This window comes from Micromys minutus, assembly GCF_963924665.1.
Source record: "Micromys minutus genome assembly, chromosome: 1".
Taxonomy (NCBI): domain Eukaryota; kingdom Metazoa; phylum Chordata; class Mammalia; order Rodentia; family Muridae; genus Micromys; species Micromys minutus.
The window spans coordinates 164,366,019-164,614,647 of NC_137969.1; the positions used below are offsets into that span (position 1 = coordinate 164,366,019).

At 40.1% G+C, this 248,629-nt stretch overlaps 4 protein-coding genes across 5 annotated transcripts; 1 reads left to right on the forward strand and 3 right to left on the reverse strand.

Moving 5' to 3' along the window:
* Nucleotides 1-12,952: 12,952 nt before the first annotated feature.
* On the reverse strand, nt 12,953-13,516 carry MSGN1 (mesogenin 1; the record flags this gene model as incomplete). The annotated part of the gene is made up of 1 exon (XM_080923970.1): nt 12,953-13,516. The coding sequence occupies one exon, from the start codon at nt 13,514-13,516 to the stop codon at nt 12,953-12,955; it is 564 nt and encodes a 187-aa protein (XP_080780096.1).
* A 28,510-nt stretch (nt 13,517-42,026) lies between these two features.
* On the reverse strand, nt 42,027-61,841 carry GEN1 (GEN1 Holliday junction 5' flap endonuclease; the record flags this gene model as incomplete). Its single annotated transcript, XM_080923363.1, has 13 exons — nt 42,027-43,318; nt 43,987-44,130; nt 46,117-46,178; nt 48,128-48,258; nt 49,032-49,112; nt 49,926-49,962; nt 50,806-50,956; nt 52,076-52,164; nt 54,814-54,887; nt 55,681-55,791; nt 56,674-56,850; nt 60,680-60,866; nt 61,681-61,841. The coding sequence occupies 13 exons, from the start codon at nt 61,839-61,841 to the stop codon at nt 42,027-42,029; spliced, it is 2,697 nt and encodes an 898-aa protein (XP_080779489.1).
* A 4,683-nt stretch (nt 61,842-66,524) lies between these two features.
* SMC6 (structural maintenance of chromosomes 6) lies at nt 66,525-121,883 on the forward strand. Its single transcript, XM_080925910.1, has 27 exons — nt 66,525-66,693; nt 72,004-72,146; nt 74,245-74,362; nt 76,525-76,630; nt 80,110-80,246; nt 80,849-80,910; nt 82,865-82,945; nt 83,593-83,694; nt 85,624-85,743; nt 85,837-85,935; nt 89,183-89,329; nt 90,119-90,207; nt 90,377-90,541; nt 90,986-91,164; nt 91,592-91,796; nt 94,474-94,588; nt 94,919-95,079; nt 95,614-95,749; nt 96,833-96,913; nt 97,804-97,974; nt 104,357-104,494; nt 107,131-107,276; nt 109,032-109,157; nt 111,163-111,268; nt 118,267-118,419; nt 120,230-120,327; nt 121,380-121,883. The coding sequence occupies exons 2-27, from the start codon at nt 72,009-72,011 to the stop codon at nt 121,492-121,494; spliced, it is 3,294 nt and encodes a 1,097-aa protein (XP_080782036.1). The 5' UTR covers nt 66,525-66,693; nt 72,004-72,008; the 3' UTR covers nt 121,495-121,883.
* Nucleotides 121,884-127,890: 6,007 nt separating this feature from the next.
* Nucleotides 127,891-180,846, reverse strand: VSNL1 (visinin like 1; the record flags this gene model as incomplete). Of its 2 annotated transcripts, XM_080908831.1 has the most annotated exons (3): nt 127,891-128,088; nt 132,560-132,775; nt 180,685-180,846. In XM_080908831.1, 3 exons carry the CDS (start codon nt 180,844-180,846, stop codon nt 127,891-127,893), a joined length of 576 nt encoding a protein of 191 aa, XP_080764957.1. The 2 variants fall into 2 exon arrangements, with proteins under 2 accessions (XP_080764957.1, XP_080764958.1); XM_080908832.1 differs by lacking the exon at nt 132,560-132,775.
* Nucleotides 180,847-248,629: the final 67,783 nt, after the last annotated feature.

A 248,629-nucleotide genomic window follows, 5' to 3' on the forward strand; every position in this document is an offset into this window, starting at 1 on the left:
GGAAAATATAATAATTATCAATCAAATAAAATATGGTGGCACATACACATGGTCTCAAGCATTTAGGATGGAGAGGCAGGAAATCAACCAATGCAAGCCCCCCCCCTTTTTTTTTCTTTCTTAAGAGGAGTCGAATTAAGTGGGAGAGAAATAGAATGTTTAAGAAGGAATACACGTAAACTTATGTTTCCTATCATTTCGAATCACAAACGATTGTGGGTGCTGTCTACAGATCAGTGGCTGTCTTACACTATTCTAAGGCTCACAAACAAGGCTGTCATTGCTCACAACTGAGCTCAGAGCAAGACTATGATTGCCTCATAGCAGGACCACTCCCTGATAAGCCCCAGGACACGATGACAATAGAACTCACAGCCTCTGAAGAAACCCTCCAGGATGCCTCTGCACTGGTTTCCCTCCACTGTCCTGCCTGCTACCCCTGTGCGGCAATGTTTCTAATAAACTCTCAACTCTTTATGTTTTCTTCTCTGAGTAAAAGATTCACCACGCTACTGCCTCCCTCTGAGGCGACAAGCTCTAGAAGAAGCAACGTGAAAAGTGCCGGTCTATTTTCGGTTTTTCCCAATAGTTTGAAACATGCCTCTCTCTTTTTTCATATAGAATCCATTGGATACTGTTTTCATGATTTCATGATGTCTACCCTGGAGAAAGAACAACCGATTCTTTGCCACTGAGTCTGGGTCTCTCTGCCTCTGTTGTGAGCCTTACAGTGACCCATCTCCAACATCTTGAGCAAGATGTCATAAGCTATCCACTATCCCCCGCTAAACATGCTGTCCAAACTTTTGGAGGAAAAATTAAAATAAGAACATTTGTGAGAGCCCCTTGCTTGAACGAAAGAAAATGTCATTTACTCCATCAGTCCAGGAGCAAGGAGCCTAAGGCTGCTTAACCTCCTAACCCTGCCAGGGAGAAGGCAAGCTTTGTTTCTGATCTGCAGAGATTGACCTGGACTTTATGGAGCATGCGGGGGTTTGGAGACTTGATAAGTAGCTTCAGCTCTGCACTTTTCCCTTAAGCACGCTAGTTGTCGTTGTCTTGGTTTCTTTGTGAGGGCCTCGAACCCAGTTCTTGAACTCTGGTGCACATCTTTTCACAAGGCAGAATGCAACCCACCCTTCCCTTCTACATGTCAGCTGAACCCAGGAACGCCAGGAACTTGAGGATCATGCTGGTTGCGCCGTCCGCATCATTTCACGATCTGCTCTTTGCTTTCTATAGTCCTGGACCAGGCCTGAATAACGCATTCAGTTCTTCAAAAGAATCAACGACTGAGCAGGTTCCTTGAGCTTTGCCACCCACTCAGACGACCATGGCAGCTCACTCGTCCTCTGCAGCTGGGCACTGCAGTTCTGGTCATGTTCGGGAGGGGGCGCTCGAGCCGCGCGAGTCAAGAAGCCGGCTGCGGAGCTGGCAATGGACAGAGGCTTCCAGAAGTAGGATTAAGGCTTCTGCCTCCAGGAGCTCTGAAACTAAAGACAAACACAGGGGTCGGGCAGCGGGGGATGGGGGACATACAGAGTAAACGCGTCACGCTGTCAATGGAAAGGGGTCCTCGGGTTTGTGCAACCAACCTGGGGCTAAGAAGCCTCGGCTATTCCTTCCCTCTTTTTAAAACAAACGAAAACAAAGCTTTCCCCCTTAATTCCTGGCACCTTTTGTTCCTTTTAAGTGGAGTCTCCCAGTCCCTCTTCCCCACGCCGCCTCCCCAGGGACGCTCTTTGTCTTCTACAGCCTCTTTAGCCCGGAGCGTGGGGACCTCACTTGCGACCGAGAAAGGTGGGCACATCGGATACACTCCAAAGACCTCTTTTGTGAACGTGGAGCCTCTGGAAGTCTCGGGGCTTTTATTGGATCAAGTAAATTGCTGTGGCATCTATATTTAAATCTTTAGAAAGGGTCACCAGTAGAGATTAAAGCTGGACACGGAGACATGTCCCTCCCCTGCTGCAGAGCTCACAACAGGAAGTACCTCCTACAGGGCACCAGTCTGCACTTCTGCTGGAGGCCTTCACCAAGGTTAGGACTAATCCTTCTGATAGAAAAGCTGTGTAAGCAGTTTTTGTTTTCTTTTTTAAAGTGAGAATATGTGTTTTACCCCCTTCCCCCACTCCCACCCCACAGGGTTTCTCCGTGTGGCCTGGGATGTTCTGGAACTCCCACTGTAGACCAGGCTAGCCTCAAACTTAGAGATCCTCCTGGCTCTGCCTTTCCTAGTGCTTGGATTAAAGGAGTGTGTAACCACTGCCCAGGTTGTTTTAGTTAAAAAAAAAATTATACACACACACACACACACACATACATATATAGTATGCTTTGAAAACTTTATACATTCATATACTGTAATTTGGTCATATCCCTTTAGCACTACTTTCCTCCAACTCCTAGCTCCCATGTTCCCATTTTCCTCCTTATTTTATCACACACACACACACACACACACACACACACATGTACACACATGCATACACATGGCCGTTCACTGAAGAATGGACCACCTATGGCCACATCGTCCCGCCCCCAAGTGTGGCTGTTAGGCCCTGGAGTGAACATGGTAAAACATGCAATATTATTGCATCTTTTGTACTGGCTTCCCCAAAGCACTCAAAACTGGGTGCATCCTTCCAGGCAGATCATTCTGGCTCTCATTCACCTTATTCTCTCATGCTAGCATTGGAGTAGGAAAAAAAATAATAAAAAAATTAAAAACCTCCAGGTCTGGAGAACAGACTCTCTGGCCTGGGGAAAACATCACATTCCAATGGAGCTGGTTTAATCAATACCTAAGCAACCACCCTAGGAAACGTTAAGCCACAAAGAGATAGGCCAGATAATTCATTCTTTAATGAGATACTGTTCTTTCCCTGCCTAGAATCCCTTCCCCTACGGCAGAAGATAACTGGCCGTAGTCAACAAAAAGGGTCCTAAGTCTGTCTACTTTTGTAAATTATTCATAAAAGCATAGATTTTTTTTTTTTTTTGGTTCTTCTATGTCTTTTCTAAGCATACTTTCCTTTACATGTTGCCCTCCCCCAACACACACAAACACACACACACACACACACACACACACACACACACACACACACACACGTGTGTGTGAGTGTGCAGGCTTCCTTAACCTTTCTCTAAAGCCTCCCTCCCTGCCTGCCCTGTGGCTGCTTGTTAAAAATAGCAAGGGTTGTCCCTTCTCTCTTCCCCTCTCCTCCTCTGAGTGACAGCTAACACTGCAGCTCACCCACCACGGGGTTTTCTTTTAAACCCTAATAGTATTGTCCTTGTGTTCCCCCATCTATAATAACTCTTCAGTTATTTTATTAATAAGACCAAGGGGACCAGTTTCCCCTGGCATCACGAAAAACATTCTCTGTGTGTCTACAACCCCCTCTTAAGACCCACACTCTCATTTTGTCACCCCAGACCATTACTGTGCTTCTGATCCCAAAGCTTTCCTTCAAGTGCAAGCTCCCTTCTGCCTCTGTCTCTCCTGAGGACCTCAAGGTATCAGTTTATAAATCTGTGTTCAGTTAATAAATGTGTCATCTTCGCTAATCTCAAAAATGAGTGTGACTTCCTTAGCTTGAAACTCAGCCCTGTCTTCTGCTGCCATCCTATCTAAGCCCACGGAAGGCCTCCCGCTGACTCTGGAAGCTGCTGCTTTGTTCCTAGTATCTCAGTTTGTGCTTAGCAATCTTTTAGATTGCACCTCTCCCCACCCCACCCCCACTCCACACTCCCTGCCCAGGCAGGGCAACACCTACTGTTCATTCAGGAAGCAGAATGAACAAAACTGTCTCCTTCCATCTCAGTCTGTTCCAGCTGCTGCAAAAATACCAGACTGAAAAATTCCTAAATGGCAGCCATTGTTGCTCATAGTGGTGGAGGCACAGACATCCAAGATTCCAGCACAGCAGGGCGAGTCACTGGTGAAGGACCATCTCTGACTCTAATATGGTGCTTTGAAAATTACCTCCTCAGGCTAGGTGTGGTGATGTTCACTGTTTGTTCCAGGACTTGGGAGGCAGAGGCAGGAGGATCCCCTTGTGAGTTCAAGAACAGCCTGCCTGGTCTATGGAGTTCCAGGGCAGTCAGGGCTACACAGAGAAGATCATCTCAAAGAAAAACAAAACAAAACAACACAGCCCCCCACCCCCAGAAAAAAAAAGAAAGAAAGAATAAAAATGAAATAAAACAAAAAAGATAACCACATCCTTCAGAGTGAACAGTGTCTTCATACGGTGGAAGGGGCAGGGGAGGAGAAATGGCTGTTGTGTTCCTTCTGTAAGGTCCTTAACAGTTCCATGAGAGTTGTACCTTCATAACGTAATGATCGCTCACAAAGCCCAGCCCTTAACTTACTATAGAAAGAGATCACACAGGTTAAAAAATGACACGTGACAGGACTGGAGTTTAAGTTTGCAACATCTTGGCCATGCTTGCCCCTTTGCTGCTCAATAAGCTTGTGCTGAGCTAACTACCCGTGAGGCTAATAATCTGTGTTGTAGGAACGATTTAAGGAAAGGAAGGCGATCTGACACCAAACCGAGGCAGCGTGGGGCTGCTGCTCATAGTATATATGATAGGAGAAACCATGTATGTGTGTACCGAGCCAACTGACAAAGATTCCAGCTTTGTCTGCTCAGTTCCTCTCTGGGAGACATTCAATGCTGGGCAGGTTATGAATGTATTCCATAAAATGCATAGGTGTGAGATTAGACCAGGAGTTGTGGCGCATGCCTTTGATGCTAGCTCTTGGCAGACAGAGGCAGGTGGATCTCTGTGAGTTTGAGGACAGCCAAAGCTACACAATGAGACCTTGTTTCAAACACACACACACACACACACACACACACACACACACACACACGCACACACACAAATGTTTAGGTAGGAGCTTAATCTTCAATATAGTAGTAAAAATATAAGCCCTTTACAAGATGACTAATCCGAAAGAACTCTGCCCTGTGTGTGGGGTTAGTGACTGGCAGAAGAGACTTCGTACACTCCTTCCCCTTCTACAATATGAAGGGGCAAAAAGGCCTTCAGCAGCTTCTAGAACGTTGGTGTCTTGCTCTTCACCTTCTTAGCACCCAGAATTGAGAGAAATAAGCTAGTATTTACACTTACGTTACCATGTCTCCGGTATTTTGTCATAGCTGCAGAAATGTCCCAAACCCCTGGGTGCTGTGCCAAAGAGGAGGGACAAGTGTAAGGACTGCAAGAAATGAGACTACAAAAAGCATACCTCATGATTGCACCATGTGGACCACAATTGTGACACATGTGTGGTTTTGTCCTTTGGCAAGCGCTTTGACTGAGCATCAATCAATACCTGAGTTAACCAGTGGGTGGGGCTTTACCCAGGCCTAGGGTCAGCTGCTTCACAGCTTGATGTTGCTCAAGCCTCACCCAGTCCACTCTTGCTTGTTCATATGTTTTCTGTTCTCTGCCCCTCCAATCTCACCCGATTGCTCCTCTCCCCACCCCCCACCACTCCCCACCGCCATCACCGCCCCTCCCCTTCAGGACGGCACCTGTTCACTCAGGAAACAGGTAACCCAGGAATCACAGCTTGTCTCCAAACCAGTCCAGGTGATTACTCCCAAGGGATTCCTCCCTTTTAAGCATTTGAGACGGACTCGCCAGCGGAGGATGTCTTTGGTTCGATCAGATGTCCAGACACATCCTCAAGAGCCTCTTGCTTTGTGAAGCCTTCCCTGTATCCTGGCCTTGTAGTGTCTTGTCCTGTCTCTCTCTGGTAGTTAGTTGTAAGCTCCTCTCTCTGTATGCTTTTTATCAAACACAATGCTGGGCCCAGTGGCAGAGCCCAGGCTGTCATCTGATTTCCTCTCCCCTTCCTACAGTCTGTCTCCCAGTGACTGGATTCTGAGGCCTCCCTCCAAACACAGGCCTTTTGGTACTTGTAGGTATCCTTGGAGCTCTCTGCTATCATGTTTGCTCTTTCTGCCAGGAAGCAGCCAGGCATAGAGCAAAGGTGGAGGTAGCAGTCTTTAGAGTACACATTCCTAAGTTATGAAAAAGAATAAATTTTATTCAAGAGTTTAAAATTCCCCCCTCAACTAATTCCCCACAAATAGTAGTGATTAAATTATTTATATGTGTCGATTAGATTAGAAATTCAGTCAGGTGATTGGTAGAGCATGCCTTTAATCCCAACAAGGAGGCAGAAACAGTTGGATCTCTGAATTTGAGGCCAGCCTGGTCCACAGAGCAAGTTCCAGGACAGCCAGGGCTAAACAGAAAAACCCTGTCTCCAAAAATCAATCAATAAATAATAAATAAATGAATATAAAAATTCAAAAAGGAAGAATGCAAAGTCTACTTTAAATTAATGCACCATGGAGTACATTCTGAGAATGCTTTGGGGGGTCAGTTTAGGCCACACTGAACATCTCACTTAGGGTTTCTATTGCTTCAGTGAAATACAATGACCACAAAGCAATTTGGGGCGGAAAGAACTTATTTAACTTATACTTCTATATTGCTATTCATCATCAGAGAAAGTTCAGACAGGAACTCAAAAAGGGCAGAAAGCCGGACAGGAGCTGTTGGACAGGCTGAGTAGGGTGCTGCTTACTGGGTTGCTCATCATGGCTTGTGCAACCTGCTTACTTATAAAACACAAGACCACCAGCCTAGGTATGGCTCCACCCACAATAGTCTGGGCCTGCCTCCATACCAGCCCAGGGATGGCTCCACCCACAATAGGCTGGGCCCGCTTCCATCAATCACTAGTTTAAAAAGTGCCCTACAGCCAGGTCTTATGGAGGCCTTTTCTCAATTATCATTCCTCCTCTCATTTAACTCTAGCTTAAGTTGACAGGAAACTAGCCAGAACAAGTACCTGTAACCCCAGTGCTGAGGAATGAGAAAACAGGACACTTGATTGGCCACCAGCCTAGTTCCAAATTCAGTCAGAGAGCCTGTCTCAAAGGAAACAGCAGGATACTTGACATCATCCTCTGACTTCACATAGACACATATGTGTATATCCATGTATACATGCACATACACACACACACACATGCACACACACATATATATACAAACACAGTCATACACAAAAATAAGAACAGGATGAAATATACATGCACACATGCACAAAAAAATAACACAATGAAATATGCTGTAAAAAGTTTAGGCACCAACTCAAAAGTTTCGCCAAGTGAAGGCATCACCTGGGAAGGATGGATGTCCTGATCTTTCTATGCTGGGTTTGTTCACTGATCTATAATTTGGCTACCGTTACTTAGGACGAATGAGAAAATGGGTTACACAGAAATCGGGTGGAACTTGGTCGGCACCAGCTTCGTGACTCTTGGCAAGGTTGCTTGTGTTGTGGGTAACTGCTTCCTAATGCTGGCTGTAAAATGAAAAGCAAGGTCCAACAAAGGATAACCTGACACTTGGGATAATGGATCTACACTGTTCTCTTGGGTTAGAACAGAATAACCCCATTCAGTGCTTTCAAAATACTACCTTTGCGTGAAGTTCCCAATCCCTCCCCCTGTCAAATCTGTCCAATCAGCTTGATGAAGAAAAAAAAACAAAACAGAAATCAGTAAAGTTCCTGTGAAGGCAATAATTGACAAGAGAGAAGTCACCAGCTTCTGTGCTTCCTGTCATAGTGTTAGAGGCACAGGTCCTTGTCATAGGGCATCTATCTGCTGCTGTGCCCAGATTTTTGTGTTCCACGACAAAGAATTAGACCAGGGATGCGTGGTTACAAATAAGATAGAGACAGCTTATTAAGAATGGAAAAGCATCCCTGAGAATTGGGGGTGAGCTTGTGAAGTGAGGGGAAGCCCTCAAAGCCCTGGCCCATAAGGTCCTATAAAGGTCATTTAAATAGCACCCTCCAAAATCCAGAGAGCAAAGGGCTTCCAGGCTTTCTCCTGCCACCCCAGGAGGCAAAGAATTGTCCACAAGCTTTTGCCCATCTCAAGAACCCTTTGTGCCTTTCTTCGTCAGTGGAGTTCAAGGTTTTGAACCCAGAAGCCAGACTTTGCTCCCTTTCAAGTCATCTTGAGCCCAAAGGGGTCAAGACCCAAGCCTCAAAGAGACCCAAATCCCCACCTCCAGGAACTCCACAGGACTTCGTATGCAAAACCCTTAAGTAGGATCGAAGGGGGACAAACCACATTTACCGGCCTTTCCCTTTGTTATCTTGGTGATTAGGAGTGTTTGTCTGTTGCAGTACCCAGGATGGAACCCAGCAAGCATTTTGAACATCACTAACTTACATCTTCAGCCCTCACTATTTTTCTCTCTAAAATATTTTAGCACAATAGTAAGTCTGCCAATGTGTCCGTTTGCAAGCTCCACCCGCCCACCACATTCCACCCCACCCTCCCACACACTCCCAACCCAGTTCCAGCCGCAGCAGCGGGAGAACAGAAGACCTCGGGCTCTTGCGCACTGTGGAACACTTTATTGAACACAAGTGAACAGACGGCAGATTTAATTTTTCGATTAATACTCTAAGCGCCAGTGAAGGAAATTCTATAGAAACATTAAAAGAGAGGGGTAGAAGTTCAAAGAGAAATAATTCAGAGCACGAGATGAAATGCCTCATGTGGTGAGAGGGATGAAGGCCCCAGAGGAAGGAAGGCGAAGGGATGATGTAGGGGAGCCTTTGCTGAGAACCATCTAGCGCTGCTGGGAAGGAAAGCAGCATGACAAGAGAGCTCTGCAGAGCAGAGCCCGGAGCTAGGCGTGCAGTGTGCTGTTAGCTAACCTTGGGGCTCTGCATCGCTTCCTTATTCTAAACCTCAGACTCCATGCGATCAAAGTAACTCTGTATCTACCTCCAGGTCCGTTATGGGAATCATATGAAGGAGTCAACAGGAAAACACGGCCCACATGGCTAATGTCTCCACAGTCCCTCAGCCCTTTCCTTCTCTAAGCACCAAAAATAGCGCACTCCTGAAGCTTTGCCCTGAGCCACTCCCCAGAGGGGTCAGGGACCTTCTCCAGATCTGCTCCCTACAAGGAATGCAGCTTCTCAGGGAAGGCCTGACACCAGATCAAATGTCCCCAGACCTTTACCTCTCAGGAATGGCATTATGCAGTATGCAGTCTGGGGAGCGCAACAGAGCTCTAGGCCACAGGTGACCTTCCAGAAAGCCCAACCTCTCCTAGCTTTTCAGAGGCCTCTTCTGTTAGAAGTTCTTGAGTTCAGGCCCAACTAACAGATGATCTCTCTCTCTCTCTCTCTCTCTCTCTCTCTCTCTCTCTCTCTCTCTCTCTCTCTCTCTCTCTCTCTCTCTCTCTCTCTTCCTCTCTCTCTCCTTCCTCTCTCCCTCTCCCCTCTCCCTTCCTCTGTGGGAGTAATTACGCGCGCGCGTGTGTGTGTGTGTGTGTGTGTGTGTGTGTGTGTGACATTTACACAGAGACATGTGCAGGTATGCAAGTGTGTGTGCACACATGTGTGTGGATATGAGAGGTCAATGTTGGGTGTCTTCCTTGACTACTTCTATACTTTATTCTTTCTTTGTGTGTTTGTTTTCTGACACAGGGTTTCTCCTGTAGCCCTGGCTATCCTAGAAGCCGATCTGTAAACCAGACTGTTCTCAAACTCACAAAGATCCACCAACCTCTGCCCACACACACAGTAGCTATCTTCAGACACAGAAGAGGGCATCAGATCTCATCACAGATGGTCATGTGCCACCATGTGGTTGCTAAGATTTTTAACTCAGAACCTCTGGAAGATCAGTCAGTGCTCTTAACCACTGAGCCATCTCTCCAGCCCAAGATAGAGTCTCTCACAAAACCTGGAGCTTACCTATCCAACCTGACTGTATAGCTGGTAAACTGCAGGATCTTTCTGTCTTCACCTCCCCAGCACTGGAATTACAGACTTGAACCACCACACTAGTTCTTTGTTTGTTTGTTTGTTTTTATTGTTTTTATTGCATTGGCAAGCACTTAACCAACTAGTTCACCGACCAGGCCATCCCTACCCCCACCACCACCCCCATCCTTGAGGGAACTTTTGAAAGTAAAACCAAGATCTTGTAATTCATTTACATTACCTGGACCCTTGGACAGCCAAATTTACCAATTTGTTGAGTCAGTGTTGATACTGAACTTGCAAACTCAAAAGAAGGGGGCACTTGGTTCTCAATTGTTTAAGTCAGCAAGGAAAATAGTATTTGATCTCTAAGTTGGTTCTGAGAGCAGCTGGTTCTCTGCAGGTCCTATTTCCATCCTCTGCTCTTCTCTAAGCTAAGGCACAGCATGCATCCAAGCCCCCACACACAAACACATGAGTGTACACACTACCTCACATGAATATGTGCAGGAAACACAGTCCCTTAAGAAAAAAACTTGACGTAGACCAATCTTTTCTAGTTTCTTTGCCAAACACCAAAAAATTAATATATAAGAAGCTGATGGAGGTTCATAAAAATAGGGTGGCATTTAATCCCTGGCACCCAACTAGCCCTTGAAAAAAAGCAGACCATTCTTCAGTTATAAAAATTCTACTTCCCAAGTGAAGCTAAATTCTTCCTAGAAACAACTTGTAGAAAATTTATTTCAGTTATGTTAAAGATCCAATAGTTAAAAATTCAATAATAAAAAATGTTTTAAAAATAAATTTGAACCTTTGTAACTAGAAAAAAAAATTAAGCAAAGAAACAAAATCATATAAGTCATAAAACAAAAACCATAAAAAATGTAATCTCATATAAGAATGCAAAACTTTGAAAAGCAAGATATGGCATAATCAAAATTATAAATTTAAGACAGAATAAAACAAATGTTAAAAAAAACAACAAATTGTAAGAAAATATTTTCCGATTAATGTACTTTCCCAAATTAAGAAAAAGATAATTCAACTGAAAAAAACATGCAAAGAACATAAACTGACACATCACCAAAGAGGAACCAAAATGAACAATAGTCTCATAAGATCAAACAAAGATGCTCTATCTCAACTAATGAGTGGATAAGTTAAGCTTACCGAAATGATGATGTCACCAAATTGCCAAGTATTGGTTTTTGAGGTGGTTTCTAGCCAGAGAGTTTGTAGGTCCACCAGCTTATCATGTGGTATTGAAAGTGATGATATAATATTTATTAAAATGTAAACTATGCCCACATTCTGACCTAGAAAAGCTCTCCCTGAGGACTTCTAAGACTAATATAAAAATTACCAGTGTTCAGAGTTTTTGTCTCTATTTTTCCAGGCATGGTTCGTAATCAAACAACCCAAAACAACTTAAATTCCATTGAGAAGGTGCTTCAGTATAAGCAATTATGCAGAACCCGTGCTGGGGCGTATTGTTTGACTGGGAAAATCACGCTTCAATTTTCTCATCTGGAAGATCAGAATAATAGTGGTACTTATGTCACATACATCGTTATGCAAATTTACATCGCTAGGTAAGACTCAGAATGTGCAGAATTAAAGACAACCCTCAAACAATACATATGCACATATTTATTTGTGTGTATTCCCATCATCAAAGAAAGAAACAGGAGGAAGTGAAACATAAGATTGTGAACACAGTTACTGCTTTTATAATTTGTGGAATTAAAAAAATGAAAACGACCAAAGGCCGGGGAAGAGGGGGTGGGGGGATGAACAGGAAACATGACCAGACTAGTGGATCACTGGAGACAAAGACCAATGGTTAATCATCACAGCAGGAAAAGGAGATCTCAGGAAGAAACCACCTTAAGTTGAAGTCTCTTCGATATGATACCCTGGGTTAATACCTTCGATATTAACCAAACTGTGGCTGTGGCACGTTCCCAGCTGGACAGGCACCTGAATGAGCGTATGTGATTGCAGATAGAGACATGTGAGGCACTGGGGGACCTGGGTAAAAGGAGGATATGGGATGGAGGGAGTGGGCAAAAGATCTAGGTCTTTTGGATAACATAAAGAGGTCAGCGAAAGCCTTAAGTTCTAACCCCGGGCTTTACACTTGTCTATAGAGTTCAAATTGACTCTGTTTTAAGGCAATCTCTTCATTTAAGAAATGAGCATGTGCAGTAATGAGATCACATCCACGCCAGGCCTGGGATGAAGGCTCCTGCTCTGAACAATTAGCTTCTGGCCACGCTGTGGTGCTGGGATCTGTCCTCTTTCTTTCTTTCTCCTGTTCCCCAGGACACATTAGTCTATGCCTCCACCCCCGTTCTTCCCTCCCATGCCTTACAGAGAAATCTCTGGTCTTAGGATCTTCAATGTCTTAAATCAGCACAGTCTACCGGATTGTTACCTCCTGCTTATTGTGACACAAGTTCCCTCTACACTGAAAAGATCTTATTCCTAGCATTATTAAAACATTTAAGCAAACACGGGCACACACACACACACACACACACACACACACACACACACGCAGGCACACACACAGGGGCAGTGGAGAGAGAGAGGGAAGTAGAGAGAGGCAGAGAAGGAGAGAGAACTGAGAAAGCATTAACTCCTTATTTGACACAATCTTTCTAAATAAGAATCCAAATGTCACATTGGATTCCTTACAGAATACAAGTTTAAACCCAACAGAAAAAAAAACTCCCAACACCAAAATGGTAGGACAGCATAATTTTAAGTATTTGACATTGTCAAAAAGAGTGTATTTAAACTATATGAACCCTTTTCTTTAAAATACCTTCAAAGGACACGGGGCAAAAGAATCTGTCTCTTTGCAAAGGCTGAGTCACTGGCGACAGGATGAGACTATCTGGGAGTGTCCTGCTTGCCTGGGAGATGAATGTCCTGGCAGCTCCAACAGGTCAGATGGAAGTCCCGCTAGGATCACAAGATGGCCACACAGTGTCCATAGATAACTCTGTGCTCTTGTCCTGTAAGACAACAGGTTCAGGGTCTTCAGAGCTCCTCCTATGCTTGTCCATAGGTCTGATGCTGGTGGGATTCTCCGAGAGGCACGACTCACACGCTCTGTGCCCTGGGCTCTCTCCCGCCGTTGAGGAGGTCTGTGAGTTCCCGGATGTACTTGATGGTGTACTTGAGTGTCTGGATCTTGGTGAGCGGCTGGCCTCTCTGGCTGTAGACAGGGGGCAGGTAATTCCGGAGCGTGTGGAGGGCATCTGCTAAGGTCCGCATCCTGAGTTTCTCTCTCTCGCTGGCCTTTCGTCTCCGCTGGACAGACATCTTGACTTTGCTGCCTTTCTGGCCTTTGAGACCACCAGCAGCGTGTATATAGGAGGGTTGGAAGGCTAACATGTCATAATCCAGCTCTACTAGGCCGCCAGCCTCCTGACTACTATAGCCATTGCTCCCTCCAGTACTGGCCCCGCTGTGCCCACAGGGCAGTACAACCTCAGAGTAGGACTCCAGAGAAGGAACTGGGGAGAGGCTTTGAGTGGGGGATGCCTGGATCAGCTCCAAGGGCCTGGCTCTGCTTTTCCAGTCCCAGGCGGCCAGCAGGCCAGAGGTGTCAGAAGAGTCCAGGCCATCCTCCAGGCTGAGGAAGGTTTCACTCAGGTTGTCCATGCCCCGAGGCAGCAGTACAAGGGCTCCTTGGCAAATGCGAAAGAAAGTTCTGTTGCCCTGGCCAGAGACCAGCTTTCTTTTATGATGGTGGGGGATCGGGACAAAGTGGGAAAAGGGGCCCCTGGTGGAGGGAGTTCAAAGGACGAACCAAGGACCGAGATGGAAAATGAACTCCTTGGGTGTCACTTTCTCCTCGTTGATAATTAGCATCTTCTAGCTAAAATGCCTTTAAACAGAACAGCCTCCAAGAGAAGAAAAAAGGAATTATCTTGTTGTAACTAAACCAATTAAGGCTGCATAACCAGGCTTAGCATTGTCCTGTGGAACTCATTAATGGGGAAGCCAAAGAAAACAAACCTGGGCATCTGCAGAAAAGAGGGTCTCCTGGGGACCTTTGGGCCATGAGGACTCCCCAACACGTGCACGCACATACACACACACCCCTCCCTCCTGGGTATTTCAGAATAGATAGAGTGATGCTGGAAAAGGAACATGGGTTGAAATGAAGAGAATCTTCTGAGCTTTGATTCTCTCCTGTGTCAATGCAGGCAGTGATGGCTCCTGTTTCCTCAGGGTGGGCGTAGGCTAGCACTATGTTAGATGTCCCCTTCTTTCTAGCCTTCCACTTTAGTTAACGGCCCCAGGTTTTGAAGAATTTCTACCCACTGAAGGACAAACCAGGAGATCCAGTAAGGTTAGAGCCCTAATGTGCAGAAGTCTCTCCTGCTTTAAATGCACAGAGCTGGAGCTCCTGTAGCAAACAGGCGCCAGAAGACTCCTTAAAGCCAGGAGCTTGCAAGTGTACCTGGCTGGCATTTAGCCTGATGAATGTCTTCTTTAAAATCCAGTCACACCTCGTTTTTTGAAATGTATAGAGGAAGTGTGAAATTAAACAAGAGAGTGGTTTCCCCCCAGCATCGCTCCAAATGCCCCCGAATGTGTTAAATCGGATGGCCTTGCTAGTTAGCTTCATTTCCTATATGCTCCCATAGACCCTGCACTCTGGAAAAGCAGTTCCAGTTTCTCCCATTTGTCCCAGGAACAGAACTTCTTCTGCATGCAGCTCATTGCTCAAAAGAATATTAGCATCAGAGTCACTTTTAGCTTCACATGGACTTGTCCTTTAACATAGTTACTTCAACCCTTTTGCAATTGTTAGAAAGAAATGTCAAGGCCCTAATTAGAACAGTTGTGGTATTTTCTTAATTGGCAAGGCTCAGGAAATAAACATTTGAAGTAATCTGGAGAAAAATCCTCTTAGCTTTATTGTTCGCTGAAGGTCCCTGAGCCAGGTTCTGGACAAGAGTTTAATGTATTCAGTGATTCTTCCTCCTCTTCCTCTTCCTCCTCCTCTCCCTCCTCCTCTCCCTCCTCCTCTTCCTCCTCCTCTTCCTCCTCCTCCTCCTCCTCCTCCTCCTCCTCCTCTTCTTCTTTTTCTTCTTCTTCTTCTTCTTCTCCTTTTTCTTCTTCTCCCCCCACTTTCTCATTCTTTGGTCAACAAGCCCAGAGTACACTGAATTTTTTTCCAAGAACTTTTCTTATATTATAATTAACCTTCAGATTTGACAATTCTGAAGTGTATGAGAGAAGGCTGAGATTTCCAGCGCTTCAGAGACCCAGTTAGAACCCCTAACAAGAAGTGACACACTCAGTAGAAAGTGGCTAATGTAAAACTCCAACAAAAATAATGTTTCCCTTTTGTCAGTCTGTTGTGAGAGAGGCAGGTGACATGGATGTGACTTAAGGATATAAAGTAGCTCAGGTGGCCAGAGTCAACACTGAGACAACAGCTTCCATCTTCTCTATATCTAAGCTAGCTTATTTCTGCTCCGAAATTGCACACACAACCCCAAGATCTTTTCACAAATCACTCATTTTCCGAGGTATTTCTCCTCCTCCTACTCTTTTTTTTTTTTTTTTTTTTTACAAATTTACATGTTGGTTTTTTGTTTGTTTGTTTGTTTTTTAGACAAAGTCTCTCTGTGTATCCCTGGAAGTCCTGGGACGCTATATACCACGCTGGCCTCTGCCTCCCAGTGCTAAGATAGGCTTATAGTGTCTATAGGCTTATGACACTATACCCGGGCCAAATTTTATTTTCTACATAAGAAAATCTCCATTAAATTTTTGGTTCATGTGGGCTCAGTTGATAGAATGCTTGCCTAGCATATGAGGCCTGGGACTGAACCCTCTACACTCTGTGAACTGAGTGTGGTTGTGCATACTTAGCAATGCCAGCACTCAGGAAGCTGATGCAGGAGGATTAGACATTTGAAGTTCTTCTCAACTATACATTAAACTTAAAGACAGCCTAAGATTCATAAGACCCTGTCTCAAACAAAACAAATAAAATATTTGGTACCTTGTAGAGACTTCTGTCACGGTGGTCACCAGTCCCTGCAATGTCATCGGTCCAGGCATCAGAGCTGCTCTGAGTGTTGACTGTAAGCTTCTGACCTGGGTCTCTAGCTATTTTGACCCCCAAAGCACATTATTAGAATAAGGAAATGGACCAACTTCCATCTTTTTAATATATATTTCCTCTCTCCAATAAAAAGTCATGCTGGCCCAGATTCACACTGGCCTGGCCTGTCTTCATGGATCATTATACTTTGCTCAATCTGAAGAAGACAAAAGGAAAAAAACACAGTGTGATGTCCCTAGAACTAGAGTGTGTGCCTTTGCTACACAATGCTGGCTCCTTTCCCCTCCCACCTGTTTCCATTATCTGTTCTCGTAGTGCCAGGAAAATGTTCGTGGTCCCCCCATAAAACAGACAGGACCTGATCTGATGCAACTCACAGCGGGTCTTTATTGTATTTGAGCTATCTTGCCCCACCCTGCCCCCAACTCACCGCCATCCCAAGGGACAGTTTTGGTGATGGGGGAGCCCCGGATGTCTATCAGGGCAAGGCTTTATAGTAAGCAGAAAGCAGGGAACGCATGTGCAAGCATCTAATTGGAAAGGTACTGTGGCCTTTAACATAATTGACTGGTGTTGGGAGTCATATCAGAAACTTAGTTTCTGTTCCCCTCTGCATTGGTGGTCATTAGGCAGGGGATGGGCTTGTAACCTGGAGGTGCAGGTTTGTTGGGGTAATAACCTGGAGACACTGGTCTTGTTGGGGATTAGCCTAGAGACTGGAACTAGGCTTGGGTTTTATTGTGGGGGGATGCAACTTAGAAACTAATGCTAGGTACGAGCCTGTTAGTTTACCTGAGTTCAAACTTAGGTCAGGTTCTCCGAAATGGAGTCTAAACTTAAAAGATTTGACATCTCATTCTAAAGCAGAAAATGTACTCAGTCTAAATGGGACCCCAATAGACCTTAGTGTAGAATGTCCTGTAGAGTAAGGGTCAGTCAGGGTTCCCTCTATTAGAGCAAACGTCTACCTTCCCATGGTGCATGTGTTGTGATTTTTAAAAATAGAATTAACACCCATCCTATCTTCTACATGAAGAGCTTCTGTCAAACTCTTTCCTAGATCTGAAAATATTGTGAAGCCTGATTGCCATTAGAGCATAAATATACTTTTTTTAATGAGTATTTTTTAAAGATTTATTTATTTTATGTGAGTACACTGTAGCTGTTTTTAGATACACCAGAAGAGGGCATCAGATCCCATTACAGATGGTTGTGAGCCACCAGGTGGTTGCTGGGATTGAACTCAGGACCTCTGGAAGAGCAGTCAGTGCTCTTAACTGCTGAGCATCTTTCCAGCCGCAGCGTGAATACACGTAATTCAGAGTACCTCAACAGCAGGAAGGCCTAGAGAACACTGAGTGCGTGGTTCCATTTTTACTCCAGGCAAGGCCAGGTATATTTGATGCCACACCAAAAAGCTGTGGCAGAGATGGGAACAGCAGATGATCTCAAATTGCCTGGCTTCAAGACCCATCTTCTTCTTCTCTTGGAACTGCTGCGGATTACATGTTACGTGTTCATACCAAGTACACTGCTTCTCTCCCACAGAGTGAGTTACTGGGATAAGGTTCTGCTGCTCACTTTAATGTCCATTACTCACCTGGCACTTGTAAGTGGCTGTGACTATGATCATCACAGACTGTCTTAATGCACCCAAGGTTAATAAAAACTAATAGTGTCACTATGGAAATTATCCATTCCAAACACAGTGACATTTCCATGCTACCATAAACCGGGAAAATCCTCATGGAAGACAGTTCAGATGCAAAAATCTGTGCCATGAGAAACAAGCAGTACAAAGTACAGCTCACTTGTACAGTCTATACGGTACAGTGTCTCCACCTTACAATCTGTCACACACGTGACGGCAATCACTACCAATAACTACAAGGTACATACAAGGCTTGGTTCGAAGCTCACCTTCTCCAAGAAGCTGTTCCTACCTGCACAGACCTCGGATTCCTGCCGTTCTCCAGTGAGCACCACATGATTCGGCCCCATGTCTCTGCTTGCCATTCTGGTCATGGATTCCTATAGATCTAGGTTTCTATTTAGCTCGTGTTGGGTGCAAAGGAAAGAATGTAAGTTAAACTGCTTTTGTCCTCATCTAACATGTGGATTAAATGAGTAACCAATTTCTCAGCTCCTTGTAGCCTGCTGAGGTCTAATAAGATAACCATCCACACATCCAATGAATATGATAGTGGAGAATTAATCGTGTCTATGTAGAATATTATCACTGCTGATCCTGTTCTGTAAAGAAGGAATTAAGGTCAGAGTTACTCAGTCCTTTGCCCAACACAGCACACCTGAGGTTTGATATTCCCACAATTACATCCAACTGTAGCCTGGCTCGTAACCACTGAAGCCTGGCTAGTAACCACTGGAGCCTGGCTAGTAACCACTGCAGCCTGGCTCGTAACCACTGGAGCCTGGCTGGTAACCACTGGAGCCTGGCTGGTAACCACTGGAGCCTGGCTGGTAACCACTGGAGCCTGGTTGGTAACCACTGGAGCCTGGCTCGTAACCACTGCTTTGCTGTTTCCATGGAGAGGCTGGAGGCCAGATGGGTGGCTCCTGTAGAGCTGTTGACACTGTCATCCAAGCTCGAAATGGAACTTGGGAAATATGGAAAGACTAGCCATTGTTCACACAGTGGGCATGAAGGAGCACCTGGGTAACCAGTGCCTGGCCACTGGAAGAACTGAACAGACATGTGGCAGTGCCCTCCTTGCCCACAGTTTCATTCCTGAGGAAGTAGTCACACGTCGTTAACTATGGCCCAAAAATACTCAAAGGAAAATTCCACAAATAAACGTATTTCAAGTTTTCAATACATACCATTTACAGGGGTGTTAAGAAATATGACATCATGCCACTGCACTCCACCTAGCAAATGTGACAGCCTTTCATGTCACCTCATTACAGAGGCATGGTGTCACCTCACCCTATCACAAGAAGAGGCCTATATATAGTACAATGTGATATTCTCAAAGAGAGAAAACATATTCGCAGTGGATTACAGTATGTTACTTGTTACAGAGATTGTTATAATTTGTTTTTTTTCAGTTATTGTTCTTGGTCTCTTACTGCACCTAATTTATAGTAAAACCTTAACATGAGTATATAGATTGAGGGGGTGGCTGGAGAGATGGCTCAGTGGTTAAGAGCATTGGCTACTCTTCCAGAGGTTCTGAGTTCAATTCCCAGTAATCACATGGTGGCTCACAACCATCTGTAATGGAGTCTGATGCCCTCTTCTGGCCCTCAGTATACATGCAGATAGGACGCTCATATATAAAATAAATAAAAATAAATCTTTTAAAAAACAGATAGTGTAGTGGCTGGTTTTGTGTCAACTTGACACAAGCTGTAAGGCATTTTCTCAACTAGTGATCAAGGGAGAGGGCCTGGCCCATTGTGGGTGGTGCCATCCCTGGGTTGGTAGATGTGGGTTCTGAAGGAAGCAAGCTGAGTGGGAAAGGTCTGTTCCGGCCCAGAGACAGAGCAGGGCCACCACCATCAGGACTCACTGTGTGCCTGCAAACTGCTGAGCACCCAGGAGCGATCTCCTGCCTGAGCTCACGGGCCCACAGGAGAGACACGCTCCAGTCAGAGACAGGATCACACAGCAGCACAGATAACAAGATGGCAAAAGGCAAGCTCAAGAACCTAAGCAATGGACACCGAGACAACCTGGCAACATCAGAACCCAGTTCTCCCACCACAGCAAGCAGTGGATATTTCAACACACCAAAAAAATAATAATAATAATAAACAAAAACCAAGATATGACGTAAAATAATACTTCATGATAATGACAGAGGTCCTCGAGAAGCACATGAATAACTCCCTTAAAGAATTACAGGAGAACACACATAAACAAGTAGAAGCCCTTAAAGAGGAAACACAAAAATCACTTAGATAGCTACAGGAAACCATAACCAAACAGGTGAAGGAATTGAAAACAGAAATAGAAACAATAAAGAAATCACAAAAAGAAAGCAAGCTGAGCGAGCCAGGAAGCAAGCCAGTAAGTAACATCCCTCCATGGCCTCTGCATCAGCTCCTGCTTCCTGACCTGCTTGAGTTCCAGTCCTGACTTCCTCTGGTGATGAACAGCAATGTGCAAGTGTAAGCTGAATAAACCCTTTCCTCCCCAACTTGCTTATTGGTCATGATGTTTGTGCAGGATTAGAAACCCTGACTAAGACAGACAGACAGATAGGATAGGATAAAATATGTATTTATAGAGTTTGCATATAAAGAATTTGGTCTCAGGCATTCACTGGGACATTATAACACATCTCTGAAGAATGTGGGGAAACAGTTACATTCAGTTTACATTATTCATATTCCTAAATTACATGTAAGTCAGGCACCCACATGATTACTTTCTACCCCCAATAATGAACATGCTGAGACGGGTGCTGTATGTATATGAGCTATACTGTTCCTTAGCCATCTTTACACTAATCCTGGGCATGAAAATATTAGTAACGCAAATAATACATCACTCTAGTGCCGAGTTTTTTTTATTGCTTTTTACTTCATTTAAAGGACATAAAAATATAACATGTTCCTATTTCATAAAGAAAAAAAAACCCTAAAGCATAAAAAAAAAAAAAAAAAAAAAAACACTGTTCTGGTTGATGAATTTGAGGGACAATTTAGACCTAGACAGGCTGATCCTAGGGCCTCAAAACTCCAGCCAGGCTTATTGTCCCAAGAAAGGTAAGACACAGGAGAGAGTTATGTGAGGCCCTTAGCTGTATGTCCTAAACCGTAGTTCTATTGCAGAGGGCATCTGTCTGCCTGAAATCCTGATATTTTCCTTGGCCTTTAATGCATAAATAGCATAATCTACAGGAGATAAGGGTGATATTTAAACATTTCTTACAACAAAATTTTAGGAAGAAGGTTTCTTATAAAATTAACACACTCAGGCACTGGTGCCAGTGACAGAGATTGTGCCTTCCGTGTTCTGAATTCCTGTAGCTCTGCGAACATGCTAAGGAGAGAACAGGGTCTCTCCTACCCTCTCCTACAAAACCAGTGAGGTCATCTACTTAGGTAGGAGGGTCCTTATCTGTAGGAGAGGAAGCAAAGCTCTCTTGGTAAACATTTTGTATAAGATCACTGAACTCAGCTTCTTTTTTTCAGAACTGTAACCTCACCCAAGGCTCAGCCTGAGACACACCCAGAACCAGCTGCAGTACAGGAAGCTGCAGCCCCCACTTCCTCTCCAGAGATACTCATGCTCCTGGTTTTAGGTATTCTCATTTCTTTTTAGTTCCCTTGATTTTTGAAATGGTGTCTCTGTGAACAGCTTCAGCCTCCTGATCAGGTGCTTAGACTAATAATAATATGTATTATTATATATAGTTTCTGTCTATACTGAGTGACACATCCTCTGATAGCAACCCAAAATGCATTGGCTAGTTTACCTCTGGAATTCTTGACAGGCAAGAGATGGAGCTGGTGTTTAATTAATTAATTAATTTTTATTTTATTTTGTTTTTTTGAGACGGGTTTTTCTGTGTAGCCCTGGTTATCCCAGATTTGGTTTTGTAGACCAGGCTGGTCTCAAACTCAGAGATCTGCTTGCCTCTGTCTCCTGAGTGATGGGTTTAAAGGCATGAACCACCATTCCTGGCTCATGGTGTTGAAATAATCAGGAATAAATACAAAGTAATGGCAACAAATTAAACAAAAAATATAGATAATACTTGAGGCAGACCCGGATCGGTGTGTGGGGTTGGAGAAAAACAGCCAGTGGTGGCGCAGTATTCTCCTTGTCCTTGAACTATTAAATAGAATTAAAGTTGTCCTTGAGTTAGTTGCCTTGATTACAGTTCTGAGTCTGAAGGTTGTGTAGCCTGTGAGAAACTCTGTAAAACCCTAGGAGCAACTCCAGAACACAAAGTTTTAATCCCTGTCATCACTAGAAACAAAGAAACAAAGAATAAAAGGAAGGACAGCCCCAACACCGGAGTGCAGGCTTCATTCTCAGCACTTTGGACACAAAGCCAGGTCTTTGTGAGTTCAAGGTCAGACTGGTCTACTGTCTACCTAAAGAGCTTCCAGGCAGCCAAGGTTACACAATGAGACATTATCTTTATAAACAAATAAGAAAGGCAGATAGATAGACAAACAGGGTAAAAAAGTATTTAGTTCTTCTGATTGTGTGCCTCTTTGAAGTCGATAAGTAATGCTTGTCTTTGCTCTTCTTAAAAACAAAACAAACATAAAAAACCAAAAAAACCAACCCCCTAACACCCCCCAGAAAGCATCACGTGGTAAGAGATTATATGATTGTCATGGCAGCATGTGTTAGTCCTATGGGCAATAAAAAGTAGCAGAAAACAATAAAAAGTAAATGGTTCACTTCATAGGAAACACAAGGGAGAGTGATTTGTCCATCAGCATTTCTTCATAGATAAGGTAGTGACTCCTAACCCCCCCCCCCCTTTCTAAAGGACCATTGGTCATTGAGGGATGCTGGGGTAGGGAATACTGTTTTCCTCAATGGAACATCCACTATTGCCCAGGCTCCTATAAACACTCCTCCCTCACCCATACTCATACAAGCATTAGTGACACTCGAGTGCGCGCCCTCACACACACACACACACACACACACATACGAAGCGAGTGCGCAGGCACGCATGCACACATGCACTCATGCTCACAATATGAGGTGGGAGGGGAACTTCTCTGGAAACAAGGATGGTTTCAGAGGACAGGCAGAAAGATGTTGAGCAAGGCATTCGGGGTGACGTGCCTTAAATTGTTTACAAATCTGTATAAAAAGGCCAAAGAACAAAAGATTATTTTTAAAAGATAGGAAAGAGATATGCTACACTCTCACAAACTTTTAGCCATCGGAAAGCCCCTGCCAAGGACTTGCAGATCAGAAGTGACGTTTATCAGTCTGCACCTTTCAGTCAGCAAAGTCTGGAGCCTGGGAAGCCATCTTCCTGAAACACGGATGACGCCCTTCCTCAGGTACAGAGAAAAATCTCCAACCCAGTCAAATGCTATGAGGCTCTTTGCCTCATGAACATAGACAGAAGCAAGAATGAAGTGACTTTATCCAAAAAAGAATCCATCCGAAAGCAGTCCTGTCCTGAAGTAGTTTTCTTTCCTGGGGGGGGGGGGGGAATCACTAGGTACATTTTTTTTTTTCTTGGAACAAGAAAACAGTCACCACTTTTGCACAAGCTGAAGAAGGTACAGGGGACATCAGATGAAGGAAGGGACAATAAAAAGAGGAAGCAGAAGCTAATTCTCCCAAGAGGGCCTGCACACAGGATGCTTCGGCTATTAATACTGTGTGAACAGCTCGTCCTGGTTCAGAACTTTCAGACTCCACAAGCAGCCTCAAACGACCAAGGCTTTCCACCACCTGACACAGAGACGGGTGGGAGGCGGAGTCTCCCACCGGCGATTCCTCAGCAACTGGCCAGCAAGAGTCAAAGAGGGGCTCCCAGTGTTACATTTACACCTCTGTCCCCTTTTAAGTCCCATTCTTTATTACCGCTGGTATTTGGGGTGGCATTTTAATACCCATGTCAAAAAGTTGAAAGCAGTTTGCAAGGATGTTGTTCTTCAAGGATCACCCTCTGTTTTAACCGGACTGAAGAACAAAAAGAAAACTACAGAGTTCCTTCTCCACTAGCCGCCAGTGATGCCCAAACCCCATCACTAAAGTGAATACTGCAATTGTTTTCAGTAGATACCCGCACGGGACCTGTGCCGCCACTGTTGCCCATGTTCCTGAATTTTCTGTATTTAAAAATGAGCCACCATTTACAAAGCAAATGACAAGGCAGAGAACAAAGTGGGACCGTGTTTCTCAGTATGTTAATACAAACTAGTCAAATATCATAGTCAAACGGTTACTTCTATGAAAACCTCACACAGGTAAGAAAAACAGCAGCTTGCTACTAGGGAAATGAGCAGCTCACAAAAGGAGCTCAAGAGGCCAATAAACAGGAAAAAATGTTTACCTCATTAGCAATCAAAGACATGTAAATGGAATCGATGAGGCGAGACCATTTTTCACCTCTCAAATTGGCACCGTCTGAAAGAGGGGGAGGAAGCGGTCCTTCCCACATACCGCTTATGAGATGATCAACTGTTTCATTTAAGAAACTACTTTAGACTGGAATGTAGTCTGAGCACAAGGATTTATCCCATAGAATAAAACAAATATGTGGCCAAATAATTGTGAACAAGAGTAGTCACTATAGTTGTGAACGTAAATTATTCAATGAAATATCTGACAGTAAAGAGGTGATTACATAAATCATGTGCCCTTTGTGTAATAAAATATTGTGCATGAAAACTGAAGAATCCTGTTTATGAAGAACACTTACTGTAAGAAACATAGCCTAATGCTACAATGTTTTAATCAAATTAGTGCTTTGATTTACTTCAACACTTTTTAATTTACTTTTATTCTTTTATGTGTATAAGTATTTTGCCTGCATGCATGTCTGCATACCACATGTGTGCTTGACACCCGTGGAAGCCAGAAGAAGGTGTTGGATCCTCTGGAACTAGAGTTCTGGAGAGTCATGAGCTGCCATGGGGGTTCTGGGAATAGAAGCAGCCAGGGCTGTTAGATGCTGAGCCGTCTTTTCAGTCCCACTTTAATATTTCAGTAGGAAAACAATAAATTGTTGAGAGTGAGGTATCCATGGTAATAGGCAATGGGAAAGGATACATATCTTATTTGTTTTTTTTCTTTTTAAAGATAATTTAAATGAGACAACAAGGACACCAATAAAAGAAGTTTTTTTCCCATGGAGCCAGAAAATGTTGGAGGCTTATCCCTCCCAATACCACAGTACTGAGTACTGTCCCCAACCTTTGACGGCCAAGCAGCCTACCTCCATCTCCACTAGACTTGAAGCACATAATGGGCCTGCTGCTTAAACGCAGGCCTGGAGCACACAGTGGGCCTGTTGTCTATATGCAAACCTGGAGTTTACATTTGCAGTCTCTGCTCTCCAGCTGACAGCAGTGTCTTGAGGAGTGGAGGCCATGTTTTAATAAGGATGTTTCACTTCCCGCTCTTAGAAACTTGGATTTGTGAGTCTGAGCTGGAGCCTGACAGGCTCTATTTTTACTAAGTGGGTAAGCTGATATCTGAGAACTCGGTCAGATGGGTGTATCCTAGGAACAAGCACAGCTGAGCCAGGCCAGGAGCATTCAGAAGAGTATTTGCCAATCTGTGGGTCGCGATCCCTTCAGGGGTCAAATAGCCTAAGAGCATTGGAAAACAGATCTTTACAGTACGATTCCTAACAGTGGCAAAATTACAGTTATGAGGTAATGAAAGTAATTTTATGGTTAGGGATTACTACAAACCTAGGAACCTCATTAAAGGGCCAAAGCATTGGGAAGGTTGAGAACCACAGAAGTAGACCATGCCAAGAACTCACTCAGTGCAGGCCCCTGGCTTTGGCTGGTGAAATCACAGGACACAGAGTGCAGGACAGAAAAAGCTGGAAACTCCAGCAACTCCTCAACTTTTCTCATTGTCAGAAGATCGCCTCAGGTAGAAGAGATGGCTCAGCAGTTGAAAATGCAGACTCCTCTTGAAGAGGAATAAAGTTTGGTTCCTAGCACCCACTTTTGGCATCTCACAACCCCTGTAAGTCCAGCTCCTCGGGATCCAGTGCCCTCTGTGGCCTCTGTGGGCACTACACACACACACACACACACATACACACACAGATAATTTAAAACAAGACCAAATATATATACTCTAGGGACTCAGCAGGCTGCACATATATATCTCTATCTATCTGCATATATGGAACAATATGGGGCCATAAATTTGAAAGGGAGTGGGGTTACAGAAGAGGTCAGAGAGATGGGATCATGACATAATTATATGTCATGGGATAATGACATATAAGGGATAAATGACATAATTATATTTTAATTTAAAAAAGAAAACCACGCAATAGTAGTATCAAGACACTAAAAATATACTTGATATCTTTCTAGACAAGAGTACTGTGACGTAAACAACCCATTCTTTTTTCGAATTGGAGATATCTTTGTTTTCATAAGTAAGATAAATAAAGTCAATATCTAATAAAAATAAAACAACAAACCTCAAACCTCTGGCCAATTCTCATCCCGTTAGTTAAGATTATCCAGCCCCAGGGCACTGCTGACCCTGCAGACCTATGAATCTTTTCTCCTTAGACAGATCTGGGTTTAATTCTAGTTGGGTTCTACGTGCCTCTAGTTTGTGTTTCTTTTATTTATCCCTTTTGATTGTTTTTATTAATTTGTATATGTGGGCATTTTGCCTGCATGTTTTAATACAGATACTGTGGAGGTATCCAGAGGACCACCCAGAACATAACTAGACTGGAACTACTTAGAGCTGCCTTGTAGGATCTGGGAATCAAACCCAGGTCCTCCACAAAAACAAGTGCTCTTAACCACTGGGCCATCTTTCTAGTTTGTCTGCATTTCTTTTTATCAGCCAAGGACTGAGTTTTATATTTTGCTCAACTTTTTGTTTTATTTTTTTGCTTGTTTGTTTGTTTTTGTTTTTCAAGACAGAGTTTCTCTGTGTAACAGTCCTGACTATCCTGGAACTCTCTCTATAGACCAGACTGGTTTCAAACTCACAGAGATCCGACCTGCTTACGCCTCCCGAGTGCTGGGGGTCAAGACGAGAGTCACTACACTCAACTCAATTCTCTCTTGACTACTTAGATTTTTCTAGTCTAAGCGAGGATCTTGTCCAGAGTTTCTGTCCGCCAATCCTCAGGAACCATTTATCTTTACAGTGCTTTCTTATACGTGCACCTTTTTTCCTTTCGCTTTTTAAAGCAGCCTTCATGATTTTTAGTTCAGAAATACTGCCTTAGAATTGGTGAAAGATTTTCATGTGTTACATCTTTAGGATGTCAAGGCAACCTCAAGACATGGGCCAGATTATCTCCGCTGAAAACAAGGAACCCACGACAGAGAGGTTTTCACATCCACAGCAAAGCTTCTCGCCCGTGGCAGAATTTAGAGTGTACCACGGGAAAGGAACTGGACGCTCTCCTGCAGGCAAACCTGCAACACAAATAGCTCTCAGGGCTGTCCAGCCGCGATGGCGGAGCAGGATCTCACTTTAAAGAACAGCTGCATCGGGAGAGAGAGACTGTCATCACTCCAGCAGTGGGCTCATTACTGCAGCTGTTGCTGCCTTTCAAAGCCAGACAGCTGTTGCCAGGAGATGGATTCAAACAGAACAAAGGAAACGGGGTTTGCAGTAATGACCGTGCCTGTATGTGTGCGCACGATGTTCTCCATCCGGTGGCTCAAAGCGTTCTACAGATATAATCTAATTACTTCTCAGGAAGGCCACGCTTGAGAGGTACAAGTCAGAGAGCCAGACACAGAGGGAAGCCAGGCTGTCTTCAGCTGGCCTTTGTGTAAGACTTTTTAAACTAGAAAGGAAGGTTTGCGGGAGTTGCACAAACCTTCAGTTTCCTGTAAGAATTGGCAGTGGACACCGAAAGCCAAGTGTCCTTGTCCTTAGCAGAGCTGGGGAGCCCCCCCCCCCCCCCGCAGTGTCTCTGAGGAACTGGGAATGGGACTGGAGATTACATCAATCTTCCTCCTTCTCCCGTTTCCTGGATCTTGACCTTGTCATCTCATGCAAGAGGCCCTGTGCCTGCCCAGGAGTCAGTTTCTCTTGTGATATTCTTACTTTCACCGCTTTCCTTCCTTGCTCCTCCCTTCCCTCCAGCCTAGACTTTCTCTTCCCACTCGCTCTGGGAGTCACACAGGCTAAAATGGACTTTCCTGCTCTGGGTTAGCCTCCTCCACTAGACTGCATACTAGACCGTGGACTGACAGAGGGCCCTTCTCCTGATTCTCTGCTGTCCATCTCTGTTGCTGAGCAAGAAGGCTATATATCCAGCCACCCACTTGCTTGACAATAGCCACTCCTCTCTGTTTCACATTATTTCTACTTTAAATGATCCTGTTTATGGAGTTATGCATACTCGAGAATAGAGTCTACTTGTTTTGATTGGTAATTTGATTTCCTAGCTTACCCTGAGGGACAAGTACTACTCAAGGAATGCTTTGGACTAAAGAGAGAAAGCAACACACTTTAGTTACTGATGGTGGTCTAAGAGCTTTAGTGGTCACTGTAATACTCTGCATGGGCCATCAAAAGTCCCCTTTAAGAAGTATGCAGGTTGCTAGGTGTGGTGGTGCACCTTTAAATCCCAGCACTTTGGAAGCAGGCAGATTTCTGGGAGTTCAAGGCTAGTCTGGTCTACAAAGTTGGTTCCAGAATAGCCAGGGGTATACTACACAGAGAAACAGTATCTTGAGAACCCAAAAGAAGAAAGAGTACAAGTTAGTGGGGCATGGTGACACGGACTTATGAGATCTCTGCACTTCTGAGGCAGAAGCAGAAGGATTGAGATTCTTAGGCAGAATAGAACAAAAGAGACATTCAAGTTAGTATTCTCACGTGATAGGGAAGGAGGATGGCTCAGAAAGCAGTGTTCCTCAGCAAAGGCCGGTTCTCGCCACATCTTCAAAAGCCTTTTCTGGGGATCCTAAGATGAAGTTTCGTCTTTGGTGCTTTGCAGGGAAATATTTTCTCTACACTCAAGAGAACCACAAGAGAGCACCCAGCTCCAGCTCCTTCTGATGGAAAATGCTTATACTCTGATTTTCTCAGCCATCTGTTCCCTGAGAAAGCTACAATCCTGTATCCATAGACACTGCCTTTGAAGCAATACGTTGTCGAAAACGGCAGTGGCCCTTTTCCATTGGACTAATCATAGTTGAGTTACAAAGCCAGTAAACTCAGTAAACACAGTTGAGTCTGTGACCATGAACTGGCTCAACCTGTTTTGGGGAAAGATCTGTTCAGTGAACAGTTTTGCTCCAGCTGGGTTTTGGAAATGTTAAGTGGTCACATTGCAGCCCAGTCACATCTTTTGGCAATCACTGTAGCATTTTTGGATGGCTGTGTCTGTGGGAAGCTGAGTGCATGGTTCAGAGCCCCCATCTCTTTTATCTACTCTAGGCTTTTATCTCACAGGACAGAAGCAGAAGGTCACTGTCGTCACCGGCCTGTTTGGCTATTTCTTTCAGTGCCTCGGGCTTCTTCCAGCTTGTACTTCTGGATTCTCTCTAAAGAAACTGCCCTGACAGTTTGCTTTCTGTTGTTGTTTTGAAACAATGTGTCTATTACCTGAACATATCTTACCTTTAAAATATCTGACTAAATGCTATGTGACAAAGGACACAAACAGGGACTCATGACATAACTCAGAAGCTTTCGGAATTCCTACCTTGCACCCAGACAATGCAGGGGCAAAAGCTGAAGACTTGGGTGAAGAAAGCTTCTGGTGATCCTCAGCCATGAGCTTATTTTTTGTCGCTACTTTATAGCTGATATTTTGCTACTGTTATGAATCATAATGTAAATATCTATGTTTTCTGGTGATCTTAAGTGACCTCTGTGAAAGGGTTGCTCAACCCCCAGAGGGGTCAACCCACAGGCTGAGATCCGCTGCTTAAAGAGCTAGCACTGTCCTTGCCATCTCTAAATGGCCTCACTCACTGACTAGAAGTGTGTTCTAATTGTAAAATGCACACCGAATATGTAAAATGTCTGACTGATAAAGAGACTAAAAATGTGCTGGGGGTGGGGGAAAGAGAGAGAAGTGCGGTTCACTGGGGAACCTGGGAGACATCAAGGAAGCAGTGGCCTTAGAGATGACTTTGGAGGCAGGATTGTGGGGGAAAAGACTAGAGGTGACTTCACTCAGCATCAGGGTGGATTTTGAGCTCAGTCAGTTGGAGGATCAGGAGAGCTGAGGCAGGTTTAGTATCTTTGTCAGTTTCCAAACCTGACTGTCTACAATAATGACCCGGAGCAGATCTTCCGGACTCGCCTCATTGAACGCACCAGGAATGTATGTGAAAGCGGCCCTCTGCTTCAGGGAGTTTCTAGGTGATGGCTCTAGAGCTTATCTGAACAGAGCAGCAACAGAGTCATCAGGAGCTGTCTACCTCCCATGATGTCCTTGTCCTTTGTTTGATTTGGAAAGAGGCAGGGAGGGAGAGCTGCCAGCAAGGCAGAGCTTGGAGCTCCCATTGCAACTTTCTGGAGGGTCAACAGTGTCCTCTGTGAGACAGAAAGGAGGCAGGCTTGATGGTCTGCTTTCCCCAGTGATGACCTCACTTCCTGGTTAAGTAGCCTTAGCTATATGTCCGGAGACTTATTCTATATGACTAGAGAGGAAAAAGGATGCCTGGGTTGCCTGGCTGAACCCAAGCTGAGCACAAACCAAAGGAATTAACCAGAAAGTGTACTGGGGGGAGGGAGGCTAAGATCCTCTGGGCTGGAGATGCGAAAGTAGGAGGGAGTTGATTTCCGCTGAAGCTTTGAACCTGATCTCTCAGGCTCAACACTCTGCAATCAGCAATGACTCTTTGGGCTCCTGACTTCTAAGCACTTCTAAGCTTCCCTCTTTGGGAATGAGTAGGTGATGGGAGGGTGAGGCTTAGGGGTGGGTTTTCTAAGGAATTTACAGAATGTTCTGACTTTTTCAACCATCTCAGAGATTGTTAGGAGAGGCTGTGGCCTAAGGAGCTTTCCCTGTCCTTTAGGGGAGCCCACTTGGGTCAAAATATGACTTGGGTGCTTGTGAATGCAGGAGAGTTTGGGTTACAGTTGTGGCCTCCCAAGTCCACAGATTGGATTTAACGACAAGATTAAGCTTTTCATTGAGATGGCTCTTTGCTCTCAGTGCAGACGCACATTTCATAGACCCACCCAGCACCTGCATAATGGTTTTGCTATAGTCACATGAGTTTGGGTTCTGGCTCCACTGCTAAGCCTTGAGTCACTTATTTCTCTCAGCAGAGATCAGCTAGGCCACAAGATAACAGTGAGTTGTTCCTTGTTGGTTTGCACTGAGAAACAAGAAAAGGACCCGAGTCCGCCTAGGCATTCATTAACGAGCTTTGTTCTTTTGTCTTCAACTTTAACACATCTGGATCTGTATGATGATAAAGGTGACCCTAAAGTCATTATCTCGATCCATTTTCTTGTTGGCATCTGTGGTTGCCTCTGGTACAGGAACTCATCAGATTCAGCTTGTTTCAGGCAGGCTTTGTTAAGAGACACTGTCCCGAAGATCCTAGAGGTTGTAGATAACATTTCTGCCTCTAAAAAAAAAAAAAAAAAAAAAAAAAAAAAAAAAATAGTGCAGCTGTTGGGTGCAGGAGTTTGTGTGAAAGACAAGCAGTCAGAGCCCAAGGGGAGCTGCAAAGGAATAAGACAGCTGCAAGTTTGTCCCTGAGTAAATCAGACTCTGACGTTTATTGGGCTATTTCCAGAATAACACCAGCAAGAAAACTGGAATGCAGGATTACATTTTCCAGGAAGGACTTTAGTTTTGGAAACTGGAATAACCAGCCTTGCCAGTTGGGATGAGAATGGTTTAAAGGAAGGTTACAGGTTTGGAAGCACACAAACCTGGAATAATTCTCTCTTCCAACTTATAAGTGATCTGGGATGAGTTATTTAACCCGCGCTTCATTTTCTTCACTTAAAAAGAAAAGTTATACTAGTAACCATATGTGGTGATCATTAGAAAGTGAGACAACACCTTCACCCATTGATGTATGGATGGCATTTGCTGTATTTGGAGCTGGGTGGAAATCTCAGAAACCTCTAGACCTAAAACCATCATTGCTTAGATTATGCCCGGTGCAGGATAGCGGTTGGGCAGGAAAGGGCAGCATGGTTGGGGTGGGTGGCCAGAGAGAAAAAGATCAAAAGGCCTATAAATATCCCTCAAACTTTAAAATGCAAATTCCCTGAGTGTGGCCCAGTTGGGACCCAATCTTTCATTATCACCTTTCTGGGAAGAACTACAGAAAGGGGGGCGGGGTGGGGTAGAGGGGAAGGTAACTACATTCTTTCTCTATCTGGTTCTGTCTATATCATTTTGTGATCAAGTGTGGGTATGTGTTAAATATTTCATTCAGATTTGACCTAGAAATGTGAGCAGTTAAGTTAATTGCACATGATTTTCTTTGCAAATAGATTGTGATTCCATCTCATAGAAGAGACTATCTAATCTGTATCATAATTCTTAGGGCAGGGTGGGGAGGGTTGGGATAGGGTTTCTCTGTTTAGCCCTGTTTGTCCTGGGACTCCCTACGTAGACCAGGCTGGCCTTGCAATCAAGAGATTCTCCTCTGCCTCCAAAGTGCTGGGATTAAAGGTATGGATCACCATGCCCGGAATTATCCTAAATTTTATAATCTGCATCATTCTTGGGGTAGTATACATGCTGGGTGGCTGTCAAATGAATGGATGAATAGAGAGATGGTGAATGAATGCATAGATGGGATGGATAACAGATGGATGGATGATGGATGGATCAGTGGTGGATGCATGTAAGTGGATGTATAGACTGATGAATTAACATCAAGTGTTTCAATGTTAACCTTATGTCACTCTCACTAGTTGGTGACCTAGCTCTTAAGCAACCACCCTTCCACTAGGTTTCACTGGAAACCAGTACGCAGCATCCCTCAAGAACAGCTGTAGTCCTCTGAGGAACTCTGAGACGAGCACAGTCTCCGGTGGCTTGATCAGTCTCACAACCTACAAATGCATGAGGCTTCAGAGAGGCTTGGCCCTAACAGTCCTCCTCCAGCTGGTGACTGATTGCTGTGCAATGGGAAGAGCTTTCGGTAAGCCCCACAGAGGAGACCTCTTGGAGTAAAACAGTCCGGTCTGGAAACACTTGGTATTCATTGCCTCAGGTAACCCTCACTGTGAGTCAGAAGTAATGAAACTACTCTCTTGCTTTCCCATCTGGCCTGTTTTCTTTTCTTGGTAACTTCACTTTCTCTTGACACTGTATCTAGCTTTTGTTTTCCACACAAAAGAATCTAACAAACAGCCCTGGTTCTACTTCCTTAACTAAGCCTTATCCAAGAACCAGAGCCTGCCTTTCTTCCTCTCTAAAGGACACCTGCCATTCTAGGGTCCCTGGAGGTCCTTTCATCTCTCAGCATTCTGAGACTATCTTATCTCATTCCTTCCAGCCAGCATTTAGTTATCCTTTTTTTCTTAATTTATTTATGTATATCAGTGTTTATCAGTATATGTCTGTGTATAGGGCCGACAGAGGCCAGAGAGAGCCCTGGGGGCTAGATTAAGAAATGATTGTGAACTGTCATGCGGGTTCTGGGAATTGAACTCCCAGCCCTCTAGGACAGGAGTAGAAGGAATTTCCTAATGCCGAAACCCTTGAATACAGTTTCTCATGTAGTGGTGACCCCAAACCATAGTTATTTTGTTGCTACTTCATAACTGTAGTTTTGTTCCTGTTCTGGATGGTAATGAGAAGCTGACATGCAGGATATCTGATATGTAACACCCAAGGGGATTGTAAACTGTGCAGGTTGAGAACCATTGCTGTAGAGCATCCAGAGCCCTCCAATGCTGAGCCCTCCTTCCAGCGTCTGTTTGTTTTTCTTAAGACAAAGGAGTCTGGCACCACACCTGTATTGTACATCGCTCCAGGAGAGACATCAGATGTTATTCCCGCACACTCTACCAGATCTAGTTTGCCTCTAGATCTCTAGATTATAGTATACTAGTGATCCATGCTTTTGCTTCACAGACAGATTTGAGTTCAAAGATTAATGCACTTAACCATTCAACCAGCACATACGAATCGGACGCTATCTGTTAAGTGCTGCTGAAGCCCTAGGAATATAACAAAAAAGACAGTTCAAAGTTTGCTCAGTTGCTTAGTTACTACAGTGATGGAGATAAGCGAACAACACAATCCAAAGACTTACAAAGAAAAGAGCAGGAGAGGCAAATCTGAAGGAGCGAGACTGCGATGCCTGCGGTTGTTTAGCTCACAGGAGTACAAGCCGAAAAGCTGCGCCCAGAGCAGTGTTAAGGAGTTAAATTGACTTTGAGAAGTCTTGCGTGAGAGAGCACCAAGTTAAGAGCTGTACTATGGAGTGAACTCAGTGTTTCAGGCCAAGGAAGCAAACCGGTGCTGCCGGGTAAGGAGGGCAGGGGACAGGCGGGGCCCCAGCAAGGCGGGCAGGGGTAAAGTGGAGCAGGTGAGGGAGGAAGGCATCCATGTGGGACCTTCCAGCCGCCTGAAAGGGATGCTGGGATTTAGGGCTGAAGATGTCGCTTTGTTGGTAGAGTATTTTGCCCAACGTGCATTTTATCTTCAACACCAAGGGAATCAGGGTAGTGACACATGTCCGTAATCACAGCACCCTGGGGTGGGGGGTGGGGACAGGAGAATCTTCAGGAGATGATCACAAACTGGAACCAGAACAAAAGAGAGTCTGGGATCCATGGCAGCTCTCACACAGGACGTTAGAGTGAGGTTTATCTGTGATGGATCTAGCTGTGCGCGTACTACGGAAGTGCTCCTGTGCCTCTAACCAGGAAGATCAAGTTTGAAAGATATTTTTAAAACTCCTGCAAGAGAAGAAGATACTTGCCCTTTGCCCTTTAGAAGAAGTACAACCAGGAGACTTACTTCCTGCTTGTGGCCTCAGGCATATCCTGTTTTTTTGTTTTTTCCTTTTTTTAAAAATATTTTTTTGGTGCTTGTTCCAACCACATATATATTTTTAAATCTATTCTTTTCTCGTACATCACACAGGTATATCTTTTTACTCTGAGTTGCTTTTACGATCAGTTAGAAGGAAAAAGAAATTACATGAACGTGGAGACAGAGATACGTTCAGCCATGGCTTCTTTAGGAACCGGCTTGTGACCAGTGTCGCAATAGTGAGATGTGCAGGGAGGAGGCAAACTTGGGAGGCGTGGGACCGAGCGCATGATCTGCCACTCACATTCTATCCCCCCCTTTACACACCACTGCCTCCCCCACCCCTGCACACACACAGAGACTGTGATCATTATTGTGTCTCATTCTGAGACTTTAAATGAACTTAGGGCGACTTCTCGTTCATCAGGACTGGTTTTCTGAGATTCTGCCTTCGCTGTTTGCTCTGAGTCAGATGGTAGATGCTACTAACAGTGCCTTATATCCACCCATGTGGACCATGTAGAAACCAAGTTCCTGGCCAAGGATCTAGACGTGGAGAGAGAGGAAGTGAACTTTGAACTTGGAGTTAGTTGTTCTGGGTTCGAATCCTGACCATGGTGCTTGTCAGTTCTTTAATACAGATAAGTGCCTGTCCTTCAGAGCTGTAGCAGGGCATACCCAAGGAACTTGAAGAATGTGTGGTGCATAGCAAAAGCTTTAATGTATGCCTTCTTCTGACTTTCACTTTTGTATAACACTTTCCAAACCTGGAACCACCTCATGGTAGTCATGGTAGTTTTGCCTAGATTCTCATCTCTTTTCATGTGTAGAGATGACCATCATCTCAAGAAATTCTACACATTATATCAAAGCACATGTCGAAGAGAAGTTTTTCCTAATGTGCAGATATGACTAGTAAAATCCAGTGTGCTTGTCCTTAACATGTAGTTGAGAGTCATAAGCTCTGTTATCAGATACAAGAAGAGAAGGTGAAGCCTCCAGAGACTTGTCTAGGGATGCTCATCTATAGCAGTGAGGGTAACTAATGATTCCGTCCACCACCACATGGGTGTAAAAAAGCCCTTTGGTCTGCTTCACAGGATGCAGACCTGTCTGTGCCAAATCTTTTGACACTTCTGGAACCATCACAGCTGCAAAGCGGTGGAGCCCTATTGAGGCTTAGTCTAGAGAGGTCTGTGTTTGAACAGCCCTGTAAAAATCAGACGCCTGCCATCAGATAGTTGGCCACAGCTTTAACAGAAAAAGTGAAGGACTTGTGGTGCTTACACTGGTGTTTTGTAAACCACTTATTGTTTCGTTTGGATGCAAACTCTCTAGGATATCACTTCCTGACCTTTTTCTGGGAATCTATTGAGTGACATGCAAAAACATAATGTCTTTCACTAGATCTTGGAATATATATACTTGCCACTTTGAGGCATGCACTCCGGTTAGGAGAGTCAAGATATAACAAGCCTTGGCACATAATCATGCTAATAATTGTACTCTTAATCATGTAACTCTTACAAAGAGGTTCTGCTTTGGTTCTTATAAAGGTTGTCAAATATTGTTAAAATAACAACTATAGAAGGGTCACCCAACTGCTAATGATTCTCCACTGCCAAACTAGAAAATTTTATCCTTCTTGAAAAAAAAAAAAAAAAACTGTCTATTGACCGGGGGAAAAAAAGCACGTTTTAAGACTTGTTAAGACTTGTATTGTGTCATACATACTGATTCTGTAGCATGTCTCTTTAAGTCAATGTGGCAAATCCTTTGAATGAGCCTAATGCAAGGTGTTAGCTGAGGCCGATGAAAGGTTTTTCTGGCTAAGAAGGTGATAAACACTACCATGTTAATCTACAGATGAAAGGAAGCTTCCCTAGGGATGTTTTAGTTAAGCCTTTTTTTCCCTATGTGCTACAGAGCAATAGGAGTAGTCACTCAGAAAGCATCTCCCAGGGACATCTTGCAGTAGCTGAAGGAGACTAGTGATCAAGCCAAGGGAGGGAGCCATTCAGCTGGGTTTGGTCTTCAGACAAATTGAAGAACTAAGACTCTGAATTCACCACCAGCCAGTAGCCCAGCATCCACTTACTGCTTTCTTTGCTAATCCCTGTGTAGATGTTGAGGATTCAGAAACACTAGATGCTTGGTGTAGTATAGAAAAATAAAATGCAAACAACACCCAAACCATTGGCAGGTAACATTTCAAAAACATAAGGAATAGTAAGGCCCCAGAAAACAACACTGGTAGAGTAGATGTTGTTTACATCGAGTTTTCAATGAGTGGGCAAGTAAGGTAGAAAGGGGGTAGGGTATTAACTCCTGAGCAAGGTTCTAAGGAATCCAAAAATCAAATTTAATTCTAACATCAGAGAGGAAATGGAAACTTTTTTTTAGAAGATACATATTGTATTTCATGGAGGTATGTGTAATAATTGGAAATACAAAGAGCAAAAGTCACTAATATGTTATTCCATTTGAACAGATTCTCAAAGGACAAGGCAAGGTATGCACTTCTTGAGCAAAGGCATCGATTTCTGCTCAGTGAAAAGCAAGAATTATTGAGTGGTTAACACTTGAGCTTTACAACAGAGTGAATGCCTCATGCTGAAACTAGAGACTGCCATGGCCATTTGAGCTATGCTGGAGTTCCTAGGTTACATTCTTCAAAGAAAGTGTATTACTGTGTATAGGTCCCAGTGGGCTAGGGAGAGGCCATGTGTACAATAGTTGTACCAAGCAGTTTCCTAGTACTCCGCACACACAAAACTTAAAAGTCTTCCTTTTTGCTTGCATTCTAGGTTAGGAAATAGACAATAAAAAGCCACAAGCAAACAACTGCACAGCTATGTCAGGATTTGGAAGTAGAGCTATAGATAGCAGTAAAATTATACTGGAAAGTCAGGAAAGATATCCAGGTCTGAGGCTACAAACTATTTATACATACAGGGAATCTCCTTCACTACGTAGGAAATCTGAATTCTACCTTTAGTGTTTTCTTTAAATAAAGAGATATGTCTATACACTATGTACATGCCTGGTACTCCTAGAGGCCACAGAGGGCATTGGGTCCTCTGAAGCCAAGTTATAGATTGTTGTAAGCTGCTATGTGGGTGCTGGGAGTTGAACCTCAGTCCTCTAGAGCAGCAGCCAGTGCCCCTAACCACTGAGTCATCTCGCCAGTCCAGCTTTAGCATTGTTTTAATCAAATGGCCTAAAGAAATTCCTTTAAACTCACAAACACATCACCAATTGCCACACAGACTGTAAGAACTTTGCAGGAAGTCTGAGCTTAATAACTACCTATGCTGGCTGGCTGAACATCAGTTACCAATGATAGATCTGCAAATACATTATACACTTTCCAGAATTATAACCATAGCTCAAATCTTACGTTCTTCAGGATCCCTTCTAGGGTGCTAACCTGGTAAGCTTCCTTTTTTTCACACCATCTAGTAAGAGAAGATTTTTACTCAGAGGCAGTGTTTGGGCTCTATTTAGCTGGAAATTAAATCTGAAATGTTCTTCCAAATGATAGTACCTGCCATCTATCATCTATTAAGTGCCCCAGTGTGCCAGCAGTGGCAGTTAATTTACAGAAATTAAAACAGACTTGCAGGAGCCATTCATCACTAAATCTCTAGGGCCTAGCAATGTCTGTCACTTAATAGATGTGACATAAATATTTCAAAGAGTCTCAGAAAGGTGAGGAAATATCTGGGGACATCTGCAGCAGAAAAGCCCTTGAAACTAGGCATAGCTGACTAAACAGTATTTATCATTGTTACCCTATGTAAGGAAGTTTCCCTCAGTGTGAACTGTAGAAGAAAACTCAAGGACTTCAGCCTGACCTCACAAAGCCTATAGCAGATAAGTCCGAGCAGGGTTCAGTGTGGAGGGAAACGGGAGAAACCAATTTTCAGGGCTCAAGTAGCTAGAGGCAGATTTTTAGTAGAATATTTGAAAGACAACACAATGAAGTGATGAATGCAAATATAAACAAAATTTCACAAGTCTATGCACAGGTGTCATGAGTCTATCAGCAAGGAACTAGGACATAAAAAAATTTGAGAATAGCCAGGAGATGAAAGACAACTTGAAGAGGGAACGAAAGCTGGTATCAGACCAGAAACTAATGTCCACAGATTTCTAAGGAATCCAGACCACCCATTCCTAACCCATTTTGTTACCTATATTTCATTAAACTCTAAGAGCACATAGGAATATTATGTATTCCCTGGGCTATATGAGCCTACCTGCCCATAACAATGGACAAATCAAGATAAGACACTTGGGAATTTTAATGGGACATTTTCCTAAACATTCAAAATGTAGCAATACAGCTAACAGAGTTGGTAGAAGCTTTGCACAGAACTTAGCTGAGTATTTACCACAGCTGTGTATGCTAGCTTTCCTCTCTTCCTTGGCAACTTGGGTGATTTCTACTTTGTGGCTATTAATAGTAATGTTATAAGCATTTGTACACTGATTTTTTTTTTATGTGGTTATATGTTTTGAGTATATGTCTGGGAGAAAATGGCCAGGTGAGATAAGGACAGAACTGTTCTCTTTGGAACAGATGTGAGAACTGCCTTGAATGGAGGTTTGTTGTCCTCACACAGAGCAATGGTTCATAGGATGCCATCTCTACAACACTAGCACCCTCTCAACTGATTATCAGAAGTCTTTCATAACTTTCTCTGTTGAGGTCCCTCATTACTACAGTTTGCTCTTGGTGTATCTGATCTGGACCTCTACGACATCTGCCTAGAGTGCCTCTGAAAACCTAAACAATTAATTACTCTCTACCCAGCCTGCTAAAAATGGATCATTTGTTTCCATCATAGAAAAACAGGGAGCATCATATCCTGGTCTTAAGTCTTTTTCTAGCATAGGTAATAATGGATAGGATAGAAAACCCAACCAGTTGTTCTCTCATTATCTTGTATTATTAACATGCAAACATCACTCTTGTCTAATGTCCTAAAAGCACTTCCCCACTATTGTAGACATCTGGCTCAAGGGTTCATCATTTCTAGACAAGTTTCTGTACCTTTCTTGGTTTTGAGAGCAAGTATGAGGCAGTCCAAACGACCCAGGCACCTGAAGGGGCACACTTACCTACTTGTCCAACAGCTACATTGCTATTTGGTAATGTCCTGGCTGTGAATTGAAGATATTGTAGGCTAATATATATTAGTTTCTAGTGGATTACAAGTATCATTGTCAGCATTCCCCTAACTGGCAGTTCACGTAGATATCAAGCCTTAAGATTTGGTATGTTGTTAGTTCCCAATAGGTCTGTGGCTATTTCATGAATGTATTATGTACTCTGAACACTCCTGCTATTGTATGCACTTAAGAAAAAGGTATGGGGTAAGGATTAAAATAGTTCTTACAAGAACAGGTGAAAATTCCAGAAGCATTTATTGAGACTTATTTTCCCATTGATGTCTTCATACTGGCTAAAAATCCAATTGACCATAAATGTGAGGGTTCATTTCTAGACTCGATTCTAACTGATTTAATATTTTCTACACATCTAGTACAGCACATTTAATTTATACAGTTTTGTAGTAATCAGGAAGGGTGAATTCTCCAACTTCCCCAAGATATGCTATTTTGTTAAATTTCTGTCTGAATAATGAAATCAGCTGACTATGTTCTGGGAGTGGGAATGGGGGGAGGAGAAGCAAACAAACATGGTATTGATGGGATTGGATTGAAACCAGTTGTTTATTTTTCTTGTGATTGGTTAGTTTTTCCACACAGGGATTTTTCTGTGTAGCCTTAGCTGTTCTAGAACTTGCTCTGTAGACTAGGCTGGTCTCAAACTCAAGACATTTACCTGCCTCTGCCTTCAAAGTGCTGGCAGTTAAATGTAACAGTTTAACAGTACTACCAAGTTAAGTCTTCTGATCCATGAATCTGGAATGCCTCTTTTTTATTTATACTTTTTTACATTTAATCCATTGTTTTCACTGGTGACTAATTTTTGCCATGTTCACTGTGTTCATTTTCTTGATGTAGAAAATAGAGTAACTTTAATTCACTTGGTGAAATTTCATTGTCATATACTGAATATACAGAACTACAATTTTGTAGTTAGTAAGCCAATTTTGAATTTGACAACTTCGCTAATCACTTTGAATAGTTTTTATTTTGGTTAATTTTTTTTCCCCCCAAAACAGGAATTCTGTGTAGGCCTGGCTGTCCTGGAACTAGCTCTGCTTACCAGACTAGTCTTGAATGCAGAGATCCACTTTCAGGCTCAGTCATTCACAAACAGCTGTACTATCTCTTTTAAACTCTAGATGCCTTTAGATTTTTACAATATATGTAAGATTTAAGACTCGTAGGAAGTAAAGTCAACATTACATAAAGAAATTTAAAGCAAAAGGAAACAGTTCTATAGATTACAAACAAAACAGAAAAATAAAAGCACAAGGACCACACCACTGCTATGGGATCCACACTATTGCTACTGGATCCACAGCACTGCTATGGGATCCACAGCACTGCTATGGGATCCACACAACTGCTATGGGATCCACAGCACTGCTATTGGATCCACAGCACTGCTATTGGATCCACACAACTGCTATTGGATCCACACAACTGCTATGGGATCCACACCACTGCTATTGGATCCACACAACTGCTATTGGATCCACACAACTGCTATGGGATCCACACCATTGCTATGGGATCCACACCACTGCTATTATTACTGTGTGATCCCGAGGAAGCTTCCAATTCCCTTTCAGTTTTACATCTGACTTAAAAAGTATTTCCTGCTTGCAGTGCTCGTGAACTTCTGAATGTATATAAGGAGTAACTTTCCTTATCCAGACTTCACAACCACACTTCACTACACATCATCCTCTTCCACTTTCACTTCTCAAACATGACATTATTAAAAATGTTAGAGCATGCTAATGATTCCTTAAAATGAAGGGGAAATACAGCCATTAGAAAGGGCCCATAAAAGATACCGCAACACGACTATAAAGTGTTACCACCTTGGGGATAGATAGACTGTAAACAAATTCTTTAGACGTTAACTTAAGAACTAAAAATGATAAAGCATTTACTCTGTCAAGGATACACAAATACGTTAAAGCTAGATAATAAGAGACACTTCAAGAATAATAAAATGTCCAAAAAATACATTATTTGAAGCTGTCACCAGAGGCTCATCTTTTGTAGTCTAAGTTTTGATTTTTTTTGTTTCTTAGATAACTGAGATTGGCCTGCCACTCTTCATACTTTGGACTCCTGCTGGATGATCCTCTGGACTCCATCGACCTTGTAAATGCTGTGATTATAGGCATGAGCCACACCTGGCTGTTAACATTTTAAAATTCTCATTTTGATTTAAGTGGCACATAATCATGTACATTTTCTACCAAACATGAGTTTGCCTGGCTTCTGCTAATGCTACCAGCATTCAAACACATTAAACTTAAGTATTATAAAATCCACTTTGAGTGTTCTGGAACCTGAGTTTTAACCTTTGGCGTAAGGGGAGAGGACTTTCCCAGCAGGCAGCAGAGTCCTTGTCTTTGTTATGACATTGTTGAGAACTCTGAGGACTTCTTGCTGGATCTGAGAACCTATTTTCTTCATCTTCAGCTGTCTTGAAAGACTCAGTACACAGACTGGTTTCTTTAGGTTCTACTGTAGGATTTCTGAGTTTGTTTCGAGTACCGTCTGTGACATGGACTAGGCTATGTTTCTGAGAACTGTGTTTCATTTTTGGAGCAGTATACTTAGCTTTCCAGGACACTGGAGCATTTTCTTCATCTGAGGAATCTCTCCTGAGGCAAACACTATTCTTCATGACAAGGTTCTTTGTAGTCTTCACAACAACTTTTGGATTATGAGGTATAGCAGCAGTTGGCAGTCCAACTTGGAGACTGGAAGTCTTTACTGTTTTGTTATCCAAAGAATAAGGTAAGGAAGTATTTACCCTGCAGCTTTCTTGGAGGAGCTGGCTGTCTGCAACCTTAGAGATTCTGGACTCTTTAAAATCGGTTGAACCACCAGAGCTATCGTGAGCAATACAAGAGTGTTTCACTTTTACCTGCAAACTTTCCAGGGCAGTATCTGCTCCTACATTATACTGAGGGCATGAAGATTTTATATGTATTCTTTCCTTTAGAGGCAAGTCATGAAGATGTAAACCAGTGATGCCGGAAAGGAGATGTTCTTCAGGACTATGCTTCTGAAGATCTCCACTGGACACTTCATAATTCGAGGTACACTGTTCTGGTTCATATGACAACTGTTCAAAGCCAGGAAGGATGGCTGATGATTCAGCTTCTGATTGTAAATCTTGAGAAAAAGTGTTTCTTTGAACTGCTGGAGAATTACTAAAAGAAGTACCTGCCCAGTCAATGGTACTCAAGTGTAGATCAGTAATCACAGAAATATTATGTGAAGAGCTGGGATGACTACATTCTGAAACTAGAAAATTACTGACATCTTTAGTTTGCTTTACAGTCAAAGTTCTTGGAGAAGGCATTAACTGTTCTTGCAAATTCAAACAGAGAGCGTTTTCAGGGGAAACAAAACTACTCAATGAGGGACAAGTAGATTCTTGTGCTAAAATAGGATCTGGAAAAATTTTTAAATCAATTTTGGGATTCTGTTTGGGGAAGGCTTTAGATGTAGGTTCTAAAGTCATAAGGGACTGAGAACTGATCAAATCAACTGATTTTGGTAGACAGCTTCCTTTAGGTTTAATTTTCATACCTGAAAAGAAAGAAAAACATAACAAGTATTTTTTCTTTTCTTCATTTGGGTAAAAACAAACAAACAAACAAACAAACAAACAAAGAAAAAACACCAAAAGAAAAAAAACAATCTCAAGCAAAAACAAAAATTGTACACTAAACCAAAATGTTAAACCACTAACCTATTTAAGATAATTTTTGCCAACCTCTACTCACTACCCAGTACATTCCTGTAAACACTGTAAAATATTTTCTTTTGAAAAAAAAGTTATTGAGTTACTTTCTTCACTAAATTCTAAGGAATAAAGAAAATGAACTTATTAACACAAAATATATTTGCAGTAGCTGCTCTAAATTCAGTGAGCATTAGCACTTGCTATCCTGTACTTAATTGAAGTTAGTAAGCACGGGACACAGTGGCGGACTCCCGGCATTTCTGTTTTACAGGGAAGTGTGTGGGGGTTGGTGGTAGGAGATGCAGTGAGAGAGCACCTGGCTGGGAGGCCCTGCAGTGTGGTCCCAGCACTGCAGCATCAACAGATGAAGTACATGAAGACACAGAGGCAACAATACTGTTCTCACTCTTGATTTACAAAACTCTCAACTAAATTTAGGAAAGATCAGTTCAGACAGGTCAGGTGACTCTTCTGTAACATGAGTGCATAGCACATTCAATAAAACCCTTACTTTTCTGTTTCTTCCCTTTAGTTTCTGACTGCTGTTTCTGGTAGATAGCCACAACATCGGGATAGGCTGCTTCAAACAGTGATGCTTCTTCAATTGTAAGGAAATACACTTCTCCAGGTTCTGTATCTTCCACTGAATAATGTTCTAGAAGATTAAAAATATAACAAAGCAGACAACTAACGATTTAAAAACTCAGTTTTTCATGTAGTAACCACAAAAACTACACTAACCCAAAACAGCTAATTCACCACAAATCTTGCTCTATGATGCTGTATTTATTCCTGATAGTTACGTATAAGCATAGAGTGCATCCTGCTTACTTACTATTACCACCTCATTGCTTCTGTGGGCTGCTGGCTCTTTTCTTCCTCCTCCTATCCTCTTGGATTTTGTTGGCCTTGATTTTTAAACTGACTTTACTTTCTTTTCCTCTAAGAGCTGAAAGGGAGTTTTCTTCTCACATTAAAACTTTAAATCCTCTTGTTTCAGAAATGGCAGCACCCATCGAGAGAACAGAAACTTTCTTTGGGAAGTGTTAAAATTAAAGAAAAGGAATGAAATAGCAATTTTCTAGGACAAAGGGTTTCCTGCATACCAGGCAAGTTATATCCACATTCTTAGCCTGATTATCAGTTTCTTCAAGATACTCCAGAATTAGAGGAGCCATCCACAAATATCTAAAATGAGAGTGCCTATATGGACACTCAAAAAAACACATACAAAAAAGCTTAAATTGAGGATCTGTATACGAGAGAACACGGGTTGTTTGTTTCTCTGAATATAGGTTGCCTCATTCAAAAATTTCCAGTTCTATCTAGTTTCCTGCAAATTTCATAACTTTATTTTTCTCTAAGGTGGAATAAATGCTGTAGTGTATATTTACTACATTTTTTTTCATGATTCATCATTTACTGATATATATCTTGTCTGTTTCCTATCTAATGTAACTACAGCATCAATAAATATGTACGGGCAGGAATGGGCATTAGTAAACATGTATGTTTCTGGAAGGACAATCCTTTGAGAATGTGCCTGGGATTGGCATAGCTGGGTCCTATAATAATTCTACTTATTTATTCATTTAGTTATTTTCCTATTTTTTTTTTAGAAAGTTCTACACTGATTTACAGTTAGCTGTACCAATTTATACTCCTACCAACAGTGAATAAAGGGTTTGTTACTCAAAAGAAAAAAAGACATAAAGAGTGGATATGAAGTATTGCTGTGATGGGTCTGACCCTGAGTTCTGCACTGCTAAACTTTGGTTTGACTCTCATCTGATTATGACTATGCTCTGCTTCTTCTCTGATAGAGTAAGAAAGTATTTAATTTATTTTGATTTTATAGGAGTCCACAGTTGAGAGACTGGATTTTAGAGTTTTGAGAGTTTTCCAGAGACTTGGGATTTTAAAAGAGAAGTTGAAGTTTTTTTTTTTTTTTTTTTTTTGGTTTGTTTAAGAAACTGAAGTTTTAAAGTATTTGAATTGGTAAAGATTATGGAATTTTTAGCCTGTGATGTGTTTTATATTTTGATATTAAAATGAGATAGAAGGAAAAGAACTGAATTCTGCAAATAGTCCTTCGATCTCTATATGTACACTATAGCATGCCTTTGTATGGTTAATTTCCATAACTCTACACATAAATAAATAATTATAAAAGCCCATGAATTTCCACCCACTTTTCTTGTCTGTAGTCTGGAAGCTCATCCAGAGCTTACAGTCTTTTGCTGATGTAGCAAAAAGTACAGATTCCTATGGAAACTAGATGTAATAAAGGGAGAAAGTTTTTAGCTTCTAGTCACTCACCCCAATTGCTTTAGAAACAGCTAAATATAAGACCCCAAAGACAAGTCATTTGTGGAAGCAATTTCTTAGGAATATGAAACACAACTACATTAGCATTATTTCCAAACATCAAAGAAATGTCAGAGACATTAAAAGTGAAAGCACTTGAATTTTATCACCTTACTAGTCAGTATCTATTTAAAATAAAACAAGTAAAATAAGAAAATATAATTTATAGTACATAAGATTTTTTTCATAAGCATGTATTTTATATATTCACTATCTACTTTATATTTGAATCAAATGCTGTAAATTAAACATTCTATGTATAACCAATACATACCAGGCTTTTCCCATTCTATTTCAAGACAACAGACTCCATTTCTGATTCTGGGTTTAACAATTCTGAAAAACAGATTCATATACCGAGGTTTAAATATACAAATTATTTGTAAAATTTTATACTTCAATTTCCATCAATATTTGAGGTAAAAATATAAGAAATCACTGCCTACATATTCTTTGGAATTAATTTCATTGTGAGGTAGAGCTGAAAATTGTTGGATTTATTCAGTGTGTGTGTGGAGGTTTTCATTACTTTTATTCATTTTATTGTGTGAGTGTTTGGTCTGCATGTATGTAGGAGCACATGCACCACCTGCATGCCTGGTGCTCAAGGAAGTCAAAGGAGGACTCAGATGCCCTGAAACTCCACTGACAGGCGGCTATGAACTACCACTCAGGTCCTTTATAAGAGCAACAAGTGTCTTGACCTCTGAACTCTCTTCAGCCCTTCAACTTATTTTTCTTATTATGGAGTTCTGCTTTTTCAATGATCTCTGTTCTAAAGTCTACTTTGTCACACTACTTTGGTATTTACCTACTAAATCTTAAATCTTTGTTTTTGAACTTTGTATACATATTTTATATTTTCTATAAAATGTTAATCTCTACTTATCCAATACAATCTGCATTTTATAGACAAACTTAACACACTTATATTTATTGTGACTAGTGAGAGCTGCACTTATCCAAAACTTTTGTTTATGTTAGCAGTTTTTTCTTCACTACTCACTTTTTCTTTCATATATGCTCTTGGTTTGATAGATATATTTCCTATTTTAACTGTAATTGTTTAAATGTCATTATATTTCTAGTAGTAACATAACCATACACAACAATTATAAATAACACTCTCAAAACATGCATTAAAGGTTTAAGACTAACACTTGAAATACAATCCAAAATAGAGCTCTGTCATTCACTAATTGTTATGTGAATATAATATGCACATGCATAATTTCACTCAGTTAATTAAAAAAACTGACCAGTATTTCAGTCTACCTCTTCCTCCCGGCTTCTTCACTTTGTTTCTTGTTGTATACTTTTAAACAGTACTTTGTGAGTATGTGTGTTGGGTTGTTTTGAGACAGGGTTTCATTATGCAGCCCTTGTAGGTCTTAATTCACAGAGACGTGCTTGCCTTGGCCTCCAGTTCGGAGATGAAATGACTTGTGCTATACTTAATAGTATTGTTTTTAAATAGGCATGGCCTCACTATGTCGCTCTGGCTGTTCTGAAATTCCTGTCTCTGCCTCCTGAGTGATAGGATTAAAGTTGTGTGCCACCACCACACAGCTGCTTAATAGTGCCACCCTGAAAGTCTCATGTGAAATCTCTTAGGCTTCAAGTATATGAAGAAGCCTTTACTATGAATGATGTTTAGTTACCAGTCATTTTTACTTTACAGTATTACTCCACCATTTCCTACTTGTTTTCTGGTTCATTGAAATAGTTCTGTTAAATAGTTCTATTGATTTAATAGTTCTGTTCAAAATGGTTCTTTCTGCATTTTCTGTTCATTTTTAAACCTTTTAAGTAGCATGCCTTAGCAGTTGGAAGTATGTCAACAGATGAATTGACTATGTTGTCTTGAGTGTGAGGTCTGAATATGCTCTTGATTTCTGGGCTTTCCTCTGCTTTTGAAAAATAGATGCCATACCCACAGGGAGCAATATTAATACTTATGATTACCAAATATTCAAGTGGAAGCAGTTTTCATTACAAAATTCTTTTTACTAATAGTTTTAAATTTTATTTTAAAAATCAAATAAGTTTTTATTTAAAAAGTAAAATAAATTTTATTTTTTAGATTTATTTTAAACATTTTTGTTTTTCCCACATATATGTCTGGGTATCAAAAGAATGTGTGGTGCCTACAAAAGCCAGATTTCCTGGGACTGAAGTCACAGATGATTGCGTACTGGGTGCTGGGAAGTGAACCCTGGTCCCCTGCCAGAGCAACAGTTACTCTTAACTGCTGCGCCAGGTCTCTAGCCCCAACCATATATTACCTAATTGGCTGTAGTTGATTGGAGGTCTTTCTACCAAGTTTTCTTTCTATCATGTCATAGCGGGTCAAAAGCACCAACAATTTTTCACATGCATAGTGACTGGGCCACTCCATTTTTTGAACAGTAAATCTCTGTTAATAGAGCAAAAATAAATATTAAGAATAAATAGTAATTTCAAAACAAGAAAATACTCGTAAGACAATATTATATTTGCTTTAAGAGTAATGCTAATGTAACATCAGTGAAAATATTTCTAGAAAAAAAAAAAAGAGCTCCCTAAGGGGAAAGTGTCAAATGATAACCTGGTTGAGAGAATGCCAGCTTATGTCAGAGACGGTGGGCTAAGCTCCTTGACCCCACTTGGCCATTTTTCAATCTGTAAATGGAGAGAATGTAACCTTGCTGACAGATTATGTGGATTAAGTGGGAAGACATTTATTAAGTATAATGGCTGTCAGCAAGGTAAAGTGCAAGTAGACTCATGGAGCCATCTTTTCCCCTAATTACAACATCAAAGGTTAAGATAGTCTCATTTGACATTCACGGTGATTTGATGATATAATATTATTTCTATTTTAAGACATTTCGTATTCAGTATATTTGATCTTAGCACCCCTTGTCCTGAACCTTCTTTCCTAGACATCTTGCTGGATTCAATTTGTCTGCACATGGTAACTGAGACATCTTTCTGAGGACCAGCCTGTGTTTGCCTTATGGTCTTGAAAGTATCGATCTTACATAGCCAAGGAAGGGGTAAAGGTTAGAGATGAATACTGAATAATAGTGGGGACAGTCAACAGTTATCGTTTTAGTTTTTAAGTCTCTCACACATGGAAGCTAATACCCTTCTGATCTTCCTCATATTTAATTTTGTATTATTAAGTAAAAATTTATTTTCAGATACCTGAAACAATAATAAATCAGGTCTTTGGTACCTGATTGGTTTTAACATTTTATTCTTATTCAAAAGGAATTCTTGGATGACCTAAGTGAAAAAAAGACAAAAAACAGTAATCAGGACTTAAAAGTAACTTTAATTCTCCTGAATTAATTGTTGTCTCCAAAGGTTTTCTGCCTCCCTCTGCTAACCTAGGCCTAGTCTTGGAAGCTTCTAGCCTTTGTACAATCTTATAGGCTTACATTTTTAGCCTGTGAGACTTACTAATAAGTTCACCCCTTCTAGTTCTTTCTGAATTCTTGCTGGATGGTTCAACTCATTTGTTCTGGATCTAACACCTCTCCAAGCTGATTGATTTAATCTAGTTTTTCTCTCTCTGCCTCTCCTGAATTGCTCTGCTTGGCCTCATACTAACTTTGTTAGTTTGCAATATGTTCTAATCTTCTGGCTTCTTCTCATTCTCTGGTTCAATCTGTCTTCATCCGTGTTTAGCTTGTTCTTTCTCTACAACCTGTATCTCAGAAACTGTCCAGGTAAAACAACCTCTGAATTCCACAGACTCAATTCCACTGCCTTCCTCTCAACTCACTGACTCAACCCAACTTACTGGAGAGAACTGACTAGCATTCAGAGATCTACATGCTTGTCTCTTAAGTACTGGGATTAAATTTGTGTACCTGAACACCTGGAACTAAGCTTCTCTCTATCTGAAATTTGCACTATACCAGGCTGGCCTCAGAGATCTGTTTGCCTGTCTCCTGGGATTCAGAGCCATGTCTCTATTCCAGCCAGATCACACAGACCTAGAATGTCTTTGGTGTTATTTCTTGTCAGAATAGTCATATTCTAAATTAAGATTTCTCTATATAACAATTAAAAAATACACAATTGGATTATTACCTCATAGAATGGAAATCCTTTGCAGCTGCAAGCTTTCCTAGAGATAAATTATATATTTTATCAATACAATCAGATAATTACACAGATGGAAATCTCATCCAAACTCCTTGTTTTATAACAAATATCCACCTACAGTATCACATATACAATTATCAGGCCTTTCACTGAAAAACAAATTGCTACCTTCTCAGGTAAAGTTTTATTTTTACTCTTTTGTAATATTTATTTAACCGTGTTTGTGTGAATTGTGTGGGCATATGTGCAAAGGTCAGAGAATAGCTTGCTAGAGTAGGTTTTCTCCTTTATCATGTGTGTTCTGGTGACTAAACTCAGGCTTGGCAGCAAGCACCTTTACTTGTCATATCATCTTCCCAGCCTCTTAGCTGATTTTTTTTCCTTCTTCTTCTGACCTTCTTGAGACAGAGTCTCACGATGTAACTCTGCTTGACCTGGAACTTGGTATACAGACCAAGCTGGCCTCTCTGCCTCCCAAATGTTGCGGATTAAAGGTGCGTGTTACCATGACTAGTCCAGATGGATGAATATTTTTTTTAAAGATTTATTTATTTAATGTATGTGAGTACACTGTTGATGTCTTCAGACATACCAGAAAAGGGTAGCCACATTATAGATGGTTGTGAACCACCATGTGGTTGCTGGGAATTGAACTCAGGACCTTTGGAAGAGCAGTCAGTGCTCTCAATTGCAGAGCCATCTCTCCAGCCCAGGATGAATTTTTTTTTTTAAACAGAATGAAGAACACAGTATGTTCTAGACATATAGGTGAGGGTTATTGTGGAAGTAAATAAACCAAAGGTATTTAATTTATAGAGGTCATAACAAAAAAAAAAAAAACATTAAGTGCCTAAAAACAACTTACTTTTTAATATTGTTTTCTATTTCATTTAGTTGCCTATGATGGTCTGTCTGGTGCCATTCACAAGGACAGAGGTACTCATAATCATGTGGTTCACAGTATTTATCACTTTTACATAATGTGCATCCATTACGTTCGTGATCCTTAGGAGAACCTTTTTTTGGAGACACAAAGATGTGTGATTTTTATTGCTTTGCAGAATAGGCTTCAACCTGCCCCTTTTCTCTTCTGTTATCTAAAATGTCAAAATTAATATTATCTAGTACAGAGGGTTTCAGTATGTTTAGGCTGAAAGAATAATGTATGCCATAGTAGTTCCTAGGACAAATTATAACGTACCATCATGACACTGCTCACACAGTACTCATTTATTCAAAGTATTAATTAACTTATATTCTTAATGGAACTCTTTCTGGTTTATGTAGTAGCTACAAGGTAGGAATGTAGAATGTAATTATTAGTAAGAAAGATTATTTCCTTACTATAATAATTCATAAAGGGCTTCTTTACTGAGCATATTAAAGACTGCCCACTTTGCCTCCTCTGCCAGCGTGTGCTGTGCCAGGAGAACTGTCTAACAGGAACAGGAAGTGTCACTGCAGCACAGGTACGGGCGGGGCCTCCTTTTCTTTGAAAGGAAATACATTCAGTGACACTTTTTAGGTTGTGTTTTTGTTGTTTTGAGACAAGATCTCATGCAGCCCAGGCTGGCCTCAAACTCTCTCTGTAACTCAGTCCAGCAGTCTGTACTACCCAAGTACTGAATTACAAGAACTGAGTGTGCGTCATACAAGAGTTCATTTTCAATATTATCTTTTTCAACTAACACTGAGGAAGATCCAGTCTATTTTCAACAAGAATAAACTATTAGAAACTACTTTTAAGTCATTATCTATATAGAAAAATTTACTACAAGACAATGAATAATTAAGCATATAAACATAAAACATTGATATAAAAATAAATGGTTTATCTCCATTTCCTGTAAGATTTGTATTTTTCATAAAAATAGATTCATATCTCAAAAACATGATAATTTTAAAATCTAAATACTTGGTAACAGGATATTTTATTCATTCTATATTTATCTTTGCTACAACATTATTTCATTTATCCAACATTAAATAAATTTCACAGTATCTGTGTGACTCAACTTCTGATGCTAAGGCATTTCCAAGTAGTGTCTTAATAAAGGCAGAAGGTATGTTGAGAGCAGGAGTGTGCAAACGGATTCAGACTTCAGTGTTCTGGAGTACTTCCTATGCCTACTTACCTGGATGAGAGCATACGGAGCAGTGAACCACTTTTTTGGCTGCTGGTTGTGGAACAGAGTAGCAAGGTTCTTCAATCCACTGATTAAACCTTCATTAGGAAACGGTTTAAAAAAAAAAGGAAGAAAAGAAAAACTGAGTTAATTAGAATCTAATTCTCAAATATCAGTTTATCCTATTCTCTTTAACCTGCAAAATTACTTTTTCTTTGGTTTTCTTTGTTGCTTTTCTTTTTTGGATGAATTTGTCAGGCAATGATGTATGGGAAGAGAATAATTTGTGTATGCCCTTTTTCATACCGTTTCTGTGTGCCAGAGTATATAAAGCAAGCAGAATCATATTGCACAATCATTATTTTGAATCAGAAATAAGGATAAAGAGTTATTTGTATGTCCAAATAAAACATTAAGTTTTTAGATAAAACTTTTTAAATGTGGATATTTTAACACATTAATAATCTGTTGTATACACAGAGCAGGTTGAATGATGCCAGTTTTAAGAAATATGTATGTAGATGGGTGTGGTGGCGCATGCCTTTGATCTCAGCACTTTGGAGGCAGAGGCAAGCAGATCTCTGAGAGTTCAAGGCCAGCCTAATCCTCAAAGTGAGTTCTAGGACAGCTGGGGGCTGTTATACAGAGAAACCCTGTCTCAAGAAAAACAAAAACATAAAGCCAACCAACTAAAAACCCCAAAACCAACCAAACGAAAAGAAGTTTGTATGTAACTGCTAAGACTCTGAGTGCGAACACTATTGTTTTTGGCTGAGGTTTCAGGCCATCATAACACTATCAAGGATAGCTAGATGCTCCTGAGAAGACAAAAATGAGTTCAGAGGGTAATGTGTGGTGCTGAGGGAGTTAATTAGCTGTTGGACATTTTGATTCAATTTAAGAAAAACTAAGTATACTAAAAGTCTGCATTAATAGTTTCTGGAGAAATGACAGAGAAAAGAATATAAATTATTAAAATTAGGAGAATGGATAATTATAAAAGAACATAATTAGATGTTTTTCAAATAGGACATATTTGCTGATACTATTTCAATGCGAGTAACTTAGAATTAGATTAAGTATCATATTTACTTGTGTTTCATTCTTTATTTTATTAAAGACAATTGAGAGGGTTCCTTTATTCATTCCCATGCTAAATTATACCATTTCTTTCCTGTTTTGGCAGTTTCCTGCTTTTGCTGAAGACTTAGTTCTGCCAACAGCTTTACAGCTGGAAGAGAAGCATCAGAAGGATTCTTCATCATTTCTTCTCTTTTAGAGTTTCTTCTGAGGCACACTCCACCACAGACCTACTTAAGGGCAGTCAAGACTATGTTCAGTCTCCCAGGTCTCTTTTCTTTCTTGTATATCTAATTGTCATCTTTTATAAATTATTGCTTTTATCAAGCACATATAATTCACAAGCTTTTAAGAAAATAAGTAGTTTGTAAATTTTAATATAATTTGGATCTTATGGAAAGCATTTTTGGCACCTCTGAACAGTTGATGGCAGATTAATATTAATATTATCCCAGGACATCTTGGGGCTTGCCAAAGCAGGAATCTGGCTTCTGTGCCATGCCCTGTAAGGGTTAGAATCAAGCACATCTACACCTGAAGTTCGGGGCAGGGTTCTTAAGAATGTGGCATAGGGAAGTACATTCTCGTATTTGAAGCTCCAGGCAGTATCTTTAGGAATACAGCTCAGGGCAGTGTGGATTTTAGGATGTAGGCACAGCAGTATCCATTTTTGTCTCTGACCTTTTCACCAGACCTCCAGTAAGATGTTTACAGGATCTTTGGTTGTTATCTTTATTGATCCCAGTCTCAGAACTCAAGTTACCTTTTTGTATGTAATTAAAGTGATTTAAAAAGAGGACGAATTAAACCTAGCTTCGCTTCAGCCATGAGGCTTAGGCCTCAGGTCTGGCCGAAGTCATGCTGCAACTTTTACTAATTTGTCTCTTTTCTTTCAATCCTCGGTTTCAGTCCGGTTGTTTGCCTGAGCTGGTCTAGGACAGTATCTTAATTGTATTCTCAATTTTGCTTAAATTAGAATTAACATATTACTGAATGTATAACAGCAAGACAAAGAATAAGGTCAAAGCCTTTTAAGTTTTATTGTAGTCTTGTGTGTATGCATGTTTATACAGTTTGTTTGTGTGTTGTGTAAGTGCGAGTGCAGGCAGGCATGCATATGCAACTGTGTGCATGCAGAAGTTGGAGGACTTTTATGCATCACTTCTCTCCTATCATGGATGTTAGCAATCAGATTGGCTCAGGTGGTCAGGCTTGTGCTTCAAGTCCGTTACCTCTTGAGCCATGTAGCTGGCTCAACTTAAAAGCTCTTAATCAATGTTACTTGTTAAGTATTTTCAACATGCTAGATAGTATGTCATTTATAGAAGTTAATATAGTATCAAAGCATCAACTATAAAATTATTTTAATGTTATGTTCATCTTTATTTGATACTAATGGTCTAAAACAGCCTATGAAAAAATGCACATGGTTATAACCTGATACAATTGATCTTGTACTGTGTATAGTGAAGCAATAAACAACTCATACTTAGTAATAGTATTACTTTGAACATATATTCACTTTCTTCCTTTAAAAGTCTTCAAGAGAAGTAAAAATTAATTAATGAAAATGAGCAGTTCAAAAGCAATCCTTTTGTAGTAGTAGTCAAAACTAAGTCCAATAAGAACAGATGTCTGATATGGAATAAAAAGCACTCTTTAGTTACCTCTGAAGCAAACTTTGACCTTTCAAAATCTGCAAAAGTTTTAATGCTTGTTCTTTTCCAACTCCAGGCACTCCCTTCCATAACATGAAAAAAAGAAACCTAAATGTTAATAACAGGAATAATGGGAATACATATAAAGAAATATAATAGTGATCAGCCACATCTTTACACAGCGTATTTGAGGAAAGGTTATCTTGTAATTCCTATCACTCTGTGAACAAAGTAACACGAAGATGAGAGGCAGGGACTATGAGTGGCTTACTTCAGCCATGACACTGCTTAGCATGGCAACAGCAGCACTGCATATGTGTGTTACTGGACAACACTGCAGAGCTCAAACCAGATAAAACCATAATAAAAGAGCACTGCTATACAACAAGAGCAATCCTTAAACTTCTTTGATAAGCTGGTCAAGCACGTATACCAATCGCTTTTGAGGCTGAAGCTGTGGAATTGCTTATGGAACTTTCCTTTGTAACATGTATTGTCATAAAGGAATAAACGGATACCTACAAAGGTGGCTTTTAGCATTACCTGAGGTACTGATTGTCTCTGAATTTATTTACTTATTATTTTGTGTGCATTTACATGATGTTTGTGAACATATGTGCCATATCATAGAGGACATGTGTACTTGTTTTCTTCCTTTCACTCTTATGTGCACACCAGGCATGGACTCAGGTTATAAGGCTTGCACCGCAGTGCTTTCAACCATGGAGCACCTCATCAATCCAACTGATTTCTGTAAGCGAATGGCTTATACTTTAAACTAAAATGAATTCATCATTATATGCCCATTCTATATTCATAAACACACACAGCATGTGAAATATTAAAGATTACGAGAAAGTGATGAGATCAGCTTGCCTTTGGAAGGTAATCACAACCAAGAAGTACTGCCAGTCCAACTAGAGCATCTCGATCCAGGCCTAGCTTACTCTTGATAGATGATAACGTGTAACAGTCAACATGTGGATCCTATAGAAGCACAGAGCTTTTATCTTCAAATGTTTTATGTTTAACAGTAGAAAGAATGAGTAGTCATTTAAACTTTTTCTAAAAATTTAAACAAGAAAATTAAACTCATCACAACAGAATCTATACAATGCTACATTTCAATAAATGAATAAAGTGGAGCTGAAAGTTCCTCCTTATTGGATGGGCATCTTTCCAAGTACTGGAAACAATATATTTCCTGTATAATTTTGTGTTACATTAGAGAGACTCAACTTTTGAAGAGGATGAACTGTTTGTCGATACTGTATTTCCTGTTCATTTGTAAGGGTGTGTGTATGGTGTGGGGCCTGAGAGGAATGGAACAACTGTGGGAGTCAGTTTTCTTCCAACAGCTGGATTCTGGGAGTCAAACTCCAGTTAAGTCCCTTTCTCTACTGACCCATCATGCTGGCTTACAATGCCGTTTAAAATAGTGTTTGTTTACTTTTTAATAAGTAATCAGCTTTACCATCTCTATCATTTCAAAATAATTATTACAGGGCTGGAGAGATGGCTTAGTGGTTACTTGTATTACTCCTAAAGAGGATTCTTATTCAGTTCTGAGTACCCATATCAAGCAGTTGACAAATTCCTGTACCTCCAGCTTAGGTGGGTTCAATGCCTGTATTCATAAGCACATACCACTCTATACATACAAATAATTTTTTAAACTTAAGCTTCAAAAATATATAAAATATATATTTATGGTGTAAAAACTTTAAATGCTTTCTAGCTAATTGAAATGCAGTGATATTTTAAATTAGTAAACATTTTATTCAGCAATAACTATTTGCCAGGCATCATGAAAGCATTTTATATATGTTAGTATAAAAAATATCAAGAGACAAAAAAAAAAAGCCATACCTTTGTGTTCATAGTGAAATTCCTGTAAACAGTCTGGGCTCCATAAAGGAAAGCATCGCCGTCGTTGGTGAGGCAGCCATCCACGTGGCCACTGGCATTAAGGTAAGCACACATGGCCTCAGCTTCCCCAGCAGCCTGGACCCAGGGCACTCCTAAGCACTCTAGCATTTCAAGACACTGAAACGAGCAGGTGCAAGACTTTCAACTTTTCAGAGTCTTAATTTACTTCTACATTTAAAACATTAGTACTAGTTGTCTTCTGGGTATTAAAAAATATGACATTCAAGAAACACTCAGAAATTTGGAGACTGAATACTTTATTGGCATTAAGAAAGGATTGCTATCCTGTTGGGTGAAATAATTAAAACAACAATTTGGTTATGCCTATTTAACTTTTAAAACATGATCTTGCAGAAAGCAACACTGAAATACTGAGAATTCTACAGTATTATGGCTGGTACTGACACATTATTTTCTAAGAGGGAGTGAAAACGTTCCATCTTTCAGGGAAACTGATTAAGCTTAGAGCAGGAAATAAACAACTCTAAGGATTCAGGAAGTCCCTGACCTTGACCAGTAGTGACACCAGGCCTCTTCCTTCCACGAATATGTAAGTAGTTTGGACTGTTGGGAAACAGACCATCTGGGCTGCCTGGAAGAGGCAGACTAGCCAAGCTGATAGTCAGACCAACTGATCCACCTGGAATGGACACTCTCCAACTCCCAAACTACAGCAGGTTATGCAGTGCGCTCGAGTTTCCAACCTTTAAGAGCTATTGCCTGTATCTGATGCACTTTTGGTGACACAGTTGTCTTTGAGTTGTTCCTGTTACTCTAACTGACCTCTTACTCAAATTCCTGTAAGTACCTCCTTCCACATCCCGACCCCCAAAACTGGTTTGCTAAGTTGGATTTTGCTAGTGTCATTTCTTTAGTTTGTCCTGAGTTCCCTACCCGGTAAACACTTCCCACATAGTATAGTGTCATACAACAGTGAGAAAATGCTCACAAACCTAAGTTGTTGGTTCCTCCTAGGAAATCAAGGTGATTTTATCCTTTTATGATACATAAATAATCCACTATGAGATTCCATTGGGTTATGCCTTTGATCTTGCTGAGTTTGGACTCTATATATGGACTCTAATAGTTCACTTTCCTTGCCATTTACAATTTACAGTTCTTTCTGAATTGAAGAATGTTGAATATGGAGAAAAGAGGCTAGACAACTGTACTTTCTACAGATTGCCAGAATAAACATCTATTACTCAGAATGTTGTTGTTTTAAAATAATATATAACAAAAAAGCTGCCAGATATAGTCTAAGTCTAGCAACAGTCTCAAGACTTAGGCATATGACTTTGGGGACACATTTTTGCTACTAGCATATCTTCTCTCTCTATTCTAGCTAGGAATTATCTTTTAAACTAAGCAACATTGTTTCTGCTTTGTGTGCTATTTAGATTCAAAACTTGTTTCAAAGCAACAATACAGAAGTTTATGATACAGCTAATTGCCTTTTCTCGTACTTATTCTATAGATTTGGCTTTAGATGTTTAATCTGTATTTTGATCTACTGGGAGTGCATAAATATGAAAATGACTGATAGGTAAGCAAAACTGATTGGGCACAAAACGCCTAAGAGTGCCATAGTGGTTGTAATACATAAGTAGGAACAGAGCAATTCCCTTAAGACGACATAAAGATAAAGCATGTTTAATAATTCCAAGGATGAAATTTACAGGTATTTCTAGGAACTAACTTCACAGGAAATTGTTAGACCGCTGTACAGTTGTTTACTTCAACTATTAAGTCATTAAGTTTGACTACTCAGTAACTAAAAGTTATTTAAAACATGAAAGATCAGAAAACAGCAGTTCAAGAACCACCATTTTATGCATTGTTTTCTAAAATACCTCACCATATTAAATGCCCTGCCTCCATGATTTTTAAGGACAGGATGTCCCTTTGTAGCTCTGGCTGGCCTTAAACTTATAAACATTCTCCTGCCTCCTGAATGTCTGGATTAACCACGTCTGGATTAAGTACCTTTGCTTCTGTGTAGTGCAAAGCTAAATCAAGCATCCAGAGTTCTTTTGTGAGTATGAAAATTGTTCTCCTGAAAGTACTTGTAGAAAGGTAGTTGGTAAGAGCTATCATTCTAAGCCAGGCTGTGGTAGAACACGCCTTTAATCCCAGCCCTTGGGAGGCAGAGGGAGGCTGATTTGAGTTCAAGGCCAGACTGTTCTATAGAGCAAGTTCCAGAGCAGACATGACTATACAGAGAAACCCTGTTGAAAATTTCTAGAATTTCAATTTGTCAACTCTATTTTGAATAATTTTATTTGAAATCTCAAAATGGTAAGAAAAATATTACATACCAAGAAAGTTCATAATTACATGAATGGAGAAAGGCTAAAAATGTAAGTGATATACAGTCATAAGAACAATTCATAGGCTCATACATGTCATGTAAACACTATAAGTTATATTTTTAAAACTTTTAAAAAATTTTATTAGTTTATTTATATGAATACACTGTAGCTATTTTCAGACCAGAAGGGGGCATTGGATTCCACTACAGATGGTTGTGAGCTACCATGTGGTTGTTGGGACTTGAACTCAGGACCTCTGGAAGAGCAGTCAGTGTTCTTAACCACTGAGCAATCTCTCCAGCCCCTAAGTTATAATTTTAAATATAAAGAAACAATTAAAAACAATCTATATGATATGTTAAGTGAAAAGCCAACAATAAACTATAATTCCTAAGTTGGCTGTGAAAGTGTCTTCTAGTAATGACTGCATAAAACAAAACTGGAAGACTGGCAACAGCAATAGACATGCTAACTCAAAATGGGAGAAATCTCATGAACTCCCACCCCTTGACTAAGAACTCCAGGCAACTAATGACTGCTGATACAGGGAGTTGGCCTCTCCCAGGGATGAGTTCTCAAATTGCTTACCCCATACAAAGTAGTCAGCCCTAAAACCATACACAAACAGTAAAGATGAATTCAGCAGGTTGCATTTACAAATCTTTGCACACTTTTACACACACACACACACACACACACACACACACACACACACACACACGAATGAAGAAGAGGATATTAATTTGAGGAGGATCCATGGAAGTAGTTGGAGTGAGGGGACTTGGAGAGCTGGAGGGAGGAAAGGGAGAGTGCTATAATTATATTTTAATTAAAGTTAAAAAATTAATTCGATGAGGGAGGATCATGAATTTACAACCATACTAAGCTATGTAGTCAGTTCCAGGACAGCCTGGGCTTTATAGCAAGAACTTGTAACAAACAAAAACCCTCCCAAATCCTGCTGGGTAGCCTTCAAAGTGGTGCCAGAGGCTCCCACACATATAGCTGGGGAAAAGCCACTTACAGTCTTTCTTAGACTTGCATACTACAGTATCAACTTGCTATGCAAGAGGTGCTTACTGCTACAATAATGTAGTGACCTGTTGTAGGGACAAGAACTGGCTACATAGCTTAGAATGGTTGTAAATTCATGACCTCTGGAGAGGTCATAGGCATAGAATCTACTACTGATGCTTTGTTAAATGGACATTTTATCAAATTGCCACCTAAATATTTATGTTTATACCCATAAACCAGTGATGCTCTTAACCTTGATCAAAGAAGCAAACAACTTACGGCTCTCATACATTTTAAAATTGCTGGATTTAAAAGGACAGATAATCTCAAGTCCCTACTATAGATTATTTACTGTAGACACATTTCTTAAGCATTTATAAAATCACTGCAGAATATTGCTATCCCCATTTTACTAAGAATTAAAATGCAAATAGTTAAAAATTCTGCCCAGTATTTCTTAATGTCGATGCTAGAACATGGCCTCAGGTCTGTTTTACTCTATCATAAACTCTCTGCACACACTACTCCTGTAGTCACAATTTACATGGTTAACGAGTGTAAGTTTATAAAATATACTTTAATTCAAATACAAAATACAGTTGAATTTGAATGCTCACCTCTCGTAACACTGACTTAAACTGTGATCTCCCTGTTTTCTGAGACCTTGAATTTCCAGAAGGCCCGTAACGAGTCTGAGTCCTCTTATTCATGACATCAGCTTTCAGCTTTGGTGGTTCCCCTTCCATTACAAACACCAGTTTTACATTCATTTGAGTTAAATATGAAATACGAAAAAATAGGTTCCTGAAGCATACAAATTAGTAACATATTAATCATCATATTGGTAACAAGACCCAATAGCAGTATGAAAAATGGTTTAAAAACACTAGGTTAAAACACCGTTCATGTGATAACATTTTAAAACATTAATTCGTGTGTGTGTGTGTGTGTGTGTGTGTGTGTGTGTTAGTGTGGGTACATATACGCCCATGTACTTATGGGGAGGTCAAAGAACTATTTGCAGCAAGTGGTTGTATTGCCACCATGTGGGTTCTGAGAATCACACTCAGGCTGTCAGGCCCTGTAGCAAGTGTATTCACGACGGAACCATCTCATCGACTGATATTAAGATTTTAAGAACGGGCAAGCATATGAGATTTAAGCAGGGACAATTTTTGACTATACACACTGCTATCTAAAAACTGGTTTGGATAGAGAGGTTAAGAACAGGCAAAGGGAAGTGAAAGTACTATTCCACCAGCAGAGATACTGACAGAACATGAGGTGGGCAGACATCTGGACACTGCGAGGAATTTGTGAACACATAGTGTCTTCTGGAAGCGAAACAGGCAAGAATTACTATGGACTGACTGAAGATGAGAGATAAAATGGGGGATAATGGCCTCTGAGCTTCTGAGCTTCCATACCAGTGGAGAAAGATATTTGAGCTTTAAGCTTGGAGAGTAAGAGATACATATCTAAAGTCATCAGTATAAAAAGATATAGTAAATATATTTTAAAACCTTAAAATACATAATTTAAAAACATTGAAACAAAGTCAGGACACCAAGACTAGCCACACAATGAGTCATCTCCATTCACAGAATCTTTACTATACCTGAGGTGGGGCTTTACAACAGTCCCAATCATTTTCTTCACTGTCTGTGCCTCACAGACCCAGAGACTCAAATCAACAGCAATAGTTTTCCCACTAAGATCCTGCAAGTGGATATGTTGCTTTACAGGCTCCAAAATTTGCCACAAGTCATTCACTCCCATCCTGATGGTTGATTATCTGATCTGAAGTGCACTTAAGCAAGGAGTCATGGAAACAGGCAAGCAGCTAAAGAAACAAAACAAAACCCCCAAATTCAAGGTTAGTTCATAGAAATTTATTGAAAAACGAAGGAAGAAATAACGTAGGAAATACTGGAGAAAAATGGAGTTATGTTTTTTGTTTTTTCCTGTTAGGTTTTTTTGAGATAAGGTTTCTCTGTGTGGTGATGGCCGTCCTAGAACTAGCTCTGTAGCCCAGGCTGACCTCAGACTCACAGAGATCTGCCTGCCTTTGCCTCCTAAGTGCTGGGATTAAAGATGTACACCAGGACTGCCAGGTGGAGTTACATTTTTATAACAGGTATTGTTTTGAATTGTATGACTATACAGTTGACAGTTGAAAAATGAAATTTAAAACAACATATTTTAAAATTAATGTTAGTCTTTTTTCTTTGTACTGTACAGGAATAAACCACCTTACACTCTGTTGTCCTGCCTAGATATTTTTCTTTTTCAGATAAGTTTTCTATCTATATCTACTTTTCTTGTTATTTGATAAGGATATACAGTGTAATAAAGATTAAACTTGACTACATAAATACAGTCCAGATTATTACCCTCTGAATAATAAACTTAATTCACCCTAAAAATCCAAGGTAGATGGCAAAAATATATTAAATTGAAAGGCCATTAATCATATGCAGAAACTTTCTGAAAAGTCTCTGCTACCAATTACACACAGATGCAATGAAAACTAATGCCGGAAAGGCTGTTGAATATAATTTCATCAGTTTTCTGATTCTTGATTTTATAATGTGGCCAGTCCTGCCATGAGGGCTATTTTGTGCATTTATTTTTGTAAAGTATGTAAATATACGTGGTCATGTTACTTTAGAATACAAAATAAATAGAGTACTAAGTAGTTAATTGGGGCCAGTGCTAATTTACTTTACATCAACATGTTCTGCTGGCTGAAACACTGGCAGACTGAGTTGATCAGAAAAGTTGTGGTGAATTCTGGAAAGAGCAGGACATACAGTTTCTAAGACATTATTATGAAGGTAAATAACATTTGTAAAGTACTAGCCATTAAAACACATTAACACCAGATAAAATTTGAAGGCGAAATTCTCTTTATTTTTGCTTTTATTTGTGACTCACACAGGATATCTAAAAACACTCATTTTAAAGGGAGGAATAAAAAACACTCTAGATATCTAAAATAGCGATAAGGGATCATTTTACAATAATTTAAAATGATATAGAATATGTATTTATGCACACACAAATATATACCAACTAGTGTTATATCAATTGTAATGGCAGTGCTCCCCCACCCCAAAATAGAAAGACTCACAAAAATCCTAGAGCCAGGCACTGTCATTCAAGAAAGACCATGAGATCCCAAAACAATATGGACCACTGCTGTGACCTGGTTGAACTTACAATGATTATCTATTAGTGCTTCAAAATGTTCCTATTGGGCCATCAACCATTCACTAGATAAAACAAAACAAACAACAAAAGTATGATTAGAGCTACAGCAAGGAATGAAAGGACGAGTAATCACTTTCTAAAAACAGATCATTGAGCTGGGGAAATGGGTCAGCAGCTAAGAGCACTGACTGCTTTTCCAGAGGTACTGAGTTCAATTCCCAGGAACCACATGGTGGTTCACAACCATCGGTAATGGGATCCAATGCCCTCTTCTGGTGTCTGAAGACAGCAACAGTGTACTCACATATATAAAATAAATCTTTAAAAAAAATCATATAAAATCCTGTTTTCGTGCATTTATAGTGGTTATTTTATAAAGAAGATATAAAGATTAAGTTATCACAAAATTATGTATTATAAGTGTAATGCATATAAATATTCTACAACATACATTCATATATGTATGTTTTGAGACAGAGTCTAACTATGTAGCTCTAGCTGTCCTGAACTATGTGCTTGCCTCTGCCCCGAGTACTAGGATTAAAGACATGTGCTATGCTTGGCTATTTTAAAAAATACTACTTTAGGATTTTCTCCACCATTTCTATAATCTAAGTTTAAAAATCCATATTCTGTTTGAAGGATGGCCATTAAAAATAATCTTAGTAATTCCGAAACAATGGTATGAAATATATACTGAATTAAAAACTATATACAACTTGTCTTAAAAATAGTTTAAGCCACCCCCTCTCCGTGTGTGTGTGTGTGTGTGTGTGTGTGTGTGTGTATGAGACTGTGCTTAGTCTCAGTCACTTTTCTGAAGTGATATTACATGACAATAGTTACAGATCTTAAAAATTTGTGAAATTCTAAAGAAAGACCAAATGGACCAGTGTTCTTGATTAGGTCAGAATCCATATGAGAAGGCAGATTAGCATTAAGTAAACCTTAAAAACACTACATTAAATCCTCCAAGACTATGTAAATTTGTGTCTTTACTCTAGCCTCTTATATTAACTACTGCTGTCACTCTCATGATGTAACCAAGATAATTACTAACAAAATGTGTCTACTATCATATTTCTAATTTTTAAGAATTAATTGTGAAACAAAGGAGTCAACAAAATCATAATATATAGCAAATAATTTTATAACTTACCAACAGTTTCAGCATGTGAAAAAAGCACTGAGTTTGGAGTCTATAAGCCTAGGATTTAGGATTTGAATATACTACTGATCAACTGTATAGCCTCAGAGAGAAAAGCTCTTATAGAAAGGTGACATACTAAACTAGATAAATAATATCCTTTGACTCTCAAGAAGTTGCTACATTAACAAAGGGCTTAAGAATCTATCTCAAGTTAAAACAAAAGCAGATCCTTTGATGTAACCATATGGTGCCCATAAATCCATTTATGCTCCTAAAGCTTCCTTAAAAGCTATTAAGTTTCTACTGGTTAATTATAAAATTGAAAGAGGTGAGAAAAACACAGACCCTTGCTAATTCCGCTAATGAATCAAATGCAAAGAACATAAAAGACAATAGTTTGATTTATGCAAAACCACATTTTATTAAGGCAAATTTTCTACTTTTTCAAAGTTTAAAGAAAGGACAGGAAATAGTTAAATTTCCAAATTCACATTTAGTTACATGTTCAAATAAAATTGCCAAACAGTATAAACCTTCATCGTGCAGTCCTGCATCTACAGGGGATTAACCACATAATTTCACCAAGTCGTGCTGTTTTCAATTTTTTTCAGCTATACTGTCATAGGAATTTAATTCAAAATTTGAGGCCCATGTTTCATTTGCCTATCAGTATTTATTAGGAATGTGCCTAGGTGCTGGAGATATGATAATGATCAGATTCCGGACTTAAATAATATCTTAGTAGGGTGAGGCGAAATTAATCAGATGACAGCAGTGTCAGAAGAAATCAAAGCACCGGAGTATATAGAAAAGCATCCACTAAAGCTTCCCAGAGGAAGTGACATCTAGGGAAGAATTTCCCTCTTGTGCTTGTAATTAGATACTCAAGAGGATGGTTCCGCCCCACATTTTAGGCTCTACTAACGGTGTCACACTTTTCACTAGTCCACGAGAAAGAACTCAATAGACTGATTACCTTTTGAAGTGAATGGTGGCTCTGAACAAATGAATTTACTACTGGAAACCTGAGGTTGTATACTAAGGTTGGGGTGGGCGACCCAAGAATGAGGTTAACAGTGAATGACAGCCCCTACCTTCCCCTCACCCCCACCCCCACATCACAGGTAAGACTGAAACATGGCAGCGAGGTTACTAGCTTAGGTCTGCATTACTGATGTGAAGTTGTGTAAAGACGAAGTGGATGATTAACATAGGATTGAGAACCGAATGGATAAGGGCCCAAAATAACTTGTAAGTGGATATTTATTTAAAGCGATGTCCACCCTAGGGTGGAGCTGGTAGGTGAGAAAGGATTACTTACAAAATTCCAAAGACACAAGTTAAGTGGTACCTGTTGCATAAAATCTACTTTTACAACTTCAACCATAATGCAGAGCGGTGTGAGTGGAAATCAGAAAAGGTCGCCCAGATGGGCTTGAAGGACGAGTGGATTTCCTGGGGATGGGACGTGGGGACCCTGTAGGGCGGCGGTAGATGAGCTCGCCCTCCCGCCACTGTTCTAGAAGCCGGTAGAAGTACCGGGTGGCCGCCCTCAAGCGGGACTTACCCAGACACCCCCTCTTCGAGGCTGTGGAAGGAACACTTCTGTCATATACCAGTCTGGCCTGGAGTCTAATAACTATCGCCGCCCCTAAGTTCCCCAATTCCCTCAAACCAAAGTTAAAATAAACAAACAAAACTAAAGGGCCGGGAAGCCTCTCACTGCGCTCCCAAGCACCAAGCTCCCGGCAGCAATTTCGAATTCAGCGCCATGGCCACTAGTCCCGCCCCTTCCGGGAAACCGCTCGCTTTCCTTCCAGCCCCGCCTCGCCCTGCGGCCTCTCCGTTTCACTTTCCTCTCTTGAGGTCGGCTCTGCAGACGCATGCGTAGAGCTGTTGCCAAGGCGCCCGGAGATCTTCCCACCCGCCTCCCCCGTCGTCAGGATCCGCCGCAGAGGGTCGCGTGCCTCCCTGCTTCCCCACGCTCCCGCCCGCTGGGCGCACTTCCGGTTCCCTCTGGCTGACTAGAGCGGCGCGAAAGCCCGGGAGCGCGCAGGCGCGGGTGGAGTCCGGGGGCTGGGAGGGGCGGGGCGCAGGCGCGGACCGTCCGGCGGCGGGCGCCTGTCTGCGGGGCTCCCGCCTGCATTCAGGCGGGTGTGCCCTGCTTGGCGGGCGTGCGGTGGCCGAGGTCCGACGCCCTCAGGGTGGCCTTCTTGTCGTGACAGCCGTGCCGACTAGCTTCCCCGGGGTGACCGCGACTTCTTGGAGGTAGAGTGAGGGCGCGCGTGCTTCCTCTCTCCATGCCCGGAGCCCCGTGCCTCGGCGAGCAGCCTTCGGCCCTTCTGGAAGCCGAGGGCTGCGGGTGCTCAGGGTCGGGCCTGGCCGCGGGGACCTTCGTGCCCTCGTTGGAGACGCGGATCTCCGCCGCGGGAAACTTGCCCGTGGGCGCCGGCCCGCCCTCGCGCGTCCCCAGGCGGCCCGGGCGTTGGCGGGCAGCCGCAGAGGTCGGGCCGGGGCTGAGGCCGGCGTCGGAGCTGGGTATTCCACGCGCAGGCACCGTGTATGGGGGCCCTGGAAATGCCGCTGAAATCTGAATTTGCCGTTAAATCCAGTTTCCCCGAAACGCCACTCGGATGAACCAGGCTAGAGTAAATCGTGTTTGAATGGTTTGGGTGGCATTTCTTGCCCTTCATTACGGTGGAATTGGAGAAGTCGCGATTGGCAGCTCTAGAAAACAGGACCCGAGGATTGAGAAAGGAGCTTAGGAGACTAGGGCTTGAGTAAGGCTACTGATACCTAGAAAGAGCAGCTATTGGACATTTAAAGCCCGAAAACAAGTTATGTGAGCCCTTAATGCAGTTGGTAGTTAATGATTAGAAAGAAGACTAAGTAAGTTTGCATTTTAAAGGCAAGCTGTTCTGAAATTTCTGTTCAAAGTTAGAAAAGTTCATATTCCCTGACTCTTAGGAAGGCTGATGGAGTCTTTTAAAATGTATAATAGTGTATGCAGTGGCCAGCAGCTAGTTTTAAGGGAGTTGTGGGTGATGGGGGGAAACCTCCAGTTAGTAATGTGAAACTAGATCTTTTTTTAATGTTTAAAATCTGTGTAAATTCTTAACCTGGGAACTGGGGAATGCAGTGCTCTTGGTAGAGTGCTTGCCTAGCAAGCAAAGAACCCTGAGGTCAGTCCCCAGAACCACATAAAACCTAGTGTGGTGGAGCAGGCCTGTAATCCTAGCACTCAGGAGGTGGAGGCTGGAACATCAAAAGGTCCTCTGCTACTTAGCAAGTTCGAAGGTAGCTTGGGTTACATGAGGCCCTGTCTCAAAGAAAAATTGTTTTTTTCTGCCCCTGGGATGGTGGCTCAGGCCTGTAATCTCAGCTCTCAGTGGGTGGCTGAAGTGAGATAGTGTGAGGAGAGTTTGGGTTACTGCAGAATTCCAGACTAGCTCAGGCTGCAGAGTAAAACTGTCCAAAAAAACAAAAAGTGTTGTCTGAATGGGTGTAGAAAGTTTAGAGACAAAGCTTACCCCTTGTGATTGCTTAAAAACATGCTTTTGTTCCACACAGAGGTAGATAGTGTGTCTTTATTGCAGAGTAATGCCACTTCTTTGCCTCTTGGTTCTAAGTCACAGGACTCCTGAGAGACTAATTCAGTATAAAGTGTTCAGTATTGAGCTCAACAAGCTAGTATAAACATCGTGTTGAGTGCTGGTGTCAAACAAGTTTTCCCCCCAGAGCCTAGTTTTTCTAAGTGCCAAGAGTAGGATTTTAAAAGTAAGACTTGCCTGAATCTTGACTATTTTGTTAAGTAAATTGATCAAGATGTAGTAGGCAATCTAGTAGTATTAATCAGTGGTGGATTGCTACTTTAGCATGTAGGAACCTTGATTCAAATCTTCAGTGACCCCTAAAAGGTAGTTGACTTACGTTCAAGAAATAATAGATTAGAAATTTACTGTAATAGTACATGCATGAAGTACTTCAGATTTTTACTGTTTTATGAGTGGGTGGTTTGCCTGCAGATATGTCCGCACCATGTGCATGCCTGATGCCCATGGAGCTGTTAGATAATCTGGGACTGGGGTTAAAGACTGTTATAAGCTTCCATGTGGCTGTTGAGATCCAAACGAGTTATTGGGAATAGTCAGTGCTTGTTACTTCTGAGCCATCTTTCCAGCCAGTTTGACATCCTTAAGTGCCACAGTTGTTTTATATACACACAGTAGTTAGTCCAGGTAACTGAGGGTCCAATGTGGTCAGTTATACTATATTTGTGTGTGTGTCTTTAAATTTACAAGTTAAAGGTTATGTCTTTTTTCCACCCTGAATTCTTTTCTTGGTCACCACATTCAAACTACTTTCTGTAATTTTCTTTCCTCCACTTATAGATTGATTCCTAATGCAGTGTATATTTTACTGTCTCAGGGTCTATCCTTGGAACACTTAATTCAAACTCAACTGTTGGCAAACTGAGTATTTATTATTCTTTTGTCTTGACAGATATACTATGTTTATAATGGTAGGTAGCATTAGGTTTTCGAGAAAATGAAGTTTTGAAGCAAGCCCAAAGGAACATTTAAAGGAACCCTTTATGGTAGAAGTCTTTTTCTAGTTTTTGGAGAGGTACTCAAGAAGATAATAGATTGTCAGTCACCGAATGTGAATAAATTATCGGTTAAACTCAGTTGTTTACGCCAGGAGGAACCTGGACATGAGTGGTTTGACTTTTGTGTGAGAAACTTGGATTTGAATCTGTTCTGCCAGCATGTGTCTACATCTAGTTACTAAGTTGGCACCATGTAAGTTGAAGTCTTACGTTTGAGCCTGAGTTGCCCATGTTGTAAAATAAGGGCATGATTTATATCTTAAGGAGAGTTTAGTCCAGAGGTAAGAATCATAGTTACTCAACAATGTGAATTGGATTCACTTGGAATTTTACCTATCCGTTGAGGATTTTTAAGAAACTTTCTACATTGGCATCATTCTTAATGTATCACGTCAGTAGCAGAAATTACATTTACTTAAAAATAGTTCTAATAGTTATAGAATTAAATAAGTCTAATTCTGTTATTCTGGACACTACAGTTAAGCTCTACTTTGACATTAATAGGAAGTATGAATTGTAATAAAAGTGCAAGAGCCAACATTTTATAATCCCGCTAAAACTTGTAGGAGGATCTCATTAAGATTTCATGTGTATCTAAATGCTGCATTGAGCCCACAGTTACTGATTTCTCTTTTTAACTTTCTTTTTTTGGGGGGCATGTTCTTCACTGTTTCTGCTTTGAAGTTTTGTTTGGCATAAGAGAAAAAAATGATACAATTCTTTTATTTAGTCTTTGTTTGTTACAATCCCAACATTTAAAATCCAAAACAGCCTGAGTTATATAGCTAGGCCTGTGTTAAACACACAAACCAAAACAACAATTAAAAAAAAAACAAACTTGTAGATAAGTAAATAAACTGCTCTGTCAGAATGTTCAAGATCTCAGAGAAACCTTTCCCTTTTTGTATCTGTTGTGTCTTTTATCTTGTTAGTAATAATGGTTTTACATTTTTTTAAACCTATATCTCATTCTCAGGACATTTGTACATGTTTCTTGAAAGTGTCATCTTAAAATCACAAAGTGATTCCTATTTAAAAGGTAGGAGGATCCTTCAATGTCTCCCAGATGCAAGTTATCTTGGAAACCCAGAAGACTGCAAATCCCAGGCTATCACCAGCAAATAAAAAACAGCCTGGTTATGAAGCGTTTGAGTATAGTATCTTTTGTGTAGCGTAGACTGTCATGTTCATTGTAAACTCATCACACTTGGTCTCATAGTGTACCTCCCTCACCCCAGTTTTACTTACAAACTGCTTTCTTAGGATGAATCACTAAAGTCATTCAGGCTTTTTCCTGATTTCTTTCTGTCAGATCATCATCTGTTAGTCATTAATAAAAATAATGCCTGAAAGGCATTTAATGTTAGGTAACCGAAGAGGAATTGTTTCTCTGGTTGGTAATTTAAAGAGGAATAGAGAGTGAATGACACAGAACCTGTTGCAGGAAATAGTGACCTGGTGGTATTTGGGGATTTAAATTGGCCACAAGTTGAAGCTAACATACTTTGATTCTTGCTACTCATAATTTTTTTGGGGGGAAAAGATGTAAAAGATGTTTGATTTTAAGATTTGGCTTCTATAAGATTCAAGTTTAATATTTAACTTGCAAAGAAATGTTAATAAATAATTATGATTAATGGTAATATAGAAAACTACTAGTTTAGGTTACATGTCCCTCATATGCTAATTTTTTCTTTCTCTCTTTTTTTTCCCCTCTTTTTTTTTCCTTTTTAGACAGTGTTTTTCCTTATAGACTTGGCTGTCCTGGAACTCACTGAGTATACCAGACTGGCCTCAAATTCAGGGATCCACCTGTTTCTGCTTCTCAAGCACTGGGAATAAAGGAGTGATCCACTGTGCCCAGCTGCTAATGTATCTTTTATAAAGATACTTGATTTCAGAATGGTACAGAGTCCAAGTCTTTTAAGAAGTGTGATTTACTGGTTCACAAATTGTATAAAACTGTTTCTGAATCACCTGAAATCTTACTGAGACTATTGTTTGCATGCTTTAACATGGAGCCTGAGATCTGGGATGTGCCCGGTATGAATACTGTTTTCTGGTCTTTGGACTACATTCTGAACATCAAGTCTACAGAATAATTTATGGTCCTCATGTCTCCACTGCTCTGACTTGTAACAAGGGCATTGCTTGTTACCTGCCAGAGTTTGCAGAGCCTGGTGCAGGGATTTATGAAACACTGCTGAACCCACACTGGAATCTGCCCACATCTGCCTGGCATGGAATGTGCAGTTGTATTTCTTTGTTTCAAAAGTTTTCTGTTTTAATTTCTGTTATAGAAAGTATTCATAGATGTAAGCCAAAACTCTTCAAAGCCTTTTGTATTATTTAAGTACTTGGTTTATGACAGTTGAGATGAATTATCTAGGGAAAAGGGAAACTACCAGTTGAAGTATTGCTGCTTCAAAACGTGTGCCTTTGAGAAATTGTTCAAAAAACAAAAAACATTGTATTTTTGTTATAAAGGTTGGATGGTTGTAATAATTTAAGGAAAGAATGTGTCCTCTTTGTTAATAGGAAACTAGAAGACAGCCTTTTACCAATAAAATATTTTTTAATGGGTTTGGGAAAAAATGTTCATTTAGGCTCTTACCAATTTAGTTATAGCCATGAATAGCTATAAATTTGTTTCTATTAAGACACTATAAAATTACTTTATCTGTCTGGAAATTACTGGTCTAGCTCAGGTCTTGTGTGTCTTAACAACACCAGTAGGATTGTGTTTCTCTTGGGAGGTTCAAAAAATGTGTCTCCCTATTTTTTAGTACTTTGACTCCCACTCCTTAACTCTATGTAAGGTGGAATACTTTATTTTTAAAAGTGGAATGAATAGACAAAATACTTAAAATTAAATTAATTTTGTGTGATTTCTTTTGTTTACTGTTTATTGAATAGTCTTTATAATTGATCCTTGACTTTTGTTATCGTTACTATAAACATTTGTTCAGATCTGATGGCCAAAAGAAAGGAAGAAAACTTCTGCTCTCCTGAAAATGCTAAAAGACCAAGACAAGAAGAACTGGAAGATTTTGATAAAGATGGAGATGAGGATGAATGTACAATTTCTTTCACAAATGGAACCTCCACTTTGGTAAGTATAGAATTACAAAATAATGTTTTTCAACTGATTTGTTTCTCATGATCATTTTATATGTGACATTTTAAAATAATTTGTAGTCAGGAGGAAGCAGTAAGAATTTCAGAGAGCTGGGTAACAATAGCATCTGATTTTGAAGTTTGTGTTAATAATTATAAAAATTAAAGAAAATAATGGGAGAAATAACTGTCTTCAAATAAAATTGGCAGACCTGTGGTAAGACCAGCAAAGGTAAACGACATAACTTGCCAATGTCATGAGTGGAACAGAGGGCATGGTTACTGTTGTGCGCCTCTGAGCTGTAAAGGAGAAAGAACATGTAATTGTCCTTCACACTTAGATTTGAGGTAGCACTGTATACTCAACAACGTAATAAAGTATGAAATAGTGATATTACTAGGTGGTAGAAATGAAGGGAAATGAATCATTAACATATTGCTGATAGGAATGTAAATTGTTACCACTATGGAGAAGTTTGTTTCTGAGAAAACAATATTAAATTGTACTAGATTTATCTTAGTACAAAATGTAGTATATTTCTAATAGCTTTATTCATAACACTTAAATTAAAAATAAATCCACATGTGATTTGGTGACTATTCTTTGGCAATCTGTTTCATGGAATGTTGCTTAGCAGTGACAAAAATTCAGAGCCTGATAGAGGCAACATCGGACAATTAAGCTAAATTCTAAAGATTATGCTTGCATAAGCTTATTTATTTGGCATTCTTGTAAGAACATTCACAGAAGTAAAGAACAGATAAATGGGCAAGCGGTTGCCCACGAGAAATCTTGTGCAGGAAAACACAGCGTATCTAGACTGTCAGTGACACCGTCTTGCTTGAGATACTACGCTTCCTTGTATTTTACCATTGGCAGAAGCTAAGTGAAGAGCACATAGGGTCTAACTTCTTAATAATTGCATGTGACTGCAATTACCTTAAAGTAAAAATATGTTTTAAGACATTCATGAATTATACCTGATACTCTAATCATACAGTGATGTAAATAGTTCTCCTTTTTAATGAGGCATATGGCTAGAATTGAGATAAGGTTTGTAAAGAGCCAATAAAAATTGATGATTACATTAGAGTGCTCTCTAAAATTACATAGGATTGGCAAAATCTGCTTGTTTTATTCTAGTACTTAGTATCTATGAAGTACAGTTGAGTATTACTAGTCAACCATTGATTAAATCATTTATAAACTTAATTCTGATATTTTATAGGGCTTTTTTTTTTCTTTCTGCTTTACAAATTTGGGAATCCTACCTTTTTCTTTGTTTTGTTTTGTTTGAAACAAACACAGAGTTTCTCTGTGTATCCTTTGTTTGTTCTCGGACAGGCTGTTCTCAAACTTGCAGCTCTGCCTGTCTCTGCCTCCCAAGTTCTGGGATTAAAGGCATTCACCACCACCTCCTGGTTTGGGCATCCCACATTCTTTTAATACTACTCTTAAGTCATTCAGCTCTTGGAGGTGGTTGAAACAGAATGCTAGATAGAAAAGAATATGTACAATGTTGTTCACATTCTCTGTTATGAGAATGGACTGCCATTTTAGAAAATGAATTCCATGTTCAGATTATGGCCAGATAGTAGTCCCCTTTCAGAAATACAGCAGTTTTGTACTTTAGAGTTATGTTCTACTAGTACTTCTCAGGGAAGTGGAGGTGTTCTCTGCCTCCCATGGTGTTGAGCAACAACTGAATATATTTCTTGGTTGCTACACAACTGGAAGATAGATGCATGCTACTAGCATCTCTTGTGTAGAAAAGAGATTTAGGATTCTGCTTAATGTTCTACAATGCACAGGACAGACTCTGTAGCAAAAACTACTTGACCAGTTTTAGTGTTAGTTTTGCCAATGTTAAGAAAAAGCTTTGTGATATTTTGTTATATCTTCTAAAGACTAGAATTAGTGGTATCCTAAAGAAAATTTTTACTTTATATAATGTTGGTCATTAAAGTTACTATTGTACACTTGATATAACTTATCATTAATAAATACTGCTGGTCTGTTAGGTGCTTGTGTATTAGTAATGAGTGTTTTAGAGTGATTGATTTTTTGTTTTTAATTTCTTTATTGTTAATAGACTGCAGCAGAAGTTGGAATCATTGAGAGCATTCAGCTAAGAAATTTCATGTGCCATTCAATGCTTGGACCTTTTAAGTTTGGTTCTAATGTCAACTTTGTTGTTGGCAATAATGGAAGTAAGTGCCTTTGCCCTCTTGATGCACTACTCTGTGACGGCAGTGCATGAGCTTTTTCAAACAGTTGACTATTAGTGCCATAGAGATTTAGCATTATACTTTTTGGCTTCCCAGAGTTTATTTAGTTTGTACTTAAAGAAAATATTGAATTAACCTTAAGTGTGATATTTAAGTAGTAAGTTTAAGCCTTTCCTGCATTTTGTTGTCTTTTAGATATTTTTTATGTGTATGACTGTTTGTCTGCTATGCATGTATATGAACCTCATATATGGATGCACTGCCCTCTCAGGTCAAATCCCTTGGAACTGAAGTTAGGTGGTTGTGAGCCACCATGTGGGTGTTGGGAACTGAACCTGGGTCCTGCCTGAGCAACAAGTCACTAATCACGCTCTTTTTGTCTTGCTTCCATTATTCCTTCCTTCCTTCTTTCCTCCCCCTCCTTCCATTTTCTTAAGATATAATCTAAGTCATATACTTGAGGATCCCTCCGTCTCCTCAATAGAAGTGCACCACAGCAACCTGGTGTAAACAGTAGATGGGATGCAAATGAAGTGCCTTATAAATCCAGACTTCGAAGTAACAATTTCACTGTTGTAATCAGTGAGGTTTTTATGAGGAGAGGATTATTTGTGCTGGTACTTGAATGAAACTTAAAGATTCTCTAAGACTTATTTGTCAAGAAGTTAAGATGCTCTAGGCACAGATAGCTCATTCTAAGATGTTCAGAGGATAGAAGATATAAATGGAGAAGGAGGCTTAACTTTATGTGGTTTTATCATATGGTACATGGTGGGGAAGGGCAGGATATGATGTAAGATTATATTCTCTGCAGTACTGTTGTGGATCTTAAAGTCTTGATAGAGATTTTAGAGTTTTATTCAGATGTCAGAGGGTAGACAGTTAAAATTTTTTGAGTGTTGAATGGGTTGAAATAGACAAGATTGTTGTGACAGACCAGCTACATTGTGGCAGTTGATGGTAGACAAGCTAGGTGTAGGCTGACTGAGATATGACCACTTAGTAATAGTACTTGGCAACAAAATTAGGTATGTGTAGCTACACAGTTCTTTTGGTATTATGTAAATACCTTTGCCATTTGGTAAAAAAGGAAGAGAGTTGGGCAGGAGAGAGTGAATAGAGAAAAGGATATATATTACAAGGAGGTTGCAAAGTATAAGAGTAAAGAAAGAATCATGGGTTCTTTATAAAAGTTTCAATGATTTCTTTTATAAAACTTAATAAAGGAGAATTAATTAAATCATTACACCTGGTAGTAAGGAAAAGATAGTAAGAATTTGAAAGGCATTCCAAGTACAAAAATCAAGGTAATCATTAATTTATATTGGCTAATTTGGTAGTATGTTGTACAAGATAACAAATAGTTATGAAATTCAGAAAATAATTACTATATCTGTGAATTAAGAGATTTTTCAGAGTGGAGTTATGGTACTTTATATTTTTTAGAAGAAAAAGAATTGTGCATCAAAACAGTTAAATGTAAAAGAGCTAGAAAATGAATATTCAAATTAAAGGTCAAAATATTCAATTAAAACTTTAAAATATTAAGTTAAAACTGTTAAAATATTGAAAATAGGTGATTCTTAAAATAGTTTTTCTCTATTTAATGTGTTTAATGAGTATGTGTACTGATTCCGAGGATACATCATACAGTGAAAGAGACCACATTCCTTCCCACACATTCCTTCCCACGTGGATTTTTGTTTTATACCTGAGAGCTATTTTTAAGTTACCTTGCCTAAAATTTATCATAAAAGAACTAGCTACAATTAAATTAATGTAGTAGCAAATTATGTAAATTAATTACATATATAAATGTAATTAGTAGTTTTATTTAGTTTGATGTGCCAGGATCATAGGTTGAGTTTCAGGTTGGGCAGGTACTGACTACTTTCCTCCTCTCATTTGTGTGTAAAAATCTGGTATCTGAAAAGGATGAGTTTTTTCCTGCTGGTGGTAGTGAGATAGTTCTTGATGTTCTTGATGCATAGCTTTTCTTAGTTGGCCACTTTACCACTGGAAGGCAATTATAATTGAATTTGTAACATTAAACTTGAGGTTGAACAAAATTCTGGGATCTTTTTGAATGAAGTTAAAAAGTTAGCATTTTTTGTCTCTGAAGTTTTCAATTGTGTTTTTTTTAGGTGGGAAGAGTGCTGTTCTCACTGCACTCATAGTTGGCCTTGGCGGAAAAGCAGTTGCTACTAACAGAGGATCCTCTTTAAAAGGCTTTGTGAAAGCTGGACAGAAGTAAGGGATTCCTGTTTGAGTTTTTTGTTTTGTTTTTTAATTCTTTCCTCAGATTCCTTCCCTACAGAAGTTTCCCCTCCCTCTCTCTACCCAGTCCCTCTTCCTCATATTCCCTCTTTCCCAGATCTGCTCTCCTCCTTCATTTCCCTTCAGAAAAGGGCAGGGCTCTCTGGGATATCAACCAAACATGGTATGTCAAGTTGCAGAGAGACTAGGCATATCCCTTATATTAAGGGTGGATGCTTTTATTCTCTAGTCAGAAACATGCTTTAGGACCCCGGAGAGCGGGCATGTCCACAGGAGGGTTTGTATAGTAGTCCTTTGTCCTGTCCTTGTTGCCAGCCTGGTCTTCTGCTTCCTCTTTCTTCCAAGCAGATAGATTGATTACTTGATGCCATGCATCGCCCACTTAAACTTGTCACTTTTGTGGAAGAAATAGCAGTGAAAATAATTTAATGGTTGGGGATTACACAACATGAAGAACTGTATTAAAGAGTCACAGCACTAGGAAGGTTGAGAACCACTGCTTTATTGTAAAAGATTGTTGTGCTATCTGGGAAGTGGGTAGCCAAGTTTACAAAGTGAAAGACTTGGGGCCATTAATTTAAAAGTATGAAATGTAATTTCAGACTTAATTTTCTTTTTGTCTGGCTATTTTTGTGTGTGTATGTTTATGATCGTCCTTTTTAGGGTTTCCTCTCTCACCTCCCCAGTCCCTTTTCTTGGTTGGTTCTGTCTCGCTCCGTCTCATCTACATTCTCTGTCTTATGATAGCAGAATATGTGACTTTCATCTGTGGAATTTGTTTTTCCTCTCTTATTCTTTGTGTTTGTCTTGGCCACTGTGAGTTTGTGTGCAGACATTTACTAATGTTTTAGTTGGGGGTGTGTGTAGAAAGGGAGTTTTGTCTCTGACTCAGTGACTGGGGTGTGTGGGTCTTTCAGTCAGTTGGGTTCACTTCCCTAAAGCTTCTGTTGTGTGCTCCTGCATTTTCTTTACACCTCATCTCATCAGTGTTCTGTACCTTACGGGTTTCTCTTGTGAGACCTCAAAGCTACAATTGAACCATCATTTTTTGACTTGGTCATGTTGAAATTTGAATAAGAAAGTTTTATTTTGAAGTTATTTTAGATTTGCAGAAGTGTTGCAGAGATAATACAGTGCTGCTTCTATATTTGTTGCCCAGCTTCCCTGATGTTGATTAGAGGTCACTAAGATGTTCCTAAGGAAGCTATGCAATTCACATTAATGCATATCCTTTATGTGTATAGGCTTATTTTCTTGAACTTGAATTTTAAAAGAGATCCTGATTATTCCATGCAGGCTTACATATATTCTACCCAAGTTTTGGAAATGGGGATATAAACTGATGGGTGGCTAAGTCTCTTTCCAGAGGGGGGTGGGGGAATATATAGGAACGCTGATGTACCTCCTATCATATCTGTAGTGTAGAGTGAAGCTCATTTTAAATATTTTTCCTGCATTTCCTGTAAATGTTAAAGGGTGGGGTTAATTGACAAATCCATAAGAAGTTTGTCAAAGATTTTGTGTAATTGCTAATTAAAATAGTTTGATACGAGATGCTTACATGAATTGGGAAATACTGCCTGCTTTTATGTATTAGACAGTTAAATATTTGTTCTTTCACCAACATTTTTCTGGCACTATTATTTTAATGTATGTTGAAGTAGAAAAATAAAATTAATTTTAATGTATAGTTTTTTGTTTGTTTTTCTGAGATAGTTTCTCTTTTGTAGCCCTGGTTATCTTAGGATTTCCTCTGTAGACTGGGCTGGCCTTGAACTCACCGAAGATACACCTGCCTCTGCCTCTCAAGTTCTGGGATTAATGACATGCACGACTACTGCCTGGCTAATGTATATTTTTTTAGACACCCCCCCACACCCCTTAGTTATTCTCTAGCTATGATAAAAACACCATGACTGTACTGGCTGGTTTTGTGACAACTTGACACAAGTTGGACTTACCACAGAGAAAGGAGCCTCAGTTGGGGAAAAGCCTCAATGAGATCCAGTTGTAAAGTATTTTCTCAACTCAAGGGGGGAGGGTCCAGTCCATTGTGGGTGGTACCATCCCTGGGCTGGTAGACTTTGGGTTCTATAAGAAAGCAGGCTGAGCAAGCCAGGGGAAGCAAGCCAATAAGTAACATCCCTCCATGGCCTCTGCATCAGCTCCTGCTTCCTGACCTGCTTGCGTTCCAGTCCTGACTTCCTCTGGTGATGAACAACAATGTGGAAGTGTAAGCTGAAAAAACCCTTTCCTCCCCAACTTGCTTCCTGGTCATGATGTTTGTGCAGGAGTAGAAACCCTAACTAAGACAATGACCAAAACAGTTTATAGAAGAAAATATTTAATTGACGTATGATTCAGCTAGCTAGATTCCATAATGGTGGACCAAAGGCAAGAGCTAAGAGCTTACATCTTTATCTATAGATAGGAGGCAGATCACTGGGAATCATACAAATTATTTAAGACCTTAATGCCTTGCCTCAGTGACACTTCCTCCAACAAGACCATACTGTCTATAATCTTTCCCAAACAGTTTCTCAAGTAGGGGATCAACTATTTAAACATGAGTTGGTGGGGCCATTCTCATTCAGACCATAGGGTCATAGCCATGTCAGCGCATAAGGAACAAGCTAGGAAGCAGCACCCTTCCATGGCTTCAGCATCAGCTCTTGCCTGCAGGTTCCTGCTTGTTTAAGTTCCTGCCCTGATTCCTTCAGAAAAGGCCTTCAGTGTGGAAGTGTTCTTCATAACTTGCTTAGCCTGCTTGTTTGAGAACCCATGACTACCAGCCCAAAGAATGATATCACCCACAATTTCTTCAGCTATCTCCTATCAATCACTAATTAAAAAAATGCCCTACAGCTGGATCTTATGGGGGTTTCATAGTGGAATAACAATAGCAGCCTTTATAGTCTGTTCAAGATCAGCCAAAAGTTATATGGTGATGGATTGGGCGGTAGGGGTGATGGTAGTGGTAGCTCTCTTGTTGGAATGGTCCTTGATTATGTAATTCACAGTTGTCAGGTAGTATAATGTCAGTTATAACTAAAACATCACTTTTTGAGTTTTTGAGACAAGGTTTCTCTATGTAACTCAGGCTGTCCTGGAACTCTTTGTATAGCAGGCTGGCCTCAAATTCAGAGTTACCTTACTCTGCCTCTAGAGTGCTGAGATCAAATTGTCTATCACCATTGCCTGGCTCAAATAACCGAAACTTTTGTACAAACACAATTTTGCTGTTTTGCACACCATAGTCAATTTTTGATGATTGTTCTCAGCTTCATTTTTCTGTCAGAATGTCTCTAACAGAGACACACATAATGATACACTAAGACCCTTGCTAATCTTAAGAAGCATTAGGTGGATTACTTAGGAAATTTGCAGGTCTCTGTAATCTAATGTAATTGCATTGTACCATCTTGTAATTTTGATTAACCTCATTGTTTCAGCTCAGCAGATATCTCAATAACTTTAAGGAACAGAGGAGATGATGCCTTTAGGGCAAATGTGTATGGTGACTCCATAGTTGTGCAGCAACACATTAGTGTGGATGGAAGTCGATCTTACAAACTAAAAAGTGAAAAAGGTTTGTGGGTTTTCTTATTTCTTACAAAACATTAGTAAATAGTTCAGAGAGTTTGTGATGGTTCCTACAGTATTCTCCTAGTCTCTTGGGATCTTGTTTTATAACCTGCTTGGTGGTAAAAATAGTCTCTCACACACATACACAAACACACACACATAAGTATGTGCATATATTATACCTAGTTGTTGCTATAGGACGTGGAGTCAGCACCATGTTTAACAGAATTTGAAATAAGCTTTCATTTTGTTTTCAACTGTAGATTCCTGTGTGTGTGTGTGTGTGTGTGTGTGTGTGTGTGTGTGTGTGTAATTAATATAGCTTAGAGCTAGCAGAAAGTAGAAAAGGGCACAAAGCAGGAGAGGGGGTTGTTTAGTTATTGAGGAAGATAGAAGCGGGGAGCCACAGGTAGAAACGTGGGCCTTTCTCTTCTATTTGGACAGTGACTTAGTGTCACTCTAATACTACATTTACTTTGATTTTTTTTTTTTTTTTTGTATATTAAGTTGGCATGACGATAGGTGCTCAATATTTGCAGTTTTATAGAAATTGTATATTTTCCCTGCATTTTACAACAAGACGGGTCTTTGTGTTTTTATAACCAGGCACCGTGGTCTCTACTAGGAAGGAAGAACTGATTGCAATTCTTGACCATTTTAACATCCAGGTAATTGCTAAAATTGTTTTTCAGATTAATTAATGAAACTATCATTTTATTGGCACGTATATAAGTAAATAAGATGACTTTATGAGTAAATTGATAAAGAATATGTTCTTCAATTTTAGTGAACCCACTTAAATTTGACTAATTCAGCTTACATTTTTAGAGCATTGTTTTTGTTAGCATAGTCAAGAATATCTTGTTAAAATTTATTTTAATAATGGCATAAAATATCTGTGCAGTATAAATTTTATAACTACTCAAGAGACATGAACTATGGTGATGGTGTTGCTCCAGGGTTGGTGGCAAGGAATCTGACAATAACACTGGATTTCATTTTGAAGAAGTCAGATGTAATTGGGCGGTAGTGGCGCACACCTTTAATCCCAGCACTTGGGAGGAAGAGGTGGATGTATCTCTGAGTTCAAGGCCAGCCTAGTCTACAAAGCAAGTTTCAGCATAGCCAGGGTTAGAGAAACCCTGTTTCCAGAAAACAAGTAAACAACCAAAAGAAGTCAAATATAATTAAGATCTAGGAAAGCATTAGAAAACATTTTTCTTGTGCTCTCCTCTTTTTCTTGCTTTGTTTTTTGAAATAAGTAGCTTATTTCAAAATGTAGCTTTGACTGGGCCCAGAACTGGCTATGCAGATCAGGGTGAGATCCTGTTTCTTTCTCCCCTTCCAAGTGCTCGAGTTAAATATGAGCACCACTACACTGAACTATACGCATTTTTAAAAGTAATAATAAGCACCAGAATTTTACTTAAAAGGAGATGTTTTTAATAAACAAAACATTGTTTTACTTTAAAAATCAATAGTTGTCATTTTTAATGGTAATAATGAAAATTTCAGTTTCTTTTGTTATACTAGCTCTGAATGTTTAACTTGGGAATAGCATTTTTAGCATCATGTATTACTTTGTTACTAGTTTCAGAGCTATCATTAAATAAGTACCTGGATCTTTTTTAGCAAAATTTGTATTTAAAGCTTTTTTATTTTATCTATTTTAGTACTCAATCGTAACTTTGTTTAAGCAATGGCTTATTTAAAATGGCTTGTGCTCCGAATGTTAATTACTATATTTTTTATTGTTTTTCTATTATTCTCACAAATTATGAGAAATCTTAAAGTACTGATGTGAAAATGCAGTAATTGCTATTATGGTTCTGATCACAGATAACTGGGTTGAACTTTTTTTTTGTGTGTGTGTAATGTACAAAGTCCACCAAGTTGCCCAAGGCTATACAACAAGGGTAAGGATAGATAATTGGGAGAGCTGACTCATGCTAAATGTTTGCTAAATATATTGTCCTTTGATGTTTGTAACATTAAATGGTAACTGTATGAAAGTGAAAGCCTATTTTTTCCCTTGTGTGTGTGTGGGAGGGGAGCACATGCTATGCATGTACATAAATGTGAGAGTGCTTGTGAGTGTGGAAGGCCAAAGCTGACACTGGGTATCCTCAGTTGCTTGCAACTTTACTGAGTCAGCATTTCTCCTTGAATCTGAAGCTTGCCAGTTCCTACTAGTCTGCCTAGCTAGCGTGCCATGGGGATCCTTTGTCTCTGTCCCCTAAATGCTAGGGTTCAAGTTGGCTGCTTCCTGATTGACTTTCTACATGGGTTTTGGGGGGTCTGAATTGCAATTCATTTGAGAGCATAGCAAGTGTTTTAGCCACTAAATGATTTCACTAAGCCCTGAAAACCCTAAGAAAAGCACATAAGAGGCTTTTTGAGCTTGTGCATTCTGTAGTAGGATATTGAATGTGACTACAATATACTTTAGTATTGTTCAGTTTTGAAATATTACTCTGTGTTAAAAATGTATAACTTCTTTTTAATTAGTCCTAATGCTGTAAACTTTGGTTACAGCTTAGCTTTCATGATTTGACCATTTGGTTTGGTGTAAAGCATTAAAATGAATATTTTTTAATGCCCTTACTAAAAAATTTGTTTCAGGTGGATAATCCAGTTTCTGTTTTAACACAAGAGATGAGCAAGCAGTTCTTACAGTCCAAAAACGAGGGAGACAAATACAAAGTAAGAGACAAAACTAAATATATAAATCTAACTAAGGTCATGCTTTCACTTACATATAAACTTGCTCATATAATGGTATTCAGATTTTTTTTCCTTCTTCAGAATCATCCACTTTAAAATAATATTGTAAAAATAGATTTAAATTGCCAAGTAAGATGTAAGTATAGGGCTAGAGAGATGGCTTAGCAGTTAAGAGCCCTGACTGCGCTTCCAGAGGTCCTGAGTTTAAGTTTTGGCAACCACATGGTGGCTCACAACCATCAGTAATGGGATCCGGTGCCCTCTTCTGGTGTCTGAGAACAGCTACAGTATACTCACATACATTAATTTTAAAAAAAAAAAGGAAAAAAAAGATAATTCTTTATTTTCTTAAATTTGAGGTTTTGTTCTAAAATAATAGGTTATTATTTTTTTCAAATAACATTTGAGGGAATATGATAGAATGATCAGTTAGCTCATACATAACCAGATAACAAGCTTAAAGCATTTAAAACCTTAAAAGATTTGTTTTTGGTGGCTTATTATTTGTGCTTACATATTTAGTGGCTTTTGTGTAACTGTTTTAGAAGATTTGAGGGACAAATTTTCTCTTTTTACACTACAAAATTCTAATTGGTTTTTTTTTTTTTTTTTTGTTGTTGATATAGTTTTTCATGAAAGCAACCCAGCTCGAACAGATGAAGGAAGATTATTCATATATTATGGAAACAAAAGAAAGAACGAAGGAGCAGATTAATCAGGGAGAAGAGGTATGTAAATATGGTAAATCTTTTTGATAATCTTATATCTGTGCCTTCATTTAATGAATGGAATTTTTTATAGCATACTGAAGTATATGACATTTAATTTTTATAACTTAGGCATTACATATCTTCATTTTTATTTCGTATATATGTATGTATGTATAAAAGTTCCCCTTTTAGACTAAACTAGAAGATAGGATGGTATCTTATATTGCATCATATCCTTTCATATATAACTAATTGGTTGTGCAAGGCATCACTGATTATCATTATAATTATATAACATTTATTTTGTTGGGTACAAACCGTAAGGTGATGTTAAACATAATATGCACTTGAAGTATGATGGCTCATCACATCAGCAAGATACCGACATCGTGTAAGCAGCCAGTGGTTTGCTAGCTGCTGTCATATAACATTTTAGTCACCAGGCTAATTGCTTGAATCTTTGCCTTTTTTTGTTTTGTTTTGTTTTTGTTTTCAAGACAGGGCTGGCACTCATTCTGGAGACCAGTTTGGTCTCAGACTTAGAGATCTGCCTGCCTCTACCTCCCTGGTGTTGGAATTAAAGGTGTGTGCTACCATTGTCAGGTGAACCTTTGAATTTTTAAATTAACTCCCGTCAGTCATACTCTATTTCATTCTGTTTTACACACATTTTGAGTGGCTTTAATGGTGATTATCAAGGAGGATGTTGGTTATATTAATTAGAAATATAGAAGTAAAAGCTGATCTTGATAACATTTTTGAGTCCAAATATGTAATATTTTATTTAGACCACTCAGGAGAGCAGGAAAGGCAGACCAACTCTGAACCATGTGAAGAAGCCATATAAAGCCATATAAAGCAAGGGAAGAGAGAATTGAGAAGGAAGTGGTCATGGCTGAGATGTAAACATTGACAGAACTTCTCACTGTTAAGTTACACAAAGTCTTCACAGATGTCTGTGGCAGGGTAGGTTTCAGTAGTGAGAAAAATAGTCAAATTTGTAGAGCTATGAACTGGAGCGGATACAGATAGTTGTCATGAAACTTGGCGAGGAAGGAAATACTTTTTGAAGCGGAGAATAGTGCCCATGGGTAGAGATGGTGGTTTTGTTTGTAAGTGTGAAAGAGAAATGAGACTATAGGGTCCAAAACAGGGAGTGGATGGACACCTTTGTTCGGCAGTAGTCACTGTAGATAACTTGTATAGATTTGAAGGTCACAGTGTTGAAAATTGCTGAGCTTTTCCAATTGCTGATCTCCCCAGCCTCTGAAGGCAAAGACCAGGTGAGTTACTGAGCAAGCAAGGAGGCATTGTATTTCAGTTTGGAAGGGTTTGGTGATAGATGGAAATGATCTTTAAAAAAGGGGAACATAAATTGGATAGGGAAGCAAAGCAAACTTATAGTGTTAAGACCTATATACATATGAATATACATATGAGAATGAACAGGACCATCCACACAAGTGTAAAGAATGTCAGGTCTAGAACCTAATGACCTGTTCTAATGATAGAATATTGTGTATTTGTCTCATTTATTATTAAAAGAGAATTAGGACTTGTTTGATTTCGGGGAATACATTTCTTCTCCTTCCAGTGTCTGGAATAGTTTTGGATACTTAGGCTTTGTTTGGAAGATCAGGCTTGTCTAGCCTTTCGAGGGTAATTTAGGGATATATAGGTAGGGAATTCAGAGGGAAAATGACAGGGCAGCTTGAGGGCTTCTTGAATAATCTTTTCCTCTTAAGATTTGATCATTTTTATAGTGCATAGCTTAGCAGAATTATTGTACTTAACACACTTGTACACAAAAACGTTTTTTATTCTTATTTTAGAGAAGTCACTTTCAATACTTTTGTGTAGTAACAGTTTAGGCATCATTTTAAATACCAGATACACAAAATGTTCCTTTCTGATATTAATAAAAATTTATCTTTTTTTCTTTTTAAGCGACTTACTGAACTAAAGCGCCAGTGTTTGGAGAAAGAAGAACGTTTTCAAAATATTGCTGGTTTAAGTTCAATGAAGACTAATTTAGAGTATTTGAAACACGAAATGGCATGGGCAGTGGTAATTTTCACTCTTGTTTATCTATATTCATGTATAGCATTCACAGACTTTATTGCTGTTAGTTGTAGTAATTGGTATATGATTGCATTTCAGGTCAATGAAATTGAAAAACAATTGAATGCTATTCGAGATAATATCAAAATTGGAGAAGAACGTGCTGCCAAACTTGACAGGAAAATGGAAGAGCAGCAGGTACTTAGAGCCTTGTTACCTAAAGATATAGTTAGTTAAGAGGTTTCTGGGACTGCGTATGACCTACAAACCATCAGTGTATTGTCTAAGCTCAAATCTGTTTAACTTGGATCAGATCTGTACTTTGCCAAAGACTTTTTAGCAACTTCAACTGTCATTTGAAACAGAATTGTATTTGGATGGAATAACCCTGTCTGAGGCTTGGGCTACTGACTTGTCACACTTGTAGACAGTGGGAGACTTTGCTAAGAGGTTGAAACATGGACCACTGAGAAATGAAGAAATAATGCCGAAATAATGGTCAGGTAGAATAGCACTAAGGTTAAGTGTTAGTAATCTGAAGAAATTAGAACTGAAAACTTTAAGGGGACAGTAAAATAATCCAGAGTCTAGATTTTGTTTCAGATATTTTCTATTGATACAGTTTGTATTAGATGACGTGTCAGATATGTTCAGGTAGATTTTAACCTGAGATTTAAAAATCTCATTAGAAAATATTGTATCTGAAAAATTTTAAAGTCATGAAATCCTTCACACGGATGTAAAAGTTTGATAAAGTGGCAAATGCTGACTCTGGGGGATTTCCAGAAGACCCTTTAAAACTACTCAGCCGGGCATGTCTCGAATTCTTGTGAAAGAACTCATACTGTGCCATTCACTTAGTAGATTTCAGTGTATTCATAGGCTTTGTAACTGCTACAGAGAGATTCCCTGCACTGTCATGCTTAAAGTGGGACTTGGAGTTTTTTTTTTTTTTAATCTTTATGGGTAGAGCTTATTAAAATTTTTCTATTACCAACTCCTTATCACCTCATACTAAATCATGAAATTGATTTTAACACAATTCTTTGATGAACATATAGTTTTACCTCATTGACTAAATGCAAACTTGCATACTCAGAAGATAGGTATACATGTTTATTTTTACCTAAAGGATTAAATCTTGGCTCAATATTTGATTCTGTGGGACATATAGCATCTTTAATGTTTTTTTCAGAATTGATCGATAATCTTGATATCTTGGTGCTGAGTATGCCACTTTTAATATAAATATGCAGTATGAAGTAGCAAAAGGCTTCTTAGGCTCATTTCAGAAGTTGTTAGAAATTTTGTTCTAACCTCAAGGAGAATTTTTCTTCAGATGTATATTAGTACAGTGGCACTGTCTTCAGACATACCAGAAGAGGGCATTGGATCCCATTATAGATGGTTGTGAGCCACCCTGTGGTTGCTGGGATTTGAACTCAGGACCTCTGGAGGAGCAGCCAGTGGTCCTAACAGCTGAGCCTGGGTTTTTTTGTTGGTGTCGTATTTGTTTTGTTTGTCTGTTTTTGTTTTTGTTGTTTTGTTTTTTAAAGAGGAATGTTTTAGTCTGTTTTTATTTGTTTTTATGAAACTTCAGTCAAACTTGAGCAGTTTAATAGCAAACATCTTAATACAATGATAATTCATAGATACAATAATTTGATGCAAACTAAGGAATGTTACATGGAAGTTATTAAAAATCTTTGTTCTCTATAATTAAGCCATTATATTGCTATAAGAACAAAAATTATATATACAACAAAAATGCTGTGGTTCATAACATAAAACCCTCAAACCTGAGTTGTGTTTTAGGCAAGTTTGTTGGTGTTTTGTAACATAATGGTGTGTATAGTGTAATGCACATGTATTGTGTGTTTAGAACGAAGTCTACAGTAAAGTTGCATGATCAGAATGGGTAGGTATGGTCAGGAACACCTAGAATTCATTATTTATTTGATTTTCCTTTAATTTTTGGTTATTTTACTGTTACCACAGTTTTTGGAACTTCAGCATTTCATTTACATGATGTCATATGGGGTTACAATTCAGTTTAAGAAGCAATGCTTTATAAAGTGGCCCTTCCTCATTCTACTTTGTATGTCAAATGTGGATTACTGTGTCAGTATTTTATTCACCTTTACTTAAGGAATTTCTACCAGCAGTTATGGTTGTTGTATAGGATATAGCCTTCCCCAGCTTACTGCTTCTTGTCTTTCTTCAAGATCACATGTCTTTACTTTTAAGGGTTCTGTTGTTATTCCATATATGGAAAAATTGTAGCAATGAATAGTACATTTACTTGGCCATCTCTGGGCTGTGTTTCTCACTCTCTCTTCAGGTGATGGAAGTTTAACCCTTCTTACTGCTATCATCTTGTCTTAGTTAGGGTTTCATTCCATTGTCATCAATGCAGGAACATGGCAGCATCCAGGCAGGCATGGTTCAGGAGAAGCTGAGAGTTCTACATCTTCATCTGAATGCTGCTAGCAGAATACTCACTCCCAGGCAGCTAGGATGAGGGTCTTAAATCCCACACCCACAGTGACATACTTATTGCAATAAGACCATACCTTCTAATAGTGCCCTTCCCTGAGCCGAGCATATACAAACCATCATGCACCTCAAATTTTATTCCTGACATAATAGGAATTTTCTCCCGAGTATGTTTATCTTCTTGGCCTTACTTCTCAGCTTGTGGTAGAGGAAGTCCTTAAGTACTTCCTTCAGAGGTATTTTCTAATTGAATGAAACCCAATTTGTGTAATAAATTCTCACCTCATTTTCAAAAGATAGCAGTTGTGAAGAATGTTGTAGGGCTTTCTTTTGTGTAAGCATTTGGCATTTTTGTAATAACTTATGAAGTTGTGGAGAGTGAAAATAGATCTTTGCTACTATTCACTTTTTTAATTATCAGATTTATTTGTATGAGTGTTTTGCCTGCATGTGTGTCTGTGAACCATATGCATGACTGGTGGCCATGGAAGCCAGAAGAAATAGTTAGATAACCTTGATCTGAAGTTACAGATGGTTTTGATTTACCATATGGCTGCTGGGAATTGAACTGGACCATCTGTAAGAACAGTAAGTGTTCTTAACTCCCGAGCCATCTGTTTGATTGCCTAATATCTTTTTACTTTAACTTTAAAGGCTTCATCTCATTCACTTACTTGTTATGTGTGTATATCATCCACAGATGCTTTGCATCATGCCAAGGGATCAGAGGACAAGTTACAGACTCAGTTCACTTTAGTATATTTATTCTCAGGTTGAACTTTGGTGGTCAGAGTTGGCATTGGGTGCCCTTCCTGTTGAGTTATCTCACTTAGCCCATATCTGATATCTTTAGTAAAATTAGTTTTATTGCAATGTGAACTGTTCATAATTTTTATCTTTTGTGTGTGTGTTAAAGGAAAATAACTATAGTAATTTTTTCCCCTTAAAGGTCAGACTTAACGATGCAGAAAAAAAGTACAAAGATATACAAGATAAACTAGAAAAAATTAGTGAAGAGACAAATGCGCGAGCACCAGAATGTATGGCATTGAAAACAGATGTCCTTGCCAGGACAAGAGCCTTTAATGATGCTGAGGTGGGAGGAATCTTCTAAATTTGAGCAGTAAAAGCTGTATTAAACATAATGACTGTTGTGTTAGCTCCTCCTTGTCACCCCTCTCCACCAGCACCACCTAGACAGGATCTCTTTGTGTTGTGTAGCCTTAGACGTTTTAGAACTCGATCTGTAGACCAGGGTGATCTTTATTTTTTTTAAGATTTATTTATTTTATTCATATGAGTACACTGTAGCTGGCAAACACACCAGAGGAGGGTATCAAATCCCATTACAGATGGTTGTGAGCCACCATGTGGTTGCTGGGATTTGAACTCAGAACCTCTAGAAGAGCAATCAGTGCTCTTAACCACTGAGCCATTTCTTCAGCCCCAGGGTGGTCTTGATCTCAGAGATCCACTTGCCTCTGCCTCCTGAGTGGGATTAAAAGCTATGCCCCACCTCCACTGGATTTATTGATTATTTTTAAAGTAGTATCTTTTAAAAAAAAGATTTATTTATCTTACTTATTTTCAGTGTATGAGTATACTGTAGCTATCTTCAGACACACCAGAAGAGGGCATCAGATCCCATGACATATGGTTGTGAGCCAACATTTGGTTGCTGGGAATTGAACTCTTGATCTCTGGGAGAGCAGACAGTGTTTTTAACTGCTGAGCTATCTCTCCACTCCAAGTTGTGTCTTCCTATCTGGATCAAAATATGTTGCATTCTCATTTAAAAAAACATGGTTTCACATGGTTATAGGTGTGCTTTGATGGAATGTGTATTTCTGCATGTTACTAAAATATGTTTAATTTTTTTTTTTAGGTTTTATATAACCGTTCCCTAAATGAATATAAAGCATTAAAAAAAGATGGTGAACAGCTTGGTAAAAGAATTGAAGAACTGAAGAAAAGGTAGTACAATAGAATTGAATTTCCATAGTCACCTCATTGTAATAATTAGGCTCTGTGGAGTGCTGTATCTTTGTGTTGGTTTTAATGAAAGCTGCTTACAGAGGCTTATACTTTTTAAATCTTGTGTATTTATTTAACATTTTTTTTTTTGTTTTATTACTTTCCTTAGTACTGATCAGTCATTAGAACCAGAGCGTTTGGAAAGGCAGAAAAGGATCTGCTGGTTAAAAGAGAAAGTAAAGTCCTTACAGGATCAGGAAAATACAGTCAATCAGGAGGTTGAACAGTTTGAGCAAGCCATAGAAAAGGACAAGCAAGAACATGTCCGAATTAAGTAAGTTCATCCCTTCCACTTATTTGAATATCATGTAGTTCTGCTGTTAATATGAGGAGAGAACTTTTTTGTGATATTAATAAAGATCCTTTTGAACTTGATTTGAGTCAGGGTCTCATTGTATAACCCTGACTGGCCTAGGAAGCTCAGCAGAGAACAGCTTGACCTCTAACTCAGATACATTAAATCATGTTTTTAAGACTTGTACATTTTAGCAATGTGGGTTCCCAGTCTGTTACTGTTGCATCACTTTTAATGTGAGTTTTGAGAACTGCTGACTACTGTGACTGGTACAAATAACTGGTGACTCAATTATTTGTAAATAAAAACCTTATTTTTAGCATAGCAAGATTATTGGTTAGCATGGAGCTATTGTAGACACAGCCTTAATGTTCGTCTATAACTTAGCATATAATGTTTCCTTTCTCTGCTTTTATATTTTAGGAGAGAAGATGTAGAAGTGAGACATACACTAAACTATAATCAGAGACAATTAAAAGAACTGAAAGATAGTAAAACTGATCGACTAAAAAGATTTGGTCCTCATGTTCCAGCTCTTCTAGAAGCAATAGATGATGCTTACAGACGGAGACAATTTACCCATAAACCGATTGGCCCTTTAGGTATTTGCTACTATTTTTGAGAATATCATTAATATAAGTTCTTAGTTCTAGGAATTTGTCTACTTAAACTAGCAATCTAGTTATGTCTGAGCTTCACTTATACTAGGGGGTTTTGTCAACAGGGTGGGAGAGACAAGATTCTTATGTATCTAGTTTTGAACTCTTAATCCCAGTCCTCCTGTCAGTATACTGAGTGCCCCAATCACAGGCATGTGTGACCGCTTCTGGCTCACATATTTAAACATGAGAAAATCTTTTTAAATAACTACCTTTTTTTTGTTGTTGTTGTTTAAAAGTCTAAAATAGAAGATAAAATTTAGGGTTTAGAAACTTTAGTTATGTTCTTTTAGGGAGTGATAACTCTGTATGACAATATTACTTAAATGTTTATAAATCCTGTGTTCTTTTTGTGGGGGATCAATTTTAGGTGCTTGCATTCATCTACGGGACCCTGAACTTGCTTTGGCCATTGAGTCTTGTTTAAAAGGACTTCTGCAGGCCTATTGTTGCCATAATCATGCTGATGAAAGAGTACTTCAGTCGTTGATGAAAAAATTTTATCCACCAGGGACTTCTCGGCCACAGATAATAGTTTCTGAATTTCGGAATGAGGTATATGATGTGAGACTCAGGTAATCAGATAAATACTGTCTCTTGTTTTATTTGTTTGTGCAGTTGAAAAGATGTTTCTTAGGATGCTTGCAGAACTGTTTTCTTCTAAAGGGGATGATATCCAAAACTTTTATTATCTCTAGCTGACCAGTCCACTTAATAGAGAGAGAGGTATGTGAGCTTCGCACAGTGTACACCTATAGTTCCACTTACTCAAAAGATATTTGAACCCAGGACTTAGAAACCCATTGCAAAATTAAAACAAAAAAAGTGAAATAAAATAAATATGAGTCCAAGATTGCATTTTGAAATTTCATTCCATCTTCACTTTTGTCAAAATAATACTATTTCTGATTATTTTGTAAGTCTAATACTACCTCATTCATCTTTTAGCAAATTTGTATAGAGACAATTACCTTTGGTTCTTTCTCATCATTAGTAAAATGGATCATAAAATATAGGATATAGGTTAGTTCAAATGAGGGAGTCATTAAGTTGTTAGGAAGACAGAAGAGATGTTCAATTACCAGCCTTTTAGCTAATGAATTTGTCTAAGGACAGAAATGTTCAATTGCAATTGCTTATGTTGAAAATGACCTAATGGACTGTCACCTGGACCGTGATCTGCATGGCTATTGGGTGCCATATGGGGAAGTAGGAAGATATTCTTTAAAGTTACATGAGGGAGAATGCCTCCATGAACATTCTCTGTTGCTTGTTTTTATTAAAGATTTATTTTATTTTTCTTAACTATCTATTTGTACAAATGAGTACTATTTCCATAGTGCCAGAAAAGGGAGCTTGATTCCCTGGAGCTAGAGTAAAAGGCAGTTTTGAGTTACTTGATGTGTGTGCTGGGGTCCTCTGTAGAATGGCAAGCATTCTTCACCACTAAGCCATCTCTCCAGCCCTGTTCATTTCTTTTGGGACTAGAAAGAATAGTTCTGCACAGTTGTGCAGACTTCTGTATGACCTGCCATGGGGGCCCTTGGTGAAGGGAAATCCTTATCAGTGCCAAGTTGTCATGTGGCTTTCCATACTGTTTCTAGAGATTCAGCAAAACATATAAAGGGCAGTTTACAGTATACTGTGAAGGGGTATAACAATGAGCTAAATTTGCGCAGTATAGTTTTAGTTTTCTGGGAGGTATGTGAGTTCATATGCTGAGAATGAGGACCTTGGGAGTTACCTAGGAGGCCTGGAAATTATGCTGTCAAAGGTTTAAACTAAGGGGCTAGAGAGTTGGCTCAGAGGTAAAGAGCACTGTCTGCTCTCCAGAGGTCTTGAGTTCAGTTCTCAGTAACCACATGGGGGCTCACAACCATCCACAATGTGATCTGGTGCCCTCTTCTGACCCACAAGCATACATGTAGGCAGAACACTGTATACATAATAAATAAATCTTTAAGAAAAAAAAGCTTAAATTGTCTGCTGAGAATCACTGAGGAATTTGCAGATAGTTACTAAAGATACAAAACCTACTGTAGTTGCAGGACTTATTTTTTTTTTTTTTCAATAATACTTCTTTGTAGATGTCAGTAAGAATTTCTTTATTGTAATTGAAGGAGGTAAGTTTTCAATGTGTAGGTTTGGAAGGAGGAGAGAAGCAGTTGAAGATACTCTTTAGAAATCAGTTCAAACAAAATGTGGCCTAGGAGAAAATGTAGACCGGGCTTTACAAAGTCTTCAGGGTTAAAAGGCTTAACCTAGGAGGAAAAGTTTTGGTAAGACTGGAAAATTATAGTTTCATAAAACAGGCCTGGTTAATGACCAAGTTAGTGTTTTAGTTAGTATCAAGTATATGTACAAAGTTATTGAAGCAGTGGAAGTATTTAAATTGTAGTTTTTTTTTTATTGTTGAAGGGCTATTGATAAGAACATTGAGTAGGTCTAATAATGTTTAGCTGAAGGAGGCTTGTGTATATATGTGAAGAATTTTGTAAACTATGGTTGAAATGTTAATATAACAATGATATGGTTCAGTGTAAAAATGATCAGAACTATTAGACATTGACTGTATCAGATACTTAAGATGCATTTTATTCATCTTTGAAAAGATTGTTGGTTAGCAAGCTCTCATGTCCTGCTTCCCTCAGTGAGGGGCTTACAGCTTTGTCCAGTGTTTTATAGGGATACTGGACATTTGAACTCATCTTCATGCCTGCAGATCAAGCATTTTTCTGAACCATCCCCATGGCTGTTATTCAGTGAAATAGTTATTGAGCTATTTAAGATGTGTTTAAACTAACTAACTTTTATGTTTGTGTATAGTTAGAGGAGAAATAATGTTTTATAAATTATAACTATATATACTATGACCAATTTGGAGCATGAGGGTCATGAGTTTGGATTTTAAATATGTATTGCCTACTTTAAATTCTACGGTGGCCACTTAACTATCTTTAGGATGTTAGGGAACTTGTTAAACTCTCTGAAGCATCCTCATCAGAGAAAATTGGATAAAGTATATTATAGTGGTTGTTAAGAGATTATATGAGCTCATATTTCTATGTGCTTAAAACAGTGTCTTAACACTGTAATTGTTCAGCAAGTAAACCTCTTAAAGTGTTCACATCTCAGGTATTTTATATTCTCTATAGTCTGCTTACCCATTAAATTACTAATTTTGCTTTTTATATGTGTGAAATTTGCTTGTGTTTAAAGTTTGTTGAGTGGCCCTCTCCCTCTGTCTCCTAGAGCTGCTTACCATCCGGAGTTTCCAACTGTTCTGACAGCTTTAGACATAGACAATGCTGTTGTTGCAAACAGCCTGATTGACATGCGGAGCATAGAGACAGTGCTGCTGATCAAAGTAAGGCCAGTGGTTCATATGCTTTGTGTGGTTCTTGCCATTTTAAAATCTTCATAACTGATTTTTTATAGATATGTTTCACTACTGTACTTGTATCTCATGGGAGAATTTATAGGATAACATAGTATTGGTTGGTTTGTACATTTTGTTTTTAAAAGAACTAATGCAAGTTTTAGTTGTTTGTAAAATATTTTGTAAATAATTATAGGAATTATTTTGATGTTTAAATAAAAATACTTGAATTTTCTTACCAGTGGGTAAAAGTTTTAAGTACATCCATCAGAAATACTTTGGCAGTGTTTTAAAATATATATACTTTTTTAATTCTAGAATAATTCTGTAGCTCGTGCAGTCATGCAGTCACAAAAGCCACCCAAAAATTGTAGAGAAGCTTTTACTGCTGATGGTGATCAGGTTTTTGCAGGACGTTATTATTCATCTGAAAGTACAAGACCCAAGTTTCTAAGCAGAGACGTGGATTCTGAAATAAGGTTTGAATGAAATGTTTCACTATGTTATTCCCTCTGTCTCCTTTGGGTTTAATTTTCTGTGATTTATTTAGTGGTTGGTCTTAAAAGTCTCTTTAACTAGATCTGGAATTCAGCACTTACTTTGATAACGGTATTTAGGACCAAATGCATAAAATATCCTTATCACTTCTACACATTAGATATTCCTCTACATGCTGTTACCTGACCTCAAGCTGTAAGGATGCCATGACTAAGCATGTGAGCTAGCACTTGCTTGGGCAGCATGTATACTGAAGTTGGAACAATAGAGAGATTTTATTTGTTCCTTCAAACAAATACTTAGTGCTTGCCAAATGTCCTAAGACAAGAACAGGGCTATGGAAACCAGCAAAGTACAGTGCAGAATTAGAGACTGGTCACTATTTTGGAATATATTTGTCTGACTTAAGCAACTTGTATCATTAGGTAACAAATGTTCGTTATCCATGTGTACGTTAGTTAGTAAGGCAGAACACTGTAGCATTTGCTGAGAATTTTTTTATCTTCTCTGTCAAGTGACTTGGAGACTGAGATTGAAAATAAAAAGGGCCACATATCAAATCTTCAGCACCGTCTGTCTGCCCTTGAGAAGGATATTAAACGCAATGAAGAACTTCTTAAAAGGTGCCAACTACATTATAAAGAAATAAAGGTAAAAAACTAATTAATATCCTTTGGTTTTTGAACTTAACATTTCAGAGTTACTTATATAATTTTGTCATTCATCTTTTCATATGTTGACTTCAAGCCAATCTTAGGAAGAACTTTCATTTATGTGTTATATTAATTAGGGTTTGTTTCTATTGGTGTGGTAAAACACCTTGACCAAAAGCAACTCAGGAGGAAAGGTTTGTTTCAAACTTAAAGTTCACATCAGAGTCCATCCTTTAAGGAACTTAGGGTAGGAACGGGAGGCAAGAGGCAAGAACTAGTGGCAGAAGCTGATGCAGAAGCCTTGGAGGGATGCTGCTTACTGGCTTTCTCCTGGAGGCTTGTTCAGCCTGCTTTCTTAGAGCAGCCACGCTCACCAGACTAGGCTAGCACTGCCCAAAGTTAGCAGGGTCCTTCCACATCAATCACCAATCAAGAAACTGCAATACGGAGTAGCCTGCAGGCTAGTTGTGTGGGGGCATTTTTAAAAATTAAGATTTTTTTTTTCTTCCACATGACCGTAGCTTGTGTCAAGTTGACATAAAACCTGCCCCTCCCCCACCATGTGTGTTGTATCTATCAGTACTTTAAAAACTTCAAAGTGAACATAAAATTTTGTTTCTTGATAATGTCAGGTTCAGTTAAAAGCTACCTGTAAATTTAAGAGAAAGCTTTAGTAAAAATGGTGGACAACATTACAGTTTTCTTAAAATAAGTGACTGCATGAACTTCCAGACCTCCCAGGGATTCTTTGGCCCTTTGGAAAACACTGGATTTTTATAGTAATCGTTCAATAATTTGAAAAATTGGATATTTTAGAAAAGTGTTTTCTCTTACTGACTCGACAGTGTGATAATTTTAAATCTTGAAGTGGATTTCTTCTGTCTTCTTTGTGTAGAAATGGACTAGTAATAAGATTGACCATGGTGGAATGCACATGCTTGCTTGCATTTTGTTTGCTTCACTTAATAGTATATCCTTTGTTAATACATGCTGCTGTATTATGTGCATATTAGATCTTTGTGGTTTAATATATTCTTTCAAGGGTATGTTTTTATTAAACTCCATATACTTCCTTTTTTAGATGAAAATAAGAAAAAATATTTCTGAAATTCGGGAACTTGAGAATATAGAAGAACATCAATCTGTAGATATTGCAACCTTGGTAAAATAATTTTCTTCAATTTAAATGTTAAAAGATAAGACAGTAACTTACTTAGCTTAGTGGCTCACATCTCACTTTTACAAAGAACCTTTAATTGTTCCTATCCTTATGATTGCCATTGCCATTCATAAGACATACCAGATTTTATCTGAAGTACGGCCTTTGGAATTCTCCATGTTCTGTGTGTGAGACTTGCATGCATAATAGACTTTCCTTGTACCACATAAGGTAAATGTTAGTTCCTCTGCAAGGACAGTGTTTTTAGTCAGAGTTAATCTTTGTGTATTTCATTTTCCAGATTTCTGTTGTATCTTAATTTTTTCTTACAAGTTTTTCTTTATTTTAATTCTTTTAGTCATCTCTGACATTCAATTTAACTTTTCTGGAATGCAACAAATAAACCAAATAATTCATGCTCCATCTAAGTAAATGGCAGCATATTACCTGCTGTAAACAGTGGAAAACTGGAAGGTTCCTGTGGTACAAAGCTTTTGGCTATTGAGATTTGTTAATAGTCATGTTTCCTGTTTTTTATCTTTATTGATGAACTACCTTAAAGATGTAGGCCATATTTAATTTTTTTTTTACTTAGCCCCTATCACATTGTCACAAAATACATGCTGACATACACTAAGTATATCCTGACAACGTGATAGCTTTTGATTGTATCTTCAGACTGAATATTTTTTTACATGACTGACAAATGACATTCCTTCTTTTGAACCTTTTTCTTCTACTTTATAAATTTGCATTTAGAGAATGAAAATACTTTGCTTATTTATTTATTTTAACTGAATTTTGCTGTTTTCCTTTCCTAAGAATTGTGTCTATTTTTCTTTTTTGATAACCTATAGTTAATTTAACTAACTGTATTTTTAAAATGTTATCAGGAAGATGAAGCTGAGGAAAATAAAATAAAAATGCAAATGGTGGAGAAAAATATGGAGCAACAAAAAGAAAACATGGAAAATCTTAAAAGTCTAAAAATTGAAGCAGAAAACAAGTATGATACAATTAAATTGAAGATTAATCAGCTGTCAGAGCAGGCAGATCCACTTAAGGTATTATACAATTGTTATTCTGTATTTTATGTCTTTTATGTTAGAGGTTATTCAACAAACTCATTGTACCTTGCTTTAAAGATCCTTACTGGTCAGGTATAAATATAATTTATATTCTTGAATTATGTCAATTACCATAAAACAGTCTGCTCTTGCTTTTTTTTTTTTTTAAATTGGCTATATTTTATTTACGTTTCACATGTTATTCCCTTTCCCTGTTTTCCCTCCATAAACATCCTGTCCCATCCCCCTTCCTCCTGCTTCTGTGAGGGTGCCCCTACCTACCCGCCCTGAGATTCCTCTACACTGGGGCACTGAGCCTTGGCAGGAACCAGGGTTTCTCTTTCCATTGATGCCCAACAAGGCCATCCTCTGCTACATATGCAGCTGGAGCCATGGGTTCTTCTATTTGTACTCTTTGTATAGTGGGATAGAGTCCCTGGGAGCAGTCTGGCTGATGTTGATGATGTGGGGTTGCAAACTCCCTCAGCTCCTTCAGTCTTTCTCTAACATTCCCCTTCATTGGGGACCCTGTTCTCAGTTCAATGCTAGGCTGTGAGCATCCCAGCAACAGTGGAGGAGTGTACCTCTTTCTCCACATCCTTTCCAGCATCTGCTGTCACCTGAGTGTTTGATCTTAGCCATTCTGACTGGTGTAAGGCGACATTTCAGGGTTGTTTTGATTTGCAATTCCCTGATGACAAGGGATGTTGGACATTTCTTTAGGCGCTTCTCAGCCATTCGATAGTCCTCAAATGAAAAATTTTTGTTTAGCTCTGTACCCCATGTTTTAATAGGGTTATTTGATTCGCTGGAGTCTAATTTCTTGAGTTCTTTGGATTCTAGCCCTCTATCAGTTATAGGATTGGAAAAGATCTTTTCCCAATTTTTTGGTTGCCATTTTGTCCTAATGACAGTACCCTTTGCTTTACAGGAGCTTTGCAGGTTTATGAGGTCCCATTTGTCGATTCTTGATCTTAGAGCATAAGCCATTGGTGTTCTGTTCAGGAAAATTTTCCCCAGTGCCCATATGTTCAAGGCTCTTCCCCACTTTCTCTTCTGTTTGAGAGTATCTGGATTTATGTGGAGGTCCTTGATCCACCTGGTCTTGAGCTTTGTACAGGGCGATAAGAATGGATCTATTTGCATTCTTCTACATGCTGATTCCCAGTTGGACCACCATTTGTCGAAAATGCTCTTTTTTTCCCCTAGTAAATGGTTTTAGCTCTTTGTCAAAGATCAAGTGACCATAGGTCTGTGGGTTCATTTCTGGGTCTTCAATTCTATTTATTGATCTACCTTACTGTCTCTGTACAGTACCATACAGTTTTTTATCATTATTGCTCTGTAATATAGCTCCAGGTCACGGATGGTAATTCCCCCAGAAGTTCTTCTGTTGTTGAGAAAAGTTTTCGCTATCCTGGGTTTTTTTTTTTTTTTTTTTTTGTTATTCTAAATGAATTTGTAAATTGCTCTTTCTAACTCTATGAAGAATTGAGTTGAATTTTGATAGGATTGCATAGAGTCTGTAGATTACTTTTGGCAAGATGGCCATTTTTACAATGTTGATCCTTTCAATCCATGAGCATGGGAGATCTTTCCATCTTTTGAGATCTTCTTCAGTTTTTTTCTTCAGAGACTTGAAGTTCTTTTTGTACAAATCCTTCATTTGCTTGGTTAGGGTTACACCAAAGTATTTTATATTATTTGGGACTATTGTGAAGTGTATCATTTCCCTAATTTCTTTCTCAGCCTGTTTATTCTTTGAGTAGAGCAAGGCTACTGCTTTGTTTGAGTTAATTTTATATCCAGCTACTTTACTGAAGTTGTTTGTCAGGTTTAAGAGTTCTCTGGTGGAATTTTTGGGGTCACTTAAGTATACTATCATATTATCTGCAAATAGTGATATTTTGACTTCTTTCCAATTTATATCCCATTGACCTCTTTTTGCTGTCTGATTGCTCTGTCTAGGACTTCTAGTACTATATTGATTATGTAGGGGGAGAGTGGGCAGCGGCAGCCTTGTCTAGTCCCTGATTTTAGTTTCAAGTTTCTCTCCATTTAGTTTGATCTTGGCTACTGGTTTGCTGTATATTGCTTTTACTATGTTTAGGTATGGGCCTTAAATTTCTGATCTTTCAAAGACTTTTTAACATGAATGGGTGTTGAATTTTGTCAAATGTTTTCTCAGCCTCTAATGAGATGATCGTGTGGTTTTTTTTCTTTGAGTTTGTTTATATAGTGTATTATGTTGATGGATTTCCATATATTGAACCATCCCTGCATCATTGGGATGAAGCCTACTTGATCTTGGTGGATGATTACTTTTGATGTGCTCTTAGATTTTTTTTTTTGCAAGAATTGTATTTAGTATTTTTGCATCAATATTTATAAGTGAAATTGGTCTGAAGTTTTCTTTCTTTGTTGGGTCTTTGTGTGGTTTAGGTATAAATGTAATCGTGGTTTCATAGAGGGAATTGGATATTGTTTATTCTGTTTTTGTTTTGTGGAAAAGTTTGGAGAGTATTGGTATTAGGTTTTCTGTGAAAGTATGATGGAATTCTGCACTAAACCCATCTGGGCCTGGGACCTTTTTGGTTAGGAGACTTTTGATGACTGCTTTTAGTTTTTTAGGGATTATGGGGCTGCTTAGATGGTTAATCTGAATCTGATTTAACTTTAGTACCTGGTATCTGTCTAGAAATTTGTCGATTTCCTCTACATTTTCCAGTTTTTTTTTTTTTTTTTTTTTTGAATGTAGGCTTTTGTAGTAGGATCTGATAATTTCTTGAATTTCCTCAGTTTCTGTTATGTCTTTTCATTTCTGATTTTGTTAATTTGAATACTGTCTCTGTACCCTCTGGTTAGTCTGGCTAAGGATTTAGCTATCTTGCTGATTTTCTCAAAAACCCAACTCCTGGTTTTCTTGATTCTTTGCATTGTTTTTTTCATTTCTATGTGGTTGATTTCAGCTCTGAGTTTATTTCCTGCTTTCTACTCCTCTTGGATGTATTCGCTTCTTCTTCTTCTTCTTCTTCTTCTTCTTTTTTTTTTTTTCTAGAGCTTTTAGGTGTTCTGTCAGGCTGCTAGTGTATTTTCTCTCCAGTCTGATTTTGGAGGTACTCAGAGCTATGAGTTTTTTGGTAGCACTGCTTTCTTTGTATAATTTGGGTATGTTCTGCCTTCATTTTCATTAAATTCTTAAAAGTCTTTAATTTCTTTATTTTTTCCTTGACCAAGTTTTATCATCGAGTAGAGCATTGTTCAGCTTCCATGTGTATGTGGGCTTTCTGTCATTTTTGTTATTAAAGACCAGTCTTATTGCATGGTGATCTGATAGGATGCATGGGATTATTTCAGTCTTCTTGTATCTGTTGAGACTTGTTTGTGACCGACTATATGGTCAGTTTTGTAGATGGTAGCATGGGTGCTAAAAAGAAGGTATATTCTTTTGTTTCTGGATAAAATGTTTTGTAGATACCTGTTAAATCCACTTGGTTCATAACTTCTGTTAGTTTCACTGTGTCTCTGTTTAGTTTCTGTTTCTATAATCTATCCATTGGTGAGAGTAAGGTTTTGAAGTTTCCCACTATTATTGTGTAAGGTTCAATGTGTGCTTTGAGCTTTAGTAAGGTTTCTTTTATGAATGTATTTTTTTTTGAGGAGTATAAAATGTTTTTCCTTATCTTTTTTGATAACTTTTGGTTGAAAGTCGATTTTATTCAATATTAGAATGGCTATTCCAGCTTGTTTCTTGGAACCATTTGCTTGGAAAATTGTTTTTCAGCCTTTTACTATGAGATAGTGTCTGTTTTTTGCCACTGATGTGTGTTTCTTGTATTTAGCAAAGTGCTGGGTAATCTTTACGTATCCCGTATGTTAGTCTATGTCTTTTTATTGGGGAATTAAGTCTGTTGATGTTGAGAGATATTAGGGATCAATGATGGTTGTTTCCTATTATTTTTGTTGTTAGAGGTGGAATTATGTTTGTATGGTTGTCTTCTTTTTTGGTTAGTTGAAAGATTATTTCTTTGCTTTTTCTAGAGTACATTTTCCTTCTATTACCCTTTGTAGGGCTAGATTTGTGGAAAGATTTTGTCTTGGAATATATTGGTTTCTCCATCTCTGTTTATTGAGAGTTTTGCTGGATATAGTAACCTGGACTGGCATTTGTGTTCTCTTAGGGTTTGTATGATGTCAGTCCAGGATCTTCTAGCTTTTGTAGTCTCTGTTGAGAAGTTTGGTGTGATTCTGATTGGTCTGCCTTTATATGTTACTTCACCTTTTTCTCTTACTGCTCTTAATATTTTTTCTTTGTTTTGTGCATTTAGTGTTTTGACTATTATGTGATCCCTGTGTCCTGAGAGTTCCTCTGGCCATCTGCTTATCTCTGGCTGATTCTGACAGTGGCTTGACCCTCCTATAAGCCTGTGTGTCAGCACTACTGGGGACCAGCTGTTTCCCAGCAGGGTCTGGGTACAGATAGCTTTGGCACAGGGTCAACACAGGGTTCAGACAGAAACCGGAAGGATCCTGTCCCAAACTGCTTCTCGATTCCTATGTTCTGAAGGCTCCGGGCAGGTCTCTCGGAGCAGCAGTGGTGGTCTTATCCGTGCTCTCATGAGTGTCAGCACCAGGAGGAGCTGGGTATGGAGAGCTGTAGCACAGGGTTAGATCGAGTGGATGCATTCCAACAGCAGAGGATCCTGTCCCTGCCTGCTCCATGCGGTTCCTCCTCGGCCAGGAATTTGAGCAGAAGTGGTGTCTCACCTGTGCTCTCAAATGTGTCAGCACTTGTGTGTGACCAGCCTTCTCCCAGTGGGTCTGGGTACAGAGAGCTCTGGCACTGCGTCCTTGCTCTTGCTTTTAAAAGAATGAATAAATAGATCATAACCTTAACTGCTTCTTTATCCATCAGAAGGAGCAGAAGTAGGGATGTCTTTGAATGCCTCTTGTTTCTGTGCCTGCCTGAATCTTCCCATCTTTCCTATGGTTACTTATGGCTTAGCAGCTGTGAAAGGCACCTTGAAGCAAAATGAACTTAACCCAATTATCAGCACATTGCAGTAGATTTTGAAGCTGGATTCTTTGACGTGTTTTGAGACAAGTTCTCATTTAACCTTGAATGGCTTTGACCTAACACATCAGTCCACCTCCACCTCCTGAGTGGTAGGATTAAAGTCATGGTAATGGGCTGATTTTTTTTTTTTTTTTTTTTACTTTATTTTTAGCATGTACTATGTGTGGCTAGATTTATGGAAGTAAAATTTGCTAAATTTAATTAATTATAAATTGACTAAATTAGTTATTTACAAATAAATTAAACTGAATTTTAGGGCATGTTTGATAGGTTTGTTATCCTGTGCCTTATTGTTAATGCCATTTCAACAAGTAGTTCTCTATTTTCAGAATTTAAAATTTTATTGATAAAGCACAATTCCTTGGTAAATGAATTACTAGGGATGTACAATTTAAACATTAAAGTAGAAGAAAAACAAAAGATAATATTCACTAAATAAAAAAAGAAAACAGGTCCTACAGGAAATAAGCATTAACATACAAAAACCCCCAAGAATGAGAAAAGTTAGTATTTTGTTTTAAAATAAGGAATCAAACTAGTAAATGTCAAAACTTGAAGACTGTGTAAAATAGAATTTTGGTCTCAAGAATTGCAACAGTGCCAACAATAATAGTAAGGTAACGTTTAAATTCTTACTCTGATAACAAATGGAACAGGGTCACTTAATATGAATCGTGGTGTGCTAAAGCAGAATAGAGAGAGTAGCAGATAAATTATGTACTCAGGACATTCTGTAGTCTATGTAAACACTGAATCACTGAGCTGCTTCTCTCTGCTTAGACTGTATTTTCTTGTGCTCTGATTTTGGTTTTGAATTCTCTGTATTTAATGTCTAAGATCAAATAAGCTCTGGACTTGGGAGTTCTTAAAAGTTCAATTAAAGGCAATAAGAATTTTTTTTATCTTACCTTTTTACCTTGGCTTCAAATCATTGAAAGGTAGGAGCTGTGTCTTTTGGTAAGCCTGTTTACAATCAAGTAGTAGCAGGAAGTTTTCCCCCTCCTCAGAATGTCACAGTAGATGTCAGTCATAAAACCAAGATGCTTTTCTACAAAATAATTGAATTCCTAATACTCTCACCATGATGTGTTAGCAGCTGCCAGATAATGTGTACCTGCTGGTGCCAGTGTCCTCTGCGTTGGTGTCTGGGGAGGTTGTTACTGATTACTGGGATCTTGGCTAGTGGATGTTTTTTACCACTGACCAGTGCAGTGGGCACTTTATCAACTGAGTTGTTTCCTATCCCCAAAGCTCCAGAGCACCCACCCTTCTTTACAGATTGTTTTGTTTTTATTAAAACAGGATGAGTTAAACCTTGCTGACTCTGAAGTGGATAGCCAGAAACGAGGGAAGCAGCACTATGAAGATAAACAGAAAGAACATCTGGATACCTTAAATAAAAAGAGAAGAGAACTTGACATGAAGGAAAAGGAGCTACAGGTTATCCAGTGGTTTTGTTTTGTTTTTCCTTCCAAATTATTTGATCTACAATGTAATTTGTTAAAATTTTTATAATTTTTCTAGTTTGTTTTTACTTTTTCACTGAAATGATTTTTTCCCTCCATTCAGTTTATTCTGAGTACAGTTCTTCTCCCCAACTGAGTACAGTTCTCCCCAACTCCTCCTAGAGCTTCTCCACTTCTCCCACCCAAATCCATACATTTTTTCCTTATTAGAAAGAAAACAAATAAAATAAATAAAACAAGTCAGAATATGAGAAAACAACAGAAAAAAAAAGAACCAAAGGAAAAACATAAAATTCACATTGATGCTGAGATACACATTTTTACAGAAATTCCCTAAGAACAAAATTTGAAGTTATAATGTATAAGCAAAAGAACTCTAAGATTAAAAAGACCCAGACAAAGCATTAGAGGCAACAAAACCTTCAATGAGTTTCTTTGGTGTTGACCATTTGCTTACTGCTGGTCATGAGTGTGGCTAGTATACCAAGTGAGACCGTTGGAGAAAACTAGTTTTCCTTTGTAGGTGGTTATCATTTGGAGAGAGCCTCTGGCTTAGGTATGGAGTCTTATATCTCAGCCCTGGGACCTTATCTGTCTTAAATATCAGTCCTATTGTCTGGAAGATGTTTCTTTGGTGTTTTCTATCCGTGAGTTAAAATCTTTCTGGATCCTCTTCTGTGGAGTTTCTGATCCCTGAGGGGAGGAATTTAACAAAGATACCCTTTTAGATTGGTGTGTTCCAGTGTCTCTCACTCTGCACAGTGTCTCACTGTGGGTCTCTATTTGTTCCCATCTGCTGCAGGAGGAAGCTTCTCTGATGATTGCTGAGTCAGGCACCAAGTGCCGAATATATCAGATTATTGTTATATATTGTTGTTATTATATAGCTATTGCTATGATCCTTTAGCAGAACAGTAGTATTTGGTCCTGTCCTATCTAGTCTCAGGTTCTTGGCCAGTAGGCAGTCAGTTTTATTTATAGGTTCCATCTCATGGAGTGGGCCTTGATTCTAATCACATAATGGTTGGTTACTTCATCTTTTGTGCCACCATTATACTAGTGTATATTGTATGAAGGTCACTATTATAGATGAAGGGTCTGTAGCTGGGTTGATGTTTACCGTTCTCCTCTGGTATTTTGTAGCGTACCTTCCTGTACCATGAACACTAGTCATTTGGGGTGAAGTCTCCAGATAGACACCAGTTAGACTTCTCCATGCTCAGTGAGTTGTGTAGATGTTGTCTTCAGCAATAGAGCCTTACCATCAGTTTGTGGAGCCTTGGCAGTAGTCTGGGTTGCTTGGATGTTTTTAAGAGGTTTCATTTAGTGGCAGACATGTTAATTGGGGCTTTGTCTCCCTGTTAGTTGGTCTTCAGTTTTCTTAATGTATGTATTGTGTTAAGAAATGTCTGTTGTATTTGGTTTCCATGCAACCTCTATTTCTCAGTTTTTAGTAATTAGCTATAGAGTGTTGACATTAGGTGGCATGCCCTTAAGAAGAGGTTTCTATGTATATTTCCTTTTGGTTCTTGTCTGTTCCCTATTCTCCCTTGTTTCTCTGTTCTCCTTTCTCTCCTATACTTTTTTTGTTCCTGTCCTTCTTAAGTCCCCTTTTCTTCCATGTTATATTCCTAGAGAAAAATACATTGTCTTGAGCTTTTGTTTTCTACAAGGTAACATGTGCTTCTGTGAATTGACAGAAGACTTAGTGTCTCCTGGGATGTGAGAATCAACTAGACCAGATAATCTTCCTTGTGTCTCAGTGGTTGAGAAAATGGCTCAGTTTGCAAACCTTTTTGAGGGCATGCCTCTTAATGTCAGTGCTATATCTGCATTGCTGGGATATATGCTAACTCTTGCCCGTTATGCCTGTTCACAGCTAAACAGGCTGTGTTTTTAGGGAATAATTGAAGGCAGTCCTGTTGCATGCAGTGGATTCCATCTTTGCTTTATGTCACAAGGAAAATGAGTGGAACTCTTGTTTCCATATTTCTTTCAGACATAGTAGGTAATGATATAAGATCTATATTGTATAAGAAAATAAACAAGATGGTTTATTTGTGTTTTTCATATTTCTCTTTTTTAGAGTACATTCTAAATTATTCGGGAAGCTGTCACCAGCCTTAGCATCCCAATATTACTATTTTACATTTTTTTTTTCACTAGGAAAAAGTAGAGTTCTTACACGTTATTAGTCTTGTGCATGGGGATACACTTTTCTTTGAGCATTTCTAATGATGTTTAACCCTGTTTCTTCAATGTAAAACATGTAAAACATGTAAAAAAAATTGTTAATGTGGGGTGGAGAGCTGGTTCAACAGATAAGAACATGCCAGGAGACTTGAATCTACTTCTCAGCATCCATGGTAGTGTTAACAACTAGCTATAACTTGAGCTCCAGGGGGATCCAACATTTTTGGCCTCCACAAGCCTCTGTACTCATGGACTTATACATAATTAAATACAGTAAATCTTTAAGAGAGATGCTGATAATAAATATGTGTCTTAAATCTAAGTTCATTTTACTTTGCATATGTAGGCAGAATTAGCAAAATAAATTGTAATATCAAGAAAATTTTAATGATCTAAACCTTTTTTTTTTTTTTAAAGGAGAAAATGTCACAAGCGAGACAGATCTGCCCAGAACGAATAGAAGTAAAAAAATCTGCATCAATTCTAGACAAAGAAATTAATCGATTAAGACAAAAAATTCAGGCAGAACATGCTAGTCATGGAGATCGAGAGGAAATAATGAAGTAAGTGGTAATTAATTTTCTTCTTTAGTGTATTATCCATAGATATTAAGACATGTTTTCTCTATAAGTTTAATTTGGATGAAGGGTTGCTATTGATTGGTATGTATGTAATTGTACTGAAGTACTCTTATTAGATGAGGATTATAACAATGAACGGTACCTTATGGAATGACATAAATGCAGTTTACATTATTGTTTATATGGACAGAAAAATATTCAGCTTCACAGGTGATAAAACTGCAAATCAAAATAATTAGCTATTTTCCATATACATGAAAATGAATGCAGTGACAACATTAATAGTCCAGGTCATTGAGGTCTTAGTGAAATGAGTATTCTTATATCACTGATAAAAAGGAAGGCTTTAAAAGAAATAGAGGAGTTTACAGTTTTGCTCTTTATTTACTGGACTTTGGACAATTATCAAATCTTCTTTAGTCTTAATTTTTTAATTTTTCATAGTAACTTAAGTTTTGTAATGAAAATCAAATATAAGAATCTATAATAAATAGAATTTAGAGGAAACAGCTTATAGTTGTTAAAACTCTTCTGAAAAGCATTTAATCAATATAAATTAAAATGCTTTACAGATTATTTGTTGCAATTTTAAATGAGTCACTATGTTTCTAATGCAACAATCTAAAATGAGAAAATATTGTACCCACTCCTTAAATACCTAATTTTTTTTTTTTTACTGAAATGTTAACAATAGTAAACAGCTCTGAAGAATGGTTAAAAAAAAAATAGAAAAATTAGAACTTTTCTACAAAAAGGAGTCCAGCAAGATAGCTCAGCAGGAAAAGGACCTGCTGCCAAGACTGATGACCTGAGCTCAGTCCCCAGGATTCACATCATGGAAGGAAGACACAGACTTCATTGATTATCCTGTAACTTCCACATGTGCAATGGTGCCACATGCGTATACACACAGTCTATCTCTTTTAAAAACAAGTTTGACAAAATAAGTGACCTGGACTTCATTTTCAAAACAGTGGGGAAGAATCTGACTATTACATTTTTGTAGGCAGTACATCTCTAAAAGTTTCTAAACTGCATCATTTGGCTGTGGATACCACTCAGACGTAGTATACTTACCTGGCACACCCAGGGCTCAGGGTCGATCCTCAGTACTGCAGTTATGTATGTGTGTGTTTATGCATGCATGCATATGTATGTATGAATGAGCTGAGGAGGGGGAGTGTCTGAGTGTAACAATTCTCGTGCAGTCATCATGTTCTGAGTTTGGATTTCTTGCATCCTTGTAAACCTTGAGTGGGGATACCTATCTGTCCATCAGGCTGTTGGTTTTCCTTCCTTATGGCACTTTTAAGTAGCCATGCCTTCCTTACATCAACTCCTTACTTAGCCTGTGTAGGATGGAGGATTCCCGTACTGACCTTATGTCCATTCTTCCCTTATTGTCATCTATTAGTAAGAAAACCTTCGGGTGTGACCCTGGTGTCAGTTTACTAGTATTTCCTAAGATCTGCCATCCCTGAGCCTTACCTGAGTACTTAGGAACATACGTTTTCCACCTTATTGTGTTTTCGGAGGCTTGGACTTTGTCCTTTCCTCTTCACAGTTGTATTGTCTTTCTCCTGTAACATTCATTCTTTGTGGGAATGTACTTAGACTAGAAATTCATGGAGTTGGCTGTTCTTAGGCCCTCTACACTCTTCCTTTACTTTCCAGTTAAATACTTTTGAGACTTTACTTGTGTGTTTATACTTACTGACTACTTTATTTATAAAATAGGCAGTACCAGGAAGCAAGAGAAACCTATCTTGATCTGGATAATAAAGTAAGGACTTTAAGAAGGTTTATTAAATTACTAGAAGAAATAATGACACATAGGTACAAAACATACCAACAATTTAGAAGGTAAGTGTATTTTAAAGGTCTCTTTTGTTTTCAACTATTTCTATATGAATAATGATCAGATCTCTCCTCAGTTCAGCTCTGGGAGGTACTGTGGAAGCATGATCCACATTTAGCATTTAGAATCTGTAGTTAAAGCAGAATGCTGATCTGAATAACAAACTTAACAACAGGCTCACCCAGCTTTTCACTGTTAGGTAACATTTATTAGATAATTCTCAGATGCGGTTTATTGCCTAGTAGGTCGTTTGAGTGGGAGCTCAGTGGTACTAAAACAGTTATTTTACTTTGGGACATTACATGTTACTGAGGGAGGTTAGGATGACCAGTATCAACTACTTTACCATGATCTGCTATTATGGGGTAGCTCCATGATTACAAACCACTATTTTATTTACTGCAGGATCTTTAGTGTTTATAACTGTGCTTGATGTAGCTGGGGCTAGATCAAGGAAAGGAGCCATTAATAACATGTCCAAAGATGCACAGTTTCTCAGGAGTAAATAAATCCTCCTTTGCACCAAAAGAAATAGGCAAAAAAAACCTCAGAAGATGATTGTTAGGGCATATAACCTTTGTTTTCTCCAGAGAGTCTCTCAGTGATACTTTTTTATTTTCATTTCCAACCAGCATCTTTTGCTGAGCCAGAAGCTCATCTGTTTGGCTAAGCTGCCTGTTCAGTGAGCTTCAGGGATCTGTCTACCCACTAACCTCCCCAGTATTGGGGTTAGAGGACTATGAGACTATATGGGGGCTTTTCTATGCTTCTAGGTATCCAGTCTCAGGTCTTCATACTTGGTGGGCACTTTAACTGCTGAGTCATCTTCCTGACCCCGAAATTCTACAATTTCTAGGCAATAGTAATAAATAAAAAATATACATAGCTATTGTATATGTGGGGAAATTCAGAGGTAGCATTAATTTTTTATGTTTATTTGTATATGTGGGGTATGTGTGTGTATTATATGCTGTAGCATGGTGTGTGGAGATCAGGGTAGTTTGCAAGAGTCAGTCTTTTCCTTTTACCATTGAGTCTTGAGACTGACCTCAGGAGCTAGGTTTGGTGGCAGGCCTTTGTACCCACCTATAGGCCTACAGGTGAGGCTTTTAACGATAAAATGTTCCGTCATAGTCTTGAACTGAACTATAGTAAACATTGGAATGCATGTTTACAGTTGTAAACTCTTAAAGTAAGGTGTTCATAATGGGACACAGTAATTGTGTACATTTGTGGAGTGCAGTGTGACATTGCAGTTGATGTATATAAATTGTACGTAAAGGTTAGATTAGGGTGATTGGTATCGAGTTCAATTCCCAACACTCTCATGGCAGCTTATAACCATCTACAACTCAAGTCACAGGGGATCTCTTGTCCTCTTCTGGCCTCCGTGGATACTGCATGTATGTGGCACACAGACAAACATGCAGGTGAAATAGCCACAAACATAAAAGTCCAGAAACATGTACCCAAGAAAGCCAAAGTGGATAGCACCAAAGAATGGTAGGTGAGGTTTTCTGGCATAAGCATGTGTGCACACAAAAACCTAGGGGGAAAAGGTAACTAAGGCAACAGAAAGTTTCTTTATAATGTAGTCCAGTGTCCTCCGACAGTAGAGAAGAAATGATGGAACTTGCCTTATACTAACAAGGGATAAACCATTATCCTCTTTTTCCATTATGAGCTTGGGGAAACTGGCAGATAAATGAGATGTGTAAGTACCGTCGTGTCTCTAAAGCTTAATTCCTTAAGGACAAGATTCGTTTTACACATGAGAGTAAATAATGCCTTGAATGAATTATTTGGGTGACCAATACGTTTTTATTGGATGACTGTCATAATGGGGCGTATTAAATGTGAAATGATACCTTTATTCATTTCATATACAGTTAATGAACTTGCTAAAATCCAAATAAATATTAAAAACATGGAGGAAATCATTTTAAATCCACATATTTTATACCACATTGAATACTGTTCTGTATTATAATGTGCCAAATTTTTTTAAAGGTGTTTGACATTACGATGCAAATTATACTTTGACAACTTACTATCTCAGCGTGCTTATTGTGGAAAAATGAATTTTGACCACAAGAATGAAACTCTTAGTATATCAGTAAGTATCTTGACTCTACATCTTAATCATTGTTTCCTTTCTTTTCATAAAACATTGATTGGCCTTATCCTGTTATGTGTAGAAACAAGAACTTATTTCTAAGTTAAAGGTAGTCTTTGCTAGTATATTTAACATTAGGTTTGTAAAGGTACTAGTCTAGAGTTTCTTTCCAGCACAATCACGTTGTTTTCTTTAGGATGCTAAGAACAATTTATTTTCATTATAACAAGTGTTTATTTTGTCAACTCACTCATATTGTTTTACGTGTTTGCCCAGCACCATATAGACATTAGAGAGTCCATTGTAGTCTCACTGTGGGAAGCCATGAAATTTATACCTCATAATTTAATTATCTGTTGTATTCACCTTTGTAGATTCTCTGGTTGCAGAAATGTGTACAAAGCTTGTAGTGTGGGGATATGGACTAAAAGTTGCATAGGAAGATAAAGAAATTACCTGCTTTAAATAGTAATTGTTGCTCTTGGTACCGTAATTTTATCCTTCTGTTCTATTATTCACAGTAAATACCAGATGCTTGGATGGCCTTTGTCATTTAGAACCTCTACATTTAACCAAATTAGGAGGTTAATTTTACTTTTCTTTGTTTAAATTTCCACTGGTAAATTTTGGTTATCATCTTTCCATCCACCATTTATTTTTGAGTTAGAGTCATTTGAAGATCTAGATTTTTGGTTGTGAGCCTAGCTTTCAACAACTGAGCCATCTAGTTTTTTTTTTTTTTTTTTTTTAAATGCAGATTAGTAAAGAAAGATTTCCCCAAAAAATAAACAATAAAAAAATAAAGGTCCAGATTTGAAGGTGCAGGGAGGAATTAGGCCTGTGGTTTGGGAGGTAGTATGTCATGATGACCCATTGCTTTTACTGCTAAAGTACAAGAAATCAAGGAAATTACAGAAGCCTCCCATTTTTAACAACATTGAAAGCTGTGGAAGCAATAGCGACTAAATAAATTGAAATTCCAGAAAGTGGGAAAGTCTGTCCAAAGGAAGCTGTCATTCATTGCTGGATGTTTTCTTTCCTGGAGGTGTTTACTGAGCTTGGAGTGTTGGTGGTACTGAGGGACACTGAGACAAGACAGCAGGACTTGGGGAATGTTTAGGCACATGACTAGTATTTCAGTTAATTCTTGAGGGCTGGGGTTTATATAGTTGGCCAAAGGAACTAGTATAGGTGAAATCACCTAAGTCTTAGTAAAACTACAAATCTACTCTGGTCTAGCTTTCTCCCAGATTGTCACTTAGCCTTGAACATATGTGCATCCTAATCACATGGAAACTAGCTCTACCTTGGTGGGCTATTTTGTTGTCTTGTGTCATCAAGCTTAAGGGTAGGAGTCAAGAATGTTGCCCAGCCTTACAACTTATAACTGTTGTACCAGTAAGTCTAGACAAAATCAAGGAACAAAAATGCATTATAAAGGCAGTAAAATTCTTTACATATATAATTAACATGTTCATCTGTGTAGAAAACCTGGTGGCATCTACAAAACAAGCAACTGCAATTGGGTAAAAGTAGCTAGCAGGATTACAGGCACAGTCAGCATTCAAAAATAAATTGTATGTTTATATATTAGCAATATGTTCAAAACTATAATAGCATTAAGATGTAAAATGCAGAGATCTAACAAAAATGTCTAAGATTATTCTCTGAAAAGCTAAAAAACAAGTAGTGAGAGATTAATAAAGCCTAAGTGAGAAATCTGTGGTTTTCATGGCTCAAAAGACCTTACAGGCCTGGGGAGATGTCTCATCTAGTAAATTGTTTTCTGTGCAAGCATTAGAGCTCAAGTTTGGGTCTCCAGCAATGGATAAAAAGCCAACCACTAAGCACTCATCCCAGTGCTTAGGAGACATAATCAAGTGAATTTGTGGGGCTAACAAGTCTGAGTCAGTGGGCTCCATGTTTACTAAGAAACCTTGTCTCAAAAAAATAAGGGGACTGAGAAAAACACTTGACATGTATATTCACTGCACATACATTTGCATATACAAGCATGTATACATATAGCACACACAAATCAACATGTCAGAATTTTAGTTCTTCCCAAATTGACCTATAGATTCAGCACCATTTGTGGTATGTTTTGTAAAATGCAGTTGGAGGGATTGCCTTAGCTGGCCCATGCTAAGGCGTTTCGCCTCCACCCCCCAAGTACTAGCCATAGGATGGGTCTGTTATAAGTTTATTTGGGGCATGAGAAGGGAGGGTGAGAAGGCAGTGTGGGAAAGAAAGGTGACAGGAGTGAAAGAGAGAAGAAAGAGCAAGAAGGGAAGATGCTAGGAGAGAGATGGGGGGTGGGGGTAGGGAACATCGAGGGAGGGAAAGAGGAGAGAGTAGGGGAGGGGGCATACATTCTTTTATAGCAAGCCTGGTTTGTACCTGAGTGTTGCCATGTAACTGTTGGGCAGAGCCTAGAAGAAATGCTAACATTTTGTATCAAAATAGCCACAGTCTATTTTTCTTTTTGTAGAAATTGGTAACCTGGTCCAAATATGTATATGGAAATGCAAAAATCATATATAAAAGACTAAAATTGTTATAATAACTTAAAAGGAAGAACAGTATTTGAAGACTTCCATTAACTGAAGGCTGAGGTCACAGGTAGTAAGGTTCTGTTAGAGACATCCAGATCCATGAATGCCAAGCAGAGATTTCGAAGGTTTACAAGGGAAACTTAAAAAATGATGGGTGTGTTGCAGTAAATATTTAAAAATGGATAGGTTTATCTCTGCAGATGCCGCTCTAATATGGAGCCGAGCGCTCAGACTCTTGTCACTTGGTCCAGGAGCTACATTCTCCACGAGATTTCCTTCCCAGGGGGTTTACTCCGCCGGCTCTGGTGCTTCTGCATTGGTGTGTTTCTTTATCCCACTGCCAGGCACAAACATGATTTTAAGGCCTGACAGCTTTTCATACAGGCTTATATATTACATTCTCAATCCACAAACCCTATATACCGTAAGATTACATCAAATGGACGATGATACAAACTGCCCTTCTATAAGAGATAAAAGACCTATAAAATCCCTTAGTAATATTCAATTCTTCCTAATGTCAGTGATGGCCACCAGGATCCAGGTTTATTTTCTCCAGTTCCATCTTGATCTCTCCCTTCAATCTCTGCTCCTCTTCTGTTTTTCTCCCTTTTCTCTGCCTACCTCTTCACTGTCCAATCATGTATCACCTTAACAAAAATCTACATATGTGTTTTGTATTTTGTATTGCAGTTTTGTACATAAACACATTTTCTAAAACTTAATTCAAATCTCACATTTTAAATATGTGCAAGTTATTTTTTCTTTACAAAATTAAAAAAAATTGCTGCATTTATTTGAGATTATATACCAGAATGTAAGTATGCAGGCCCAAGGACAACTTGTAGTTTCACGAACTAAGAGTTAGCTTTAAATAAGGTGCAGCTTCAACACAGACTTGTAATCCACATGAAATATGAGTTCTAAAACTTTGAAAGTGTAATTATCTGATGTGAGAAACTCATTGATTGGCCTAACAGCCAGCTAAATGTATCTAAAGATAAATTTAACCAAGTTTAAGAACATTAGCAATATTTTAGGTAAGCAATATCAAAATAAAACTAACAAACTCAAAAACCACATAGCAGAGATGAAGAGACAGAAAGGACGCAATCAGGTTTTATGTGATGAAATTGGAGTTGCACTAAACAGAGTGAGCAAAGAACAGAAAAACATTCAGAACCAGAATACTTAAGGGTCAAGAGTATCAAAGCTTATCTGTTCTGAGATTCTTTGACATTTCAGGTAGTGATATTAGTTTATGATAAACCAAAACATCAGAGCTATACAGTGTAGAAGAATGTCAAGTGAAGGCATAGCAAGTAAGAGAAGTAGAAAAAGAAACTACTTAGTGAGAAGCCAGTATGTCTGCAGTTATGTTTGGAATGCTCAGACAGGAGTGTTAACACAAATTAGAGGGCATGCTGGGCTAATGAACAAAGAACATGAAGAACAAAGTAGGGACAAAGTTACCAGTAGTTACCTTAGGCCTTTGTGAACTAGAGGTATATTAGAAGCAAAGATTGTATGTGTGGATAAGATTGTGAGTCAGAGTTTGTTAAAAGGAGACTCTAAATATATTACCATAAGGCACGGATCCTAAGTGAACACATAGAGCAAAGGCATGTCATGCAGTTAGACAAGAAAAATTACAGACTGCTACTAATAACAAAACCAGTCTCACACAGGATTTTTAGAGACCAAAAGGAATGTTTCATGATATTAGACAGCTAATTTTAAAATACTGATTTTTTTTATATTCAGAAAAATTGAGGAAACTAAGTGGCCAAAAAGTTAACTATAGGTGGGGATTTTAGAGCCTTTAGTTAATCAGTAATTAATGGAAAAAATAGGCTAGAAGTTAGTAAAGTTATATAAATCTTACAATATTCACCAACTGACCTAGTAGCATAAATGAAGAACACTGGAGAATTGTAGTTTTGGAAGCATATGGAACATTTACCAGCATAGAGTATTGTCTTCATTCAAAATCTCAATAAATTTCAAAGAATTAAAGTTACACAGAATATATTTCAAAATTGAATGAGATTAGAAATAACAAAACCCTAAAATTGCCAAATTTATAAAATTATAGAGCACATTTTTAAATGATTAAGGAATCAAAATAAACCATCTGGGAAGTTGAAGGTAATTTCCATCAACAATAAAAAAATAAAACACAGCAAAATTTGAAGGAGACAACATAATACTTTACAGAAGGGAATTTGTAGCTCTCTGTATATATTTAAAGAGTAAAAGTAGGTCCAACATTAATGATTGACCTTGGGAAGGTAGGAGAAGATAATTAATTTAGGTACAGAGAGCTCATGAGACAGCAGAAGATGAGATGAGAGAGCACATGTCCAATGGCTACAACACTGGAGAGCACAAAGCAGACTGAACTGGCTCCTTGTGATGGTTCATGAATTACTGAATTCAAATTATTGAGTATCCTTTTGTTAAAACAAAATGACTTTGACCCTTTATCCCACATTTACTATAAAAAGTGATTAAAACTGATAGAAGTAAAATATAGAACAATAGACTTCTGGATGAATGGATAAAGCCATTAACAAGAATGAAATCCTGTCATTTGCATCAGGATGAATAAAACTAGAAGATACTACATTAAATAAGCTACACATAGAAAATCAAGGGAAGTTTAGGAGTTAATGTGGACACAGAGTTGAAGTGGGGAGGAAGAAGGAACAAGTACCAAAGCAGTTCGGTGGGAGTAAATCCCAGCGCTCCACAGTAGCATGGCTCTGCAGTTCAGAGGAACTAGTAGTAAGAAAAAGTAGAAGAGAGTTAGATGCTCAAAAGTTCCACACACAAGTAAGGGGATAAAAATGCTACTTATTCTGACTTGATCAGTATGTGCTTCAAAATGTGTGGAAATAAATAGGCTATTCTTCATTAGCAAGTGCCACTCTTACCTGATAATAAAAAATATTTTCATGAAGATTTTTGAAATAGGACACAAAAAGCAATTTTAAAAAGTAACACTAATGAGGGTATGTTATTGGCTGGGGAAAGATAAGTTTTGGTATATAATACAACAAAAGAACTAATCTAGATTTTTTGTTGAGGATAATAAATGAAAAAAGATTGAACCTGTTTTGAAATCACCAAAGACTTAGATTAAATGGACTTACCCAAATGGAAGATAAACACACGAACAGTACTTAGGACTGTTTGTCATCAGAGAAACACAAATGTGTGCCTCATTAGCTACTGTCCTTGCCCTAATGAGGATAACTGAGATGAGCAAGACTGGAGACTTGGTTGGTAAGGACATGGGATCAGAAAACATTGCAGTTGGGAAGGAAATTACATTAATTTGAGAACCTGTCTATTTTCAGATATAAATCCAAGGAAAGATGAATGCTTACATCTTCATAAGCTGTCCCTCCTCCCGGGGCATTGTATCTTCAAAAAAAAAAGATATACACCATACATTTAAAAATCAAAATTTATAAGCCTCTTTCTGTGTTAAAATGAATGTGTGCTCATTTGAGATCTGCATATGTCTGACATATAAAGCTGTTCTTTTCACCTTGTTAAGATATATTTGTTAGATGGAGTATGTCTCCATTCTTGTCAAAATAGAATGCCTTCTTATATTGCTTCATATTTTATTGCCTCAGGAAATTATGCAGAAGAAATTCTTTCAATATCATTAATTGATATTTTTTACTGTTTCCATGGAGGTTTTAAGAAAATGTTTACTTATTTATGTTTTATTTATTTTGCATCCTGACCACAGTTTCCCTTCCCTCCTCTTCTCCCCGTTCCTTCCCCACCCCCTTAAGTGTCTTCAAATCCACTTCCATCATTCTTGGGTAGGCCTTTTCAAGAGGGTTTATGTTTTGACAGTCTGTAATTATTAAAGCATTGTAACCACTAGATGTCACTGTAATTCTAGTAATGAAAAATTATCTCAGTACTTGAAATGGTTAATGCAATAACAGTTTCAGAAGAACTAGTTTAAAATCTTTATTTTGGTAAAACTGTTTGGTTAAATATTCGAATTATTGTCATGGCTTTGATATTTTCTTAGGTTCCATTAAATTAAAGAAAGTGCTCAATTTGATTTTCTTTTTTAAATATTTATTTTATATATATGGACTTTGGGTCTGCTTTATGTGTGTGCACCAAGTGCATGCCTAAGGCCAGAGAGGAATGAGATCCCTGGCAGTGGACTTACAGATGGGCATGAGCCACCGTGTGGGTGCTGGGAAATGAGACTGGGTCCTCTGTAAAGCATCTTAACTGAGCCATCTGTCCAGCACCTCAGTTTGATTCTTTTAAAGTGAAACAAAAATTGGACAGCTATTAAAGCATAAAATACTTTGAATGTATTTTCATCCTGCTAAATGATCTTAGTCTTACTCCTTCTCTCTCTTTAAACTATAAACTTATTCCTTGTGATCACCCTTAAAGGTTCAGCCTGGAGAAGGAAACAAAGCCTCCTTCAATGACATGCGTGCTTTGTCCGGTGGCGAGCGCTCTTTCTCCACGGTGTGCTTCATTCTTTCTCTGTGGTCCATTGCTGAATCACCTTTCAGATGCCTGGATGAGTTTGACGTCTACATGGTATTGTTGAATTTTAAGTTCTCTAACTTTTATTTGGTTGGAATAGTTGAAAGGAACAGGGCTTTTTTGTTTTGTTTTGTTTTCCCACATTAGTTTGTTAGTGCTTGGGAAGAGCTTGTAGTTCAGTTTTCTCCATGATTACTGTGTGGTCCTCCAGAGACCCTGTCCTACTTCAGCTTTTCTCTACCACCATGGGTGTCTTGAGTGTCTACCTGGCAGCTCTCCTTCTCACTTTTCCCTAGCTTATTATCAAATTTAAGACATAACCTTTTTCTTCTTAACTGAGGGCTTTTGCTGACTGGCTCCTTAAGTTATGGCCAAGCTTTCATTAAAAAAAAAAAAAAAGAAAGAAAGAAAAGAAAAGAAAGTAAAAGTAACAAAGATGCAATAGCATTTGACTTTAAAGATTTAAAAAAAAAAGTTTTGAAACCAAGGGTTGCTACAATTACTCCAATGGCTTCCGGTTTTATCCAGGTAGTAGAAGATTCACCACCTCACTGGACTACAGTGAGTCTCAGGTGACATTCTGTGTCCAACACGCGCCTTTACTAGTCATACTGTCGAGTGCTCTCTGGTACCAGAGCAGCACTCACTTATCAGATGGCACTCTTTCTTCATTGGAGCACCTGGCACCTGTCCCCTTTCCTTGGGGTGTGTTGTTTTGTTGTCTCTGCTCTTTCTGTTTTATTTTACAGTACCCCTTCTAGTCTGCCTTTCTGCCTCTAGTTCCAACCTTAGTGAGGGTTTGACGCTTTGTTTGCTGTTTTCAGTATTGTCATTTTCCTGTAGAAGTGATAGAACACACATCCTTCCATGCAGGCTTACTGACTTACTGATGGAGATCTCTGCTCCTTATCTTGTTTGCAGTCTAGACCCATGTGCCCACTACTCACTCCACCATCAGGAAACAGCCACATTCTGAGTTCAGTGTCTGAGACTGAGTGGGTCTTAGATCATCTTCCTTTTCTAAGTGTTAATGACAAGTCATCATTACCATCTTAGTCACCTAACCATATAAATTTGATTAACTTTTCCCTTTTATTTATAAGCTGCCTGGCTTTGCCTCTTCTTCTCAATGTTCTACCCTTTCCTCCCGTGTTCCTGCTGTGGCTCTGGTACCTCTGTCTCTTTACCTCCAACTGTGATAACCTCTTCCTAGACTCTCACGCTTGTGCCCTGCTGTTTCTGTAGCCCACCCCCCACATATTTTATGAGAGTGTTGATTTATAAAAATAGGCCTGATTGTGGTCACCTTTTTAGGACCCCTAGGTGGTTATATAAAGTATTTCATTTTGTAAGGTAACATGGAGATCCTTAATGCTGTAGTATCTGCCAAAAATGTTAGCTGTGCTAAGCTGTTTGTAACTTTCTAAGTGCCATGCCTCTGTCTAGTGTGCTTTCATGCCTTATGTATTGAACTGTGCTTATTTTTTGTGATGCCTTGTGACTGCTATACTTTCTAAATTCTGAAAAACTTGATAAGTTTGAAACTAGGCAAATTTTATATTTTTATCCTGAATAATGAACTATTCTTGTACTTAAAGATTCACTCTGTAGTAGCTGTGTCATTGGTGTAGTTTCATAGTGCTTTAATCGTTACTTCTGTCTGAGAGAGGAGACCATGGAAATGAACCAGGAGAATATTCAGTTAATTTCCCCTGATAGTTTCTGATATTATTTTTTTCCATAGATGAACTTCTTGGCATATGTAATGAATAAAACTCTAGAGGTGTGTTTTAGCCAAAGGATTGCTGCTTTTATAGAAATGGCTGGTGCAAAACCAATCCTAACTTTTATCTTTGTTCTTCAGGATATGGTTAATAGGAGAATTGCAATGGACATGATCCTGAAGATGGCAGATTCCCAACGCTTTAGACAGTTTATCTTGCTTACCCCTCAGAGCATGAGGTAACGTCTTAAAACTTTGTGTGAATACATGTGCACACCCACACGAATTTACTTGTGTATATTTTGATCATGTGTAGAAGTGACATACATAACATATCCGTCCAGGCACATACACAGCTCCAAAGCCACACCTCCCAGATGGAGGTGTTTGATTCTGCAGCTCTAGACCTTTGAGCCCTGCTACCCAGTATGCCATCCCGCAAACAGCCAGTATTCTGAGCTCAGAGTATCTGAGACTCGGTGGGACTTCCTTTCAAAGCATAACAAAGGGAAAGGGGAAAGAAGTCTTCTCTTTGGGAGATACACATGTACCACGTATTCACGCACACCCACAAGAATCTCAGAAAGTCAAAGCAGTTCTGAGTGTAAGTGGCATGGGACCTGCATAATTTTCGCTTTTGAATGCAACAGTGACAAGACTAATGGTGGGCAGTGGTCACTCTGTGTTCTTGATCAGCAGATTTAATGTTTTCTTTCCTGGATGCTTAAACTTTCATTCATGTCATTAGCCCTTCTTTAGGAAACAAATGGTCTACAATGTAATTTTGACTTGCTTGTATTTTGAATTTGCTCCTCTGTAGTTTTCTTGACTTAAAAAGTGATTTTAGGAAATTCTATGTAAATCAAAGAAATGGTTTAGGATCCCTTATTCCTTGTCCTTGGCTACTTAGAAACACTAGTCTCAGAAAGAGCTCTGCTCTGCTCTCCATCCTTTCCCGCTGAGGGTTGGTCCTCTGTTCTGAAGTAGCCCCAGAATCCTCTGCCTATTTGATATGGAATATCCAGACAACTCCAGACAAGAGTGTAAAATAGCTGACATATTTTAAAAAATGGTTTCTTTTCATCCACGTTGAAAACAGATAAGATGTAGAGAGAGGTTTTTGTTTTATTTTGTTTTGGTGGTGGGGTTTTGCTTTTCTTTTTAATTGTTCAGTTGCTCATATTGTTGGGAATTGAACCTAAGGTGAGTGAACTAGGGAACTGAACTAGTTGAGTGTTAAATGTGTAAGAACTTTGTTGGAAAACTGAGTGATTACTTTTGCTTCTTCTAGCTCACTTCCTTCAAGTAAACTGATTCGAATTCTTCGAATGTCTGACCCTGAAAGAGGGCAAACCACCTTGCCCTTCCGACCTGTGACTCAAGAGGAGGATGACAATGCAAGTTGACAGCTTAGTGCCTTGTCCTCGTACTGAGAGCTTACGAGGGGACAGTCTGGACTGGTGGGTGAAGTGAGAGGAGACGGAGGTACTCTGAAACAAAGAAGCTCCTTTAATATGACCCATTCATTGTGTAAATAAGCCTAGAAAACCAGCTGCTGCCAAGAGTTTAAAATTATGATTGCTTTTCCTTGTGAAAACCAATTTCATAATACTGGTTTTAAATCTTTTTATGTTTGTTTCTTTGGAGTTTCTGTGTTTTGTTTGTTTTTACCATCTACTTTTATAAATTTTTCAGGAGTAAAATTTTGTACATAATGCACATGTACATACACGTTCAGTTTGGGTTCATTTCTATAGTATTTTGTAAGAATTAAAATAAAAGTTTGAGCACCTGATGTTTAGTTTGCGTTTCCAGGTTGTTATAGTCTAGTTTTTAAATTTAACAAATGTCTGTGGAAAGAGCAATTCTTTCGTATGGGATAGGGGATGCAGTGAAAGAACTGGTTAGGCTGATCATACTGATGTCTGCGTGTTAGAGATCTGCATAAGATGGTGACGTTGGCACATTCTCTTCTTGCCATTGTTTTTAACCCTGTGGTACAACTGTCGATTTGGACAGTTTTTAAACGCTACACTACATTGTTGTAAGATGGTCTTCACTGGACACTTGGCCCTGAAGCACTGCCAGCTGTGACAGGAAGGAACATGCCAGGGCTGTGACACAGTTCCCAGTTTGATCTGTAGCATGGCGGCTAAGTTGTAAAAGCCCTCAATTTTTGGTGGTTCAGCCACTGGGGTGGTAGGTGCAAGATTACAAGTTTTAGGCCTGCCTGGGCTACAGAGTGAGTTCAAGGCCAGCCTGGACATTTTAGCCCATCTCAAAATGAAAGTGAAATTGAGGCCTGAAGATACAGCTTTGTGGTAGAGCAGGGCTGAGAGAGCCAGGAGGCGAGTGCCTGTTGTCAGAGCTAGTCCTGCGTGAACCAGAATCTGCACTTCATGTGAGTTGATATAAGACACATCCTAAATTTAGAGATCTTAAAACGTTTCTACAGTGATCAGTTTATTGTAAAAATTGGTGTTTGTAATTTTGTTTTCAAAGAAAACAGTGTTATTTGTGCCGGTGTTGTTTCATGCTAGGGCTAGAGCTAACCTTTAAACTTTCAGTAGCAGCAAGAAGCATTCCTTTTAGTACCAGCAATAAATTAGAGTACATATTTATGAACTTGAAAAGAAAGTATTTTAAGAAAAGTACTATTTTTAAAAGCAAGTATAATTCTATAGTTATTGATTAAAATTGAGTTTTGCTTTGGTGGGGAAGAGAATGTATTCTTAGTATACAATAGTTGCCAAAAATCTAAAAGCATATCTAATCTAAGAATATAGAAAGAAGAAACTATTGTTTTAAACGTTCTCCACCAACCATAAGCAGTATAACACATTTGTATCAGAACTATTTTAACATACACACATTTTTTTTTCAAATAAAAATGAAGTGAGACTTACCAGTGCATTGATTTTAATTAGCTAAGGAGTTTCAGTGTGTTGAGTTTTTGTGGTAGTTTTAAATGTGCTTCTACAGAATTAGAAATGAAGCCCTCAGATCCTGAGCATCTCCTGAAGACAATGCGTCATGGGAAATCAAACCCTCAGATCCTGAGCATCTCCTGCTGAAGACAGTGCATTGGTTTGGTGTCAGAAAGCTTTGGTTTCAATCATAAGTGATATCTTCATCTAATGTTCTAAGGAGTAATACTATTCATGGAAAACAAAAAAGCTATTGTTCTTTTAAAGTATGTGTAACTTCTAAAAATAAAACTTAAAATTTATATGTATTAAGGTTATGCTTTTGTGAACTGGGATAAGGAATTATAGAGTAAATTAGACCTCTTCATAAACAGTAATTTATTTATATATGTCATTCATGTCGCTCTAGAAGTTTCTAGAAGTCTAAGACAGGATTTAAAAATTGACCCAGTGTAATCATTTACAAAATGACAAGTGTAGTGAGTTTTAGTAAGCCAAAGTATAATTACTAAAAATAATAAGCAATTTATTTTACATATTTTCCAAGTGTCTATTTCTCCCACCCCTTTTGTGTAGGGGGTGCTGGCCCAATGATGTTCTGAGTGTTTGCATGTGGAGACAAGTGCTTAAAGTCTAAGAAACTGGCATGTGCCAGAAGTGCTGTAATGAAAAGTGACCCAGATGCCGTTCTGAAGCAAGGATGCCCACATCCTTGTTTCCCTCCCATTTTTTCCTGAGTACAAATCAGATGTAGGAATAAAGAGTAAGTGTTTATGATATTCTGAGACAGTGTTCCAGTCATATCAATAACTTTAAAATGTAGTAACTACATCTACACAGTTATTGTGTTCCTCTAGAGCACCCTGTGTTAAATATTTGGTGTTACCTGGTAGCAGTGGAGTCTCAGGAGGTCGAGAAGGAAGTTAGGTGTTCAGGTATAAGGTTGTATCCTTGATACTCCCATCTTGGTCCTTTCTGAAGTAACCCCTGGGATATCAAAGAAGGCAGAACCCTGGCTGCTGAGGTGTAACTGGGTTAGTGGAATAGTTCAGAGGGTTCAGTTAAATTGTTCCCATTTCCCTCTAGCAGATAGTACCTTCCACAGATGACCACCACAGTAAATCCTTCCCATGTTCCAGGACTTTGCTTTGTGGAGACCCTCCTTGCTCTCGGTAGAGTGTAACTAGTGGAACCTGGTAGAATTATGTTGTTTCCCAGGCCAGATCTGAGTAGGCAATGAAAAGTGAAACCTCCCTTGTTTCTGAGAACTCAATTTCCATGAGTCCACTGGACTGAACAGGATTGAGCTGCTTTTCTCAAGGTTACTCCAGGAAGAAGCTGGACTCACCCATATGGGGAAGCCTTAATACTGCTGGGGAAGGTATTGTACCCTCCACCCTACAGCTGTAGGAGATTCCAAGCCAGAATAACCCAAATGAGTTGTGGAATTAGGAACAAGAGATAATATGAAGACTTTTAAGACATTGGAATGTTTTGTTTATAGCTAAAAATATACTTTGGTACTCAAAAGTAAATGTTATGAAATAAAACTTAAGTGGGATACCTACTGTACAGGGTGGGAAATGTCACAAATCTGCCTTGGGGAAGAAACCTACCTAGTCTTACCAGACCTCTAGTGAGGAACACTGAATTGGAGGTGCCAAGATTAGCCATTGTACATAGTGGAAGTGAAGTAACACAACTCAGGATAACCTAGGTAACAGGAAATGCCACACAATAAACTAGAATATCTATACTGTATGAAAAACACTTTCTGGCCGTGCCTGGTGCCTGTAATAAGATGTGACAGCAACAAAATGAGGACAAGCAGTGACATCCGAGAAGACCAAGCTTGTGTCTCTTTCCTGTATGCCAGATGTTTACTGCTTTTCAAATTCAGAGGAAGTCTTAAGTGCTAAAACCAATCCCACACTGTCAGGCCTTACACATAAGGAACAAGATCTGGCTTCAGGGCCCCCAGAGGCCTAAGCTGGTACTGTAAGTTAGCTATTAATAAAATGACACTTCGGATTCAACTTCAAAAAGAAAAGAAAGTCAAGGGTGAGATAGTGCAGTTCTCTTGCTAGAGCATCAGGAAAATTTTAAGGTTCAAGACCTTTGTAGACAAACTGCTTTTTCTAAGAGTTTCTTGGGTCTTTATCCCTAAACAGGAAAAGTTTTGTTTCATATTAGTCTGACAGTACACTAATTTTGCTCTTCCAATGCGGTGCAGTTTATAAATTAAGTGCGTAGATCCCAAACCAGTGTCAGCGGGACACTTAAGTAAGACATGAGGTAGTAAAACGCTTGTTCCCATTCGTGTGTTTGGGTTGTCTATGATGGACTAGTAGTGAAACAACCTCCACATGCAACCACCCTTCACCTAATGTGACTCATGGGCTGCCTTCCACCTGTTCATATACTGTACTGTGTAGTAAGTTTTTGTCCATGTTGTATATACCCAATCTCTCCAGTAGGTATATAGAATGCCAACCTGAGGCATTTTCTGTGTTTCACTCACCTAATCTTGTAGTGATAGGCCAGTAGGTGGGCTCCACTACCTACACCACAAAGAGCCACCACCAATGTCCTGGGACATGTCCTTATAAGGTCCTATAGGTCCTTTCTGTGAGTGTTTTGTTGTTGGTTTGGCAATTTGGGGCTGGGGGTGTGGTGGATAACACAACCAGGAATAGAAATGCTAGCCCAGAGGACACACACAGCTTTTCTTCAGTGTTAACTGGGCCAGTCAGTTCACACTAATCATAAAGGACTAAAGAGCAAATCGAATTTTTGTTCACAGTGTCTACATTTTACTTATAAAAAGAACTAGTGGGCCCATGGAAGCTTTTAGTTCCCTAAGTTCCGGATACTTTCTCTCACTTTCTGTCACTCTGATCCTTTTGGGTGGTCTTACTTCAAAAACCACCGCCGTATTCCACCCCTATTCTTTGCTCTTATCTTGCTGTGTTTTTCTTCTGTCTCTTGGAGTTTGACATTCACAAGCATGTACAGTCTGTCTACACACAGTCAGCAAAGATTTGTTAGGAATGGTTTGCCAGAGTCTTGTGTAACCAGGTGTCTCTCCCGGTTTACCCATGCCACCCTTGCTGAGAGAAAACCCTACTGGGAGGTGGAGAATCTCAGACTTTGTCTGCCATGCTTCTTCACCATGCACAGGGGTTCAGAGTGCAAGGCTCTCTGTTCACTCATGGAGGTGTCTTCTTGGGGCAGAATTTTGGTGCCTTGATGTCTCATGAGTAAATAGTAAGCTTTGCTTAGCCACAATTTCTTGTGGATTGAATTAGGTGGATGGAATCATTATTCCCTGACTAGTGTCATTCAGTCCTAAGACAAAGAAAAATGGTTACAGGGGAAAAGATACACTCCATCAAAAGTGTTTTGGGTCAAAGAAAGAATGCTGCAGCATTTGATAGAAGTAAACATGGGCTCTACACGAAAGAAAAGTTGCATGTACGCGGTTGGTTTTTGGTTGTCACAGCAGCTGCCTGTGAAAGGCTAAAAAGCCAGTGTGCAATGCAAAACTTGAGCACTCCATCAGAGGAAACATGTGAAGTGCACGTATGAAGAGGCTGAACATGTCCAGGCATGGTCTGCAAATGCCAACCTGATTTAGAGTTCTGGGTGACACCCCCTCCCATCCCAAGGTCAGAAGGATCAGTTTTGTTCCATCATGAAAACAAAAAGCAGCATGATTTTTACTTTGGACTTACCCTGGACCCATCTTGCTCACTAAATGCACCTCCTCAGAGTCATATAGAACATAATGTATCGTTTGCACCAAAGTCACACTGAGATAAAGTTTATTGTCACATAATGAGCATTGTTTTCCAGAATGAACAAATCTCCTGTTTTCTTTAAATGTTACACGCCACATTAATTCGCCCTCTTTGGAGGAGGGGCTGGATGAGAAGTTGAAAAATGACTTTCCCCCCTTTCAGTCATTCTGCAAATTCCAAAGATGTATGTAAGGGTAGATTTTAAGTCATGGCAAGCTGACCCCTATTATGAACATTGAGCTGAAAATTGTAAATTAATAGGGAAGTAAATCAAATATTAGAAATTTATTTGGGACATCTATTGCCACCTTTCTGGAAGCCTTTAAAATGTCTTAACAGAAAGCAATACATTCCTATTATTATGTTTTTACTTTCAATAAATAATACCTTTGTGTCTATAGATATATAGATAGTTATACTTAATGAATAGTTTAGCAGGATTTTTAAGTTGTATACTGCATTCATCCAAAACAGCTCTTTCCAGATTGAGAGGTTACAAATGAGGTAAGAATGAAGGCAAACCCAAAAGGCATGCAAATGTAGTACATTTATATCCACTGATAATACAAGCTGTGTGTGGGCCAGACAGGGAGCCCAAGACTCCTCCTGTGTGTCTGTCCAGTACTATTTTACAGGAGAATGGTGACGCAGCCCATAATAAGTTACATTACTGTGGGGTTCTCAGTGCTACTGATATTATATAATCAAGGAGACACAAGCATTAGCAAAACATGTACAAGAAATCATAGAACTCTTTGCAGTACGCTTCTGCCCAGGCTTTGGAGGAAGATATATTTTTGATGAAATGATATTACACATCACATTGTGGCAGGTTGTCGGATTTGTGTTATAATATATGCTTTTAAAATTCATTAGCAAATGACATTCTCATGCACACAAGTGTTTCAAACACAAGAAGCAAGTCCATTTATAGGTAGTCCAAGCAATTGTGTGGTGTGGTGTGTGTGTGTATGTGTGTGTATGTGTGTGTGTGTGTGTGTGTGTGTTTGTGTGTATAGCTGCAGACTGAATGGAACATCAAGACTTCTGTGTAGTCCGTAGCATTGACATCAGCTCATTTCTGAATGTCGCACTGCAGGAGTAATACAATGGAAGGGTCGCTTTTTGCAGCTTCTTTGAATTCATCCAGTGTAATCTGGTCATCTTTATTCTTATCCATCTTGCTGAAAATCTTGTCCACTCGCTGTTCAGGCGTGAGGCCGTCCTCATTCATTTTCATCATGATCACAGTGCCCACCATTTTGTAGATAGCCTTGGGAAAAAAGACATGGTAGTCGACATTATAAGAAACCCAGGAACCCATTGCGCTTGCTCTCCCTTTCTCGCTTCTAATTAGATCCTGTTTATTCTCCCAAACTTAGTTTCTCTTTCCCTTAAGAGGTTCACTTCCCATGTTCTAAGTTCCCATGGCAACTGGTACTTCTTTCCCCAGTGGAATATAATACATACTTTATTATTGTACTAGCTAGTTTCTGTCAACTTAAGACATAAGCTAGAGTTACTTGAAAAGAGGAACATCCGTTGAGAAAATACCTCTTTCAGATTACCTGGATGATTTTTTTATTGATATTTATTATTGATGGGATGTATCTAGCACATGGGGCAGTGCCAACTCAACCCTGGGCAGGTGGTTTCTGGGTGGTCTAACAAAGCAGGCTGAGTAAACTATGATGAACAAGCCAGTAAGTAGCATTCCTCAGTAGCTCCCAGTCACTTCAGACCTCCAGGTTTCTGCTCTGCTTGAGTTTCTGCCTTGACCTTCCTTAACAATGGATGCATGAGGGGAAATAAAACATTTCTCCCCAAGTTGCTAATAGTTATGTTTTTAATCACCGAAATAGAAACCCTAAGGAAGACAATTACTGCAAATGCATTGTCTTCCTCACCAGAAAGTACATCCCAAGCACTAGAAAGTGCTTTTCTTCAGGACTTAGTACTGTATGCTTGTTGGAAAATAAAGCTTCAACAAATATTAGCTAAAAGAAACAAATCCATTTAATTTGATGGATTGACGGATATGGAGTGTTCTATACTGGCTGGTCCTGAAATTTTGTCTGTGGTGGCGTCTTCTGAGTTGCGATCCTTTAATGGAAATACTGCAGCCCCTTGAATGTGCAAAGGTGACGAGTCAAATAGGTCAAATGGTCAAATAGGCTGAAGCCAGATCTGGGGTGTAGACAGCCAGATTTCAGTGGGATCCTTTGAAGAGATCTACACATCTATGCTTTGAAGCACAGGACACCTTTCCTGGAAAGGTTTTTGTGTGTGCCACCGCCAAGTTTTGCATTTTTACATGGGTGCTAGGGATGGAACTTGGAGCCCCACACTTGTAAAGCGAGCTTTCAGCACTCCAGCCCAGACAGTCATTCCCAATCCGCTTTACTGATTCATCTTCATGTTTTTTTTTGTAAGCATTCCCATGCCTTAGGGCTCAGTGTTCTGAAGATGCCCCTTTCTACTTGTGCTCACACTGATTGTATGCCTTTGTTCATTTAAATGCACGAATGAGCCCTATCTTACAGGGGTTCTAACCAGCCAGAGTGGAAAGACCTCAGGGAATACCTGAAGCCATCAACAGAGACAGACTTTAGGATGGGCTCTGCAGTCAATAGCTCTCAAGGTCCTGAATAGAAACACTACCATACAAGTAATACTGTGTCACATTCACCATGTCCAGAAGCCAGGAAAAATGATCAAACATTCAAAAAGGAGGTTCTCTGCCCCAACCAAATGAAAAAATCCACCCACAAAACCTTGTGTGAGAGTGCACAGGATTGGGCTTGAGAGTAGGCTCAGCTGTTAAAGGCTGGGGTCACAACCAAAAGGACAAGGGGGGCTTCACAGGGCTTAAGGGAGAGGATGAGTTAGAAAAGAGGAGAAAGAAGTATCCTGTGGGTGAGGAAGGAAAGCTGCCATTGTCCAAGTAAGCCTGGTGTGACCCGGGGGACCTTAGTACTCCTGTAGCTCATCTAGACCTTAGAGTCAGACCTGATGCTCTCTAGTCAAATATAGTTTCATAGATAACCTGTGGCTAGGGCAGTAAAGACACTCTGTAACTCATGTCTGAACAAGACACCACATTGTCTAAGCCACAGGTAGGGACGCATCCCCACACCCTCTAAGACAGAGGTTCTTAATTTGTGGATTTGGGGGTCCCATAATATATATCCCAATATCAGATATTTATATTACAATTTGTAACAGCATAATTACAGTTATAAAGTAACAATTAAAATAATTTCATGGTTGAGGTCACTGCAACATGAGGAATTGTATTAAAGGGTTGCAGCATTAGGAAGGTTGAGAATCATTGTCCTAAGATAAATTATTGCCACTTTTTTTTTAAAAGCAACCACAGCTTTATCCTTATTACTGTTGCTCTTTTCAAAGGTGGGATTTGTCGAGGTAATGAATCATAGAAATAACTTCCTTCTCCATTGTGTGACAGCACCCAGTCCAGAGTGACCCCTGCTTCCTTGCACCCTTTCTGAATCACCCTACCAAATGTCCTACCCTCTGAGTACTGACAACCTATGTGATGATTAGGATTGACAATTTGGAAGGATGTAGAATCATCTAGGAGGCAAACTCTGGAGCATCCATGAGGGAGTTTCTAGTTGAGGTTAATTTGAGGTGCAAAGATCCACCTAAGCTGTGGGTGACACCTTTCCCTAGGATGGAGCTCTGTGCCAAAGCCAAAGAGAAAGCAAGCTGAGTGCTGGTACTCTTCCCTTTGCTTCAGGACTGGTGCAGTGTGACCAGCTGCTTTAAGCTTCTGCCTCCTGCCTCCTGTCCCTTGATGGATCCTTACAAACTGACCAAAGTAAACCTCTCCTCCTTTAAGAGGCTTTTGGCAGGTGTTTAGTCACAGCAGTGAGAAACCGAACACTGGAGTCATCTGAAAGGGGAAAACCTCAGTGGAGAAGATGCCCACTGTAAAGATTAAGCTGTAAGGCATTTTCTTAATTAGTGATTGATGGGGAGGGCCCAGTCCATGTGGTTTGGTCCTGGGTTCTATAAGAAATCAGACTAAGCAATCCATGAGGAGCAAGCCAGTAATCAGCACCCCTCCACTGTCTCTATATCAGCTCATGCTACCAGATTCCAGCTCTGTTTGACTTCCTTTGATATGATGGTCTACAGATGTGGGAGTGTAAGCTAAATTAGCCCTTCCCTCCTTGAGTTCCCTTGGTCTCATCACAGCAGTGGTAACCCTAACTAGTAGCCAGTGCACCTCTTTTCTGAATTTGCCTTGATTAATAATCAGCATGACTTATGCAACAGCAGGTATGTTTTTAGTGGTCTTTGGCTGAAGAGCATTAACAATGACTTGAAAAAAGTTTAGGGGGTAATGGGATTTGTTGTTAGTAGAGGAAATGTGGCAAGAGGTTGAAAAAGAAGAAACTTGGAAAAACCCACTGGGAAGCAAGCTTGGAGAGAGCCAAGTTACATGTGAAAAGGTACATGTGGTGGAACGAGAGGAAGATGAGAAAACAAGGGCCTGGCTTTAGAATCTTTACGGTGTAGCTAGCCTCATAAATAAGCGACCACAGATAGAGAACTAAGGTACTATTTAGTAGGCCCCATTGGAGAGCTCTTGTAGGCACTGAAGACACAGCAAAGCCAGAGGGGGGTAAGTGACTACATAATACCAAGAAAGAGGGCTTGCTATAAAAGCACCTAACTTCAGAGGCTGGCAGAGTAGGGCAGAGGGGTGGGTTAGGCGAAGGACTACTGACTGTCTAGGAAGGGGAGCGGTGGATGTGAGGAGTTCCTTGGGCTGTGGTCTTCTACCTCTGTTCCAGCCCCATCCTGCCCATGATAAAGAGCTTATTCCTCTCCCGGGCTTTAGTGGCTACTACAGGGATGGGCCAGCACACTAAGACCTTCCATTTTAACCAAAGATCTCAATACATCAATCAGTTCTGAGTGTTTGTTAGGTTCGTAGCACTGATTCAGGTTCTGGGATATAGCATTAAGCCTACAGAGTCCTTATCCATATAAGACCTGTGTCCTTTTATACAAAGGGTGATCTGGGGCAGTGTTAAATGTTACAAAAGGCCCCTTCTTGGTCAGGCTAGACTGCATAGGTGCATTTGGGAAGGGTTCCTGGAAGGTAGGCTTGGTGGGAGGTAAGATGTGTGTTGAGTCAAGTGCTATGGGGGAGGAGCCTAGGGTAGAAGGTGCATCCTGGGCCTAAAGAGGAGAGACTCCTGAGAGGCAGAACACTGTGAGGACTCCAAGGGGGTTGGCATCTCCAGAAGGCAGCACAAGAAATGGTGATTGGTGATCTAACCAGAACAGTAGGCAAAGGAATCATGGGTTCTTACCAACACAACTGGAAACACTCTGGATTCCGTTGAATCTTATGGGAGTGGAGTGGGGTTGCACTGGGTTCTGACTCAGTTCAAAATGGTATAAGGAAGGGTTTATGTTCAGCAGGGTCCAGCTAGAAAAGGAACTAGAGGCTGACCTGATAATAAGTACCCGTTGCTTCCAGAAAGCCCTTTTTTGTTGTTGTTGAAGGGCTTGTACTGAGTAAATGGCTACAACAGCAGCTTTGTGTTATAGGAATACCCTACTTTTGGCTCTGTGACTGTCCTGCCCTGTACAACAGTGGGGACACGGTGGGAGAAGCCAAAGCACGGTGTGTAACTAGTACGGTTCCCAGAGAGGATGGCTTCTGTGAGATCTTCCCTGCCCACTACCTCTAGAAGACCCACCTCGATAATCTCCAGCATCTCCACCCGGGTGATCTTGCCGTCACCGTCCAGATCGTACATGTTGAAAGCCCAGTTCAGTTTCTGCTCAAAGCTGCCTCTGGAGGTGATGGACAGGGCACAGATGAACTCTCGGAAGTCGATGGTGCCGTCACCGTTCTTGTCGAAGGTGCGGAAGGCATGCTGCGCGAACTTGGAGGCGTCTCCATAGGGGAAGAACTGCAAAGAACACACAGGTCACTGGTCAGGCGCGGGGGGGAGGGGGGGGAAGTACAGCTGCAGAGAGGCCCCGGGTAGGGTTAGCACCGAGAACGGGCAGAGGCTCGTTACAGTGTAGCATGGCTTCAGAGCATGGCTGGAGCCGGTGTGAGCTTTATATCTGTCAGCAGAATGCACTGGGCCAGTGACGATCAAGGGGAGGGAGGCAGAAGGGGAGGCCTTCTCTCCACTGTCCTTGACCATTTCCGGTGGAGATAATGTGGCTTCCGGATTGATGAGGTCCAGTCATTCAACACTTCCTTTTCTGTAGTCACCTCCAGGGCAGGACAGAGGCAGGTAGCAGGCCACAAGGGGTGATACAACATACATTTTTAGGTTCCTTTAGGGTGACCACACCACGGGATTCAGGGACCAGTTTTCTGCCTCTGTCTCTGGTGCCACGACACAGCTGTGTCACCTCCGTGGGTGAGATTCCAGTTTATTTTTTATTTTTATTTTATTTTTTTAAGCAGGGACATTTTCTTTGCAGAGCAGAGATTTTAAAAATCCATTAAAAATAGAACATGACTAGGCTTATTGTGAGAGACATAAAGGGCTTTTTACACAGAGCCAGCAGGCAACAGGCTGCGTGGGTGACAGAATGGACACAGGAACAGAGGAAAGGATGTCTGTGGTAAGGCTGAGACCTTGAGAGCCAGCTCACAGTGTTCCTGGTGTCCCCAAGACAGGATTCCAGGTGTGCCACCAAAAGCAGGAAGATCTGAGCGCTGACAGTCAAATACATGTATCTCGGGACCTCAAACAGAAACAGAACCAAACTGCACTGTCCAAAGCACGCATGGAAGGTCTGTTTGCGTTTTGGATGAATATATCATGAAATAAGAGTGATTGGCAGAGCACCAGGGTTCATTCCCGCTGTTCCTGCCCTGGGGTTTGCTGGAGCGGAGGAACATGTGAGCAGCCACTACTCAGATGGCCACAGTGTGCTCTCTTGAGCCCTTGGCCTCGCTGCTCTTGGGGCCATAGAAACAACTGTATCCTTATCTGCGAGGTTCTCGTACATGCTACCTGCCCACTTCTACCCGTTCCCAGAAGCACACTGGAAAGTAGATGATGAATTTCCACCCGCTCCATCCAGACAGCTCAGCAGGGAAAGGTACTTGCTGTTTGACACCAGTTTGATCCCAGGAGCTGGGGTGAAGAGGGGAGAGAGAACTGATTCCCAAAATTCCTCTGACCTCTACCTACATGCTCTGACACATGCTCTGTGTGCCCACATTCATATATACATCATGTATCACACACAGGCACATATAGATTAATCATCAAATAATTTTTTAAATTAGAAAAAGGAAAGTGGCCATAGAAATAAAATAGGCCTTTTCATATCAGGACTCTGCGTATGGCCTACACAGAATTATAGGGGCAAGAGAGACCAATACACACTGCGCCTAGAACAGTGGTTCTCAACCTGTGGGTCGGGACCCCTTTGGGGGTGGGTGTTGTAGAACAGCCCTTTCACAGGGGTTGCCTAAAACCAAAGGAAAACAGATGTATGTTATGATTCATAATAGTAGCATATGTACAGTTACTGAGCAAAAACAAAATCAATTTTATGATTGGAATCATTAAAACATGAGCACCTATGTTAAAGGGTCACAGCTGGGGGCTGAAGAGATGGCTCAGTTATTAAGAGCACTGGCTGCTCTTTCAGAGGATAAGGGTTCAAGTCCCAGAAACCACATAGCAGCTCACAAACTGTAAGTCCAATTCCAGGGACACTGACATCCTCACACAGACATACATGTAGGCAAACACCAATGCACATAAAAAAAAAAAAAAACCCTAAAGGGTCACACAGCATTAGGAAGCTTGAGGACCACCGGGTCTAGTAGCTGTCACTTCTTTATACTGTTCCTATTTCTATCATTGTGTAGCAAAAATCACCCCAGCATTTAGTGGCTTAAAAGAAGGGGCATTATTTCATTTTTCATTATCTCAGAATATACAAACTTCAAAGCCACTTCCTTATTATTTAATGGATTCTTTCCCTTCTTTCAATTTTTTTTTTTTTTTTTTTTTTTTTGAGACAGGGTCTCAACTGCAGCCCTGCTGACCTGGTAGTCACTATGTAGACCAGGTTTGCCTTGGAAACCCTCTGCTCCTGCCTCTCAACATCTGGGTTTACAGACTACACCCGGCCATCAACCTTAACTCTATGTGGTCCTGAAGGCCATTACCCTTTGTTTCCTTGCTCCCTAACTATATCCACTATACCCTGTTTCTCCTAACCTCTCTTTATCAGTACTTGGAACTCCAAGGTTTCTTTTTTGAGTACCATCCTGGATGTTGGGGGTGCAGAGACCCAACAGCTTGAAGTCCATGTGCACCTGGACCACAAAGTCATTGAGGAAATCATCTAGAGCCTGCCGTGGTCTTTTTTAAATGCCAAGAGCTGGAACATGGGCTGAACAGAGCTCAGGAGACCTTAGAAAGGGGTTCTTCAAGAAAGTAGCTTACTTTCTTGTGACCTGCTCTGTAGGATTCTCATTCTCATTCATCTCCCCTCTAGCCCAAGGGAGTTGAACATGAGGTCTGGATGCCAGGTTTACGTGTGGGAAGGAGGAAACGGATACCGGACACATTCTAACATGCATGCTTGCTCTTTGTGGGTCACGGGAAGGAGTGGAGGATGTTCCTTATAGGCAGGGATTGTTGCTGTGCTGTTCTGTTCGTAGGTGGGCCTGGTGCTTGAGATCTGGCCTTAGAATAGAGCAGAGCCAACCTTTCAAAGATTCCCCCGGTAACCCCTCAGGATGGTTTATGTAGCAGCTTTTATGCCACCGCCAGAGAACACTGGGTACTTTTTGTCCCCTTCCCTCTTATTTCTGGCAGGTGATATTTCCACTTTCTTAAGTGTCTCAGCATACTTTTAAGGTAAGAGATAGCTGACAGCTTTATCTAAAAATAGCTAGCTACTGTAGGTCAGTATATTAAAATTAATTTAGAACTGGAAATTCTTGAGAGAAAAAAAATGGATCACAGATTTGGGAATATAAAAGTTATAGGTGCCTTGAAAAGGGTCTATTTGCTGACTCTGGTGGCCTGTGCATTTGCTGTGGAAGAAGTTTTGGCTTGAGCGCTGTCACATGTCTAGAGGGACCATTTCCTCTGAAAACTCCTTCTGCTGTGTTCCAAGCTTTTCTTCTCAGAGAATAGCTCTGCTTTTGATGGCTTGGCTAATCCAAGATGGATCGTTATGGAAAATGGAACCACAGTCTCTTCAGTCTCTTCAAGAAGAAAGCAGGGCCTTGAACTTTAACCTATTTCTCTCAGTGAAGAATAGTGCCTAAGCACAGTTTCTTTCCTCCTAATATTATTCTTGACTTCTCCTCACTTCCATATATATACATGTGTACATATATATACGTGTATACATATATACACACATATATGTATATTGCTTCAACTTTTATACTAAATATTGATATAAAAGTTATTTTCATTGACTGAATTTTTTTGTTACTATTTTAAACAAAATAGCCACAGGGGTTCCCCTGTATCCTAGGCTGGCCTTGGATGCTTGATGTGTCTGCCTGCTTCCAACTAAGTGCTAGGACATCATATACAGGCATGCATCACACAAACTTTTGAAACACACACTGGGATTACACCCGTATGCCTGCGTAGGATACTATTGATACCTCATTTAATCCTTATAATAAAGCCTGGTATTATCAATTTTATTTTAGATTTGGGCAGAGGTGGTACACTCTAGAGGCAGAGACAGACAAATCTCTGTGAGTTCAAGACCTGCCTGGCCTACAGTCCAAGTTCCAGGACAGCCAAGGCTATATAGAGAAATCTTGTCTCAAGCCTCCTTCATCCACTTACCTATCTATCTATCTATCTATCTATCTATCTATCTATCTATCTATCTATCTATCTATCTATCTATCTATCTATTCATTCATTCTTCATTTTATGGATAAGTAGCCAAAGCTTGAAAGATTAGGGAGTTTGTACAAGATCTAGGCTGTAAGAAACAAGATTTGAACGGAAATCCACCCAACCACTTCTACCGCACCTTTTGGTTTTCATAATCGGGAGTCGGTTGAGGAAAGAAATAGAAATCCATGTTTGTTGAAGTGTTATATAATTCCTGGCGTCCATCATTCCCAAAGACTGGAATTCTCTGCTGTGTTTGGCGCCACCTGCTGGCAGTATGTATGCACTTCAGAGAAACGTTAAAATGCAAACCAGCATTATTTTTAAGACTGGTTCATTCTTTAATTTTAAAAACATTTTGTGAGCAGCTAGTATGTTTCAACCTTGTATTCACTGTTGGTAACACACATGGAAACAAAGCAAGCATCAATGATAGTGAAGGAATTTATGGTAGTTTGAATGAGAATGGCCCCAATAGGTTAATATATTCTGATACTTTGTCCCTAGATAGTAGAACTGGTTTGGGAAGAATTAGGCTTTGTTGGTAGATAATTCAAAAGCCCACGCCATTCCCAGTTGCTCTCTGCCTGGTGCTTGTGAGTCTAGGTGTGAACTCTCAGCTCCTGGTCCAGCACCAGGACTATCTGCCAAGTGCTTTGCTCCCTCCCTCCCCCAGCCACCACAATAGTCATGGGCTCACCCTCTGAAACTGTACACCCCAATAAACTCCTTCTTCTATAGGCTGCCTTGATCATGGTGTCTCATCACAGCAATAAAAAAGTAATTAAGAGAAGATACTAATTAAATTACTTCATAAATAAGTACAAGATACAAACTGTATATACATTCACAGACAAGGGCAGTAAAAAGAAAATTATTAGTTTTAAACTTTAGGAAAATGAGCAGTCACTTCCTCTCACCTACCACCAGGCTTAACTATCCCTTGATCTTCTGCATTGCCTAGAATTCCAGGATCACACTAATCTCCACTGTCCCTGACTGAGCTCCGCAGCCCTACCCCAGGGAGAGTAATACTCAGGAAAAGAGAGCCGGCCCTACAGAATGCCTGTCACCTTTGCTTCTCTCTCTGGTGGAAACAGGAGTCTTTGCAGAACCCATTCTGCTATACAGAAGAAGCTTTTCTTGAGATAGGGGTGGTCCCTGCATTTATTTGCAGGGTGTCTGCAGCAGTAAAGACTGAAAGGTTCATTACCTGTAAGAGGTGCCGAGGCCTTCAGCCTTTCTGTGGTGAATATAAGTGAGTCATGGCACTGGTTCTCCAGACAACCCAGTGTGGGCTCAGAAATGGTCTCAAAGCATGAAGCCTTCCATACAGGCTGCTGTCCCCCAGTCGGCTCTCCTCTGCACCTAGTTGCTGATGGAATATTTCTCACCCATCTGCAAGTTGTGTACAATTTAGAGAGCACGGTCGAGTGTGTGTGTGTGTGTGTGTGTGTGTGTGTGTGTGTGTGTGTGTGCTTCCTGCTTCTCTGTTATGAGATGTGCTGGTCTTTCTAGGAGATCCCTCTGCTGACCTGAAGTGGGAAGCACTGTATAAGCCAGACCATGGCCTGGCCTCCGCCATCCTACTGTGATGGCTGATGTGTTGTGGCAGGAACGTGTGACACCAAGGGCACTGCAGGGCTCTGCCATCTCCCCAGATCCTAACTGAAGACCCCATATACAGCCCTCAGACCACAGAACAGGATTCAGTAAGCCAGTCAGCCTGCAGCAAAGCTCAAGATGGAACCAAAGAAAAGAGACCTCTGGGTCACTGTGCTGCGCAGGGCCATGGAAGAGACCCACAGTCCACCCAACCACAGGGCTCAGTTGTTAGTAAGATGGCCTCCCACGGTCTATTCTGTTCTGTGAACTCAGTGCCTCAGAGTGAACTCAGATTTTTAGGACAGGGTGAGCAGTGCCTGCCACTGTGTTACATCTTAACCTCTTGTTCTTAACATCCACACACCTATGAACACAGGCATAGTAACAGCTTGTACTGAGTAGTTTTAGGTCAACCTGATAAATGCTAATTGAGAACCTCAATTAAGAAAATGCTTCCATAAATTTGGGCTGTAGGCAAGCCTGTAGGGCATTTTCTTTCTTTTCTTTTCTTTTCTTTTCTTTTCTATCTTCTTCCTTCCTTTCTTTTGTTATTTTTCTCTTTCTCCCACCCTTCATTCCACCTTCCCTTCCTTCCTTTCCTTTTGTCCTTACTTCCTTCTTTCCTCCCTTTCTTCTTCCTTCCTTCTTTCCTTTTTTCTTTCTTCCTCCTTTCCCTCCCTTTCTCTCTTCTTCCCTCCTACTCTCTTTCTTTTTCCTGTTTTTGTAGTCAGGGTTTCCTTGTGTAGCTCTGGTTGTTCTGAAGCTCAGTCTGTTGAGTAGACTGCAAGTTGACATAAAACACAAGCTAAAGTCATCTACGAGGAAGGAACCTTAACTGAGAAAATGTTTTCATAAGATGGGGCTGTAGGCAAGCTTATAGGGTATTTTCTTAATAAGTGGTTGATAGAAGAGAGCCTAGCCTATTGTGAGGGGTATCATCCCTGAGCTGGTGGACTTGGATTTTATAAGGAAGTAGGCTGAGGACACCATGATGAGCAAGCCAGTAAGCAGCACTTCTCCATGGCCTCTGCATCAGGTCCTAATGCTAGGATCCTACTGTATTTGAGCTCCTGCCCTATCTTCAGTGATGGAGTATGGATGTGGAAACATAAGTCAAATATTCAGTTTCTTCTCCAAGTTGATCTAGTTATGGTGTTTCACCATACAAATGACAACCCTAACACACTGCCTCAACAGTGGGGTCTTCTTTATTTACCTGACAGAAGGCATCTCTTGGTCTGAGCTCATATCCCCCACCCTGCTGTGGTTATCAGGACTCTTAAACTTCTGAATGAATCTGAATGAAGTGGGTTTGGACCCACCGGTTTGGGCAAGTGTTTAGCCATGGCTGACTCTGAGAGAGCCAGGCCCAAAGGAAATACTTTTCCTTTGCTGGCTCAGCTAGTTTTTTAGGAATTGGGTAGCTGCTATTCTAGATTGAGTCATTAGCATAAAGTTCACACCACTAAGGTGTTCAAGGAAGTATAAATAGACCTGTCAAGGTCTTCATGAAAGCTCTGGTTATCCTCAGCTTCAAAGTCTACTAGCGGAAGCCCCTCCTCCCCCAGCAGCCCTACAGACAGGACATGGACACCGTCTTTTGGGATCCTTGCCTCCTTGGCTGTATTGAACATCCAAGCTTCCTTCATGGCGCTCTTGTGTTCTCTTAGTCTGTTTCTTGCTTATCCTGTTGGGCTTGCCCACCTCCTATGGGATCCCTCAGAGGTTAGGGCTATGCTCAGTCCTTATCTAGGAGCTATGGCTCCTGTGTCTGGTTGGCCTGCTTCTCCTGTGACCTTTGGCAGTATGTGCTAATGACAGGGTCTCAAGTGTTTTTCCTCCAGCTTTATAAGCCACAGTTAGTGCTGGAATGTCTGGCTACCCTTTTGTTCCTGGGTGAGCAGGTGATGGGTACTGGAGTATGTTGTATTAACACTTCCTGGAAGACATGAACAAACACATATTAACCCTAGAGAAACCAAAGAATGACTTGTTAAAATGTATCTGGCTTATTAATAGAGACCAGGAGTTACAGAGTATGGAAGACCCGTACACTACCACAGCACTGCAAAGTCTCACCCCATTGTGCATGATAATCTCAGAAAGGCTGCAGTGTAGAGTCCCATTTGCAGTTAACTTTCTGTTTCCCGTGTATCCTAACATCTCCCAAGATCACTTGCACCTTAGGAGTAGGGAATAGGAGTGAATGATGTCTGGGAGCACAGTTTTGGGTCATGTGACCCACTCCCTTCCTTCCATTATGGAGTAAATATAGCTTCCTTACCATTCGCATAGACCTACCTACCCATTGTCTACTCTCTGGTTACTTCCATGATTGCCAGATCCAGGGTATCTTTATTCCCAGAGAGGACAGGCTAATTATGTGATGCCTGGAGGGATAAGCCATGTTATAAGAGACCTCAGCGTCCGTACACTGGGCTGCTGGTTGACAAGTCCTTGAGGCTAACCTGGTTTTTAGTTTTGGCCACCAGCTTTTCAATTTCATGACATCGAACCCAGGACATGACCCCAGTACTGTGGCCTCTCTGTTAACTTCACTGACATGGTATATTGTTAGCTCTCACCTCTCTCCCGCACATCCCCTTTCAGGTCTCCAACTGCTGTCTGAATCTTTACATCCAGTTTCTGAGTCCTTTTCCTGGTACTTCTGTTACTTCTTGAGGCTCCTGCTGTGCCCTCTGCCTGCAGCCCTACCCTGTGAATGTGTAATATTGTACGGCTACTGCCATTGTTTGAAAAGCTTCTTTCTATCCTGTGTCCACCCACCCTATTTCCAGTTTTCAGCTCTTGGGTCAGATCAACCTGCTGCAGTCACTTCCTGCAGTCCAGTCTTTGGGGACAGTTATTATAGCTGTGAAGTGTCCATAGGGCCGATGGCTTTTGTCCTCTGTGAGCTAAATAGAGCAGGGAATTTCTTTTTGGCACCACTTTAATCTTTGGTGCCTGGTACTAGGCTAGGCACACAGTAGGTCTTCAATGAGTAAGAAACAGCACAGCAAGTTAGCTCAGACAGGTGGCACCTCTTGCAACCCTACCCAATGGGTAATACAAGGGGAGACGTGTGTTCTGAATGCTCTGAAGTCAGCTGTGCTGAGGAAAGCCTACCGTTTGCCTCAAGCCTCATTGCCATTACTACTTTAGTTGATGATTCATAGGGGATGAATCATCCCAGAACAGCATGAGTGCTCTATCATGTGGGTGAGAGAGAGAGAGAGAGAGAGAGAGAGAGAGAGAGAGAGAGAGAGAGAGAGAGAGGAAAGGAAGGGAGGGAGGGAGAGACTGACTTAATTAGAGATGGTGAGTCCAAAACCAGTTTCCTGTTATGTGTTCATTCACTAGAGTCTAACAGGAGCCTGTTGGGGTCTGGCTCTAAGATGTACAGGCAAGAGTCTGGCTGGAGACTATGAAGGACAAGCCCTGGGGTCTGCCCTCCTGTAGTGGCCACTAAGTAAGCAGGGGTAGATTCAATCATGGCACAGCCCAAACACCTAAGCTTCCGGGAAGGTGGCTGGGGGGACAATCTCCCATCTCCACCCCAGAGGGCCACTCAGGTTACAAGTTCCTGGCTCTTTGTAACAACATACATTGTTTCCTTCTCTGGCATTGTGTTTATTGCAATATAATCTGCTTTTTTATTGTTATTGCAAATGACATTGGGTTTTTAGAAGAAAACTGATCTTGAAATAGGTTTCTAGGGAAGAGAGTTTGGTTCTTGGGTCAGTGGACACATGAACTAAATGGGATGATGGGTGCTCCAGAGAGGCTGGCTGGTAGTAAACCTGGACATAGGCACGTCCTGGTTTTTTCTCTTTTGGATTCCTACTATGGGGAAAGCAAAAATCGTCTTTTTTTTTTTGGTAAAGAAAGTTTTGTATTTTGTCCATTATTGTATCTTCTCTTCCTCTCAGAGTTAGGTCCAGCACATTACGTAGGTGCTTTCTATGTACTTGTAAGGATGCTATTGTTGTAGAAAAAAGGATATAGGGTTGAAGTGATAAGATGTCAAGGTGTGGCTTACCTCTCAGACTCCTGGTACCCTGGATGTAAAGGGAGGGATACATCAAAGAAGCTTCAGAATTCCTTTCAGTTATAATTTTTAAATGTATTTTTCTGCTTCTGAGTAAAATATAAAATAAACAGGTGGAAAACCAGACAGACAGACAATGGGTACAGCAGTATGTGCCTACAATTCCAGAACTCAGGGTGATTGAAAGTGTGAAAGCACACACTTCCAACGGATTGCTGTCTCCACCTTTCTATCTCTACTCTTCCTGTTGCTTTCTTTGAAAGTGTTAGAGACCCTGAAGTGCACTGTTGGCTACATGAACCAAATCAATTTTCTTTCCTACCATTCAATACATAATTTTCAGTGTAAATTGGGTCAATGACTTCTTGATTAGGGAAAGAGGATTCCTCCAGTCCTTTGTGTGATGATAATCTTGAATCACCAACGTGATTTGTTACAAAATAGGAGTCACAGCCTGGGAAACTGTCATGCAGTTTCATCGAGAGCCAGTGTGGTGTATTAGAAAGAGGGGTGTTTTGTTGCTCTTAGAACTGATTGATTCTGAAATTAGGCAGCAGGTGAGCACCCTTAAAGTGCCGGTGGAAGCTTGACTGTCACAGGGAGAGATGAAATTCAACCACTCACCTGGCTTTCTCTTTCATCGTTCTTCTCAAGTGGACAACATGGCAGAGTTTACCTGAGTATTGGTTTTCTTCCCGCCTTCTCCAGAACAAAGCGGTCTACTTACGATCAATTCATTTCATCCCACACCCAACTCATTTCACCGATCTCAGGGACCCTGATGAGAGTGCCCAGCCTTGCTGCCTCTTGGAATCCTACACGTTAGGTCACCAATGTAATCCAAGGGGACTGGTGACAGTAGTGACAACCCATGGTAAGGATATTCCAGTTGTGAAAGATGGATGGTTATGATAAGTGAACATATTCAGTCCTGTTGCAAGAATATACATAACACATGCCCTTTGTTGTTTAAAGGAAGGACTTGACCTACCAACTTTCACATGCTCTCCTAAACTCTGCCAACCATAACTGCCCTGTCTTCAACTTTTGGATTGTACAAATTCCACATAGTCTCATCTCCTCTAACACAGGTGTAGGATGAGGTTTGGTAACAGAAGGAAAGACAAAGACATCCTGTCATGTAAAGAAGTGAGGGTTGGGAAGACAGCTCAGTTGGCAAAGTGATTGTCGCGTCAGCCTGAGGACTTGAGTTTGGATCTCAGGACCTACATATTAAAAACATAGGCTAGGTGTTATGTGTCAAGTGAAGCGAGGTGACAGTGAAGGCAGGTGGGTCCCTGGGGATCACTGGCTAGCTAGCTAAGACGAGTTGGGGAGTTTCAGGCCAAGTAAAAGAACTTATTCTCAAAACCAGAAAACAAATACTCTACAGATCCCCAACAAAACAACTAAACCAACCAACCAACCAACCAACCAACCAACCAACCAAAAAAACCACCACCACTAATTTAAACAAAAAAACAAACACCCCCCCCCAAAACAAAACAAACAAACAAACAAAAAACCCAAACCAAAACAACAACAACAACAACAAAAAAAAAACAACCCAAAAAACAAAAAACAAAGTGGAAAGGGCCTGGAGATTGATCTCTGGTCTCTTTATACTTGTATAGCATATGTATTGGTGCACTCGAATACACACACACACACACACACACACACACACACTGTTGGTTGAATGCCATGGTAGTAGGTACAAGCTTTGGGGACTAGGGATTTGGGATTGGATCTCACTTGTGTAGTTTACTAGATGTAGAACTTTGAGCAAAAGGTTTGTAACGACTTCCAAAGCCTTACCTAGTTCACAAGAACAAGGGACTGAGTTGAGAGAGAACTGGCTGCTGGGCTGATTGATTCACGGATACACGAATTGAGTCAGAATCCCTGGGATTGGTATCTGTCCTTCCACTTGCAGAGAGCTGGTGGACTGAGCAGATGATGGGATGCTGACTCCCACATGGTGTTTGCTTGATAAGTCAGCAAATAAAAGATTCTGTTGTTACTGTTACTTTACGTCTGAGAAAGACTGTGTTCCATACATGTGCCAAGAATATGAAAAACTTTCAAAAAACAAAACAAAACAAACAAAAAAAAACCCCACAGGTGGTGGTTTCATTAATTTATTTGCCTTTCTTTTTTCTTCTCCTCCTCCTTCTCCCTTCTTCCTTTTATTTCTTCCTTCCTTCCTTTCTTTTTATTCTTTTTTTTCTACCATCCTCCTCCTCTTTTGAAAAACCCAGTCCCATCTGTCCTATACTGGCTTTCCAACCTGACTTGTAGCTGAGGATGACCTTGTACTTCTAAGATTTTCACCTTTAGTTCCCAGTACTGGAATTACAGGTGTGGGCTTCCAAGGCCCATTTACATAATGTTGGATATCGAACTGAGCTACACCCCAGCTACATGGAGAAAAGATATGAGTGAAGAGGCAATAATAATCACATTATGTATGCCCATTATGTGGTAGGTTTTGGCTAGATGCTTAAATGTATGCAGAAAAGCTTTAAATATGTCCTGGTCTCATGTGACTGGGAAGGGAAGTGTAGGGTCACAAACTTAGTAACACAAGGAAGAGCAAAGGTGAACTCAGCTGGCCAGTATTAAGGCTATGAGTGTTCTCTGGCCGTACGTGCAGGGCATATGCTGGCCCATCTATGTTTGCAGTCAAACCCGTGTAGACCCAGATCATCCAGATAAACATCTGGTTAGCATCAGTGATCCAGCCGAGGCAAGGGATGTAGCCAACAGGAAAAACTCTGGGGAGTTCAGGTTTTCTATTATTTTGGGTAGCATGAGCAACATACTCCTTCCTGCCGCCGGTTTCTAGGAGACCAGCAAGTGTGGATACTCTCAGAGGACTACCAGGAAATCTCCAGCTTTCTTTTTATACAGTGTTAGACCCAGAGGCTAGGATTAGGAGAAAGTCTTGTTTGAGATAACCAGATTTTTGAGTGGAGTGAAGGGATCGTGGGGGATGGGACAAGGGCCTTTTTGGGAGACACTAACTCATGCAATTTTTAGAATTCATGCGCACAAATACAGAGACCTGGATTCCACCATGTAGGGTAGCTGTACTTTGGACAGCTTGCTATCCACTGAGACAGATACCACCGAGAGACCTGAGTACCCTCAGGGTATATTCTAGGAAGGACCTTCCCTCTGTATCACTTTCCATCTCTCTCTCTCTCTCTCTCTCTCTCTCTCATTTATTTATTATATAAAAATACACTGTAGCTGTCTTCAATCACACCAGAAGAAGGTATCAGATCTCATTACAGATGGTTGTGAGCCACCATGTGGTTGCTGGGATTTGAACTTAGGACCTCTGGAAGAACAGTCAGTGCTCTTAACCACTGAGCCATCTCTCCAGCCTTCACTTTCTGTCTCATCTTAACTTTTTGCCCTTTGCCTGATCTTTTCCCAGGGAGTAATGTTAGAAAAGGTTTATCAGTGCTTAAGTCATGGTTCAGAGGCACCAAATGGGGAGTGTGTGCCAGGGCCATGGCAAGCCTCCACTCACACCCAGGGACAAAGGGCAGGTGATCACTCTGGTGGGCAGGTGGGTTCTCCTGCCAGATATGGAACAAACATCTTGTGCTTTCAAACATTCTGTGGGGGTGTAAAGCAGGCCTAGTGGACAGGAGGAAGAGTCGTGGTCCCTGTTGGGTCACATATTGACTGATCAACATTTGGCAAAGGGCTAAGCTGTCTGAGCTTGTTCACTTTTACACAGAAAAGGGAATTTACTCTCTGTCAGCTTTAACACTTCCACCAACCTCTGGGATGCTAAATCTGTACAACAGTTGACATGTTTCCAACACTTACTTCTGCACACACTCCTCTGTGAACCCAGTGGTCTAGGAACCACTGCTATCCCACTACACAGGTAGGTAAAATGAATCTTCCATAGGGGTCATCTAAGACCATCAGAACTTTCGGATATTTACATTAGGATTCATAACAGTAGCAAAATTAGTTATAAAGTAACAATGAAATAATCTTAAGGTTGGGGCATAACCACAATATAAGAAACTGTATTAAAGGTTCACAGCATTAGGAAGGTTGAGAATCACTGCATTTAGCTATTATATACCTTATCTATGGTCACATGCCTAGCTAGTGGTTGGATCTTGAACTCAGGCAATTTTTACCTAGCACTAGCTAGATATTTCACACCTCTTATCAAACTAAAATGGAAACACAGATGTGAACAAGTACATCATAGACCATCTGCATTCACTGTAGTGAGACCTAGGCAGCAAGGAGATATGCTGGGGCTCAGCAGTGCTAAGAAATCTCAGGTTAGTCAAAGTGGTCAGACATGGCTTTGTGCCTGTGGCCTCTTGCAAAAACTCAGGGCTACTGATTTACTTGTTCAAGAAGTTCCAGATGTGTGTGTGTGCGCGTGCATGAGCTTATGTATAATAAAAGTATAAATGAATGTGGGTAAATATATGTGCATATGCTTGGCTGTATGTATTTCTGTATGTGCCTGTATGTGTATATATGTGTGAGTGCATGTATGTGCTTATTGTGTAAAAATGTGTTTGTGTTTATATGAATGTTTTATTGTTTGAGAATGTTTGTGTGCATGTATGTGCCTCTATTGAATGTGTGTATTTGTTTGTATAAGTACGTGTAAGTGTTCATAGGGAGTGTTATGTGGGCCACACCTAAGGAAGTAGTGCATCAGTTTAAGGACACGACAGAAGTCTCTCTGCCTGTGGTTAGAGTTTGGATCACACGCTATGGCAGACATCTGTTACAGTGGGTACAGTATAAACACACCATGACTGGCTCTAGCAGGCCTGAACAGAGCTGGGCTCTTGAACCACTCTGAACAAGTTCATCTCTTGGGGTCTTGGAGAAAATGGAAATTCTCACTGGGGCCAGCTTGGAAGGGATCTGGGTTCTGCATATTGACGACATCACAGGAACTGCCTCCACTGATCCCGCTGGGGTTCTGATGACCTCTCTGGGGTCTTCAGGGTCTGAAGCAGGGAACTTAGACACACTGGGCAGTCAGGAAGGCATCCGGGAAGGGCCAGATGATGAATGTGGTTGAGGCTGGCAAGTACCTTATTGGGCATACAGAGCGGGTGGTGTTGGAACTGAAGCCCAGCCTATAGCTAGCTGTCCAGTGACTCAGCTGAGCCTGCTTGGAGGGAAACAGGCTGGGGGACTGGATTGGCCTAAGGAGTCTCCCTGCCACCTGGTCCTTGTTTATTGTTGGATGTCCTGACTCCCAGCAGGGAGGCTCTCCTCTCACAGTTCCATATTTATCTCAGAGAGCTGCCTCCCACAACCTCCCAGGGGTCCCTCCAGCAGGCCCATGAATAAAGATGCCTCTTCTAGGAGAGATCTCCAGGTTTTCCCTCAGGGGAGGGCAGGGCCAATGGTTCTTGAGAGTGGCAAACCCAAGGGTGGTGTCAGGAGCAGTGTGGGCATGTCACCTAAAGCATTGGGATTATTTCTTTACTTGATGCCTCAGCTTCTCTGCCTACAGACCAAGGACTGGGGCAGAATGCCTGAAGGGCTCCCTTCCAGGTGACACAATTGATCCAGAAAGGAAAGGAAGTATTTTCTAAGTTTCAAAGCACGCTCCAGAGACAGGGCAGACCATGAGTATCTCTGGAAAAGTTCAAGAGAATACAGTTTTAAAAATGTATTGGATTTAACACATCATATTCAAAAGCCAGAAAATCACTATCATGTCAACACTGAACCTACATGAAAGCTGTTAATAACATGCTCTTTTTGTGGGTGGGCGTGAGAGGGATTTTAAAGTCCCTGGACCCAGATCCTCCTAGCTGCATTCCAAGTGTTCAATAGCCTCAGCAGACCTCCAGTTATCAACTATGGCTTAAGCTTTCAAGCGGCTCTAACAATACCAGGGAATGTGTCTAGAAACATAGGCTATGATCACATACATGAACTCCAGAAATATGTACCTGTCACAACACAGGCATTTGGTGTTTTCATGTGAATCAGGAAAGCTGTGAGCGTGTGAGAACAGGCTGAAGCAACCGGCTTCTCATGTCAGAAGACCACAGAGCTCCTAGGTCAGTGCGAAGCCGGCAGTCAGGACCTTCTACATCCCTGTGGGTCTTGGGATCCATGCTTTCCACATGTTATGCAGCAGAGAATGGCTCTTCAAGGGCACACCGCACAGTTCCACCTCATGCTCCTTCCGTACCATACTGGCTGTTCACTCACTGCTCCTCACAGAAAGCATGTGAGGCCTTTGTACCAGAGTGACACCTTCCATTTCCCTAAACATTTGCTTCTTGTTCCTCCTTTTCTAGTTACTGTGCATCAGAGAGACTGCAGAAATGGCTTTATGTAACGTTCCTGAAATGCTTGTTACTTCCACAAATCCTGACTCCTGTTCCCTAGAGATGCATCGACGTTTTCTCTTGCTCCAAGAAGCCACAAGGCCCCGGGCCCATTTTTGTCTTAGAGCAATGAGCGAGCTGTAGGGCTTATGTCAGATTCTGGGTGCCTTTCTGAAGTGTGACTTTGAGCAGAGCTCTGTGTTTCTGAGCCTCAGTTTTGGGGTGTGTAGAGATGTTATTTCCTAAGGTGGTTGGGAGGGTTGATGCAATAGCTTATGTAAAGCATTTGTAAGATGCCAAGCGCAGAAAAGATGCTAAGAAAAGCGACCCATTCTCAGTGCCCCTGCTGTTGTCATGTGTGGTTGTAGAACCCATCTTCCAATTTGTAATGTCTCTGAAGACCAGATGTGGACATAATTAATTGGCTTCATGTTTATTGACACGTGTCATTTAACTCCTTTTGTCTGTTTATTTTAGAACCTACAACAGACCTTGAAGCTTGAAGAGGAGGAGACAGCACGGAGAGGCAAGGTTACTTCCTAAGGTTACACAGTAAATGGTAGAGCTGAGGTACAAGTGCCCAAAGACCAACTGCAGAGCCCCCTGATGGCACAGATGAGGGGATTTCTGATTTGAAGCTCTGATTGTGCAGGGCAGGGACCCAAACCCAGATCTCATCAAACATCCCATTGGATATTACAGATTTCCATTTGCTCATTACCTGTTACCAGTCCTGCTTTTGGCTGCCCTGCTGTCCGGGGCTTTCTGTGGGCGGGAGTGATGGGTACGTCATTCCCAGCAGACCTCTGACACTTCTGGGTCAACACCAGAGTGTGGACTCTACCAACTTTGATGGTTTCTTTTGAGGACTATATATTCCTACCCTGCAGCCCAGATGCCTCCTCAGAACCCTACCCTGTGACTGTAGCAACTGGAGTGCTAGTCCAAAATCGTTTTAAGTAGTGGAGTTCTCTGAAATATGTGGAAGGATGCTCTCACGGGGACAAAAGTAGGTCCTCGTTTGCCCAGAAAGGTATGTTTGTCTGTGCACATGCATGCCTGTATGTGAGTGTGTGCTTGTGTGTGTGTGTGTGTGTGTGTGGTGGAGCTGGGCTGGAGTCGGAGTGAGCTTTCTTCTATTCAGAACCAGCAGTCAGCCTGAGCCCACCACTTGGGGGCAGCACTGTTGCTTAGAAACAGTATGGCCTTGAAGCTGGTCTCTTGGTGAGACTGCAGGAGGCTATGCAGGTCAGAGGGATTCTATGAAGCAAGGAGAGTGAAGAGCACTGGGTGCACAGAGGGCACGAGGTTGAGCTGTAGTCTATGCCCTTGAGGTAACCGTGCTTTATACACAGTATTCAGAATCCTGGCTACCAATACCCATCCTCTACCTTTCCCTACTCCTCCCTAAGAATCTTCTTGCTCTGTTGGCCCAGAGCAATGGTGGTGTCAGGTGGTGAACACAATGAGTTCTTGCCTTGGTTTCATTTATGCCTATGATGCATGGCATGGGCATCCCTGCTGACTGTACCCATGATACATGCAGTGCTTGTTGCCTTTCTGGATGGTATGCTGAAAGAACTGTAAATCAACGGTGTAGAGAGTGGGGAGACACATACCTGATTCTTTTTCTGAGGACCACAGGGCAGTATGTCTCTGCTCTGGCCAGGTCACCATACCTGATTTGTGGAGCCTTGCACAAAATGAAAATGGGAAGTCTCTTTGGTTTAAACATTCAGAAGAATTTCAAGATGGGGATAGTATAATTCTAGTCCAAATGAGAGTTGCTTTGGAGCATGGAGTCCTGAGTGGCCGCCTAAACTTCTAGTCTCTAGCAAAGGCCTGGAAAACCAGCACAGAGTCTTGCCTTCATCAGACACATGCCCTCAGAATGAGCTAGAGTGTATGCAGATGTGAGCCTATTCCCTGCAAGCTATTAGGTGTCCTTACCGCCTATACCATAGAAGGTATCACTTTGCTGGTCTAATTCCACAAGGGCTTCTGAACTTGGACCTTGAGAACTTTTCCAGTTTCATTGAGTATCCATCTCAAGTACGTCGATTCTATACTGATCATAAGGAGTCCTTCTGGGTTCTGCCCACACTCTTCCTGCTGGATACCTCCCCACCCGCACTCCTTGATGGTTCCCACTGGTTCTTTGTATCTCTCCTCAAAAGGAACTTCAGAGCTTCTTCCCAGATGTTTTCCTTTCAGTATCAACTCTGTAGCATTTCCACCCTGAGCTAAGCCAGTGATGTCCTCTCTGATGGGTGACGTCATCCTATATATACCATGGTAATGTACCACCCACACAACTCTGCTGTAGTGCCCTTCAGAGCATGCTCAGCCCGACTTCTTTATGGATCAGCAGTGCTTTAGAACACAGAGTCCTGAATTAACATTTCCTGACTGATTTAATAGCTGAAGGTGGCCTTTTCCCAAGCTCTGTCACACATAGTTCTTTTCTTAGTTTCACTATTAAATTAAACCAAGAGGTATTTTTAAGGCCAATTTCAACATTTCCTTTCTTCACAGTTCTTTCTGATGGATGATTTGCCAAAGGGCACGTGTGGCACATGCTTTTAGAAACACACGTGAGCTCTTTTAGTGCATCTAGTATTTCCTCCTGAGTCTAAAGACAGAACACATTTATGAACACAAAATTTGAGCCACAGCAACTGAGGGATAATTATCCAAGGCCCTACCACTGGCAGACATCTACCATTCACAGGGAATATTTTCTGATACTCGCCCATTGATTTGATATCTATTTATTGAGCACTGATAATGTTTCAGGCCTCAGGGACTGAGAAGGGAATCATACCAAGAAGGGGAAAAAGGCCATATACACATTCTTCTCATCATTTGTGTGTGGATGTACAACTCTCTGCCAGTTCAAAGAAATCTGCCCACAAGCGTAAAGTGTACTTACGCTAATAAGTGCATGTTTTCACGTCCTGATATGTTGTTTAAGTCTTCATGTTGTCACTGTTTTTTAAAGTTAATTTATTTATTTTATGTGGGTACGTGCTCTATCTGCATGTACATCTGACGAGGGCATCAGAAGCCGGTATAGATGGTTATAAGCCACCGTGTGGTTTCTGGGGATTGAACTCAGAACCTCTGGAAGGGCAGATGGTGCTCTTAACTACTGAGCTGTTTTTCCAGCCCCATATATCAGTGTTCTTAAATATGTTTCTTTTGTAATTGGTTAATATTACTGTGTATACATGTTATACAATTTACTTAATAAAATATAAGACATTTATTTAGTTATTTACAGTATTGTGCCCAGTGTCTCGTTAATAGTTGATAAGTCTACTGAGCTACACTTGAGTTCTCAAGTAATGGTTGAAACCATCATTGTCACTAAACCTTGATAAAATAATTCCATTTATAAAATTGGTCTAGTTATCTTCTAAGCACACATTACTGGCAAAGAAATGACCACACGTGACCTTTGACCCATATGATCAGAGGACCATGGGACAGCTAATTGAGATACTTATTCATCTTATATAGCACGGAGCGCTAAGTTAACACTCTCCCTAATCTTGCTTTTGGTTGTACAAGAATGATGCTACTTCAGAATAAAAGTGCTGTCATAGTTCTTTGACTTCTGATGAGGTTGAACGTTTTTTAAATGTCTCTTGGAAAACCATAAGCAACTTTCTTTGTTTTTTGGTACGAAAGTTTAGAATCAAGTACATACAACTTAGTACCCCTGGAACACACATGGCCCAAGGCATCTAATAAGCACAGAAGTCCAACAAATACATCTGGAGATGATGTTATTCCAGTGTGAAAAAATTGGACCCCTTGGCAAATGCAACAGTGTTTTTCTAGATGACACTTAGTTTTGGTGCCATACTTTGTTGTTTATAAATTATTTCCTGAAGTCTTATGTGTGTGTGTATGTCTATGTCTGGGCATATGTATATGACCCTTGCAGGCCAGATGCTATGAGATCCCCAGAGCTATACTTACAGGTAATTGTGAGCCGTGAAATGTAGATGCTGGGAGCTGGATCTCAGGTTCCTTGCAAGAGCAGTATGTGCTCTTAACCTCTGAATTGTCTTCCCATCCCTGAGATTCGGCATAATGTTCTATATTTTCTTCTAATTAATGCTCTCTTACATTTTAACAATATTGTGTATATTTACTTAATAAAAAATAAAAACTTTAAAATCAAAAAAAATGCTCTCTTCTTTGTCTATTAGTCTTTGAAAGTCACATTTATTTATGCATTAAATGGCTGGACCAGTGTTACATGATTTCATTGAGTCAGTTTCTTCAATTGTCTTGAGGCATCTTTTTATCCTGTATATTGAAACCTGTATTTGAACTAGTTCATCTCTCTTTGACTATCAGCCTATTCCCCTGTCAATACTATAGCATTTTAATTTTCACAAGCTTTTATTTTGGCATACAGAAGATACTTTACTTTTATCCCTCTTTTTTAATTATCACTGAAAAATATTCTTTCAGAGGAACCTGAAAATAATTATGTCAATGGGCAAATCAACAAAACTAAGCGAAGATCATGGGGTGAGATTGCTTTGAGCTACTCCATTCACTGAGGGGGATGCTAACATCTTTCAAACAGTGCTCTTCCTGTCTAAGAACAAGGGAGATTGTAGGTTAATTTATGCTCTCTTGATTGACTAGGCTCTGGGGTATCCACGGCATTTCCCTTTCTCATAGGGCTGAAACCTTCAAGTTCTACAAAGGAGATGCTAAATCTTCAGAATGGCTCAGGAGCACACTCTTGGGTAGAAGCTACTGCAATTGTGAGCCACTTCCATCTGAGTCAGGCCCTCAGGATGCAGAAGGGGCCTACATAGAAAGGGGATTTAGAAATAGATGTCTCCTTCTGGAGCAATAGCTGTGGTCTAAAATTAGTCAGAGCATCTGAGAAGGTATTGTTCAGTCAGAGTAAATGGTTGCTGATCCAGTTTACCTTCTAGGACAATGGTTTTCAACCTTCCTAGTGCTGAATCCCTTTAATACTGTTCCTAATGTTGTGGTGATCCTCCAACCATAATAATTTTGTTGCTATTCCATAACTGCGAATTTGTTATCATTATGACTCATAATGTATCTGTGTTTTCTTATGGTTTAGGTGACCCCCATGAAAGGGATGCTTGACTCAAAAGGGTCATGGCCCACAGGTTGAAAACCACTGTTCTAGGCTAAGTGCATCATGAAGGCATCTCATTGCATCTTATTATTAAGTCTGCGTGTTGCATCATGGGAAAGGTGCTAAAGACTTGGTGACTCCATAAGGTTTCATCTCTAGTGCTTCAGATATTTCTACTTTCTAGACTTTGAGCAGAGCCACCCTGGGCTGGTTCTGACTGCAGTAGGCCCCAGACACCTTCATCTGAGTGTGAGTGAAGACAAAGGGTATAGCTGTTGCACTGAAGGGCAGAGCCATCTCTGGAGTCTTATGCTGGGCAGTCTGAAGTGGGGCCAGGTGGGGAGAGGCCCAGGGAAGATGTGGTGACAGCATGTGATTTGTGCTGATACCAATCTTTCAGAGTTGTATCTGGCTCGAATCCCTGCCTTAAAGACTGGCATTCTTTTTTTCTGGCTGAAACAAGGAGTTATGGAATCAAGACAAGGAAAGAGCTGAGGTGCACTGACTGTGGGTAGTGGAGATCAAAGCGGGCTGGGTGAGGTAGAGAATGAAGATGCCAGAAGGCACATTGCTTATCTGAATGTGGAGTGCAGAAAAATCTGGTCTCTGAGCTCTGCTGAGTTGCTGGAAGGGAGTTCATATTAGTCAGGAGACTAAGTTCTCCATTGTTGGCTGCCAAACTTCTGCCAGCTGGAACTATGGGCCTGTTTAAGCTCATTCTTCTAAAGACCAGGATGGTAGATGAGCAACTGGATCTTCTCACCGCTTGGGAGTAGGTGCCTACCAGAGGAGCAGGGCTCTGAACTTTTCTACTGCCATTTTAAATGGAGGTAGATATGCCAACACATTACAATCTACTTAGGAACACTCAGTTTACCATAATACCCTTTCTTCCTGGGATAGAGCTATATACCCAAAACCCTTCCTTATTTAATGTCACTCAGGGCCCAGAATTTTCTAAAACACTGTTCTCACCAAAGCTACTCATCTTCAATAACTAGCTTCTCTGGCCCTTCTTCTACAGGGAAAACAACATAGATCAGGAGACAGAGTTTGAGAATGGCATTGATGGACCTTCAGCATAGATTACTATTACGTGTCCTCCTCCCAGAACTGTGCATAGATCTCCTAATCATTTGTTTTCACCTAATTCTCCATGTTCTCATGGCCTTCATACTAGGTCAGTCTGGGGCTCGTTGGATAGCCAGTATGTACTAGACCCAGATAAATCCAGAGAGTGTAAGATGCAGCCACTGTCCTCAGTAGCCCACTGCCATGGCTCTTGTTTATACAGGCTGGACTCTCTCTCTGGCACTGGAACTTCCTTAACCTTCTGTTTGTATTCCTCCTGTGGTGCTTATCCTATCCTGTCCTCCCTTGTTTTATGGATAAATGTCCATGTCTTCCTTGCTACACTGGTGTAAAATGATCAAGAAGAGGAAACTGAGTCTCAAAGCTCAGAGCAGGACGGAGACTGCATTCATGACTAACAGGAGAGAGCAAGCCTGGAACTTGTCTTCATGTAAATGTATCATAAGTGTTTGAGGTGATCCTGGTCAGATTTTCCTCACTCCCAGCAGCGATGTGGAAGCTGTCAGCCCTGGTGACCATTTGGACTCTGAGAGCCTAAAGTTTTTGGGATGCGAAGTTGACATGGGATGATCTAGGAGGAATAGGTGTTGGATAAAGTAGTTTTATATTGCTACTAAAACTCTTCCCAGGCCTGACTCTATCTGGGGCCTCTGCAGCAGGCATGTTGAAAACAGTAGGTCCTGGCCAATTGTCAGAACAAGTTGGAAGTGAGGCTGACATTGATATGTCATGATTCTTCATGTGAATCATTCCATGGATAAACATAGGCATCTTCTTTTGATTCTCCTAGTGAGAGTTCTGGTCAGTGACATGGAGATACCTGCTCTGGCCAGTGCTAAAAGCTAGGAAAGTGCTAAGCACTTGCTTTTTTTTTTTCTGCAAAGAGTCACTGGTAATTGGGGTCAACCATATGCTGATGGTATCCATGAGAAAATGCTAGCTCAGCTTGGATGCTCAGTCCTGCATCCAGCCATCCTTTTCCTGGTTCAAAGAGAAAACCCATTCTCTCCTCTCCAACAAATAAGGTATAGTGAGTGGGGATGGTGAATATCCTCCACGGTGGGCTCAAGTGTGGCTGCACAGAGCAGTAGGCCTCTACACAAAAGGAGAACTGGCTTTTGCTTGTTAAGCAGTTGCTTAGTGGCTGCTGCGTTTCTGAATGAGTGAAGAGACACAGAGACATGGAACAGAGGAGGGTACTGAGGAGGCCGCTCCCCATTTCTGCCAACTTCTCCTGTTTCTAGGCCTTAACGATCCAGTTTGTAGATTCTGCTCCTACCCACCAGTCTGCAAGGTAGCCTATGCAATAGCTACAGGGGTGAGGTATATTAGTTAGGCCAGAGTACCCAAGAAGCAGCCAAGATTTTGAGGTACTATCCCCGCATAAGCCTATTTCTTATTGATGGAACTCATGGTAGGTGTGGCTAGACCTCAGTAGTCCAGAGAAGAACAGCCATGGAAGACTCTTCCTCTCTTGGTCTCCTGGCTTGTTTCATTCAGTGACTAGCTTTTTGGGTTGCCCTCTGTCTGCTACGCCCCAGTGTGTAAAAGAGCTTGGTAGTAGTAAAGGAAGGAGGCAAGGACAAAGTGGGTAAGTGAGAGGTGCCACGCCCACTCCCCCTTCTTCTTTTTGCAGACAGTCAAATTGTGCTGGAGAGAGAAGACACACTACAAATGGACATAGAGAGGGATCTCTTTGAATGAGAATGATTGACTGTAACCAGTAGCTAAAAGTAACTCAGAATGTGGGGAGTCTTGTCAAACAGGTAAGACACAGGATGGGGAAGCTCACTATAGTACGGTTGCTGTGTGGAGTTACAAAGGGGAAAGACCATGTGTAGCATGCATTTCACCCAGTCAACCACATTTAACAATGATATATTTGTATATGGTTTGCTGCATTACTTTCCTGTTGCTGCTACAGTCTCGAGTTGAACTTGAATCAATACCTGTTTAAAGTTTCTAATTCTGAAGGAAAGAGAGTGATGTGTCCTCTTGGGTGTCAGTCATGGGGCAGCAACACCACATCACTGGCAGCTCCAGAAGGAGCCAGGTCATTGCTTCTGGCTTCTCAAGGCTTACTGTCATCCCCTGGCTCGTGGGCTTTTCATTCCATCTCAGAAGCCTGAGGTGGTGGACTCAGTCCTTTCCTTGACACTTGACTTTAACTGTAACACAGCTGACATCTTTAAATAGCTACCTTTGACCTCCAGGAAGGTTTCTCTTCATTTATTCAAGTCCTCTTTATGTCTTCAGTAACGTTTTCTTCGTATAATCCTACTTCTATTTCTCAAAGTTTACAACTTGACATTTTATTCTTGTTAGAGGCTAGTGTTTTCTGGCTATTTATAGTATACAGGAGAGGCAAGGGTCTTTGTGTTTTCAGCAACTACATCTACATATGTAAAATGAATCACTGTTAATCTAATTTTTTCCTGTTGATTCTCATGAAGTTTTGAGAGATACTTGAGCTTTCTCAGTAATGAAAAATGTACTTCTGAACTCCTGGTACTAGTATTACTTTCCTATGCTAATGCACCAGGAGACTTTCCATGACAAATGAGGTAGTCAAAGGTCATGCATATCTCTTCCTCAGACTGGGTTGAATAGATGCTTACGTCTAAGGCAAATGATAGTTATAAAGGTTTGTGGCAGTAAGGCTTCCTGAAACTATAGTCTTTCCCTGAGTTACTAATTTTTCTTTTTAAGATGATTTTTATATGAACCTATTCAAATAACTGCTTATTTGGTAGTATATTGATACAAATATATTACAAAGTATACGTTTTCTAGTGCCAAACTGTCTTTGGACTCCTGACAAAATAGCTCTTTTGATTGTGGGTGAGTGATTATTTTAATATGCATGAAATATGGATGAGTAGGCTTCATTGACTTGTGTATCTCTCTTTTAGAGTGGAGGAGATTTGTTAGAAGACCCGGAGAAGGCTGACTGCTTTGGAATGTCTCTGAGCTTGATATCTGTGATGGATGACAGGAAAAGGGAGCCAAGCAGAGGGACGCAGGGGAAGTAAGAGAGGCATACAAGGCTTGGGGAAAACGTCACTATTCAGAAGCATTTTTTGTCATGGTGCATCAGGGTCTTCTCAGCTGCCCAGAATTGAAACACCATGAGAAGTTTCTTTAGACACTGCTGTCTTTTATAGGATTTCCTGGAGAGATTCCTGGTAAAAGGAGAGATATTGGAGTGTGTGGTGTGTGTTTGTTTGTGAGTGTGTGTGTGTGTGTGTGTGTGTGTGTGTACATGTACATGGATATTGTTTTAATGAACCTTCATAAGGTTTATTCAAAACAAAACAAAAAAAAAGCCAAATTTCTCCTGACCCATCATTATGTAACAAAAGTTGATTATAATTTTCCTACTTTCCTTGCTTATTCTACTCATTATCACTTGACTATACAAATATTCCCTTAAGGTTTTTTTTTATTATGCTTAGATATGATAAATTTGAAACTGCTCTCCTTCAAAAACAATGCGCCATTTCAATTACCTTTTCCCTAAGAGTTAAACCCAGAGATTTCTTTCTACTCTTCTCTTGACTTCATTAGGAGTTCCTCTGTATTTTTTAAAAATACAAATAGAAATTTATTTTAAACACACATGCACACACATTTCATTTCTGAGGTTTAGAATCCTGGCTAGTTTTATGTCAACTTGACTCAAGCTAAAATTTCCTGAAAGGAGGGAGCCTCAATTGAGAAAATGCTTTGATAAGATCCAGGAAAATGTAAGACATTCTCTTAATTAGTGTTTGATGGAGGAGGGTATAGTCCATTCTTGTTGGTGTCATTCCTGGGCTGATTGATGGCCCTAGGTTTTATAAGAGAGCAGAGAGAGGAGCAAGCCAGTAAGCAGCACTCCTCTATGACCTCCTCAAGGCTCTTGCCTCCAGAATCCTTTCCTTTTTGAGTTCCTGTCCTGGGTTTCTTTGATGATGAACAGTGCTGTGGAAGTGTAAGCCAAATATACTTTTTCCTTCCCAAGTAGCTTTGTGGTCATGTTGTTTTGCTGAAGCAACAGAAACCCTAAGATGTAAGTCATTAGATTAGAGAACAATGGTGAGTGTGTTTATGGTAGATATTCAGGATCATTTGAGTAGATCTGGCTGTGCCTTGTTTGAAGTTATTTCACGTTGTATGGGAGAATTCCATTCATCCAGGCTGTGCCTGACTCTTGGTGATGCCATTTTTATAGAGCTACAGTTTAGTCCATTTTGGATACCAATGAGAAAACATGATGCCTCTTCATCTTGTTTGCATAAATAGACAACCATCAATATGAACTGTGAGGAACAGACTGATGAGTGACTGTTGTGGTTTGAATAAAAATGGCTCCCATAGGGAGTAGCACTATTAGGAGGTGTGGTCTCATTGGAGGTTGTGTGTCACCAGGGCTGGGCTTAGAGATCTTATGAGCTTAAGCCAGACCTAGTGGCTCACAGTTTCTTCCTGCTGCCTGTGCATTTGGATGTAGAACTCTCAATTACCTCTGCAGAAACATGTCTACCTGCATGCCACCATGCTTCCCACCATAATGACAATGCTAAACCTCTAAACTGTAAGCTAGCCCCAATTAAATATTTTCCTTGAAAAGATTTGCTGTGGTCATGGTGTCTCTTCACAGCCATAGAAATCCCAAGGAAGACAGTGACTTATCCATGGAAGTCAACAGTAATTTTTATGGCTTTCCTGAAGTGGCTTTGGAAGACATGGGCTATGAGCAAATCAAAACCGTTTCAGAAAAGTCAGACCTGTGATTTACTGAATACATCAGGCCAATCAAGGATGTAGCACTAACCTGGAACACAAAAGTCTGAGTGCCTAAAGCTCGGGGACAGTGGCACCCACTGACCTGTTATGATTCAGGACACGTGTCATGTGATTGGTGGGCAAGTTTCTCCGCTTGTCCTCAGGGTTTGAGCTCAGCACAGTTGGTGCTGAGCATGGACCACTGTATTGACTCTGCTTGGCTCCAACAATGGTCAGCCTGGCTTTGTTATTATCTAACCATCTGCTGCCCTCTCTGCATCTCTGCATCAGCTTCTGCTTCAGACTCTGCGTGTTCTTGTCTCCTTTCCAGCCACTCTATCACCCTACACGGATCTGTGTGAAGCATAGCGTGCAGCCCCAGTTTCCATCCATTCTTACAATTGGAATATAGCAGTTCGCAGCTTCCAGTCGTCACACTGGGAAGCAAAATGAGGATGACTTGGGAAAACTTGTAGCAAACAAAATTGATGTAACTTGCAAATTTATACTCAATAAAATCTGATAGGCACAGATGAGTTCACTGATGTCTCCGACCTAACGTGTTCATACCCACCTGCTTTCTCCCTTCACAGTCAGTTGTTGCTTTAGAGTGCTGGGAGGGCTATCAGGCAACATAGTTCAAAGCGTGCGCGCGCACACACACACACACACACACACATGCACACACAGAGCCATCTCTACCCTCCCACCTCCCTGAACTAGGCTCACTGGAACAATTCAGTTCACCTTTCACAGTCAATGCCCTTGTGTGCAAAGTACCATCCTCATAGAGCTTGAGTAAGGATTATATTAAATAAACAATAGGTGTAGGAACCTTGTAGAGCACTTATTTCTTATCAGGTAGCTGATGTGTAGGGAGCACTATTGTTATTCTTACAATAGCAGGTTGTCTAGGGATCCCATTCACAGAATTTGAGTGTAATATGCAAAATAGGCTCTTTCCACAAAGGTGTAAGTGTCCTAATCTCAGAAGTCAGTGACGCTGATACCTCACATACTGCAAAAGAGATACTGCAGGAGAGAGTAAGCACAGGAGCCAGAAATAGGAAAAGGAGTTTTGAATGGTCCAGCTGGAGCCAGGATAAAATCAGGGGCTGTTAACTGAGGCCAAGAGGCAAAAGCTTCCAGAGAGCTGATGAAGCTACACTGCTAGAATTTCAAGGGGCAGTGAAGTCAGGAGCCTATGGAAAGCAGAAAAGGCATAGAAATGGGCTAAGAGAATGGACTGCGGCCTGCGTGATCAGAATGACCAGGCCTCTGCTGCCAGCCTCTGTCTAACTCAAGGAAATCAAGTTCAGACTTCTGACCCCTAGGATTAGAGTACGCTTGTGTTGACTTAAGTTGGTCATAATATAGTCACTTGTTACAGTGTCAGGAAGAAAGTGATCACATCCCTGATCACCAAACTCCTCTGTTTACCAGGAGCAACGTTGACAGCTGGTCCCCTCACTTTTCCCTAATCATTAGGGTCCTCCTATTCCTTCCTAGATCAACGTTACTCTCTGAATCTGGGAAGGTGTTGCCATTGGCCAAAATGTGTTGATATGAACCTTGATTATTTTTGCTTGGGCAAAGAGATACTAAAAAGTGTGTGTGTGTATGTGTGTGTGTGTGTGTGTGTGTGTGTGTATGTGTGTGTGTGTGTGTGTGTGTGTGTGTGTATATATGTGCACATGTGTGTATGTAGATATAGGCAGCTTGGTGCAAAAAAAAATTAAACATAATAGGAGCAATAACTCAGCCATATTCAACTTCAGAATGCCCAACCTGCTAAGCTGAGGATAAATGGCGGTTGCCGTGGAAACAGCATTTTTGATCATCCTGCTTGGATCCTTCTCTGTGCAGCTCACTGCTGTGCATACCATGCATTTACAACCTAGTGTTAGGTAGTACCGCATAACAGTGTCCTGTACACCAAAGGATAATGAATCTTGCTAATTTAAATTCTTTCTAAACTAACTCCATAGATGACAAACACCAGAAAATAGGCTTGGAAAAAAGGTAAGAGACCCCAAGGAACAATGGATAGAGCCTTGAACTCAGAACCCCTTGTTACATTTTGTTACCTCCCTTTTATTTGGTAGACAGGGTGTGGTCAGAATGACCCAAAAGCCTGTCTTTGGTATAAGATAAAAATGGCAGCTTAAAATAGAGTGGGGTAGGGTGGAAGAGTGGTTCTGTTAATAGCAATTTCTCAGTGTTCTGGGAGCCAGCTCTCTTTATGCTATCAAGCCCAAGGAATAGCTGGTGTCAAAGGAGGCCCCATCGTTTGCATAAGCACATTCATACCAAGGTGAGTGGGTTAGCAGAATGGGTGATGAATTCAGCCTGGAGGCCTGTCCAATGGAGGGCTCATGGCTGTTCCACTCCCAGAGTGTTTAGAAACTAAGCCATACCTCTGAAACTTGCTACTGGACAGCAGGAACCTTAGAGTCCAGATAGCAACATGGAGAAAGAACTTCTCAAGCCGTCTATAAACAAGTTAACTTATCTAAGAGTGCTCAACTAGTCCCCTTTCAGGGGCTACAGAAACCAGGAATATTGAAACACACACACACAAGTTACTGCAGTGCAGAGTCCATATTGAATCATGTTGACCTTGCTTGGCTGTAAAAAAAGTGTGTTTAATACAGTAGCCCTATTTAAACAAATACACTGCATTAAAAAAAGGTGCGTTCACATCCCCTGCACCAATCAGCTCATATCTTGTTGACTTCCTGTCCACAATATTGTGTATGGAAAAGTGCCTTGTTGCAGAGAGGGCCCAGGAGGCAGCAGTGATGATGGGTCTGGCTACAACATGCCCCTCATGGAGTCACCAGCTGAGGCTCATTCCTTAAATAGGAGAGCCCAGCAGGAACCATGGGGGTAGCTGTGGCGCCACCCAGAGTCAGAAAGGCACATGCAGCTTGCTAGACCTTGATTCTGTGTGATGGTCACAGTATGTGGGTACTTGTACCCTTATGTGATCACTCCAGGGAGAATGCCACAGGCAAGAGAACAGCTTGAGCTCAAGGCTAGGGGTGCAACATTGAAGAACATTTGATGATTACAGTTTGGCTGAAGTGAGAAAGATTCTTACATTCTTCGACAGACAGAACTCATCACCTGTCTCCCTTTGTGATTTTTTTTCCTTACTGGTATAATTATTCGTTTGGTGATTTTACTTAAACTCACCACGAATATCCAGTTCCTTGTTCTTTACTATGGTCCTCTGTATATATATGCCTTAACCAACCAACCAACTAACCAACCAACCAAACAACCAACCAACCAAACAAACAACCAAACCACCAACCAACCAAATAACAAAAAACAAAAAAAGAAAGAAAAAGAAAAGGAAGTTTGCTAAAGATATGTGTATATGTGTATAGGAGAAACTTCATGGAGATGTTTTGATTGAATTCCTCACTGAGAGAGAGAGAGAGAGAGAGAGAGAGAGAGAGAGAGAGAGAGAGAGAGAGAGAGAGAGAGAGAGAGAGAGAGAGAGAGCATGTGTTCCCATTCTCTGGAAGACTCCCATGGTAGTATGGTGCCTGGGACCAAAACAATTAACCTATGATACATGAGAAAAATCTCAGGTGTTCTCAAGTCAGGATTCAATGCTATACCAATGCCTGTTTTCAAAATTCCTTTGTGAGCAAAACAAACTATCCATTTAGACCACCATCTATTGAGTTTTCTGTTATTCATTGCCCAACAGTGAAGACAGGCATAGCACAAGGGGATGAAGTGATATTTTCCCCAGGAAGCAAAGCCAACCACAGAAAGATTTTGTGATCACTTAGGGCTTGTATACAGTGGAAAATGATCTGTGTGTACAGTGAAAACTTCAAGGCACAAAGAAGAATACGAAGTTAGGGAATGAGGGTTTCTCACTTCTGCCAATCCTACATCTTGGAAGCACCGAGATGACAGAGGGACCTCGAGAGTTGCAAGAACATTTCACAGAAGTAAGATTGTGCACCCATTAGTACAGTGTTTTGTGACTGGTTCTTTCAAACTAAGGAGAAGTCACAGAGTCATAAGGGTTCCCTGGGGATAAAATCATATCGTTGGAATTGTATTTAGGAATGCCATTTCTTTACAAATCTATAGACATAAGCTAAGCTAAACAAAACTCTGCATTGAAAAATAATGGGGGAAATTACAGTTATTGGTGACTTCTTTAGCACAGGTGTCTTGTCATCTCTGTAACTCAATTTCAAATCCCCCAAGATACTATTTTCAATTCACAAGCAGCAGTAGAGCTTCATTCACAATTGAAACTAAGTGTGATCTGATTCAAAGGTCTGATCTGTTTTGTCCAAAGCAAGTTTGCATTTTGCATGGCTACCCAGTCATTGGCATCTTATTTCCAGGCCCTGAGTTCAGTGGAAATGTCTGAATTCCCTTGGACAAGGCTCGTTGCAAAGCGAGAGCCTCCAGCTGCTTCCTGGTAACGCTAAGGGCTACTGTGCCCTGGCTGTAATCCTAAGGGATAAATGTTTCCTCTGGGCTTGCTCAAAGTGGAGTGCTGAGACAGGGATGAATTGGCTTGAGTTTGAAGAAAAAGAGAGGCAGAGAATCATTAGAGAGATAATGGCCCATCATGGTCACATGGAGCTCCTTAGGCTGCCTTTTCTGCCACCTGCGAGGCAAAGGCAGAGGCGCTTCCAAAGCTATTGGAAAAATGATAACTGGCAAAGCCCATGTGGAGTAGTAATTATACCGTCATAGGCACTTCCTGGTGCCAAGGGCCAGGCTGATCTGCCAACAGGATTCATCTTGGATATGCAATTTGTGGAACATTGCTAAGCCAATGTTTTCCCCAACCAGGAAGTCTGACAACAGGACAATGTGACTTTTGTTCAATGCATTGCCTAAGAGGTGCCAGAACTGTGTTGACATAGTTGTGTGCTGGTGAGATAGACTGCAAGCCCATCTCCTGCTCCCACTGGCAGTTATGTAAGGGTTCTCTATGGAACTCCATTCCAGTCCAGAGCCCAGCTGGAGTGTGACTTCTCTAGGACACCATTTGTGCCAGCTATCCTCCAAGTACATTTCCAGCCCTCACCTCACTCCTTGTCTTCTAGAAATCCCCTTTCATGTACACTGAATACATTTCCCTTTTATATTTAACTGTTTACACACCTTCCCTGAACTCAGCTGTGGTTGGGGGAGGGGAGGGAGTGCTGGAGGTATGAAGATTGATGACTAATTTCTCCTCTGTTCTCCTCTCTTCCCTTTCCTTCTCTTCTCTTGCCTCCCCTCTCTTTTCCTCTACCTCTCCCCTCCTCCTCTCTTCCTTCTTTCCTTCTATAACCTCCCCCTTTTCCTTCTTTTTGATGGATTTCATGTGCTCCAAGCTGTTCATGAATTTATATACCTAGAGCTCACCTCAAACTCCTTATCCTCTTGCCTCTACTTCTCGAGTTTTGGGATTTCAGGCATGCCTCACTAGACCCTCTAGTGTCTAAATTTCAACTGACCTTCTTGTAGCCATTTAGATTGCAAAAGCTAGTCATTTCTGTTGGATGAGTAAATGAATACCTGGGAGGGGAGAAATGTACGTATACTATGCCTCTGAGCAACAAAGGTGAAGAATGAGAAGAGGTGGAGAGGAGCTATAGACAAGTCAGGCTGCCTTACTTGGTGATGAATGAAGCAGCTTTGTGCACATGGCACCAACTGTTACTTTGACAGGACATCAGGGACTTGTGATGGACGAAGAGGGCATAGTGTAAAGGGGACAATGGATTGATTATCCAAGAAAGTTCTTCAAGTCTATGTAGCCCCACCAACTGTTATAATGAGAAAACGGGTCAAACAAGAGAAGTGTCCATCCTGAGGTCTGCTGGGCATCTGTTGTGGTGCTGAGAATAGAGCCCAAATGTCCAGCCCAGACAGCTGCTCAGGTATGTTCTGAATGCTGTCCTATAGCCATCGTCTGAATTTGGTTCTAATGACCTCATAGATGTAAAATTTCCAAAATATCACTAGCCATTTTAGCTGATTTCTCTCTTTTCTGTAGTTTGTCCTTTTTTACCTCAGTTAATAGGTTTGACTGTAGTTGAGAGTCTCACAACAGGGCTAAGGGTGAGGTAATGAATATTATCCCCATCATTAAAACTCTAAGCATTTATTCCAATTGCTTAAGGCCATGCAATAAGTTAGAGCTGGGAAATCCAGAGTTGGAGCTTATACCCAGCTTTGTCATTTACCAGTGACTTAGAACATGTCATGTTCTGTCCTTATGCTTCAGGGACTTGTGTGCAAAATGCTGAGCATAATAGCACCTAGAGTCCAAGACTATGGCACGAATGCAATAAATAACATAAGCAATAGGCACCCAATCACTCTTGGCCACAGTAAGTGCTTCATGGGTGCTTCTAGTCTCATTGTTCTTGGCACTCAATTCTGACTCCCAGGATCCTGTTTGTTTTTCTCAGAATGACTAACTACCTGACACATAGTAGGGATTCAAGAGATGCCCCCTCTATCTTTCTTTCTTAAAAAATCATTTCATTATTTATTTATGTCTGACTCTCTCTCTCTCTCTCTCTCTCTCTCTCTCTCTCTCTCTCTCTCTGTGTGTGTGTGTGTGTATGTGTGTGTAGATGCATAGGAAGGCAAGCAGAGGTTATCAGAATTTTTTGGACCTTGAGTTACAGGTTGTGAGTCACTCAGACGTGCACACTTGCAACAGCCTCTCCCAGCAGTTAAGCCATGTCTTCATTTTCTCTTTGTCTTGCTGCAATAATTTCAGTGCTTTATGGAGCAAAACTTGGAGCAGTCTTGGGAACAGAAATCATCCCTTGTATCCCAGGATCAAAGCAAGTAGAGTTCAGGGCCTCCGAGTGCAGCCTCGGCCTGGCTGGGGTTCAGAGGGAGTTCCTTGGCAGGGGGAGTGGGATGCAGCACCACAGGCTTCCAGCCCCATGTCACTCACACATCCCCATCCAACATCACCTTCTCTGTCCTCAACAGGGCTGTTATGATAAAGGGTTGACTAATGGGCAGGAAGGGGACGTCTTTCCAATGTGCTTGTTTCCATTAGATTACAGCTGTATTTTTAGAGTGCCTGAGAAATATCTAGGGTCTCGCCTTGCAAGATGATTTTATGTTCTGGGCCTAGGAAGAAATAAATCTTATTGAAGAAAAAGAATGAGAAAGATTGCAAATTATTCTTGCTGTCCAAAACCCCTTTTCTTTATTTTTTTCAGTGTTACCTGCTGCATTGTGTTAAGTCGAGGCTAAATTTTTTTTTTCTGAGATGCCTTCCTTCCCAGAATCTTGTCCAGGTATTATCCATTTTCACAGCATCATGAGCTGTACTTACCACACTGTGTCGACAGTGACAATTTGCTCCATGCTTTCTCTCTCTTCAAGTGTGTGTGTGTGTGTGTGTGTGTGTGTGTGTGTGTGTGTGTGTGTGTGTTCATTTGTTCTTTCTCCTGGATGCACACATGCATGCTTATGCAGGTGGAGTCTTGAGGTCAACTTTCATGTTGCTCCTCAGGAGGTACCCCCTTTATTTTTTGATGAGCTCTTTCATTGTCCTGGAGCTCACCAAGTAGAATAAGGCTGGCTGGTCAGTTTATCCCAGGAATCCTTCTGTTTCTGCCTCTATCGCATTGGGATTTAAAGCTGTGTCACTATCCCAGCTTTGAAATTTTTATTTATTATTTTAGAATTTTTTATCCGCATACAACATGTTTTGATCATGTTCACCTTTATATCTTTCTATATTTCCCAGAATATACCCCCTCAAAACTTCAGAAATTTATGTCTTCTTTTTGAATGTACAAGTTTACCAAGTCTACTTAGTGGTAGTTGTGGGCACTTGGGTGTAGGGCTGAGTCTCCATTAAAGTGTGGATGCTAATGCCGAGCTTTCTTATGTGGATTCTAGGAGTTCAGCTTAGGTCCTCATGCTTGAGTGTCAGGTACCTTAACAACTGAGCTATCTTCCCTTTTCTTGGCCTCTTGAGGGCAGGGTTCTCCATTGTTGACTACATTTAGGATCCCCAGCTTTTAACTCAGGGCTTTTCTTGAGTAGATGTTCAACAATGTTTAATGACTGAAGGGATACAAAGTGTTTGAATGGATGTATACATAAAATGTAAAGACCAAACAGTTTCATTGTATCAGTACATCTTTCTACAAGTGACATTACAGGTCCAAACACCTGGGTCTTAGCAGACGTCAACCCATAGATTGGCCTTTGGGTTATCCCATGCCTCATTTATCTAATGCCACCCCATATCCTCTCTATATGTGATTTTTATGTTATAAAGATGAGTAAGTTACCTCGACACCAAACTGAGGAAACACCAGTCTAGACAGCTCGCCATACGGGACTCCTGAGATGGGATTAGACTTAGGAGCAGGTGTTAGGAATTAGAAGAGGATAAGATATCCTCCAGGTCAAGTTAGAGAAGGTAGTTTCTCTTTTTTTTAAGAGTCTTCCTGTGGCATCCAGACTGAACAATAAGTGGAATTTCTTAGCATAATACTTTATTAGTATGACTTTTCTATCAGACTCCAGCAAATCCAAGGAAGTTTTCATGTCCCACCCACACAACAGAGAAAGGTAAATCTGAAATTCACACAGGGAGTCTTTTCATGGAGTCTATTCATGTCTGTCAGGACCTCTAACTCATCTACAAGGAAGCTCAAATAACCAATTAGCTTTCTTCTCTTAACCAGCTCTGTGCTTTTTCTTTCTACCTACTCAAGTTGTCACACTAGTAAGCCACTGAGGTCCTGTGAATCAGAGAAAGTTGCAGAGTGTATGCATAGGAGTGGAGACTGGGGAGCTGGGGAGCAGGATGGTGGGGGGAGGTCCCAATGACTAGAGAGCAGAGCTGCCTATCAGGTTAGACTTTTCCATGAGAGAAAAAGAATTTCTAGTTATGTTGAACCAGAGGAATCTAAATTATGTCCAGCTGTCCTAAGTTAGGCAACCACATAAAGGAATTGAGTCTTTATGTATAGAAATACGCACATATATACATGCATGCAATGCATACTTATAGAACTGCTTACACAATCTCAGTAAGTTCTGTCTCCTGCATGAATCCAATTGTGATTTGGTCTAGGAGTCAGTCACACATTTGATAATAAATGCATGCCCATGAATACATTTATAATATAGAGTAATAGGAAATGTACAATGTCTTTAAAATGTCAAAAATAAATGGTGAGAGCCATGCTTAGAAAAGTGGTTGTGTTAGCATGATACACCATTAAGATGCTGTTAATCAGAGTCCTGTCACATCCTGTTACAGAGAGACATTGTCAATCTGGCTTTGAGGACTTTTGTATTGAGATGGTAGATGTGGTGTCCAGTGGCATTCTTTTAAAAATGTCACTATTATGTATTTATCTCAGAAGCTGAACAGACAATAGCTCCAGTGCTCCTTACCCCTGAGGACAGGATTTAACTCTTCCCAGTTGGTCTGGTATTATGTAATCTCTCCCAAAGCCAGCCAAAGCTTCAACTAGCCAGTTTCCCTGGCAACCCAGCTGTGTCATCTTGAAAGATGTCTCCGGGCACTGGCTTCTGAATTTGCCAGAGACTTGACTCAGGCTGAGTCGTGAAAGCCACAATATATTAACTACAACACGATGTCATCACTGATTGTGCTCCTAGTAGACCTGTCACAATGATTTAAAAAAACATGGATAAAAAAAGCCCTGGCCTGACTATGTGGTGGAATCTACTCACAATGCAGGCAAAGCTATTCTGGGAGACCATCTATGTCTTGTATGGTTTCCTTTGCCTTTCTTCTACAAGAAAAAAGCCTTTCAGTTTTTGCACTTTTTCTTGAAAATCTCATTACCAACACAAATGTAAGCAGTCTAAAATTTTCATCAGCAACCCCTTTCATATCTTTAGGGTCTTTAGTTTTACCCTTTATTCTTTCATTTTCTCCCTGGGAAAATAGTAGTTAAGAAAGTTTCCTGATGTGAAATTGTCTAATGTATTCATAAGAAAATCAGCTTGTCAGTTGACCTAGAGAATGGAACATTATGTTTTCCTGCCTTCTTGCCCTGCATTCTACTTTTAAAGCATTCTATATGGAAAGGGCCACTCTGAGCATCTGGTTTACTGGTCTGAGCTATATGCTTTGAGATGGCTTTTTTCCTTTCATTTAGTCTCTGAATTGAATTTCAGTTAAGTTACAAGCAGTTTTTAACTCATTCATTAATTCATCTCCTCAGCTAATTAACTTTGTTATTGGATGATAGAGGGTCACTCGTGAATAAACTGTGGGCTCTGCTCTTTTGGGTGATTAGAAAAAGAAAGAGTCATGATATTAACTGATCCATGCAACAGGAATCATCTGTCTAGTGGAGATCTAGTGACAGGTTAATGCAATTCTAGAATGTAGGCATTGAAGGGAAATTCACCAGAGAAGAAACGTAGGATCATCTCTTCTCCTCCCATCACTCTCCCCAACTTCTGTCTTCAGCCACCTGAATGTCTTTCTCTGCATCTCAGCATTATCCTCATTCCCATCTGCATTTCTAATTGTTTTGTTCCTTTCTATATCTCTAGAACAAAGCAGGAGATCTAAAGTAAATCCCAGGACATAATCACAGTTATTTTTTGCAGAATATGGGCAGAGATTTCTAATTCCTCCCAATAGAACAAAAGCCTAGAGTCCTAAGAGTTTTATAACTCTTTTGACTCCACAGTGCATTAGCAGCAGACCCTTGCCCAGGCACCAGGTCTCTTTGACTCCCACCCCACTCTTCTGTGCATTTATTTGGGTGCTTTTTCCTGATACAGGGAGTATCAGAGCCTGTTAACATTGGCCTCACCTGTGTATTTTGCTAGGGAATAGGGTTGGAGTTTCTCCCAGTCAGTGACGTTTTCTATTATGGTAGCACAGAGACAGCGGGATTTCATCTCTCCTGGCCCACAATTCCAGATACTAAACAGAATCCTTGTCAGCTGCACCAGTGTAGCCCCTGCTCTCAGTCTCCTCCCCCTTATACAGAAGCCATGGTGGCTGAACCAGACTAGGTGTGGGGTGTGGGGTGTGGTAGTAGACCCTTACACATGCACTGAAAGCCAAGATGGCCCCCTAACATTGGAAAAGGGGCAGTTGCCCATTGAGGCGGAGACATGAGGCTGAACAAAGAGAAAGATGTACATAATGAGGATAGGCTCTTCTCCCGTGATGCCTCTGAACCCAATATTAGCAGTGCAATTTTATAACCTCAAAGGGTTAGAAAAACTAGGGAAGCAAAGCAGCCTTACATGGCAGATTAATATATGAACTTGCATGTTCAACTACATTCTTCTGAAAGAAACTGGCTATTTATTCTTTTTTGGGACTATTTCCAGCACAAAGCTGTTTTTGGACAACTTTCTGAGATGAGTAAGTAGAGAGCAGGACAATTTGGCTTTACACCTTCACTATCAGAGACATTTGTTTGGGTATTAATTGGTGTGGTGGGTCTAGCTTGGATGTCCCTGTCCCATTCACACACATCAGAGTGCCTATTTTTAAAATGGAGAAAAGTGAGGACTTTGGGGACTTGCTAAGGCTCTTTTTAGTCTTAAGCTGAAGATGAGAAGTTGAGGCATGGTGTAAAAGCATTCCTTTAGAATGTGATGGTGGCAGAATTATCAATGGCCCTCTAAATACACCAACCATATCATGGGAAAGCCAAATCCCCAGTTAGAGAAGCCGCACAAAGTGGTTTCACACCCCTGAGCCAGTAGAAGGTTATCATGTGGACCTCTCTGGGGGTGAGTGCTATCTCTAACTCAAGCCACACTGGCAGCTCATTATTATCCACATTTCACTTCAATGAAATGCAATTGGAGGCTCACACAGAACTGTATTTTCCCAGACTCTCTCCTCATTGCCTTTGAGATTTAAGACCTAGTTCTTGTTTTTCACATTAATTCAAGTTGAAGTGCAGCCTTAGTCATGTTGGCAAACATTCCAAATGTAAATGTATTCCAGGCTTCTCACTAAGAGTTACAACATCCTCACTGCCCAGTAGAGATGACATTATGTCTTATGTAACAACAGTTTCCTTAAGGGATTAAAATGCATCTGTGCATAGGTCTGTCCAACAATATTTTAGTAAGTTCTATTCTTAATTACTTCTGATTAAGAAACAGAATCTCACTCCTTGAAAATTGATCATCCCTCAATTTTTTTTAGCCAAAAATTCTATTATCAAAATTTATTTGAGAGCCATTGGTTGATAAGAGGAGGCTGGGTCAGTTGGAAACAGGAAAATGTCTATAGGACAAGCATGAGGGCCTAAGTCTGAGCTCTCAGCACATTCGTACATAAAAGCTGGGTATCGTAGTGTTTGCTTGTACCTCTAGTGCTGACATGAATGGAAATAGGTAGAACCCCAGAGCTTATTTTCCTAGGTAAATGGATATGCTCCTGGTTCAGTGAGAGACCCTGTCTTCCCAAAATAAAGTGGAAATTGATATACATGTGCACAAACTCACATGAACACATTCATACACTTCTCAGACAAACCACCTATACATACATGCACACACAGACACACACAGACACACACACACACACACACACACACGTATATGCTCCTAACAAGATGAAAGTCACATGTTGCTTCTTTTATATAAAGTAAAATTATCTCTTGGAGTAACAAGGTCTTGGTGCCTCCCTAATTGTATTGACAAAGAGCTGCCTCTCAAGGGAACAACTCATTTTAGAACTTGAATGAATCGGAGACAGTTTACTCACTCATACACTCATGCACATATGGTACACACACATACACACACACACACACACACTCACAAACAGACATGTTTAACAAGGTGAAGATTAGAAATTATATTCTCTCTCTGTACATGCGTGTGTGTGCACGATGTATATGTGTGGTATGCACACGCATGTGCAGTGTACAAGGAGACTAGAAGAGGACAATGTCTGCATGCTGCTTTCTTACTCTCAGCCTTATTTTCTTGAGACAGGGTCTCTTACCAAACCTGGAAATAGACTAGTGAACTGCAAGTCCTAGAGAGGATCCTCATGTCTCTGTTTCCTCTACTACAGTTCTCGGGTTACAGGCACACATAACAACCACAATTGGCCTTTAAATGTAAGCTTATGAGATTTGAACTGAGGTCTTCATACTTTCTTGCAGGTTCTCTTACTTGCTGAGCCACTTCCTCAGCCCAGAAGTCTATTGTTATTTGCATGTTCTCTTCCTCCCCTCCTCCCTCCTTCCCTCTCTCCCCCCCTCTCAAAATACTCAGGTTCGTCTATCTTACTAGTTATGTATATATGTGTATATGCATGTATGTGTAGATGGGTGGTGTAGGCATGTGAATGGGGGTGTGTATCTATTCCTAAATGGGGACATGCTTGAAGGCCCAAGGAGGACGTTGGGTGGCCTACTTTGTTGCTCTTCACTTTCCCTTTACAAAGGGTCTCTCACTGAATCTAGAACAAGGCTATCAACCAGCAAGCTCTACAATTTATTCATAGCTATCCCAGGACATATGTAACTCATGGCTACAGGTTGGAGACACATGACCTAGAGAAGTTTTACTGAACCCCACCGATATATCTTGTTGCAAATTAAGATGGTTTTGCAAAGTGAAAATAAGACTACTTTCCAGCTCTTCCAGGCATGGAGCTTCTCAAGGACAAGGCATATCCCCATAGGACTGACTCCACCAAAGGCACAGAGGAAACAATGACCGAGCAAATGAGCCAGGCAGAAAAACTGCTCATTGATGGAGGAGCTGGAAGGACATTTCCTAAAACCACATTACAGAAACTCTAGGAAATGACCACTTGGAGGGACATGGGATGATTTGGCAGGCACTCTCCTGTTATATGTGAATAAATTTTATTTAAAATTCAAACTGTTGAATCAGTGATGATCAAATTGGACTCCAGGGCACTGCCATCCTTTGCCTTGCCAACATCTAACACTCTTTTGAGAAGAGAACTTGGGACAGTGAAATAAACTGAGGCTCAGGAGACTTGGAACTGGAGCCTAGCCAAACGTTTAGCTCTTTCATTGTCTCTGGCAAATAACAAGCCTAGGAACTGAGCAAGTGAGTCTCTTTTCTGGAGCAGGGCACAAGGGTTGGGATAATGAATGGTTGGTGGGGGACAAATTTGAAAAACACCCAGTGGCTTCTGAGATAGTTTAGTGAGTAAAGAGGCTTGCCATGTAAATCTGATGACTTGAGTTTGCTCCTCAGAACCCACATAAAGCTGGAAAGAAATGACTCCATGTATGTATCCTCTCCCTCCCTCCCTCCCTCCTTTCCTCCCTCCCTCTCTCCCTCCCTCCCCTCCCCTCCCCTCCCCCCTCTATCTCTCACACACCAACACCACACCTTGACTCCAATCCCCATTCATTTTAGTTCCTGGTTGTGGGAAAGACCTTGTTCCTGGGAGGGCACAGTGCTCAGTGTGTGGGAATCCAAGGTGGAAGTGGAGATGGCACAGCTTAAGACTGTCTTGAGATTCCATCCCTCCATTCTGGAATGCATAGTTGATATCATCACTTGATTAAAGCTTGGTTCTCTGTTGAGCCTTCCTAAAGTGTGAGTCTACTGCTGTATATTTTCCTGTACTTCCATCAAACTTGGCATATGAGTTAAAACCCACTTCAGCCTCGGTTCTCTGAGAATAGAGTAGATCACTCATGATGCAAACACAATTTATGGTGAACTATAAATAATTTTCACTTCCTTTATCTTTGGGACTCCAGGTGAGGTGACAAGGCTAATTATTTTCAACTATAAATAAGGAAACAGACCCAGAGAGGCAGAGAATTGGCATGTATAGCCCAGCTGAGATTGAACTGCACATCTGTTAGTCTCTAGATGCCAAAACTATTTTAACGAATCCTGTACTACTTGTGTAACTCACCTTGAGATAACCCAAACGTCTCCTGAATTCGAACATCAAATGTGTATCAACATCTACTTAGGGCTCTTTGTAGGACTGTGCTGCTATGACCTCCATGGCTTTGGAATTGACCTTACTGGAGATATGGATAATGAAGAAATGGCAGATATGTGTGTGGAAAAGCACAGGTGGGAAGCACAGAAACCTATACTTACATATATATATATATTTTATATATGCATATATATATAATTTATATCTATATCTATATCATCTATATCTTTCTATTTCTACATCTATTTCTATATCTATTTTTATTTCTATCTATATTTATATCTATATCTAATCTATATATATATTTATCTGAAGGATGAGGTGAGTTAGCTAATCATAGTAGTTTCTGTAGGGAACAGGCTCAGGTTGTAGCCATCCAGAAAGAAGAGGCTGTGGTTGATATTCTCCCCACACACTGTCAATACCTATATTCAGACCAGGGTAGGGCCTTGTCATTCACATGATTGTGAGGTAGGAGGAGCCTTGAAACAATACATAGTCACTCAGGAGTTTGTCTGCTCCCCACACTCTCCTAGGCTTGTTCATTGGTTTTGATATCACAGTGGCAAAGCAGGGGAGAAATAGCCTTAATCTAACCAAGCCAAGGACCCAAAGATCCCGGGAGGGGGTGCTTCCTTACTCAGATGGTTGCTTGCTCATCTCCACAGTTTGATTAGATTTGAAAATTGCAGCAGTTTTCCTGAAAGTGGATTAAATGGCAAACTATCTTAATTTTGGGATCTTGGTACGGCAATCAAAATGATTGTTGGAAAGTGGAAATTCTTATGGGCAGAAAATCAGGTACTTGGTTCTTATTGACAAAATAGAGTTCTTTTCAGCCTAGCTGTATCAGTGCTGGGGGCAGGGAGAATACCACATCATGTGCTATATCTATTGTGATTAGAGACACAGAAAGTCCTGGGTGTGCAGGGAACTGGGTGCTTGTCACAGGTGCCCTTTCATTAGTTGCAGAAGGCTAAGAGTTTACATGTGTCGACAGCAAAGAAACCTGGACTATACTAATTGTTTTAGGATCACCAAAATGAAGTAACAAATACTGGCTGGATTAAACAAGAGAAAGATGCTGTGCTATATGGTTCTGAAGGCTACAAATCCTTGACAAGGCAGGAACAGGGCTGGTTTTTTCTGAGGTCTCTTTCTGTGACTTCTAGATGTTCTTTTCATGGTCTTCTCTCTGTAAGTCCTGTGTCCAGGTGTCTTAGTAAGGGTTTTCCTGCTGTGAACAGACACCATGACCACGGCAACTTTTATAAAGATAGCATTTAATTGGTGTTGGCTTATAGGTTCAGAGGTTCAGTACATTATCATCAAGGTGGGATCATGGCAGTGTCCAGGTAGGCATGGTGCAGGAGGAGCTGAGAGTTCTACATATCCATCCGATGGCCACTAAGATAAAACTGACTTCCAAGGGGCTAGGAGGAGGGTTTCAAAGCCCACAGCCACAATGACATACTTCCTCCAACAAGGCCAACACTTCTAATAGTGCTACTCCCTGGGTCAAGCATACTCAAACCACCAATACAAAAGTCTCAGTCACGGTGGGTGGGTGGGGTCTGTTCACTCTGTTTACCTTGCTTTAAGTTAATCAGCTCTTTAAAGACTCTACACCTGAATACAGCCACAGGAATAGGTACTAAGGAATGAGAGGCAAATGTCCCAGTAGAGAGGGGACAGAGTACGGCTGACAAGAAGTCCTTCAAAAACCCATCACTTAATGAATGTTTTGTCTTCTAAGGTTAAGAACAAAGAATTCTACCTCTCACTATATTAGTCACTTTATTGTGTTGATGGTCCACTTTGAAATTAGCATTTCTCTCATCTATTTTTGTCCCATCACCAATCATCAATGCCTATTGTTCTGGAACAGTGGATATTTGTACCTTCTGTATTAGCTCAGGAGATCCTGCTGGGCAAGGGCAACTGTCCTGAAGTTGTCTGGAGATGGTTTCATCACAGGGCTTCCCCAGAAGGAGCTATGTTGTCAGCAACAAGACTTCCCAAAGCTTCTCTGTGGCAAGCTTGCTGCTCACCACTGGGTTTATGATGATTGCAATGTCATGACTAGGGCCTACATTTCTAAAGAATAAAAACCTGTGTCATACTTGGAGGCACCATGCTTAAATCTAAATCTGTGCCACAAAGCTCACTCTTGTAGATGAGTGGGAGTGTGTTGCTGATACAGGGCAACACCACACACAGGCACATGGCCAATGATGTAAATTACCACATCAGGATAGTGAGATGCCCTCATGTAATCTCTTTATACACAACCCCACAGAAATGGCCAGAGACAGGGCCAGGAAACTTCTCTTAACTGCTTTCAGGACTCACTTTCCTCTCAGAGGTGTGAGCTCTCTTTCTCTGAGATTTGTCTTGTAGTGTATTCTGTCTACAAGACTTTAGGACTCTTTGTGGACTTCAGGGTAGGTAATGTTTGTTTGTTTGTTTATGTATTTGTATGTAGAGTGTATATGGTGTAGGTGTGTTTGTGTGTATGTGCTTACATATGAGTGTGTGGGAGTGTACAGGCTAGAGGTCAAGATCAGATGTCTTCTTCAGTTTCAATTACTCTTATTATTCCCTGAGTCACTGTTTCTCACAGAACCTGAAGCTTGCAGATTTGGCTATGCTGTCTGTCCAGTGAGTTCCGGGGATTCCCTCTCCCACTTCCCACAGCACTGAGCACCCCCAATCTTTCATGGCTATCTTGCTTTTGCCTTTCATGATGCTGCAAAATTTGCCTTATCTTTTAAGCCTTTCCTTCCACATTGTTAAAGGTCGACTTAATGAAGATGCTCTTTTACATTTGAAACTCAGAAAGACTTTCATTGTGAGGGCAAGGGTGAGGGTCACGGCTCCTGGCCTAGCAGGTGAGTGTTGCCTCTGACTTAGCTTCTATCTTAATCTTTATCTCTATCTTAAGCTTCATCGTGTTTGCTCTTAGAGCAACTAAGGTGATGTCCAGAATGTCAAGCATCTGAGGCAGCAACAGAGGTTGTACAGAGATGAGAGGCTGCAATGGACTTTGTCCCACCAGAAGCTGTAGTAACCTTTGCTCTACCAGTGGGTTCCGGGATAGCTCTGCTCCTAACCACATAGACAAGAACTATTTGAAGGACCCATTCTCCAGGATTCTGAGTCTAGTCTTGGTGAACACTGGTACTCTTCTGAAGTTCTTAAAACACGTCATTTCTTATCAAGTGCCCCCTGGGCCTCTTACACAACCCCCAGCCTTCCACTCCTTACCCATCGGAATTGCCTTCTATGCCTGTACATGGCATAGTTGTTCTGTGATTCTCCTTTGATCTCTGACCTTGGATGACCTTGAGAGGACTTTGTCTACATTCTGCTTATTTGACATAAGAACAGAGTCTCTATTCAAGTCTCACTGTGGAGCTGAAATTAGAGGCTACTTAGAACATCCAGAGCTTAGGAAGTCTGTGTCACTTTTCTGAAGCAAAGCCACTGGGTTTGAGTGGGGCAAGAGTTGGGGGTTGAAGTAGGAATGGGGGTGGTGGCAGGTGATCCTGGTCCAGGCCTCTGTGTGTCATAAAACACAATGGTATGTGCAATGCTAACACAGCTGAGCTTGAGGCTGAGCCTTTTGCCACATACGAATGGCACAACACCTTTCCGATTTCTTCAAGGACAAAGGGCCCTTGGTTTTAGACAAGTAGCAGCACCCTGAGCTCTTTTAATCATGACCTTCGGTGATATGAAGGTGACATTGACACAACCCGTTTGTTTCTGCTTTCCTTCATGCTGACAGTAAAACGTCTTTAAGCACAGGTTAATTCCAGAAGAGGAAATGGCAAAATATGAGCCTGAAAGTGAAGGGGAGTCACTGGATGACCTAGGAAATACATCTGTTCTACTTTTGCTTAGAATTAATTTAGACCAATTAAATAGTGGGTATGTCTCCAGGAACTTCTACACTTACTCAGTTTTTTTTTTTTTTTTTTTAAGGAATGCCATTGTGATCTTAAAAGTGTGAAAAGTGTGTGTGTATATACTATATGTAATATATATTATAAATTGTATACACATACACAGGTACATATATAGATAAACACATATATTTGTGTGTGTGTATGTTTATTTCCTGCATCTTATTGTCTACTTGATTCTATCAAGATTCACTTGGGAAGAGGGAGTCCTAATGAAGGACTTGCTCAGATCAGATTGGCCTGTGGCCATGTCTGTGAAGAACTCTTTTGTTGTTGATTTATGTCGACAGGCCTAGCTCACTGTGGGTGTTACTGCTCCTGTCCTACGTTATATAAGAATGTTGGTTGAGCATGAACAAGCACATAGCAGTGTTCCTCCACAGTTTGGCTTCAGTTCCTGCCCTGATTTCCCTCAATAACACTGTGACTTGTTATTGAGTATTAGCTGAATAAATTCTTCAGCCAGAGTGTTAATCATTGCAATAGAAAAAGTAACCCCTGCTCTGTGTGTGTATGTATGTGAGTGTTTGCCATATGAGGTAAGAGGATGGCTTGTATGACTTGGTTCCCTTACCAGCATTTCATTATGTGGTTTCTGGGGATCAAACTTAGGTAGCTGGACTTGGTCTTCACTAGCTAAGCTGTCTTATAGACTTCTCATAGTGATCTTATAACAGTTACAAGTGTATTTCACAGTATATATTCTTTTCTATATACCCTCGATGCTATTATACTCTATATAGTCTTTGGTTCTTACACACACACAATTGATCAGCCATCACTTGGAATGCCTGGCAGTCACGAGAAGTCCATGCAATGTATGTTTGTTAATTTAGTTTGGTAGCTGGTCAGCTTTTAATTCAATAAACAACCACATACCATCCTAAAACATAGCTCAAACTTTAACATGATTTCTACCTTACCACACAGTCATACCCCCATCTCCTCCCTCGCTTTTTTCCTCTCTTCATTCCATAGTTCTTCACTTTCCATCGTCTATCATCCCATACTTACTTGTAATCCTACAAAGCTCATTTTAATTTTATTTCCGTTTAATGTCAAATCCCTGAACTGACTTTTGTACGTGTGTTTTAGCACTGCTGGAGTTCATGTGTAAATTTGTCACAGCTCATTTTCCATGTTCTTATCATGAGTTCCAGCTTTGTTGTTGTGTCAGAGCTTTGAGTATGCCCCTTCTTGAACATGTGTAAAAGTGTAAGTGCTGGATCAGAGACTTTGATGAATGTCTAGCCTCAGAGCTAAAGATCCTCAAAGCTCTACACAAACCTTCCACACATGGACATGCACCTGGATAGTTCACATAGCTCACACTGACATTTGTTATAATAAAATAATAAAAAGTGACATTTCCTACTTGGTATTTCAGTCAGAAAAGGTTAAAACAAAAAAAAAATGCATCTCTTCCGCCAGTGTAACATTATGTAAGTGTCCACAAGATGGATGCCCTAGATTATGCCAGAACCACAGTAATTCACAAACTCAGGCAAACTAGAATGATGCCACTGCAGCAGGAAATATACTTTAATGATAGCCAATATCCAGGAGAAGATTAGTTTCTAAGCAGTATAAAATACGGAATCCATGCGGTAGACTATGATTCAATATGTGTAACACCCTTTGCTCTTTTTAAATGAGCTGCGTTGGGACTCTAAGTCCTTACCTGTAGACAGCAGAACCTATCTTGGTGAAAGATCACTCACAAGTACATTCTCTTTAATGGAGAGAGGGAGAAAAATATGTGTCCATGACGTATTTATGCAAGTGTCATCAGCAGGCTTTATTTCTGAGATTTTTATGGCTTTCTGCAGGTACTCTTACCATCTAAAGCCATAGTTAGTAATTTAGCAATTTTTTTTATTTGGTTTGGAAATTGCTTCACTTATCTTTGGAAACACACATGCACACACATGCATGCAAATTGCATCGTGACAGCCATTTGAAGGTTGGATCGGAAAGCCACCAGAGTTGTCACTAACCACCCAGTGCTCCTTTGCAGTAAGAGACAGTTGGAACCCCATACCTTCACATAGAGCTGCTGGAACTCCTCGAGATTCAGCCTCCCGCTCGGACAGTCCTTGAGGAAGCCCTTGTACCACTGCTTGAGCTCGTGTTCATTGAACTCGGTGCTCTTCACCAGGTCCTCCATGACTTCTGGGGCCAGTTTGCTATTCTGCTTCCCCATTTTGCCTGCAGAAAACCACATTGAAGAAGTTAGCACAGTGACTGTGAGGGTCTTTCAGTCAGGACTCACTTCTGCCTGTCCGATCACAGTCTCTCCAAGTCTGCATCCTTCCCCTTGGTTCTGGAGTAGCCAGGTAAACCCCTTTGGACAAGCCTGAGGTTTGTGCAGCTCATCCTTTCTGTCATGTTCCTTGTAAGCTGTCACATGGCACTGGCTTTCATATGGAAACCAGACAGCTATTGTTCCTGATGCTCATGTTAGGTATGTAGGAGTTTGTTGGATACTCTTGTGAATTACTGTTCATTAACACTTGATACCTACACACCTAATTCCACAGTGGCAGGGCTATTGGGAGGTGTATGTTCAAAAACCAAGGGAGAACCTTGTAATAAAATGTTTAAGAAGGGATTTGAAAATCTTGATCATCAATCACAGATGTCTCGGTTTGAACGAATTCCAAAGACCTGGATCTTTTGGGGGGAGGGGAATAAAAATGGCCCATTTTAATTAATCACATTAATTCTAACTAATTTCATCTCTAGACATTTCCTACAAGACTGTCTTCAGCATTGGTTTGTTCTAAAAATTGGTTAGTGAATTTCTACTGACTAAACTTTATCCTGTTGTTTATAATCATTCAAAGTTAAAGTAACAGCGCATAAAGTCATGTCTCCTACATGAGTCCTATGTTTGCATGTTCAGGAGTAGAGCATAGGGTAGAAGCGCATCAGGCTCAGCATCTGTGCTTGCTACCATGACTTGCAATTAACTAGGTGTGATAGTTGCAGAAACATTAATTACTGTCCTCTCTCAATTTCTTCATAAAATAAACAGGCACATATAAATAAAAATCCAGCTTATTGTGATGGCCAATCAAGACATAAACAGCTAGGCAAAGATTAAGAAGAATAACTTGAAATTAAAATAGTTGTATTTCTGCTAGACCACACATCTTTACAAATCATTGAAAATGTTGTTTTATAATAATAAAATAATTAAAATGTGGTCAATAAGCCACAAGGTGACTGAATAAAATCATGAAACTATGAGGATACATCAGAGGGAGAAAAGTAGCAGAGGATTTTTAAGATCTAGTGAGCAGAGTGATTTCAGTTTTAAAGAATGGACTCAAACAGACCAGTTATTCTATGCACTCAGAGCAGGTCTATACTTGCAACAGACCCCAGGGGAACAGTTCCTGAAGGGAACATGCCATCTCATATTTTGCTGTTTAAATTATTTTAATCTTGTCCTAAAGCCAACAGCACAGCCTTCATTAGGTACCTGCCCTAACATTGAGCAGGTCTTTAATCTTGGCACAGTCCCAGCAGCATGGGACAGTACACAGGATCCTTTAGGATGGGCAGTTATTTTCGTGCACATATGTTTGAAAAAGGGGCTCTGGGATCAGCAACTCCGCACTCCATCATGAAGCCTCTTTACTTACTTTTGCTGGAAATTTCACTTTTAAGTCCTCTATTAGCGAGCGTCTCTTAATTATGAGTTACTGTGGGACTCCACAGCTGGATGTGGAAATCAAGTGGGTACTCAGGTGTGAGATTTAATTAATCTGGGTAAGAAAACTGTAATTCACTGTTAGCCTCATAATCAAAAGACGGAGCACCAGAGCTTTCAGTCTGTTATTTTGCTCTTTTTGGTGGAGAGGCGCCAACCATCATTACCGACTAGAATCCCACCTCATAATAATAACTACCGAAGATATAATGTTGGCTTGGAGAAGCTCCTACACAGAGCACTTCAAACACTTCAGCAAGGATGAGTACAGCTCCCTGAGACTCGGAACACTGGGGTAACTTCTACGAAGTCACACACCTAAGGAAATGCAGAGTTGGCCTTGGAAACTGGATTTACAAGTAGACTGTATTAACAGAGATGTGCAAGGAATGGGAATGCCTCCAGGAACAGAAGGGGAGGAGCATAGGAGGATCAGAGAGATAGAGATATAGACCAAATCACTTTTAAAAATGGAAAAAAAGAGAGATGGGTCATGTTGCTGGGTTGGCTGACTTGTTAGAGCAAGATTTATTAAAATTACATACTCTGTAGATAAGTATAAGTTAATAATTAGAAATACGTTAAAAGTTATGAAAAAGACCACACCCCAAATACCTTTAGATATTCAACAGTGTATCAGTTTAAGAGAATGTGGGTTCTCCACGGGTCATTTGTGATGCCTTAAGCTGTTTCTACTGGCTGGGAAAGGATGAATGTCTCTCTCGCACACAAGGGGCTTTGTTAGGGTTCTGAGTCACGATTCTGGAGAATCAAGTGCATGCCTTCATGCCTTTTGGTTACAGTCCCGGTCAAAGCTATTGCTCAGGTGTGCCCGGAGTGGGTGGATCATGCACAAAGTCTTGTTATGGCCTGCTCCTGTGACTGCACCATTATCCACCCCCACCACCAATAGCCAGGCCTCACCAGGCTCTATCACTTCCTAAATTCTATTCTAATGTCCCACAGTGCACAGCTGCATGAAGGAAGCCACTAACCTTACCCGGATCTGCCACCTCAAACGCCAGCACTGCCCCCCTTGTCTCCAGCACATAGCCCATCTCCCTGGCAAGGCACACATGTTCTGCTGTCTTTTCATTCTATGTGGTTACAATAATGGGTGGTTACAGGTTTCAGAGCCAGCACAGAGTAGCACACAGTTGCACAGACTTGCAGGTCCTCTAAGATGATGCCCCACTTTGTCTTCTCGTTCAGTTACTTCCTTTTCTTTTAATTGACCTCAGCTCATATCTTACCACTCTGCAAGACCTTCATAGGGGAGGGGCTGTCCACCCTAGGGCACTAACTTCTTGGTAAAGCTTCCATGATCTTTGTTTTCCTGCTGGATTTTTTTTTCTTTTAAAAGGTTTTTCCTTCCTTCCTTCTTTCTTTCCTTCCTTCCTTTTTCCTTCCTTCCTGTTGCCCTTCCTTCCTTTTTTCCTTCCTTTCTTCCTTCCTTTTTTCTTCCTATCTTCCTTCCATTTTCCTTTCTTTCTGTCTCCCTTCCTTCCTTTTTTCTTTCTTTTTCTTTCTGTTTTTCTTCTTTCCTTTCGTTCTTCCTTTCCTTCATTTCTTTCTTCTTTGAAAGAGATAGAGAGACACAGAGACAGAGAGAGACACAGAGACAGAGAGAGACACAGAGACAGAGAGAGACATGTCAGGTGCGTGTATGGAGGTTAGCTGTCTTTACCTCCTTGGCAATTTCCATTAGATGCTCCACAAACACATTTTGAGATGAGCAGTAAGGAGGACTCACATATTTGATATGCATTTTCTCAGGAAAATCAATCTCATTATGTCTATGTGAAGAGAGCTGATGCACTCATAAGTCTCAGATACAGTCCACAGATGGCAGAAATGTTTTGCTTAACTGTGTGGAAAATAGCCTGCCCTACTAACGACTCTAAAGACAGGTTATCCATTTTTTCTCTTCCTTTAATACCATGAAGGCACAGTCTGTGTCTTTCACCTCAGTATCCTTGGTGGCTAACATAAAGATAGTGTGTGGCAATGTTTTTAAATTAATGGACATACACACTTCCAACTCATTGGCCTTTCATTCTGTCTACAGTGATATGAGCCAAGTAATCTTTCTTATTATGGGACCAGAATGGCCAATAGGGTAAAAATGATGGCGAATTATAATCTTCTCAAGCAGAGTTTCCATGATGTGCAGGAAGGAGAGGCATGCTACCTCTGTCTCCAGCTTACTCTGTGATCTCGGGAGAATTCATCTTCCCTCACACCCAGTTTCTCCACTTAAAAAGGGAACAAGTTGGGTCAAGTGATCTTTGATGCTCTCCTAGCTCTACCATTGTCTGGTTGGCTGCACACATTTTCTAACTATGAATCACAGAGTGCAGACTGGCTTTTGTCAGCACTTGTCCACTTTGTATTTCTACCTGAGAATCCATCAGCACTTGAGCATTTTTATTACCCAAGAAGGGAGGGGACAGCAGCCATGATTTATTTTTAAACTGGTATTTCAGGCAATAAGGAAATACACAACCCCACTTAAGACCTAATGAACTTCTTAGTGCCTGAGATGCAGAAGATAGAAGCTCCAGACTAAATACAAAAGGGGAAGATTGAGGTCCATGGTGGGAAAAAGAACTCAGCAAGGATGGAACCATTGAACAGAAAGCCCGGGCCACTTAGTTGCAGTTGGCACTTTGAGTTGATGGGGGCTTGTATACTATCTTGTTGCCCAAAGGCTTTTGGGTAGCAAAGTTCACCCGTCTACGAATGCTGCCAGAAGGAGATTATCAAAACTCCCATTTTATTACCTGTGCTTCAGAGATCAGAGTGACAAGGTGATTTGCCCTAGCTTAATTAATGAGGGAAAAGTTAGTAAGGCATGATCATAGACCTCTCATACCCCTTGGCTTAATGATATAGGCTGTCATCTTCTCCTGCAATTGGTGGTCCTGCCACAAGGTTTGTTTATTTCCTGTCTACGTCCTACCCTGTCCAGTAGCAGATTCTAGAGCATAATGCATAGAGTAGGTCACTGGGAACAGCCAGGGAGCCCCTATAGGAGAGAAAGCCTTCTCCCATACCCATAGCCCCTTCAGGATTAGTGTGTGTGTGTGTGTGTGTGTGTGTGTGTGTGTGTGTGTGTGTCTGTGTTATATGCAGCTTCCCAGTACATCCCAGGACCTGCTGAGTTGCAATAGGCACACAGAGCCACACAGCCAGTTCCTCCCAGGTAGTCTGGCAATCAGCCTGGTGGGATCTTAATAAGATTCATTTATAAAGCCTGGGTGGCTGAGATGGAGCAGCCAAGCCACATGTGCAGACACACAGCAGCATAAGTACAGTGGGAAACAGGCTTGGACACCAGCCCAGCCTAGCAGAAGGAAGGGCTTTGGGACCCAGGCCTCAAACCTCTGGAATGCATGCAATGCGCAGTAGGGTGGAAGACAGCTTGGATGGGAGCCAGGCTGGTTCTAGTGTCGAATTACCAGCTCAGCCTCAGACAAATTAGCTCTTAGCTCGAGCTCTTGGCTTCTTGTCTGTGCACAGACATAACTGGAAGAAGCTGGTCTTGCTCATGTGTCAGTGGCTTGCTGCTTTGTTCCCTGTCACCTGTTATACCTCAATGCCACTGCAAGATTCTGTTCTCTTTGGCCTTCTCCATGACACCAAGAATCGTTTTCAGTCTTCCTCTCCTCTTATACTTAATATAGGTTTCCTTGCTTTAACAATGGGAGGGCATTATAAACAGAAAACCCTCAGAGCAACTCAGTTTGCAACTTAGGAATTCCTAAGCAAATTCTGCCGGAAAGGGTCTGCTCTGGGTATGGCAGGATATAATCGGGAGGGAAAAACCCCAAAAACAGTCTTACCCTCGAAACGCTCCCAAATACCTAAAATACAAGGCATGGTGAAAAGATGGTCATAGCAGAAAATTGTAGTGAGAGAGGACAGTCAGATAGATAGAATCCCATCAGTCAGTCAACATTATCTGTGACTAATTCCCAGGAGAAAACTCCACTACACCCACCCAAACACATGAATCTCCCCTGCTACCTTTGTAGAACCCTCTCTCCTTAGAGAGAAGCCAATAACTTGCAAGCCAGATAAGTACCACCTTTAGTTCAACTGTGCCCTACCACTGTGTGCCACAGAGCAACAGGAGCAGACAGAGCAGGACACAGGGAACCCATGTTCTCTCTGAATCCTCCTTCTCCTCCCTTGTATCCCTGATATTATAAGCTCTAGATTTTTATCCTGGGGATGGGCATACATCATCCACTTAAGAAAGACAGAGAGCTGCCTCTACACACTTCTGGCCCAAGCCTTCTGGTTTTTAGACTAGAGGATTCAACACCAGGGGAAGTGAGAGATTCTCTTAGATCACAGAGGCAGCTGGGGGCTGAACTGTGATGAGAAGCCTTGGACACTGAGTCAGCTGGTGTCCCACCCCTGACCTTTGCAGTATGTTGTCCCTAAGCCAAAGGCTCAAAGGCTATAATAGCCAACCATGTTTATCTCTGTGCAAAGAGGATCAAATGGCCCATGTTGCCATAGGGTCCTGTAAACAAGTGAACGTGGGTTGCTACTTTTTAAAGGATTTTAAGAGGGTTGAGAACCAAAAGTCATAGTTGCCCAGAACATTGTATAGTGGTTTCCTTTTGAATAAAGGCAATTTACTCGAGATCTTGTTAATTTCTACTCCACTTTCTTTCTTCCTCCAAGAGCCAAGTCTTATAAGCAGTATGTCTCGGGGGATAGCAAGGGTGTTGATGGAAGGCTGGCATTTTAGTGCTGTCTGGGAACCAAAGCAGCTCCAGGGAAGAGAAGTCCTTTCTCACAGTATTCTCTGATGCCATCGCCTCAAACCCGAAACCCCGTGGGATTACAGCTGAGGTTCTGGCCCACAAGCTTGAAATAGGCGGTGGGACTCAGGCTCCATCCTCAGGGACTCAAGATAAAAAGTAAAAGCACATATTTGATCTATAATAAATGAGGAAAAATACTTTGATGGCGGCAACAGTGGTGCTGTTAGGGCAAGCGACAAGAGATCTGTTCAGGAAAGCGTAATGAATACATGAAGACGAAAGTCAAAGTGGGCCCCTGGGATCAATCATCCCACAGCTTTGGTTTCTAGCTGGAGACTTGGGGAGGTCAGGGCACTTATGCCGGAGAACATAGGGAGTTGGTAACAGAGCCCAGTGGTACCCTCAGCAAGAGGCTTGAACATTGCTGCTGTGCCTATGCCTTTGATCCTGGGGCATTGAGGTGAACTGCAGACCCCTACAGAATTGGAAAGAGTCTGTACAAGTGCCCAGGGTATGAAGAGATACCTTCCTCAGTAGGCCTGTCTTACCCACTCTCTACTCAGTTCTTGTCTGAGTTGTCCTGATGTAGGATACAGACCAAAATGCTTAAGTGGTTCTGGGGCTTCGGATGACCTACTCCTGACTCCAGGCTGGGAACTGCCAGTGGACATACTAGATATTCCAAGAGAGCTCATGTGGTTAAAGGGTTGTAACAACAGACACTACTACAGTGGCATCTTCTTCCAATATTTTAAAGACACGGAGAATTTCTTAATGATCTGAGAAGTATAACTCAGACCAAAGCCATATTGATCCCGCAGTACCTGTCCATAACTGGAAACGTTTCTTCTCTGATGTTGACTTCTCTTCCTTCCTATCAGGGCCCAATGTCTCTCTTATGTTCAACTGGACTGAGTATGAGGGGGCAGGAAGTATGTGCTGGACACAGACGCTGGTTAGAATCAAGCTTCTGATAAATACAAGTAGGTGCCTTTTGATAAAGTGCTTTAGTCAATGGGGTCTGGGAACACCCCTTTTAAAATAGAAATGATATTTCCTTGTTGGGATGTTATGGGGTAAATGAGACAAACATGCTCAGTTCTTTCCAAACACACTTTTCAAGAAGCAGGTGCTCAGCCACATACCTACTATTAACCCTACCACAGGCATAGCAACCAGGCTGATCTAGAATATGGAAAATTGGATGTTTCCCAGATTTTGTATAAGAGAAGAAACATCCAGGAATAATCACTCTAGATGCTCTCCTGCCAGTGGTGTTATTTTGTGAGGTGGTAGATTCTTGGGAAATACTGCCTGGTTAGCAGAAGCAGGTTGTTGGGAGCAACTACTGAAGGTGATATGATTCTGGGCCAAACTGTTTCCTGATCTGCTCATATGTTCTAATTACTTTCATAGATTCCTGCCACTGTGGACCTACTTACCCACACTAGCCACCCTGCCTTCCTTACTATAATAGACTAGTCACATCCTCTGACATGTGAGCCAAAATATAACCTTTCTCCCTTAAGTTGTTTCTGTTAGTTTTTTTCTTGTCACAGTGAATGTTTTGGTTAGTTTTAGTTGCCATCTTGCCATAACCTATAATTGTCTAAGAAGATTATATTAATGAAGAATTTTCTAGATCATGTTGGCCTGGGGAAATGTGTGTTTTGGTGAAGGGAGGTTGTCTTGATTGCCAAGTGATGTGGGAAGACTGAAGGTATTGTGGGTGGCACCATTCCCTAGGCAAAGGCTTCTGAACAGTATGAGAAGAGAAAGCTGAAAGCAAACAAGTAAGCAAGGATGCACATGTTTATTTTCTCTCTGCTCTTGTTTGTGGAGGTGAAGCTTTACATTTCTGCCTTGAGGTTCCTAAAACAATGGACTGTAACCTGAATTACAAATCAAATAAACCCCCTCTTCCCTAAGTTGCTTTTTGTTGGGGTATTTATAACAATAGAAATGAAACCAAGACAATGATGCAGATGTAATTAATATATCTGGCTTCCTTCAAATAAAAGTATTTTATGTATGATTAGTCCTAGAGTCAGGAGGAGGTCGTCCCTACAAAGCCCCTGGGCTACTTTTGTATGAAGTCACTTGAGGATCCTACAGCCCAGACGAAGCATTAATTGCCGAGTAAAAGAGATTTCTACCCAGGGTTTGGCTCAGCCACTGAACAGACGTGAGAGTTGATTAATAGCTGGTGACCTTTCCTCTGGGACTGACTCAAGCAGCCACCCACTTTTCTGCAACCTGTACCTTATTTTCATTTCCCTGTGCATTCAACCATTCTATGTATTTCTGAGGAATGGCTTCTATGACAGGAAATGGGCTGTCTTTGGCATTGTTAGAATCTTGCTTGGTTCTGTGAGGTAACGAAGGAAACACTTTCATTAATAATCACAACCTTCTGTCCAACAGATTGTGTTCTGGGTTGTGCTGCCAAGACCCAGTGGGGAGGGACCATGGCCCTTATCTTAGAGCAGCAGGGAGCTACTGAGAGAGGAGCAGGCCAAGACTGTCCCGTGTCACCAGCACATCCTCGTCATGGTGTTGGGCCTTGAGCACCGTGGTTGTTCTTCTCTCATTGCTCCCTGGGTGATCCTTGGTCCTATGGGAGGGGCCAATGACAAGTTCATATGCCTGCACAGTAGCTGTACCTCAACCCTCTCATGTTCTAAATCTCAAGGCACTGGATATTCCCTTTTGAGAGCTGTTTTTCCTCACCATGCTTTTGAAGTGTTATCACTATAGCAGATCTAAAAATGTACATTAATTCATATAATGGGGTCATTTTTTGGTTTTAGTTTTCTTTTATATTTGTGTGTGTGGTTGTGGGTGTACTCTCAAGGTAGTTGGATCTCTCTCTCTCTCTCTCTCTCTCTCTCTCTCTCTCTCTCTCTCTCTCTCTCTCTCTCTCTCTTTCTCATATAGGGTTTTTGGGATCAAACAGATTGTCACGCTTTGAAACCAATAACTTCATATCTGAGCCATCTGTTTGACTATGAGCCCTGCACTCTGTAGGCTCCGTTGCCCTGGAACTTGTGGGTGATCCTTTTGCTTCACGTCCCTAAGTGCTGGGGTTACAGGCATAAGCCAGCAAGACAGGCTGTCTGAATCTTTAGTACAGATAATTTTCAAATTCTCACTTGAAGCAAGATCTCTGTAAACAAAATGTTCTAGTGGGAAAATTGTCATGCTGAAATCAATCACTCAAGGCCCTCCCCCCATTTATTTGTTTGGAGACAGGGTGTTATGTAGCTAAAGCTGGCTTTGAACTTGCCACCTCTCATTTGTGCAGAGCTAGAATTAACACAAGTGTGTGCCTGATGTCCACCCCCCTAAATAAAAAACAGAGGAGAGAAGACACCACAGTGACTTAACTGGGAAAGCAGGTCATGAAGTGGCATGTGTAGTGTCACCTTGCTTTATTTTATATACACACTTGCCTAGTTTACATACGCAGGAAGTTTGGGCACATTCTAATTCACACTAAAATATTAACAGTGGTTGTAACTGTTGTCTGTACAATGCTGGCGTTTCACCCCCTCCTGCATCTCTCTGGGTGTATAGAACGTTAAAAGTCGGAAAAGAAACAGGATATACTCTCTATTCTACCAAACAAACAGCAGGTATTGCAATCTTGGGCTGAGAACTGTGCTATTGCTTTTCCTTAGTACTGGTCAGTTTTTTTTTTTTTTAAACAATTCACAGCATCACTTCAAGTTTCACTGGCAGCCACAGACCCTCTGTTCTGCTGTCGTTAAGTGAAATCAAAACAGTTATACTTAAGGCAACCCAGGAAAGTTTTTCAACACCCCAGAGAAGCTGGGATAGGGAGAAAGATTGTCAGAGGCAGGGTCTACCTGACTGGGCCAGCGACTGCTAGAGACTCGCCTCTCAGAGGCTTTGTTTTGTCATTTTGGACTAATAGTGCTCTCAGGCTGATTCCATGATTCAAATTGTACATGTTTGTTAGGGGTGGGGAATAAGATTGTAACGGTTGAAGTACCACCAGATGTTGTTTAACAATTGGAATTCTAACATAGAATATTCAATGGAGGGACAGATGACATCTGAGTGCCCAACGCTAGGCCTAGTGTTGCCCATTGAAATGCTGGAAAGAATTTATCTGCAGGACAAATGAGAGAACTTAGAAGACCCTGAAAACTGTTAACTTCTCCAGCACAACATTATCTGCCCTTGTTCCAGGAAACAGAGAGTGAGGGTTTACCTGGAAGTGAAACCCACCATTTGGGGGAACTCAGCCGGCAACTTTTGGCTTTAAAACCTGTAGATGATCTAAGGCAGCTGTTCTCAACCTGTGGGTTGTGACCCTTGTGGAGGTCAAATGATCCTTTCACAGGGGTTGCATATCAGATATCCTCAATATTAGATATCTACATTATAATATTATAGCACAATTATAGCTATAAACTAGCAACAAAAGTACGTTTATGGTTGGGGGTCACCACAACATGAGGATTGGTGTTAAAGGGTCACATCATTAGGAAGGTTGAAAAACACTGTTCTAAGGTTATAGTTTTCTACAGCTCCCAGCAAACTTCATGGGTTGATTTCCTATTATGTGATAGCTTTGAGGGGCTCGTCTCGTCCTCTGAAGCACAAGGCCCATGTTCTCTGTTGCTGTGATGCAACAATGCCTGAAACCAACCGTTGTGAGGCAGAGGTTGGACATTTATTGGGCTGACAATTCCATGTTGTAGTAAGTCAGGCAAGGAACTCAAGAAGGAACCCAAAAGCAGCAACTGAAGGAGAGGTCATGGAGGGATGCTACTTCCTGTCTTGCTCCCCATGGTTTGCTCATCCTGCTCTCTTAGTACCCAGACCACCAGCTTAGGGGTGGTATGTTCACAATGGGCTGGAACCTGCTACATCAATCATTAATAAAGAAAATTTCCCCATAGACTTTTCCACAGGCTAAACCTAAATTGAGGTTCCCTCTTTGCAGATGATCCTAGCCTATGTCAAATTGACAAAACCTAACCACCCCATAGTCCTAACCTTGACAGGGTTTATTTGAATAACTTTTACAAAAGCCTAGGTTTTTACCGAACTTCAGCTTCCTCATGTCTACAGTTCTATAAAAGTCTTCTGTTTTCCCTAATGAGTCAGGTCATTGTAAGAAACCATCTGTGGATGCTGCTTATAAATGACACAACCGTTTCTAGCACCTAACTGGGTATGTTTTCCGGGATGTGGGAGATGTATAGAAAAGAATGGGCATTTTTAAACAGGGACAAAGAAGGGAAGGGAATTTCAAGTCCCTAGCCTGATGGAATGAGACACCTGTTGCTGAGCAGCCAATAGAGGATACAGAAAAGGAAGGCAAAGGGGGAGAATGCCACACGGAAGGTGAGGCACACCCAAATGCTCTTAGAGCTTCAGTCATATTTCCTAGAGGTTTTGAGAGGGCTGCTGACCCTCTTTGATGTGTGGCCAATTCTGAATTAGGCTCACTCTGTCCTTGATGAGCCTTTGTGTACTATCCAGCAAGGCTGGAACAAAGCACTTCATTATGGTACACGAGAACTATCTTGGCTGAAAGAGACAATGCCAAGGCTAGGAGGACTAAAATTAGACCTTCTGGTTGTGTTTGACTTGGCAGTCTTGTGCACAGGATGCTAATATGTCACCTTCCCTCCCAGCCTTGGGCCTTCTGAGAGCACAGGTAACAGGTGTTGAAGGAGATGAAATGCTGCTTCTTTTGGTACCCCGTGGGGATGACAAATGCTTATGGGCCCATATCGCTGTCACTTGGAACAGAATGTTGAACAAAACTTAAGTTTTTACAAAGCTAATTTGCAGATTAAGATAAAAATGTGTTGCTTGTTTCTCATTAATCTCATGTCCTTCCACGTTGAAACCATTAGGGAGCCTGAAGGCAACCACAGAGTGTTTGAACTTTGCAGGTGTTTATCTGAGAATTTTCAATTTTGCCCTGAGTAACCACTCCAGGATCCAGGGATTTGGTTATCCCTTCCTCAGATCATGCTGTGGGGTGGTGTGATCTTCACAGAGGAGGCAGGCCACATGTCACATTAAGAAGGCACAACTGTTAGTTGGTGATCCCAGGAAGGTCACCAAGTTTTTCCCATCATATTCAGTCAACAGTAAGTCATGCATATAAATAACCACTCTGAACTACAGAATAAAACACCAAATTTATGTGCTGGACACATTAGCAGTAAGGACAGCAGTTTACAATGTTGAGTACATATGGTGTACTCATGGATTGTTTTCTTCAATAGGGCACATATGTAGTATAAGTATATTTTCATCTTTGCGTAAGTACAAGTGTCATGTCTAGTTTTATGTCAACTTGACAAGAGCTAGAGTAATTTCTCTTATGGACAGAATGCGTCCCTAAGATTGTGCTACAGGCAAGCCTGTGGAACATTTTCTTAATTAGTGATTGATGTTTGCATGGGAGGAGGGGCATCCCATTGTGCATGGTAAGAAAGCAGGCTGAGAAATCTGTAAGGGGCAAACCAGTAAGCGATACCTCTCCAGGGCCTCTGCATCAGCATCAGCATCAGCTCCTGCTTCAGGTTTCTACACTGTTTGGGTTCCTGACTTGACTTCCTTCAGTGATGAACAGCAATATGGTAGTGTAAGCCTAATAAGCCCTTTCCTCCCCAGGAAAAGTGTTTTATCACAATAGTTACTACAAAAATTGGTTAAGAGTTACTATTGTGAACCACATGTGTGTGTGTGTGTGTGTGTGTGTGTGTGTGTGTGTGTGCACTCACATGTGTATGCAATAGCCAGAGGATAAAGTTGGTTGTCTTCTTTAATCACCCTGTCTTACTGTTTGAGACAAGCTCTTTCATTTAATCTGGAGCTCAGCAGTGATGCTAGGCTGGTTCGCCCATGAGCGCCAACAATCCTCCTGTTTCTGTTGCCTCAGCTCTGGCACTATAGGTAGTTGATCCATGCCATGTGTCTGTTCAAGGTCTAAATTCAGGTCTTTGTGCTTGTCTACCCATCTATCCACTGAGCTATCCCTTTGGCCTCCTCTTCTAACAGTCTGATGAAATAGGTCCCATCATGTCTTTCATCTTTGTCTAGAAAGTTCACCTGTGCAAGGTCACATAGCAAGGGAAGACCTGGAGTCTGAACCTGATAGGTGTGAGAATATAGTGTTACACATGTTGCTTCAGGAAAGGAGGCAAGAAACCAGGCAGGTAGAACAGAAGCTGCCATTTCAGTGCAGTACCTCACAGCTCTGTTAGCCTAGGTGCTACCCTTTCTGTGATCCTGTTGCACCACAGGGAATAGCTTTAAAGGCATGCAGAGACCAGATCCCTATCTCCCCATGGCCTGCTTCCAGTCTTCAGTAGAGGGAGGGGAGGTTGGGTACAAAATACAAAAGCAGCAACTCAAAGGGTGAAGAGTGTTCAGTCTACAGAAGCAGAGTCTGCAGAGGAAACATGAGCTCCCCTCAAATAAACGCAGGACTTACTGGCACAAAAATAGTCATATAGATCAGCATAACAGGATGGAGAGGCTAGAAATAGATGCAGCTATGCATAATCACTTAATATAAGATGAAGGAAGCTTTTCAGAACTTGGGGGGAAGGAAACATATTTTGTTTTATGTGACCTCATCATCCCTTGAGAGCAAATTTGATGAAAAAAAGTAAGTTAACCACACTATATGTTCTATATTTAAAACTCATTAATATTTGGCATAAAATGTTATAATCCATAGCATTAAATTTTAATATGAAGGCAAGCCAAGAAAAAGAAAACTATTAGAAACTGAGTATCTTGAGAAAGTATTCACAGCCTTATATTTGCACACTTGTATATGATCGTAATCAAATTATTAATACAACCACCAGCATCAGAAAAAAAAGAATGACTGAACGTGAACGAATAAATCTCAAGAGTAAACACAAACAGTAAACAAACTGAAGAAGCACGACTTATTTCTTAAGGCCAGGATGGATTTTCCTGACTGAAATGCAGTGATAGCAACTGTAAATAAAAGATGAAATATCAATGGCAATCTTGTCTCCTACAGAAAAATGTGGTTAAATTGTATGTTGGTCCCTAAAAATTGCTAGAAATCATAAAGCATCAAGTTCATTTGATCCAAGGTGGGGGAGGGGAGGACGAATTATATTTGCTATCATTGCATTTATGTCAGGAAAATCCATCCTGACCTTAAGAAATTAGTCATGCTTCTCCCAGTTTTTTTTTTTTTTTTACTATTTGTGTTTACTCTTGAGATTTATCCATTCATATGTTGTATGTACATGTGTATGCACACATATGTAGGTATGTTTCCCTGTGTGTATACACATATAGGCCAGGGGTTGACTTTGAGCATCTTCCTGTATCATTCTCTTCCTTGTTCTTGAGATGGAGTCTCTCACTGAACCTCGAGTTCGATGGTCTGCCTAGGCAACCACTGGTTTCTTACCCTTGTCACCATCTGTGCACTGGAGTGATAGACATGTGTTGCTTTTGTGTGAGAGCTGGGTGTTTGAACTCACTCAGGTCATCACCCTCACACAGCCCTGTACCTACTGGGGCCACCTCACTCGGTTCTGGAGAAGGTAGTAATCCAAGGAGAAAAAGTGATAGACAATGATATGTTTATTTCAACTTCAGTTGATAATCATAAAAGTGCTAAGACTATAACCATTCCCCATTAGGGAAGTGGGTGGTAAATTACAGAATGTTATCTCAATGAAATAAAAACATGAATGCAATGTTGAAATACTGAAAATTGCTTATGATATGCTAAGTGGAAAAAAAGATAAATGCAAGATTAAAGTGCTCTATAATTACTATGTGTACACAAAGTAAAAATTGTTTTCCTCCTTTTTTTTTTTCTTGATGGGTTAAAAAGTGTAAAGTATGTGCAGAAACCATGCTATTGTATGAGAAGACAGAATGAGATAAAGTGCTTATTTCCTGTGCAAGCCAATAATCCAATAAGAGGGGGAGGGGGAGAGGGAGAGGAAGAGAGAGGCAGGGAGAGAATATGCAGGGTTACAAGAGAATTGCAAGTTACAAGAAGGAATGACAAATGCATTCCCTAACACAGAGGACTCTGTGCTAAGAGGAGAGTTTCAAGAAGCTTCCTATAGGCTACTTTGAAAGGCTTTCTGTAAAAGCTAACAGATGTTCTCTGTCATGAAACTGAGAAGCGTGATCCGAGGAAAGAGTAAGCAAATTGTTTTACGTACGACAAAGAACTGCACTTAGAACTTGGGCAGGTGTTTTCAATCCAGGCGTCAAGTCTTTCCCTTTGTTCCAATATTGTCCAGGATGCCTATAGTGATGGAAGGAACCTTTAGAGTACCCAGATGTAGGTGGTGCTGCTTAAGCTAATGATGGATGGCACTTGTTTGTTTTCTCAATGTTTAGGGTTCTGTTCTTTTTCTCCCCTCTCAGCCTGTGAGGTAACAGCAGCAGCTGTGGAATCTTCTCCAAGTATCCTTTATTCCTTTAGTTGACCAAATTGAGGGGTTTCAAGTTTAGCCCATTCTTTCAAACCAGCTAAAGTTCTGGCATGAATGGAATAGTGATCTCCAGGCCTAACTCTTTATTGAGGAGTTATTGGCAGTTGTTAGTGGCTGGGAAAGGGAGAATATCTTTCTTAAGGCTCTGGTGAATGTACTGACTTCCTGTACTCCAGTGGATGTTCCCCTTGCTCCCAACACACACATACACATGCACACGCACACACACAAAGACATAAAGGTTGAGGGGAGTGTGCTAGAAAGAATAAAAAGATAATTAGGAATAACAGAAGGATGAGAGAGAGAAATAGTTTGAAAATAAACCAGATACACTAAATTCATGTGTGAAATTGTTAAATGTTGATAAGGACAATAATAAGTGTTATATTAGGTGGATATAACCTCATCTATCTCATATTTACTGTTTTTCTTAGTTGTACCAAGTGGTTGAGTCACTGACCTATATCATGTCTGATTGTATAAATGCATTCTAGGATCTTTGCCCAATGATAAAATTGCCTAAGGATGAATTTCTCAGCCTGTATCCCTTTCAATAAGTGATGAATGATTATGCTTATAAAATCCTATGGTCTATATTTGGTTGCTCTATTGAAAGGACTAATGTTAATGTGTCCAAAGAATTCTCAACCAGAAAATTAGTTTAAATTTGAACAAGGAAAATGAAAACAAGATTAAGATGTGCAACTCAAGTAAGAAAGTGGAGTTTTAAGCATGGGGTGAGAGTTTCCTCTAAAACTGTGGTTCATGAAAGAGCATGGTGGTTCAGAAGAGGTCTTCATATGGCTGGGAGGACTGGAAGTTCTGGCTGTTGTACAATTGTTTCTAGGGGCAGAGGAAGTTTTTTATCAGTGAACTCTGTTGACTTTTTCATAGCAGTTTATCTCTCATTTATATATATTAATCTGTCTTTTGATTATATATCTGCTGTCTATCATCTATGTATCTATATATCTATGTATCTATCTTTTATCTACTTGCCTACATATTTTTCTAATTTATCCACCAATCAATCTATTTAGCATCTATATTTATCTGTCTGTCTTTTGATTATATATATCTATTTTATCTATTATCTCTCTATCCTATGTCATACCCACCCATCCATCTATTCATTTACCCATTTATTTCTTCTTTCCTTCCTTCTTTCTTTCTTTTCTACCTACCTACCTATCTACCTACCTATCTATGTTTCCATCATCTATTGAACAAGAAGAGGGATAGGGTTGAACAACACTCTCTGGGTACAGCGTATGTAGCTGAACACATTTCAAAAGCCTAAGTTAGATAGAACTATGTAATCTATGAGGAATAGGAAGAAGAAAAGAAGTATCAACTCAAACCTGAGTTGCCTGCTTCCTTGATATTCAAGTTAAGATGATTGTCAGAATGGCATGTTGACCTCTTGAGAACTACATTCTCAAAATTATCAGTTCAAAGCAGGATCTTAGAATTTATTAACTGAGAGGGAATCTAAAGATTCTGCCAGAGATCAGTTCTTTCCTTTTCTACATGAAAATTAAAAAAAAGCCAACCCCCCCCCAAAACAGGCTAGACAGGAAGCAAATGCTTTTTTAAGCATTTAGAAAACAACTGGCAAATCTTGGTTTCCTACTATGATCTTGTTAAATGCAGCTTTTCCCAGTCCATCAATAAACAAGTAGGCTTCAGAAGAGACAACCTTACTTAACCCAAAGAGTCATATCAGGCATAGAGGGTGTAGCTGGCAGGCTGCAATATGACTAAATAATTCAGGGGAGAGTCATGAGTTTGCAACTTTAGTTAGGAATTTAGGAATCAGTTGCGTCCTCATCTTTTGTATCCTAATTAGTTAGAAATGGTGTTATTTCTAATAGTGAATCCACCCTATGTCCTCTATCCCTTTGACTCTACCTCATTTATGACACAATAACTTTTTGACTACTACCTAATTATCTTCATTTCTCCTGTCTTGACACTGCTACCATGTCTATCTGGCTAGAATGAACATCTAGCCATTTCAGGCATTTGATGGCTCTTTTGTGAGATCCACAGGAGCTGCCTTGATGCCCATGAGTTTTTAAGCATGGTGCCTGTCTTAGTTGGGATTTTACTGCTGTGAATAGGATGCCATGGCCAAGGCAACTCTCATAATATTATCTGAGGTTGGCTTACAGGTTCAGAGGTTCAGACCATTATTATCAAGTCAGGAACATGGCAGCATCTAGGCAGGCATAGTGTAGGAGGTGCTGAGAGTTCTACATCTTCATCTGAAGGCTGCTAGCAGAATACTCACTTCCAGGCAGCTTGGACTAGGGTATTAAAGCCCATGCCCACAGTGACACACCCACTTAAACAAGGCCACACCTCCTAATAGTGTCACTTCCTGACTCAAGCATATAAAAAACCATTGCAGTGTCTTTAACTACCCCAAAATCTTACTCCCAGGATATTGGTTACACTGTCTTGGCATTTTGAAAGTAATATTAATATTTGATCAGGTATCTATTAACACAATAGGAACTTATTGAATAGGCAAATAGGTAAAAATAAGATTAAAGATAATTCTTTTTTAAATCTGCAGCTATTCTTTTATTAAAAATAGATTTTTCTTATATAGTAAGTCCAGATTACGTACGCCCCCATCTACTCCTCCAAGTTTCTCTCTATCTTACTTCTCATCTGCATTCACTTTCTTTCTGTCTCTCAGAAAAAGCAGAACAAAAACAAAAACAAAACTTAACACAGATGGGACAAAACAAATAGAAGAAAAAAGGGCTCAAGAAAAGGCTCAAGAAACACCCATAGTTACACCCAGTTGTTTGCACACTCAAGGATCCCATGAAAACACTAAACTGGAAGCTGTGATATATACACAAGGGACCTGTAGGGTACAAAGAGGGAAAGAGAAAAAAAAATCCCAACATGACACTGTAAGACAAGGAATCTCCAAAGATGTCTTTGAGTCCTCTTTCTGTTGTCATCTACTGCTGTGTATTCAGACACCCCAGTTAGATTCTGCTAGAGTAAACCAATTTTCATTTATACATGGTTATCAATTGTTTCTGGGTTAGGGATAAGAACATGTGTCTTTTTCCTTTCAGCTCCAGGACCCCATGTGGTTCAGATCCACAGAGGCCCTGTGCATGCTTCCTCAGTCTCTGCGATATGTGTGTTGCTTGGTTGCATTTAGAGGGCCTTATTTTCTTGGTGCCCTTTATCCTCTGGGTCTTAAGCTCTTTCTGACTCCTCTTCCACAGGTTTCCCGGAGCTCTGCTGGGAGGGATTTGATGGTGACATCTGCTTAAGGCTGAGTGTTCCATGATCGCTCTCTCTCTCTGCACAATGTCTGGATGTGGGTCTTTGTATTTGTTCCCATCTGCTGCAGGAAGAAGTTTCTCTGATGATGGCTGAGCAGGACACTCTGGTGTGTTTCCCTGTATTTCTTAATCTTGTAGATCACTAATTCATCTTCTCTAGGTCTGCTCACCCCTTGGAAGTGTGCTGTGTCTGTCTGGTTCTCTAATGGGTCTGCAGCATTTAACTTTTGAATAGATGATACGTTGATGGGTGGATGAACAAATAAACCATTGCAATAGAGATTTTGTGTATTTGTTACAGATAGATAGAGGTGTCAGTCACCCACATTTGTGGGAATTCACAAAGGGTGTCACAGAAACGGTGAGTAGGGGCTATCAGGCAGAGAGTGTAGCTACGATAAGGTGTATCATGGCATGTTCAGGCATGATCAAAGAGAAAGAAATTCTACTGGAAATCTTCAGGTGGGTAGAATACTAGAAAGGCTCAGTCATAATGTCATGTGTGTGTGACATTGATTAAGCTCATAATCTCTCTTATCTTTCACAATATCATGCTAAAAGGAATTGCAAAGATGAAACACACAAGGTGGATGAATACTGAATGATAAATGGCATAGAACAATCATCCTTCCACCCCCAATCTGCCTCCTCTTTCTTTATTATATATTGCTTTGTTTAGTGCAAGTAAATTGTGCTGTTCCAACAACTCTATAAATGCCCAAGCCTCTCTATTGAGTGCTCTCTGCAGACTCCAAGCTCCATCCACACATCTCATCTATCCTGTTGCATGTGCCAGGAGCAAGTTGGCTCCTGCTCAGACTAAAATGGGAATTGGCTATGGAGTGAGAGGAAGCAATGTGCTGCTTACTCTCTGTCTTAGTGTCTTAGTCAGGGTTTCTATTCCTGCACAAAACATCATGACCAAAAAGCAAGTTGGGGAGGAAAGTTTATTCAGCTTACACTTCCATATCACTGTTCATCAACAAAGGAAGTCAGGACTGGAACCCAAGTAGGTCAGGAAGCAGGAACTGATGCAGAGGCCATGGAGGGATGTTACTTACTGGCTTGCTTCCCCTGGCTTGCTCAGCCTGCTTTCTTATAGAACCCAAGGTCTACCAGCCCAGGGATGGCACCACCCATAATGGGCTGCCCACCCCCCTTGATCACTAGCTGAGAAAATGCCTTACAGCTGGATCTCATAGAGGCATTTCCTCAACTTTTCTCTGTGATAACTCTAGCTTGTGTCAAGTTGACACAAATCCAGCCAGTACACTTAGTTAGAATTTCTATTGCTGCAGTGAAACACCATGACCAAAAAACAAGTTGAGGAAAGGGTTTATTTAGCTTACAATGCCATATTGCTGTTCATCACTGAAGGAAGTCAGAATAGAAACACAAACAGAGCAAGAACCTGAAGGCAGGAGCTGGTGCAAAGATCTTGGAGGAATGCTGCTTACTGGGTTGCTTGCCATGGCTTGCTCAGCATATATAATCTATCTATCTATCTATCTATCTATCATCTATCTATTTTATAGAATCCATCCCAGGGATAGCACTATTAACAATTGGCTGACCCCTATTAATCACTAATTTAATAAAATGTTCTACAGACTTGCCTGCAGCTGGATCTAATGAAGGCATCTTCTCAGTTGAGGTTCCCTTCTCTCATATGACTCTAGTTTGTGTGTCAAGTTGACATAAGACTAGCTAGCACATCTTCTATGGTTTTTTTTTTTTATTAATTTTCTTGCCACCTAGTGTTCTTATTCAATTATCATCTATATCTTACTGCATTTCCACAGTGACATAAAGGATTTTGAGAATGAAAGAATTACTACCTCTTATACCAGCATAGTATTTTCTCAGACTATTCTAAGAAAATCTGTGCATATTCATCCACCCTCCTTATCTCATCCTCTGTCATAGTGTCAGTCTTAGGGTTTTACTGCTGTGAACACACACCATGACCAAGGCAACTTTTCTAAGGGCAACATTTAATTGGGGCTTGCTAACAAGTTCAGAGTTTCAGTCCATTATCAAGGCAGAAGCATAGAAGCATGTAGACAGGCATGGTACAGGAGGAGCTGAGAGTTCTACATCTTCATCTGAAGGCTGCTAGTAGAGTACTGGCTTCCAGGTGGCTGGCATGAGGGGGTTAAAGCCCATGCCCTCAGTGTCAGACCTACTCCAACAAGGCCACAGCTATTCCAGCAGGGCCACACCTTCTAATAGTGACACTTCTTTTGGCTGAGCATATACAAATCACCACAGTATCCCTTGATGACTGTTCTTTAATAATGGTGTCCTAGTGACAGTCTCTGTCCTTCTCATATGGAGCACTTTGCATGATCTTTTCTCTTGCTATAGAATTTGCTTTTCCTGACAGAATGTGCGGCTGGCTTCTTATCATTCAGGATCATGGTTGCATGCCATTTCCCAGGTCTCTTTGACTACTTAAATGTATTCTCAGACACACTGGTAGGTACCATGTACATTGCCTGGCTTTATATTCATTTATATTATACATAAGTAATATAAAGGACTATCTCAGCTTACTAATTTTTTATTAATTTATATGATTATTTTCACTCTGTTTTTGCTAGAATGTAAACACTGGGAGGTTGAGGCCCTGGCTTATTTTGGTCACTAATGTTTAGATCAAGTTCAGTTTGTGCTACCAAACAGATGAAATGAGTGTGTAACTTTCTGTAATTTAAAAATGCAAACTCCCTGTCTTGATAGCGGCATTTGATTGTTACTGTGGAAAATGCTTATTTCATATATCCAAGCAAAGAGCATGTCTGTCAAGTTGGTTGGCAGCAAGATGAACTTCACTTACCGTTTGTCAGTTTGCCTGCTCATGACTCAAAAGGGCCATACAGTGGGTCCTCAACTACTACCAAATTCAAGAAGAAATGCAATAAATAGCCATGAATAATAGACTAGGGGTTAAGATGTTGTTTAGATAATTATGATTCATTTTTTTTGGTACCTAGAGAAAATACTGGCTTAGGTAACAAAATGGAGATTTTATTTTGATCCAATCCATTGTTAAAACAAAGGATCTTGGTATTCTGGATAATTTTTGATTGTGAATCAATTCTTTCTCAGCTACATCAGACTGGTTTTGGAGGGAATTTGTAATCACCTAATTTTGAATAATGGAAAAATCACAGGCTCATTTTGAGTCAGTTAGTTTTACCATTATGGCAATTAATTAGCCTTTGTAAGACTTAGTTTTTATCATCCAAGTTATGATAATACTGCCTCAAAGGAATCCTGTAAAATTAGAGATAATATAAGAAATGAGACAAACACAGTGGCTACTAAAGGAGATGCTCACAACGTTTTATATCTCATCCCAGGAGACTGTGTCTAGAAATTACATTTGTATCTGTAAAACAGCTCTAAGTTTCTATAAATCTATATGTACTCATTTTTATAAAAATTATGGATCCAGACATAGTCAATCCTTGGTATTACTGGCTTTCACATTTGATATTTCAACCATTCTAGTAAATTTTTACCTTTAAAAAGAAGAGGAATAGAAAAAGTAAAGAGAACTGATGATTCCAAGAGTTCATGGGATAGTGTGCCGATAAGAAAAGTATATTCAATAAAAAGTCTTTGATATATGATTTTCCAGATAAATAAAATTAGGTTTTTACCTAACACCAATCAGAAAATAGATAAACCCAACCAAATAGAATGTACAGATTGTGATTAAGAGATTGATAAATGTAACTACCTCAAAATTAAAAACTTTGTTCCTAAGACAAAAACAAGCATGAACAAGGTTTAACGGATGGAAGCTAAGAGAACTTTTTGCAGTAATTATAACACAGGTGTTTTATTCAGAACATGTTAAGTATTCCAAACAGTGGATAAGAATCCTAATGAAGAATAGGCAAATCCTATGCCAAGATCATTTGTGCAGGAGGATAAAACTAAACCACAAACCACAAAAGAGGCTCTATCATCTCAGTAAACTTAGTTTAAGTGTGTGGACAACAAGTGTTTGCAATGATGCAGAAAAATGTCTTATTTACATAATGTGCTACTAGAGGGAATGTAAACTGCTGAACCTTTTTATTTTTGACTTTTGACAGGACAGTTTTGCAACAGGATTGTCCCCAACTCTGAGTGGTGTGAGAACTTGTCAAATTTTCACCTCTACTAATGGTGAGAAAGTAAAACATAAGACATGCATCTGAACTCTGACTTTCTATCTTTTTCTGGGAGAGCAAAATCTCCAGATACCATCTGGAGATCCTGGGCTTTGGTGGAGTGCCACAACTCCCCATAAGACCTGTGGTCACAGGGATAAGTAACTACTTTGCAGCCAAATGTGCTGGTGCAGGCTTTGGATAGAGATAATATTCAACACTTGTTATGAAACAGGCTTCACATAAGTTGACATAGGCTAGTATATTCTGAGTATTTAAAGTAGGTGAGATGAAGCTAGGTTAGGGGTATAAAATTCTGCTTTGACTTATGATATTCTCATATTATGATAGATTTGTTGGGATTTAATCCCATCATACATTGAGGAGCTTCTGTATCTAACTCAGGAGGAGATAGATGGTCATAGAATGGGCTCCTGTAACACCAATTCATAAACATCTCACATATTCACAATGGGGATATATGAGCAAGATGTACATTGACTCTAAAATGAAACAAAAATAATAGCACATTTAGGAGTTAAATTTAATGACCAATGCTATATGAATAAAAAGATGGATATATCTATGGGAGCCCTGTCCTTTCCTGAAGAGAAATGGAGAAGGAGTGGAGGGAAGGGAGAGAGGGGAGGAGGGAAGGGTAGACTGGGAGGAGGGAGGGGAAACTGTGGTTGGGATGTAAACAAAAACTAATTTAAAAAACAAAAAAAATGGATATAAGATTATTTTGAGAGAAGCAGGTTGGAGAGTGATGCCTATATAATGATCTAATCACTTTAATATAAAAATAAAGGGCTGAAGAAATGGCTTAGTGGTTAAGGGCCCTTGTTGCCTTTGCAGAGACTTTGTGTTCATTATCCATCACATGGTGGATCACAATCATGGGTAACTCCAGTTCCAAGGATCTAACACCCTTTTCTAATCTTCTTGGGCACAAAGCACAGATGAGATATACTAACAACCATCAACTGATACCGCACAAATATATACATTTAGTAAAAGGCAGAAAAGTCAGGAAGAAACACAGATCAAGTTAACAGATATGTTGTTTTTTCTTGGGAGCCAGTGGATAGTGTGCAGAGACAATGAGAACCACTTCTAAATATGAGAAGGCATTAACCCTGTAGTTTCTGGTGAGTAGGTTAATGTGTATTTGCCAGTAGCTCTTTCATAATTAAAGTATAAGAATATTGTCACAGCTTGTAATTTAGCCTTCTCTAAAACCCAGACTGTTTTGATTGCTTCATAATGTTGATGATTTGCTAATCTAATGGCCATCTTTGATTTTGGATCATCATGTTTCTTTCTAGCTCTTGTCACAGAGAGCAATTATTTATTTTAAAGGAGCATATTACTAATGAAATACCATGCCAACTTAAAGCATACTAATTCTAAATTTAGAAGATGCCCCTCCTCAATTTATATTAGGGATTCTCAGGTGATTTCATTCATTTTGTTTTATATTTTTGTGCCTATTGCAGGTGTATGTACATGTTTATGATTATATACACATCAATACATGTGATTATGTAGGTTAGAGGTCAGCACTGAGTACCTTCCTTAGTTGCCATCTTTTATTTCTTCTAGATAAGATCTCTCAAGAGACCCAGAGTTCACTGATAGACTAGACTACTAGCTGACAATCTTTATGGTTTCTTCTGTCTTCTTTTCCCCTGCACTAGAATCAGGGCAATCAAGTTGCAACTTCGGATGCTGCAGATCCCATCTCAGGTCCTGACACGTGTGTCCTTTGACTAATCAAACTCCCTGATGTTTTATGTAAACTAGCACACAAGGTAATAGATTTCACTATTGCATTTCATAAGCACATTTCATCACTTTGTTCTCGTCTACCCCCTACTCACCGTTCATCCCTATTGCCTATCACCCAACCCCTTACAGGTCTCCTCCTCCTTATTTCATTCTCATGATATTCAAATCTGACAGAGCAAATCAAGATGAAAGTTCAGATTAGATTTTGGAACTGTTAGGGATACTTCCTCGGTACCACAACTGCATCTACAGTTAGTACTCTCAAGCTAGTCTTTGAGCATTTTAATAAAAATGCTCACTTGCCTGATCTCAATAGACTTTTGGACTACTTAACAATGTTTTGTTTTTTTAGACTTAAGTAACTAACAAAGTAAAACTTGAGAAATCTTGACACTCCGACATAGGAGTGATAAAACTGGGGAGTGAATTGCCCCTTCACCCTCCTGGTATCCTGCCTTTGATCTGAGCACCTAAAATGAGCACGTGATTATCTGTAGTTGCCCTTATAAAATCCTAACTATGAGGGATAGAATGATTTCTTAGAGGGCACCTGAATAACCACATAAGATAGTGTGATACAGATCTTACTGGTCCATATTTGTTTTATTGCCAAAGGGCTCACAATCTTTGACCAGCGATCTAGTCACTGCTTTTTTGTGCCTTGTAACTCTGAAAGTGCCTTTTAGGTTGGAAAGACTCAGGGAAGACACACAAAGGAGATTGATGGGCCACACAGCAAAGCCTCTATTTATCATTTAGAGATTTGGGCTAGAGCAAAGCAGCAAGGCAGTAAAACAGAAGAAAGCCTTGCTTTGCTTTTCCCTTTTGTTGTTGTTGGAATTTTTTTCTGTTCTGTTTTGAGACAGGGTCTCTTGTCACTTAGGTTAGCCTTGAACTTGCTGTATAGTTAGGGATGACTTTGAACTCAGGAGCCCCCTGCCTCCATCTCCCTAGTTTTGGATTACAAGCACTTGCCCCCCCCTTGTTTTTTAAATTTATTTGACATTACTTAATACACTTTCTAAGCCTGAGATTCTTCATGAATTAAGCAGACTTTGTAAATAAAAGTCATTCAGGAAAACACAGATACATACACACTATATATTATGGAGATATATTGGCAGTGCTAAGGATCAAACTCAGTATTTTATACATGCTACAAAGTACTTTACTAAGGAGCTGTGCCTCTATTGCTTCCTATTTTGACAGGTTCATGCCAAGTAACTCAGTCTGACCTTTGACCTTGAATCATGACCCTCCTTTCTGCTTTTCAAGTGCTGAGAATACAAGTATGTACTGCCATGCCAAGCAAAACAAATTTTTAACAAGGAATATAAAATTTATCTGTAACACAACTATGGACTTTGTTTTTGTTTTTTTGTGATAGTCTTGCTCTATAGTCCAGTCTAGCTTTAACTTATAGAAATCCCTCTTCCCCAGTTTCCTGAGAACTTGAATAATAGAAGTGAACTGCCATGGGTCAATTATATTAGAGGGAAATTAGGTACATAGATTAAAGACTAGATAGAAAGAGGTCAAATAATTATAACAAGCTTGAATATTAGAATTATGACCTTTATTTTTCCATTAGAATGCCTTTTCACATTTTTTATCACCAGATATTGCTGCAAGGGTGCAATTCTCAAGTGTTCAGCAATTGCCTATTTCCCTCAGATTTTAAGAGACACCTCAGCTGCTTGTGCATTACAGGTGGTAACTGACCGATGATCTCCACTCCCAGCATTATGCATTCAGTACTGAGTGCTGCTAGGAATTGTTTAACACCCGGTTTCAATGACCTTCAAGTTCAAGTTCATCCCTTGCTTCTGGATGACCAAGCATATTAGCCACTCTCTTAAAGTTTCACTGGTTTTTTCTGTTAGAATCTAACATCAGCTCTCAACCTGTGGGGTGTGACCCCTTTGGGGGGAGTCAAAAGCACCTTTCACAGGGGTCACATATCAGATATTTGTATTACAATTCATAACATTAGCAAAATTACGGCTGTGGAGTAGCAATAAAAATGATTGTATGGTTGAGGGCCACCATGACATAATAAACTGTATTAATGGGTCACAGCAGTAGGATGGTTGAGAAGCACTGTGTTAGATGGAGAGGCCACTGCCCACCTGCTGGGTTTTGCTTCTTGATTATTACATTGTGCAACAGCAGGCTGTGATGTCTCAGCTATTCTTGACCTGGAAGAAATTAGTTCTCTTTCCCCCTTCATCTCACATTCCTTATTGCTCCCTTTCCTAAGCATTGAACATATCAGTTATTAATATGTCCTATCTCTTCTTTGGTCAAAACGGCTCTATCAATATTTCATGTCCAGGGGAAGCAGTGGTAAGTGGTTTTTATACTGAGATGCCCTTAAATTTGATCAAGGTTGGGTCACTGACCCAAGGGGCCCATCTCAGGCCAGCTGATGAGATTGGGGAGCTGAGAGAATGGAAAGGACTCTCCAAAGAGAGATAAAAATAGATGTGCTCTTTTAAGAATTTGGAATGAACATCAGATGAAATGGAATCATTCATCAACAGTGGACACAAGGACTCAGTTGGTCAAATGATGGAATAGGCTGTAGGAAGCCCCATGTTTAATCTTCCATAACACATAAATCACACATGGTGCATGCTTGTAATTCAGGCACTGAGAGGAGAAAGGTGGAAGGATCAGAAGTTCAAGGTCGTCCTCACCTATACAATGAACTTGAGGCCAGCCTCATGAGAGTCTGCCCTTTAAAGCAATGAGTGAATGCAGAACACAATTCTAGAGAGAAAAGTAAAAATGGAATATTTGCATAAAAACACTTCTTGGATTCCACAAAAAATATAGAGTTTTATTTGTTTTCAATGGCTTTGCTGCTCCTCTTTGCAGGACAACACTGAGAGGCAGGTGAAACAGCACTAACACACACTCTTATTTTAAGGGATAGAAGTTTGCTTCTAACCTTAAGGGTAAACTTATATGGGAGTGGAAGACGGGATGCCTGTTTATATAAGCTTTGTGCTTGTCTAAAGGCCATCATCAGTAAACAAACATTCTTGACTTTGATTTTTAAAGGATGATGTATTCTTAACATTAACTCTGTTCTTCTATCAAACAAAAGTGTTTAAAGTCATTTGAAGAATAGACTTTGTTTTTATGTTGTTGAGGCAAAGCCTGGAGATGGGGAAATCTACTGGGTTATTCCCAAGAATTTGTGAATATGTGAAAATCCTGGGCCCTGGGAAAAAGATCAGTATAGTTTTCAAAGACATATAAAATGAGAACATTTTGCTATTAGTAAATGTAGGATTCAGGCTTTGAATTCACATGATTCTTCCTGTCTCAGTCTCCTGAATGCTGGAATTACGGTTGTGACCCCAATGCCTGACTAAATCAGGAATCAATTTTATATGTCACTTGATTTAGTCCTCAAATCAGCTACTAACATTGAGAGTCTGAAGAATTTGACACTACGTAGAAGCCTGAGAAGTATAAGTAAGTCTGGGAAGACTGGGGACACAAGCTATGGACTGCACACTGGAGAAAAACCTCAGTACGTTGGAATTGCAGCAGTTGAGCAGGTTGGAGTGTCACTGACCCAGTCAACTGGGTAAGAAGGTTCTGAGTGAGCCAACTTTTTCACTCTGAAGATAATCCATTAGGGCAGTGTAAAAGGACTGTATTTCCTGGGTTAGCTTCTAGGGTGTACTTTTAAGAATCATAAGTAGGGATTCTATCTGAAGTCACACTACTACCATGCCCATGAATATAACCTTCCTCTTTATATTCTCTCCCATAAACACACCCCCACTAACAGTCACCTCCTGAACTCCGAGATCCAAACAATAAAAGATGTCATCACCTGCAACCTGGACATTGTCAATTAGCCTTAGCTAACATGACTGATCTTACCACTAAAACCATAGTTAACTACCACCTCTGAAGCTAAGGCACCAGATGATATCTCCATGCCAATATTTATATCAATAAAAGGAATCCTGTCATATAAAATCATTGTTTGCATTTCACAAGTAAAATGACTCCTAAATTAAAAATATTTTGTGGCAAAGCTGGATTAGGACTTGAATCTGATTACAGAGTTCATATTTATCTGCGACACCATGCTCATCATATTAGATCAAGAGCTTGTCTGATGGCTTTGAAACAGTATGTAGGAGCACATGGGTCAGAAGAATTCTTCCTGATATTAATATACATGGCTTCCTTCTGCTTCCTGATCTCTGTATGTTATGAAACTAATCTCTGGCCCTAACATTTATAAAAATGGAAAATTGTCTATCTATAACTCCCACACTATGGACGTTTGAAGTGTGTGTGTGTGTGTGTGTGTGTGTGTGTGCGCGCGCGCGCTTATATTTTTGAGTTTAGTTCTATGTGTTGTTGCATTCTTTGCTCTGCCATCGCTCTGTTTCTTGTAGAAAATTTAGAAGTACTTGGCAATATTTAACAACCCAGAGATCCACACCAAATGAGAAAGGGAAGGAGCCTATTGGCAGAAACAGCCAAGACAAAGATGTTTGTGTATTTTCTTGTTTGGAAGCCATTCTGGAGGATCTCACATCAGAGGCTGAGGCTCTGTTGGAGACTGACCAACATGAATAGTTCTGCAGTCCTCTGCCACTTGGGACTTCTTCTGTGAGGAATAAAATGGGGGATGCTAAACCCTGCAGAGAAGACCCAGAGTCCACAGAGAGAAATCAGAGAAATGCAACAGCGGTCCTCTTTCTAAGGCCTGGAGACTGTAACCAAGCATTAGACAATCCCAGGGGCCTGTGCCGGGGGTGTGAAGTTGGAAACCCAAATCTCAGAGGATTTTCCAGGAATCTGGAATCTCTTATTTCAGCTGTCCACAAATAGGTCTCCCTCTTGTATTTTCTTATCAACATCACATGTTTTCTTCCATGGCATTAAATTTTATTTGTAATTAGATATTTTTAAAATTATTTTATATCTCCTACTAGGCTGTTTTTGGTAAGTGATAGTCTCATGCAGATGATGAATGTTCAGTAAATGTTGAAAGAACTGAAGCAGAGAGCTAGCCCTCCTTGAAAAAGCTACATATCGAACAGGGGAATAAAAGCTATGTTGAGTGAGGTGAAAGCAAGCCAGGCTGATTTGAATTTAGAGCTATCACTTACAAGCTTCAGGACTTTAGGCAAATCCCTTGACTTCTGTATCCATTTCCCATCCACAGAAGGGACAAAAGGTATTTCATGGATTGAGTGATGTACTCTGTACTTAATGTACTTGCTGGGGTCACTGGCAAAAAGATAACACCGGAAATGGATGTTTACGGACATGTTTTGTGACACCATCACTTCCTCTTCCTCCTCCTTTGAGAGATTAACTGTGGGTGTTTGGAACACCTGAGCACTTGAAGGTGAAAGTTTGTGTGACAAGCACAGACTCCAGGTGACAAAGCAGGTGCATGCTTCTTCTTTTTCTTCTTCTTATTTTTCCTGAAATATCTTCTGCGGATGCCCAGAAATTCCCACCATCCTGTTCCATCTTTTAGACAAGGGTTTGGACCATCTGGCATCCTATGATTCACTGAATGTATATTTATTAAGAGTCTATAGTTGCTTAGGCATTGAATACGGCCCTGAATGAGCATAAACCTGAATTAAGTGAGTGATGAGTCTCAGATCTTAGTTTGAATGTCAGTCTAGAAGGACCAAGAGGGCATGTCTATTCACAGTGCTGTAAACAATCATAATCATAGCTTTGTGGTAGGTTCACCACATGTGAAACCTCACTTGAAATCTATAGGTACATCCAAGATTTAATCATTCATATTTTACAGGTAAAGAAGCAGATGCTGAGCAGCCAAATTATGGTGACACTGGGGTTCGAACTTCTGTCGTCATTCACAGTCAGAATTTGCTCTCTCCTGTGCAGTCTAGAAATCAAACACTTTTAATGGTCTAGTTGACTCATGAATTGGGAAATGGAAGTTTTATAATTTACTTTCTTTTATTAGGTTGTACCTATAAATGATTATTTATTTGATAAGCATGGTTCAGTAATAACTGATACAATAATTAGAGATCCTAGAAGCTAGAGTTTTACTGGTTTAGAGCCCCATTGCATAACCAGGAAGGAGATATGAATATATTAAAAAGTACTTGGTAAAAATTCTCAAAAAATAATAAAAATACTGCAAAGCAAAAAGATCACCTGTAACTACAATAGAAACCAAGTTATGTTGGCAAAACCCTGCAATTTCAATGTTGGGGAAGTTGAGACAGAACTATGGAATGGAGGTTGGTGAATAGGATCCTGTCTCAAATAAATAGATGAATCTGTAAGTAAATAAATAACCAAAATATCAAAATGGAAACTAAGTCAGAATCCAGTGTAACTTAGGCTATTAAACTCACTGACCTGGAGCTGCTTAAAAATCAAGACCTATTTACTATTATGTTTATTTGTTTGTTTACTTATTTATATTTAGGGTCTTGTTATGTAACTCTGAACTCTCTGTGTAGTCCAGGCTAACCTAGAACTCACGGCAGTCCCCCAGCCTCAGCATGTCCAGTTTTGGGATTATAGCATGTGCTACTTACTATACTTGGTTGATGCTGTTTTCAAACGGAAAGAAACTACTTAGTTATCTTGTTTGGCCAAAATACTACCACTTTAATACTAATTTAATATCAGATCTATTTCATTCAGCTTTTTGAAAACAGACTTTTCTCACTTTATTTTAAAGAAAGGGTCTCATGTAGCTGAAGCTAGCCTTGAGCTGCTTATCTTTCTGTCCCCATCTCCCAAAAATATATGCATGTACCATCAGGCTAGGTTCACTGATTTATCCTGAGTATATTTGTCCATCTGGGGCTCAGCTCAGTTTTTGGCATCTGGTAGAAGCACATGATATGAGCTGTATGAGTGTGAAAAGTCGCCATTCAGGAAGATTCTCTTGGGACCACCATATTGGACTGGGGTTAGCATGAGATACAATGAAACTTGTCACTCACTGTATCCAAGACTTCCACTTATATTTATGTGTTTATTTGTTTGTTTCTTAATAAAGCTGACTTCTAAGGAGACAAATGCCAGTAACCTGTCTTAAATCATATGGCTATTTCCCTTAGGATTTTATAGCTACAAATCTTTGAGGGAAAGTTAAAGCAAACCTGGGTCTACTTTGAGTAACTCAAAGGCTGATTGTGAAACTCAGCCGTCATCTGTGGAGCCTCTTCTTGCACCTGATGGTAATTATCACAGAGACTCACAATTGGACAAAATGTAGTGAAGAAGAGAGTTTATCATACCCTTCTCCTCAAGTCTCATGATCCATGCGGAAGAGGGAGTGGGAAGATTTTAAAGAGCTGGAGGTATGAGTTCAAGGAAGCAGGACTTTTGAGACACAGTGCATCAGACAGTGTACAAACCCATAATGACTATGACGGCATGTACAAGACTCACATGTGCCTAAGTCAGAATGGAGGAGAGTCGAGAAGACAGAGTCCCACTCCTAACAGAGAAGCTATTTGAAAGTGGTAGCTGCTAGGACAGGAAAGACAATCCATTTTCTCCAATGGAGTGGCATTGTTAAATAAACTGTGTTCCAATGTAGGCCCCTGAGTAGTTGGCAAACATAAACTGGACTCTGCAGTTATTTTGTTTTGGTGTATCTATTATTTTTGTTTTCTCTGTGTTGCTGTTTAAAAGAGAAAGAAGATCAAGTTGGGCAGAGAGGGAGGTAGGGAAGGGTCTGGGAGGAATTGGTGGAAGGGAAAGAAATAACCAAAATATCCAATAAAATAATTAAAAACAAATTCTTAAAGAATAAGTAAAAACATTTTAAAATTACAAGTAGCTAACACTAATTTTACTAAAAACAACCAATGGTACAATAACAATTATTAAGTAGTAATAAAAGATGAGGCTTCTGGCAAGCATATAGTACATATTATTTTTATCTTAAAAATAACACTGTGAACTAAGTGACGTTTAACAAATGTGAAGACTGGTGTCCAGAAAGACTAAATTTCTTTACACGAGACCACATACACATTAAGTGATAGAGCCAACTTAAACTTGGTTCTAACATATACTTAAAAATTTCCCCCAAAGTATTGATATCTGATCATAAAGATTTTATTACTCAGAACTTCTATTTTATACTTTAAGCCAAACCACTGAAGAATTAATGGCTTTTCACAAATCTGTAAAATGAAAAGCCAGTGCAGACACGAATCAGATTGGGTCTTGTTCAAATAAGAAGTGTTCCAATAGTCATAGGCATTTGAATACTTGGTACCCAGTTGGTGACACTGTTTGGAGAGACTATGGGGGAGGTGTGACCTTGCTGGAGGAAGTATGTCACTGGAGGTGGGATCAATGTATTTAAAGTCTTGCTCTATTTTCAGTTCACTCTCTACTCCCTGCCTGCTCCCATACCTCCTGCCTGCCATTATGGACTTGCCTTCTGTAGCTATAAGCCAAAATAAACTCTTTCTTCTTCAAGTTGCCTTTTGGCACAGTGTTTTATTACAAAACAAAACACAAAAAGAACCAACACAGATCTATTTGTTTATTTTCTATAAGCTTACCTATCAGACATAATTTTAGCTTCTGATCACAATATATAATGGCATATGCTAATTATAAATATTTAATTGGTATAAGGTTAAACATACTTTAAATATTGCAATGTTTCTGAGCTTGAGATAATTTTGAAGCCACAGTCTTTCTCTTTATGTGGGAAACGATTTAGAGCTTGAAATACATTGGTGGGGAAGACTGAGAGCCATTAGTCATTAGCCACTTTGGCACAACTGTGGTCCAGAAACAAAATGGGAATTCTCTCCAAGGATCAGTAGCCAAAGCACTCCAAGACATTTCTCAAGCTTCTTGGACCATTCTTTTATTTTTTCCCCTTTTCCCTCTTTAGAAAGGAAATTAGAATTCATTGAAAACCTTACACATGCCAGATGCTGTCCTAAGCACTTCCAAATATATAGTAGTAGACCTTGATATTAATATCAGGGTATAAATTTTGTATTCCAAATCTTACAGAACTTGTTCAGAGTGACTGGGCCATATATATAGCTGAAACTCTCACATCTGCACTGTATTTCTCTCGGTTGAAAAGCAATTGTGTTTTGGATAAAATAGGCTGCTGACTTCTCATTACTATTATGTAGACTCTGCTTGAATCCTGATTCACATAACCCACCTGGTTACTAATGAGATTTGTATTAGTCATTCTTCTCATTCTTGTGACAAAATACACCATGAAAACAATTCGATGAAGGGTTACTTTGTCTCTCTAGTAGAAGGCACAGTCAGGTCATCATGGTAGGAATGTGAGGTGGTTGGTCACACTGTATCACAGATGAAAAACTGGGAAAGAGGAATGTTGGTGTTCATCAAGGTTTCTTATGATCTCTTTCTTTCTGTTGAGTGATGGTGATGTCTACATTCATGGTGGATCTTCTCTTCTCAGTGTAACTTCTCTGGCCTTTACAGACATGCCCAGAGAGATATCTCCTAGATCATCCTAAACTGAGTCAATTTAACAATGAAAATGAATCATCATGAGATACAAGCAGTGTCTTAGGGTTTTACTGCTGTGAAGAGACACAGTAACCAAGACAAGTCTTCTAAGTGCCAACATTTAATTGAGGCTGGCTTACAGGTTCAGAGGTTCAGTCCATTATCATCAAGGCAGGAGCATGGAAGCATCTAGGCAGGCATGGTACAGGAGGTGCTGAGAGTTTTACATCTTCATCTGAAGAAAGCCAGGAACAGACTGGACATCCTCGGGCAGCTAGAGGGAGGGTCTTCAATCCCACCCCACAGTGACACACTTCCTCCAACAAGGCCACACATTCTAATAATGCCACTACCTGGGACAAGCATATACAAACCATCAAAAGCAGTAAATGGGTATTTGAAGACATTAGGTAATTTTTTTTCCTGTGTTAAAAGTGGCTGTTGATGTTTTAAGGAGACCATAAAGATACACATTGAACATTCATATATGGAATTATAGCATGTCTTAATGCATTGAAGCTATTCCATTGCAGGGGATGGATAGAGGGTGCTAGATGATAAATCAAGTGTTCTTGATAATGATCCTTAGAGCCACTTGAAGGGGACATGGAGATTCCTAATATCATTTTCTGCTTCTTTGTATACTTTCAAATTAATAAAAAAAAATCTCTTGTACGATTGGAGATTGGGTAGAGAGAGTGCATGGGATTGAATAAGACTTCCATTGAGTAGCTATGCAAACCTGCATAACCTTTTCCTTCTCGAGACATACTTTCTCAGTTATAGAATGAAGCTTACCTTAAAATACTCACCTGATAGATCTGTGAGGTGGAATCAAGGAAGCCATGTGCAGAAATCCCCAGAACAGTTGCTGGCACAAGCTAAGTTCTTTACAAAATAGCTGACTAATATTACAAGGTACAGATGACTTCTGATTTAATTTCTCTCCAAATACGGTCCAAGCAAAGCTTCTAATAGTCACTTGAATTCAGTCATGGCTATCAGCCAAAGATGAACCATAGAAACCTTCTATGCATGCTGTCTTCTACCAGCACCTCTTTGGAAGAAAATCAATGTTCCAAGTTTCCCCTATGTTCCAGGTAACCTTAGTCCAGATTTATTTCTTCTGATGATTACCATTCCCAGTTCACATGGAAGCTTTTAATATCCAGACAGCAATTCTGGCCACATTATTTTGTTCTAAGAATCATATGCCATTTTGTCTTATTCCTTAAAGCCAAGACCAGTTTATGGAATGGAATTACTACATAGTTTATTCTCCCATTATTGCTTCAAACACATGCTACCAGGTTTTTCTTTCCTATCTTATGTTAGTATTTTGGACTAGTTTGTATTTATATTAAAATTATTTTCATTAAAGCTTTGCACATATATGTGTGTTGGGGAAAGGTTGTGGGGATTGAACTCAGGTTGTCAACTTTAGCAGTGAATGCCTTCATCCACTAGCCATCTTGTTGGCTCCTGATCTACAATTTTTCATTGTATTTTGTATTTCATTCATTTCATTCTGATACTTTGGTGGTATCAGAAAAGTGGTTGTTTTAAAAATTAAAACCTTTAGTATCCTTTAGATACAATTTTGTGGTTTGTATCCAGTTGGTTTCTTTTTTTTGGCATAACTGTTTTTGAGTTTCTGAGACATGGTCTCATTCTGTAGTTCCAGTGGGCCTAGAAATTACTATGTAGATGAAGTATATCATTCAACAGTCTTCCTGTCTCTGGCTCCTGACAGGTGTGCACCACCAGGTCTTGCCTCCCAGCCAATTTTGATGTAGTCATGAAGCAATGGAAATGGGCCTTGCTCTCTTCTCTCGTTTGTTCTGGACAGGAGGTGAGGGAAGAGGCTGACACAGGAAACATGCAAGACCTTTAGCGATAGCTCCATAGCATCCTGGACATTAGTGTTCTTAGAATCAGATTATGCTATTTTTTACTGTTCTGAGGTGTTTGAGGAATAACACATCCCTGAATGAGGGGCCATGCACAATCAATTTACTAATAACCATTATTACTTGTAATCTTCCTAATATACTTTTTAGAATTTTTACTATTTTTTTATTAATTTATCTATTTCATAAAATATTATTACAGCTCACAAAATTTGTTACATAGTAATATATGATGAACACATGATTTCTTTTTCTTTTTCTTTGTTCTAAGAAGGACTGAGGCTTTTACATTTTAGCCTTCCTTCTTTTTGAGCTTCATAAGGTCTGTGAATTGTTTCTTGGGTAGTAAGAGATTTCTGGGATCTTCCTAATATAGTACTAATAATATACACAGACTATTCTACTGTTCTCTGGTGACATTTCACCTAAAGGAGCCAGGTGCTTATCAGATACAGTTTCTTTTCTCTAGTATCTTCCAGTTTTTCAGGAGAGTAGCTGTTAGCACAGCAATTACAGTATGTGCCCAAATCTCCCAAGAGTGGTTAGCAAGCCTAGACTAGGGTTCCTAAGGAAGGATTAGTTTTTGATTATCCATGCCCTAGACAGCTCAGGAGCCACCATTTCCATTGTTCTCCCAGGATACGTGTCCTGACTGCATCAAGAGGTACAGAGCCAGACTACAACAAATGGTGGGTGTGGGCATCTTTAGGGCTTTTGTTTCTCTTGGAAGCTGTGCTGTCCTTGTATGGTTTAGGTTTGTATAAACATGCTGAATCCAAGAGAAGGAAGAGAAGTTACAGCTCCAAGTCTCTTACCTTGGTGGGTTGAAAATCCTATTTCTAAATGATCCCCAGTAGAACTAGCCTGTGGACATGAAACATGGCTGCCTTTCTTCCCACAAAGGCCTCTTTGTAACTAGAGACATTCACTCTACTAGGAAATGATTGTGGGCTCAGGTTTTTCAGCCACAAAGGAAATCTCAGAGAGATGAAGTAGATACTTCTTAAGCATTTGGTAAGTTAGGCTTTTCTGTCAACTTTTAGTGAGTTAGTCTTTTTTCTATTGACATGTTTGAATGTTTTGTACTCATATGTTTCTGTTTGCCTGTTCCCTGTGGGGGTCAGAAGAGGTCACTGGATTCTTAGAGTGGATTTCTCCTTCCTCCCTTCCTCCCTTCCTCCCTCCCTTCCTCCCTCCCTCCCTTCCTCCCTCCCTCCCTTCCTCCCTCCCTCCCTTCTTCCCTTCCTCCCTCCCTCCCTTCCTCTCTCCCTCCCTTCCTCCCTTCCTCCCTCCCTTCCTTCCTTCTTTCCTTCCTTTTTTCCTTCTTTCCTCCCTCCCCCCTCCTTCCCTCCCTCCCTCTCTCCCTCTCTCTCTCCTCCCTCTCTCCCTCCCTCCCTTCCTTCCTTCCTCCTTCCCTCGATCCCCCTCTTTCTTTGGAAGGTTTCTCTGTGTAGTCCTGGCTGGAACTCCCTCTGTAGATAATGTTAGCCTTGAACTCACTGATCCACTTGACTCTGCCTCAGTGCTGGGATTAAAGTCTTAGGCCACCAGGCCTGTTATCTTAGTCAAAAGCATAAAAAGAAACAAACAAACGAAACAGAGGAAGGCCTGGTTGAAGCTATGTGACATTTATCTATGTATAGACTTAGTCTATCTATGCACCTGCAGTTGGGGTGGACAGGGGACAGAAAGACTGATTGATTTTTGCATATATAATCTCCATGTAGAATTTTTCAAAAGATCAGTGTCTTGATTGTTAAGTTACCTTTTGAAAAACCGACATTAAACTAAGACTCTAAAGCAATCTGATAACAATAATCTCCTTTTCTCCACAGGGTGCAGTGTGTAGAGTATGCTCACAAAGTGTCAATCTCTCACTAACCCCTAATTAATCAGGTTGGGGTCAAATTTTTGACAGATGAAATTAAAACTCAGAGAAGTGAAGTTACTTCTTTAAGGCTTCACTCCGTGGTGCCCAGAGTATAGTTTCACATCTGAAAGACATTTCTAATTAGTCCTGACCCCACGCTTTCTTTACCCCATAGTTCACCTTCTGGTCTCATTAAAGCAAGTTTTCTTGGCTGAGTTCTTCAGGAACAAAACAAAATGCTAATAAGCACATTTGAATACATCATCCCTTAGCAAACAGCCTTAGAAATATTGTTCCTCAGAGCTTAGTAGACACAGTGGTCTTGATCACAGGACCACTTACAACTAATATGAAAATTTAAATCGTGGGTGAGTAAGGAATGTAATAGATCATTTCCCCTCTAGAAATGTTTCTCAAGAAGTCTTCGAGGAAAAGTAACCACCAATGTTTTGAAAAAAATATCTTCAAGAAATAAATTCTATTATGTCCTTACTACCTGCTTTTTTTTTTTTTTTTTTTTTTTTTTTTTTACCAACACTTCTAACTATGCAAAATGGGGATCTTTCAATAGGCGCCATCTTAATGGAATTTCCACGGGCACTGATTTATTATATATCAACTGCTTTAAAATAGTTTTGAGACTTACTGATTTTTTGTTTTATGTGTGTAAGTGCTGTCTGCAAATATGTGTGTATGCATGTGTACCATGTTCATGCTTAGTGCCCATTCACATCAGGAGAGGGGAACAGATCTCTTGGAAATGGAGTTGCTATGGACAGTTACAAGCTACCATGTGAACTAAACCTGGATCTCCTGCAATAGCAGTAAGTTATCTTAACAACTAAGATATCTCTCTAGCCCCTTCTTGCTTAAAATATAGTAAACAATCTACAGTGAAGATTCCGAGGTTGTACCATATGTGTATGCGCTGACCTACACGTATGCACAATTTTTCTGTCACCTCTGTTAGATGATTGCCCTTGGCTCATGGCCTATTTACACTTGACTATACTTCTACAATCCTTAGCAACAGAGGGCTTTTGGAGTCTAACCCTGACGCAAACCTATTCTGCATGCATCGCTACGGCCTCCGTGTCTGCCATTTTCTTGGTATTATTTGATAGGTATTTTCTCGATGGACAAAGCATATGCAAGTGACTGAGACAGAGCTGGCACAGGAGGTGAAGCATGGTGCTTCCTGCAATGTTGTGCAAGCGTGAGAGGTACCTTGGAAGAAACCACAAAGAAAGAACGGATACTACTGTTTCACTGGAGTGGGAGACCACTGGCCATCAGTTGAATGTTACCTGCCTGAAACTTTAGATTCTGTAGTACAAAGTATGTCTTAAGTCAATAAAAGAGACTTTTCCCCCCACATGGATGCAGAAACACAGCTCTAAACTAGAACACTCATTGTGTCAGCACGGTTTTCTTAATGCACTCGTGACACTACCTGGCACATGTGTGTATTAACTATATATAATTCTGCTTCCAGCCTGGTTCAGTAGGAAAAACATTCTTGAAAAAAAAATACAGCAGAACACACCTATGCTAGAGGGGGAGAAATAATGAAATACAGACTGAGAAGGTGGGCAGGAAAAAGAGGGATGGGCATTAAAGAACACGTACATGGGGAGGGATTGTTTATTGATGCTAAACTACTTCAGTTGGTATATGCACATTTGTAGGGTTGACCTCAGCACTCCTATAAGGTAATATTAAATCCTCTTTTTGCAGCTAAGAAAATTGCCATGAAAGATTGGAACCAAAAATCCTACTTCATACTCCTTGTACTATGTATGGAAGCCTCAAAATGGAGGAATATTTGTCAACCGCCGAGGGAGAAAAAGATGTTCCTTATGTTTGCAGACCAGAAATCACTTAAATGCTCCATTACATAGAGGAAGAATTAGAAGAAGACGAAAAAAGCTTTTAGATCTGTCAAAAACAGTAAGGTTATTGTGTATGTCTGTGTGTCTAGAAAAATATGCAAATACTTTTTTGATTTAATAGGAAAAAGCTGTTCAGGTTTTCTTTTAAACTGTCAAAGCCCCGAGAGAAAAGAATGAAAGGGTAGAATCTAAAAGTCTCCTCCCACAGATATGGGTTGAAAGATTAGTCATGGGGTGAGTTGGAGTAATAGGGTGGGTGTGAGGAGGGTGTGTTTTGGAAGGTAGTGAAGGGTAGCAGTATTGGAGTGTAACAGTTAATCCTTAACAAGGCAGGGCTCTTGAGCTGTTCTTATTAAATTCAGTGTAGGGTGCTCAGAGAGGACAAAGGCTGTGTTATTTACCTATACTGAGTAATAATCCATAGATGGGCTCCAAATGTGTTCAGTAAGGAAACAGACTTGATTCTGCCTTTGCAGTTCTCAGTTGTACGAAGGTATTGGTGGGGTGATGTATGGTGGGGTGATGAAGAGAGAATAGACAGTGCATCTAAAGAAGGTCCAGGAGGAACTGGGGCTTCGTGGTTTTCATGAAGGCATTTCTTTCTTTCTGAGATCTTCCTCCTGTGCCTCTCTTTTTTCTGTTAAAGACAGGATGCCATGTATCCCAGGCTTGAGATACTAAGCCTCATGTCTCCATCTCCCACATACTGGGGTTACAGATTTATGTTCTCATGGCTGGACCATGCCAGCTTGTTATTTCACTTACTGAGTTGCATCTGTCTTCTGTACTAGGCATGATTTCGTGAGGGCTGTCCCAGTATCTTACTTGAGGCTGTTCTATATAGTTAACTAAATTACGCTACAGTGACCAAAATTGCATTGATTCCCAATGAAAAGGACGATTTCATAAGGTATCTATCAGTGGCTATATATTTTCAGCAATGAGCTTTTATGTCTATTTTATATTCAAGACGGCTGTAAATTAACTATAGAAAATGAATCCAAGAAATTAGCTAATTTATCGAAAGTCACAGACCCAATAAAATACTAGGTTTTATCTAACTGCACCTAGATTGAAGATTTTCTTTTTCCTTCAGGACTTGGGATTGAATTTAGAATTTTATGCTCTATCCTCCCCCCTTATTTTATTTTGAGGCAAAGTCATTACTAGGTTGCTTAGGCTGGTTCTGATTGTACTCTGTAACCATATGAGGGGTATGTGTATGTATGTGTGTGTTTATGTATTTGAATATCTTCATGTATGTGTGCTGACACATGTGTCTACATGTGTGTTTCTGTGATTGTGTATGTGTGTGTGTGTGTGTGTGTGTGTGTGTGTGTGTGAGAGAGAGAGAGAGAGAGAGAGAGAGAGAGAGAGAGAGAGAGAGAGAGAGATATGTTGGTATTTTCGTTACTTTCTCTCTATCTTATGCAACAAGCACTTTCCTGAGTCAGCTCCAGGCTTTGAGCTTGTGGCCTTTTTTTCCTTACTTGAAAGTTGGTGAGACTATATGCTTGGGATACCAAATCCTCCTGAATATCCTTCCTTGATTGTATTTCTTGTCATTTTTTAAAAAGCCAGGTGAAATATTAGTGAGGCCTTTCCCCAATACTGCCTAAACTGGTGGATGATTAACGTTTGTTTTTCAAAAGAAAATGAAAAACCATTATGTTTACTCCTTACACACCAAGAAAACTTTGACTAATTTCAGGTTTATATCTTGTTTTACATGTACTTTATGCTCATTGTAACTAGTAAGATTTTAATGCACACTACCAAACCTTTAAAAAAATCAAGTACTGACAAAATGTATTTGTATACTTTTATGCAAAAATGCTTTAAATCTGTACATTTATCTGTTTTTAAAATAAAGTTGTTCAATTAAAAAAAAGAAAAAGTTTATTTTTCATCTTTGTTGGAGATACTAGTACTTATATGATCATTTAAAGAAAAACTATATGTTTTATATTTGCAAATGAAACTGATTTCACATTTTAGCTTTTCATAAAATTTCCTATGTGAGAAAGAAAACAAATATCAAATGCTTTATGTAAAAATTAGAATAACATTTGAAATTTTGAAATGAATTAAGCTTTTCATGATCTCCAAAACCCAATTAAAGAATTCTAACAAGAAGAAGTTCCCACTGAAGAGTCAGATGTGAACAGTACCAGATGATGCTTACAAATAAAATATTACATTAATAAGTATTTCAACACTATTGATAATGCTTGATTAGTCTTCCATGGACCATTTTAATTAAAATTTAAATACTGAATCTCAAGAAATCAGAAACAAGCATATACATGCAACAAAATAATACAACCAATGCCAAATATAAAACACCAGAGAATCGTGTAATACACAGCCTACTGTTTAAGAAAACACCAACTTTAAAAATCATTCCAACATATAAAACAATAGAAACACTAGGGTCTTATTATTTGCCTTAATGGAACTTTACCTAGGCTTTGAAATACATCAACCTATTAACAATGTGAAAGAAATCAATTTATACCCAGTTCTTTCAAAATTTTAGGTCTTTCAGAGCCTAAGAGATAACAAGTAAACAGAAGTAGTTTCTGCTTTTAGGAAGATACTTTCATGAGCAATAATTGAAATAAAAATGTTTTGTCTATGGGTCTGTAATAGCTGATAATATTTTCAACTGATCTGTTAACATTGTATTTTGTGGGAATTTTTTTTCTAGACAAGGTTTCTCTGTATAACCCTGGCTGTCCTGGATCTCTGTCTATAGACCAGACTGGCCTGAAACTCAGTGATCCATCTACCTGTGACTCTTGAGGACTGGGATCAAAGGCCTGTGCCACCACTGCCTGGCTATAAAATGAAATATTTTAATTAAAAGGGACTCAATTTCTATTTTTAAAAAGGCTAGGAATTATTGTATTATCTATCTTGCAATCGAGAGCCACTTGGTGGGTGAGAGCATTCTAGGACTTAATTGTAATTTGAACAAAAAGTATAAAATGCTCACCCAGACATTATCCAACAAGTCATGGGAAATAATGGCCATTATTATATGTCTAATCAAAAGTAAACAAACAGTGGTTACACATCAGATCATCTCTGTAAGGCTGGCACTGAAGCAAGACAATGGAGATACCCAGAAAAAGAAACTTACCTGATCTCTGTGTGTAGAGGTAGCTAACGCTTATATAATATCATATATAATATATATATATATATATATATATATATATATATACATATTATATATATATAACATTTATAGAGCATCTGTGTAATGTATTTACAGACTCCTTATTATTAAATGGTCAATAAGCTTAAAGAATCTTAAGCAATTTGCTATTCTGTTTTTTTTTTTTCATTCATTAGTAGTTTTAATGCATCAACAAGATTCTTCACCTAGTAAAGTTCTCAGTGAATTGAACCAGGAAAGGAAAGCCATCATTAAAAACAAACCATAAATGGGAAATGCAATGTTGTGGTCCCTTCACAGTGGGAACACATTAACATAATTTCATTGCTTCAAAGACCACAATCTAAATAAATACAGTACATAGCTGTCATTGTCTAGGATTATCTTTCCTGATTGACTTGTCAATGTTAAGTCTAGTATATTGACAATATAATTAATCTTTCTGCTTATTAATAAGTAGTTTTATACCATCTTACTATATTTTATTTTATTGGTATCCATTAGAAACATGTTTGTTTTCTAACAAGAGCCATAAATTGAATGAATCCAGATGGGAAGGGAAGGGGAGAGGAATTGGGAGATGTGGAAGAAGGGGAAAAACTTAATTAAAATATATGAGAAAAGAGTCCATTTTCAATAAATGGAAAGAAAAATCAATAAAAGAGTGGACTGACATGTTACTCTTGTCTTTTAGGTTGTGAGCCTAGCTTTTCATGGATGAGCAATCTCTCTAGGCCAGCATTCTACTTCGAAAAAATAAACCTGATGTAATATTTTATATACTTACTAAAAGTAAATTGTACAATATTCTTTTGTATATAGTATTTCATTTTAGTAAAAATGTATTAAATTGTGTAATTGTGTGTGTTGCTTGTATTCCTGTCTGTTTGTGTGTATGCACATGAAGGTGCATGTGTTCAGGAGCATGTGTATATGTGGTTATCAGGTTGACATTGGGCATCTTCCCCTATCGCCCTCCATCTTAGTTGTTGAAACAGGACACTGATCTCAGAGTCTACTGAGTAAGCTTGCTGGTCAGTCAGATGCAGAGATCTGCCTGTTTCTGATCTCATCAGTGCTAGGGTGATGGACATACTCCACTGTAGGTGGCCTTTGTATGAGTGCTAAGGATCCAACTCAGGTCTTACGCTTCTGCAGCAGGCTCTTTATCAACTGAGTCATGTCCCCAGTTCTCCCAAAGATACTTAAAACAGAATTGATTCTGCATATGGCCTTCAGAGAAATTATTTACTTTATTTAAAAGTTACATGCAAATATTTAATTAACAAGTATCAGAGTTTCTGCTATGAAATATATGTAGATACTGTAGAAATACTATAAAGCTCACTGAAACCTTGACTTCATACGTCCATAAAATCTTAAAGGAAATAATCTCCCTTGAATACCATCTACATTATTTCTGTTGGAGGGAGGGACATAGAAACAGCAATCATTCTTTGGCATTACACGTTCTATCTTTAGGTTGTGATATACCTATTACATGTAACAGAGATAGACACTGTCAAACCTTAGATTGGTTGAATATGTTCCCTTCTTTGTGTGTATGCATGTACATGTGTGAATGTGCATGGTACATGTCCTGACATGTGTCAGTGTATATGTCTGTGCTCACATGTAGGCAAGTCATGGAAGCCATCTCTCTCTCTCTCTCTCTCTCTCTCTCTCTCTCTCTCTCTCTCTCTCTCTCTCTCTCTCTCTAACTGGCATCTGGAGCTCCCTTATTAGGTCAAGATGGCAAGTCAGTGAGTTGCAAGGATCAGCCTGTCTCTGCCACCCTAGTGTTGGGATTATAAGCATACACCATTATATGTAGGTTTTCTTGAGGTGTTAGGGTTTGAATGTGGACTGTCATAATTGCATGCCAGCACTTCACCAACTGAACCATTCCTAAGACCCATATGAACACAATTCACTCTATAAAAACAACTGTCTTACGTCCTCAACAATCACAAATCCGAGGTGCACAGAAACCACTCTGCACGATGAAAATGACGTTTTTGGATGGCATTAGCATACTGGATTTAGCAAGAAGAAGTTGCACATTTGCTGTTATTGATGCTGTAAGACACTCTATAAAACTCCTTTGGGAGTCCCTCTGAACTGTTCAGAATCCACATGTGTATACAATTCCACTAAACACAACCATCCTGATATTCTATACAGAAAATCCTATAAGGAAGGTTATTAATATCCCTGGGCATGCTTTTCAGTTACAGAACATGCTTACATATAACCAGGCCCTTAGCAGCCACATGTCTCTAGGTCTCCATTGAGGCTACCTGGTATCCAGAATAGTCTGGAACAAAACTCCAACATCACGGCTAATTAACTGAGAAAAAATATATACATATCATATTCAAGACAGAGCTCATCCCCTTTTAGACGATGTTCACCAGGAAGGGAGTGGTAATATTCTGCTGTCCATTGGTGAATATTCTGGGAACACTTACTCCCTCAGATCAAACAACAGTAAGAATGTTTAGCTCCTTTTGTGAATGGAAAAGCACCACCAAGGCCTTCCTGTGCCCTGCTCCACCTTGCACAGCCCTTCCCTCAGGTTTCATCATCTGGGGGATAGGAATAGCTGGCACTGCCTCCTGGGGACATTTGTGCTGGTTGTAGCTGTCTTCACGAGTGTCTGGAAGATTATATTTTTGGAGAAAGAACAGGAGGGCCAAGATTATCTTTTAAAGGCATGGAACTGTGTGTAGGCACTCTAGAAATATTTTTATGGATGAAAAGGAAAAAAAATGAGAAAATTGGGGGTGGTGGTGGAGAGAGATAAGGAGAAGACGAGAGAAGGTGGGGGGGCAGGAATGAAGCAGGACATGTATGTACTATAGCCATATGTGTACTGTAGCTCTAGTTCAGCTAACGAGGGAAGAAAGCTGCGCAAGAAGGAGGAATGTACCACCCAAAAGAAAAGCTGTGTGCGTATGCGTGCTTGAAAAGCTCCAAAGGGGTCCTGAAACCTCAGCACACTCCACTCTAACCCCACCAAGCATTCTCCCAATAGCCTTTCTGCCCCACCCCACAGCAGGTGACTGCCCCTGGAGGATTTCCATACAGCCTGGAGATGCACATCTCTGATTGGGCTTCTGCCTTCCAGGAGCCAGGGGAGTTGGCAGAGTCCACTGTATGTTTATCCTGCAGCTTCTTGGCTCCACAACATTCCCATTCCTGCAGCTGCAGCAGCTTGAGAGGAGGCTAGACTGGCAGAGGGGTGGGGATGGCACCTGCAGTATCTCTATAGCCTGGAGCCCCTGAGGGATTCTGGGAGTGGAGCCAGGAGAAATGAATCCACCCCAGGCAGGTCTCATACAGGAGTTACCCTTGCCTCTGGTTTGCTGATGCCTCCCAGAAACACTAAAGGTCTTAAATAAATTGACTGAGGTGCACAGGACGCGAGGGAGAGCAGACTAAAAATTAAAAAGAAAACCAGCATAACCCAATGAGGTGGGTTTATTAGAGGTGAGGGGCAATGGGAAAGATGTGAAGGAGAGGGTAAAAGCCCCTCCTCACCCAGCAAGACCAGCTCATACCATATGAAAAGAACAACGCACAGATATCTGAAGACTACATCAGTATTGCTGAGGACACTGAAAACTGCAGAGGAGTAGAGAAGATTTGCACTCATGACTTTTTAATTGTCCCATAGACTGGAAGTTAATTGGTTTTATGTAGTTGCATGGCTCTGGATCTCATTTCTAAGTCTGTAAAACAAGAGCTTTAGAATAGATGCTGTATAAGGGGTCGAGCTGATTTGAGCCTCTCTACCCGTCAAGCCTAAGAGCCAGAGAATCTGAGACCCAGCATCAGTGATGTTCAACACATGACTCCCCCATTTCCTCTGTCATCTGTTTGTCAGAGCAGAGCAAAACATACACAGGTCACTGAACTGATGCCAACTCAGTGGTGGCAATGAGTATGGCTCAAATGTGACCATGATTGGCCTTTCTGCCCTGGAGAAAGGAAGCGGAGAGGTTGTGTGATGTTTACATTGGATTTCCAGGGAGAGGCTATTCTCGAATTTTCTATCCCAAATTTTATGCACTGAAGTAAGTCACATATTCCTTTGAGGGGCTGAAAATGGCTGGAGCGATCAAAACGTCAAAAGATGAGCAAAATGTTCTTTTCTCCCGGTTTAGGGGCACATTCATTTATTTTCATCCCAAAGATCAGATTGACTTTTCTATAAAAATCCAGTCTACAGCAGCCCCTCTTCTTTTGACTGCCTCATACCATTCTGCCAATCAGCTTCAATGCAGCATTTTCTGGGGTTATTCAGCTCTCCAGTCTTGGTGAGAGAACACTGGTGAGTAAGATCTACAATGATGCAGACCCCACCCCCATAACACACACAGATGGAGACACTTTAAATAATAATGGGCTAAAACGAGTTTGCGCAAGTTTCATTTTAAATTTGTCTCAGCCTAAAATTTCTTTAAATTAAGAAAAAAAAATCTGTAGAAATAAAATCCCCAAGCTTCTCGTGCTTTCAAGTGGGATGTAGCTCACAGACAGTGTGTACTTTGTGCCTTCCACACCCACCAGTAATTCCATCTCATTTTAGTCTCCAAAATATGGACAGGAGGGCAACTCTGGAAAAATGGATTCCCACTCTGGCATCTCACTGAGTACATTTGTGCAGAGATGAGCTCTCTCCCTCTCCTTGCCTGTGAAGAAACATCCCTGCATCTCTCCCCCCTCCCCTTACACATTCTCACACCCTGGAGGGTATTCTTTGGTAATCTGTTTTTCCCCAAACAGGGTTTTGACCTTGTGAAGACCCCTCTTCCACTTTCTGAGCTTGGAACAACCCAATTTAAGTTAAAAACATAGAACGACCTTTTCTCCTTTAAGGCAACATTACCAAATGCAACATGCCAAGGGGTGCAGCTCCCAGCCCTGCATTCCGGAAGGCGAATGCGGAATGCAGAGTCAGGTAGCTAGCTAGTTAGGTCTTCATCCAGCCGCGCTCGACACTACTCAAAACCAAAGATGCTGTATAACAGCTTTCCTTTTCTTAACAATTCATCATTGCGACGAATAGAAAAAGAGAAAAAGAAAACAGTATTTTCCAAGTACTAAGCAATATACTTGTGCGCCTAACTCCTTGGGTTTTAAAACACTAGCATCGCTGCATAGCAACCAATCCTACACCAGCCTCGTCCACTCAGTTTTACTTAGCAAACACCTTTTGTGCTTCTCCGCCGTGGAAAAAAAATGGTGCACAAATCCCACGTATGACAGGTTGGTACTTAACTGCAACCGCTCAATAGTTTTATCAGCAACTGGGAAACTTCACAATCGCTTAATTAGCTACTTAAGTCCGTCTAAGGAAATCCACCTATTTGTAGTTTTATACTAAAAAAGCACCCGGTCTCACCTGTCTTTAATCTAGCCTAAGTCCCCTGAACACGCCGCATATAAACACTCCTTCCCCCACCGCATTATCCAAAAGGTCCTCTATGAGCCAGCAGCACTAACATTAACCCACTAACGTTAACCAAGGCAACGGTCACCATGCATTTAGTAGCATTTATGCAAAGCAAAATATGTGACAATAGCCCAAGCATCTCTTGACAATCGGCTGCGCTACACATGCAAAAAATGCAACGAAGATTATATTTTCCACTTACAGTTATAGGCTGTGCACCGTCACTTAAGGAAAATGATAAAACTCAACAGTTCTTTCAAAAAAATATATATGTTTAATTCAGGCTAACGGCTAAACCGTCTCTGTGAGTGGTTCTCTCTCGCTCCTTTTCTAGGAGCTCCGGGCTGCTTAAATCCCTCTTGGATTGCGCCTTGCAAGCCCAGCGGCCGCTGCAACACGCTCGGGTGAATCTCTGCTGCAGATTGGGAATCCCATAGAAAAACCTAGGGTCCCTGGAGCTGCGTGCGCAAGCGCGCGAGCCTCCACCTCTCTGCTCCCCCGCCCCCTCGTTTCTCTCTCCACCCTCCTCCAGCCAGCGCTCCGCAGCCCAGTCGGGAGAGTTGTGACCAAAAGCCGCTTGGCGATGGCGCATGCTCAAATGCAGGGCTCGGAGTTTTTGCAGATTCCTAGGCTCCGGATTTTAGTAGCCACTCTAAGGAGACTGGGAAAAGGAGCTGGGCTAACTCTAGCCCCCTCACCAGGATGGGCACGAGGTAGGGCGGAGGGTATTCATTCACCTGAGATTCTAGAGCCAAGTGACTGAAAGCTATGCCAGAGTAGACAAGAACACGTGGGCTTGTTTTCCCAGGCTGCTCTCAGTTCTAGTCCGGCCTTTGGCCATCGCTTGTCACACTGTAAGATGAAGAGAACTGTAGAAATCGCGGGAGAAGGCTTCCAGGCGGGCCCTAAGCACCTGCCCCCGCGCCCGAGAGAATGATTGGAGAATGGGAGCCAAGTGTCTGGGCCACGTAGGAGCAATGGATGTTTAAGAGAGCTGGACTTGAGGCTTCTGAACCTTGGTGACTATCCACGAATGCAGAAAAGTGCCATCTTTATACATAAAGCAAATACGTACTGAATATTCTTTGCATTGGGCAAGGTGTGGAGAGAAAGTAGCCAATAACCCTCCAGATTCAGGTTGAAGGTTTGGGGTTTCATCTTCCTCATCTATAAGATCCTCTCTATATAGTTTTCGTCTGCCAGCTCTACCCCGCTGCCCATTGGCCTGCCAAAGCCTAGAAAACTTGGCAAAGCGTAGTGCCTAGTGAATGCTGGTGGCTTCTCTACCTGGAAAGCAAGGACAAGTTCTCAAATGCCCCTAAGTGATGGGTTTCTCTATTTACTGTTTGTTCTTTCCGATTTTCCTTTGGAGTATCCACTAGCAGGCACTACCCTGTGTTTCCAGGGTTGATGGCGTTTACGAAAATCCATCTAGAGTTTCTTTCCTGCGGGAACTTTATTTTCAAAGGAAGCAAGGAACCTAATGAAAACCAGTGTTTTCCCGTATCCAGGTGCTCTGCATTTTGCCCACGGTCTTTACACTCCTTGGTGCGTTCAAAGAAACTGCAATTCCTTAGAGCGCCCCCGGTGGCCAACCGGTTCTACACAGGTTGCCAGGCGGCTGCTGGCTCCAAATTGGGAGAGCGGCTTGAAATGTATTTGAAACTACTGAGATCGAAAGAGAATTTGGCCAGGGAAGGGGGGAGAGGGTCTCAAGCCATGACACTAAATAGGTTCAAGGCTAACCTCACCCAGTTCAGGAATGAATGCTTTTTCCAGACCAGACTCCTCAGAAAGGTGCCAAAGACAGATAGAGCACCTTCGGGGTTCCCCGGACAGAGGTAGTGGCCATTCCCTCCTTGTAGAGCTCCTCTGCCAGGTGTGGGTGACAGTGGAAACCCGGGGCTAGGACAAGGCATGAGGAGCCGAGCGCCGAGCGAGTCTGGCGGGTGCCCGCCCTGCGCTCCCAGGCCGCAGTGCGCACTGCTCAGTAGGGCATCCCTGCCGGGCTAGGCAGGCTCTTTCAGTTTCTCCGGACGGACCAGTGACTGAAGTCAGGTCTGGATAAGTTAGTCGCTTTTGTTAGCCAAGGGAGATCGCCTAGGAGGGTATTCAAAAATAATACCCCATCTTTTTGTCTCCGTGGAGAACTGCCAATGCACTGCAGTCTGTATTAACTGAAGGCGTCATGATGCCATTTCTCAGCTTTAACCAGACCGACCGGCTTATTGAGTCCCGAGAGCCCAGTGGTGGCAACATTCAGTTTTAGATAAATGACTTTTTTTCTTGTGCTTAGGGGAAAAAAGCACATGTGTATCTTGTAGGTTTGCCTTTAGTTGCTTGTTCTCAGAAGGCAGGCTGTTGATTGTATTTTCAGAAATTGTACTGATGAATGGTGTCCTAAATATGGCATCTTAATCTAGTCTTCCCTTACAGTGTTAATCCACTTTACACTTATAATAGGTGTTGTTTTAAAAATTAGGTGATTTTTATCGAATTATAGGATGTGTGTGTGTGTGTGTGTGTGTGTGTGTGTGTGTAAGACCAGATATAGGAGACAGTAAACACCAGCCTGAAGAGTCAGAGGTCTTCTCTTCGGGATTGTAGATTTGAGACAGGAATGTTCAGGGTTCCTACAACATGAGGGAGTCCCCTACTGTCTCCTCCTTCATGCAAATGCGGGTGTCCCTAGTGACCATGATATGTAGAGATATGTAGCTTAGAGATGCTATCTGCCTAAGGATACAGGACTGACTACATCCTCATGTTGACCCAGGAGTGTCATTTACAGGACGCCCCTCCTTAATAAAATAAAACAATAACAACAAACCCAACTGGCAGTTCTTACACATTGGGTGTTCGGGATGAATGTGGGGTGGGGTGAATATAAGGGAGGCTAGTCAGGAGGTTGTTTTTTTTTTTTTTTTTTTTACAACCAATCAGAAACAATGGAGGATTCAATTTTCTTCTCCTCCTTGCAAATTAAAGTCTTAAAATTTTATTGCATAGTGATGAATTATAAAGAGGTATTTATGAGATACAAAATGATGCAATTCTATATGTGTGTACATATATGATGTAAAACGACTGACTCAAGCTAGTTAGCATATTCATCACGCCAGATACCACTTATTTCTACAGAATAACTGAAACATATTTTCTCAACATTTATATAAAGGTTGTTTTTTTTTTTTTTTTTGGTTTTACTATGTAGACCAGGGAGACCTGGAACATACTATGTAGCCCAGGCTTACCTTAAACTTGCAACAATTCTTCTGCTTAAGCCTTTCAAATATCAAGATTCCTGGATGAAATACTATAGCATCTTGATAAATTACATTCTTTAGAGAAGATTCTAGAACTTCTTCTTTTTTTTTTTTAGATTGAAATAAACAAAGGAAACCAAACCAAAAATAGCTTGTCAGTAATCACACACGATCCCATTTACCATTCCCATCAGCATTAAGAGTAGCACGGGAAAGCTAGTGGATACATGAAATGCCATCAGGACAAGCAGTCTAAATTTGTGACCTCATGGTGACACTGTTTACTTGAAGTGCTTGTGTATAAAATACATAAGCCAGCATGAATGGAGCTTAAGACATGAAAGTACTCAGAAAGCTGGGGAAAAAAACCTAAGTGAAGGACATAGCAAGGAAACAAAAAGGGACAGAGGTATAATCTAATTTAATCAGGGGGAGAAAACTCATTTAAATTGACAAGGAATAGTTAGTTATTTTTGTATGCGCATTTCAAACATATAGTACCAAGCAAGCCATTTGAATTAACACATTTACATCTTTCTTCATCAAATAATCACTGAAATCCTATGAATCTCATCTGACTTCAATCCATCCTTCTCTTCATTGCACTGTTCAGCCTTTCATCATTGTCTAAGTTTTTTTTTTTTTTTCATTTTTTTTTGGTATGTGTGTTGTACATCTGTTTGTGGGTGTTTGTATGCATGCATATCTATATGGGGGCATGCATATAATCAGAAGTCTTCTTTGGGAATCTTTCTTAGTTACTGTTGACTTCATTCATTCATTCATTCCACCATATTTTATTTTGAAGTGGGACTATTCACTGAACCAGAGGTGCACTATTTGTCTGGGCTGGATGGCTGCTGAGTCTCTAGGATCTCACTTTCTCCAGCCCCTCAGCCCTGAGATAGTTACTTCACTGTACTCAGCTATTTGTATGTCGATGCTGAGGAATTCAACTCATGCATGTGGCCCAAAAGACCTCCAATCTTTGTCCCGTCTCATGATCATTGCAAACACAAAAGCTCATTACCTTTAGGTCTAAAACCATTATGTGGTGTCTCCTTTTAATCCAATCCAATCAAAACAGAATAAATGAAACAAAAGGAGAAAACCCTCTTAGCAGAGAACATTTCTGGCTCCTGTAGGCCCATATAAACCCCCTTATTTCTGTGTCATTTTTGCTCCCTGTGCCCTGTTGGACTTGTAGCTTTCAAGGCACATGATAATGGGCTACCCATGTCTTCTTTTACAAGAACTCCTTCTTCCTGGAAATTCTCCTTTATTTTGAATGGCCTTTAAGAAGCCTATTAATCCTTCAAGTTAACTGAGATAGCCTCCCTTAGCAGAAAATTCGCCTCAAAGCACATGGATATTTTACAAGGCTACTTTGAAGGTCAACCAAGCAGATATACAGAATTCAAATTCTACAGCTCTGATTGAAGATGGGTACAATGTAATAAAAACCCATTTAGCAATTGTTAAAGAAAAAGTTTAGGTTGTCTACTTTTTATTTCAGAATGCAAAATAAGTATGTTGCACTGTTTTAAAACAGTTATTTCAACTGTATTTAAAATCTTTATGATAGGAAGAAACATTATAGCCATTGGATGAGTGTCTTGGTCAAATTACTCTCATTTGAATTGAGTATGATCAAGTGGAAAATTCACATTTAAACTATTTAAAAACATTCATTAAAAAACCGATTCTTATTTTTTATGATTGTTTTCTGAACATTAGGAGTAAATTACAAGTTTTACTAGTGTAAAATTTTTGCTGAAGACACCACACACTTTGGGTGCAAGATACAGAGAAATCAAACTGCAACTGAACTGGAAGCTCTCTTTCTATTGCACTCACAGTGCGTAGGTCAGGGAGATGCAAGGCAAGCTGCGGAGGGTGAAAAGGTGCCCATAGCCTTATTCAGCTTTGGACACTGTGTGACAAAGCCAACCTGCTAGCCAAGAGAAGCCCACGGCTGTGATAGTGACACCACTGGTAGTTGATGCAGCCATCAACCACTTTCTGCTTGGACCTGAGGTCCGCTCTGTGAGACTGAGCTCATGCCTGGTAGTGTATGCCTGGAAGGTTATAGGGCAGATGAGGGAACTTACTTATAGCTGTTTTGAAAAATAGACATGTCAAAATGCTTTCTTTTTTTCCCCTTACAGCTTCATTTTTTAAAAAAGAGAGACACATGTACAGATTTTTAAAAGCATTTTGGCATAAAACTATATGAATATATTTTTGTCAGTACTTGATTTTTTTTTTAAAGGTTTGATAGTGTGCATTGAAATCTTACTAGTTACCATAAGCATAAAGTACATGTAGAACAAAATGTAACATGGAACTAGTCAAAGTTTTCTTGGTGTGTATAGATTTAACATAATGATTTTTAAATACCAAAAATTGTCAAAATGCTTTTTAAATATTCATGTTCATAGTCATAGATAGTGCTGCTTTGGTCTTGGATAGAGAAGCTTGTTTAGCAGTGGACAGAAATTAATGCAGAGTTATTTGTAGCCAAGTGCTAAAAATAAATGAGTGCTGAGTGCTCACTTAGAAAGGAGGTATGTATATTACCTCCTCTAAGGCCCAAAGAGCATCCTGGAAGAAGAGAAAGGAAGATTGCAAGGGCCTGAGAATGTGGAGGAGCACTGCAAAATGATGTCTTCTGGATGTGACATGGCTGGTGCAACCATAAATACACAGTAGCGAGTTTCATGCGTGAGATCTGCACAATGGGGCCTGTCAACATTCCATCATGGATGGAAAAAGAATTCAAGAAGTTCTACTCTTCCTTGAGGAACTGTTAGCTTATGGTTAATGGTGACCTTTAAGAGGCCTATTAATCCTTCAAGTTCAACTGAGATAGCATCCCTTAAGAGAAAAATATTTCTCCTCACAGCACATAGACACTCCACAAGGCTACTCTGAAGGGCTACCAAGCACATATACAAAATGTAAATTGTACGGCTCTAATTGATGATGGGTACAATGTACTGACAATTTAGTAATGGATTCTGCAAGGAATGAAAGTCATTTGCCTCAGTGCAATTACCAATGGCAAATATCCCAAACCCTGATAATTATGCCTTACCCTCCTGCCCCACTCATAAACTCTTGTAGGTAACGATTAAAGATTTACAAGACAGCATGAATGTAGGAAGAAAAGTTGTTGGAAATAATAACAGGTTCACCAAAAAAAGGAAGGGGAAAGAATGAATAACAGAGATGAATATTTTCAAAATTCATTGCCGGTGTATATTCAATTGTCAACATTGTAAACAAAAGTATATATATATATTTATATATGTACATTTTCTAGTTGGTGGAACTGTTTGGGAAGGCCTTGTTGGGAACAGTGTGATATTGGGGATGCCATACCCAGTTAGTGTTCTCATTTTTATCTCCTGCTTGTGGATTAAATGTGAGCTTTCAACTAATGTTCCAGTGTCATGCCTGCCTGCTTGCCTGCCACCATGCCTTCCACTCACCCTCTGGAATGAAGTCTCTAATAAACTCCTTTTTTTCTATAAGTTACTACCTTGGTCATGGCATCTTTTTATATCAATAGAAAAATGACTAATATATGTATCTTACATCAGTCCAATTTTTGTATATGATATTATTAGAAGGCAAAAATTGCACTCTTTTCTTTTGTTTTTTATTTTTAAATCACCAGGCAATAAAACAGGTGTAATTGGAGGTGAAGAGGATTGTAAGAAAAGATTTTATAATCACATCAGACTCTGGGCTTATCAAAGAAAAATTGCCGAGGACATGTAAATATTGATTTGAAGCTGCCAGGGGAAGGAGCAATGGATGTTTCTGGTTGTGTCATGTGATGCAGACTCATGTGGCGTTTTGCTGAGGCAAGACCTGTGGGAGGATGCGTGATATTTGGAGAGAGGATAAATAAGAGTCAATAGACAGTGAAAGGGCACCCGAATAGCCAGCCTTCAAAGCTTTCCTTGTCTTGTGTCTTTACAGATCTTCACTTTGTTGAGAGAGACATAGCAGAGAACTTCTGGTGTCCTGGCTAATTCTGGCAGCTCCTGCTGACTTGTGCGCTTTGGTTGAGGCTTGGTGGTTTCTGCTGGATTTTGCTGCCACTGCTTAGTCACGTTGCGTGTGCTGACACTACTGAATCTACCCCCAAATAACCATTTTTAAACAGGTCCACATCTCTTGTCCTATTTACTATCTTTCTCCCCTACCTTTGGATAGTGGGCTAGAAGGGGTGACAACCCTTATTAAGTGTTTGAGAACCCTTATTAAGACTAGGTTTTGAACCCAGCTATTTCACTCCTGGGCATATACCCCAAAGATGCTCCAACATATAACAAGGACACATGCTTCACCATGCTCATAGAAGCTTTATTTATAATAGCCAGAAGCTGGAAAGAAGCCAGATGGCTTTCAACAGGGCAATGGATACAGAAATTGCGGTACATTTACACAATAAAGTACTTACTACTCAGCTATTAGAAACAACGACTTTCTGAAATTCCTAGGCAAATGGATGGAACTAGAGACTATCATCCTGAGTGAGGTAACCCAGTCACAAAAGAACACACATGATATGCAGTCACTGATAATTGGATACTAGCCCCAGAAAGCTCTGAATACCCAAGAAACAATTCACAGACCTTATAAAGCTCAAAAAGAAGAAAGGGCAAAATGTTGAAGCCTCAGTCCTTCTTAGAAGGGAGAACAAAACACTTACAGGAGGAGGTACGGGGTCAAGTGGAAGAGCAGGGATTGAAGAGGGGACCTTTCAGGAGCTGTCTCACTTGGGGATCTACCCCATGTGCAGCCACCCGGCCCAAGCACTATAGGTGATGCTGGGAGGTACTTGTTGGCAGGAACCAGATAGGGGTGCCTCCTCAGGGGCTCTTCCAGAATCATGTAGGTGAGCATGTTTGCAGCTAATCATAAGACTGAGCATGGAGAACCCAGAGAGGATGCTGGAGGTAGGGGGATGAAGGAGCTGAAGAGGGTTTCGGTCTCATGGGAAAAACAACATTGTCGACCAACCAAATCTGCCACAGCTCCTATGGACCAGAACACCAGCCACTGAGCACGCATGGAAAGGCCCATGGCTCTAGTTGCATATGCAGCAGAGAATAGCAGTGTCTGGCATCAATGTGAGAAGAGGCTTTTCCCAGTGTAGGGGAATGCCAAGACACTGAGGTGGAGAGGGTGATTGGGAGGGAGTGCACCTTTTTTGAAGACAAGTAGAGGGAGAGGGGAGATGGGAGCTGGGTGGGCAAAGGGGATAACATTTCAAGTGTAAATACAGAGAGTATCTAATAAAAAATTTTAAAAAAGGACTAGGTTTTGAAATTTCTTAAGCTACAGGAAGGTTCACAGAATTTGATGCTCATTTTCATGAAAAGGGGAAGGTAGACTGAAGCGCAATCATCCAATTGGAGTTGGGCTCCCCAAACTGTGATATTGATTTTCAAAAGTAAATAAGCACAGTTTTAAATAATCAGAGAGATTGAGAGATGGCCCAGTAAGATTAAAAAAAAAAAAAAACAGTTTGTCAGGCAACTGTGAGGAACTGAATTCAAATCCCACAACTTTCATAAAATCCTAGTGTTAATATTTAAAATTCCAGAAGAGAAGGAGAAGAAGACAAAGAATCCCCAGAAACTTCCGCAGTAGCTACCCTGGAGTATCCAGTAGAAAACCAGCAAGGACACCTTAGGTGGTCCTTGACCTTCATGTGCATGGTCACATTTACACATAGAAACCAAATAGCAACACACAGTGCCTATGTAAACGGGAGAAGGAGTTTCACTTCTGGATGTGTTTGTCATCTGGAAAGCTGTGTCACATCCACATAGAGAGGTCAATAGACATCAAGCAGAGGCGAGACTTTGGTGAGAGGTCTGAGTTGGAAACACAGAACTAGCAGTTACCCACAGGCGGGTAAGGAGCTGAGGACATGGGGGTTGATGGTGGCAGAGAACTGAGTGTAGAGAGGAGGGGTGGAAAGGTGAGGCTTTAGGAACCATCTAAGTTTGGAAAAAGGAATTTGGTTGTGTAAATTATAGTCATATTAGCACAAATCCACTGAGTGTGGGTTGGGTTAAAGAATAAAATAAAGTAATGCAGTTAACTGTAGTAATTCTTGAACATATCGCATGTTCTTATTCCTGTTAATAGACAAATAAGAAAAAAAAAAAAAAAAAACCAGTAACAGCACACATAGTGTGTCCAGTTGATTAGACTCAATTACAAGTACCAGCTTTAGAGTAGAACATTCACATTTGAGTTTGACCAAAATGACATATTATTGTCTGCTATGATAATCTTCAGGGTCATTCAGAAATGGGTACAGCCTAAGAATAAATCTGAAACAGCCACAATCTCCTAAAATCTTACTACCTGGGATCAACATGAAACATTGCACATGTCTTGTTCTGTTTGAAAAATAGATAGTTGAAACTTGAGAGTGAATCCATCTGAAAGCAACTGGAATCTGATGGATTAAAGACAATTTTAAAAAGTTCTTTTATTCTATTGTCTGTAGGCGTCCAATTTAAGTGATTAAAAATAGACCCTTCCAATGCCCTTCTCTTGGTATTTAAGGTAAGAAACATATCAATCTAAGAGATGGGCAATTAATGATATTATTTCTGTGTATATTTATTTACCCTAAAAGCTGTGTGGGCTGTTTGCTCCCTTAGTTTATAAAGAGAACACAGTCCCTGTCCGCTGCTTCTGTTATATGGATTCTCAGTTCTCACAGCAATGGTTAAGTGGTTATCCAGCAGCCATTATGTAATTGAAGAGTCACTTTAATGGGGAAAGCTTTATTCAGGGTGCTCAGGGAATCTAGACACAGGAATGACACGTGGGGGCATTCTAGATGTTTCAGTTTGGTCTTTCCCATAATGAATAATGATTCCTTGCTAGTCTATTTTTGAAATTTTATCTGTCTGTCTGTCTGTCTTAGGATTTTACTCCTGTGAATAGACACCATGACTTTGGCAACTCTTATAAGAATAACATTTAACTGGGGCTGGCTTATAGGTTCAGAGGTTCAGTTTATTATCATCAAGGCAGGGGCATGGTAGCATCCAGACAGGCAGATATGGCACTGGAGGTGCTGAGAGTTCTAGATCTTGTTTCAAAGATGAACCGGAGAAGACTGACTTCCACATGGCTTAAAGGAGGGTCTCAAATCCCATCTCCATAGTGACACACTTCTTCTAAGAAGACGAGAAGAACACACCCAATCCAATAAGGCCACTACTCTTAAAATGCCACTTTCTCTGCCAAGCATATTTAAACCACTATTCATTCATTCATTCATTCATTCATTCATCCACTCATTCTGTCTATATATCTATTTAATTTATTTAGTATGTGTGTAGTATATGGGTGTGTTCACTTTGGTGTGTGCCCCTGTGCTCATGGTTGCATCTCTGTGTGTAGGTGTGTGGGGAGGTCAAAGGTCCAAGTTGAATGACTTCTTCAATAATTCCATTATATATTTTTTCCTAGACAGTGCTTTTCTCACTGAATCTGGAGCCCACTGATTGACTAAGTGAACTGCCTACTAATCTGAGACGTCTGCTCCACCTTCCTCCCTTGTGCTGACATTGCTGACAGACACTACCATGCCCAACATTTTACATGGCTACTAGATATGGTTCTGAACTCAGGTTATCACGTTCGTGGGGTAATCATTTACCAGTGGAGCCGTCTCCTCAGCCCCATGCTGGTGTATTTTACTTAATAGTATAACAGTGTGGAGAGATACTAAAGATGAATGTCCTCAGTTCTGTGACAAACTGTGTTTCCTCAGAGGAGGACATCACTCCCTGGGGCATATGATGGTTCTTCCTGTGGGATAAACTCAGAGTAGAATAAGTGACATGCCATGATGATCAGTGGTCCCACCAAATTCTATGTCTAAATTGAAGAACAGAACCCTTCAACAATGCTGAGTAGGGCAAAAGTCTCCCAAAGAAACCACCCCAGACCCACTCAGAGTATTTCCATAGCAAAAGGAATGTCCTGCCTTTTCTTTTAGTATTTAAAATCCTCTTCAGATTTGTATCCCAAATGAGTAAGTTCTCAATAGTTTAGCAGGTTTCCATAGAAAAATATGCATTATAACATTGTTAAATTCCTATAGTTAACTATAGCCAACATTCCAGCCCATATTTCAAGGCCTTAAGTACATCTTATGTCTTTCTTTTCTCTCCTAGAACATCTCCTCTCCCTAACCACACCACACACTTTCAGTGGACTGATGGCATTTAGAAATAGTCAATGAAAGTAACCAGGACATAGAGTTCATTTAGACTTTATAGTCAACTTTATTGTGAAGCGGAAGCTGTGGGGTAGAGTTCTTCTCTGGATTATTCAAACTTCCAGGGTCCTGGATCTAGATAGACCTCCACAATGATTTGGCCAAGTCATTTTTCTTTTTTGTTATCTATTATGTTCAGTGAGTTACTTTCTGTGGTTTGATAATTTAGATAAATTAATCCACTGGAAATTCTGATTCTTTATGAGGAGAACTGGTCTAAAACTGAAGACTTTGTGCATGAAAGACAAGCATTCTACCATAGAACTACCTACCTACCCCAATTCTGATGATTTAAAATGCTGTTCTGGCCAGGAGAGATGTCTCAGGGGTTCAAATCACTTGCTGTTCTTCCAGAACATGGCTTACAACTGCTTAGAACTCCAGTTAGAGGGAACATGATGCCCTCTTCTGGTCTCTAAAGGTCCTAATACACAGTTACTGAAACACACAGTCACTCAGATATATACATGACACACATAAATAAAAATAAATCTTAAATCATATTCTTAAAAATTAAAAATCATTCTATTTTATAATTGGAATACACAATATGGTCTCAACAGGTTCTAACTCCCCTTTCTGGGGGTGTTTCAGCTAATATCTCCCTGTGGGATCCTGGGAGATTCTTGCTTTCCTGGCATCTGGGACACTCTTGCCATTACCCCCCAGTTCCCCATTCCCCATTGCCACATACTTTTGTTCAATTTCCTGACCTTCTCTACATCTCCATCTCATCCCATACTTGATTCTGCCCCTATTTCCCCCCTATCCCTCCTCTCCTTCTCACAAGTCCCTCCCACCCTCTACTTCCCTTGATTATTTTCTTCCCCCTTCTAAGTAAGACTGAAGCATCCACTCTTTGGTTTTCTTTCCTCTTGAGCTTCACATGGTTCATAAGTGTATCGTGGGTATTCCAAGCTCTTTGCCTAATATCCTATCAGTAAGTACATAGCATATGTGTTCTTTTGTGACTGAGTTACCTCACTCAGGATGATATTATAGATCCATTTTTTTTGCCTGTGAATTATATGAAGTCATTGTTTTTAATAGCGGAGTAGTACTCCATTGTGGGACTGTACCAAAATTTCTGTTTTTATTCCTCTTTTGAAGGGTAACTGGGTTCTTTTCAGCTTCTGGATATTATAAATAAGGCTACTATGAACATAGTGGAGCATGTGTCCTTGTTATATGTTGAAGCATCTTTTAGGTATATGCACAGAAGTGGTATGGCTGGGTATATACTATGTCTAATTCTCTGAGGAACCATCAGATTGATTTGCAGAGTGGTTGTACCAGCTTGCAATCCCACCAAAAATGGAGGAGTGGTCCTCTTTCTCCATATGCTTGCCAGCATCTGTCAATTGAGTTTTTGATCTTAGCCATTCTGACTGGTGTGAGGTGGAATCTCAGAGTTATTTTGATTTGCATTTCCCTGATGACTAAGGATGTTGAGTATTTTTTTAGGTGCTTCTCAGCCATTTGGTATTTCTCACTTGAGAATTCTTTGTTTAGCTCTGTACCTTATTTATAATAAGGTTATTTGATTCTCTGGAGTCTAACTTTTTGAGTTCTTTGTATATGTATTGTGTATTAGCCATCTATTGGATGTAGGATTGGTTAGATCTTTTCGCCTCTGTTGGTTGCCACTTTGTCCTAAGGACAGTGTCCTTTGTCTTAAAAAAGCTTTGAAATTTTATGAGGTCCCAGTTTTCGATTCTTAATCTTAGAGCATAAGGCATTGGTGTTTTTTTCTGTTCAGGAAATTTTCCCTTGTGCCCATGTGTTTGAGGTTCATCCCCACTTTCTCTTCTATTAGTTTTAGTGTATCTAGTTTTATGTGGATATCCTTGATCCACTTGGACTTGAGGTTTGTACAAGGAAATATGAATGGGTCAATTTGTATCCTTCTGCACGCTGACCTACAGTTGAACCAGGGCTATTTGTTGAAAACGCTTTTTTCCCCACTGAATGATTTTAGTTCTTTCTCAAAGCTCAAGTGACCATAGATGTGTGCGTTCATTTCTGGGTCTTCAATTCTATTCCACTGATCTATTGACTGTCTCTATACAAAACAATGCAGTTTTTTTTTTTTTTTAAATCACAACTACTTTGTAATACAACTTGAGGTCAGGGATGATGATTCCTTAGTAGTTCTTTTATTGCTGAGAATAATTTTGGCTACCCTAAGTTTTTTATTATTCCAAATGAACTTTTAACTCTATGAAGAATTGAGTTGGAATTTTGATGGGGATTGCATTGAATCTGTAGATTGCTTTTGGCAAGATGGCCATTTTTACTATATTAATCCTGCCAATCCATGAACATGGGAGATCTTTCTATCCTCTGAAATCTTCTTTGATTTCTTTTTTCAGAAACTTGAAGTTATTGTCATATAGATCTTTCACCTGCTTGATTAGAGTAAGGTATTTTTTCTTGTTTGTGACTTTGAAGGTTGTCTTTCCCCTGATTTCTTTCTTAGCCTTTTTATCTTTGAGTAGAAGAGGGGTACTGATTTGTTTGAGTTAATTTTATATCCTGTCACTTTGCAGAAGCTTTTTTTTTTTTTTTTTTTATCAGTTGTAGGAGTTCTCTGGTGGAACTTCTGGGGTCACTTAAGTATGTTACCATATCATCTGCAAATAGTGATATTTTGATTTCTTTCTTTCCAATTTGTAACTGTTTGACCTCTATTTGTTGTCTGATTGCTCTGGCTAATACTTCCACTACTATATTAATTAGGTAGGGAGAGAGTGGGTAGCCTTGTCTAGTACCTGACATTAGTGGGATTGCTTCAAGTTTTTCTCCATTTAGTTTGATGTTGGCTACTGGTTTGCTGTATATTACTTCTATTATGTTTAAGTGTGGGTCTTGAATTCCTGATCGTTCCAAGACTTTTATCATGAAGGAGTATTGCATTTTCTCAAATGCTTTTTCAGTATCTAATGAGATGATCATGTGTTTTTTTTCTTTGATTTTGTTTATATAGTGGATTAAGTTGATAGATTTCTATTTATTGGACCATTCCTGCATCCTTTTGATAAAGACTACTTGATTATGATGGATGATCATTTTGATGTGTTTTTGGATTTGATCTGTGAGAATTTTATTGTATATTTTTGCATTGATATTCATAAGGGAAGTTGGTTTAAAGTTCTTTTTGTTTGTTTGGTCTTTGTGTGGTTTATGTATGAATTGTGGCTTCATAGAACGAATTAGACTGTGGTCCTTAAATTATGTACAATCAGCAAATAAATGTAAAACAGAAAGGTCTAATCCTTTTTCCTCTCCATATGTGAACTGTATAGTCAACTTTAGGTTGACTCCAGTTCTTAGTTATGTAGCTCTTACTAATAATTTCTTAATTAAAACTGTCTCCTTTGTTTTCATGTCAAATATATTTTATATTTTTATTATATTTATTTATATATTAATGTGAATATGTATACTTCTACAAAAATACAAAGTGATTGATAGTATAGGAATTTTCATCGTCTTTTAAAATGTGTATTATTTAACCAAGCAACATAAAGTTACTGATTTCAGCAGAAAACAACTTAAAACTGTGCAAAAAATGGAAAGCATAATTTTGGATAATTGAAAAAGTGTAGACACTCTGCCGTTTAAAAAAATTCAAAAGTCTCTTCTAAAGGTTAACTAAAAGGAATTCACAATTTTTTTATAGAGACATTCATTGAAACTACGAGAATTCTAATAAAATTCAAACTCTTTTAGTACACTGATAATTATTTTTTGTTTTTATTAATACTTCGTTAAAATATAATAACATTATTTACCTCCATTCTCTTTCTTTTCACCAACTCCATCCATTCCCACCTCTTCTTTCCTTTCAACCTCCTAGTTTTTACCCCTTTATTATTGCTACATACTTATCTATAAGTATATAGATACAGCCTGCTCAGTCCATTTAGTGTTGCATGTTCATGATGTCAAAGCTGATCATATGGTATTGAATAACTAATTAGGGAGTTCCTTAGTGAAGGAAAACTATATCTCCCTTGTCATTCCATCTTTTAGTTGATGCTGAAATTTATTAGTCTATCAGGTAGATGTAAATAGCTTGGTATTCTCAACTGATTCTCCAATAGCTTGGAATCTAGGAAAGTATACTTCTATCTTTCTAGCTAAGCATTCATGGTATATAAATTAGATAAGATTTAGAGGTTGAAAAGATGGCCAACAGATACAACTGTGGATGTGTGAAGATGCAAGGTACTTGTAAGCTTTGGAATCATTGTGGAAAAGCATGTGAAATCTACCACTTTAATTTGTGTTCTGTCTAAGGTTGATGCTCTGCCTTACCTATTCAGCAAATGACAAGATATGTGACCCTTCAGGAAGACAAGTAATGTGTCATGGCATGTCTTGGCTGTCAATGTGAGTGGATTTGGAATCAACTTAAAGGTAGGCTGATGGCTTCTTTTAGGAACTTTCTTGATGGGAGTTTTTGATGTGAGCAGGCTCAGCCTAAGGGTCAGTGGTACATGAAAGAATTAAACCTTTGCTTAGTTTTTGACTCTATGCTTGAAGGCAAGTTCTTCTACCCTAATGCTGCCTCCATTGCCCTCTTCTGATAATATTAGAACAAGGTTCAACTTCTATCATGAAGACTAGCAGCTCTTCTCAAATTCCCAAGCAGTCAGCATGAGACTGTAATTGCTAAAACATCCAGCAGTGTGAACCAAGCAACTATTAGCTAGACTCTTGGCCTCTCTTGTGTGAGTCAGCCATTTTTGGATGACCCAAAACAAAAGTAGGTGAATCTACTAGACCCCTTCCTTTAAATACACATTTTTCTATGAGTTCTATTCTATTAGAGACCAATGAATAATATACAAGAAGAAATAGAAGGTAAACATTATTTTGGAGTTTGTTTTAGCCAGTGTTATATTGCTGTGAAGAGAAATCATGACCTCTGCAGCTCTTGTAAAGTTCACTGATGGAGGCAGTTCCTCAATTGGGAATTCCTCTTAGAAGATATATTCAGGTTTGTGTCAAGTCGACAGAAACAAAACAAAACAAAACAAAACAAAATAACAACAACTAAACCCTCTAAGTAGGACAGAGCTAAACAATGGACACATGCAAAACATGATAAATTATAGTTTGTGTGTTATTTTAAAGCATTCAACCACTCAATGAAGTTCTAAAGCAAATAAATAAAACAATTCATATTTATTAAGAAAATGCTTGTGGCAGTATTACAAAATTGAGGAGAGCCTAGTAAAATGAAGAGGAGCCCATTATAGGGCATTATAAAGGAATGGTATGGGATTGAAATAAAGATGAAATATTATGAATAAATTATGGGGCTTAATGTCAGAGTCACATTTTGTAGAGTCAAGGTGTTGGGTGCTCGGAAATGGCAGGAACTAGACAGACAAGAGTTGCACTAGCAGTTTCCAGTTTAAGAAAGAGGCTGGCCAATAAAGGCTGCACTAGTACTGGAAGAGCAGGAGACTGCTTCTGGTGTTAACCATTTTCGGATACGTTGTTTCACTTTAACTGACACAGGATGTAACACTATTGCTTGACTGAAGTTACACATAGTAGCATGCTTTACTCTGTTTCCCATTTAGTGTTTCCCATCCACTGTCAAAAGAGGGCTCAGTCTGCAGGTCATCTTGCCCAGAGATTCAATACAGCAGGAATGATGTAGAGATGCTTTCCTGTAACTCAGAAGTTACAGAAAACCTAATGGGGGTAGGGATTGGCCAGGTGAAGAAAGAGTAGTGCATTGAGAACATGCCTGAAACAGAACATTCTGAGGCAAGTGGTTAAAAAACCAACACACACACAAACACATGGAGTAGAAGAAAATGACACAAGTCTTCATTGTAGATGAGGCAAGCCATGACAGAATGAACTCTGAACGGTTCTGACAGGCACCAGTGCAAAGCTCCTCAGTGGGCTTATCTCATGAACTCAATCAGCATTTCACTTGTTATTTCAGATCTGAACGACAATAAGAGACACCAGCTGAAAGGAAGCAGACAGGTGCTGTCCTGGAATCTCAGTTTACAGTTATTAAAAGAGACAAGTACTTTCAAAGGAGAGCGAGGTAAAACCATAGAGAGGTGTGACATTTGAGACAAGATTTCAAACTAGCCTAGGTGGAACATACAACCTTTTGTATTTCTTACATTCTGTTTCCTTTTGAGGTAGCATTTAAAATAAAAAGAAAAAAATATAAATAGTAACTGCAATAGGCATTATTTATAAATGGGAGTGGTCATTAGTGTAATTTAAAATATGTGAATAGAAGAAAATGAATGTACTTTGGTCTCCATTGCTCTCTCTCTCTCTCTCTCTCTCTCTCTCTCTCTCTCTCTCTCTTCTCTCTCTCTCTCTCTCTCTCTCTCTCTCTCTCTCTCTCTCTCTCACACACACACATACACACACACACACATTTGTATATTCATATCCATGGAGACAGGTGAGAAGAAAGTATTAAACATTTATATGGATTTAATAAAGCTTTGAATGTAGTTTTCAAATAATTTATTGAATTAAGTTTTATCACATTTATATTTTGACTTCTAGTCCTCAAAATGCATAGTTGGTAAAGAATGGTGTGGTGGAGGGCTTAGAAAAGAGTATGTTTTTTTTTTTTTTTTTTTGCATTTTAAAGAAAAATACAGCATACATTTAAACAACAATCAAGAGGACTGAGGTTTATGCTCACTTAACAGTAATTAGAATTAGATATTTCTTAATGAACATGTATATAATAATAGACATTTAAAAGATCATTTTCTTCTTTATGATTACAGGATTTAAAAAATATGACTAGAAATCATAAAGAAAACTTTCTTAATGCAGAGGGAAAAAACAAAAAAGCATTAGAAATTCATAAATATGAGCCACTACAGGATTATTGTATTTACACTAAGTGAAGTTCAAACATGTACTTTTTATTTCTAAGAAAATTTATCCACCGTATTTGGGGAGTAAATTCTATAACGTCTGTAAAAAAATATAGTCTTAGTCTTAATTGAAAAATAAATAATTTTCTAGGTACTAAGCTGTGTCTGCTTTCCCCTAAATACGGTTAAGTACCAGCCCCTTCTCCACATTTATAACTTAATAAAGTGGGAAAACTGATTTTAACTATAAGTCGGATATTTCATTTGTTTTTTATTTCTGGATACAGATATTTGGCTGACAGAGTCATTGGATTTTTTTTGGGGGGGGACAATCCACCTCAAACAAACAAACAAACAACATTAACAACCCCCCCCCAGGGGGGGTGAAAACG

Bases quoted from the DNA above. Each gene is read 5' to 3' on its own strand.
- SMC6 (XM_080925910.1), top strand. From the start codon at position 72,009: ATGGCCAAAAGAAAGGAAGAAAACTTCTGCTCTCCTGAAAATGCTAAA. The intron at 90,542-90,985 runs GTAAGTTCATCC...TTTATATTTTAG, and splicing joins CAAGAACATGTCCGAATTAA to GAGAGAAGATGTAGAAGTGA. The intron at 97,975-104,356 runs GTATTATACAAT...TTATTAAAACAG, and splicing joins AGCAGGCAGATCCACTTAAG to GATGAGTTAAACCTTGCTGA.